At 39.2% G+C, this 278,056-nt stretch overlaps 15 protein-coding genes across 39 annotated transcripts; 8 read left to right on the forward strand and 7 right to left on the reverse strand.

The window, feature by feature from the left end:
- Nucleotides 1-1,268: 1,268 nt before the first annotated feature.
- LOC105229207 (protein-glucosylgalactosylhydroxylysine glucosidase) lies at nt 1,269-4,401 on the forward strand. Its single transcript, XM_011209326.3, has 12 exons — nt 1,269-1,460; nt 1,534-1,889; nt 1,981-2,274; nt 2,327-2,427; nt 2,485-2,768; nt 2,822-3,054; nt 3,124-3,211; nt 3,271-3,462; nt 3,533-3,701; nt 3,756-3,939; nt 4,001-4,141; nt 4,200-4,401. The coding sequence occupies exons 1-12, from the start codon at nt 1,282-1,284 to the stop codon at nt 4,238-4,240; spliced, it is 2,262 nt and encodes a 753-aa protein (XP_011207628.2). The 5' UTR covers nt 1,269-1,281; the 3' UTR covers nt 4,241-4,401.
- On the reverse strand, nt 4,251-8,138 carry LOC105229208 (U4/U6.U5 tri-snRNP-associated protein 1). The gene is made up of 7 exons (XM_011209327.4): nt 7,860-8,138; nt 6,577-7,478; nt 6,070-6,516; nt 5,922-6,016; nt 5,094-5,861; nt 4,800-5,025; nt 4,251-4,727 (listed from the first exon to the last, which is right to left on the reverse strand). Exons 1-7 carry the CDS (start codon nt 8,098-8,100, stop codon nt 4,575-4,577), a joined length of 2,832 nt encoding a protein of 943 aa, XP_011207629.2. The 5' UTR covers nt 8,101-8,138; the 3' UTR covers nt 4,251-4,574.
- Nucleotides 8,139-8,284: 146 nt separating this feature from the next.
- On the reverse strand, nt 8,285-8,910 carry LOC105229210 (uncharacterized). Its single transcript, XM_011209330.4, has 2 exons — nt 8,779-8,910; nt 8,285-8,713 (listed from the first exon to the last, which is right to left on the reverse strand). The coding sequence occupies exons 1-2, from the start codon at nt 8,791-8,793 to the stop codon at nt 8,438-8,440; spliced, it is 291 nt and encodes a 96-aa protein (XP_011207632.1). The 5' UTR covers nt 8,794-8,910; the 3' UTR covers nt 8,285-8,437.
- On the forward strand, nt 8,797-9,884 carry LOC105229209 (augmin complex subunit dgt2). Its single transcript, XM_011209329.4, has 3 exons — nt 8,797-8,931; nt 8,988-9,239; nt 9,296-9,884. Exons 1-3 carry the CDS (start codon nt 8,832-8,834, stop codon nt 9,802-9,804), a joined length of 861 nt encoding a protein of 286 aa, XP_011207631.2. The 5' UTR covers nt 8,797-8,831; the 3' UTR covers nt 9,805-9,884.
- Nucleotides 9,885-10,027: 143 nt separating this feature from the next.
- Nucleotides 10,028-11,742, forward strand: LOC105229211 (polycomb protein esc). The gene is made up of 3 exons (XM_011209331.4): nt 10,028-10,376; nt 10,439-10,631; nt 10,688-11,742. Exons 1-3 carry the CDS (start codon nt 10,075-10,077, stop codon nt 11,579-11,581), a joined length of 1,389 nt encoding a protein of 462 aa, XP_011207633.2. The 5' UTR covers nt 10,028-10,074; the 3' UTR covers nt 11,582-11,742.
- Nucleotides 11,743-11,881: 139 nt separating this feature from the next.
- On the reverse strand, nt 11,882-12,743 carry LOC105229212 (probable RNA methyltransferase CG11342). Its single transcript, XM_011209332.4, has 2 exons — nt 12,092-12,743; nt 11,882-12,021 (listed from the first exon to the last, which is right to left on the reverse strand). Exons 1-2 carry the CDS (start codon nt 12,497-12,499, stop codon nt 11,941-11,943), a joined length of 489 nt encoding a protein of 162 aa, XP_011207634.2. The 5' UTR covers nt 12,500-12,743; the 3' UTR covers nt 11,882-11,940.
- Nucleotides 12,744-12,924: 181 nt separating this feature from the next.
- LOC105229214 (protein mothers against dpp) lies at nt 12,925-32,482 on the forward strand. 2 transcript variants are annotated; one of them, XM_011209334.4, is made up of 4 exons: nt 12,925-13,343; nt 30,501-30,823; nt 30,912-31,608; nt 31,668-32,482. In XM_011209334.4, exons 2-4 carry the CDS (start codon nt 30,536-30,538, stop codon nt 32,072-32,074), a joined length of 1,392 nt encoding a protein of 463 aa, XP_011207636.1. In that variant the 5' UTR covers nt 12,925-13,343; nt 30,501-30,535; the 3' UTR covers nt 32,075-32,482. The 2 variants fall into 2 exon arrangements, with proteins under 2 accessions (XP_011207636.1, XP_011207635.2); XM_011209333.4 differs by lacking the exon at nt 12,925-13,343 and adding an exon at nt 25,914-26,480.
- Nucleotides 32,483-33,336: 854 nt separating this feature from the next.
- LOC105229215 (NADH dehydrogenase [ubiquinone] 1 subunit C2) lies at nt 33,337-34,075 on the forward strand. The gene is made up of 3 exons (XM_011209335.4): nt 33,337-33,584; nt 33,663-33,806; nt 33,867-34,075. The coding sequence occupies exons 1-3, from the start codon at nt 33,428-33,430 to the stop codon at nt 33,914-33,916; spliced, it is 351 nt and encodes a 116-aa protein (XP_011207637.1). The 5' UTR covers nt 33,337-33,427; the 3' UTR covers nt 33,917-34,075.
- A 463-nt stretch (nt 34,076-34,538) lies between these two features.
- On the forward strand, nt 34,539-159,698 carry LOC105229373 (mucin-3A). The gene is made up of 10 exons (XM_049461082.1): nt 34,539-35,330; nt 48,896-53,037; nt 85,387-85,490; nt 107,208-107,336; nt 118,597-118,728; nt 151,726-151,973; nt 152,043-152,327; nt 155,295-155,490; nt 155,549-156,251; nt 156,342-159,698. Exons 1-10 carry the CDS (start codon nt 35,322-35,324, stop codon nt 157,621-157,623), a joined length of 7,230 nt encoding a protein of 2,409 aa, XP_049317039.1. The 5' UTR covers nt 34,539-35,321; the 3' UTR covers nt 157,624-159,698.
- On the reverse strand, nt 77,988-79,654 carry LOC115066398 (uncharacterized). The gene is made up of 4 exons (XM_029551564.2): nt 78,834-79,654; nt 78,617-78,772; nt 78,381-78,554; nt 77,988-78,323 (listed from the first exon to the last, which is right to left on the reverse strand). Exons 1-4 carry the CDS (start codon nt 78,891-78,893, stop codon nt 78,135-78,137), a joined length of 579 nt encoding a protein of 192 aa, XP_029407424.2. The 5' UTR covers nt 78,894-79,654; the 3' UTR covers nt 77,988-78,134.
- LOC105229216 (beta-hexosaminidase subunit beta) lies at nt 107,461-109,974 on the reverse strand. The gene is made up of 8 exons (XM_011209337.4): nt 109,777-109,974; nt 109,643-109,722; nt 109,388-109,571; nt 109,021-109,124; nt 108,595-108,913; nt 108,298-108,427; nt 108,027-108,228; nt 107,461-107,957 (listed from the first exon to the last, which is right to left on the reverse strand). Exons 1-8 carry the CDS (start codon nt 109,877-109,879, stop codon nt 107,520-107,522), a joined length of 1,560 nt encoding a protein of 519 aa, XP_011207639.2. The 5' UTR covers nt 109,880-109,974; the 3' UTR covers nt 107,461-107,519.
- Nucleotides 159,699-162,835: 3,137 nt separating the features above from the next.
- On the reverse strand, nt 162,836-167,660 carry LOC105229218 (medium-chain acyl-CoA ligase ACSF2, mitochondrial). The gene is made up of 4 exons (XM_011209340.3): nt 167,219-167,660; nt 163,454-164,788; nt 163,247-163,388; nt 162,836-163,176 (listed from the first exon to the last, which is right to left on the reverse strand). The coding sequence occupies exons 1-4, from the start codon at nt 167,308-167,310 to the stop codon at nt 162,940-162,942; spliced, it is 1,806 nt and encodes a 601-aa protein (XP_011207642.2). The 5' UTR covers nt 167,311-167,660; the 3' UTR covers nt 162,836-162,939.
- Nucleotides 167,661-168,124: 464 nt separating this feature from the next.
- LOC105229219 (medium-chain acyl-CoA ligase ACSF2, mitochondrial) lies at nt 168,125-171,363 on the reverse strand. Its single transcript, XM_011209341.4, has 4 exons — nt 170,495-171,363; nt 168,895-170,229; nt 168,601-168,742; nt 168,125-168,509 (listed from the first exon to the last, which is right to left on the reverse strand). Exons 1-4 carry the CDS (start codon nt 170,587-170,589, stop codon nt 168,279-168,281), a joined length of 1,803 nt encoding a protein of 600 aa, XP_011207643.2. The 5' UTR covers nt 170,590-171,363; the 3' UTR covers nt 168,125-168,278.
- Nucleotides 171,364-172,156: 793 nt separating this feature from the next.
- LOC105229374 (medium-chain acyl-CoA ligase ACSF2, mitochondrial-like) lies at nt 172,157-174,492 on the forward strand. Its single transcript, XM_019991468.3, has 4 exons — nt 172,157-172,508; nt 172,565-173,872; nt 173,939-174,080; nt 174,154-174,492. The coding sequence occupies exons 1-4, from the start codon at nt 172,399-172,401 to the stop codon at nt 174,385-174,387; spliced, it is 1,794 nt and encodes a 597-aa protein (XP_019847027.2). The 5' UTR covers nt 172,157-172,398; the 3' UTR covers nt 174,388-174,492.
- A 1,581-nt stretch (nt 174,493-176,073) lies between these two features.
- LOC105229375 (serine/threonine-protein phosphatase 6 regulatory ankyrin repeat subunit A) lies at nt 176,074-204,764 on the forward strand. Of its 24 annotated transcripts, XM_049447606.1 has the most exons (18): nt 176,074-177,460; nt 179,362-179,463; nt 185,239-185,340; nt 187,973-188,089; nt 191,314-191,406; nt 192,467-192,680; nt 192,790-193,085; nt 193,150-193,452; nt 193,518-194,945; nt 195,001-195,537; nt 195,609-195,815; nt 195,871-196,564; nt 196,919-197,017; nt 198,778-198,989; nt 201,134-201,262; nt 201,768-201,885; nt 202,367-202,602; nt 202,798-204,764. In XM_049447606.1, the coding sequence occupies exons 1-18, from the start codon at nt 177,071-177,073 to the stop codon at nt 202,801-202,803; spliced, it is 5,283 nt and encodes a 1,760-aa protein (XP_049303563.1). In that variant the 5' UTR covers nt 176,074-177,070; the 3' UTR covers nt 202,804-204,764. The 24 variants fall into 24 exon arrangements, 20 of the variants coding, with proteins under 20 accessions (XP_049303563.1, XP_049303533.1, XP_049303547.1 ...); XR_007421573.1 differs by lacking the exon at nt 202,798-204,764 and having other exon boundaries at nt 201,494-201,876; nt 202,370-202,405; XR_007421570.1 differs by lacking the exon at nt 202,798-204,764 and having other exon boundaries at nt 201,494-201,885; nt 202,370-202,385.
- Nucleotides 204,765-278,056: the final 73,292 nt, after the last annotated feature.

A 278,056-nucleotide genomic window follows, 5' to 3' on the forward strand; every position in this document is an offset into this window, starting at 1 on the left:
CAGTCATGGAGTATAATGAACTTTTCTCCAAGCAGTCCCTACTTGGGTGCTTTCGCTGAAATCATCCTTGCAGTCACCTGCTTAGAGCGGAACCGGCTCTTTGGAATTTTAAGAGGTCATTCCTAAACTACGCCGACCAGATTTCGGTCGCACCTCTCTTCAGGCAAGCACTGACCGCCATTCACAGTGGAGCCATCAACATCATCACCGACTTCCTTTCAGTGAACGGCATGTTCGGAGTCAAACCACCATCCATTGCAAACGAAGAGCTTGAGTTGCCGCGAGGAACGAGACAGATCCTTGCGCAGCTTCGTTCTGGATACTCCTACCTATCTCTTACCTAGAATCGACTCTGACATATCCAGAAGCTCAGGCACCTGTTTCCAGTGTCGACTTCTGTGGGCCCTTTCCTTTCTCCGAAACTCCTCTCGTAAACTGTGGGGCCCACAGCGAAGAACGGTTCTGGTTCTATTGGACTGGTTACCGCAGCTTCTTTCGTCGGGAGATCGTCTAACTCATTTTCACTGATTACTCTATACCCAGGAATCCTCCGCAGTAGAATATTGTTGTCTTTTATACACTCCAGTATCCATGTTGATTTGAATTCAATGCATGAGATTGCCTGAAGGGCCTCTTGAAAACCTAGCCATGGGCACTGACAGTTTGGTATGTCGTCCCACTATACCAGACCCAATTCTCTCTGCTTCTACGAAAGAACACCTCAAGGATGGAGCCATCCCATTTACGAGACCTTGAATCTCTTTTGAAAGTATTTATATTGGTAACGTCATCTCTTGGAAGGAGTGGCAATTGTAGACTTTTTGCAAATGCGCTCTGCTTTTGAGCGTTTATTACCCTATTCTTACCATGGCTTGGGGACAGATAGACCTTTTCGTTGTCATCTCCACAACGGTAGAATCACCTCTAAAGCAACAGTTGGACACGTGGACAGAGCAACAGTGGTACATACGCATGCTAGCCTCAGCACAGATTATCATTTCCAATGTGTAACTCAAGCCTTAAAAAGATATTAATTAATAATTAATACACAATTCTCTTTACATTAGGGCGAATTCAAATAGTAAGTAGCAGTTCGGCCCTGTCCGAACTGAACTTTTCCTTATCTTCTTTATTTACACTCTCCTGACAGAAAGAGGCAAGCTTTATCAGTTCCACTAATCATACAAGTCCGTACGTATTGAAATATGCAAATAATGTACAAGTATGAATAATACAATGTTACAAAAGCAAATCAGTGAGTATTTATTGATTAAGTAGTCGATGATTGATGCGCGAAAAACACTCAGTCTATCAGTGCAGTTCAACGAAATAAGAACAAACAACGAAAGTGAAATGACTGAGATGCCAGCCATGCACGCTGAAATCATTTTGGCGATATTTACAAGCTTTTGTCTGTTGTCCTCGGCAGAAATCAGCGAATATGTAATAAAATCAGAGCGGTAAGTACTTGAATTTATTTAATTACTCGAAAAAGTAAATTTTCCATGAGATTCTCGTTGCAAATATCGCCAGACTACCGCCTGACCTCAACTTTATGCCCACGCTGGGCAATGGACACATGGGCTATACCGTGTTTGGTGATGCCATCTTCATGAACGGTGTCTACAACGGCGAGGGCGGTAATAGTCGCCGTGCGCGTATCCCCAATTGGCTTAACTTAAGCGTGGCCAAGATACAATACGAAGAATGGGAGCTCGCCATCATACCGGACATGTTTGAACTGCAATTGCAAGATGGTTACTTCCGCTGGCTATTTGCCTATGAGGCGAATGGCTTGCAGGTGAAATTAGAACAACGCACATACCCGCACCGCTACTACAATCGTGCATTGATCTATGAACTTTTCGTGCAGTGCACCGGCGCTATAGGTAAAAAGCGATGACGTCTACTAATCACCTGACATGCAATGCACTTCCGCTTCTGACACAAATTTTGCTTTAATGCATGCTCTTCATTTAGATCCACTGCTAATCAAGTTGAACCGCAAACCTGGTGGTAAAAGCGAAGCTTTTGACTTCTCACCATTAGACAGCGCCAACGGTACAGTGAGCTTTAAGATGCTGCAAGGTGTAACCCGCCGATTAGAACACCGAAATTTTCAAACCGAACCACGTAAGATTTTCGTAGCATTCAGCGATGATTGGAAGAATGAGCATACCATCGAACTAAGCGCTGGCCAAGAAGAGCTTTATTACCGCTATGTGATTACGGCAGACGAAAGAGAGGAGATTGCACGACAGGAAATGGCTGAAGGTATATACATAAGTCTATCATCATAATAAAAAGTAACGGCAACCATTTACAGTAATAAAACTTACTCCGGAGATACTTTTTCAAAGGCATGCTTTAGAGTGGAGAGCATTTTGGAGTGATTTTAATATACAGATTGACGGCAATTTGGAATTGGTGAGATATGAGAAATAATTGTTAAATCATTGAAGCTTACATATATACATTTTTCAGTCGCATATAGTTAACGCTGGCATATTCTATTTGGCCAATTCACTGCCATCCTTAAACACAAGCCACTTGAATGGCGCCTACTTTGGACTCAGCCCAACCGGCTTAGGGCGGGGTCAGCTCGACGCCGACTATGAAGGACACAATTTTTGGGATACAGAAATCTGGATGCTTCCAGCCATCACACAGTTCAGTACGCGCTGGGCAGAGCAGCTGCTGCAGTACCGATTTGAGCATCTGCGCGGCGCACGATATAACGCGAAGCAAACGGGCTACCAAGGGGCACGGTAAATTAAATATTGTGGACAATATTATCTAATTCTAATGCATTAATGCGAAGGTATCCCTGGGAGAGTGCCTACACTGGTACAGAAGTGATAAACCCTTGTTGTCTCGAGATTGCCGCCGAGGAAATCCACATCTCACCCGATATCGTCTTGGCACTACAGCACCACTATGCAGTAACACATTCCAAGGAGTGGTTATGTCGCGTTGCCTGGCCAATTGCGAAGGAAGTGGCCGAGTTCCTGGTTAGTCGTGTGAGAGATGACGGCCGAAAGTTTCATTTAGAAGGTAACACTTTCAAATAACGGTAGAGCTGATACGCTAATACACGCAAGTTGCATATATTATGGTCTGTAGGTGTCATGGGTCCAGATGAAGACCATTCGAATGTCACCGATAATGTCTACACGAATGTGGTTGTTAAGCAGTCGCTAGAGTTCGCAAGGTACAGTTTCGAGTTGCACGTCAGACTATGAATGAACTTTAATGTTGCGTTTTGAACAGCTTTGCGCGTTCCATGTGTGTTTTAACCGACGGTCGGCCCGATGTTTGGTTAGACATCGCACGGCGCATGCAAATCTTGTACGACGAGAAACTGGATTACCACCCGCAGCACTTGGGCTACAAGCGCGGTGAGATTGTGAAGCAGGCAGATGTCGTTCTACTGGGCTATCCCATACAGTTTGCCATGTCCAAGTAAGCATCACGCACCATTTTAAATTATAGACTATAAAGAGTGAAGAAATTAATATGTTACCGTATCTAGCGTTACACGACGCAACGACCTGCTCAACTATGAGGCGGTGATCCGTGAGTCTGGACCGGCCATGTCATGGTCGATGTTTGCCATTAATTTTTTGGATGTCAAAGACATAGAGAAAGCTAACTTATATTTCCAAAGGGGCTACAAGGATTATATACGGCCGGAGTTTAAGGTATGGTCGTCCACGGGGGCACTCTCATTTGAAGTTATGACTTTGTGTTTGTAGGTCTGGAGCGAGAACAAGATTGGCTTTCAGGGTTCAGCAAACTTTCTTACGGGCATTGGTGGTTTTCTGCAAACAATTGTCAATGGCTACGGTAGTGTACGTGTGCAGTTGGATGGAAATCAGTCGGTAATGGTAATTCAAAAAACTTACTGTCTGCCCACGAGCAAAGGCTTCACGATCAATGGTAAACTTGGAATTTATGAACGGCAATCCGCAGTTTGTGGACATTAATTCCTTTTATTTAGGCATTAAGTTCGCGCAGTCAAGATTTTCGTTGAAAATTCGTGCAAATGGAACAACAACATTAAGCTGTGTGGAAAAAGGTGACTTGAATATAGAGCTATTGGTCGACACCCAAAAGTATGCAGTGCAAGAGCATTTTTCAAGTAAGTGATAGACTTTATTTCCAGAACAAAACAAAAAATATTTTTTTTTTCATTTCAGTCGACCTTACAGGAAGTACAGCTTCCCTCCGCACGATTTAAACAGCAAATGTTTTTCCGTATTGTGTCTGGTTTCATGCATCTCAGATTTATTGTAGACATTTAGAAAAAATAAGTTATTCTACAATACTAGTTTATCTTGAAGGACTATTTAATAAATGTTGTGAGCTGTGGGTCCTCAACGCTTAATGACCACTTCATAATTGTCCGTTTGGGCTATTGCAATTTTCGTTTTGGTATTGTATGGGAATGCAGACTGGTTACGACTGGGTAATTATATGGTGAAAGTTTAGGTTATCATAGGGCTACAATACTTAACGATACGAAGAGTGCAACCGCAAATTTCTTAAATAAAGAATTTTACATAGAAAATCTCCTATTTATATTTGGATATTGTGGCGCCGGTAACAGCAGCGGTCTGCTTGCCGCCGCTAAGTACCACGAACGGTGTCTTCGTTTCCTTTTGCTTCTGCTGCAACATAGTGAGTGTGCCCAAAGGAGTGTCTGTGGAGCTCATCGTCTTCATCAACTTTAAATATAAAAAAAGGTTTGTAATAAAATATACAATATTCACTTTGGCGGATTTGTGAGTGTTACTTACGCCTTCTTGCTCCATTTTCTTCAAACGTTTCTCGATTTTGTTCTTTCCCGGTCCCTTTCCATGGAATTTATGGGACAAATATCGGAAAGCTTCCTTCGAGTTGAGAATGCGGCCATTGTCATCAATGTATTCCAACTTCACATTTGGTTTGAAAGTGTCTTTGTCTTTGAATTCCATAATAGGACCGGCGTGGAAACGATCACGTCGTCCAAACTTATCATCTTCCCTGAAATTTACACAAGGTATTTACATTTATTGAAGTAAATTAAATCGTACGAAGTTTGGTTTACTTACACTGCTGATTTGTCTTCAATAGAATAATTCTTTGCTTGCAGATGTGCCATCTTTGAGTTGCTTGGTCTATTGTGCTCCTCTTTCTCTAAATAGCCCTTCGATAGGGCTAAACGTAATGCGTTCGCCACACCAGCGCTGACGTCTGGCTCCTCATCCAAAATGGCAACCTCCTCCAAATTATCGCCCATATCTTCAAATTCGGCTGGCTGTATGACTTCATCTGGATTAACTGAATTCCACGTTCCATGATTAAGTTCCGGTTCATTGTGCCGATCGTTATATCGATCTTCGTTGCCGTCATTCGTTTCGAAGTCCATCATATCATTGGAATCTTCGTCTCGATTGCCAGCCATGCCATAGGTGGGTATATCACCAAGGGTACGACAGAACTCAGCAGTAGCGTTGAGTACTATGTTGCCGTCTGCACCACGGATGCCGCCCTCGCCGTCTGCACCATCAACGGGTTCTGTTTTGATCTCATCCTTGATGCTATTTATATCGATGGGAAGTGATTTCTTAATTATATTCTCCTTTTGTTTTAACTTTCGGGCTTTGGAAAGTATGCGTTCAAGGTCATCGTCAGCTTCTTCTACCTTTACTTGTGAAACCACGTCTTTTGTGTCATCTATATCCATACTTTCCGCTTCCCGATTCCGATCTCGTCGGCTCCCTAAATGCTGCTCCAATGGCTCATCAGTTAATGGAAGCAGATCTTCGACCTTCAACTTTTTCCTTAGTTTCTTTACTTTTTTCTTCGGTTTCTTGAATCTGTAACGAGAAAAATTACATTAACTGGGCGCAAGTTAAAATAAATTTGTTTGTTTTTACTTCGTCAATTCAGCTTCGGAATATGTATCAGAAGCAAGTTCGATTCTGGCATCCTCCAAGGTTTCCAAACGCTTTCCTGCGAGTTTTGTTTTTATCTGGAAAGAAAATTATACATAAGAATTTGAGCATGATTAATTCATGGGATTACCTCTAGTAATTTTCTACGATGCTCGCGTTGTTCCTCTACGTTATCGCCAATGACAAATTCTTTCTTTTTCTTATTTCCGTCAATATCCTCATCGTATTTCTCCAATATTCCACGTTCTATTGGATTACCCAGCTCATCATACTGTTCTTCGTATACGTTGTATCCGTAGCTTAGATGATTTTGTTTCTTATTTTCAACATTTTTACGATACCGTTCTTCGTCAATCAAATTCACGTTTATCAGAGCATCTTCTTCTTCGTCCAAAACGTCTTTATCTTTCAGAGTCAGTATGACTGATTTGCCTTCAGTGAACTCGTCCATATCGTGTTCTACTCGTAAACCTTTGAGATGCTTATCATTGTAAGCCTTTCGGCGTGCTGCCTCTTTTTCTTTTTCTACTAAATCGTTTACGCCAAATTCAGCATCCATTTCTTCAATCATTCTCGCCTAACAATGAAATCATATTTTAAAAATACTGAAATAGTTACTTTTCATATCAATACAAACCCTCTTTTCAGCTTCTCTTTTTTCATCGATAACCCGGCGGTTTCGAGACACCCATTTAGAGACATCATCCGTTTCTTCGTCAGATTCACCTAATGTACGTATGCGTGCTAATTGTTCCTCCAAAAACCTTTTCTCCTTTCGTTGCTTCAGTTTCTCTCTCATTTTTTCTGCTTCGGCCTTTTCTTTTAAATTCGACGCAGGTTTATGCAAAAATTCCCCCCATTCGTCTTTATAAGAGGACAGTTCTTTTTCGCCTGGCTGCACCTTTTTGGCTTCCACAGCAGCTGCGGTTGAAGTAGCTGGCTTTGAAGGTCCACTATCTACTTCGAGAGGTTTCAGCCCTAACTTAGCACGTAGTTTATTTGTTTCTTCAATGGAAAGACAATCTCCTGCGCCATTTTCAGGAATAGGTGAAGGAGATCTGGTTTCTCGAACCTGTCGATCTTTTGATTTATCAATTATTTTCTCACGTTCTCGATCCCGTTCGCGATCTCGGTTACTTCTGTCAAGTTCAAAACGCTGTTCCCGTTCTCGAACTCGCTCACGATCTCGTTCTATCCTGTCACGCTCTTTTTCTCGTAGTTCCCGGTCTCTATCTCGAGCACGATCCCTTTCTCGGTCTCGATCTCGTTCTCTTTCAATTCGATCTCGTTCCATATCTTTTTCTTTACGGCGCTCCAATTCCCGTTCCCTTTCATAGCGGTCTCTTTCCTTTTCTCGCTCACGTTCACGAATCCAATCTTTATCCTTTTCCCTATCCTTTTGGCGTTCATGATCTTTTTCACGTTCCACAACATGCTTTGACAACTGTGGCGGCGGTGGTGCTTCACATTCAACATCACTATCTTGTCCATAAGTTCTTAATGGGTTATCATCAAGAGGTACCTCAACGCAATCAGAACCTAAAAATGAAAAAACACGCTATTAAATCATAAAAAATTTAATTTTGATAGTCGCTTTGTACGATGATGTCAATTTCAAAAACGCTTTCATATAGTGGCGAAAATTTTCATACATTTTCAATATCTGCCGCAAATCTGAAAAATAGTAAAAAGAAGAGAAAAACGCGATGATTTATCATAAACACGTAAATGATTGTGTAACTCTTGGAATAGTATAAAAATATGATTTACATTTCTTTACAACTTGAATTAAATCGCTCTTTGAATTAATGTTTTTATGCTATTCCAATAAAAGCGGCCAGTTCCAAATTGACGCCGCTTACACTGAGTTACACACTAAAATACTGTGTACAATATATCAGCGCACTACAGTGCACTTACTGTCATCTGAATCCGACTCTTCTAAGGCAATAACTTCTGTATGATGGCGACGTTCCTTTTCACGATCATGGTCACGATCACGATGTTTTTTATGGCGATGCCGATCCTTGTGTTCCTTATGGCGTTTGTGCTTGTGGTGACGATGCGAAGATGAACTTTCACCTTCATCAATTCCTTCAACGCTACGATGTTTGTATTTTTTGTCTTTTTTATGTTTTTTTCCACTTGAAGAAGAACCCATTTTTTATTAATTTGCCAAAAATGCACAAAATTTACAATTTATTCACGGAAGACACCCAAAAATATTTTCCACAAATCAGTAAACGTTTATGAACATTAGTTTGACGTTTAAGAGTAACAACAAAATGTCAAAGAAGTGTATTCGCCGATAATATTATTGTGAATATAAAAAATTGAACACCTGATTTTTATTTTTTATGTTTTGTATGGTTTTATTTAATCTATACATTATGGAATAGAACTAATTTAAAATAATCACTTTATAAAATTCTGATAACGTCAACATAAGACTTACAACAAAAATAGGTTTTAGTTTAAGAATCACATTAAATGTTAATTTAGTGTTTTTCTAAGCCAGCGGCTTGTTGCGCAAATGCTACCTTTAGTGCATTTAGACGAACTAACTCTTCCCGTAATTCTGTGTATTCCAAATATGATAAAGTTCCTTGAAGCAGCATAGCGCATTTAAGTTGTAGCACACGTGCTACTTCGGTTTGTTTACGTTTTAAAGTGCTCACTTTTTTGGACACATCTTCCGATTCCTTGGCCGAATCTTGTGATGACTTTGAATGCTTTTTAGATTTCTTATGCGATTTGTGAGTTTCTTCTTGTTTCTGTAAAAATACATTTGGATATTTTATTATTTTTATTTCAACTTAAGAAGAATCATTCTGCTTACCTTTGATTTGCCCATTTTCAGGATTCACAATAAACAATGTGCCGTCAACATTCATGAACTGTCAAAAGCTGAATAAAAAACTGCTTTACCTACAGAGCGGTAACAACGGGGAATTCAAACAAGTCAGATACGATCATATAGAAATTTATTCACGTCAGTGTTATTTCTTACTAATTTCATAATTAAATAATTTAAATGATATATTTCAGTGATTATGGCAGATGCAAATGAAACATTAAGCATCCTCAATGCTGAGGCACGTAGGCAGATGGAAACTAAACGAGATAATGAATTGTGCAAGATCAGGAAATTACGTTTGATACTGGATAATTTACAAAAAACAAGAATAAATAAATTGGATTTACCCGATAGTGGTGAACAAGTCGATTATACTTTAAAAGTACTTGACGTCAACGACTACTTGCATATGAATGTTGGCGGAGGAGACGACTTTCTTCTAGGTAAAACAATTTAAAAAATAGCGTAATTTTTTCTAATTAATATTATTCCTAAATAGGCTTGAAAGCTCTTCGAGAGTCCATAAATTTGACATATACTGAGCGGAAAGCTATACGCGAAGAAATTGTATCCTTGTTACGTCTAAATTTACAACCAATCATTGATTTTGGTAAAAAGTTGAAGGCAGAAGTGCCGGATGTATTTGTCGAACTTGGTACGCCACCGCCAATCGGAAAATGTGCCTCCAAAAAGCTCTCTGGATTTAATCAAATAATTTCCTTGGAGTCCCAACATCGTTCTAACTTGCAAAAACTTTCAGAAGTTCGTAATCGCAAATGTGCTTATCTTAAAGCTGCTGCAGAGTTAAAAATGGGTCCATACTTGGCACATGAATTAGAGCTCTTACATGCCCAAGGAAGACTAACGCAAGAGAAATCCAATATTCTAAGAAACTACTTTACTAATGAATTGCTAGCACGAACAGAGCATTGCGCCAAAGCACTCAAAGAAGTTGAAAATTACATAGATATGGAGACAGAAAAAATTGTGGGAGCGGAATCAAATTAGTGCACCTTCAACCTCTTTTTAACCATATAATAAGTGAAAAATATGTAACAAATTAAAAATAAATAATGTATATTTCTAGATGTATTTAACATCCTTGAGTGGCAACACTTTATCCCACCCACATCACCGTACGCCTCTTACCCGTAAAACCGGCTTTCAGCTGTCATTGTACCACGAAGTGTGTCTTTTTTGTTTGTATTTTTCGACGCCAATTTTGTTCTCACGTAAATAATTAATGCTCTAAAGCTGAAATAATATCTGCATTTCAAAATGGCCTCTGATGACATAAAGGAGAATTCTGAAGTTAAAGAATCTAGTAATACTAATAGTGTAGAACCACTTCCGCCACAGGCCACGGAGTCGCCTCCTATAATCGATTTGGAACTCCCTTCAAATATTACCGCAAATTCTTTAGGAGAAAGCGAAGAATCTGATGAAGATAAAGATGAAACAGGAAGTGTAATAAGCACGGCGACGACTACTACATCGCGTAGTAAATCGCCCAATAACAGGAAGAATTCAAAACCACGAAAAAAGTCGAAAAAAACAGTAAAACCACTTTACAAATATATGTACGTATGTATAGAAAAACTATTACCTAGTTTAAAGATGCTAACTCTTGTTTTTGTTAAAGTTGTCATCTGCGCGAGGATCACGGACAACCCTTATTCGGTGCACAGTTCAATCAGCATCTTATCAAGGAGCAGGCAATTTTCGCATCAGTGGGAAAGGATCGTATATCAATTTATGAGTGCCCACGAGAAAACGAGCAAGGTGACAACAATGTAACTGGAATAAAGTTGCTCCAGTGCTATGCGGATCCTGATGTAGATTAATATATTTATTATTAAGAAAGCTTATTAAACCATTTATGTTTCTGCAGCCCGACGAGAATTTTTATACATGCGCCTGGTCGTACGATCCTGAGAACGACGATCCAATACTTGCAGCCGCTGGATATCGAGGAGTTATACGCATTTTCAATCCATCGAAACATATTTGCACTAAGCACTATATTGGTCATGGGCATGCGATAAATGAGTTAAAATTTCATCCCAAACTGCCTCAGTTTCTATTATCGGGCAGTAAGGATCACTCGCTTCGGTTATGGAACATTCAAACAGATGTATGTGTGGCTATATTTGGAGGTGTTGAAGGGCATCGCGATGAAGTGCTTTCCGTTGATTTTGATTTACGCGGCGATCGGATTATGTCTAGTGGGATGGATCACTCATTGAAATTATGGCGCCTTGATAAGCCTTCGATTAGGGATGCTATTGAAAATAGTTGCACATTTAATATTAGTAAAAACGCATCACCGTTTCCAACAATTAAAGAGCATTTCCCTGATTTCTCTACACGAGATATTCATCGTAATTATGTAGACTGTGTGCAATGGTTTGGAGACTTTGTTCTTTCCAAGTCATGCGAGAATTCAATTGTATGTTGGAAGCCTGGCAAACTCGAACATGCTGATGTTAAAGCTCAGGATTCTACAACAACAATTTTACATCATTTTGACTATAAGGAATGTGAAATATGGTTTGTTCGTTTTGCTTTCAATTTTTGGCAGAAGGTTTTGGCTCTGGGTAACCAGCAGGGCAAAACTTATGTTTGGGAGTTAGATAATTCAGACCCAAATTTAACTAAATGTAGCACATTGGTACATCCTAAGTGTACGAATGCAATTAGGCAGACGTCGTTCTCCAAAGATGGAGCCATTTTGATATGTGTTTGTGATGATGGCACCATTTGGCGATGGGATCGTTCAAATTAACTTTCTATTCCAATCTCATAACAAAACATTTTTCACTAAGTACATACATACATATGTTAGATATAATCATACAAAATCTGTGAAGAGTATATTTTTACCCTTATGAATGTCAATGTAATTCTTATTTATTTTTATAAAAAAGTAAATCTATATAAATTATACATTTCAAAGATGCTTGGAAATCATTTTGGAACAACCGAGTCACCGATAAAAGCAAATACGCCTCTGCCATCGAGTGGGTAAACATTCAAACACTTTTTTTCTTCCCAAACTACTTTCTAAGAAAACTTGTATGCATTCTTCTACATTTGTACGCCACTGCAGAGCTTTATAAAGCGGAAATTCATCGCCAGCTTTTTTCATTCGTCGTAACGCAGTTTGATAACATTTCCATGGTTGTGGTTCAACAACAAGTAATTTAGCCAGGTCACAAAGTCTTTCTAGAAATAGTTTTAAACCGTCATCGCCATGGTTCAAATGGATCCACATAGTTACAGAAAAAGTACAAACCACGTCAAAGGTTTTACGATTCCATTTGTGCAAATATTCGGCAATTTTACGAGACTCATTTGAATCCATAATATCCAAATGTTCATAACTCACATTTGACGGAAACTCATTTCCAGTTTTAGCTCGTTTCACTAAATCTGAATCGATGTCAACACCTAGTATTTGTATATTGCGATCATGTGTTGTACCAACGCATTCATTTAAAAATGTATACAACAGCTGAGTCAGGTTTCCAGCATTGCAACCAATATCCAGGACCAAGTAGGGTTCGCCAGTTTGGGGATTCTCAGTCCCAATCCACACATCGCGTGGTAGTAATTTTAATCGTTGTCCCGCGTTGTTGAAATTATAGTAGTTTATAAAGTTTCCATATTGTACAGCTCCAGGATCATTATTTCGGAATTCCATTTTTACTTGGGTCTTTTGTTTATACAGCTGTTCACAATAACATTTATATATGTATGCATACTAACTATACGTACATTTATACTATGTTTACATTTTGGAAACAGTGAAGTAAGGATAATTGAAATAGTTTAAAATAAAATAAATGGGTTTGAAAATAAATGACGCAACGACCACATATATTGTAAATTAGAAACGATAACAAAATAAGTGAGCAAAATGAAAATCTACCATTTTTAGAATATTTTATTAAATTCAAGTTCAACTGCTTTACCGACTGCATTTTATGGTCATTTGTAGCTCTCTGTAATTTCGCTGTTTTGCTGAATAGCCGACGCGTCGTTGTAGCCGTCATTTTGACTGTCAGATTTTAAGTAACCACTATCTCTTTCTCACACATTACTTAAAACATAAATTATGCAAAGTGTAATCTTCAACAGCAATGTAAAAATAAATTTGTACCGTCGGTGACCGTTGTACAGTGAATTTATTGCCATTTCGATATCAGTTTTTCATTGTTAAAAGTGAAAACGGTGAAAAGCTCTTTGTTTTTGTAGCAAAAAATTAGATTTTTACGAAAATGAGTGGCTGGAATTAGTAAAAGTGACTGACGTGTAGTGAAGTACATACATACTTTACCTACATATATGATATCTGTTTAGTGGTGTTCTTTGGGGTCGTGTTCGTTGACCGTCGTTCGTCATTTTCGTTTGTCGTGTCGCATTCGTGTCGTTTGTCGTTGCATTTCCTGATAAACAATAGAAATTTGTGAAATTATTGAAATTGCAGTGCGATTTCTTATTAAAAGGCTATTGAATAACAAAAGCAACAAAAATCTATTGAACAAGTGAGTACGATTTTACTATAAAATTTTTAGTGCACACATTCGTCTAAACATTAAAAAATATTGTGAATAAAAGTAGGGATTAATTGTTGCCTTTGAGATACTTCCTTATACTCAGTAATTTATGCGTATCGGGAGCTTCCCCAAGAAATTATGATTCTTATGCCTATGTCGTGTATATGTTTTGTGCTGCTTGTATAATAGCGAAACAAATTTGTGTTGCTTAGTTTGCGAAGATGTTGCCCCACAGAAGGTTGAACAGATTTCCAGATACTTGTTTACATATACATGTGCACTTGTACCTATTTGACACGTGTGTGTGGTTAATTGTGTATACGCGAGATTTGTTGTCTAAACTAGAGAATTGAGGCATACATATGTACAAACATGAATGCAAGATTTCCTTTACAACAGAAAGCACAAAGTGGATAAGAGAACGGCACCTGGAACTGCCAGATTTCTGAAAGTAGCGATAAGTTCAATATAATTGTTTAAAATTCAAGTCGAATATGTAAATGACTATGAAATAATAATATTTACTTTAATTTTTTTTATTAAACAATTTAAATGGAGTTTGTAATTAATAAATTATAGAATTAATGTTGAATTCATAAATAGTAAACATTATTTTAGTCTTTTGAAGTGTACGTTATACATACCTAGTTGAGACCGCTGTAAATTTAAAAACACTTGAAAGCATGGAGCGTACTATTTTTAGACCGTCAAAAACCGGCATCCAAATGTTTATCAATTAAATTCATTGTTTGTTAATGAATAATGCTGATTTCAGTAGAAATTCACATTAATTGACTCTCATACACACCTATCAGTTTCAACGGGTGAGTGAGTCATGTAATCAAAACACCCTACGTTCTATATACATGCATATGTACACTATCTGGAGCTGCGATTCCTTCAAACTCTCATTGAATTAAATATGAAATGATTAATAAAATACACAATTATACGTAGTTGAATAATAAATAATTAGTTGCTTTAGGTTTGTTGAACGTTAGTACCTACATATGGACATACAATACGTATACAATTACATACAGTGTCGGACAAAACATTTGCAACTAGGGCGAAGTAGTAGATTTTTTTGTCTTACAATACCATTTTTCCTTATAATTCCTTATACCATGTTCAGACCGAAATTTAAAATGATTAGATTACATTTAAGCATTTCATAACCCAACAGTGTTCTCACTGCCGTTAGAAAGATCAAAAAACAGCTGTTCTTGTCAATCCAGAATTCTCAGCGCTTAATATGTATGAAGAGAAAAGATTGTCGTATAGTATTTTGAAATAAAAGCCGTCTTTTTTTAATATTTTCCATATAATAACGGTATGCATTTTTTCATTTGTTAAGTCGATTTTCTGTTGAAATTAGATTCATTGCTTTTAAAAGAAATTTGTTTGTTTACATATTTTTCCCTTTGTAGTGTCTAAATCAGCTGTGATAATGTACCAGATTTCCAGTGCTGACAATTAGATTGCGCAAAATCAGAGTCGCACAGAGCGTTTTAGCGTTGATCAGTTTCAAATCATTTCAATGAAGTGATTTGGAACTGTCATTTTTGTATGGCGAAATCTTGATAAATGTTTAAGATTAGTGGGATAATCCATTCAATAATTTCGAACTTTATTAGGAACAAAACTGTCGCTGCGGATGCCGACCAAGAAAAACTGATGAAAAAACTGACAGATCAGTTGATAAAAAAATATCCATTGAAAAACGCTCCGCAATTGGTAAAGAAGCTTGGGTTACTAATCTGCTCAAGAACGGTCGCTCTTATCCTGCAGCAAATGTAACCAACTAAAACGATTGCAGTTCGCTAAAAATCAAATGGAATGGAAACAGTCAAACATAGTTGTGAAGTTATGGACTGGGAATGCTTTTTTGCTAATGGTTTGGGCCGCTTCATCGTATTAATGGTAGCATGGATCAGTACGTTTACAGAGACATTATGGAATCCGTAATGTTGCCACATGCTGGATGGGAAATGCCACTTAAGTGAGTCTTTCAATAGGACAACGACCCGAAACATACGGCAAATGTCCTAAAATCATATTTCCAATGAAATAAATCCTCGTTTATATATATTTGACCCTATATCTAACTCGATTATTTATTGGTGATACAAACAACCGTTAGCTGAATATCTAGTCAAAACTTCTAAAACTATGGTAAATATGTTTGGCCAATGTATGTACATTTATGTTTTCTACGTACTTGCAAATGTAGTTTTGTTTGATCCTTTTTCAACTTATTTTGATGCTAAATGCTGTGGGTAGTTTCTCATCACACTTACACACAGCTGTATTGATTTCTAGCATGAATATACCAATTGACCTTTACGTAAATGACATATTATTAAAGTTGCATGGAGGCCAACGACATGTGGATGCTGTGCCGAGACAACGGCGAAGAGTGTACTTGCCCTAGATTGTCTTTTAATGTACCCACACAACCACAGATACGTGATGCTGGTTTATAGGTCAACCTTTTCAAAATCTTTTGTGGAGTTTACTGAAGTTAATTAGCAAAATTTTACGAACAAATTACCCTTTTTATCCACATGATTTATTTTTCATATTATCTACGCCTACTGAGTATTTAGACAGATGGATAAGTATAAAGAAGTCTGACTTAATCACAAAATAGTTTTGTATTTTTGAATTTTTACATATTTGGTGGTTGCATTGGTTATTCAAATGAATGTGTAGAGCAATCACCTAACTCAAAAAAAGAACAATTTGAGACATTGTATCCCCCACTTATATAGGAAGGAGTTTGTTATCCAGCAGTATTTATGGGTTTCTTAATTCTGATCACCAATAAAAAACAAGACTTAAACTTGCATCATAGTATCTATACAGTGGACAGCAGCTCAATTCCCAAACAAAGTGTCTTCGACTTAATGGTTACAATGGCCATAAATATGATGGGAATGCACCGCGCGGACGCGTCACAATGCAGTCGTTCATCGCACATCTTGCTGTCTTGCCGCAATGCTCTGAATACGGTAAATGGCTAGGCGCCTTCCGTTTGCACTACAGCAGTGTGTGGCGGCATCAGGAGCGCTGCATAAAATGGCAAATTTTCCGAGAATTTTTACCTAAACACAACTCTTTCAGGTTAGATGGTTGTTGGAAAGCGACATTGGCAGACATAATTGAAAACAACACTTCGTACAAGTTAACAATAAAGCGTACAATCGACCGTGTCAGAGCCGTGATATGTGAGGGCTACATCGGCTTCCATTTAATCCGATGAACATGGCTAATTACAAAATAATCGTCGCGAAAATAGCTCTTACAGTCCATACACGTACATATGTTGTAGTGTACATTTTTATATGCCCTGTAGGAAAATGCATTAGTTTGAAAATTATACCGCTCAATATCGTCGGCGTATGACTTCATGTTCTGTTATAGTTTCTTCTACTTCTTTATTGGCGCAGACAGCGCTTACGCGGTTATAACCGAGTTTACAACAGCCAGTCATTCTTCGATTTCACTGTTTGGCATCAATTGGAGATTCCAAGTATTACCAGGTCCCTCTGCACCTGCTCTTTCCAACAGAGTGGAGGTCTTCGCCTACCTCTGCTTCCCCGGCGGGTACTGCGTCAAATATCTCGTACAGTTCATCGTTCATCGACTGCGGTATTCGCCTTTGTCTCGGGATCATACTCAAAGATCCTTGACTCATCACCTGTGATTACGTTATTTAAAAATTAGGGGTCACTTTCAAACATGTTGAAATTTTCTTGGCACACTTCCACTCGCGCATGTTCAAGTGTTCCTTCTTGCTAAAGCAACATCTGGGTAAGTCTGCTTTATTATATCGTTTAATCGCGCACCTCTTCTCTAACGAAGGTCCTGACTCTCCAGGTGCTCGCAAACAACTGACCAGCCGCTAATTCGTTAGCTAGGAACGCCCTCTATTGCGCGTACGATCCGAAGTACAGTCGCTGCAGAAGAAAATCAGTCCTATTACTTTCCGGACAATCCCTGTATAATCGATTTGGGAAACCTCCAATATTCGCCCATACCCGTTTTACTCTCCAAATCCTGAGACGGTATTCTAAATCCTCTTTAAGCTATGATAGGGCCATTCCAATTTCGGAAAGATGTTAGAAACTTCTCTGACCAACTCTGATTTTCCTGCAGGGAGCGCTGGTTAGCGTATTTGTGAGAGTGGCAGGCACAGAAGATGATTTATACCAATTTGAGGACTGTGACTGTGCGCAATTTATACAGTTTGTTTATCGCACATTAGTACGTATGTGTGTATGTTTGAAACTCACAATGATAACATTGCATGGTGACATTAAGGCAAGCGGTGGCTAAGGCAAGACAGCGCGAGATTCTTCAAATGCGGAGCAACACACAGAGAACAAGCTGTTGAGTGGTTGTTGTGAGTAGCCAGTGACAAATGCTAACACTGTAGACCGCGTCAAAAGCACAACTAGATATGGAACTACGTGCACATCTACTTACATATATACATACATACATAGTTGTAATAAAACTGGACACGATCCTACTTATCCACCTATGTACATAGCGGTGTTGGTGCCTTCCAAACGTTTGCTTCAATGTAAGACAGTAGTCATAGAAATCTTGATCGTCCAGCTAACTGGAAAATTTTCAATGCTCACGCGCAAGCGCAAAAACCAGACAGACAGATAGGTAGATGGAAAACCAGCAGGTTTTGTCTGGTTCTTCCTTCGTTGGCCACTGGCAGGAGTCACACTTTGTGTGCGTGAAGATTTATTAGATTTTAAATGCAATAATTATAACTTTATTGCGCGAAGGTACTCGCTTCGAATACCAGATAAGTTGCAATGCAAGCCAAATACTCGGATCACCGCCTTGGGTGGCAGTGGTCTAGCCATTTGGAGGTGTTGAATACGGAATATGAAAACAAGTTATATGTCAAGAGAAGTTTGCACTTCATATTTATGTATGCGATACGTACATACATAAGTACAGCTCAGTACACTTAAAAATTTGTATGAAATAGTATTTACTGGTAATAAAGAATTATTATGTTACGTTGACTTCTAACAAGGGTTAGTGTTAAGAGAAGATTTTACTGCATTACTGTTTTGAGTGGTATTGCAGCATTAATGACATAAATGATCAGCGTGATGGGCTAAATTGATTTAGCAAAATCCCTTTCTCTGTGTGTCTATATATGTATACGCGTCTAGTCCCTCAGTTTTTGAGATATCGTTTTGAAATTTTGTGCACGTTCTTTTCACTCTAAGCAGTTGATTATTTCTCGGAATCGCCGATATCGGACGACTATAGCATATAGCTGTCATACAAACCGACCGATTAAACTCAACTCCTTGTATGAGAAAAATTTTTATTTGACAAATTATATTTACGAAATTTTGCACGAATTATTGTACAAGGCAATGCCACAATTTCTAAATAATAAAGGGTGATTTTTTAAGAGCTTGATAACTTTTTTAAAAAAAAAAACGCATAAAATTTGCAAAATCTCATCGGTTCTTTATTTGAAACGTTAGATTGGTTCATGACATTTACTTTTTGAAGATAATTTCATTTAAATGTTGACCGCGGCTGCGTCTTAGGTGGTCCATTCGGAAAGTCCAATTTTGGGCAACTTTTTCGAGCATTTCGGCCGGAATAGCCCGAATTTCTTCGGAAATGTTGTCTTCCAAAGCTGGAATAGTTGCTGGCTTATTTCTGTAGACTTTAGACTTGACGTAGCCCCACAAAAAATAGTCTAAAGGCGTTAAATCGCATGATCTTGGTGGCCAACTTACGGGCCCATTTCTTGAGATGAATTGTTGTCCGAAGTTTTCTCTCAAAATGGCCATAGAATCGCGAGCTGTGTGGCATGTAGCGCCATCTTGTTGAAACCACATGTCAACCAAGTTCAGTTCTTCCATTTTTGGCAACAAAAAGTTTGTTAGCATCGAACGATAGCGATCGCCATTCACCGTAACGTTGCGTCCAACAGTATCTTTGAAAAAATACGGTCCAATGATTCCACCAGCGTACAAACCACACCAAACAGTGCATTTTTCGGGATGCATGGGCAGTTCTTGAACGGCTTCTGGTTGCTCTTCACCCCAAATGCGGCAATTTTGCTTATTTACGTAGCCATTCAACCAGAAATGAGCCTCATCGCTGAGAGACCATAAATCGGACGTAAAGCGCGAAACACATTTCGAACCGAACACTGATTTTGGTAATAAAATTCAATGATTTGCAAGCGTTGCTCGTTAGTAAGTCTATTCATGATGAAATGTCAAAGCATACTGAGCATCTTTCTCTTTGACACCATGTCTGAAATCCCACGTGATCTGTCAAATACTAATGCATGAAAATCCTAACCTCAAAAAAATCACCCGTTAGCATATAATTGTCCTTCAAACTAATCGAAAAAAAACAAGATAAAAATACATATTTTATAACCCTTAATTCTATTAAAAATGAAGGTGTAAAGGGAATCATAGCTTCGGTGCAGTCGAAGTTACCGTTTTTTATTGTTATATACACACTTGCTTCAGTTTTCAATTATTTGACCCATCTAGCTTACATACGAATAGTTTCGGTTGGTACACCTGCATATACTTAGTTTAACTTCATTAAATTACAGCAATTTTCGCCTCACACCCCATCAGCCTCAGATACTACACACGAGCACGCAAATAGCAATTGCAATCGCATTCGTGCCACAATTTGAAAACCAACCAACTTAACTTACAACTTGCAACACATTGCATTTTTGCTAATACATGATTTATACGCGCCATACTTTGTAACTTTGCTTCTTGTCCCTTTGCAACAGACCTCTCGGCTGTTCCGTCCTGCCTCTTGCAACCATATGCACACATATGTATGTATGTATGTGCGTGTGTGTGCGCACAATGTGCTTTTAGATGCTTGTTTGGCCCCATGCATGCATCGTATAAAAATATGCTAAACAACATTAATTATTATTATGTGCGCGTTGCCATCGGTGGTGCAAAGTGAAGCGAATAGGGGCGCTAAGATCATTCGAATCGATTACAATCTAAATTTACTATATTCGTATGTTGCTGATATGGGCAAAGGCATTTATGGCAGCAAAAAATTATAGAAATTAAAGGAAAAGCATTATTAAAAAATCGGAATGTGTTTGTTGTTTCGTGGGTTTTGTTTTGCTGCAATACAAATGTTTGCGTGTCTGTACGTACTTCTCTAATTTTTTAACCAATGTCTTTTGGGGTTTCGGTGCGATCGCAACACATTTAGTGGTTGTATACATGCGAAGAACACTTGTCCTCATATTAGTTATATCGAATTCGCATAGAGTCAGATGATTGTACGTGCTACATGTGCTATTGGTTCAGTTAATGTTGGGCACACGCCAGTCTGTACAGTGGGCCCATAGTGGAACAATCTCAATCTGGAATACAAGCTTTAAAGAAACGGCTTATAGAATTACATATATTTTTATGTACGGGCTTTGTTCGGAAAGTAATGGGACCGAGGATTTATTGAACCAATCTTTGAAATGCTTTAAAAACTTTCAAAATAGGGTCCTTCTGCGTCGATGCAGCGCTACCAGCGCGATTTCCAAGCATTGAGGGCGTCACGGAAGGCATTCTCCGGAATAGGCTTGAGAGCCGAGGTACATGCTGCTTGGATGCCCTTTCATCGTCCTTTTCAGGCAAGGAAACAAAAAAGTCCGGGGGAGCCACATCTGGGCTGTGGGGCGACTGCGATGTCTTGTCGGACCTGCTTGACCCTTCGTTGGAGTCTCTTGAGGACTTCCCCGTCAAATTTGGCGTTGACGGTTTGTCCAGGAGAAACAAATTCATGGTGGACGATGCCTTTGATTTCCAAAAAAGACAATGAGTATCGTTTTCACTTTAGATTTGCTAATTTTTGCGGTCTTTATCAGCGACCTCTTCCCGGCCTTCCAAAGGCAACATCCAGGTACTCGGAGACAACCAACAGCCGCTCGTTCGTTAGCTAGGAACACCGTCTACCGAATCCAATCGGTGCACGCACGTTCCGAAGTACAGTCGCGGCGGAAGAAAATCAGTCCTATTGCTTTCCGGACAAACCCTGTATATTTAATTTATATATGTATATTTTTCACAGTTAAAATGCGCTTGGGAACGAAATTTTCCATTCAGCTTAATTTTTACGAAATTTTAATAATTTAAATAAAAATAATTAATTATTTGTAACTATAAATCTTTGGGCCATTCGTTGCCATTTGCCCCACTGCAATAGCCCATTCGAATACCAGTATAACATTTACATATGTACATGCTGTTGTTGTTGTTGTATTTCAACAGGCGGCGCCTAACTCCAACTTCCAATTACAAATGCAATTTTACCATGTCTGTTGTTGGCTATTTCTGTTAACATATTCATTTGTGTTGTTGTTTTTTTGTATTTTTTATGTGTGTCCATTTTGTTGTTGTTGGTGATGCCGTATTGGCGTTAAGCTGTTGGCGCTGATGACTCGTACGTGCCACATTGACGATTGTAGCTGTTGTTGTTGACATGCAAATTAAAATAGTATGCAAAATAGCAGTGCTTACGAACTGAAGAAAAATTAAAAATTGAAAAAATTCGAACCACAAAACCGCCAGAACTGTTAGACCCTTGCGCACAACAAATAACACCAGCTTACCGAAGAGCGACTGGTGACTTGCGACGCTACAATATCTTCCTCAAAAAACCTCGGAAGGGAACCTCTTTTTGATGACGACCATGGCGCCTACAATATTACTTTTTTAAATCAAACCAATCATTTAATACTTCCTCTTCCCTCAACAAAGTAGGAGACCGCCATTTTTTCAAAACGATTCACACTCAGATGCCTGCTCTAGAATACCGTTCTTCGCGTTTATGACGATGCTACAGCCCTGATTTATGGCGTGATTTGACCACGAGTAAAGATAGTTTTGACATTTTTTCTCTGCTTGTTTTCTGGTCATAACAAAGAGGGGTCATAAGTATCTGAGTTAGTGATTAGTCTCTTTTATTTCTTTATTCCTTCACTTACGGCAATAAGATGTGTCGGCCAAAAGCACTAACGCCTACTCCTGTCAATACACCACAGAACATTAATCTCTCAATTTCTATCCAATGGCTGTAGTCATTCGAGCGCTGGTTAAGTCTTCGAGCAATTTTGCAGTATATTTGCATCTGAAAGCTTTGCCCACAACACCCACTATTGAGCAACGCGCCAGTTAGCGTGTCACCCACATACTTACATACAAACATGCATCTGCTCTAATTTCGCGAAATCTGCATCTATGCCATGCCTCATGATAATTTTTAAGTGCAACATTAGCGTCAACTTGTGCGCTTTGTAATGCGACTGTACTTGCATGTGTCATGACATACATACATACATACATGCATGCAAGAGCATTGAGTCCTAAATCTTCGACGAGCTTGAGGTTGCAGCGCTCGCTGCATTTATCGCCTCCTTGGCAATTCGATACTGTTGACATTTATTTTCGGTTTGCGTAAATTTATCTGCAGCGTTCTACTTCACAAAGGTGCAAAGTCCAATCCTCGCTTGCCTGCGAAATTTGCGAGCAATTATTCATGCAACATCTACTCCATACGGATCATATAGTACTCCAAAATCAGTGATAATGAATATAGTAAAGTATGTGGTCTTAATATTATTGTAATGTATAGGTCAGGGCTAAATACTGCATCCAGTATGTGCCTTAAGTGTTTTTCTCTAGAACTTTCAATAGAATAGGATTTAATTGAGGTTTGCTCCGCGACCTAAGGCCTACGTCTACAGGTAATCAGAACCGGTAGTCTGCATAAGAAGCCATGTCCATGTTGGACATGTGCTTCTGCTCAGTATAGAGTGCGACTAGTAGACCGAACTTGTCTCTGGGGAGGTTAATAACTTCTTTAAGCTTTGCTAACTTATAAGCTCTCACTATCAGCTTTGCATGGTGCATACCTGGCCATCATTTAAGAAGCCGCAGTGAGGTTGTCGGCCAGCTCCTTGACTGCTAAGTCTAGATATGCGCTTCTCTATTAATAGCGATTTAATTCCAGTTGCTGAGGTAGCTTTTACTGTCGCTTGACTATGTTCCCGTTAGGGTGTTAAGCTTCAGATAAGTTGTCATCGAGGTCTCCCAATGGTACACCCAGGAATCGTGCTGTTTTGAGGAGTCGGACTTTAGGGAGGGTGGTGTCAGATGTGTATAGAAGAGGACATAAGCCTGCGTAACCCCCTGTTAAAATCTTCACACTTTGCAGTTTTTACCTCAAAACAGTATAGATGATTGTTGATCAGCTAGTTCATAGCACACTTCTTCAACCCTAGAGGGAGCGTGGATTGTTCGATGTCCTCAGGTAGCATTGTGTGTTTGACTGTGTCAAAGCTTTGACAAGTACAGCTCCACGAGTATCGTCTTCTCACAATGTGGCTTTTGGTTGAGGCCATGTACTATCTGCTGTGGCTGCTGGTATAGCTGTGGTTGTGCTGTGCACTTTGCGGAGTCCATCATGGTGGTTTGTTAGACTTAGGTGGTAGGTGATTGCCGTGTTTGCCAGGTTTCAGTAGTAGGACCACTCTTCCGGTTTTTGAAGTGTCCAGCAGCAAGCTGGGGACCTTGGTGAGGTAGCTTATGCCCGTTGAGCTAAGGTGCTTTAGTATCAACATGTTTATTCCATCTGGGCCAATGGATTTAGAAGATTTCGCTTTGTAGATGAGACTGCGCAACTCTTCATCGACGAAAATAAGTGGTGCGCAGTCTTTTGGCATTTTGCGCAGCCGTCGGGTTGCATATCGTTTGGTTTTTTCCACCGAATGTTGTATTGTGAATTGTGGCTAAAATAGCTCGCGCACTTCTTCGGGTCCGAAGAGGAATTATCATTGAATTGGATTTCAACTCGGTCATCATGTCTCTTCGGGTTCGACAAAGCCTTGGCAGTTGTAGTTAAAGCCTTGGCTACTGTCTAGGTCGCTTGACTATCGCTGATTATGGCAATTCGCTGTTTGCGATAGTTGCGTTGGAGATTAATTTCTGCACAAGGACTTATAGCAAAGGCCTCTGTTTGAAATATACTCGGAAAATATCTCATGGGTATGGAAAGCCTTCCGATGTTTTCGAGCCGTCAGACACTGAATTGTGCTGCCCCTCAGTTCGGTGATAGGTCAAGCGTCAAGTCATTCCAGTCAGCAATACTGCCTAGGCTAACTTTAAACTTCTTTGTGAAGTTTACCCTTCTTCCGCTACTCCACTCCTATAATTTTATTTTATTAAAAATTTGTTTAAAATTCCACTATAAAATATTATCTAACACTGTTGTGTACTTAATTAGTTTATGTAAATTACATTACTTAAACGTATTTCAAAGGTACTGAGAACAATTCACTTTATTCATGGGTGGTGAATTGCTATTCCACGAATTAACAGATTTGTATTTATATAAGTATAAAACAACAGTTGTATTAAGACATGAACGTATACACATATACAGGGTGCTCCATCTTTTATATCGGCATTTCAACATTGCATAATTTCAGAAAAAATGGAAAAAATCCTTCCGATATCGAAGGATGATGGCTCGGATCCTCGGACCATAGACAATCGCCCAAGGTGATGAGTTCAGATTCCTGTGAAGAGAGCAAATTCAATAAAATTTCAAATACCGACATAAAATATGGCACATCCATGACAGTCGAGTTTTTCGGCTATCTAACCTCGTTTGGAAAAAAAAGCAGTCGAGTATACATAACCGGACCGGATCCGCGTTATTATCTGGCTAGGGTCTGCACAAATGGCAGCATTCCTCAGAAATATTTGAGCAATGTTCGCTGGCGTTCGAACAACTACAATTTGGCGCACCCTGTGCATATTTATTGTCAATTCGCTTTCATTTATTCAAGCGTTTTGGTTGTTTGTTTTTCGCAAGCGCTACTCCTTTTTCATGTTTTCCACAACTCTTTGGCTCTCTTAATTGGTCGCATTTCCGCGAGGCACTCGGCACTCTTTACCGTTGCGACTTACCTGCCTTGCACTCTGCGTCGCCAATCGATTGAGAGATCTCACACTGTTTAGGCTTTCCTATCAGTGCAGCTATTTGTTTACTTATGATGGGGTCTTTTAATACAAACATGCACACACACCTATTTTCATGGCTGTTGTTGGTTGTTGATATTGTTGCCTTTATTATTCGTGTTATTGCGGTTGTTGTGCTTGTTTGTTTTTCTGTGTGGATGTTTTTTTTGTTTTATTCTGCTGTTACCACCGCTCTTTAGCGCTGGCATTGTTACTTATGGTGTTGCGCTACACTCTTGCTAAGTTTTGTAGTTGCATTTGCTGTAATTGCTGTTATTTTTCTTGGGGCTAATATCTACTCGTGCTTGCACATACATACTTATGTATTATATTAGTAGTTGTTGGTGTTATTGTTTGTTCTGTCGTTTGGTGCATTTGGTGGTGCTCCCGTTTAAAGAACTGAGTAGACGCACGGTAAAATTATCTATTGAAAGAAAGAAAAACGGTGCCATAAAATAGCGAATATACAGCTGAGCGGTATAATAGAATAGCGCCGTGCCGTGCGAGCAATCAGCGCCGTCGTCGAGTGGAGGCAGTGCGCGCCTAATCGACGCTGTTGCAGCGTATTGTGCAGCATTTGTTGATTTGTAATTCAAGTGACAAGACGTCACTCAGCTTGGCAGCAGGCAGACAAGCTAACAGGAAAGCAAACCAAAAGTCGCTAAGTCAAGTCAATCTGTCAGTCGGCGTTAGTCGAGGAAATAGTGGTGCGTTCGTACGCTTCGTCGCGATCATTCGTCGGAGGAGTCGACTGTATACAGCCACGTTTAACGACACTATTGTTGACATTTTCTTTACGCTTTCGTTGCTCAGCTGAATTTATCTGCCTTACAAGCAGCGACGATTTCTTAAAAGTGTACCGCGCGTTATTCCTGTGATCGTTCGTGAAGTGCAAAAATAAAACAAAAACAATACAAATAAAATAAAAGTTTTAAAAGCTAATACGCTGATCCTACTATTAGAGATCGTCACCGTGTAATTTAACAATTTCTGTCTAATTTTACGCATTTTCACCCGACCATCAACACCATCGAGTTTACAATCATGTGTACGTTATTTACCATATTTATCACGTTTATTGCTAATTTCGATTTCCTTCGGGTTTCCGTTTGCGCGCTCGTGCCAGTATGCTATAATTTACATACATAAGTATAAACCTGAGAGAGGAGTGTCAATAGTAAAACTGTACTTAGTTAGTTTGTCTCTAATACTATTGATCGACTATAGATTTAGAATCACTAGAGGCCTTAGAAATATATAATTACTCTGTGGTGTTGGATCTAAGCAATGAGACCTTTGATTTAGTAGAGCACTTATAATAATCGTGAACACATTTGGAAAAATCAGTATCCGCACTAGTTCTAATAGGATGTGTATATAGCGTTGACTTGTGACACTTCAAGCTTACTTTAGGGTTTGTCGTATAGACAATTCTTAGTGTAATATTAGTAATGTTTGGAGTCCACGGTCTGATCTTCCTCAAGCCATCGGTTGTCTACAGTTTGTTTTGCCTGTGTTATTTTTACTGTCCGTTGAGCGGAAGTACGATAAGTTTCATACACTTTGATTTACATTTATTGCCGCATTTATGATTGATTAATAATGCGCATGCGTGCGTGAATTATAAATAGCGCACGTGCATTGCAATCCCTGCATCATGTACAAAAGTACATATGTATGTGTGTTTACATATTTGTTAAAAATCAATACAAGGTGTGTTTGCGTGAGATTGGAAGTACCCGTATATCAGTCGTGATTTACTGATATCTACGAATGCATACGAGAATATTTATTTATATTGGTTTGTGACATTATGACAAGCTTGTGGTTTCCTTGGTTTTCACGCATATCCATCTGCACTTTCCATAGGCTCATAAAGCTATAGACAAATAATGAACACATGACGTAAATGTCGTCAATGATTTAAATTTAATTCAGATTTTATATATTACAATTTTTAAAGGCCCTCGTTAGAAGAAAGAACTATGAAAACGCAGAAAAATAGGGTAGTCGAAAAAGTTTTTTCGTATTTCTAATCAAACTTCCACATATTTTTCTATATTTATAATGAACTTTAATTAACCAAAAATGTACCATTTTGGTCTACCCCTTTTTTCCATTTTACCGACAGAGACATTATTCCATCAGTGTAAAACTTTTCTGGTTTCTCGGCGAAAAACTGCGACAAGTAGTTTTCATAGGTTTCTCTTGAAGCCTACTTTACTCCATTAAAGTAGTTCTGCATTGACCGAAGCAAATGGTAGTTCGATGGTGCAGATCAGAGCTATATGGTGGATGTACCAAAACTTTTCAGCCAAGCTCGCCCAGTTTTTGCCGAGTCATCAAAGATGTGTGTGGTTTAGCGTTGTCGTGATGGTAGACGAAGTCCTTTCTGTTGATCACTTCTAGCCGTTTTTTTTCGATTGCTTGCTCATCATTTATTGACAGTAAAATGTGAAATCAATCATTCGACCAGGCTGGAGCAGCTCATAGTGGATGATTTCTTTCCAATCCTACCAAACACTCAGCATAACTTTTCGAGGCGTCAGTCCTGACTTTACGACCATTTGTTGAGCTTCACCACGCTTGAACATTATTGTCGTATTTAATCCACTTTTCGCATTTAATTCTTGGTCTCCTGCTTGAAGGAAGGCCATAGATAGTTAATTTAACCGCATGCAGTCCCCCTAAGCTTTCCCATACTTTCTGAAGGAACATCAGTTGTTCATATGTATTGTCCACACTTACACCGGATTTTGAGTGTTCCGAACCGTGTTAGCTCGTGGCTGTGTGAAAGAATTGGCGTATTCCAGTAGTCGATGGCAAACAGCAGGCGGCCACCTTGTGTTCGCTGTGGTATTAATTGCATAGCCGTAATAAATATAAATTATAACTACTTAGAAATTTACCATTAATTCATTGTGAAATGAGTAATTCTAACCAGATTGTAAATTAAAGTCCAGTAGCCGTAGCGCGTGATAATCAAAATTGCGCCTGCTGTGTTTCGCCCAGCTACTGTATGAATACTTGCTACTGATCGGGTAATGCGTAAGCGTATAAAATGCAAAATGCATTCATACATCAACGCGCAGAGTCACACAAACAAATTAGCATGAATATACTGCATTGGATCCACGATATCTTGCCACAAGTTAATCCTGTACTGCATTGCACTTGCCATCAGCCAATTCAACGCCACCCAATTTGCTGGAAAATTCACCAACCACATCCCCACTTTGGCTCAGTGGCGATTAAATTAATTTCTTGATTTATACGCAGCGCTTAATTGGGTTTGAAAATGGATTTCTGCCTAGAGGCAGCAACGTAAACAAGTGTGGTGACTAAGTTGTAGCACGCCATACAGTTATATCAATGAATGTGACAGATTTTAAACAAATCGAAATAAACTAAAATATACATTTTAGAATGTACCACCATTGCAGCTCTACAATTTGTACGCTTTGTCAACACATTGTAGCACCTTCCTCGTTTGAACAACACTTGCCACGCTTTGTGAGCTCCATATTTGGAAATGCAATTTAGTGTATGTAAATGTGGTTATACATTTGTAGGTACATACATCCGATCGTGTTATTGACAAGCTTGACAATTGTCCACAAGTTTCTTGTGTGCTTGTCAATTATTTATTATTAAATCCACCCATTTGGCGCACAAAAAAGCAAAACGAATATTAGTTAAACCCCATACTAATGCACACGAGTGGCATATATTTATCCAAATAGTAGTTACATATAAAATTATGTTTGCTGCAAAAGTATTGTTGTTTTTATAGGGTTACTGCAGTCAATTTAATTTTTCATCTGCATCACTGCAGGCGGCAATTTCACCGCTGCAACCAGTTGACATTGAAATGTCATAATTAAAATGAATTGTTACGTTGATAAGTGAGTTGTTGCTATATTTACTGTCATCTATTAACAACAATACAACAAGCCAGATCTGATTTCATTGCACTTTGCATACGGAATTCTAATAAAATAGTGCGTGTGTTGGCGATATTTTACTGGTGCGCGGTCCAAGAAAAAGACTGAAAACAAGAGTGTATGTTCAACATTCGCTATTCCGCTATACCTCAGGCAGTTAATTTCTTGATGATGAAACCTAATTTGGAATCCAGACCAGCTGCATTGCCTACAATACCTATTTTTATATATTTCATGTATTATGTTTATAGTCTCAGAAATTTTTATTTTAATAAATTGTTTCTAAGTAGTCTCTAGCAGCTTATCAAATAAACATCGAAATTTTGAAACTGAAAATTTCAAAGTTTTTTTCTCGATGCTGTTACCTCAACACATATCTACTCAATTGCATTAAGTAACCACTTGCATATGTATGCGTATTACTATATACATAGTAAATATTTGATTTATATTCAAAGGGTCACTATCGCCTTAGGTTAATTGCCGTTAAAGAATTATTAACTAATTTGCCCTAAACAAATAATTTGCTGCATAAATAAACTCTCTAAATAAGCAGGTGCCAAGTACAGCAAGTTTTATTTAAATCTGTAAGCCTTATAAAGCTTGTATCGCTTCAAACTCCATTTTTAATTTAAGTTATTACGCGTTGCCTGCTTTGGAACGCGTGTGCAACGGCATAAAGTTGTGTGCGCTAGAGCCGCCCACCGATCGTATACAACACACAAACAAATAAAAGAGCGACGAACGTGTGTTCAGCAAGCGCTTGGCCGTACGCCAAGATAGCCATCGATTATAGCGCTTTAAGTAGCGGGTGTATATACTCGTACCAATCAGGGAACCTACTTTTGTTACGGCATTTGCTTAATTGTTCGTTATATGCATTTGGCTATCGGTTACTGTGCTTTTGCGCAGCCGCTTATATGTTTTTAATTGGCTTAGCCGAACACTCAAAACTGTTAGCTCCACCTACATATTACTCGATACTGCAAATTTTCTAATCCTGTTTCAAGACATTTGATAACATTCCTGTCAGTTGGCAATGATATAGTGCTTAGGAAGTTTTTTTCCTATTATTTGCTTTGTTTACACATTTCTATTTTTGCAAAATTTATGTTCTATTCCAGATTTCCATCCCGTAAACAGTTATCCCGGCTATCCGATGAATCCGACAAACGGCATGGATACAGAAGATGTTGAGTCCACTTCCAGCAGCGCCATGTCCCGACTTGGCACACTCTTTTCATTCACATCGCCGGCAGTGAAGAAACTGTTAGGCTGGAAACAAGGCGACGAAGAAGAGAAATGGGCCGAAAAAGCGGTGGACAGTTTGGTGAAAAAGTTGAAAAAACGTAAGGGTGCTATTGAGGAGCTCGAACGCGCTTTATCCTGCCCTGGCCAGCCTTCGAAATGTGTTACAATCCCACGTTCTTTAGATGGTCGCTTACAGGTAAGTTTGAGCCTAAATTCCTCTTTTGTAGTACGATTTTACCTCTTTAACACGAATATATGTAAAATAAACAAAATTTCTTCTACAGGTCTCTCATCGAAAAGGACTTCCACATGTTATTTACTGTCGCGTTTGGCGATGGCCAGATTTGCAATCACACCACGAACTAAAACCACTTGAGATTTGCCAGTACCCATTCAGCGCCAAGCAAAAAGAAGTTTGCATCAATCCTTATCACTATAAACGAGTTGAAAGTCCTGTACTGCCGCCGGTGTTGGTGCCACGCCATTCAGAGTTTGCGCCCGGTTTCTCAATGCTACATTTAAATCAGTCAATGTCTGAACCGCCAATTCCACCCAATATGAATTACTCTAATAATGGCTTCAACAATATGAGCCCCAACAGTCCGCCTTTAACATCAGCCGGTAGCCCTAGTACGGTCAACTCCAATCCGAACTCACCATATGGTAGTTTGGCAGGCACACCACCGCCGGCATACAGCCCCTCGGAGGACGGCAATTCGAACAATCCTAACGATGGCACACAACTGATCGATACACAGATGGGCGATGTGGCCCAGGTGAGCTACTCAGAGCCAGCATTTTGGGCTTCAATTGCTTATTACGAGCTCAATTGCCGTGTGGGTGAAGTATTCCACTGCAACAATAATTCAGTCATCGTCGACGGTTTCACAAATCCATCGAATAATTCAGACCGCTGCTGTCTAGGACAGTTAAGTAATGTAAATCGTAACAGTACCATAGAAAATACACGTCGTCACATAGGTATATATCATAAAAAACTGCACAAATGATTTTAACTAATCTCTTTTATTGCCTAACAGGAAAAGGCGTTCACCTCTATTACGTTGCTGGAGAAGTATATGCCGAATGTTTATCTGACTCGGCAATATTTGTGCAATCTCGAAACTGCAATTATCACCATGGCTTCCATCCGAGTACTGTGTGCAAGATACCACCTGGCTGTTCCTTGAAAATTTTCAACAATCAGGAGTTTGCTCAACTTTTATCGCAATCCGTTAACAACGGTTTTGAAGCAGTTTATGAATTGACAAAGATGTGCACAATCCGAATGAGTTTCGTAAAAGGATGGGGAGCAGAATATCACCGACAGGATGTAACATCCACTCCTTGTTGGATAGAGATACATCTGCATGGACCATTGCAATGGCTTGACAAAGTATTGACACAAATGGGCTCGCCACACAACGCCATCAGTTCCGTATCATAAGAGCAAAATGATATGTTCACGTTTCTTAGTTTTCTATTATCATTACTTAGTTTTTTTTTTTAATTTGCTTTTGATTGATCTGCGCTGATTTTATCATTTCGTTTCTACTACTTGTTTACACATTTTATTTAAACGGCTTATATTGCCGTTTCACTATTACGGTATAAAGGAGAACTTAAGATAAATATAACGATATAATTGGCATCAACATAGTTTAGATATTAATGTTTTATTACTTTGATTTTTAAGCATCGTATACATATACCCAAAAGTACATTTATACTATTTTTATAATATTACAAGAACAACTATTTTAGACAATTTTCCAAAAATATTTTGTTTGCAAATTGCAACAAGCAGGATATATCATTTTTGTGTAATAATAAAGTTTTATTATTTTAATTTTCATTCGTATTTGTCGTTTTATTTTAAATTTACATTTATGATTTCAGAAGCAATCTATAGTTTTCATGAAATGTAAGTAAATTTATATAAGATGTAATAGTAAATTAACTGTGGAACCAGTAGAAAATATGAGTACATATGTAGGATTTAATTTAGTAATAGTGAATTAGTTAAACTTCAAATTATCTCAACGCTTATGTGCATGCTTAAGCGTATACATATATTCACATGCAACACAACAACTACAAAATGTGCTACATACAAACTTAAGTGCTTTTGAAACATGCCTTATCCAAATGCAAATTATTGAACAGCTTATATAATACATATGTAAATAAGAGATCTTGGCCAATAAATGTAAACAGTTTAAATTGTATTACTATATAGTTTTAAAAATAAGCGCTGAACCGATCAAGTGGCAAAAAAAGTTGCGAAATGCATTAAAGTTCATTACAATTTGCTACAAAGAAATAAATGCCTTCACATATACAATGTATTTACAAATATATTTTAAATTTGCTATGTATTTTAGGCTATTTGAGCTCACTTGCTTTGCGTTTTGCTACCTATATGTTGTTATATGATAAATAAATATAATGTATTGTAATTTCCATTGTGGTAATCAAATATGTGCAAAATGATTATAATAATATTTCAAATAAAGTTTGGTGAATTTCCTGACTAAAATAACAAATACATACATATTTGTGACATTTTTTGTTTAATTATGATTAAAATTGGGGGATTTAATAAAATAAAGTTTGGAGTTAAATTTTTCAAATATTACTTATACATCCCTAAATTCCTCCATGTGCAACGGAGCGTTTTAATTTCATAGTGGCAACGTTAACAGCTGTTTGTCACTTTGACGTTTCTCTGACATCTGCTGCAGCTTGTGTATTTTGCCGTGCTTTGACTGGAGAATTCGCTAATTGTGAACATCAAAATATGTCGAACGTGATTGATCCTATAAAACTCCTGACGGATAAAGGCGAACGCCAACCACCGTTCATGAACAGTATCTTCAATCCAGTAGTGTGTTCGGTACTTGGATTTGGTTGTGCAATATTTTTGAACTTCGGTTTGAGAAAACCACCATTCTCGGGTATGTTTTATGTGACGTAACTTTGTGGTACATCAAAATGCTTTAGTAGATTTGCTAAATTCAGTGTTTATTTCTTAGGAATTCAGAATCATGTAGCCTTCGCGGCTATAGGTGGCGGTTTGGGTCTGTACTTTGACAATAAGAGGAACGAGCATCTTGCCAAACGCGATGCTGTACTGAGGCATTACATTGAATTGCACCCAGACGATTTCCCAGTAAAGGGTAATGAAACAGAAATGAAATAATTTTAAATGAAAGCTCACGACGTATTTTAACTTTTAGAGCGCAAGAAGTACGCTGACGTTTTGGAAGCATGGGTACCTATCAGATAAATATACCGAATAATGCGGGTGATCCCATTATAAATGAATTAAATCGAAATTGCTTTATTCTGCTTAGAATATGATTGGCAAAATCCACGTTAGTTACTAATTCAACTATAGCAAATGCACTTTGAATAAAAGCTGGGTTTAATACCAATAAACAGTCAATATTTATTTTATAGACTGAATATTATAAAAAAAGTTCTGAATTAAAATCAATTGATAATTTTGCCTTAGTTTGTAAAGCAAGTAAGTATAATTACTCAAAGCATATACATACATATACATACATATATATTTATATATATATTTTTTTTGATTAGTTGCATTAAATCAAATTAATACACTTTGGATATATAATAATGTGAGCTTAATTAAAGCTTCTTACAAGCAAAGATAGCAAGATGCAAAAACATTAGATCAGATTGGGAAACCCTGCATATCGAAGCATTTTAATAAACATTCACTATTATGTAGGCCGAATAATTGTCAGTGACTACCTTTTTTCCGGAGTTCCATGCGCATGTCCAGAAATAAACCGTTATAAGAGTTCACCAACTAATGATTTGTTGTTGTGGGGATGTTTTAACATTCAAACGGCGACCATAAAGCAGACAGAGACAATCGGTGTTACTGTAGAAATTGCGAGTAGTCAGTTGAGTTTTAGATGTTGAACGGTGAAAATCAAAAGAACGGAAATTGTTTCTTAGTTACAAAAAAGAAAAAAAAAACAAAAAACATCAATAAAACAGAAATAATTACCAACAAAAAATAATAAGTGATGAAATGAAATAACAAAAATGTGCTTGGAATGATTCAGTGGGTTTAATTTTGTGCTGTAACACTAGAACAAACAAAGATTCTTGCAATAACATACTTACAAAAATTCTTTAATTAATATGCTGCTTTAATTTGAATTTAAAATAAAAATTTTCAAAATTTAGCGCGTTAGAAGAAAATACAGTTATGAAAAAATAGTAATTCTAAAATAAACGCCATAGGTTAAGAGTTCATGGCACCATAACGAAAAAGGTGATACATTTTGGTGACTGCATGCCGATTCACTACCCGTTTCTACGTGCTGTTCAACTTCCACAGATTTTGCCTGCGTGTACCGGATATTCACGCAAAAGCAAGTCGATAAATAAACATACATATACTACCCGAAACAGTGATCGAAGGGACTCTCAAGATTTTACATTGCTTGGTCAGTCATCCTAAAAACCTTGTGTGCTGTTATTTTGAACGAGTGATAGCACGGCGCCAATGTAGAGCAAACGTGCGAAATATATCGTTCGTGGCGTCTTATTTTGGTTAACTGCGCGTCAATGTTCCAGCTGCAAAGTTGGGAGCAGTGAGCTGGGAAATCTTTTGACTATTGGCAAAACTCAATTATTCGCTTTTTGCTGTGATTATGGCCAAGGTAGGTTACACAAATTAAAAAAAAATTGTTTTTGTATAAGATTTATAGAAAATATGAATATTTAAGCTGTAGTTTGAAAAAAAAAAAAAACATATTGTTGTTATTGCATATAGATATGTAACTGTGTATATGTTTTCAACAAATTGTATGTCTGTACATATTTACGATTGAGGTGAATATTAGTTATATTTTTACTTATGTATGCTTACATACTGGTATGTACATATTTATGCATTTTATATACATACACACACACAATTTTAGAGTGGTTTATTGATTGCCGACTAAATTTTAATAGAATATAGAATGAGTTTCTACCTTCGCATACTACTTTTAAATTATATACATACATATATAATAGATATACTGACAAGTATATACATACCTATATTTTTTTATTATTGTATATGAACACAGATATTTGAACACAAATGCATTTTGAATTGAAACTGCCAGCAACCTGGCAAACAATGTAATATTGGCCCAGAGTACGGGGTTAAAATTGAAATTATATTCCTTTCTACAAATCAACAAGGTCTTTTGAAATATGCCCACAAAGAAAAAGGTTGATATACCTACACACTTGATCGAAGTTACAAAATGTGCGATGGTGACTTGATGTTTCTCTTATAAAAATTTAAAAATCATAATAAACAGTTATTCATTAAAAAAAAGGTTACTGAAATGTTATCAACAAAGCTTTTTCATCATTCGGCTTGGATTATGAACCGTTTTTCTTTGGAGTGCTGCGATTAATTCTTTTTTCCGTCTTTTGTTTTTATAATAATACAAATAATTAAATGAAATACATATTATTTAACCAATAAAGAGCAAAATTTCGAATGGCTTCAACTAGTTTAACATTTTCTCATTGATAGACAGTTTTATGTACATACATACAAGTATATAAAGCGAAAAAATCCAAAGTCGCAAATGTAACCGGCACAGTGTCCTGCACTTTGCTGACTACTTTGGTGACTTTATGTCTGCAATGCACGAATCCAAAGCAGAGTGCAAACAAGAAAACCCTAAAGTAAATAAATTGAAATGCAAACACAAACTGCTGAGTGTAAATATATGTTATATATGTATGTATATACATATGTATGCACATATGTATGCACATAAATCGATATAAACAAACTTTTCGCTCTTGGCAAAAGTGACCTGAGCCAAGACATATTAGAGTGTAGCATCTCGTCTTCAAATATATACTTTACATATGTACATGTACTTGCTCTATTTTAATGTGTTGCTAGAGTTTCTTTTACGGCATTTATTCATTTTTCTTTTAAAAATTAGAAAATATTCATGAAGTTTATTTTTACCATATTATTTTGTTGACTACTGCTTTCGTATTATTAAATTACAACGGAACTGTGTTTTTTTTTCAATTGACCAAATTTTTAAGAACTCAGTAAATTTGTAATAAACCTGTTTTACATGTGCGTAATTAACTGTTTTTGGTGCGACTTAAAGCTTTCACCAAACCTTCTAGCTGTCAATGTTCTTCATAAGAAAAGCTTGGCTCTTGGGTCACTCATACGCATGGTTTCCCGCAGCGCAATTGCCTGCCTACTCGCAGTGTATATACATATGTATACACACATGTGTGTATGTTTGAATGTTGCATGTTAAGTAAGCAAATACTCATACATTGTTGTTCCTCATTGTAGAGGTGGCCTTCCGTTTCCGTTGTCTTTGTGTGACGAAGAAGCGTAAGCAATTCTCGCCTCAATTCTTTGATGTACTCTTAATGCGTTGTCCTACATTCAATCTTCTGTTGTATTGTTGGCAAATATATGTTTGTTAAATAAACTTGTGGAGACGCAGTGTTGCATTTTAATGCGCATTTTGATGAACACCCGCAACATTACGTCTCGTAAGGACATTTTTTGAGCTACAAAAGTGGTGAAATCATAATTTTGTATATTTGCGACCTTAATTATTGCTTGGGTTACTAAATGAAGTAGAAACATTTCAGAATCGACCATTTATATTATCAGTAAAAAACTCGTCATAAAATCATTTGACTTTTGCGCTGCTTTTCGATGTGAAAAAGCCAACAAGAAAACGCTGCACATTCACAACATTCGTGAGCCATAAAAATCGATGTCGAAAATCAACTTTAGCGGGTTCGAAAAAAAGTCGAAAAATACTGCTTCTATTATATCTAAGCAAAAATTGAATTATATGTGAATATTTGGTTGCTGTGTAGACTCGACTGCCTGCACGAAAAACCGTTTACAGTGGCATCGGTCGTAAGCGCTGGTGGGGCGGACTCGCCAACCAAGAATCCTTATATAACAATAGCCACTGAATGCTTGGTCAAATTGAATTACATTGCTCGGTTAAGAGCTGCAAGTACCTACCTACAAGTTGTTAGCATACAAAGTGTACCTATTGTATCCAATAAAGGTGGAGCGAACGATTTGGGCAGCTGGCATAGGCGAAGTGCGCACAAGTACACAGACAACCCACAGTGGCATTGAGCATCAGGAGACAAGTTTACGTTACGAGTTTTTTGTTTGAATTTTTATCTGCGGCGATACGCCGGAAACTGTCATTGAAGCCATTGTGTTGCCATTGTGTTCGAATTTCAGCGGTCAGTACGAGTGGGTAACTGGGATCGTACATATTATCAAACGTTCTGTTGCTGCTCGGTGTATAAGCGAGTTAAAAAAATCAATAGCCAGCACTTTCGAAATTCCGTTTACATTTAGCGATATTTCGAGTCATTCTGTAATTAAAAGGAAATTAGAATGTCAGCGACTGCCAGCATTTTGAGTCAGAGTCGAGGGCATTGCACGCTTCAACAGCTTTTAACACTCACCACTACACACATACTCGTATGTCGTTGTGTTGACTAAAATCAGGAGTCACATTACGGCAGGCGGCGAACTCTGCAATGCAACCCTTAGTAAAGTGAAATGGAAGTGAAATTAACTTGCTGGGAAAAGTAGTCGAATGTACAGCACAGCAAATGTGAGTCTAACAAAAGTACTTACTAACCCAATTTCTGTGTTGCACGCGATTTGAAAGCAAACAATGGTATCGTATGCATATATCGTGGGGTTATTATTGTTCCGATATATGTGTGGATGTATTATATGTGTAAGTGCATGTGCTCATAATTTGCCTTTGCGGGTACACTGAAAAAAAATAATACCTCTAAGGTTAAAAATATCCTACACTCAGCAGAAAGGAAAGCAAGCAACTTCTAAATTTACAATTTGCTATTTGGACATTTTAAAGTGGAGTCGCCCCGTTTTCTTATTCAAACTGGAGAAAGCCGAACTAACGGCGTGGATGCCATCGGCGTACGCCAGAAGTTGTATGCTCTTATAGAAAATTGTGTCTACTCGATTAAGTTCTGCAGCTCGAATTATTTTCCCCAGCAGTAAATTGAAGAAGTCGTGAGAAAGAGATTCGCCTTGTCTGAAACCTCATTTGGTATCGAGCGGCTCGGAGAGGTCCGATAAAGGCAGCTCCTTTTCGTGCTGTCAAAATCAGCGGTGGTCTTTTATCTTTCACACAATACGCTCGATAGAAAGATGGAGCCATGTGTAGAAGTTCACGCAGGTGAGGAAAGTTCTCTGAACGCAATTCACTGGAGAGTGGCCACAAACGATTCTTTTTCATATAGCTCAAGCAGCTCACGGCTTCCGGTCTTAGACCAAGTATGTTCTGGGTAGCCAAGAACATTAATTTGAAGGCGAGCTAAGTGAGAAGGCGAAATATTCCATCGCCAGTGTTGGCCGCTCGGTTTGGGACCCGCCACGTCAAAAACCCTACAAATGAAAAGGGGAACCACTATTACTTGTTGTTGACTTAAAAATGTGAAAGAAATATTATGAATTCTTCAAGTGTAGACACAAGCGCATTTTGTAACAAAAGCTACCTTAACTATCCGTGTGCTGACCATAAAACGTGAAGCTTTGAGCTGCAAAATTTGTACTAGACACAAACATTCGCTCCAACGGTGGTGGCACATCCAACCACGTGCGCTGTCACTGTGCCCAACGAGCGCTGGAAGCGAACGTGGCTGGTCGGTAGAACCAGATGAGCTCGTCCAAGTATTTAAACTAATAACAACGGTACAAAGAAAAGTAAAAATAAAGCGGATGGTGTACGCGGACATTGCATTCCAAGCCAGTTATGACTAACGAACAATTGCTGGTTGCAGAAAGTCATGTGTATATTATATACATATATAAGTATTATATGTATTTAAGTACAGTTAGGAATAATTTTTCTATCTGCGCGTGTTGCAACCCTTGTAATCTGTATGACTGCCATGTGGTGGCATGACTTGGTAAGAGCCGACGTTTAGTTTTGTTTTATGGTCGCCACAATTATTGGCTTTTCCTAAGCACGAAAGCGGATTTTCCAACAAAACATGCAGCATTATTTATAATAATAACGGTACATGCCAGCACTTGTTTTTGCTTAGAAGGGAGGTGTGTAGGAGAGCTCTTCTATTTACTAATGTATATACTAATATTATATATGTATGCCACAAATAACGGTATTTCCTATATTGATTGTTATTTAACTTTGACAGTTCCCTACTCCGTCTACATATTTTACACGTTTTCTTTATTGATTTGTTTAGTTTCGTTTTGTGTCCGCGAACTTCTCAGTTTAACTTGTTAGTGTCGGCTTCCTCGGGAAATCATTATAACTTTTTTCGAAAGTAGTATTACGAAACACTGTTGTTGTAAGTGAGAGAGTCTGTTAAGGAGTCAGCCAGAAAGCTAAAATAGGCGCTTTGTGTTATGCCTGAATGCAAAGGGTTCTTGTTCCCCGCCTGTTTTTAATGAGGTTGCTTTGGAGTTCAGTGAAGCTGAAGCGGATTCGTTTTACACACTCTTCTGAATATATAGTTATACCCTTCACGTAAATGAATTAAAATTTCATTTTGATTCACAGAAGAAATATTAATAAACGCATATTTCTCAGCAAGTATTACACCGAATTTCTAAACTTTTGAAACCGAGTTGACTACCTATCCGCCTGTCTCAATTTTATGGTTATCTGAGTGAAAAATAATATCTCAGCATATCCCAAATATATACCATATATGTAAACAGATATATATTCTATTACCATTATTCGACTTAAGCGTTCTTACTTCCCAAATTTCCAAAAAATATATCCATTAAATCAGCTACCATCCATGAAAGGTATACATTCCACGATATAGCCGGTGCCAGCAATTTTTTCATGTAAAATTTTTAGTTTTTTTTTCCTATATGCAAACTATTCAAGCCTTTGAACTACCTTTTCATGTCTCGAATCACACGTACCTGTACATTCGTTCTTACATACATATGCACAATTCACTGCCAAAGGGCAACTGTGTGTAAAAAGAATCAAAAGGTGTTTGAGCGTATCAAACGGTGGCAACTTCGCTCCGCTTTAGCTGGGGAGGCTAGCGGAAAGTAGCACATGAGGGTACATTCAACTCAATGGGCGCCTTGTTAGGCAAAATATTGTAGGCAAATGAGCGAAAAAGTACAAAATGTTTGAAGTTGAGTGAAAAGTGGCAAGCCAGACGTAGAGAAGTTAAGTTTCTATTTTTTTTTAACTTTGAAATATCAGATATTTAAAAATAATATATCTCTAAACTTGCCTTACACTTTTCAACGAAGCATGCTTCTCGACCGTCTTTGAAGGCTTTGTATCATTCGTAGGCCTGTGTTTTTGGAAAACTGAATCACCGTAAGCATTTTCGAACATTCGGAACGATTCCAGACAGCAAGTTTTGTTAGAAATACCAAATTTGAGACAAATGCTTTGTTCGATATTTTTATCCATTATAAAAGTCCCAATTCACCACTGAGGTGTACCGACTTAAGCAGCTGCTTTAAACAAACTGGTTGACAGATCGCGCTCATATTTGGCATAATAATTAAGGACAATCCCACCAACTTAGTATTTTTTATTGAAATATCATTCACCCGAGGAATTTAACTACAAATTCCGGGTGCTTTTTTGTCACAATCTACATTTGTATAATGCCAGCCTTAAATTATAAATCAAGCAGTTCAGTTGAGCTTTCTGTCATATGTTAGCTTTATCGCTTGACTGATTTAGGGATATAAAATTTCCGTTAGACTTGCCAAGGACATGCACCATATGCATAGCGTTGCCGTGTTTACTTTTCGTATTTAGCAGTGAAATTGAAACAAGCAGAAGGCCTTTGTAGTAGTGCGACTGCAAAGCGAACATATATGTTAAAAGTTACACTAAGTTATTGTTGTTGTTTTGGCCTCAACGTTGTTGCTGAAAATTCACTTTCATAGCCAAACATGTATTTGAATAAGCCAACTTTGAGACAGAGGTCGCATGCTCAGCTAAATCTGAGCGCGGCTCCAATGAAATGCATCACAGCACAATGCGGCTTTGGCATCACAATTGCGATTCTGCATATAAGGGGGTGAGAACTTATGCTAAATGGAGATTCTAGTATGCTTCCCGGTAGGAATTAATTATATGGTTTCGAAAGTAACCTAATAACTCTGAAGTAGCTAATTAATAGTGTTTCTCTTCGAAATTTACACATTTGCTTGAAGATAAAATGCTTAAATTATCTTTAAAGTTGCACCAGCTGTCCGCATGTTCATGAAGTATGTCCCCTTCCAAAAGGTAGAGGGACACACACTTTGTCTTTCTTTGACTATGTTAAGTTCATATGATTCAATTGCGAATCTTGCTTGGAAATCAGTATCTTCAGTGTCGAGTTTATCGAGATGTTTCATCATTCGTTCTTTGTACCATCATTCTTCTACGACATTTCAAAATTACTTTAAATTAAGACTTTTTCTAAATTGTTTCAACAACTAGATTATAGGGTTACTATACTCCTATAATAATATAAAATTTTCTTACCAGGTTCCTACATTGTCAATGCAAGAGATCAAAATTACAAAAGCGAACTCGCTCACTTTTCGTATTTATGCATACACAAGACTATGTGTGGTTGTTGTGCGTTTGATGCTGAAAGGAAAACTACGAAAAGTAGGCTGCCGTAAGTGTCATAGGGTGCAGAAGTGAGTCACTCATTTGCGATTAAGAAAGACGAAGAAGAAGAAAAAGTCAATGTGCGGTGAGGCATTGCATTTTGCTGATTCATTTCGCGCTCTAAATGAACAGGCAAACAAAACTACAGTGTGGAAAGCAGTTGCTAATTCGGCTCTTGAAAGTATTCGTTTGCAAAATTTTAAAAAATTTTCATAAAAATCTGGAAATTTATTTTCTGCTTGAAAAAATATGAAAACTCGCTTTCTGCTTGAACACTGAACTTTCATACGAGCTTTCACTCTGCCGCTTTTATTGTGTAAATGTGTGAGTGAAGAAGTACACAAAGTGCATTTACGTCATTACCGCCCAAAGTGGCATGCAAAATGGGTAAATAAGTGCAAACTTTCTATGTTACTAAGCGTTGCAGTGGCAACTGTTGGCTGCACATTTAATCCGCAACGCGTTTGGAAAAAAATCACGGAAATACCTTTAGAACGGAAACCTTTATGACAGAAAACTGTAACCGAGAGAAAGGTTTATGAAAACAAATTGTCACGGTACATAGTAAATTTTCTATTCCACTCTTTTTCTAATGCATTGCTAGTATAAGCTGTTGTTGTAAGTTAACTAACGTCAATACATGACAATATTAGATTCAGTGAAACAACTCAATTGAAATGCTTTTACATGTGTTTCCTTACTCTCTAAATGGCATAGCTATATTTTGAATCCCATTTCTAAATCTCATTGTAATTCCCAGCAACTTGCAAGTGGTGGAATTTGAAAAATTTAAGCGGAATTTGTGACTTCCTCTTTTGGTGACTTCGCACAAATGTATAAGCGCACATGTGCCACAACATACACGGCTTTAAATAAAATTATGCATTTGCAATTTATGCTTCTGCAGCAGCTCGCAGCCATTTGTAGCTGTTGAAAGTGGCTTTAGTTGTTTGTTTTTGTTGATGCTCGCGCAGTGGAAATTTTCAAAGGATGTTCGCACCTTCCATGCGGAGAAAATATTTTATTTTTACTTTGCGAAGGGGTTTCTCCACCTGCCCACCCTGTATATATAGGTGGTGTATGACTAAAAATATGTGCGCGCTTAAGTTGGTGCGCGTGTGTGTGCAGCGCGTGCAGGAAATGTTGCGCCATCAGCGGAAGGGGAGCGAGAAATGTGTGACAATGTTCAGTGCACTTTTAAGCGCTTGTAAACTCGTGTTTTAAATTGGCTTAAAGAGTGCATGAAAGCTTATGAATTTCCTCTGCGCTTACGCTTGGCTGTGAGTGGGTTATTTTGTTTGGCTGTGGCAACAGTTTTTCTCATGCTTTGAGCATCATACTGTCAACAATTTGCATGAAAATGGTATTTCAAAAAGTGGTGAAACAGGGAACGTTAATTTATATTCCTCTGATTTTCTATACATTTATATTTCTTAAAGTGTATGAAACTCATTTTGATGAAAATGGCAACAATATACTGTAAACCAATAATAATTAGAAAGTAAATATGAAATCCAATCAAACCAAAATTTGAAACAGATATATTTGTCAATTTAATTTCAATAAATACTATTCATAATACTTTACAGCGAAATTAGGCGATTAATCATTTCGTTGGTAGTCTCGCCCTCAATGTTTAAGCTTTAACAAATATTAAACTTTAGTTAGTAAAAAAATTCCCAAAGCAATTTGCAAATATTGCGCAATATTTCAGGTGACACATGCGTATACCACGCTTTACTCAGGTTTGGTTAAACATTTTTAAACGAATTTCGTATTTATTTTCAAAATTCTGACACTTTTGTCAACTGTTGTCATTTCCGCCATTATTTTCTCGCCACAAAAGTAACACATCTCGTTGTGGCACGTGTTGTAAACGTGCTCACACTAGATGCACACATCTCGCACTCGACTATTAGCCACATAGTTTGTGCGCCAGTCGGTCCGCATGTGATTATTCATTGCCTTGTTTGCTGTCAAATGTCAGCGTGCATGTGCGAAAACGGCGCACACCGACCCAGTCACGATATTCATTACATGCAACCGCACACTTTGCTTATACAAAAACATATACCTACAAAATTTGCATTGCAAAACTACTTGCGTTTTGAAAATCCGTTGAAAACTGTTTATTTTCACTGACGTGCACCTTGGCGTATGAGCAACCATTTCGCTCTTCCATCCTGTGTGTCAAAATAACTCATACGCCCTGCTGGCTCTTCATTGTCGCTTGGTTATGCTGTGTGCTGTTGCGCATATACATATGTACATAGCAGATTCATCAATTATTTCCTGCTATAAATCAAAAGATGCAGTTTGAAACTTTGCGCTCGCCAGTGATGAACTATTTAACATCGATCCAACTCGCTACTCGGCAAAGCCTTTTGCGGCAACATATGAAGTGCCAGTAACTCTCCGTATATCAGCCGTAAGGCCACGCACACAGATACATATATGAAGGAGATTAAACTCATACGCTCGTGTATTTTCAGACAGCGCGCTGCTTAAAGTGCCCGCATGAATGATCACATGCTCAACAACCCCGGAGTGCACTTTTGACAGCTTTTGCAGTTTTGGCCTGTCACAGCGCCATAGCAGAGTATGCATTTTGAATTAGAGCGCGGTTGCTTGATGAAAAGTGTGCCTGCTCCTGCTGAATTTCCAACCGAATTTATGTTACCGACTTATCTATCGCTACCTTGTGGTCATTGTTCAATGATTTTTTAGCGAAATACGTTTTTTGGTGAATATCACTCATGTGAAACCACTATTTAAAGAGTCTGATTTATTTTATGAAATGTTCAATTCGCATTAGTTAACGGCATAATTTCTATTTAGGAGCTAAAAGCGAAAGCTTCGAAATTAAATTATTTCATGGCGGCGTATGTTTAGCTCCACCAAAGTACATATATTAGGTCTTAAATAATTTATATACTGCTATCTAGTTTCATGATGACCCGGTGAAAAATAGTAATCATCTGCGGTAAGAGGATAGCAAGCGCAATTTAGATCCCTGCTGAAAATAAATGTATGTACGTTTCGCACACACAGCGGTTGGCTGATTTGCTGCTGCAACTGCAACGTTTCAATTTCGCTTCCGATTCCACTTCACTTACTTTAGAAATAATTTGCCGTGCATTTTCGGTACATTTAGCAGAGCCGACGGGAAGTTTTTCATCAAATCGTTGTACTTACAAGAACAACATTACAACAAGGGCAAGGAAAAATGTGTTAGTTGGAAACGTTCATAGCTCAAGCCGCGCATTGCCAGCACATAGCAAGTCCTTAGAGTTGTGCGGCGATTTGTGCCAATATAAATTGAAATTGCCGGCAAATGAGAAGAAGAGCGAAACACCGAACAAATATTTAGAAGCCTGGAAGAAACGTGCACTTACACCGATTGGTTACTGAATTTTCGATAAATTTATGTGTGGAAGCTTGCTGGTTTGCTGCGTTGGTGACCTCGTACAAATCGGCAAAGTACACAGAGGTTTGCTTGCGGCATGCTACTTGCCACAGTTCGATCAACTTCGTTGAAAGTATTTCACTGTGTTTGCTATGCGCACAAATTAATTTCTTCCCTCATGTACAACTTTCCCTGAACTAGTTGCAGTTGTGTGTAAGTCTTTTTATGTGCGAATATCTGAAAAGGAAGTATGGCGAATCGCCGCAGGATACATTAGCGTATGAACTGCTGCCCGTGTTTGCTCATTACAACCTATTTATGTGGCATGTTGCACAAATGTTTTGACAGCGGAACACTACTTTAGAAGCTGTGGGTGGCGAATACGCTTACAAAAAAGGAGGAAACTAAAAACAAAGTTTTCTCAAGTTTCCTATTTTTATTTTCTTTACTCAAAATTTTATAAAGACGGTTTTGTATAGAAATATGAGTATGAAGAAAAGGATAAAAAAAACTAAAAAGTTGTAAAGATTTGATGAAAGACAAGTAGCGCTTAAATCCGCTGCTGCTGTGCTTTTCAAACGATATTCATACTCGTATACAAGTACATCAGTCCTTCTGATAAATTCATTCTTCTGTACTTTGTTTTTTGCTTTTGCCTTGACTTTTATCCTCAGTGGAATAGCTCAGTCTGGCGCTACTTAGTTTTTGATTCTCATAGAATTTCAATTATGTTATATAAGTGTGTTTAGTAGTTTTTATGCTCTATAGTTTTGGTTTATTTTACTTTTAATAAAGGAATCCAGGGAAGAGCAGGGTTACGATAAAGTACAGGACTTGTCCGGAAAGTGATAGAACTGATTTTCTTCCGCCGGAACTGTACTTCACAACGTGCGCGCATCGACTGAATTCGGTACAGGACGTTCCTAGTTCACAAACGAGTGGCTGGTCAGTTGTCTCCGATCATCTGGAGGGTCAGGACAAACATTTTCGCGTGACTTGTTTTCTGTGAGTGGTGCAAGCCGATAATGCAGTGTTCATTAGAGCAGAGGTACGCGATTAAATCTGCGATAGAGACAGAGGTCTGGACAGAGACGTTTGATCAATCTTTAGCAAGAAGTGGTGTGTTTCTGTGGCACCAGGCCTTTCGGAGGGCCGAGATGAGGTCGCTGATGAATAAGCAAATCCAAAGTGAAAACGAGGCTCAATTTTTTAAGAGTTGTAACGCTTGATTCAATTAATTCTTTTAAATCGACAGTCTTATTACTTTCCGCACAAACCCTGTATAAGTCTCTACCCCAACTCTCAGATAAAACCAACGTATTTACATTTTTAAACAGCCGTAAACTTTCCCTCTTACAAATGAATCAATTAGTATCAGACATATGCAATTTTCTCATTTGCTAATAGTCGCAAGCCAAGCAACAACACACACGCCCGTGTGCTGGTTTATTAATGATGGCGAGTCCTTTATTTATAGTTATTATACCATGAGCCACCACCAACGATTTGTTTACTATTTACTATTTCATATGCGTCTCTTTCAATCGATAATCAATAAATCAGCTTATAAGATAACAAAAACAACAAAAGCAATCGAGGCATCGCAATACGTGTCTAGGCTGGCATCGTGCTCCACACAGTGCCTGCCTTGATTGCTCGACTTTGCCTCACGTAAGACAGCGCACATACATACATACAAGTAAACTTATGCAAAAGTGTGTAAAAAATTCAGTTTACTACAACAAGAAAAACATACAAATGCAAATCAATACTTCTGTACAGTTTCGAAGCGTTTATCGCTGAGTGGCAATCCGCCGGCAACGGCAGTAAGACGTGCAGTGGCATATAAAAGTATAATTTTCCCAATAAATAACGCTCATATGTACTCGTACATACATATGTATGTTATATACATATGTATATGTATTTATATATGTATATATGTATATATTTTTATATATGTGTATGTATTTACGTAGCAGAGGCGTGTGATATTTATAATTCTTCTGAGTTTGCCACACACTGCGAATCTGTCCTCCAAAGGCGGCTTTCACGGCTTTTACAAGTGCTGCTAAGAGTAGCTCAATACATCACTCTTATACAGAGGTTGTTGTTGTTTTTATACTTATTTATATTTTGTGTAAAATGGTTACGCTTCCATGGCCCCCCGCATTTACGTATATATTTGTGTTTGCTCATTTCAGCGCGTGCCATTGCATGTAAATTATTAATAATATCCTGAGAGTAGAAATTCTGTTTGTGTGTGTATGATTTCGGCGCTCAACTTTATTACTGCCGACGAATATTTGCCTTTTGTTCTATTTTTCCGGAATGATGCTATTGACTTTACAGCGCGTTAACGACTCGAGTGTTGGATTGTTGTTGTGCCAACATTCAGAGATAAGTGCAAAATCAACAGTAATTTGAATACTAAAAACGAAATAAATAAATATATAAGAGAAGGGCATAAAGCACTTCATTTACTTATTCAAAGCATCATTTGAAGAATTTTAACAACAAAATAAATGTCAAAGAAATTATTGAAAGATAGTCGAATTTTCTGGTGGGATTCCAAGTGGGCGAAGAGCATTACATACAAAATATTTAACTATTGTTTGTGTATTTACAGAGAAGGTTTGCATAGCCTCTCTAAAATGGAAAATTATAATTATTTAAATTAATTTATGCTCAACCGTTTTAAGACATCCCATCAAACAATGAAATAATAAGCATAAATTCACTCCAATCATTGAAGGATACAGAGGATATTGTTTCTTGAGAGCCAGACATAGAATTCGGTATCACAGCCAAGAAGAGTCGGTCAATGGCGCTAAATATGGCTCTTTGCCATTGGCGAGTTTTTGACTCTCGTCTGCTTGGCGCCGAGTACCAGCTTTTTATCTGAAATTCATTTTGCACTTAACTTGCTTTAAACACCGAGCAAATTGAGTATGAAGTTAGAACGTTGCAAATATGGCATAGGAACACGTTCTTGGAATTTGCCAGCCAAACTAAATATTTTATAAAATATGTATATATACCATACAAATGCATATATCCACTTTAATATTTAATGGGAACAACCATATTTCAGCAGTGTCTCAACAATCTTACTCTCTTTCTCAATTTACAGGATTCAACCTCGACGCGCATACCTCGCCTAGATGGCGGCTCACGCATCCCTCTACCGGGCAGCTTGCGACCGCCCAGCTCAACAGCACACAATGTCACTGGCTTGGCAGCACGTACATCGCAAATTCTTCAGCGTGCGTCCACAGTTGGATTTCCACAGAAACGTCCTTCGACGCTGGCTGGTCTTCGGCCGTCCATTGTGAGTGCGAATGCTTTGAAGCGTAGCGCTTCTGGTGATCACATCACCAATGCAGTGAACTTGGTTACCAAGAAAACCACCACAGCGCTCAAGAAATGGATTGGCAAGTCGGAGAAAATGGCGCCGCCTCCACCAGTTCATAAGGCACACGTTGTGGCACAGTCTAAAAATACAAGAAAGCCAACGCCGCAAATGAAAACGTCAGTTCCAGTTGTGCCTGCCGAGACGGATTACTTTGCCACACCACGTCCGCTTACGCGTTCCGATACGTTTGTACGCACCGATAGTCCCAACGACATAACACAATTCTCACCAAGCTTACTAACACAATCCACGCCTGCACCCCCAACAAATGGCTCGCTTACAACTACACGCATTATCCGTCCTCCGGATATTAACGAGACAACGAAATTGCTTAGCAACAATACCCGCCATGCTCTATATAACACCCAGAGTTTGGATAGTAGTCATGCCAATTCAGGAACGCGATTTGGAGAGACGTTCGAGGCAGACATAAAGCGCCCAATTCTATTTGATGAGACAACAAACGATGTGACCATTAGCCTTAATAACCAATACTCGCCGAATGCAACGCAAGCAATATTAAAGCCCAACCTTACGGCTACTTTCAATGCACCTGCTTTGCTTGGTCAAACTATGAATATGGTCTCGTCGTCGGAGACTTTTACGCATAAGCCTCAATTGTTCTCATGCGATACTGTTTTCTTCGACACCACTGCGTCTTTGGGTACAACGAAAATCATAGATTCAGCTGATGCCATCTCTCCAGTGACTAATGCCACTTACTCCAATCCGGACTCGCTGGATAATCTTCAACTACTGGAAGATGTGTCTGCGCCGTCGGGTTTCTTAGAAATGGATCTCACTTTACAATCAGATGCTGCAAGTGAACACGAGAAGACACGTGATAATCTATTGGACTGTACAGTTTCTTCCGAGACCGATGAGTTGAATAGTACTTTGAAAGCGCTGGCGCCAGAAAAAGCTCATATGAAACTGCCACTTAATTCCACAGTGAATTCAGAACGATTGCTTGATCTCACTAATGCACTGTCGCCGTCGAAACATATGATGAACTTGACTAAAGATTATCTGAATCCCTCATATTTGGGTTCACGAAATACGAGTCAACTGTTGTATATGACGCAAAATCAACACACCGGCTCTGAACATAACACTCCAGAATACAATTCGGTAATGAAGTTCCAGGATCGTACGCATCTGCTTGCTTCACCTCAAATATCACTCAAAGGCGCTCAAAGTGATTCGGTGTTGCCCACGTGTACCCCCGAAGATGAGCCTTTGAGCGTGCCGCTGAAAGTAGATGCGAATGCTTTGGTTGCTATGGGCGCGCGTATGGATGATTTTTATTCGGCGCGAGACGGTAATCAACCCCCGATAATTGCCAGCGCATCTTCTCTGCAAGATGTAAACAATCCGGAGGCTAAACAGAAATCTCGTTACTCATTTGGTTTGGACCTTACGGAGTCCACTCTTGATTGCTCAATTGACTTGGTAGATGTGTCACTTTCATCCAACGCTGCTGGCCATCCCACTGCCAACAGTTCCTTGGCCGTGCACTCACAGTCGCCTTCATTGCAGACTCAACAACAGCAGCAACAACTGCAGCCTTTGCGGCGACAAACATCCTTCGAATTGGATGAAAGTTTGGGTATTTTGACCCCCGATCAAATGAAAGAATTTCTTGATTCCACCAACACCAACAATACTAACAACTTGGAATTGCCCCTGTCACATAATGGAAATAAAATGGCAATGCATCACATGCGAATTGATCAAACACCGTCACCGGAGGAACTACCACTGGATCCTGTTGAGGTAAAGACTGATGTGACAGATCTTTTGCTGTCACAACAACATAATCAGTCGAATATCTGTGAATCGGCCTTAAGTTTGCAGCATCAACAACAGCTGCAACAGCGCCAACAACACTTACAACAACAACAATTGCAGTCCAGTTCCATCAGCACAGCTGAAGCGATCTCCACACATACAGATATCGATACATCGTCAAAAGCATCGGATGCAATGACGAAATCGAATGTCTCGAAGATTTCGACCAGCTTCATCACAAGTGTTACTAGTGTCACCAGCTTGGATACGGGCTATCAAGGCGACGGCGAAATGTCACGTCCGGCTTCGCGCGGCGCTTGCGACCATTCGCCGTCCAATGGTCCCGCGGCACGTAAAGGCGGTCACGTTTCACGGCAACCCAGTTTTAACCAACAACTTCAACAGCAACAAATGCCATTGGTGCGCCGACAAGATCCAATGACTGACTCCGACTTTTTTACAGAATCCGATGCAGATGACATATTTCATCGTGGTGATCGTCGTGCCCAAGTTATCGATGGACAGCTGTATGGACCAATGCTCCAACCAGCGGCCTCCGTATTTATATCTGAAGATCCTGAAGATTCTTGTATGGAATCGTCGGGCATATTCACAGATGTTGAGAATCGTTGCGATGATGATTTGGCGCAAATGCGGCGTCAAGATACGCAAGACGCAATAATGGACATGTCACCCGAGGGTGATGGCGATTCCACAGAAACAGTGAAGAGTAATCGGGAAGCTTGTAAAAATGCCATCAACAGCGAGCGCAATGCTAACAAAAGTGAAACTATGGCTGGCGGCGATGTAACTGTAACAACAACTATGAGAAATGTTGCTGCCACAACACTCGGTCAAGGTCAGTTGAGTAGCAGCCAAACATCGTCAACGATACATAGCAGCATGAGTACCGATCGCCTCTCAGCAGCGACGCTCTCCAATCGCACTTCATACTGCAGTGTTGACGGCAACACCATGAACGCAGACTGCAAAAGCTTTTCCTCGCTGGAAGAAGCTTTTGATGAGAGCACTACAGCGCTGAACATCACCGATACCCTCAACAACACTGTATTGAGTCCAGCAAGTGCCGAGCACGCCAGACGATCACGTCTCTCCACAGCTGGAAACGACAGCGCTGGCGTCAACAGTCGTTCTGGCGATGAATGCTCGGCCAGCGTCGAAAGCCAACAGCACGAGTCAGTGCTGAATGTTACTCCACCGCGTAAACACGCGTCGCTAACTTCGCTCTCAACAGTCGCGGCTAACAACGCCACATTCTATGGTGCTAAAGTAGAGAACGTTGGAAATAAGTTCACGTACGGATTATCGGCCGCTCGTGGTTCCGCACTCATTGAAAGGGAAACGCATTCGGAAACGGGCACAGCTGGCACAAAAGCGGCTTGCGCCTCAACGTCATCTTCAACAACCTCGCTGTCTGTAGACAATCAAAGCAACAATAACAAAAATATACATCGGTCGGCATTAGAGGCCGCTGTTGCAGCTGCCGCAAAAGCCACAAACGCCGCGAGTGGCACAAACAAACGCACGCCGCGCACGTCGAAATTCGCATCCGCGCGCAATTCGCCTAAACAACGCACATCAACCGGGTCGGTCGCGAGTGTATGTGATATCGGCGCGCCATCATCGTTAAATGTGCGCAAAAAGCAGACTCCCAATAAATGGGAAGCAGTGATGAATAAAATTGAAAGCAACAAAGCGTTACCAAAAAAGAATTTGAAAGAAGTGAAATCAAAAGTGTCAACAATACTACGCCCCAGCAATGGGGTAGGTGCTACAGGTGATGCTGGCAGCAATGCCACAACAAATGCGGCGTCGACGGGACGGTTCAGTGGCAGTGGAGTGCCGGGGCGCGCGAACGTCACCTCCACGCCACTAATACGCCGTTCACCAAGCTCAACCGCTGCGAGCGGCAGCTTGAGTCCGCGTACGAATGGCATGTCGTTGCCGCTGCGGCCAACGGATAACGGCACTCAACGCAGCAACACCGGCAGTCCAATAACGACGCAACAAGTGTCAAAGCGTCTATTCCAAGGAATCGCAGCCAAGCGGTAAGCCTAATGATATTAGTTTTGGCTACAAACACGCGCATACATACACACTGAGTGTGCATATAAAATATGAAAATAAGTATTTAAGTGGTTTTCGCATTCCACAGCGCCTTATCTGGGTTACTTGATTGTCGGTTGACTAGCGTTTGCTAAAAGTCCGTCTATCAGACAACTATTTATTAAGCAACTATACACATTTGATATTTGCTTATCGCTTCTATCATCACGTCTTCCTTTTAAACAAGTGGCGTTTCCGTTATCTTGCCAAGTAGAAAAGCGCCCATATATCGATGTGGTTGTTCGCGAGTAATTGCAGTGCGAATACAAAGCGCCTGCCTTATTTCACGAAACTATGCCACTTTTATGGCTTAATTTTTATTTTTATTATTTTTTTTTTCAAATATTCCACGTTTCTGCTATCAAAATTTTTTATCTTTAACACCTTGAAACAAATATTTATTCTTGTCACAATAATTTTGCCACTTGTTTAAATAGAATAAAATTTTATATTAGCAGAAAAAGGTTCATGTGAAATGAAGGCAATCAGCCTTAAGCATTTTTTTTTTTTTCAAATATATGTGAAGGCAAAAATAAAATAAAATAAGTAAGAAAAGTCTAATTCGGTGTATAACAGGGTTCGGATATACGGGAATATCATATATATTTTGACTACTATCGTACTTATACGAAGTATTGCATCCATTATTTACAATCACAGGAAAGAAGATAGAATATTATTAGAAATAGTTTGTTTCCGGAATTTCATTAAGATTTCTTACATATTGACCGACAGGTGCGTATGAACTCAACTGGAAAGTTTAAATCTTATGACTTCGTTAATGTTTGTTATTTGTATTCTAAAGTGAAATAATGAGATGGAATTTATAAGTTTAATATATGGGAAGAATGAGCGATTCTCAAGCAATAGTAATAATTGCATAATCACATACATTGAAATTGGTCAAGTAGTTCCCGAGATATAGGATTTCATTTAAAAGTGAGTGGAACCACCACCATTATCCAATTTAAATCCCTTCCCTGTCATCCTGCTTGTGCAATTAAATGCTTGCGCTTCATTAATTGAGTTTTCGCACTTTTAGAAATTTTCGACATAACCATTATATGTGGAGTGGGTGTGGTTTTTATCTGATTTTAGCCATTTTGGCAGTGTATACATTTGTCGGCACCTTAAATGCCAATTAACGTAACATCACTTTTCATACGTTCGCAGGCGAAGGAAAAACGATATAATGAAAATCACTCATATAAACAAAATTTGAGTTTTAGTTATAAAATGGTTATGTATTGGTTATAAAATGGTTATATATTGGTTATATCTGACAACGGAAGCTGAAAATGATGATACGTTGTTTTGCATTTTAGGTAATGATTTATAACTCCATATCTATGTCGATTAGTATACAATGACACATGTTTACAACAAAACACCGAACTAACCATATATACATGCATATTTTTATAAGCAATAACTGCGCACTGTCAAGAAATGAAAGTATTTAAACTGTAGGCAACCTGCAGCGCCCGCCGACCGTTGACTGATCGCTGTAGTACTCTGTAGAATGCCATAGGGAGTCAGACTGTGGCTCAAGTACAATTAAATAATTATTCGTGGCTTCCTACAATTACATATGTATATGTACTTCAATAATCAAAATACTTTCATTGTGATTGAAATGGATTCCACTGAGTTTAAGTGCACATTGATGATGTGCATGGGAAAACGCATGACTCTGACTTAAAAGTGCATATTTTTTTAAGTACAATATTAAAAGTTGTAAGGCTAAGAAGAAACTAGCCAACACCTGCCATTGATACATCATTCATCAGCCCATATATGTAACTACTTGTATAACTAAAATACCTCAAATACTCATAAAACAGTTGGTCAGTCATTGCATTTGTGTTTATTGCTCATAGAAGTGAAAAACTGAATCGCCTTTGCCGTTAGCCGACTCTTCCATTTACAATAAAATCGCTTGTAAATGCAATAACCCGCGCACCGCACGAGTTCAGTGTTCCACGTCGAGATTTTTATGTGCCAAGCAGACGTTTCGGTTTCCACTTTTGCTGCAGTTCTTCGTATTCAGCAAAGTACCTACATACATACATTAATATATATAAATATAGGCATGTAATAAATACGAGCTTACCTTTTAATTGTTTACGGCAACGAAAATGCCAAACCACAAAGACTGTTGCATTCAAGCGCCAACAACTCGCATTGATAGCGAATCAAACAAAAAGCAGAACTAAGCAGCAATAAAAACTCGCTCACTTCGCTATGAATGAATTCATATGCGGTAGATAGGAATAACTATGACAACAACAAACTGCATAAATATTGCATTAACACCGCAAGCAGCGACCAGCAACCAGCAACCAATATGCCAACACAGATGAGCGGTGAGCAATTAGAACATTGCATGCGTGGCGTTTTGAGTCGCATAACTGCCTTTGCGTTGCATTCGGTTGCGTGTCGCCGAGACTTGACAGTTCTGTGACACTTGTCATAATAGTGTGTCGACACCACAAGCAACAAAGACATACACCAACACATGCAGCTGCATTGCTGCATTTAAGTTGACATTTTGAGTGACATATTGACTCCGTTTATGCCTCATAAAATACAGACCTATATACATATATTTTCATATATATAAATGTATCTACATAATCTTCAATTAATTTGATCAATTACCGGATATATTTGTAGTTTAATATACATATATTAATGCGATATACATATATGTATTGCATTTGATATTGAGTTACAATAAATCAATATTAAAGTATTAAATATAATATATAGAAAGCCATTAGCAAAAGCGTTGAAATTAGTAGGCAGTTAGAAATCTAAACTCTTTCCGAAAATCATACAAGCCAGAAACTGAAAATGAGTTTTAATTATGAAAATTGTTAAATAATATACATTCCTCTATAAAAATATTATTAATATTATCATTATTATTTTTGGTATTTTCTTGACCATTCGCCACTTCTTCCAATAACGAAATTATTTAAACATCGAATTCAGTGCAATCAGTGTATTGGTATACCCCAACTAAAGAACATAACGTTACCTTAAACCAGTTCTTAATTCGATTCACTCCTCTCCACTGATTGGCGATTTTCAATTTTAATCGTGGTAATTGTTTTTATTGACCTTTAAAAGTATTGTTAGGCGCTTATATTAATTTCGGTGCGCTTTTCCTCATATTTATGGCGTGACCTTGGTGCTTGCCGACTAATGGAGAGCCCAGAGCGGCCTTAAAATGGTTAATAGATTCAATGAAAAGCTTCCCCATGGCGAAAATTTATCAGAGATTGACTGCCGAGGCACGAATGTTCAAGAAAAAGGCTTTTTATGTTCTTTGGAATACGATTTTTCGCTAGCAGTTTCGAACAATATCCGAACCAGAAAATGTCAACGAGAGATGACGACTTGACCACAGAACGTTGTAAACTTTCTAAAATAACATTAAACCGCAACATCCGTGTTTCATTTCTAAAACGAAGTTAACATACAAGTGTGTACATAGAAACCCCACAACTATTGCTTAAGAAGTTTCGTTTCCACGAAATTGGTTGTTTACGAAACACTGTGTAATCGCTAAATTTAGTAATATTTGTTCGCGAAAAAGACGATAATTTGTTTCGTGAGCATGCCGAGCATAAATTAACATATTTACATCATTTAGTTCATCAATAACCATTCACGAGGGGTAAACATAAGCGGCAATCGCTTAGAGGTAGTCTGTTCTAAACACATACATATGTACATATGTACAATATATACTCGTACCTACATATATTAATGTACATATTTACCATATACACATATACATGTGAAATGCTTCCACATATTATTTACCTGATATTTCACAAGCCGTGTGCATAAATATACTATACATATGTATTTATGTGCACAATAGCTTCGTAATATGCAAATGTATGCTTGTATAAGAGTAGCCGGTTCATTTCACTTAAGTGAAACTTCTTTAAACTTCTCGTTGACCTTGCCGAAGTGCCAGCGGCAGATATTTACGAGTCTACGTAATGTATTGAGCATATTGTGCTGCAGGCATATATGTACTTGTATGTACATACATATGTATGTATGTTCTTTTGATATCCGAACGAACTTACCATTTGTTGTTTATTTTCTGCTTAAAATATATTTAATGCTCAGGATTTAGGTTCTTTGTTGCCGACAAGTTCAATAAATATTTACAACTGCGGCTTAAGTGCTTGAATATGCTCGAGTTCGTAAAATATAATTTTTTATTTTATTTTTTTTTTTTAGAAATTATCACATTGCAAACATTCAGAACTAGTTTTCGTTATTCCAATACGTTCTATCTCCCCCTAAACATTTATAAAAATATATAAATTTGTAGATATGTATATTGCACGTGAATATATACATATGCTTTTGACGTCATAAAGTGATGAAAATATTTTAAAATGTTTCTTATCTGCTATCAGCAAAACTACACAAATATAAAAAATTCTAAAACTTTCGACAGACCTCGACCGTATTTTTTTCAAAATTTATATGCCGTGCACCTGGAGAATATATTCAATCAATAAGTCACATTCATCGACCATATAGTTACATGTATGTACATAAGTATGTTAGCGAGACATTCCATTAGTGTAGAATTTTTTATTTACACACGGGTTTGTAAGTCGACATACATACATATGTACATGGCTACACACACATTTGAGTGATTGAAGGGCGTTCGCTTAGTTTAACGAGTAAATTAAATTTGTTTTCATTGAATTTGTTTGGGAAAACTGCTGCGGTGTCGACAAGTGGCGAGTATATATACAAATATACACATATGCATATATATTTACTCAAAGTAACAACAACAAAACCCACAATCAAACAAGCAGCTAACCGAACAACGTGTTTGGGCGTTTTTCTCACACTCCCGCAAGAGTCAGCGGTGGCGCGGTGTGCCGAGGGGCGTGCTACAGTGGTGTGTGCAATTATGCATATATAAATATGAAAACGCACAAGCACACCTGTCATTACTCGCTGCTGACGTGCCACCGCCGCCGCTTACACGCACCCACACAACGCTCCGCTGGTGCGCAAGCAATCGAAAAATATTAAAAAGCAAAACGATTTGTATAGTAATAAAAATAAAAGCGCGCTTTTGTTGTTTGCGGTAATTTTTGCAAGCATTGACATTTCGTTTGATTTTTAATGTGTGTGTGTGGGTGTGTGCGAGTGCATTGCCAGCGCACACCGCTAGTTTCTGGTGTTGCAACAAGGCAGCGTTTTTCATTTCACTTTCCGATTTACCGTTGTCTCTTTTTAATTCATTACTTAATGCTGCTTGCTTGTTGTTGTTATTGTTCAATGCACGCGCTTGTCAATTGCGGCGACTAATTTCTCAAAACTTTTCATGTAAAAAAATTAATCATGTGAACCCTGTGGGGCGGTATTTCCACTTCCCGCTCACCGCTTTGCAATACCATTACCAATACCATTCAATTACTTACATGCACTTTAGCAAAGCTCTCCGCCCTCTTCTGGCATTATAATATCATGTTTTGCATTTATGATTTCTTACGTGTTATTGTTATTATTATTCGTGGAAGCTGAGTTTTATTGCGGCAATTTACGACTGCATTTGACTTTGCCTTATTGCCTCGCTGATTTGTGCTCTTTGACATTTGGCGCGTTTGTTTTGTGCCGATTTGTTGTGATTTGCCATGTTTTGTTGTTGCACTCGTAAAGGAGATAGTGATCTCTGAGTTATTTATTTATAAGTGTCTTTATGTATTGATTAACATTTTTAGTTATTAAAAAATCGTTGCTTTTAATTATTGTCCTCAAAGGTTGTGGGGAGGATGTGAATGTGATTTAATCTAGAAAATGATATAGGATAGGCACTCGAAATAAAGCTGTAAATCATTTCGTAACTCTCACTTTTGGTCCTTAAGCACTTTAATTTTTCTTCTTCTTGACTGGCGTAGACACCGCTTACGCTATTATATCCTGATTAGCAACAGCGCCAGTCGTTTCTTCCTTTCGCGATGCGGCGCCAATTGAAAATTCCAAGCGATGCCAGGTCCTTCTCCACCTGGTCTTTCTAACGGAGTGGAGGTGTTCCTCTTCCTGTGCTTCCTCCGGTGGGTACCTCGTCGAATACTTTCAGAGCTGGAGTGTTTTCGTCTATTCGGTCGACCTGACCTAGCCAGTTCAGCCGATGTCTTTTAATTCGTCAATGTCGTCGTATATCTCATACAGCTGATCATTCTATCATATCCGATATTCGCCGTTGCCAACGCGCAAAGAACCATACATCTTCGGCAGAACCCTTCTCTCGAAAACTCGTAACGTCGACTCATCAGATGTAGTCATCATCCATGCCTCTGCATCATATAGCAGGCCTGTAGAATTCGGTCTTTGTTCGTCGAGAGAAGACCTTGCTTCTCATTTACCAACTCAGTCCGAAGTAGGACCTGTTGGCAAGAGTTATTCTGCGTTGGATTTCAAAACTTACTATGGTTGATGCTGTTACTACTGGTTCGGAGATAGATGAAATTATATACGACTTTGAAGTTATGACTGTCATCAGTGACGTGGAAGCCTAGCCGAGAGTTCGACGACTGTTTGTTTGATGACTGGAGAAATTTCGTCTTGCCCTCGTTCACTACCAGACCCATTTGCTTTGCTTTGTAAAAATTTCATGTAAATTCGACTAGTAGAAAAGAAATTTTCGAGAAAAAACTGTTTTAAAGTTTCAGTTCCGGCCGAGCCAGTTTGGAAGTCGGGTCAGAAAAATTCCTATATTTCCGAAATATAATGGAATTTTGAAAAATCCTCTAGTAAGCGTATTCTTGAATAGTTAAACTTCGAAAACATAAAAAATATCGACTTTTTTCTAGAATAGAATATGCCCTTAAACTCGATAGGTATGCATCGATGTTACTAATGATAGAACAAAACAATATGAAAACCATAAATAGTACTAAGTTCTTCAATTTCTTTAATATTTGGACTGTGTGACTTAAGTAAAAGAAGGTGACGGAATCCAAATATGACAAATACGATTCCAAGAGTAGTGGGCTCCGATATAGCGCATTATGAAACTGTATATTATAACCCCTTTAACGAAAATGTTATAAAACCAGATAGTGTTGCAATATGACAAACAATTATGCCGCGCCCTGCGAGTATTTATGTTAAATTATTTATAAACCATGCGGCGCTAATTTATGGCATAATACGGACTCCAATGAAAACTAATGGACTTGTGCATGTGCGCCTATATTTCTGCTTGTAAACAAGCGCTGTTACTTTTTGCTTGGAAATCACAGTGGCGATAATACATACTATGTACGGCTGGCCATTAGTGGCTGGTGGCTGGCAATATGAGAATTGCCACACATTGGCCAACACCTTCCCGCAGCCTCGTTGGCGCGTCGGTGTGAATACGCGCCGAGCATGCTAACGAAATCGCGGGTGCTAGGCCTACAGCCACCATTCATCCATAAGCAATTTATGCCGTTTTGCATGCGTCCACACACACATAACCTCAAAATACACATATAAACTTAAAATACAAAATAAATTTGGCCCACTACTGCAGTGTGTTCACTCGCTTGCCATCTTCGCATGCGAAGTGAATATTGTGAGAGCTGAACGTCGGAAATTAAGGTTAATTTAAGGCGTTTATCAGTCAAGAGGCGTGTGTAACATATTCTTGCGGCCGTTCGCACCTCTGCAACAAAACATTGCCGCCTTACAGCGCCATGGCCACACAATAATCACCACCTGCTCTACCCAAAGTAGTACCTACACATAATATTGGGTCGAAAATATTTAACGCGGATATGGAAAATTTGCTTTGTTACTTGCGCGTTTATTTACTCACTGTGGACTTTGCAAGTCAATGGCGGTGCTGCGTAAAAAGTTGGCATAATTTCTAATGTTTACGGTAAATAGATAGCCCTCCATTACCAGTGTGCGTGTGTATGTGCTTTATGAAATGCTTGGTATTAGCCTTTTGTGTTGAAACTGTATATCAAAGCGTTTGTTTCCTGCGCGCCGCCACTCGATGATTATCGTTTCTGTCGGTTTGCTATTTTCGCTTTGATTTTGTGTTGTTGTGTGCGCTTTTTTGCAAAATGTGTGCGCGTCTGCCTAGCGGTTTGCGTAGACATTTGCGGCCAGACTGGGCGAGTCCATTCAGCGCGATTGACTTTGCATTTAAATTCCGTAAACATTTCCTTTTGCGCCTCGAAAACGCTAAACAGGTGGTTAATTGCTTGTTATTTCCATTTACTTACTCCAATTTCCCAGTTAGAGCTTGAATTATTGTTATAGCATAGATTTTTCATGCGGTTGTTTACAAACGTTTTGGGAAGCAAATAGCTCAGGAATTTATTTTTTATACCAATTGTGTATGGTGTTCGCTTTAAGCCGAAAATAATTATTTATTGTGTTATAACTACAACGTGGAAAAAAGAGAAGCAATTAAATATCATTATTTTCAATTATTGCGATTTGTGTATATTTAACAATATAGCAATTTTTTTTATTATAATTGACAGAAATTACATCGTCTAATTTTAACTAAATTCGAAATTTAAACAAATAAGATTACTTTTCAAAATACCTAAAAGCTGGTTGTGTCAATATGTCGTCACCTAAAATGCAAAATAACGTAACATCACTTTTTATAAGTTTACAAGCGAAGGAAAAACGATATAATAGAAACCACAAATATTGAAACAAAGTTTGAGTTTTGGTTATAAAATGGTTATATATTAGTTATCATATACTGGTATTGAACCAAAATAAGAGTTATAAAATAGTTATATGTATATTGGTTATTATATCTGGAAACGATTTCCAATTTTTTTGATAATAGTTATTGAATTACTGTTTTCAATTATGAGATTTTATTTATAATTTTTATCACGAAGCGGGTCGAGGCCTGAATTTCCAGCTAACTTTTGAAGTGTCATAAAAAGGACAGTTCACATTTTTTGTCCATATTTTTATAAGTTATTTATTAATATTACAAGAGTCCAGAAGAAATTAAAAAAATAAAAATTTCAAAAATTACTAGCTGATGAAGTGGGAGGTCGCAAAAAATGGGCACGTGACCATACCCACGATTTCAACCCTGGTGGGTATTGGAAACCAAAAACAAAATATTTATATAGAATAATGTTGCAATATCTTGGACAAGGAAAATGTGGGACAACAATTTTTTACGATATTGCGACTGCCTGAACAAAAAAAAAACAAAAAAACAATTTTTATACAGCACTTTTTGGCTGTTTCCAATGTTTTAAAAATAGTAAAAATTTAAATTTGTAGATGTGGTTACTTATAGACATAGAGAAGTCTATAAAAAATATTCTCGAAAAATTTCGGACAAATCGGTCCAGTCAAACCAGAGAATTGGTGTGTATCGTTTTGAAGCTTTCAGTTTCGGCCCAACCAGTTTTGATGCCGAGCATTCGGCAAAAATATCTCCACAAATGCCCTTGTACACATGGCTAATCAAACTTTAAAAATATAAAAAATAAGTTTTTTTTTATTACTAAACTAAAATATCCCCTTAATATACGCATTAATATATCTTACTAAACATTTTAAACGAACGAGGTATATATCGCCATTTTTACCTCCGTTTTGTTAATAATTCACATGTTAGGAAAAAAGCTCGGTATACATAATTAATCACACATTTAGTCACGCCAATGAAATAAATTGCCATGCAAAACAGTTTCAGTATTCTAAGTAATTGCGTTTTTTATTTGCATATTTGCACTTTCGCCACCAAGCGAGACTGCGAGCTCAATGCTTTCCAATCCAAAGTGCTAGAGTTCACAAAAGCCGCATATAATTTGCCAAAAGTATCAATTACGCATGATAAATACTTCACAATAGACACTTAACATACATACATGTATACGTACATAAATAATTACGCAACAAAGAAGGCACAACAGTAATAAACAAGTAGCTGGAGGCTGGTATAATGATTTTTTTGAGGCATTTCTGGTTGAATGGCTACGTAAATAAGCAAAATTGCCGCATTTGGGGTGAAGAGCAACCAGAAGCCGTTCAAGAACTGCCCATGCATCCCGAAAAATGCACTGGTGGTTTGTACGCTGGTGGAATCATGGACCGTATTTTTCAAAGATGCTGTTGGACGCAACGTTACGGTGAATGGCGATCGCTATCGTTCGATGCTAACAAACTTTTTGTTGCCAAAAATGGAAGAACTGAACTTGGTTGACATGTGGTTTCAACAAGATGGCGCTACATGCCACACAGCTCGCGATTCTATGGCCATTTTGAGGGAAAACTTCGGACAACAATTCATCTCAAGAAATGGACCCGTAAGTTGGCCACCAAGATCATGCGATTTAACGCCTTTAGACTATTTTGTGGGGCTACGTCAAGTCTAAAGTCTACAGAAATAAGCCAGCAACTATTCCAGCTTTGGAAGACAACATTTCCGAAGAAATTCGGGCTATTCCGCAAAATTCGAATGGACCTAAGACGCAGCCGCGGGTCATGAACCAATCTAACGTTTCAAATAAAGAACCGATGAGATTTTGCAAATTTTATGCGTTTTTTTTTTTAAAAGTTATCAAGCTCTTAAAAAATCACCCTTTATAATGAATGGTTGGAAGCTAATAGCCACTTCAAAGTAATTTGTTCAGCAGAAATAAAAATTCCCAAAATATTCAAAAAATAAAAAAAAATATTCAAATTAGAATTGTGTGGGTTGTAAGCTTAAACGATTATAATCATAAATTCAAGGGGTTTAATAGCAGCGCGCCGAAAAAAGAGCCTTTTAGTGAATACTAAAGGCTTTAATGCCGCGCTTTTCTATGAAAAGACAAACTATTTTTCAAGAATTAAGCGTGTAACCAATTAATATCCGAGTACGACATGCAATTAGACCCCCAAAGAGTATGTTTTGGGCTCAAATCCCCACTCACATAAACACACTAACAAATTAAGGAGTTCGGTCGCATTGACAATGAAAGTTGTAGTGCTCAAGTTCATGGCCACAAGGAGAGGTGTCGATGCGTAAATTGGCGCTTGTATATAGGTACTTAAGTACTAATACAGCCACACATTTACCTACATATGTATGTTGAAATTATTTAATTATCTACCACAAAAATAAGAGGAAAGCATTAACAACTGGAGACGAATTTTTTGCTCACTAATTGAAATCCCTTCAAATGTCTCGAAATGGAAGAACTTGTTTTGTCTAGGTTATGGGCATAAGCGTTACATCTAAGCTTTGACTTCGCGCTAATTTGCTTTTCACAGACACGAGTTCGCCGCAAAGATTTAGCGTGAATTCCGGCCGGTGTTGAAATATCTGTAAGCGCTTGGCCCAACCTCGTTTAGCGCTGGCTCCATCTATTGCGCGCTTGTCACCGGAGAGGGGGCGGGTGTAAATTTGCCGGCATATTTTTGCTACAAAAAGAAATTTGTTTATCCGCTAAACTATTGCGTAGATTTGCTTATACGACGATCTCTTTACGAGCACACACCAGCGCTTGCGTCAAAAGTCGTGCTAAGAAATAAATGAAGCATCGCACTGTATGAACATACATACATATGTATGTAAGTGTGTTTTCTCGCTAGTAACTAGTGACTAGGCGGCAGTTCGGCATGAAGTCGTTTGTCGAGTGTCTGTTTATTTGCATGAAATAATCGTTTTGCGATAATTTTTAAGTGATTAGGAACAAATGTATGTTTGTGTTTATGTATTTTCATATATGCAAATTTGCGCTATTTTTGTTGTAGATAGGGGTGGATCAATACACATTAGCGGAGCAACAAGCGTAACAAAGCGTGCTTATGACTGAGTAATGGATATTTACTTGAAATACTAAATATAATGTGCTCAGTTTATGACAATATTGGCGTAGTCACCTTTATATTTATGTATATATGTCTCTGGGCCAGTTACGAGAAACTCATCGAATGCTTCTAGATGGGTGGTCATCTTGCATGAGACAGGATTTCTCCAATACTCGGGAATTTTTGGAAGTAGATAGGTGTAAAGCAAAGTTCCAGGTACCAATTTTCCACTGATCCAATTTGTCAGCAGATTCTTCAAAGTAATAGTTTCATGAGAGCTGTTCGACTACATTAATCACTAAGTGGGCGGCTGACACTTTTCATACACCACAATATATACTAATTTGTGTGGCATATGGTTTTTGGAAGCACTTCCATAATTGCTGTTGACGTACAATTTTGACGCCCCTTTTTGTTGCTGTTGTCCACACAAACAAATTACTATTTACTCGCACTTTTTGATGACTCTGACTAATGTGCTTCGGCTTGCTGATGACATCGCTTAAATATTGAATTCACTTTGTCATATCTCTCAATACTTACGTATATGCATGTGTACGGGCGCACAAGGCATAGCTACACTCATGTGGCGGCGGCTTTTTTTCAATTTAAAAAAAAAAATACTTGTTGCTACATACTTTGTATTTCTAAGCATTTTTATTTCGCGAAAAGTTTCTGATGTGCGCTGAGAGCTACGGTTATGCTCTGTTAACTTGTAGTTGTGTATTCTGCCTAAAATGAAAGCGATTCGCGCACAGATCGTACAGTTGCCTCACGCATATTTGACGCCAAATTACCTGAGGATGCACACACACACACGTCGGCGAACACACAGCCATACATGTGCGTATATATCATCTGTTAAGTGGGAAGTCAGACAGTTACATGCGCCCAGAAGCAGAGTGATGTATGCACCGCGGCACGCACACATACAAACATATGTACATACACATACGCCTATTCATATATCATTTTGAAGTCGTGCTCGTTTCGCGCTGAATTTTGATTTTCAGCAAAATTTTCCATTTTTTGCGGTTGGCGCACACATAACAAAAACTGCAGTCGAAGGCGAAAACTGTGCGCCTTACTTGCACTGCGAACATATTGTTTGCTTACTGCATATACTTACATCACCCAGCAGGGGCGTACGCAAAGAGGGGATTTAGAGGTTGAAACCCTTCTTAAGTTGTAAAGAATAAATGTTAAGTTGTTTGGGGCGTGTGTAAAAGGGGGATTTTAGGGTTCAGACCCTTATGAAGTTGCAAAGAACAAAAGCTAAGTTTTTTAAGTGTTCAAGTAAAGGTTCTAACAGTATAGAATAGTTCATTACTTCAATAAAATATTCTATTTTAATTTCGATAGCAGGTATTCTATTTTTGCCATGAATCGTTACCTACGACGACGCATAGTTCATTCGATAGTGTATCGAGTATCTTTTGAGACATTAGGAAAGGGAACGGTCGTTCCGAGGCTTCGTCATACTTCGTGTGCATGCTCGGAGTCCATCGAGGTCGCTAAGGAGTGTCAATACCCGTGTCTTGCATTGCATTTCTTGCCTCGTGTCGAACGAATTGTATTCTGGCGCTGATTAATAAATGTCCCAAAGTCATACAATCACGAAATAAAGTAATTAACCCTTTTTTGACTCGAACCGTACTTTTGTTGTACTACAGCGATATCCTTCATTTTACTCAGAGTAGAGTCATTTTGATGTTAAGATGACGATACCCGAAAATCGTGGCAACTCTACCGGCTTTTTGCTGGCTGAAAACTTTTTTGCGGAATGCGGCTAGCGAAGTCAGATTGAACGTTCTTGTTCTCCTCAATATCCATAGAGATATTTATGCTTCGAGCGCAGAAATTTTAACAGAAAACCCCTCTGAACATTTTTTCAGCATACGCCGCTGACATTCAGAAAGATATACGTACATCAAGTGTTTGTTTTAACGGATAAGCTGCAATTTTCACCTCAAAATCACACAAATTTCACGGCTGTTTTCGCTGGATTTGTGAAATATTCCCGCTAATTTAATTATTTTCATCGCATTAGCCTATTTTATTGTCATTTATAACAATTGCTTCGAAAAAACGCTATTACACTAAGCACTTACTGACATAACAAGTATTATATAAGCCGACAAAGTCGGCAATTGGAAATGTCACAATTGCTATTCCATCAGTTCCATCAACTAATTGACAAACGCTCCCTAATTACTAAGCGTAATTACAAAGGAATGCCGAGCAATTGATGACATATGGAAATACATATGTATGTGTTTGAGCTATTAATTTGAATTCTACAAATGTGTACCAGCAACAACAATGCACATTTTATTAGACAATCAATAAATGAATTGGAAATTTGTATGTGATGGCACTAATGATGAATCTAATCGGAAGACTCTTTGTAATGCATTGGGTCCGAGGGATATTGTTGAATTCATGAAGCTTTAATAAAATTTGTTGCGGTGGCACTCATTACACACTTAATGACGGTCGTTCACACACTTGAGTGACTTGGCTTTGGACCTTTATTAATTACAAGTAACAGAAAAGTTGAAAGTATTAATGTCTGATGATTTGAAGCGGTACTGTAATATTAAAAATGTAGATAAGTAACTCCAAAACGAAAATCAAACGCCAAACTCTCAGTTGTAATTCAAAAGTGTTAAAACTTTTTGCTTACCGCGGACTTTGCACCGTGAATTGCGCATAATTGTGTCGGTACTGTTGCGGAGTCACTCATAATGAATTGCTTTTGCCACAGCAAAGTTTTCGCGCAATTTACATTTTCTTACCGACAATCTACCACCGGATGAATCGCTTGCGCAAAACTTTAATTACAAGCGCTTAAGCTTTCCGGTCAACTCATTGCGGATGGCACTTGCAAGAAGTTGACTTGTTGTTTTTGGTCTTTAGTATCTGAGCTTTGCCTAAGAGTTTCTTTACTTTTGCTTTTTGTGAATTTGTGACGCAAACACGGAAGGTACCGTTAAATCGTTTTATTAAAGCCTCATCTTTTCAATTAATAATATTTGCACGAATGAATTGCGAGTTACGACTTTTAGTTTTGCAATGCCATTTTTGCTCTTAAAATATAAAATAAGATAAGTCGACCATAAATATTCAATATGAGCGCTGTTAATCGTTATAAAAGGCAATTAATCAGACCCGGTTTGCTTCTACATGTGCAAATCAAACGTTCCGAGTCGATTATATTCCAATCTTCCCACTTTCGGTGCTCTTTTTCCCCTTTGGGGTCAAAGCGACTGGAGCGAACTGCTGACCCGTTTAAAATCCATTATTAGCTCAATATGCCTCTGTACAAGCAATATGTTGCTCATGTACTTGTGTTATACTAGTAACCATGTGGCCTTTTTAAGGCTCCTCCATTATTACGTAGTGTGTGCATACTTGCTGAGGACAAAGGACGGCGCTGCACTACTAAGCAGTCCTGTCGAGTCAAGTTTAATGGTGTGTGTGCGATATGTCTTTCGAAGGGCAAAATGTAGGTACTTAATTAAAAATTGTCTTTGCCTTTGTCATCCGAACATGTGTATCAATTTCACTGGCAAATATTTTTTAAACATTGCGCTTTCTCATTGCCTTTGTTAGATAAGTTTCGGTTGTTACTGTTAGGTTGACTTCCTTTTAATTTTGTGGCCATATAACACATACGGTTCGATTTTCCCAGACTCCCATTGTGAAGTCGTCATTTCCACACTTAATGCCATGTTGCAACAACTCGTTTCTGCGTGTCGACTGTGTCGCAGCTTTACAAAATTGTCACATTGTCTTGAAGATTGTGAAAAATCAATTAATTTTCTCACAGTTTTCTAGCACCTACTTAACTATGCTATTAAATTTATATACACTTGTCACATATGTATGTATATATGTTCGTTGAAAATGCGTTGTATGTGTACCCTGTAGGAAGACTGCCGAAATAACTAAAACTAAAGGGCTAGGCAACGTCTTTAAATTCATACAATTTGGTTAAAATATAGAAAGCTCTAGTAGAGATTCAAAAAATATTGCCAAAAAACCATAATGTGGTCCATAACCCCATAACCTCAATCCTGATATGAATCTTAGTTGGGACCGGAACCTACAGAAAACATAAGAAGACGTTATCTTCGGTTCTACCAAAGTTATAATACCCTTCACAAATAAAAAAGATTCTATGCAACAAGTTTATTTTGATCGGTATGACAGCTATGTACTATAGTGACCCGATCTGATCAATTTCTTCAAAGATTGCACTATTGCCTTAGACAACAACCAATGCCAAATTTCGAGAAGATATATCGTCAAATGAAAAAACTTTCCATACAAGCACTTTATTCCGAGCATTCAGTTTGTGTGGCAGCTATAGGCTATAGTGCTCTGATATAGATGGTTCCGACAAATGAACAAAAAAATTGATATCTCAGAAAAAATATTTCATACTGCTGATTTTTCTTGCGGGGTATGCGAGACCATAAAGCATGAAAATGTATATGTGGAAAGTATTTATGTGCTTGCATTGCAGTCGGTTTCATCGGTCCAATAATGACAATAAATTATACTTTTTGTCAACGCATCCATCATTGCGGCCGCCGAGAGCAACGTTGTGGCTGCGTTTAGTAGGCACGCTGTGCTACTATGCTATGCGTCACGTGCAGTTTATGCAATTCATGCGCTCTTATTCCACACACAAAATTTTGTACTCGCCGGATTGTCAGCTGCTCCGTGCACCGCCCACCTCGACGCTTTTCCGCACTTTTCACAACCGAAACTTATCCAACCGAATTTATTTGCATTTCTTCCCTTTTCATTCTTAATTTGCTGGGATTTTCTCAACTTTATGGCTGTGTGTGTGCAATTTCGTAATCGTGCGCCCAGCTCGGCGACGGACTCGCACTCTCAGCAATTGTTTGTTGGCTAGGCGCAGCACAGGCGGATGACTGTTGCCTTTGCCACAGGCGATGCCGCAATGTGTCGCCGCTGTGTTTTGTGTGTGGAGCTGCTGCAGCGTGTTTCGTGAACTGCGCGTGTTGCGACAGAGTATTGTTCGCCTGTGAAAATCGTGCTTAAATTTGTTTTTCCTTTTGTGTGGTTGCGCTAGGTTATTATTGTTAGAAACTTTTAATTGCTGCAACAAGCAAAAGAGCAACAAATCATTGATTATCTCATTTTCCAGCTTAATTTCTGTTCGGTGTTGTGTTGTCTCGGCGATTCTATTTTATTTATTGGATATCTTTATATGTGTGTGTGGTAAATTAAAAGTTTTCATTGGATTTGTTGCTGTTGTTGCTGTCATTTAAGTTGCGCTATTTTGTGTACTTAGCGCACAACCAGGTGAAGTTCAGAGTTCGTGCCACACAAACAAGCAATTTGTTGTTGTGTACATGTATGCGTGTGCGTGAGCAACAAAGTTCGTCTCTATGGCGGCGGTGTCACACATGTGAGTGAAATTTTCTTTGTCGCATTTGTCAAAAGTCGGCTTTAACTGTTAAAGTTGATAAGCGCAATGCATTTGTTGTTGCATGTATCAAAACAGTGTTGAACAGCGGTGTTTGCGAGAAAAGCAATTAGCGCTTTGAGTCAACTTAAAAAGTGGTGAACCAAAAAAAAAAAAACAGACATTATATATTTATACCAAAAATTTAGTGAAAGCAGGAAATTTTAATTAAATTAAATTTAATATTTATCGGCTTTCCAGATAACGGCAACTACAAATATTTGTGTTAGATAAGATAGCTAAGGCTTCGAGAGAGAATTTGTGATTATAATATTTTTTATTACTATTCGTAAAAGACGTATCATTTAGAATAATCACATAGATATATACAGGGGTTGTCCGGAAAGTAAGTGAGCCACTTTAGAAAAAATTTATAGAACCAATCGTTACAATTCTTTAAAAACATGATTTCCAAGCATTGAGGGCGTCACGGAAGGCATTCTCCGGATTAGCCTTGAGTGCCGAGGTATACGCTGCTTGGATCCCTTATGTCGTGTCAAAATGCCTTAATCGGCCTTTTCAGGCAAAGAAACAAAAAAAAGTTGGGGGGTCCATATCTGTGCTGTAGGGCGGCTGCGGAAGCGTTGGGTTGCCGACCTTGCTTAGGTGAGCCGGGGCGTTGTTGTAGGCAACTGCGATGTCTTGTCGGACCCAGTGACCCTTTGTATGAGTTTCTTGAGGACATTCACGTAAAACTTGGCCTTGACGGTTTGTCCACGAGGACTAAATTCACGGTGGGCGATGCCTTTGAGGTCAAAAAACACAATGAGCATCGTTTTCACTTTGGATTTGCTCATTCGTCATCGACTGACTCTCCAGGTATTTGGAGACAACTGACCAGCCGCTCGTTCGTTAGCTAGGAACGCCTTCTACCGAATCCAGTCGGTGCGTGCACGCTCTGAAGTACAGTCGCAGCGGAAGAAAACCAGTTCTTTTACTTTCCGGACAAACCCTGTAGTTCTAACCATATTCAACTAAACTGAAGCTCCGTTGACAAACAGTTGTAATGAAATGTCGAATAATAATATTATTTGCGACCAATCCCAGTCTTATTAGTGACTCAAATCTAGGGCGGGGTAAATCGAATCTAGGAAACGCCTACTGACGGTTATCCAGAATACTTCGGCAGGCATTCTAATAAAATCGAAAGGTACATCTGACACGAAAAACTTACTCAAGAACCCTCAGCAGTGCGGGAGTTGTTTGTAACTTGAGGCACCAAGTGGTAAAGTCAACACTTACCCATCACTAGTAAATAATATTAAATAATGCTTAATTTATTATAAAAAATTTCTGCATCTGGTCACCTTGCGGCGTCTGAAGTGCACTGCCGCCTCTAGTAGTCCAAATCGAAAAGATTGAAGCGATTCAAGAGCTAAAAATACCCCACGTCATTGTGTCCCGTATGATGCTCACAACTACACAAACACATAACGGCACACATGTACCTTTACGTTAGCGAGTAAATTTGTTTGCATGTGTGTATGTTTGTGGTTTATTTATTTGTTGTTTTTGCCTTCGCAACTGTGAAATCGGCGTGTGAAACAGCACAGCAACTTCCTTTCGTGAAAAATTAGTTCAAATTCTAAAATTAGTCGATGCTGCAGCCGCCAGCAGCCAGCAACCAGCAGTTGCAAATGGATGTGTGTGGTGGCGTGGCGGGGACAACCGAGCGCAAATGTATGACGCAGCTTTTGCGCTTTCAGCAATGCTCAGCCGGCAGCCGCAGACGAAGCAGCAAATGCTGGCAGCAAACCAGAGTTAAGTGCTGGGAAAACGAAAAGCAAAACTGCAAACACTTGTTGGCGATTTTAGCCGCAACATAGATAAATAAATCTATATATAGTCCGTGCACAACGTAGAACGAGAATTAGAAGAGCTTTTCAGTGATATCTTCACGTATGACGCTGATGTGTGTGTTTGAGCAAATGCTGCGCTCTTTTCCTCTAACAGTACATGTTACATTGGGTCAGTGTTGTAAAAGAGCCAAATTAAATTTCGATATTCTCACATAATGCTCTAGTAAATACTCCACCGACATCATCGCCTTGGTATTCTCAAAGCGCCCAAAGCTACTTGCGGCTTGTTGCAGCAATAGCAAATGCCGTGTTGCTGCTCACTGCGAAATGAAGAAGAACTGCGCGAAACGGAAGCAAATCAAAATGTATTTCAGCGCGCACCAGAAAACTCATGGCCATGGCGTGAACAACTACAATCCATTTCAAGTAAAGCCATGGCATGAAAATGCATGCTTTTGCAAAAACAACAACTGCTTCACAACCGTAATGAGGGAGGTAGTGAAAATTGCTCGAGCACTCATCATAGACACGCTCGCGTATAGAACATGAATTCGCAATCAGAATCGGAATCATTAATGGCATGGCATTTAGGTTGTTGTTGGTGCGTCTGACGCTCCACATGCCGCCGCCGCCGCCGCTACACTCGTTTCTGGCTGAGTACACCCATTGTTGATACGGGCACCAAGCAGCGGACTGGAACGGCGCAGCTTCGGCGCGAAGAGGAGTGGTAAAGTGATGTGCAAAAATTTAGCAAAAGTTGCTTTATTGATTTTGAGTGACTAAAATGTAGGCAAAAGTCGGTAATGAGAGTGTGCAGGCAATTATACATAATTATGAGATTGTCTCCGTTTGCATTTCTAAAATTTTTCTACCATTTTGGTAATGGCACTCTAGTAATTTGCGCCTAAAGTGGGAGAGTAATTGAATTGAAAATAACTAATGGACCAAAAAAGTAAATAATGTCTAATGGCGCTCACGCTGAAGAACAAAATTTCTCTAAAGAAGATTTTAAGCAAATTAATTTTTGCATTAGCAAATTTTCAACGAAAGTTAGGCGTTTGGTGTCCATTACGCATGTCTGACCCAACGGTGTCTTCTGTTCAACATAGAAACGGGTTTTAGGCTTTCTCCAAGCCGATGATGGCTGAGAGGGCAGACATATGTTTTTAGTCCTTGGTATCTAGGTATTTATAATGGGTGCTTCCGCCGTGTTTGAATAGCTCAGCCGGCAATCCATCGGCCCCGCCGCTTTGTTGTACTTCAGGCGGGCAGTTGCTATTCGAACTTCTTCATGGTCGAGCAGTGGAACATCTGCTCCATCGTCATCGATTGGGGAATCGGTTCCGATATCTCCTGGTGTTATGCTTTCACTGCCGTTCGGCAGGCTGGAGAAGTATTCCCTCCATAATTTTAGTATACTCTGGGCATCGGTCATTAGATCACCTCTAGGGGTTCTATAAAAGTATGCTCCGGGCTAGAAATCTTCTATTAGCCGCTGGATTTTTTCGTAGTATTTTCGAGCATTACCCTTGTCGGCCAGTTTTTCAAGCTCTTTATACTCACGCATTTCGGCCTCTCTCTTTTTCTGTCTGCAAATGCGCCTCACTTCCCTCTTCAACTCTCCGTGTCTATCCCATCCCGGAGGTGTTTTGGTCGATTGTAACGTTGCGAGGTAGGCAGTCTTCGTCGTACCAGCTATTTTGCACTTTCCGAGGACTAATGGTTTCGGTTGCAGCTGTACGCACAGTTCCCTTATACCGAGTTGTTGACGAGGGCTTTCAGAGAACAGGAGTGCAAGTCGTTCGGCTGTCTGTTGTGATTGCAGTTTCTTGACGTCGTGCGAATCTTGGCTGCAATAAGATAGTGGTCCGAGTCGATGTTAGGACGTCGGAACGTACGCACGTCTAAGACACTGGATACGTGTCTTTCGTCTATTAAACGTGACCGGTCTGGTAGATAGCTTTTCGATCCGGAGATAGCCAGGTAGCTTGGTGAATTTTTCTATGATGGAATCTAGTACTACAGACCACCATATTTCGGGTCCCGGTGAAATAGGACAGCCTCAACCTATTTGGGGATGATGAGAGATAGAAGAATAGAGTTCTTAATATTCGAGACGACGTTGTCAGTACGTAAGCTTCATAAAAATTTCTATTGTTCCACGGTCAGATCATTCAGTAGTTCATCACTTTATGCCTCGAAGAACTAAAGAAACGCGCTACTGATGGGCCTAATTGTGGTCGCCAAAAACAGAACGTAAAACTACAACGGTAAATGACACTAGTGCATGTACGTATCGAAGACTTACGAGTTTACGACTCAATATAGTATGGACGTTGCAATTTCTGTAACGCTATATTTGTTGTTGTAACACCATATAAGTGAGGGAAAAATGTGTGCGGAAAAGCTGCAACCCGCTAGTCGAAGCCACATTAGCAGACAGAGTCGTTTCCCAAAGGGGACTTCATGAGCCCGCAGTGAGTCTCGGTGCCAGTGGTGGCGGCGTTGGGCTTACATATCGACAAGCCATCAGCGGTTGCCACCGAGCAATGACAGCAAGTGTCTCACTTAGAAGACTAGATGTGTTTTGTATTCAGTGTTTTTGGCTTTATGTGTCGGGCGGTGTATTGGTGTCGTCGTTGGTGCGTTTATAACGGGCTTTGCAAAAACAGAATAAAAGCACAGAATCTGCGCAACGCGAAGGGGCCGAGGCAGTGCTACAAGTGCGGTGGTTACCGCTCGTTACTTTCAATAGTTGTTGTTGGAGTTGTGCCGTGCGTCGCTGTGCTGTGCTGTTGCGGCTCATTAATAACTCATGCGTGAAATGCAGTGAAAAACATTGGCAGCAACATGTTGTACGAGCCGTGTATGTGGCAGCAACAAATGACTATTTATAATGTTGCAATTGCGTCGGCAGTAAAACGTTTGTGCGTCGCAATTGCAGGTGGAGAGGCACACATACACATGGTGACAACAACAAGCACAGCAATGACAACAGCAAAAAATACCATAATTACCGTAAAAGTGGGAGCTTTGAATGAGCGCCACTGGAGGGGCTAATGTGTCCAGGTGGGCACAAAACCAGCAGACTGTTACAGTTGCCGCACTAGTAGCAACAACAAAAAGCGTTATTTACTTACTTACTTGCACCATCAGTCTACAGTGCCAATCCAAGTGTCACTAACTCATTTAAATGGGCAAAATCTGTGGCCGCTCCAATCGCCGGTGGCTGGTGGCTCATTTGTGCGAGCATATTAAGTTGCTTGGCGAAATTCATAAAATGGGCGAAAAGGCAGTAACTGACACAACGCAACAGTTGATGATAAAATCGACTGTCGAACACGATGTTTGTGGAGAGAACACATTTTCCATACTAGTGCATGTACTTGCATGTCATTAGGGTTATCCTTAAAAAATATCACTAGTGTACCGTCCATTTGCGACTGTGATTTAGAGCCACCATTTATTAAAATGACAAAATAGCTATACGTGATGGTACATTTCTGTACTCAAACTCGTAATCAGGACCTCTCAAACCTTTTAATCACATCAGTTCCAATATTTTCTTTAAAACTTGTTGAGTAGTATAATTTTTCTGATCACAGATGTAGCGTGGCATCCACAAAGCTGGTCGACAGACTAGAAAGTGAGGAACCAGGAGCCCAGTACCTAAGAATGTGGGTTATTGGACTAAGCTCAGGCAATCTTAACATATTCTATTTCAAAGACTGGGCAAGGCAAAAGTCTAAAGTATACAGAAAACAGTAATATTTCTCTCGACAAGTTTTGAGTTTGTATTTTCACAAGAAGGACAAGAATTTCGAAATTCATTCATAAATTCGTTCCTCTTATAGGAGGCGAAGTATAAAGAGGATCACTTAATTAAAGGAACGGGTTTTGAATTGATATTAGCCTATAGAATTTAGCTTGCCCAACTACTATAGGAACGGAATATATTCTGTTAAGAATATTTTACATATACTTGTATATTTTTTTAATACTGGTATTTGACTTATGGGCAAGCATTAATTTTGTATCAGCTAAATTCATTAAAATGGGTCTCCATATAACTGTGTATGTGCCGAGCTATTTTGTTGACATAATCCAATTAGAACAAGCTTTTTTGAAACTTAATTATTTCTGAGAATGAATTAACTAAATACTTTTGCAGATAGAGCTTCACACACGCAGAGGACTACAGCGTTCAAAATATGACTTGCATAAAATTATGGAAATTTCGGGTTTTATCTCATTTAATACATCTGTTTTTCATTTCACTTAAGCATGCTAAGGAGACTGGCAAACAAAAACAACTCAGAAACGCATATATGCTCATTAGAGGGAGTCGACTTAAAAAGAGTAAAAAACGAGAACGAGAAATTGCGGATACGGTATGGTTTACGGATCGTTCTGATGACTTTTGGATAAGAAACTATGAATCTACAATCGGTTTCGAGCCAGCACTTTTAAAGCGAAGTTTTTTAGGGATTACAAAAACTTGTTCTTGAATGAAATTTAGTACGTAAATGCATTTTGATATTTTATTGACAATTTGTCGGAATATACCAGCTCGAACTACTATAACACATATCTACAATACAGTCGATAGTTCAAATTTTTTAAACTATGCCTTAAAAACCGCTTGCTTGAAATCGCTTTTAGACCCACAGTCTCTTAGGCAAAGTTGTTCAACATGATCCGTAGCAGATTTCGCGCATACGCTATTGTATAGTAAAAAAATCGACCCGCTCTAATGTATTCGAGTGTGTGTGCGTGTTTACTTTGCAAATTCTATGTTATTAAAAGTGCGCATATTTTAATAAGCGCCGACAGACATTCTCAGCAGCACCAGCACATACTGTTTGTTTTTCACTGGGTTAATAGAACGTGCAACCGAAGTGGTTTACTCAGCGTCGGCAGGTGGAAGTGAAAATAACTGAAATGAAGGCGGTATTATAAAGGTGATTTCAAAGAAAGTTAATTTAATTACAAACTCTCAAGATTCGAAGAAGAAGAAGCGTGCAAATAATGAATCAGATGAACTAAGTACATGGATAATTTTAAGTGCATTCTAAACAAAAAATCAAGCTAAAACATAACATTAGTCGTTTTCGATTCGCCGTAACGCTAGTTGTTTTATAGGAGCTCTACTCCCTGCTGACAAAAATTTACATGTGAAAGCAACAATAAAGTTACTCAGTCAGATGCAATGCAAGGGAATGTGGTGCTACTTCGTTAAAGTAGCTCAACCACTGTTATTCCAACCCCATTTGCTTTATGCAAGTTGCTTGTTCGATTGCCACTCTCCTCATGTAGACAAAATGTAGGCAGTTATTAATTGTATATAGAAAGAGCAGACTTCATGCAGAAATTGTGGGCAGAATTCGTAGCTGTTGTCGCTCCGAGTTGACGGTTGTGGCATTTCCGATTGCAATTAAACCGAATGGGAAGTTAGTATTGACGAAGACTAGCCTTCCTCCCCAAAGTTGCATAGTGTCTATCTGTATATGCAAAGCATATGTAAATGCTGTGCTGAGAGGGCATTGCAATTAATTTCTTGAATATGGAAAATTAAACAGCTTTACCTCGAACATCCAATGTGAGCTAATTAAAGGGAAGTCATGAGTGTGTTGGCAGAAATCGTCTGGCACCGTAAAGATTGCAAATTTTCTGCAGAAAATGTTTCGAATTCGGTTTTTACATCCAATTTGATTCGTTGAAGGAAGACTTTTGAATATTTTAACTATTTTGAATAGTGGGCAACAAATTTAGAATATAACACAACACAATAACAAAAGAAAAATTCTTTATTAAGCACACAAATTGCGAAAACACGAAACATCAACTGGAATAATCAATTGCCTACATTCGTCTATTCATATTTATAAGCCAAGCCAATTTATCAAGAACTAGTCACTGGTCTAGTTTTCTTATGCTGCACTTCTCGAAGTTCTCCTTGGAAGATAATCTTACCAACCCAGTCGCCTGTGACGCCGTTATGGAAAATTGCGACCGCTTTATATATTCCCAAAGGCGGGTTGACTGGAAAAAGTTTGGTATCAAAATACAAGCCGCTCGCCATCAAGTGACCCTAGGGAAAGACAGCACTTTAATATCGAATATCTGGTAATAACCAAATTATACGCACCGTATAGGGACAAGGGTGAAGTACATTTGTGGTATTTTTTAAAATTTTCTTAATGATTGAGATATAAGTCGAGCTTATTTTGTTGTCCATAACATCGCAGACACTAGCTCGGATGTTTAACATAAATGGCTGGAAATTATTGGCGTCGTTCTTTTTCAATAATTGCAAGTGGATCTGAAAGTACAGTTGAGATCATGAAGAGCTTTATAAAGAGATGTAGGTATTCTTGAGTTTACACTTAGATTAAGCGTGTTAACTACGTCAGCGTCCATATAAAGCAGCGATTTATCGCGATTCACCGGCTTCAATTTACAGCTAATGTTTCGAATATAGGAACTTGCGCCAAAGCACTCGACATTTAGTGTTTTAACAACTAGCAAACCGCTGGAGTACTAAAAGATAGATATTTGTAATGGTGTGTGATTTCAAAATACGCAAGTTTCGTTCGGTCACCGATATGAGTAGCGAAACAGTTAGGAGTTTTAGAAAACAAGCCGTGACAATTTCCGTCATTACGCCAGCAACTTTTGAGTAAAACTAAACATTTAAAAATAAATTTCATAAAAAATCAATTCACAAAACTTGTTTACCTATACTAAGCTATATAATTGTTCAACAATTGCTGTGTCTAATTAGTGTGACGAAAATTATCATTTGGAGTCAGATAATCGATTAACGGATTTTTAACTGCAGAAAGCAAAATCTAGTTATGAATTATTGAAAATATTATGCCATAACTATGCAAACACAGACAAGTATTGGGTAGTAAAATAATATGGGCTCAGGTTTCTAAGAATCCTCGAATCAACTGGTTGTCATGTTTCATTTTTATCAATAAAAAATATACGAGTGAATCGCGTGATGATTTGCTCCAAGTCCTGAATCGAACCGTGATTGTCCACATATGCTTTAGACTTAACATATCCCCACAGGAAAAAGTCTAACGGTGTGATATCACACGATCTTTGTGGCCAATCGGCCTGCCCACAATGTTATCTCAATAAATCCATTGACTGATACGATGTGTGGGAAGTGGCGCCAATGTGTGGGCCTTAACGGTCGCCATTGATTGTTACGTTCTCATCGGCTTAATTTTTGAAGAATGATTCCAGCGGCCCACAAAACACACCAAACTCTTGTTTTTTCTGGATAAAATGGCAGCTTTTGAATCTCTTCACGTTGCTCTTCGTTTACATACCCATTAAGCCAGAAATGGGCCTCATCGCTGAACAAAGTTTGGTTCAAAAAAGTCATCTTGAAACTTCTTGAAACATAGAACTAAGTGATGTCGCTTGGGAAAGTCGAGCGGCTTCGGTTCTTGCACAAGTTGTATTTTGTACGCTTTCAATTGAAGATCTTTACGTAAAATACTTCAAGTCGTTCAATACGTCCGTCCGTTGACGTGAAAGGCGCCGAATCGACTCTACATACACTGTCTTCGTGTACACTCTCAGCTACGGCTGATATATTTTCTTCACAGCATGTTGGACGTGGTCTATTCGATCGAATATTATCCAATAATGAATGCTGGGTCTCGAGATGGTTGACGAAGTTGCGAGTAGTCGCTTAGTAGGCCGATTATGTTGACTACTAGTTATGCCAAGCGAGCGAAACACATTCTTTACAGAACGTGAATTGAACGTAAATTACTGAAAAAGTACCTCTTCTATATATAATCAAACATTTTCCTACCGAAATGGGATCCAGATTTTCTTGTAAAGGATAATTTTTTACCTGTTTTTGTTATTTTTGATTATTTCATTCCCTTTCTAATCCTAGAGTCGATTTCGGGCCTCAAAACTATTCGGTCATGAAGGGCATAAATATTTTGCAGAGAAAAATTCCACACAATTTTAATTACTTTAATAGAAATAGTGAGATTGATTTAGCTGTAAACATTGGAATATTAATATTCAATTTATATTATTGCTTTTACGATAAATAGTTGAAGCACAAACGGCGTATGATTTCATTAGAATTATTATTATATTTTTAATTGGCTTTTCATTTAAATATATCTGATATTGAGTTTGAGTGCCTTATGCTCCATTGGCATTAAATAAATCTATTTTTAAAATCTGAATTTTTCAATTTTGTTTTCATTTCCGGGTCAATATAATTGCAGTTGTTGCTTTCGAGACTTAGTTTAGATTTACGGGTTTCCGCCCACCTCCCTTTCAATGTCGTCATAATTTGTATCCAATTTTGGCCAACAGAAAGCATAAATATTGTAGAAATAATCGTTTGTGCAAAAACTGTTAGTCCAATTGCCAGAGATGCCAGCAATTAAAAATTGTTATGACATTGGAAAGCATTCGACAACCATTGCCAGCAAAGATCAACGAACAGAGTGAACAAAAACAACAAATGTGATGAAAAACTAACACCAACAGCAACATAAATAAAATAAATCCTACACACACAGCCGCAACTGCATTGAAGTATGTATGTATGTGTAGAATAAGCAAACATACGCGTGCCACAAAAGGATGCAATGGAAAAAACGCAAATAAAACTGCAATTGCTCTGCCAATTATTTTGCCTTTGGCAGCAATAAAACGGACAATTGTTATGTCGCAAATGTCTCACATTGACAACAGGCTCCAGAGGCTCCAGGGGCTATCGAGCGCAAGCATAAAATTGTCGTGTAATCAGAAGTCATTGTCATTGCCAAAAGCTTAAGCCGCCAGTCATTTGTTTGCTATTTCAAACATTTCTTTTTTTTAATATTAACTTATGCGACATTTACTGGTAATAATTTTTGGAAAGAAGAGGCTCACTTTGAAATGAAATCCTTGAGTGTTTTCTAATATTTTTTGGCTTTTAAAATCAGGCATATACTACTATCTACTACTTAAATACTGGCGATTACTTTTGATCACACCTAAAAATTGAAAATTTGCTGCAAACATAAATTCAATTACACACACTCACACATTTGCTCAAGTGTGAGTGCTCACATTGGCCACCTTACGCGCTTAGAGCTTTAGAGCTAATGGAAAAGTGACGCATTAAGTCAGCAACATTTCAAAATTCATAGTCACAATCTCGGCAGCAGGTCTGGCAGCATTTCAATGTCGCATGTCGGTTTCACTTTTCACTTGAAGTTGTCACTTTCGATTACATATATGTACATACGAACATTTCGTCATGCGCATATCGTCACCTGAAATGCAAATTAACGTAACAACATTTTCAGAAATTTACAGTGGCATGAATGAAACACGGAATAAAATGGAACATGAGTGAAACAAAATATTAATATTGGTTAAAACTGGTTTATATATGACCGCAGAACCAGAAAATGTTGAAAATATTTAATATTATGTATATAATTTGAAGTAGTGAAGCGTAATCAATAAGACACTCAATTTCGAATTTTTTGATGATACGTTATTTTGCATTTCAGGTGACGATATACATATGTAATTATGTATGTACCTATGTACACTTACATATGTATTAGTTGTTTAGTTGAATTTAGGTTCACATGCGGGAGCTACTCTGTGATTTTAGTTCGAAATCCTTGTGACCCCCCACTGCTGTAGCAAACTCGATCAAAAACCTCTTCTCGCTTGACCAAAGCCTTGATTGGCACATCATTGATTGTGATGTTGATTTCCTTCATTTTCCTTTAATTAATGCTATGACGTTTCGAACTTTGTCACGCACTTGACATTTTTGTACAAATCTAGAGTTTTATGAGAAATATTGGGTTGTTCACAAAGTAATTTCGTTGTTTTTGGTGCAATTTAAACCCGATTTTTTATTCTGTAAAACATTTTATGAAATTATATATTATCCATTTTGATCCAATACCTTTTGCCATCTTCCACGCAAGAGTTTGATTCCACGCCCAATTTGTCCAGCTGACTATAATATTTTCCAGTTAACAACCCATTTATTAGTGACAGTGACAATGAGCTTCAAAAATGGATCACTTTTTTGATGTTTGATAAGCAACTCGCAGTTGTTAAGGCGAGGAAGTAAATTTCCTTATGTAAGAATATGAGTAACCGGCATATGGGTTACCCTTAGAAATTAATTTATGGTTGATGTTTCATGTGAACGGTCGCGTTAGTTCAATATTTTAGCAATCTCTCGACATGTTATTCGATAATTTGAATTGACCAACGACTTTTCCACATCGGCTTCGGAGGTCCTTCCAGGACGTGGTGCATGCTCAAGATCGGAAATTGCCGGAAGGAAATTTTGCAAACCAGTTTTGCCATTGCAATTTTCTACGTACACAGCACATAATTTTTGCATTGCTTGAACTGCCTTTTTACCCTCTTAATAGTAAAACATGAAAATATGCCGAAAATGCTATTTTTGATCTTTAATCAACAAAAACTATTCCAAAAAAGTTATGAAATTTTTTTACAAACAAGCCTGTTCAAATACATAACTGTAAAGCCGTTTAGCGCGAAGTTGGCTGCGAAAAATTGCCATCAAACAAAATTACCTAGTGAACGACTCAATGTTTTTTCAGACATACAAAAAGTCAGTGTATTTTTTTAAGATTACTTCGATTACGTGTGATCAAAAGATATATTTTTGTCTTATTATGAGTACACATTTCAGATTATAGTTAGATTACCAAGTTTCGTACCTCCATAGTCGATTTTTCGACTTCCTCTCCGATTTTAAGCTTTTTTCTACCACTCTCTCATTATTATGCTCAGTATATATTAATATTACAGGATACGCTAATGATCAGAGTACATCTCTCTCTACTGCTCTTCCTCTAACTTCAACTCCTTTCTGCATTAATTAATAGACTGTAGTTAAGTTGACACTCGAATTCCTGCAAGAAAAGGAGAAATTCAAACCCAGCAGCGCTGCAGTCTGCAGAAGAGACTGCAGAGCTTCTACTCACACCCAAAACTCATCGAGGCAAATTTGCATTTCATTACTTATGCAAATTAAACTTGTTTACACCGGTGTTGCATGCCTAGAAACGTGCATATGTGTGTGAGGAGTCTCTTGCAATGCATGCTCCGCAAATAGTTATGTAACAAAATATGTGTGAGTACTTATCTAAATGTTTGTATGACGGCGTGCCTCAGTTTACACTCTAATTTGCAGGTGTTTACGAGTTCACAGACAACACACCTTCAAACCGAAGTAAACGTTTACGAGATGTTAGTATGCGAAGTGCGAAGACGCCTGCATAAATATTAGATTCGCAATTACCGACCCAAATCAAGCGAGAATAAAACCCTGACATTTTCACACCAAAAGCGAAAATGTGTGGCCCTTATAAGAAAACGATTGTCAAGCAGAAGAACAGAAGCAGGAAGGAGGATGTGATTGCTATCTTCCGTGACTCAATTTTAAAGCGGCGGAAACTTTTCAGTTTACACATGTTTGCGTACATTTTATCGCGCTCAATTTGTTCCAACTTTAACTGTGTAATTGGGTTGTTGTAATTGCTCGAATTAATTAACTGACCACTCATGCCGTTAGCAACACCTGTGGCTGCATTTACGCGTAATTTTGCGTTCTTGCAACAAATTGTGCATGCCATGGCCATTGCCGGAGCAGTGCAGGACAACAACATGGCGCCGCGCAGTATTACCGTTAAAAGTCAGGAAAATCGGAATTAACGGCGTGCAGCGAAGGTGGTGTGGGAAAGCCGAATAGCTTTCCGTTAACCAGCACGAATTCGAGTTTTACAAAATGTTGACTGCTTCCTTAATTGCTGTGGCTTTAATGCCGACTTCTGCCACATTAATTGCATACTTGCAGCAAAGCTGAAGCGAGGCAAAAATGCGCAAGCAAACATTTAACAAAAGCCGTCACGTTTTAATTATGTGCGCGGCCTTGCTACCTTTTTACTTTAGTCCCATTATGCAGCTCATAAATATAATTGTGCTACAAGTTGTGGCGGGCTTTTGTTGCGCACTGAGCTCAGAGCAAGATTTTGTCCTAACTAGGAGCTTTATGGTGCTATTGATTAAGACGTGTAGTGAGCGGACGAAGTGACTCTTTTGTAGAATATACTTTCGTGGTACTTGCCACATTTCATTAATGAGAAACGTTAAGAAAAATCAACGCTTTTCCTTGCATAAATTCGATGTGCTTCCACCTGAATGCAATTTTGCTATTTAATCACATTGGAAGACATTTCACTTCAACTCTTTACAATCTTTTATTCATTCCGACTGATAAACGAGGAATGCACCGCGTCCTGAGGTCTTAGGTCTCATATATCCTATTATTACCCCCTAACCCAATTACGTTTTTTCCTCTCTTTATTTCCTTACCTTGTCCACCTTCATTATGAGCAAATCGAGAATCTCAATCAAAGTTGCTATTTTTATGAAAAATACACGAACAATTTTACGGAAATTTTTATGAAAAAATGTTCTCGCAACATATTTGCTTATAAATGGCACATAAATTTTCCCTCATTACTTTATTTAGTTAGTATTAAGTTGACTTAATGAATTGCAATTAATTAGCGAATCCATTAAAACGGTGGAAATTGAATTAGCTTATGCACACATATTGTAGTTAAATTTCATTAATTAAACTATTTACACAATTATGGTATACTACAGTTATGTACATCCGCATGCATTCAGAAAAAAGCCAGAACGTGCCATTTTCAACTGTTTTTTTTTTTTGTAAATATAGCTGAAATCGCGGCTTTAATGCTTTGCAGTTGCGATTGAATGTGAAGTATAAAATAACTGGTCACGAACGGCTACATTGGCTGCACTCAGGTTTCATACACGTACATATGTACAAACACACATACATGCACACTCATATAATATCATTAGCTAAACATAGTGTTGATGTAACAACGTGATCTAATGCTTAATCTCATGATTGAATCGCTGAGGTGGCTGTGCGCATCCGCAGCTAATTTACATATTTACATTGTCTTTTTAATTAAATTATTGGTACTTAATGTTAAATACATGGATATTAAATGAAAAGTGTGTTTTTTGTTGTTGACTCAAAGTTTATTTATACTATTTTTCTCTTGTTGCAGTGGTCGATCGTACAGCAAAGACAGTCAGAAGAGCTCCCAAAGCGATCTGAGCATGGCAAGCGCTGGTGGCGGCTCACCAAAGCTTTTGGCTAAAACTCCGTTGCGTGAGTATAACTTTATGTGCTACTATAACTGTGCTTATATTTATACATATATGCTTGAAGTGTCGAGTCGACAGGTTCCATATAAAAAGAGGCTAGTTCCGACCCTTAAGCAAACTTCCTAGGCTTTGTACAAGCGATAAAAGATAAAATTTTCGGCCCTGGTGAGATATTGTAATTTTTGTTTCATTGCTTGCCGAATTGAGACATATTTAGAATATAAAAAGGTTGGCTTTAAAGGAAAAACCTACTGTGACAGCCTAAAAACATCGATTTTTGGAAATTAAAAAAGTCGATCTTTGAAAATTAAAACAAAAAACTTCTGTATCGATTATTTTGAAATTTTCAGGGTATATTTCGTCACTTGAAATGCATAACTACGTATCATCAAAAAAACGAAATTGAGTTTTTTATTACTTCCGATTTACTATATATAAACAATTTTATGGGTCAGATATAACCCAATATATAACCCAAAAATTCAAATTTTTTTCAATGTGAGTGGTTTCTATTGTATCGCCTTTCCTTCGCCTGCAAACTTATGAAAACTGATGTTACGTTGTTTTTCATTTTAGATGACGATTTACTTATGTTTCAAAAATACTCAGTGAGAGTTTCGAAAAAAAAATACTGGGCGGCTGCCTGAGAAACTATTTGAGATATCGACTTGAAAGTTTAGTCTGCTGACTATTTTTAAAGATTATTTCAGTGTTCTATTGTGAAAGTTTTTATTAACTTTTGCTTTCAATATGTAATACTAAATTATGAACTGGACCCTGTTACCGCGACAGCAGCGAATTTGTATTCTGTTAACGGCAACAACACTACCCAACAACAAAATTTGCGCTGCAACACAACAAAGCGGTACATGTACATACATATGCACCGTTATCAATTGCGTGTAAAAAAGATAGTAGTATGCTTTTCGGCGTTCATTTTAATCGAACATTTCATTTGGCTGCGTTTCAATGGCGTTTGTTGCCTACTTCTAGGCTCGCTCAAATGAAACGCGTGCACGTGATCAATATCAGCGAGATTAAGCAAACGATTTATTATATAATTGTGGTTTAAAAACTAACAAAATTTATGAAATTATCTTTATTTGTCAAGTGGAGGTATTATATTTCATAAAATTTGTATAGAACAAAGCAGAAGGTTGGGAGTTAATGCCTAAAATCAGCCGCATATACATATGTACATGTGTGCTATGACAACTGCTTATGAATATTCTTACTCTTTGTTTATTAAGCTAAATCTCTTTGGCCGTTGAAAATTCTCTTTGCTGCTGCTGATTCTTCTTGTATGCTCGTGAGCGGGTCATAAGCAGGTGTGCGTACAAACACACGTACACACAAACAATTTCAAAGTCTCCAGCAAACGGCATTTTTTTGGTTGTACACAATAACAAAACACGTTAAAAAGAATAAAAATCATTCAACAAGAAGGGGGAGGAGAAGAAGCGTGATGTAAGCATTTGTCAAGACCAGCAGAACAACCGAACGATCGACTGACCGAGCGACCGAACGAACCACCGGTCAGGTAGCTAAACAACCGGCTTCAGCGCGCCGCAGAGCCACTACACGATGTTGCAGGCGCAACTGAATAAGAAGCAACAACTACATGATAATACCAAAGTGCATGTGTGAGTGTGTGTGTGTATGAATGTGCGTGCATTGGGTTCCATTTGGCTTTGTTTGTCAGCGACTTCTTTAGCTCCGTTTTATTGTGTTTTGTTTATTATCTTGTTTTACTTATAAACATGCAAGCAAGTATGTTTTTGTTGTTGTTTGCTGTTAGGTGGTTGTTTGTATTTGATATCTGAAAGATACACTCTGGCGCTGACATGCTGTTAAGTGATTCCTCTGCCGCTCTTTTCCACATCATCCGCTTTGGCTGTGTTATTCGTCGGTGTTTCGCCGAGTTTGCGACTTGCTGTTGTCGCTGCGCACGATTTCTTGCCAGTCTGTCGCGAGTATTCAACGAAACGAAGTGTTGTTGCTGGTTGCTGCTACGCTTGTTGCCGCTGCTTCAACGCAAATGCAAATGGATCGGTCGGTCATCGGTCAAAATCATGTCGAATGAATCGATCGAGTTGCTAAGAAATATTTTATGTTTTGGTTCAAAGTGAAATTGCAAAAATGTAACACGAAGCCGAAAGTGATCGTGTTTCTCATTTCGCAAGTTTTCAACGAAATTCGAAACTAATTTTCGATATAGTTTTTAAATCGACGACTTTATGTAGTGGAAATGTGTATTTAAATAGATTATGGTAAAAATGTGCTTTGCTGTTCTTGAAAGTTTTCGAGTTACAAGTGCTCTATCGAGAGATACCGCCTTGAATGGGTCTAAAATGCTTTTGGAAATCAAAATTTGACATTTTACTACTTTTGTGAGTTTGTGAAAAGTTCTTTATCGTGGCAGGATAATGTGTAAGCAAAAACAAATATTTCACTGTTACTGTGTAATCACTCCGGAAACATGTGAAATGCAGTATTTGATTTCAGAACACCTTCTGGAGGTATCAACTGGTTGGCCAAGTCTGCAAGGCGAAATTTTAAATCTTGCTATCTTCTACGAAACGTTGTGCTCAAAAATATGGCAATATTACTAAGATATCGCTTACAAAATTACGTACAACCTGATCTCACTCACACTTCCATTTCATACATTTTGCATCTAATGAAGCACTTCATTATTTGCTTGTGAATTTCTGAGATATTTTGTTCTGTTTTTTATTTTTTTTCACTTCTCTCCCTGTGCTTTTGCGCATTTGCTTAGCATTTTTTCGAGGTTTTTTTATTGTTTTTCGCTACAAAGTCAAAACCTCACCGCAAAATGGCAGGTCGCCATTTGAGGCTCATTAAATTTCATCCACCGACTAGAAACCGAAACAACTCACTGCCGTAAGTCGACGCATTAAAGTACTTACTATCACATTGTATGCGAATCGAACTGACGCCGCGCCGCAACACTGCTGGCATTTTAAGTCGGCTCACACACAAATTCCGTTACATATAATACGTATATGGCTCACACACATACCATACATATGTACATATTTATTTGTGAGCTTAGTGTTTTTGGGTTTGGCGTTAAGCGCGATTTTCTGAGACATTTGTTGGCGCTTTTCACACTGAGTTGGCGAATTCTTGGGATTCCATTTACGCATTTGCAAAATTGTTGACAGCGCTGTCGCCAACCACTCGTCAAATAATTCTTATTGTTGTTGGCATTGTAGTGCTTTATATTTCGATTTTTTCTGAGCACGTTACTGGCATATTCAATTGGCAGTTTTTGATTTTGCGCGCGCATTGGATGACGTCATTCGAAATTGATTTCGCGTAATCACTAACTGCTGTAGAACAATTTTATACTGACCGTCGAGTCATGAATTGAATATGCTACTTAATCTTGGTTTAGTATGATACAGAAGAGATGTGTCCATAGATGTAACAGGCCGAAAAGTCCCTCTTCATTCGACGAAAATTTCTTCCCAGCAAGCATTCTTTTGAAATCTGAGAAGGGGAAGTAGTCAGTGGGATCCAGATCCAAAATTATTTTCTGGACTTTTTTTGATGTTTTTGTCGTTAACACTGCTCATTTCACCTCGTCGATTCCAAAATGCCTCCAGAATGTTGAAGACCTCAAATCGCATTTCTAGGTTTAGAGATACATATATATGCTTTTGTTGCTATTCTTTAAAGAACCATCTTTTCGTCACATAGCTTAAAATATTACAGTTATGTTTTACCTACTATTTCTAATTGTGAAACCTCAACAGCGAAAACGGTCTCTGAGGGATGCCATCAGCTGCGCAACAGCTGTTTATCAAAACAATATTCACATATCTAATCATTCAGAAAAATTCCAGCAGCTGCTAAAAATGTGTTCAAATACCGAAGCATTTGGCTGATACACATACCTGCGTCCGTTCATTTTACCTGTTTTTCATGCTTGCCTTTTTCAAACGTTGCACTGCGCATGCTCAGCAGCTGCAATTGGAAATGAGCGGTTGATAATATGTATGTGTGAGTGTGCATGTGTTGCAGTAATTTGTTGTTTTATAGGCTTTCTTAATTTATGCTTCTTGAGCAACTACTTATTTGCTTAAATTAGCATTAAAATGTCGCTGAGTGCCTCTGTTTGCTGGATTGGCGCCGCACATGCAGGCCTCTTATACAATTAGGGCTTCTGCCATGAAGTGCAGCGTGGCCTCAGCGGTAGCGAAGATTTAAGTGTTCACTTGTAAATAAAACTCAAGTGGCTATAAATTTAAATGAAAATTTCACTTTTTTATGGCGTCACGAGCTACACTGTCCGCCCCTACCTGCCGCCAGCTGTTCTCTTGGCGTTACATTTCCATGCTTTCGACTTTTCTATTTGCCTGTCTGCAGCAACTTTCCGTTTTCACAAATTTTACGAGCGATCTTAAGTACCACAACTATTTACCTAAAGTCAGCCAAATCATAAAATCAGCGTTTGAGCACCTCTGCGGTCTTTACGAGTTCAAGCTGTGTCCGGTGCCACTTGCGGAGTTCTTGAACATTGAAGTGACAGTTTATAGTTTTGTGTTTTTTGGCAAAAAAAAGTAACTTTTAAACCGTTATTCAGCAAAAATATGCAGAAAACATGATTTTATGAAACAGTCAAAGTTACAACAACGTCTGTGCTAGAATTTTGTAATAATTTACGCTTTGTTATTATACCTTTCTGCTGTATGCATATGTAAATTCACGGTAATCTCGTAATAGTGTCCTAATTATGTTGTAATGTACTTATTTTTGTTTTGTTTTATTTTTGTTTTGTTTTAACGGGTGATTTTTTGAGGTTAGGATTTTCATGCATTAGTATTTGACAGATCACGTGGGATTTCAGACATGGTGTCAAAGAGAAAGATGCTCAGTATGCTTTGACATTTCATCATGAATAGACTTACTAACGAGCAACGCTTGCAAATCATTGAATTTTATTACCAAAATCAGTGTTCGGTTCGAAAATTTTTTATCGACAAATTTTGTTCAGCGATGAGGCTCATTTCTGGTTGAATGGCTACGTAAATAAGCAAAATTGCCGCATTTGGGGTGAAGAGCAACCAGAAGCCGTTCAAGAACTGCCCATGCATCCCGAAAAATGCACTGTTTGGTGTGGTTTGTACGCTGGTGGAATCATTGGACCGTATTTTTTCAAAGATGCTGTTGGACGCAACGTTACGGTGAATGGCGATCGCTATCGTTCGATGCTAACAAACTTTTTGTTGCCAAAAATGGAAGAACTGAACTTGGTTGACATGTGGTTTCAACAAGATGGCGCTACATGCCACACAGCTCGCGATTCTATGGCCATTTTGAGGGAAAACTTCGGACAACAATTCATCTCAAGAAATGGACCCGTAAGTTGGCCACCAAGATCATGCGATTTAACGCCTTTAGACTATTTTTTGTGGGGCTACGTCAAGTCTAAAGTCTACAGAAATAAGCCAGCAACTATTCCAGCTTTGGAAGACAACATTTCCGAAGAAATTCGGGCTATTCCGGCCGAAATGCTCGAAAAAGTTGCCCAAAATTGGACTTTCCGAATGGACCACCTAAGACGCAGCCGCGGTCAACATTTAAATGAAATTATCTTCAAAAAGTAAATGTCATGAACCAATCTAACGTTTCAAATAAAGAACCGATGAGATTTTGCAAATTTTATGCGTTTTTTTTTTAAAAAGTTATCAAGCTCTTAAAAAATCACCCTATATTTCTTTTTTTTTAAATTATTTTCGAAACTCGGGAATTTTTTGTTTTAATTTCCATTTAAGTTAAGTTATTTATGGTCACGGTCGTGGTTGTGTTCAACATCGCTTCCACTTCCTGTGCCACTGTCACCGACCTTGTCTCGTGTTGTTGCTTCACAAGCGTAATGCATATGCCTGTGTGTATGCATCATCCATAAGCGCGCGCGTGTGTGTGTGTATGTGTTTGTTAAAAATTCGCTCTTTGCGAAATGCAATTATCACATTTAGCTTTATAATAGCATGGCCATGTTGAGCATGCGGTGGTCGCACATCACGCTTACACACATGCGCACATTGCGTCCCCCCCCCCGCCCAGCGTCGCCCCAACGCAAGCGCAATGCCATACGCAACACGTAGGCAAGCGCAATCACTGCTCAGCGGTCGATTTCAGCTGGTGGCAATGTTGTCAACACCGGCATTGTCACGATTGTTGTCTCTTTGCTTAGGTTTACATGCGTTAAATCGTTGCTGTTACTTTTGTTGTTGTATTCATTCACCTGTGGATACAATGTAGTTTAATAAAAATAATTACTTAATGCTTATATGGACATGTTTTTGCGGCACGTGCAACATAAATAGAGAAAAATCTCGCCTTTATTAACTGCTGTACCGTTATTGTTGTCTGTGTGACATAAAATTAATAGTTGACGCAAATGCGACGCAATTAAATGTCTAATTTAGCTTCATTCGCTGCATTTCAATGAATTAAATGGTCAATTATATCAACTAGTATGTGTGTGTGTGCGTGTGTGTGAGTTATGCAGGTGTAATGACGCAATACTAGGTGTGAATGCAGTGAGAGCGGCAATGCGGAAAAACCCAACTGGACTATGTACATCATAGTTTTATGTATGTGTGTATGCAAGTATGTATGTATGTATGTATAATCTTGGTTTTTGTTCGCTTTCCACTTTCATAAAAGTTTGAAGGGCTATTTAGTTTTGTATATTTCTTTATACAACCCCTTCCTACTTGTATGTATACGGATGGAGAGATTGTAGTGAATTCTTGGAGAAAAAAATCTCAAAAAATGGTGGCAGAGCACCGGTCCTTCCTGAGAACTTCGAGTCCTATAGGAAACGTTCCTCATCTCCCTCTTTCCTGAATTCTTGGAGAAAAATTTTCCAAAAAATGATTGTAGAGCCTCTCCCTGCGAACTGCGAGTCCGTTAAAAATTGTTCCCCATCTTCTCACACTTTCCTTCACCGCATACATAGGTGCCAACTTTACTCTAGCCAAGCTTGTCTTCCATTTCATACTCTTTTCCGAATCGCACCTTTATATTATTTGATAACTGAGTGTTTGTACAAGCCTCTTTCGAAAGATATAACCTACTTGAAGAGGGTATTTTTTATATCGAAAATATTTTCAAAAGCTTCAGAGCGCCCGTTGAGGGAGGATTATGCCTTAAAATAAATTTTTTATAATTTCTGCGCTAAATAAAAAAAAATACTAAAAAAATATTCGGAATTTCAACTATAGTAATAAGGTCACGAAAATACACCAATTATACAAGTAACACTTAAATATTGATAGAAACTCAGATTTGTGAAGTTCCTAACAATGGCATGTGCACACATCTAGCCTCTTTCACTGAAAATTCAATATCCCACAATGCTTTATTAATTTTGTATCCATTGTATATTGAAAGAACCACTGTATGTGCAGCTTTGCCGTCTGGCAGTCTCTGAATAGACCTCGAATCACGGTCAAGCTACAGCTATCAATTTGAATAATAATTGTGTTAACGCAAATCATCGCCAGCATTGTTTCACTCCATAGTAATTTCCTACTTTCATTTCGTAAACCGCAAATCTTTCATGACCAACCATCATGTGGTCTCAATTTTCGAGACACCATAGGCAAGAATATGCATACGCACACATCCAATCTTACGAATACTATATCCGCAAGTGATACAACAAAGACCTGAGTATTGTATATACATTTATGCTGCCTCTCGCCTCTTTCACACATTTTGCCACATTTGACCGCAACATATGCCATTTGCTAAATTTCGACCAAATGACGAGGCAAAATTAGTAACACCGAACAAAGTACACGAAGCTGAGCTTGAACTTTGCGCACTCACAGCTGTATTGTGATTTAAGCTCGCTGTTAGTCATACAAACGCTAAAATGGGTCATTTCGGTTAGTAAAAAGCAGTAAGCTCCGAACAAATTGATACCAAGGAGATTCACTCGAAGAAGTGTTTAATAAAAGGCTAAATTTTTAGGCGCAAACTCTATCGCATTATTGGATCTACATCTACATATATATGGCACATACATGAATTAGCCGAGGTGTGCTTGTCGAAGCACCGAACCAGATCTGGTATCACTGCTTAGGTGACCAGAAAACTGAAAAGAAAGCACCACTTGCTAATCAATTATCTACACCTATGACCGTTAATTGTGTAAGTAAACAAGTGGGCGCTCTCATGCAGGCTAATGCGTAGTATCGTTGACTTCACTGCCGTGGTGAATTAGAAGAAATTTAGAACATCAAAGGGTAATTGACCTACGAAAATTGAAGGACACATCAGCGCGGCTATCGGTTTAATGACCGTAATTGTTGTGCTGGTGTAGTCGTGATGCTCGAAAATGATGAATTTTCGCAAAATTATTATAATATCTATTTCTACTGTTCCGTTGAATTAATTGAAATGAGTTGTAGTTTTTCAGTGCTATGAAGTGCTATGAAATGAGTTGTCTGTTTCGCATGAAGAAATGCGAAAAGGCCAACTTAGCGCGCTGTTATTAAGGTGTATTTATTAGGCTTCCCATGGCTAACTACTGCGCAGTTCTCGCAATTCGTCACACCACCTTTCTTTAGCAACGGGCAAATCTTTTTGTACCTTGTAGCTTTTGTGAGCTCTTCCTGCTTAATGCCACCGCGCTGCTCTGCTGCTCTAACATGACATTACTGCGAAATCACCACTAAAGGCAAAAGCCGAGAATGTAGACACACAAATCTGCAGAATGTGTGGTGAGCGGAAGGTGGGTGCGAGAGATTGTGGGTACACTTAGAATTTTCTAAAGGCGATTATGGAAGGAAGCGGGTTTATTTTTTAGTTGAAAAATGCGTGATATACGCAAGTACTCGAATATAACTCTTTTTTTTATTTTCGTTACTTCTTTCACTTTTTTGTCTATCTTATTGTATTTAATGGCACTTGATATAAGGTTTCATGTGATCACTGAGTGTTTTCAATCAATGATTACTGGTTTGATTTTACAAGTATATATGATTCAGGGAAGTGTGGGTTCGACAAGTAATTTTGACAAGCTTCCCTTGAAGCCAACTTTACTCCGTTAATGAAGTTCTGCATTGAGCAAAACAAATGGTTGTTCGACGGTGCAAGGCCAGGGATATATGGTGGATGCATCAAAACTTTCCAGCCAAGGTCTCCCAGGTTTTGCCGAGTCATCAAAGATGTGTGTGATCTAGCGTTGTCTTGATGGAAGACGAAGCCCTTTCTGTTGATCAGTTTTGGTTTTTTCAACTGCTTGCTTCAATCTCATCAGTTGTTGACAGTAAAATGCAGAATCAATCGTTCGGCCAGGCTGGATCAGCTCATAATGGATAATTTCTTTCCAATCCCACCAAACACTCCGCATAACCTTTCGCGGCGTCAATCCTGGCTTTGCGACCATTTGTTGAGCTTCACCACGCTTGGACCATGATCTTTTTCGTACATTATTGACGTATTTGATCCACTTTTCGTCTCCTGTTACCATTTGCTTCAGAAATGGTTCGATTTCATTTCATTTCAGCAAATAAACGCAGATGTTAATTCGGTCCATTTAATTTTTCACACACAATTCATATGGTACGAGCTTCTTTTTGTAGCCAGCCTTTCTTAAATGATTCAAAACCATTTGATGATGAATGTTAAGTTCCTTACCGATGTCATGGCTGCTTAACTGACGATCATGGTCAATCATTTCCATAATTTCATCGACTTTTTCAACGATGGGTCGACTAGAGCGGGGTGCATCTTTCACATCGAAATTTCCAGAACGGAAGCATTGTCTCCGTAAACTTCGCAAATTTCATTGGTGATTTGGGTGGCATTCTTCTTTTTTTATAGAAAAATATCAAAATAAAGCGAGTTTCTTCATTACTTTCACAAAATCTGTGGGCAGACTTTTCTAGCTCATAGTCTAGTCTACCACAAACTACTCACCACAAATAAGTTTTCAAGTGTACGCGCTGAACAGAGAAGCTAGCCTACTTGTATTTGGTCGCTTACAAGCCAAGTCGGCCTTATCCGCGGCGCAGTGGCAGTACAAAAGTGGCCGCGCGCAGTCGCTTGTTAATACATTACGCCATGCGGCAATTGAAAACAATAGAAGCACACACACACGCGCGCACAACGGAGCACGTCGTCACATATAATTTTGTGAAAATAAAACCGAGGAAATAAATAACTCAATGGAAAAATTTGCGAGAAAAATTAACGGCAGTGCAAAAAGTGAATTTCAACTGTAGATTTTCACATGCATCCCAGCGAAGGTTTGCCGTGTGTTTGTGTGTGTCTGTGACTTACACACACATGTGAGCGCTAAGAAAATTCGCGCAATTTTATTGTTTCTAGATAATGGAAAATGGTGGCGGGAACAGAGTTGCCTCATTTATGCCAGCATTTGCAAGCTTTTGTGGGCGCGCGGCCGGCGGAGGCAGGTGCTGTTGCCGCGCACGACGCTGCTGCGGTGTGCAACTGCTTATGGTAAATCAACACCACTAATTGTGAGAATGAATGCAATGTGAAAATCGCAAAGGCACAAGATGACATGTGGAAAATAGCAAAAACAAAAGAAACACTAGAAAAAGCTATGATAAAGCAAAGCAACACAATGCATGTGAACAAGCGCGTATATACGCCTGTTTCAAACGTCTTTTTGTGTCAAGCCACCATTTCTTGACGCGCTGCCTCGGTGCACCGGAAGTGCTTGGTAGCGCCGCAGCAGCCGCTGAAAGGCATTTCCGTGCGCGTTAATTTAATTTCCAATGTTAAATGGCGTTCGTGTAAATAAAGCTGCTGTTGTTGGGAAATGTGAATTTAAACGCAAATAACTTAACTTTTCGCCCTTTGCATATATTTTCATATATTTTGCGCGCTACTGCCTGTCGTAGATAAACCGTTACAACTAGTTAACACTTTTGTGTGAATAAATGGCAGCAGGCACTTTGCGCTATTTTAAACGTTTGCACGCAATGACAGCGTACGTCACTCGCGAACACACTCGTGATTTCCCGTTATTAAGCAGCAATACGCCGCGTTGAACCCGCGCAAAAGTCCGGTTGGATGTGTGTGCGTGTGTGTGGGTGTTGAAAAATCGATTGAAGCAACTGTGGTGACAAAATCGCAAACCAAAAGCAGGCGAAAAAAATACTCGCTTCAAGCAACAGCAACAACAATTGCATTTATTTAGCACACAGAACAGCGGGAAAACTCAATAAAGTGTGAAATTTCCATTGGCAAATGTCATAATGAATTTAATACAACAATAATGCGCGCCTCATTACAATGCCGTGCCATTACATAATTACGCGCATAAAGCACTCTTATCGCATGCAACAGCAGCAGCGACTGACGAATGCACAGAATATTTCCATTTAATTATAAAATATATCTGTTGCTATTTTCCTCGCTGCTTGCGCGCTCTCATGCGCATGTATGCGTGTGTGTGTGCGTGTAAGATTAAAGTGCACTCAGCTCAGCTGGGATTATAGACTCGCACATAATTGAATTATTAATCAGCAATTCATTAAGGATTACATGACCACACCGCAGTGGAGGGGCGTGTGGCTGTGTTTTGGCCATTGTGCGGAAGGTAGGATTTCATGACGTAACTCTATGGAATGGACTTCAGGCTATTATGGCAACAGTGCTGCAGGACAAACAGAGAATGTTGCAAATATAATATTGTCTATCTGTTTAAGCCGCCTCGGTAGTGCTTACTAATGATAGTGCGACTAAAAAGACGAGAGACAAGGGAATATGTCAGCTGTACTTATTACTCCAGTCCGTGTCTAAGGAATTTTCGAAATGAGAGAGTTAAGAGCTTAGGAGCGCCATTTGCATATTCTATAACAGTTAAATTAGTTTTGGTGCTAAATTCTGTAATGTTTTTTCTTTTTGTTAGTTGCTGTGTAGGCGTTGCTTTTTGCTTTGGTCCTCTATTAGACCAAAATTAAATGGAGAATAGCTTTTGTTCTACAATTATACAATGTTATTGCTATATGGTACATATCTCTTTTCAAACGCTTAGCTCACGAGTAATTTCTTCCAATCAATGGAAATCGATTTTCGCTGATTTGTGGCAGCAATTACATACATTTTTTACTACTTTTACCTCTGCTTCTATGACATTAAACCTATCGAAAAAGTGAACTTCGTAGCTAATTTTAACACTTTTCTCTTAATAATTACCTAAAATAAAGTCTTCTTCATGTCGAACTCAGCCAAATTGAAAATAAAGCTTTTATCAATAATAAAAGCGTCGTAAATCTTTCTATTAAGCTTGGTACAACGTTGGTTGATGTAATATAATTGCCAAAATTTTAATTAGTTTAAGCCACAAAAACTATTTATGCGCCTTTTCATTCGATACAAATGCTAGTTGAAAGCTCGTCAAAACTTCATGTTCAATCATTTTATGTTTTGGAGAGCTTTTATGGCCAGATAATTAACGTCAATTACCAATTGGTTCAGATTGACGAGCAGACCACATGTATTAGGTCGTTCATTAAGTTATTTCACTGAAATTTATCTCAGCTAACTTCACACTTAACCGCTAACCGTTGTATCGTGTAGTCGAAAAGTCTTTTCGTATTTCTAATCAAATTTCAACTTATATTTTTTTTTATTCATACTAATAAACAAATATGTAATATATCATTTTGGTCAACCACTTTTTGCCAATTTTCCGCTAGAGACATTACTCTATCAGTGTAAAGCTCTCATCATCGTTAATCGAAATTTTCAGAACAGAAGCGAGCGTACCATTGTTGTGCTAAACGAACTAATAAAGCTTCGACTTCGTAAACTTCACAAATTTCTTTGGTGGCTTGCGTGGCATTCTTCCCTTTTTTTACACAAAAAGTTAAAAATATAACGCATTTCTTCATTGTTTTCACTCCTATTTGAACAGCTGTAAGTCTTTTTCAACTCCCCCGAATTAAATTTTTTTTGGTCAAATGAAGCTTGAAATCTCACCTTTATAACACTATATGGTATGTAACAATGTGATTGGTAACACTGGAGATATGCGACTGCAACCACATCTATTGACCAAATACGAAAAGACTTTTTCGACAACCCATTATATATCTTAAATTCTTCGAAAGCCGATAGCCACCTGAAAAGGTTATGTCGTCTGTTTGGTGGTATTTTATTTTGAGCTTTTGTCCGACAATAACACGACCAATTCGAATTGCACTAAAAATACGAAATTACCTAATGAACGACCCAATAATTATATACAAACAGAATGGTCAACACAGCAGATGCTGTCAACCTCGATTTCCGCACGAAATATGCGAAAATAAATTAGATTCCAACTCAATGGATTCATTATCTGTCAGCAACGAGCGAGCGAGTTGTTGCACACTCTGTACAATTCGCCAGTGTGACTCGCTCGGACATGGCCACTTAATAATGCACCAAAAAAAATGTTTAGAAAATTATTGTTTTGACTGCCGAAGTGGCTCTTACAATGAATTGAAAATCATTAAAGCGGCCGTAAGCGTCACTACAAGAACAACATGGTTTGGCCGAAAAACTATAAAAAATAGAAAACCGTAAAAATTTAAAATAGTTTGCGCCGATTTCGTCGTTATTATTATTTTTCTAGCTTTTGGCTAAATCAAAAAATGCAAAATAGCAGATGTGGCAAGTTGCTGAAAGCCGACACACATTTGTGGCAGACGTCTGCTGCAGCCAGAGACAATAAAAAACGCATTTGTGCAACGGTTGGCAAAATTTAGAACCGTTTGGTTTGCTATTCTTTCCTCAGTGCAGTTTTACGCACTATTTGCTTATTAATATTTATGCATTGCACATTTGTCTATGTGTGTGTGCGTGTATTTATTGTGTTTACGTAAATTTACTCATTAAATTCGAACACATTTGGCTGGCGGTTTGCATGTTCCCATTTAAACATCGCCGTGGCTGCTCCGCTTTTGACGTCAATACATCAAAAGCTAAATAAAACAAAAACAAAGATCCATTAAACTTAAGGCAGCCGCTGAATGTGGCAGGCTCTGTGTTTGTATGCGCTAATTTTCCGCTGCCAAAAATAAATTTGCATTGCTAAAGCTATTGCTATTGCTCGCGCAAGCCGACATTTTTGCATAATCATGCATTCATGAAGATAACATACGTTTGTGTGTATGCAAATGGTCGAATTGCGTGGTTTTGCCTAACGCACGCTGTGAAAAATGTGCGTGCCTCGCAAGTCGTTCATTATTGCGTGCGCTCATTTCAGTTTTATCGATAATTTCGATAAACATAATTTTGTATGTCAAAGGAATATTTCACTTGCTATTTATTCTTTGTACATTAGCAAGATAAATAGCGATTATGTAATACACCCACGAAGCCTTGTTTAATTGTGGCATTCATTCAACGGAAGCGTGTGATATTCAAATCTGATCCAAGGCCTGTTAATTTAACATTTTAATATACAGTTGTATAGCATCCTAAATAATGTCGTGAAATGTTTCTCACTTAACAGCCCCTGAGTTTATATAAAAAATAGTAAATCCCCCTCTATTGTCTCCTCTTTGAACCATTTTGTGCTTCTGATAAGATTCATGTAAGGGTTAGCCAAATTGTCGACGACGTCATCTAACGAAAGAAGAAGAAGAACGAAGCTGCGCAAGGGTCACTCTCGTTCTCGCGGCAACTTGAGCTCTTCATCTGCGATGGGTGGTGGTTTGACTCCGAGTACGCCATTCACTGGAAGGTAGTCGGTGAAGGTGTTGATGGCTCCACTGTGAATGGCGGTCAGTGCTTGTCGGAAGTTTGTTATGTCCAAAGTCTGGTCGGCGTATTGTCTAATGTCGTCGACGTAATTGAGGAACGACGTCTTGATGTTCCTAGGCGGTTCCGCTCCAAGCAAGTGACTGAAGGGGTGATTTCTGCGAAAAAACCCAGCAGGAATATTCAATTACTCGTAGAAGATGGTTTTTAATCTCCTCTTCTTCTACCTCCTGACAGCTTCTACAATAGTCATTATATGGCATTCCCAGACTGCTGACATGTCTGTCAATTAGACAGTTACCTGTTGGCACTCCTACTAGAGTCTTCGCTATATTTAAAACAGGTTTTTTACAGAGTGGTGCTTATGCTCGCTGGGTCATCTGCTTCACAGTTACAGGAAATATCACCATGTCCTAGAACCCACTGCAGGTTTATACTGAAGTAAGATGCCAGATCCACTAAGAAATCAAGATCATTCTCTCACTGATGTTTGTTTTGTGCATGCGCACTTTTCACAGATATATATCAAGCTAGCTACACTCGTATAAAAACCCAGCTTGCCTATATTTTCAATTTGAAGGAGTCTTTGCCTTACATGCCGTTAGCAATTTTATTTATAGCAATATTCTCACACTCATCGCTTTCGAGTGCAATTTTCGAAGTTTCAATGTTGTCCCTCATTGCATTTAACGGCATAAAGACACACATACATACACGTACATGCATAACTGTGCTCCATTACGCTTCATTTGGAATTGAATGTTTTGTTGTTGGCATTAATGCATTTTAGACGTTGTCTTTATTGTGAATTTCCGGTCATTTTCGCTGTTACTCGTTGACTCTTATTGTTTTTTATTGTCTTTGCTCTGGTCGCGTTCGAAAGTCGCAGTGTCTCTGCTCTCTGGTAAGCAGCCGCGACTGTGTGCTGTGCTGCGGGACTATGGAAAATTCAATTTATTCGCATTCAAAGTGTTGCTGTTTTCCTTTGTAGCTAAATTTCGTTTATTCTCTAAAACGAATGGTTAGTTAAATGAAGGATTATCGGTTTGATCTACGAATTGTGTGATGTGAAGAAGCTTCATGCCGAATCTCTAGGTTGGTTACATTCAATTTGACCCAGTGTGACCTATCGTGTCATCACATATTCTAGCTTAAGGAAAATCATAAATATATTACCTATCATATATATGTACATATATATGTAAGTACATATCTTTAATTATAAACAAACAAGAGACCACCTCTCACCACCTCCCACCTATTTTGAAAGAGCACCTAAGTAAATGTGCATATTTCATTAGCTTCACCCAAGGAGCTCCACTGCGGCATATTTTGAAACCCGCACAGCTAATGGAATATTCAGTAACTGTACTTTGCAATTCAATTATGTGAATTTTTAATGCACGAGCAGCTCGGCGACACTGGAGGTTGCTCGTTTCTCAAAACTCAGAAAATTCACAAATTAAATAACCAAGTTAATGCGTATATATATACATTACATATGTACATTTTGTGTGAATTTTGGTGCGTCTATGTTTACAGTTATTTAATTTTATGTGCGATAAAGTTACCTAACTTCCTGGCTGGCCAATGATACCCAAAATAGTTTCCGCTTCTCTTGTCTCAAATGATTTATGAATTCAATTCATACATAAATCTTTTAATTTCTGGCATTCCCTGGCTTTTGCCCACTTTTTACGCCGACAGAGATGCAGCCTGCAGTTGGCGTATCGGTATATCAAATGTGCGCGCCTTTTTAAGTGGCTATAAATGTCAGCAAATCCCTTGACACTTAAACCAGCGCATTTCCAAGATGTTTTCTTCCCATGCACCGTTAATTGTACTTCGAAATTTACCAGAAAATTCTAGCGTGCGCCTACATTGCCTACAAATCGACATATATCGTTACATATGTACATGCCTCATGCCAGCAATCAGCTAATTTCGTCGCAAACACCTCGTTGGGCGTGTTGCATGTTGTCGCTACACATCAGAATGTCATTAGCGCCTGTCGATGCAACAACATTCGTTGCCAAATAGAGTGCCGCAGCTTCATTATCTTCAGTCGGTATTTTTAGATTTGGACGCAGCGCGTCACGCAAGGCGGATGTCACCTTGAGCATCTAAAGCAGGAAGCCACGAGGCTATTTTTAAAGAACTCTAAATAACTTGGCGATTGAAAAAAGTTATTTGAGGTTAGGTGTAAGCTTTTTTGGGTGCTCAGTGGAGATAAATATGATTGAGTTCAATATAAAAATTAAAAAAAAACAACAACAAAAGTGATGAAAATAAATTGTAATTTTTATATATCACCTAGAATACAAACTGTCTTAATATAATTTTTCATAAGTTTAAAGGCTAAGGAAAAACGATATTGAAACAAAATTTTAGTTTTGGTTATAAAATGCTTATATAGGGGTTATATATTACCTTTATATTGGTTATATATGGGTTATATATAGGTTATATCTGACAACGGATGCTGACAATTTTATGCTACATATATGAACTAAGGTGTAGTGAATCACATTTTCGATTTTTGATGATACTGTTTCTATTTTAGGTTATATTTATAATCAATTTTATTTTAATTTATTTTCCGATATATGCAGCAAATATCTATATGTCAAACAATATGATGACACCCAGAAATACCCCACCGAGTGTGCCAATTTTATTACCTATAATGACAAAATCATAACTTCTAGTGCCTTTCTGGCCGCACGAGTTCCCAAAGTGCTCACGCGTGAAACACTTTGCAACGCCCAAGTTGTCACTTTTAATTTCGTGTTGGTTTTTTTTGCAGCTTTATGCAACACCTGCCACGCGAATTCAAACGCACGCACTATTACACACACACCCACACACACACACAAATCAACGCGTATTTATGCGTACGTTGGCGCTGTGGTGCTTGGCCCTCCATAATTTGCGTTCAGCACTTTTCACAGGCGAAATTGGGTCAGTCAAGCGGTCGGGTTGCCTGCCAATGATGCCGTGGTGCTGCGGCGGCTGCGGCTGTTGCTGCTCTAAAAATGTTGCATTGACAAGTTGCTGCTCCACTTTGTGGGCTAGAAATCTTGCCAATGCCATTCGTCACTTTTACTTTAAAGGTTGTTCCCGTATTGTTGTTGTTGTTGCGCTGGTTGTTGCCATTTGTCAGCGCTGTCGTAGCCCTGTAGATTTTGTTGCGTGAACGCTGAAGTGCTTTATTATTTATGTTTTTATTTTAATGGCTTTGCTGTGTTTGCTTTGTGCCAAAAGGAAAATATTTTTTATTTCTCTAAAATAAACTGTCTTTGAGCCCTTTGAGTATTGTTTGGTTTTTCGGCTGCCTGGTCTGCTGTTGTCTGTGGTAATGTGAAGAGTCGTGAAGACGGCAAGGCGCGGGTGTGCAATGCAGTGATTTGTATTTTCTTTAGAAGCGCACTTAATCTCACAGAAAATATTATTTAAAAAACAAATGTGTGGGAAAATGAAAACAACGGACATAAATTTATTTTTTAATACTTTTGGAAAGCAATATTTCATTGTTGTTGTTTTCTGCTTTTTTCGGCTATCATATAAACTTGGACTAATGGTTGAAGGCGGCATTCATCATTTCTAGTTTTTGGTTATTTATTTTGAAAGTTTTCGAAAAATTTTTGAATTCAAAATGTGTTCACTGACGTTTGTTTTCAATACAGGAGAAAATCATTAACTTATTGACTGTCAAAATATTCATTTGCCTTTGAAGGTTAGGGCTAACTAAAATCATATGGTTTCAAGTATTTTCAATTGATCTTGTTTTTTTTTTAATTAAGTTAAATGAAGCCTAAAATCTCATCTTTCCGACACTTAATGGTATGACACAATGCAATTGGTAGCACTGGAGATATACATACGATTGCAACGACATTTATTGACAAAATACGAAAACACTTTTTCGACTAACCAATACATTGGTAATGTCAGTCACGTGGCCGCAATTATCAGCATCCTGCGACGATTCATTGAACTTCTCACATACATTCGGAGTAATTATTATCCGTTGCTACTTTTTGTTGCTGTTGGCGCTTTTTTCTTAAATTTTATTGTTTCCTTTAGTGACAGTAGTAAATGTGGCGGAAAATAAAAATTAAAAAGAAACTCATGTGAAACTAGAAATCGCAAATGAATTGGAAGCAGCAAAACATAAACCAAAAGTGAAGCCAAAATCTATAATTTATTGCAAAAATAAAAAGAAAACAGAGAAAAAATAATTGTAAATAAAATAAAATAAGTTGGCGTTAGTTAGTGGCACATTGAACCTGTCAATGTCAGAATCATAAAAAAATAGCAAAAACAAAAAAGTGTATTAATAGTGAACAACACAAACGGGGTGCTTTGAGAAAATGTAAACAAATCCAACTACGCAAAGTGCAGTCAATGTCGATGTCGAGGCAACTACCTACCGAGGCGGTGCCTGTGTTGGTGGTGTTATGAATATGGCGCATGCGTGGCCGCGCGCTGTAAACGTTCGTTTGTAAGACTGGCATCTGTTTATGCATTTACCGACAAATAATCGGCGATTTTCCAAAATGGATTCGAAATTGCACGCTTGATTGCCGGCTGCCACCGCGAGTGCGCTGCGTTGATCCACGCGCTGAGCTGAGTTGACTTGAGTCGCATTGCATTGTGCCAGTGAGTGTGTTGGCGGGCGCAAATCATCAAAGCCAACAGTCAACCGGCAATCGACAATCGACAAGCGGTTGCCGCAACAGTCGACAGCTGGCAACATCCGTCCGTTTAGTAGCAGCGCTCAGTGTAAACAAACATTTCTAGTGAAGCCAGCGAATGTCGTCGGCGGTGAATTTTCGCATTTGCACGACGGCAAGTAGTTAATGAAAAGCGTTTCGCTTCGCTTGTACCGCTAATTGAAAGAAAGTGAATCGCAAATATACACGTAATCGCTCGTGGGTTTCGGCATTGCGCTTTGCACCATCATTATTTTTGCATTATTTTCGACAAGTGATCGTGTCCCAGCTGTGCCGTTGTAATGGGGGCGCATAGCTCAAAGGAAAAATTGTCGCGCTCATATTCGGAGCGCTACATTCACACACAAGTAATCGAGCGTGAACGCTTCGGCAGTTTCGGAAAGCGTGCGAAAGGTGAGTAATGAAGTGGCGTGTCGCAGTATATGGTACGGTGTAACGGTGCTTAAAGTACACGTAAGGACTCAAATGACTCGTGCTATCAAAACGTCAATCTTTCTAAAAGTTGCTTTCTTTAATTGAAATGCTTCCAAAGCAGTCTAAGTTTGTTTAGTTTCTGCCACAAATAAATTTTTGATGTGAAAATAATTAAACATGATTCTATATTATTGGCTATATATATTTATTGCCGGCTATACAGACACAGCTGCAAGGTACCATATGTCTTATGCAAACTATGCCAAGGAAAAAGAAAGAAAAAACCTTCTCTTCGGTTCCACCGAAGCTACAATACCCTTCACATGTATAAAAGATTAGTTTCATGCCACAATTGGAAAATATATCTCGTCAAATCAGAAAATTTTCTATGCAAGCACTTGATTTCGATTGTTCACTTTATAAGGCAGCTATATGCTATAGATGTCTGATCTGAATAATTTCTTCAGATATTGAATAATTGACTTAGATAATAATCCATGCCAAATTTCATAGAGATATCTCGCGCAATAAAAAAGTTTTTCATACAAGTATTTGATTACGATCGTTCGGTTTGTATGGCAGCTATATGCTATAGTTATCCAATTTAACTAATTTCCTCGAAAATACAATTATTGCTTAAGTCAAGAATCCGTGTCAAATTTTATGAAGATATCTTTTCAAATAAAAAAGTTTTCAATACAAGCACTTGACTCCAATCGGTCAGTTTGTATGACAACCATATGATATAGTGATCCGATATCCGTGATTTTGACAAATAAGCAGCTTCTTAATGTGAAAAGAACACGTGCAAAGTTTCAGAACGATATCTCGAAAACTGAAGGACTAGATAGCGTATATACAGACAGACGGACATGGCTAAATCGTCTCGGCTTGTCTCTCTAATCATTTAGATATAAGTATATTTCATAGGTTGTCCGACGTTTCCTTCTGGGTGTTACAATTAACGTGGCAGGGTATAATAACAAAATGCTGGAATATTTCACACAACTTCGCCTCACAAAAGTTGTTCTCATACAAAGTCTTGAATTCATAAAATCTCCTTAGCAACTCGGCGTACTTTTCAATAAGTTCATTGAGTTTTATCTGCAATTATACAAAATATTTTTTGAAAAGCAGCAAATAAACGTGAAGGGCACGCTTTTCCATTGGCTTCGCTTTTGATATTTGAAACGAGAATTGCGCAGTGGAGAAACATTTTCAACATCGTGCAACGAATTGTAATTGGAATGTAAAAAATCTTCAGCATCTGCATGATTTAATAGCCGCCAAGCGATATGGTCACGTTACACCCGATAAACAACCGAAACATAAGTAAGGGCACGTTTTCCGCGGTCATGCTCGTGAAAAGTATGCTCCATCGCTCACAAAGCTCTCATCTCAGCTGCTTCACCGTGTGTATGTAGATGTGGTATAGTTTGTACAAAAGTGTTATGTATGTACATAAATATTTATGCATAATTTTAGTATACAAGCCGAGACAACTTCAATTAAATCATTTCCAAATTTTCTATATTTCCTAAGTATTTCTTCTGTTCACTCCAAATGCTTCTAATAATCTGTGGGAAATATTTGAAACTTAATGGAAACGATTAAAAACATCTATTCTGAGCAGTGCATTTTCAATGAAGCAGGTTAGGAAGTTCTGGTTGGAAGAAGTCACCATTTTCCCAAGTTTTCTGGATTTATGATCTTCTGCTTAAATGATCTTCATTCACATATTTCTTAATTTTTATGAAAAACTATTTCTAATTAAATTATTTTCATGTTTTTCTTTGCAGGAGCAGCCAAAAAGCGTGATGTACGCAACTTGAGTATATCACCGACGGATTTGGGGCCGCCACCCAAAGCACAGCAGACTGCCAAAAGTACATCGACGCGGCTCAAACCAACAACCATTTCCTTGACACGTAAGTTTTCCTTGTATGTAGTATACTTAACAAAAATGTAAAAAAATGTTGTAAGCATCACTCTAAACTACGATGAAAAACTCTATTCGAAGCTCAAACTATACACACCAAAATCAACTTGCACTATATTTAACTCTTTTTATTTGAAATTTTCTCCCTAATAACTCATCACTGCACTCGCCTCTAACACATGCCGAAACCATTAGCTGGTCGCGCCTCAATACCCCGCCCGATCATGCGGCAGTTGTGCTCCTCCAAACGCAAGCGCGCCTTTTCAGCACCCAGTTGCTCGAGGGGAGACCACAAGCGCTCGGCCACCGCACTCACACGCGGAAACGTAGTTGGCAGCACATTATGCTCATTGATCCACTCACTCCACAAGCAAGCTTCGCCGCCAATTACGTGGGATTTTTGCGATTTATTGCCATTAAAGTTAGTCGGTTCGACATTATAGAACTTCTCCCAGTCGGCGCCTGTGTCTAACACATACAGATACCAGCCATCACTCCTAATGACATTCTGACCCTTTTTCGTTAGTGTTGCCGCAGCGTTCTTGTAATCAAACCAAATTTGTGCGATTGTGCCAACGGGCCAGTCCATAAAGGAGTTTTCGAGCATGGCCTGTAAAAAAGTGAAAAAAATTCATTTATGATACGTATTTGACTGAAACTGTAGCTTCTTTAAGATAACCTCCTGCCACACCATCTGCTTCCAGCCCATTGCTGAAATATTCGCAGAGAATCGCTCCAAATATAAATAGGGCAAATCGCCATTGTCCAGTCCATGTGCCTTCAGATAGGCCTGAATGTCAGCGTTTGATTCCCAACAAGAAGAATCCACTTCATCGACGCCCAAGTGTAGGAACTTGTCGGGAAAGAGGCTCTTGATTTCGCTGTAATTTATTGCAAGTTTCTGACGAACAGATTAGTACTTATAGAGATTTTAATTGTTTAACACAGACCTGAAAAATGTATGAAGAAAGTTAAAAGTGGATTCTTTAGTCGGATTCAACGGTCCCAATTGCCCTTGGAATTGGCCCTCACATTTCGTTAACAGTTCGGGATGTGAAGCTGCCCATGAAGCGGTGTGCGCTATAAAGAGATGATTGTTAAGCTTCTTTTTGCTGGTCCGAACCTCAAAAGTACCACTTTAATCTATTAAATTTTTCTATTTAGTTCAAGTCCTTGTGCGTTCTTAAGTTTTTTATTATATTTCTCGTTGGCGCATGTTATACTGTCCACTTTCCTTTTTCCCGTACCTGGCGTATCGAATTCCGGCACCACCCGTATGCCTCGTGCGCGTGCGAACTCCACCACTTCCTTCACATCGGCCTTGGAATAGGTCAGTTCCGGCCGATAAGCGCCCTTTGCTGACAGCTCTGGAAAAACGCTTGAACTGTACGGGAACGCTGAGTCATCCGTCATGTGCCAGTGGAAGACGTTCAGCTTGTTGTAGGCCATCCCCTCGATGAGTTGCAATATTTTTGCCTTGCTCACAAAGTGTCTTGCCGAATCCAACATTAGGCCACGGTACTTGAAACGAGGCTGATCGTAAATTTCTGTGCAGCGCGTAAGTAGCTGTCAGTAGTGGCGCGCCGGGTTGCAAGAGGCAACGGAGTTGCATGTAATTTATTTCATAAAATTGTGTGGCATTAATGGTTTAAATTTGTCACTTGTTTACTCACCAGCCCGTTTGGCATTGGCACCAACAGTTGGGCGAATGTCTCCAGACCACGTAGTATACCCCAAATGGAGTTGGCCCTCACTATGCCATCGCCGCGTACGTAATCTGAAGCGTGTGAAAATTCGAAAAAGTTATGCGAAAAGTAAAAAAAGGCAGCTTTTATAGAGTGGCAGTGAGATAAATTAAAAAGATAGGGCAGAACGAGTGCAAAAGATGGACGAGTTGCGATTAAGGCAACGCTCGTTCGCTTAATTGTACTGTTTTGTGGCGCTTGTGGTTGAAGGACGTGCTTGCTGCCTGCTGCCAGCTGCCACCGTCGCTCCGCTGCCAACTCTATCCCTAACTATTTCAATTATTTATGCACTCACATGACTCATCCATGTCGAGATGTGGCAAGTCTTCGCAGGACTGTGTCAGATTGACGTGGATTTGCTGGATGATGCCAAGTGTGGCGGTGGCAGGGGCGCGATTGTAGCCTTTCTCGGCAGCGGCAATAATGTTGGCATATCGTGTGAAGGCGCTTTGCAAGAGCGCACAGTTTTCGTTCACCGCCTTAAGTAAAAGCAAAAAGGAAATTACAATTTTTTCGACTACAGAAATAAAGAAATTTTATAGATACTCACGATAAATTGAAAATTCGAGCCATTCACCGCATAGTACTTGCTACTCTCCACTTGTTGGTAGGGTTTGGGCCAAGTCTCACCTTCGATTTGCATAATTAGTGATTTGTTATCATTGAGTACTCACTTTTTTTTACCTATAGTAGCCTTGAACTCTGGACCAAAGCTGCGGTATCCTCCATCGGCTTTCAATTTGCCGCAAAATACTAAAAACACAATTAAATTAAGAAAACTGCGCATTTCGAGCGTATTTGAGAAAGTGTTCTGTATATTGTCAGCTCGAAAACTATACTGTCTTAATACTCGCTCAGTTGTGGTAATGTTAGAAACAACAATTAGACAACAATTAGACTGATAAGAGCATCGGTACTTTATATACTTTATTAGAGAACCACACCTTAGCAAATTGACACAGCTGCGATTGTTTTTTATTTCACTGTAATCAGATAATTATACTTAAAAAATACTTGGTAGTTGTGTACCCTGCAGGAAAAATTTAGAGGATACTTTTATTTCTCTGATTCAAACTCTTGCGATTGGAGCATCTAGCTATGCTCCCACTGGTCAATGAAGCCATATTATATTATAATATATTTAAAGTATCTTTTTCCAATTAGAAAAACATTTAAAAGAATTACCAAACAAAGGTCAGCTGACACAGTTTCTGTGACCAGAACATATTTTTCACAACTTTTTACTTCTCACCTAAGAGATTGAGTCACTGCTTCATCGCCTTTGGAGAGAACCTTTAGAAACGAACTCACGACAATCGGGTCTAAGTTATCGGAACGGACCCGGATTTTAAATTCAAAGACTGTCAACTTCGCACAATTTCTTGAAGTTAGTTCAGGAATATTTTCTGTCGCTAAAGCAAGAACAGAACCTGTCTGAAAGGTAGCTTTATGTAGAGAGAAACTATTTTCCTTTAAAAATATGTATCTCAGTTTAAAGCTACGTATGATTTTATCTTGCTCTAAGTTCCTCTTTCATTCCGTCTTCATTTTGAACTCCATCTTTCTTCAGTTTATTTGAGATCACTAAAATATGGCGAAAGATTAGCAGACCATTGTCGTCGCTTAGTGAGTGGAAATACAATAAATTTCGCGATTCCTCTAACTCCAGCATCAACTCCTAACCCTTCCCACAGCCACCAGCAATAACATACCTTTTTTCTAGCTCTACATTGAGTCAATTGGACCCACTCTAAGCAACTTCGAAGGGCAAAGTGCATTCTTTCTTTGTTATCATTAGTCCACTGCCCCATAGTCGTTACTCTTAACTTTTGCACCGAAGTTGGATCGTTTTATTAAGCCAAAGCTTGCTCGGAGCAAATTTTAGTTTTACATAATTCGTTTGGCTTCGGGTATCCGTTATGAATGCAATTGTTTGGCTTTTCACTGCCAAATTTTTTACTTTACTTTGTGCCTCTTCCTTGTCTCCAGCGGCTGATTTGCATTCGCAGGTCAGTACGATTTTGCCCGAAAGAATAATAGAAATTTACAAAGAAAGTTGATTGTGTTCATTCAAATCATTGAAATGCAGCGTAATACAATTGTCCCGACTGGAATCTCCACTCAGTTGAAATGCTTGCAAATGTGCGATATGTGCCATATATGTACAATGGCATACTGACAGCATTTTACAGTTTTGTATGCATGTACTGACATATGTACAACAAATATATTCTCTTTTTCACTTGATTCTTCTCTATTTTTCTTTTTCGCTATATTGAATAATTTTATACCCAAAGGCTCAAGTGAAGTAAACTTTCGCTAGCAGTACTTATTTCAAGGAAAATTTTACGAATTAAAAAATTTTTTTGACTTGCATTCATAAAAGCTTATGGTCTTCTATAATAAGTTGAAGTTTGATTAAAAATACGAAAATACTTTTTCGACTACACAATATATGTAGAGATAGTCTTCAGTATCTTCTGCTTACTTTAGATATAATAAATATATATCCAAAAAATATTCGGTTCCATTTGAATTCAGCGCTTTCTTACTTGCTGTCGTATACGCCCATACATATACATTTATGTAAATTGAATGGGTATGTGGTTAGTTTTATTCTTCTTCTTTTTGTGCTATTTTTATAACAGTATTTTTTTGTTTTATTTTTGTAAGCTTAATTGAATGTGCAATTTCGCGATGCGCCGCTTATGGGCGTACAAACATGTGCATACATACATACTTATTTCCTACCAGTGAGGCAATTTCGTGTGCGGAGTTATTTCAATTACGACTACAACTAACTGGTGCCATAAAGGCTGGTTGAGAATTAATTCTAACGATTCAGAAAATGATTTCATTACATTTTGCATTTCTAACTAAGAGTGTTTACGATTGGAATATACATATATTGGGTAGTCGAAAAAGTCTTTTCGTATTTGTAAATATGAACCATTTTGGTCTACCCCTTTTTGCCATTTCTCCGTTAAAGAAATTATTCCATCATAGGACTGCAACAACATCTATTGACAAAATACGAAAAGACTTTTTCGACTACCCAATATATATGTTTTCCAAAGAAGCAGTCTACAGTTCTGCATAGATATAGGCAATTAAAAATAGAAAATTTTCTATTTTAACTTGAAATAAATCTCAAATAATAATGATATTTTCTAACCCCTTATTTAGTTGGTGGAATGTGGACTCATCAGTAGTGCTCTGAATCCAAGGCCTTGAAGTCACGCCGTTGGACGATGGCATGCAACTAGTTACTGCGCAAAAACCACCAAACTAGCTTACCCCTGGCACAGTCACAGATTTTTTTTTATTTCTTTATTTTTCCTGTTTTCGGTGCTTTTTCCACGCTTCGTTAACATATCTCAGCCAACGTTTCGGCCAAATTGATTTTTCATAAAAATCTGTGCAGCAGCGCACAAACAACAGGCGAAATGCAAAAACGCAAACGCCATCAGCGGCGCTTAAAAGCCTTCCACCATAACGCGCGCGAACATTTTGCAACCCACACGCTGAGCCGGTTAAGCGTTCAGATATCTTGATTTGAAGATCTTAGCGCCATCACTTGAACATCGGTATCGGTTACAGCGCGGTTATCGCAATACCTTAATTGCTCTCAACGCTTTGATTTGTTTTGAGTTTATTGAAAGTCACACCACGCAATTGTCGCCCCGCTCAAATTGCCACGCTGCGTCCACGCGGCGGACGGACACTTCATTAGCAAGGCGGCCTACACAAACATTTTGTTTACCGCACTTGAAATCGCAGTAGCTGTTGTTGTTGTTATTATTGGGTTTGCGGATATAAGTATTTCTATTGATATACTCGTAGAGATGTCCATATATGTTGACGTGTAAGCGCTGAGTTGATGCTGCGTTTTGTTGTCGTTTTTGCACAATTCCTTTGCCTGCACAACAAAAGCAACAAACAACTTATTTGCAGCGAAGATTTGTTAACAAAATAAACAGAGAAATCCGCTGACGCTTAAACCGATTGTGGCCCACACGCAAAAATCGCTACGAAATGCACTGGAAAAATAAATATTGGGTAGTCGAAAAAGTCTTTTCGTATATTGTCAATAGATGTCGTGACAGTCGTATAGTTCCAGTGCTACCAATCACATTGTGTCATACTAAAAAAAATTAAATTCAAGGAAGTTAAAAAAAAGAGAACAGCTGTTCAAAAATTTTTAAAAATACGAAAAGACTTTTTCGACTACTCAATATATCGTAAGTAATTCAGTAATCTTTAATAATTAATGCGTTTTTGCAATAATTTCGTTGAAAATAACGAAGATAATTGTTATTTTTCAAATAAAAAACAAGAAAAACCGTTAACTTGGGTGTCATCGAAGCTACAATACCCATCACAGGTGCTTTTTTAATAAAAAAAAGTTGTTTATACGGAATTTTTATAGCAGGTATATGCTATAGTGGTCCGATATCGGCCGTTCCGACAAATAAGTAGCTTCTTGGTGAGAAAAGGATGTTTGTATAATTTCTGGTCTGTTCAGGGTATTCGTTTCATATTCAATCATTGCTTTCTAAAACTTTGCCTATTTCAATCATCCACTCATACGATAATACTTGTATAAGGAACTTTTCAGAACTTTTTAGAAGAGTAAATTAGGTTTTTTAATCTCAGCGGTGGTCCAGCTGCGCCTCCGAGTGCTCATATTACACTAAAGTCGTGTAAGATTGGTCGTGTTTTTCTTCCGTGTATCACTGAACAAGTTTTGGCCACGATCCTAATCCGGCTCATTGGCTCTCAGTCGGCTTAAGCTTTTGTAATGGAAATCAAATTATGGTGTTATGGGTGTGGGCTTAACACTTGCATGACCACATTAAAAGAAAAGATCCAAATTTTATAGTTTGCTGAGTGGTACTTCTCATAATTCCAGGCATAGTTACATAAAAAGCATATTATGAATATATATGAACGTATGTAGTCGTGAACGGGTTCATATAACATACTCATGAACGCTCCCATTTGTTTCCATCAGGTAGATTACTGTGCGATTACAATACATACAGACCAAAGAATATCTCATATAATTAGGTAAGAACTTAAGTGCTCGAACGCTTGTTTAACATTAATGAGCGCTTTATGAGCCAATTAATCAATCATAATGAATTAAGCACGCCTTTTTTGGGGCCAAGAAATTGTAGTTGCCTGAAAGAAAACGAGAGCAGGCACACATGCGCATTTTTACATACACATTTGAGACTGCATATACATTTGTACATATGTGTTTAAATTTTCAAACCACCAAGTACGGTAATTTACCTCAGGGTAGTTATTTCATTGCGCACCCATATAATCTGGTTAAGTAGCACATCTAGATTTGTTGGCTGCCACAGTTGTCATAGCCACAAAACAAAATTTCACTAGCTCAGCGGTTTCACTTGTTTTCTCCATAATTTCATAGTTTTTATTAACGCGCATATGTTATTGGTGTACATACGAGTGTACATAACGTGCACTAACTACAATAAACTCACAACTCAAAAATTTTTCAAAATTATTTTTTTTTGAATATTTCAATTCATAAAGCACTTTTCAGGCTACTCCAGAAATTTCATTGGCATCAGTATCATACTAAACTTGAAAATCGCCGTTAAATTTATTTTTGTGTTGATTGCCAGCTTGCCTCTTGAAAATTTATGGTTTTTCGACTTATGACTTTTTTGTATAGAGTGTGCGATTTATAAAATGTTATTAGCTTTATACTAAAGCGCTTGAGGTGTGCCATTATTTGGTTAAATAAACGTGCTTAACTAATTCTTAGAAACTTGCGAAAGTGTTGCACAAACAAGGGAAGTCATAAATTATAGCAAGTCAACTTGGTGGCAAATCGCAAGCTCTAACGACTCAGTATCGCCTTTTAAGCACACACAAACGAGTGAGTTAAGCTAATTACGCAGCTAAATATTGTGCTGATGATTCGCCTAAAAAGGAGGTTTGAAAGCTGAATTTCGAACTTCATGACCTTTCTGAAAACCGAGCGAATTTGACAAACGAAAAGGGCTTTGCTTTTGGCGAACAAAAAGATGGTTGCTCTCAGAGATTTATCACTTTTTAGTCATGACAGTCTTGAAAAATGAATTTAAATGCAATTTTTTCATGATTAATGTACTAAAAAACTTTCGTTATGCCAAAAACTAATATTTTGATTATAGAAAGTTCAACAAACGGAATAAGAAATTTATTTAATATTTTTACGATCTTCTCAGTATATTCTTACAGACATATGATATGAAGATATTTTTTAACTTTGTTTTAGCCTTAAAGATTGTTTTTATTAATATTAATATTTGCATATTTATACATATGTACATATTTTTATATATGTTCATATGTAAGTGCATTTTTTCTTAGAACAAAGGCGAAAACACAATTTCTTCTTTAATTTGCATTCATTAGCCAGCTTTTTGCGATTTTTTTGTTGCTCCGATGAGGTCATTTGATACCTTCATTTTGCGCGTTTGCGTTAATATCTTTGTTTTTACTTGTCCACCTATCACGACAGTGACAATGCCAAACAAATTCCTGACTTAATATATGGTCATGAAATTTACAAAAGTCTTATAAATAAACACATGACTTAAACAAGAAATTAGCAATTTTCATATGCACATAAATACATACATATACTTGTAGATAGCAATGCAAATTCATGCAATTATTTTAAAATAATATGCTCCATTACTAAATATTCGAATCTTTTTTAAATATATTTTTGCTGGGCAAAAATTAGTAAGACTTTTTAGTTCAATTTTCGCGTGAAGACCCATTCGTGCAGAATTTCTGGTAACGAAATGTTCAGAATATTAGAAAAGGCCTTTGAGGGTAATTATTTGTCGCGAGCAAGTGTTTCTGATTTGTACAAATTATTCAAAAAGGGGAGAGAACGCTTTGACATCAAACCATGTCCGGTACGACGATCAACATCAACTGATGATCAATACGTCAATGAAATAAATGAGACTTGCAGAAAAAGACGATCAGTTGGCCAAATATCGTGGCAAAGGTGAGCCGAAGCCGAAAAAAAAATTCGTCAAAACAGGTCAAAAATCAAAGTTAGTTGACAGTTTGTTTTTTAGTCAATTGAAGACATTAAACGTGAATCGCTACGCGCAGTGAAGGCTATTCCGGAAATTCACTTTAACAAATTTAACAAAATGTTGGAAAAAATGTTGGCAGAAGTGTATTGTGAAGGAGGATTACTTTGAGGTGGATGATATAGATTTCGAACAATAAATTAAGAATTTAAAAATTATGAACAAAGTCTTATTAATATTTGCTCAAAGTAATATTAAAAATTTCTCACATTTAACTTCATCGCCGATCTGTCGGTTAGAAATTGATTTCTCTGCTTAGGTATTCTGCTTACAAAAAGGTAAATGTCGAAAGAATCCCATCACCCGTATTCTATGGAATATTCAAAGATGCTAATTAGCTGCATTGCTGTGTATTGTAGCTGAACAAAAACCTGATCCAACAATCAGCAACGATCTGAGCGCACATAGCGCGCTGGAGAAAATAAACACATTACGAAAAATGCTCTTAAACGGCCACACATGCTCTCTTTGTTACTCTTAACCTTGAAGTGGAGGCAAAATTATCGTGAGTTTTGTCTTTACACTTCTTCGCTTGCATTTTCTTGCGTCCGCTCTTGCATGCGCTCTCCCTTCAGTTGTTTTGCCTCTGCTCTCTGCTTTCAACTTCATATTTACCGTAGGTTCATTCATAATTATCGGTGTCTCTGCTTAGTTCCCTTTGTTCTTAATGTTTCAAGCAAACGTTGCTTGTGTTTTTGTTTTGGTCTGCAATCAGGTGTTAATCGTTTGCTGCCGCTAAGTGTTGCTTGTTGCACCGATTCGGCAGGTTGCTTTTAACTCGTTGCATTTGAATCGCACATAACTTAAATATTTTAGTATTTATAAGTATATGTTTATTTTCAAATATTCTAGAGATTCCACATTCGAAATCCATATCGAGCATTAGAACAATAACGGGTTTGGCAATAAAATAACCGATTGCGTCGATTTGTTTGCATTTATGGCCTTACGCTCCATTTGCGGCAACATTGTGCTGTAGGCCAGTAGCAAACACACATACATTCAAACATATGAGTATGTTAGCGCTTGAACACGATTCGACTTCCACACGCTTCATCATTTCTTTATTGCACTGTAAAACTGCGGAAATAAGAAGAAAGGTAGTAAAAACTCGATTGCTTTCTCAGGTTGGACTTACTCGTACACTCACTGCTTGGGCTTTATGCCGACTTCATGGCAGTTAATTGCCCAATTGACCCAACATTTTTACTTCGCGGTGATTAGCCGGTCAAGCCGCTGTGCCAGAACGCACCAATAAAAAATTTAAATGCGTTAGAAAGTAAAGGCGAGCGAGAAATTTAGAATTAACTACTCGCATGCATATAAATATATGTATGTATATACATACATACATACATATGTATGAGTATATAATATATTCGTTGTACGCCAGCAACTTTCCTTTTCTATCACTGTTATGGCAGAAATGCAACACTGTAGAGCAAAAATTTTGAAATGTGTTCAAAAACAGGTGTTTCGGCAACTGAAGTTTCGGTGTCAACTTGAAAAAAAATCATCTTCGTTTAAATAAAACAAAAAAAAAACGACAAAAAATAATCAACTTCACCTGTAACTCTTGCCAAAATACCTCTAAAAATTCTTTGTTTACTAGCAAGTATTTGGACCTCGAAGCAAATCGTAAATTTATAGTGCGGAATTCTCGGGTTTCTTCTGTTTTGATTTTCGTTTTAACCTTTTGCTAACTAAAGTTTTATTAGAAGTATTAAAAAGCATAACAACTACAAGCATATGTCCATATGTGATGACGAAGCTAGCATTGGAGGCGTCGTCCAGCGGTCCGCAACTCAATGAGAATTCGGTGAAAATAATCATTGCAGCGGGCGACAGCAGCAAAAAGAGCTCTTCCAATCTGCTGCATTGGCTGAGGCGAAGTGTGCGACGGGGACTGTTTGTGCGAAGACTCAAAAGTAAATAATTATTTGTATCCGTAAATGTGTATCAGGACGAACACGTGGTTTCGTGTGTAAGGTGACAAACAACACTGCACTAGGAATAGCAACAACATGCAACAAAAGTGTGATTTGTGTCTATGTTGTCTAAACATGTGTCTGCATTGAGCGTTACTCGATTTTATCAACATGTTGACGCAACATGCATACTGCCTAAATGTATGCAACGTTTGCGAGCAATTAGTTCACTATTTTGTGTTTCATGAGATTCGAAGATTTTCTAGTGTGTTTTAAAAATTATGAATTTTAGTAAATAAAAAATAAAAATAGTATTAAAATTTTCGGAATATGAAACAAAAATACAAGTAATATTAAAAATTTCGTATTATAACACTATTAGGCAACGAACAAATCATTTTGTGTAAAGCAATATATAATTGAACTCTTTTTTCTCATTTCAGAAAAACGTTATCCTTCACAAAGTGTTTCTGCCACACCTTCGACCACATCTACGGCAGTCAGCACGCCCACGGGAAGTGGCGGTGGAAATTTAAAAGTGAAAACTCCGCAAACAGTGAAAAAAATTGTTAAAGGTGAGCGCACTTTGGTTACTTAATATCGATTTGGTGAAATTTAGCTACTTATTTGAGAGTTATTTTTAAGAGTTTAATAAAATAAGGAACTTAAAAATTAAAAAAAAAATTATTTAAAATTAAAAAAAAAATTTAAATAAAAAAAATAATTTTAAATTAAAAAAATTTATTTAAAATTAAAAAAAAAAATTAATTTATTAAAAAAAAAAAATAAATTTAAATAAAAAAAAATATTTTAAAATTAATATTTTTAAATTAAATAAAAATTATTTAAAATTAAAAAAAAAATTTAAATAAAAAAAATAATTTTAAATTAAAAAAATTTATTTAAAATTAAAAAAAAAAATTATTTAAAATTAAAAAATAATTAATTTAATTTTTTTTTAATTACTTGAAAATTTTTCAAATATATGTATAAATTTATGCAAATAGTATTTTAAATATTATTGAATGGTAATTTTCGTAATTTCCACTTTCATCAATGAATCTAATTTTAACAACCATATAAATTTCTTAGCAAAGTGTGAATAAAACCGACAAAAAATCTCAAAAATGTTAATTGCTTCAAGCAAGCTGCTTGTGCAATCGAAATCAAATCGAATTGCCATTTTCCATGCAAACTTATTAAGGGAAAATTCATTCCTTTCGGCTAGCATTGTGCCTATCTGATTTATAAATCCACGCGTAATCGGCTTGCTAGGGACGGACAGCGTTAATTTGACAAATGTTTTGACACATGTCAATTAATTGAGCAAAAGCGTGTATAAGTCGTATAAAACGAAAGGAGAATGCGAAACAAACGAGGCAATTAAAATGAGAATGAAGACAACAAAAGTCAATTTGTACCCACCTGATTTGAACGCCTACTTCACTGCGGAACACCAACGAACGCAACGAATAAATCGATTAAGAAAGACACGAAAGGTTTTTATCAACCATTCATTTTTATGTATTAAAAAGCCGGGAACGGTTTTTATTAGCCCTCCAACGTTTTGTGGTCTCCACTGGCTTTCATATATTTTATACACAAATCTAACTGCTTTAGTAGAAAAAGCGTGGAAATCATTCAAAGACATTTTCAACACAAACCACGCCGGACGTACATACATACATATGTATGTAAGTAAGAGTAGATATGCGTGTGCGTTATGGCGACTTATAACCCTTTTAGAGATAAGTGCAGTTAAAGTCGAAGACAAAATATATTAGAGTGAAGATTTATGGCTAGAAATCTAAGCGACAAGCAGGCGTAATGTGAAGATGTTATCATCTGTTGGACACCGATAAATGTGGGTCTAACGCAGTTACAACTTAATTGATGGGACACCTAAGACGAACGCTCTGCAATCTCTCTTTTATGAGAGGGTTGTGAATGAAAGCCGATTTTGAGTATTTTAATAAATTAGTACATACTTAGAGCTATATTCCAAATATGGAAGACTAGCTTTTAAAGTTCATGTCAGCTGTTCATACATCAGAAAACAGGTTTCTCCAGCATAGCTGTTGCATTGATTTGTGCTGGCATGCGTTGCACACACTTCATTACTTCATCAATTTACTTAAAGTTGGAAAAAAAGTTAATGTAAACACCTGGAAAAGTTATGAGGTACACAAAGGCACGCACACACTCACACACAATAACCACAATTTGACAATGCTGACAAAAAATGTGCGGTCGCTCCAAATAACAGCAAACAAAGCGCAACGCCCGTGCCTTTTGGGGCCAGCATGCCTTCTGGGCAAGCGTGACGTTGCTGCGGCGTTATTTACTTTTAATTTGACGCAGTTTATGGAACGCGTTTGAGGTAGCTTGTTTACTTGCCGAAAAACAGTTTATTGCTCTTGATTACCGCCGTTTGCTGCGAAATGTAAAAAGCACAGTCACTAATACAGACACCAGAAAATTTCATTGCATTTTCGGTAGGCAATATATAAGCGATTTCAAGTTGTTTTTGTAAAATAAAACAAAAATAGCAAATTTTATATATATAATGTGTATATGTATGCACGCGTGTGTCCGGTAAACTAAAAGTGGAGCAGTTATGGCATACATATAGTATGCATGTATGTGTGTATCAGCGTATCTTACATTTTGCTAAAATAGCTTGAACTTTGAATTAAGTGTTTAGACAATTTTATTGCTATTTTTATGCTTAAAGCTATTTTAAGCTACTGTGAAGCTTTGCAGTACCGTTTGTACTATTTAATATGCTTATTTAAAATACTAATGAACTCATTTCGACATTTGGTGCCAAAAAAATAATTATTAATTACATGATCATATCATGGTATGCTATGCTATGTCAATGTCTGCGACTCAAACCAAACATTTTGGGCAGCTCTTATTATTTTTTATAAAATTTAAAAATATACTTTGTATGTATGGACATATAAATAGCTTCTTAATTAGTTTTAATTTGTGTTAAAAAATATATTGATGACCTTATGGGCATGTAATTATGTTTACGTACACATATGCAGACATAATTTTCGGATGCGCATAATTATTAATTAGTGTAACGGCAAATTTAAGCTTATGGCAAACAGCTTCGGAGTTGTCGATGCGTCTTCGGCGGCGTTTACACCATACAAACAGTGAATGAATTATTGCGGCTGAGTATTATACGAACGTTATGGCACCTTAGCGCCGTCTCACACTCAAAAAAATGTAGGCATTGTTTCGTATATTGATTCGTGATCGCATATTGATTCGTGATGCTTTCACCGATTTTTGTTTTGACAAGAAAATTTCATTGCTTATGCAACGCAATGATACAATTTTCACTGGAATTCAGAATTGCAGACTAAAAAAAATTTACAAGCGCTCTTGACGCAGATATGTTAGACGAGTGTGAATACGAACAGAGAGGGAGCTGCTATTGATCATTTCAATCCAAGCCGCCTAAGCGGTGAGAGTTGATCGGAGTTAAGGTCGATTGAAAAGTCCACGGGCTGCCATAAAAAAAATTCGTTATTTTATTCAACACAGCCCTTCAGGGCTGATACAATGATTATAGCGACCTTCCAACTTCTAATTACCGATATCTGTCCTCAGAACTATTTTGGAAATAATAGTCACGTAATCCCTACACAAAACTCGGTGCGGTGTGACATAATGCCATGTGACACATGCTGACAGACACAAAGTGCTCAATACAAAACCGTTCGCTTTCAAAGCGAGAGTAATGCTTTTGGCACCTCCTCAACTCAACGACATCGCTTTTGCTAATTCATGTACATGCAATCATTCGCATTTGCAAGCTATTGCAATGGCATGGCGAAATTATGTTGTGGATAAAAATCTGGTAATGCATGGCAACAGCCCGAAATGAAATTGTAACGGTTATCGCTTGGAAAAACACAAACGCCGTTATCGCTGCAAGTTGTAAAAATGGAAAACAAGAAAATTTGTTCAACAAAATAGGCAGTTGTAGCGCCGTTATGTTATGTTATGGCAAGTTGCAAATTGTATTTTTATGGGCCTGTAGAGTTAATGACTTCGCCAGCCGGCCGCAGCAGCGGCAGACGCCTTGAGTGCCACCAACTTGCGCTCGTTACGGCTTTACGCACCTTAAACACTTTTACTTTTGCTGAAAAACAAAAATTTACAATTTTCGTTCGTTTTTTTTTACCAAACCGTTGCAAGTACTTGTAAGGTTTTGTTTCGCTTTGCAAATTTCACTAGTTTTTTCACGCGTTGATTACAATGCGTAACTGCGGGAAGAGTGCTGCCCGCGGGCGCTCCAATATTTATGCACGTCAGCGCCGTCGTTTGCCGCGAAGATTTCCTTTGGCGATTTCGAACACTTTGTTGCATTTCAAATCTGCGTAAAATGTTTTGTTAAATAAGCGATTTATTCGAATTTTATTTCGAAATTGAATTTTACATTTTTACAAATGTTGTTTGCAGCTATGCTAGTATTGAAAACATTTAAAAATTATGTTTACTGCTGCAATAAAACACCTCTTTTCTGCTGTGTTTCGGTTGTAACAAGCTTGCTATCGTCGAAATCGCTCGAGGAGATTGTAAAGTCACTGGTCTAAAACATAAAACAGCATATCTGAAATTGCAAGAGGGCGTCCAATAACAATTTAAACTCTAACCATCAATTCTTCTTCATGTGGAATCGCCGCGGTGTTGGCCATCCACCTCTTGGCACCGATTCGTCTCTGCTAATTCGCGCTTTTGTGTTAATGTCGGAGCGTAGTAATCGCAATAAAGATTACACAATTGGGCAGATACCAAGCGATAAAAATGCGAATTTCGTTATCACTTTTTAAATTTGATTTTGATTCGTCTTTCAAATCGAAATTTTCGACATTTTTACACTTTTCAAACGTATATTAATATTTCTCTGGTAAACCTCAGACAAGCATTGCCACAATTTCGTTATTGTCTTCTAGATGATGACAAAGCCGAATATCCCGAGAAGTATTAATGATAGCGATTTTGAGCTCAGATCTTTTTTATAGCAAATAAAATTTCCTACAAGTTTGTCATGAACATTCTTTCTGCAGCTCTTGTCATTTACGATATAAATACAAAAAAATGCAATTTTCATGGAAAAATCAGGTTTAGAGCCCCGTACTATCTCGCCGGTGTGAGTTACGACTTTGTTGCACTGGTCACTTTTGTAGAGTGAACAATTCTGAGAAATATGCGTCTAAAGTCAAAGCGATATCATAAAATACCTCTGATCTGTAGAAATTTAAAGATAAAAACTCACGATTGTAGTGTATTTTCTATGGGAAAAATTTACAGGACTTGGACCAGTTCTTAATGTTAATATTAAGGTCTAAAATTTTCAGGGAATTTTTTAGGATATTTCCATGGAAATTTCGTGACGGGATTGAAAAAAATTAAGAGTTCAAAAAAAAAAAAAACACCCTAATATATACATATGCATATAAAAATATAGAAGTACAAGTAGATGTGAAGTGAACGCATATTTAAGGGCTTAAATTTGTAATTAATGCAATTATTGTTGCAATATTACACATATTACTTACTTGCTGGGAGCATTTTAATTAAAAGTTAATTTAAATCAAAATATTGTGTTGAGCACAGATTAATATTTGCTAACACATACACAGATACCATATATGTGTACGTATATTCTATGTTTACAGAAATTTTAATTGCCTCTTGATATGAAATATTTATACTTTCGTACTCACATACGTGTGCAAGTATGTATGCAGCAGAAGTCAAATTGCCTTCAAGCCAATATAATTAAAATGTATTTCCTATATTGTGGGCGCATACTCACACGCCATATTTACCGAAGAAAATACCGAGTATAATTGCAGTTATTGTGAAGAAGCATTTGAGCGTAAATTTGCAGCTCCCAACAATGTTGGCGGGTGGTGAATTGCTGATTGCAAACACAATTTCATGCCAGTATATACAAACACATATAACTACATATAAACATATATAAGTACAACAAACATAAGTATTTGCATTTGCTAAGACCTTCTTTCTAATAAATCAAAAACAATTTCGAAAACGGTTGAAGAAAAAATTTGGCTGCGATTGCCAACCTGCTGCTCGATAACACATTTCTCTAGGCGGCATTGTTTTATGGTCACAACTGATCATTATCTGCATGCTTACGGTGTTTGTGTGCGGACCTTTGTATTATTTGTCTGCATGCCTATAAAGGTATCACTTCGCTTCAAACTCGGCCATTGTGCTACGTGTGGAAAATTTTAGTTGCTCTCGAATTGTTTTCGAAGTTTCTAACACAAATTTATTAGTTGTTGTTGTTCAGCAGTGGTATAACAATAAGATCTAATGGAGGCATGGACTTCTTTCACGAAACGAACGTTCTACATAACTATTCATGAATATAGCTACAGATAAGGGTATTGTGGTGCTTCTTTAAACAGACAAGTTTTATCATCATCTATAAATCCACATATAAGAAGAATTTGAACTGTTTTCTGATAAAAGCTGAAAATATTGATAGAATTGAAGAATAAGGCTGAGTTTGAGTACACCCGAGTTTGAGTAACTGCACTGCATCTTTCGGAAAATTTTGAATAAGAAGATAAAACTAATTTAGAAAAAAAAAAAAAAATCTTTTAGCGCTCAGTAAACCCACACTGAACTCATCTCGTGATAAAAATATTTTCTTTCTTCATTGTACCTGCATAGAAATTGGTTATCATCAGACAATGACACTTGTTAATAAGTGTGGGGTCTGCGGTAAAAGCGCCGCCAATGACAGGTAAAAAGCTCGAATTGTGCTGCGGTCATTAAATGTATGTATTGAGTTTTTATTAATTGGCCGCTTTGAGAAAGCGATTGTAAAAGTGTCACCAAGAAGTCATACAAAAGAGAAAGAAAGAAAATGAAGTGAGTGAAAACAGTTTATAAAGCAAAAAGCTAAAATATCATAGAGTCATGCACAGAAAGTATGAACCGCCAGCGTTTGGCTTGTGAGGGATTTCGAAGAACTATTCAAAGTTACCTAGTGTGTTTATAAGTGTCACTACATGACTTAGAACGCCTACAAAAGATGAGATGAGCCATAACTTATAAATAATAGAAAACGTTTTGGAGGGCTTAAGAGCACTGAAATGTAGTTTTTTTCAAAGTAGTTGTGGTTGTTTTAGTCTAAATGTTTTCGTATGTTCATTTAACAATCGCTTTTGGTAAACAGAGGCGTAGATAAAAGGATTTCCATGTATGTATGTATTCTATAGATTTCCATGAATATTTCTTTTAAATGTTGGCCGCGGCTATGTCTCAAGTGACCCATTCGTTGAGTCTAATTTTTGATGATGATTTGAGGACTTCGACTGGTAATTGGCGAATGACACTAGTGATGTTTTGCTCAAAGGTCTGAATCGAACCGGGATTGTCCGCATAGACTTTAGATTTTACATATCCCCACGGGAAAAAGTCTGAAAGTGTGATATCACGCGATCTTCGTGGCCAATCGATCTGCCCAAAACGTGAAATTATCTGCTCACCGAAGTGAACTCTTAAGAAATCCATTGATTGGTACGTTCTAATCGGCATCGTTTTTGAAGAAATATGCACCGAAGATTCCACCAGCCCACAAATCACACCAAACCGTTGTTTTTTCTAGATGAAATGGCAGCTCTTGTATCTTTTGAGATTGCTGAGCCAGAAATGAGCCTCATTGCTGAGAAACATTTGGAAAATCTTCTTGAAAATTTTCAAGAGTTCCTTGAGCGAAGCGAAGTCGCTTGGGAAGGTCGAGGGGATTATTTTTAAATACTAAAACATATCAAGATTGGCAACACTGCGTTGTAAGAGGGTAATCAGCTGACTCGTTCCTATAGAAAAATTAAAATTTCGCAGATATCTCACGTTACGGATGGTAGAAGCGGGCGGCAAAAGCGGTGGTGAGTATTCATTTTCGTATACCGCGTCTTTATATGATTTTTGATTTTTTCAGTAGTTCACTTAATACTCGTAAAATAATCGATTACTTTTTCTAAGATTCTAAGCACCTTTTCTTGTATTATTTCGTACATACATACACGAAGCATTTACGCACTTATGTGCTACATACGCATGTTTATGTACATATGTACATATATTATATATGTACTTGGCCATAAAGTACATACTTATTTGTAGCAACTTTATATTTTCTACTGCCATTTTCGTTTCGCTGGCGTTCGTAACATGTAAGCGCAGAGTCGTATGTGTGAGCGTGTGGCGGTGCATTGAGCTATTCCATTTGCAGTTAGTTTGCCTTGTCAGCTGAAGTCGTGATCTAGCTGGTTAGTCGACTGTTCGACTGTTCGACGAACCGACTGACTTCCTGCCTGATTGAGCTGCGGTTGGCTTTTTAACTCACTCTCGACCATTCAGAGCAACACTGTTTACCGCTACGAGTCATTACGGCGAGCACCACTGCTAATTCCGAGGCAGCAGTGTGAATCGCTTTGTGCGCGTTGCGATTTTACAATGTAACAATAATGCCAACTGCTAGTTAAAACACTTTTGAACGCATTACTCCGTAGCGTGGAGCGGCTTACCTCGCTTTGCTTACAACACCAGCTTGTGGCGTAGAGCGAGTGTGAACGCAAACGCGAACCCCATTCATAAGCTGCGAAGAGCTGAACGAAGCAGAGCTGGAAACCCTCATTGGCAATGGTAACACAGCGACGAACTCGGTCGTCAATCAGTCAGTCGGTAATTTGCGGCGCTATTGTGTAGTTCAATGTTGACAAGTTGCGGACGGTTTTCAAAAAATTAATAAAATAAATTTTGAAATTCGCTAAAGAGTCTTTAAGTCAAGTTACTATATTTTTTTAACTAGCGGTAAATACTACAGTCTGTGACGTTTAGTAAAAGTGCTTTATGTGAACCAACCAACCGTGCAGTGCTTTCAAATCGGTTGTATAACAGTTGACAGTTTGTGTGCCAGTGTAAATATTCAAAAAGGATACACATGGCCCGTCGTAGTGTGTAACCATTCGTGCACAACAATGGCCTGCCTCAACTTTTCGCTCGCGAAAGACTCGTCCACCTGCTCTCTCATTGTGTCGCGTTCTCTCGCTGTGCACTGACAACCATCCCCAGTCAAGCAGCGCCCGCTCGTGTACTCGCAAGGATACAATGGCTGTGTATGCCGTCTGCTAGTCTATTAGCCATCCCCAAAGCAGGACTTTATGTACATAGGTGCGTATATACGCACATATAACGACACACACACACTCTCACGTACTTACTACATTTTCCAACAGTTCGCCAAAATGGGCTTGAATGATTTCGTCGCATTATTCTACGGGTCGGCACAGAACCTGCAGACGGTTACGGCAACAACGGCTGCTCCGGTGACATTAGCTGGTGGTGACCATCAGACGAACGGTGTTTCGGGTTTCGGTCTCGGTCTTGGTATCTTGCCGCATTCGGTGCAAATGTTGAAAAATCGTAAAAACGCAAAAACGCCGAAAATTAATTTAAGCGATTGTCCAAGTGATGTGAAGTACGCGAAAAATCTCAAATCAGCGCCACAGCTGTTGGCTGCGCTGACCGCGCCAGGTAAAAGCGCTGGCGCTGACGCTGGCGTTGGTAGTGAAAGCGTTGCCAGCTCGGGTGCTGGCAAGTCGACGCTGTGCGCTGCCTCGGCTGCGTCCATGCAGTCAGCGGCGCCGTTGGTGACAGCGACGATGGGCTCCGCGACGGCCTACACCAGCGAATTGGATTTGTATCGGGCATCGGGCTTGCGTAAAAAGTCATCATTCATATGGAATTCATTTCGTATGCCCCGCAGCAAGAAAGGTGAGTCACGTGACGAACTGGTCAACTGATGCAGCGTGGCAGCGAGCCAGCAACTCAGCGCGCTGTTGCATGTATCCATGCAGATGTGCGAAAAATCAATGAACACTGAAGCTGTGCCATGTCGGATGCTCTTGCCGCTGACTGTCACTGCTCCAGTGCGTCATAGAAAACGTGCATGTGTGCGCGCACTTATGCTGCCACTTGTGGGGAATTGTTTCGTCAAAACTAAAATTAAAATTCACACGCTCGCTTGGTTTATGACGTTGGCTTCAATTTTGGCAGCTTCTCTAGTTTTATGTTCGCGGTCTTTGTTGAAGCCATCAGCTAATCTGCGCGCTATTCATTTTCGCTTCATGGAATTAGCAGCACTGAGCTATAAATGACCAAAATATGGGTTTTTGTCTTCAGCATTGTTGCTATTATTGCGCAAAGCTTCTTTCTCCGCAGTCTTTTTTTGGTTTTCGGCATATCAGTGGCAGCAGTGACCCATTTTCGGCATGTTGCCTGCCCCAGCTCAAAAAAAGAATTCAACGCTGAGCTACTTTGCTAAAATATACTTTTAAGTTGAATTGAAAACCCTTGTCGATTTATTATTACTTCACTGGGGAAAGTGTTCTCAGTCACAGCTTGTAGCTGTGATGTAAATTTGTATATGTGAAGCGCCTAATTACTTCTATGGCTCATATTGGCACCAGATGTTTTTAAAAAACCTTTTGAGGTATTATTTTGATAAGAAAATGTAATTTTATAGAAGGCAGGGGAGGCATTTTGAGAAAAATTTTATTTAAGCTTTCTTTCTTATACGATTTCAAAAGCAAATTGCATTTTTATTTTTGGGTGGAATTTTTAAACTCCTCGCTTCGAGTGAAATACCCTGTTTTTGTCAAATATAAAGTTTTCTTACTAGTAAGTCTTTAAGCGTATCCGCTTTAGGTATTCTCTGCGCAAAAAGCGCACCAAAATTATTGTTCAAGTGTCACAGTCACACAAATCTGGCCACCTTAGTTCGCAGTACTCCATTTAGCCAAAACGCAACGCTCGGTTCACACAACATGACCCAGAAACATTGCGAACCTTTTACACTGTAATAACATAGTGTTGTTGTATTTGACATCCAACTCAATTTAAGCTGGGAAAAAGTCCAAAGTTCATTGTCGTGCGTTGTTCGGTAATACTTAAAACGAAGTGTAGCGAATGTTGCGAGAAATTAAATTTGGATACTTATTGTTTGTTTGCTTAGATATTTGAAAAGGGGCTTGCTAAATCTTTGCAAAAGAAGGGTGAACGGGCTCATTGCTCAACTTCTTATTAAATATGCACGTAAATAAACAACAACAATCACAATATTGCCACATTTTGACAATCGTTGAAATCGATTTGCCATCAAATGCTAGCTGCTCATACTAAAGTGTTCAAATATTTTGTGTTGGTAAATCTTTAGTATTCGCTTTTCGTGCTTGCCCTCCATTTATTCACACCAAATATCAAACAATGCGGCGGTTGGGTCTTATTTGCATATCGCAAAACCCTTAGCGTACATTTTCCAAAAGCAACAATAATATATATTATATGTTAATAATATGTATTTGTGCGTTGAAAACAATGTAATTATAAGATAAAAAATTACGTAGAGACTTAGGTCGCCTTTTATACTTCGAGATTAGAGAACAAAAAAAAATAATAATCATGGAGCCCTCTATAGACCCTTATATTACCTATATATTGTTTACAATGTGAAAGACTCGAGCAACTACACACTAACTCCGTCCATAAGCAGGTGGACCGATTTCTGAAAGTGTCACACTGATGTAGCCCCTTAAGGTCTATACACTTTTGCATACGTTTGAACCAATTCTGGAAGCACATTAGCCAAACTGGTTGAGATGTTGCCAAAACACGCTTTACCGAATTCATCAACCGCCTCTTCAGGTGCCGAAAACGTTGATCTCTTATTTCATTTTTTCCGTACGGAAATAAAAAGAAGTCATTCGGGGTCAAATCAGAACTTGACGGTGGATTATTCGTCAAATCAATGTTTTAAGTGCTCAAAAGAGCTCACATTGTAGTGGTCAAGAGTGATCCCTCTTCGGCGGTTGGTTTTCCTGATTTCTTGAAAGACAACAACAACCTTTTTTTCAGCGATTGACAAATTGAGCATGGAATCCAACGTACAAAATATTTTTCTACAATCAAATGTTCGTACAATATTGAAAGTATGCTGGTCTCACTAATGCCTGTAGTTGTCTCAATCTCACAGTAGGCCACATGATGATATTGCGATACATGCATCAGTATAAAAGTTTCAAGTTTCCAAAAAAAACTAGTCATTTGAACGATCTTCATGAAATTCTTCTTGGCGATGATCCATGACCTCGATTGAATTCACCAAATCAACCATCACTCCATCGATAAAAACTGATACTTGATGGAGCCAAAAATGTAATTAAGTTCATAGATGCACTGAAATGCTGAAATAATCCACGTCGAAATTTGTAAAAAGAAAATAATCGAGCGAGATGAATATTTTTAGTTACTGAAATTTAGGTACTGAAATAACTAACTCGCATGTCAAACGTTCTGAGTATGTATAATATCAAAACTGTCAAGCTCTACGATAAAGTTGTGAGTTGCCTGATTGCAAACCTAGTGTTGCCAAATCTCGAAATATAAAAGGTAACCTACGTATGTGAAAATATGAATATGAAGCACTGGTAGCATTTGGTTTATTTTCCACTTCTTCTTCGTAATATAAAGTTTCTTTTGCTTTATTTTATACTCGTGTGAGTATCATTGCACCAAAAGCAGCAATAATTGCTATCATAAATTCGCTTTTATAATTTTCTTTTGGCACTTCCTCGCTTGGACGTCCGCTTTTAGTTGCGGATACAATTGTTTAATAACTTGTAGACTACCAAAGTAAATGTGATTTTCCACACATACAAACACACATGTGTTCATGTATGTATTTTTAGTAACTTGGCTTCAATTAAAGTAGCGTAAAATTTAAATGTTTTAAAAAATGTATGAAGTGTTGCTAGTTTTTACTTTACAAAATAAGTTTTCTCGGTACTAATGGGTCGCTTGAAGCAATATTGATTCTTTAAGGTATAAAATAATCTATGTAGTTTTTCTTCGAATCAATTTCCATAGCGGAAATCAAGCGTATTCTACTTAAGGCTCTATAAAAATTCTATTTTTCTCAATTTCTGTAAGTGAAAAAAATACATAAAAATCCTAAAAAAAAATGTTTCACACTCTCTCAACAATTTCAACGCTGGTTAAGCTGTTGTAAATGTAAATATGTATGTACTGTTGCAAACATATTATCATTTTGTTTTATTTGCTGGTTATGTTGAACAACATACAACTAAATTATGTCAAGTTAACAGCGATTTCGTAATAAATACAGTCACTCAAGCCTGACTACTTGCTTACATACATATGTATTACAAATATATAAGTCTTCTTTACAAAGTATCGCATATACCTATATATATACGTAAGTTTAAATGTATGTATGTATACGTATATTCATAGCAAAATATAATACAACAGTTAGCAGCAAAAACCTCATAGTTTCGCCACAGCAAAAAGCGAAGTACCACGGAGAAATTGCCGTTAATAACTTTCTTCTTCACTTTCGGCAGTTTTTTGCAACTTTTGGCGTATCTATGTGGTTCATCAGCGTTACAGGTTCACCGCTACTGGAGTAAGCCCTAAACCACACGCAAAATTGGCACAAGCGGCTTTTTTGTTACTGCAAGACCCATTCCTCCAGCTTTATGGAGACAAATTACAATTTTAGTTGTATAATATATGCTAAACATGTGCATACGTCGCCACTTAAAATGCAAAACAACGTGTCATAAAAAAATTGAAACAAAGTTTTTTATTGCTTACGATTCACCATAGCATAAAATAGCTGCCGCTGTCAGATATAACCTATATATAACCAATATATTTGCAATATATAACCCATATATAACCAATGTATAACCAATATATAACCATTTTATAACCAAAAATCAAATTTTTTTCAGTATGAGTATAATAGAAACCACTCATACAGAAAAAAATTTGAGTTTTGGTTATACATTGGTTATATATTGGTTACATATAAAATCATTTTGTCATATATCGTTCTTTGCCTGTAAACTTATGAAAAATTATGTTACGTTGTTTTGCATTTTAGGTGACGTTAAGTACATATGTATGTATGTATATATGTACGTAATGAATACAAATCCTGTATACTAGTTGCATGTTGTTAGTCTTATTGACGTTTGTATACAGTACATAAATATAAATATGTATCTATATAAATATAAATCTATATAAATATATAAATTTATGTATTTTTTCAATGAATTGCCCTATTGTTCGATGCCTTTATTGTGACTTTTTTGCTGCCAACTTTAGCGCGCATGCGCTTCATTTATATACAGGCAAATACTTTTGAAATTCTAACAACAAAAATAGATTTAAACTCGTATCTTCACGCTTCGGCATAAAAAGTCGTCCTCGCGTCCTTTGTTGGAGTGATTTAACAATATGCTTAGTTATAGAGATATATATACATACATACATGCATATGTATGCCATGAGCACGCAGTCTTATTTCCTTGTTTCTAAGTAGTTGAGCCGGTCAGTCGGTAAACAATATACATATAAGTACCAACAACATACTTAACGATTACGCAAAGATAAATATTGATAGAATAGCTTTTTCTCAATTAGCAGCGATATTGATTTATTTCGCTCGCTGGTGGATAATGGTATTCCAGTCTCCCGTAATATTCGTGTACATACATTAATGGCTACTATCATTGTTGTGCTGAACAAAAGCTTAGCGAGGACTTTACTGGTAGTGAATTCCTGGAACTGCAAACCACAGTCCATATTTTTAGAATTTTCTGCATTCTCTCCAAGTAGTGGATACCACGAAGACTTGCTCAGCTGCGCAGCAAATTCGTTGCAGTATTGTAATTAAAACAGAAATATTTTATGATGAACATTGTTGGGCGTGCTTTATTCGATATTTTCGGAAATCCTTGAAACTTTCCGTTTCATTTTGCGGCACGTCTGCTGCATTGTCTTATCCCCACACCGCTTACTTGTGTAAGTATGTGTGTGCGGTTGCCATATCAGCATATCTGTGGGGGTTTCCGCACTTCTGCCAAGTATGACTCATCACCAACCACCACAACCGCCCGTCCGGCAATGCCTTTCGTACAGCACCACCCCTAATAATTATGCTGTATTGCACACATACACGTAAGCACGTACTCGTATTGCGTATACGCTACGTACGCGCGATATGTGCATCTTACAGCAACAACAATAAAGAAAAGGAGGAACACAAAAACTTTCGTAATTTTCATATGCGGCGAGAGCAGTGCCTTATGCGAGACATTGGTGACACACTGACACTCATCGAGAGCACAACAGCAATGTATGTGATTAACTGTTCTAACTACAGTGCTTACAAAACTATTGGCTTTCAATTATTTTGAATAAAACTGTTGCAAGTGAATACATAACCTACAAATTACTTCGGGTTAGTGTATACTTATTTTGTTGACATATTTTTGTGTGGATTTCTCAAGCTGTCTTCTTCAATGTCAATTTACTTTGGCAAACACAGTTTTGACGATGTTTTGCACTAGAGTTGAGGCCGGAGTAGCCTGTGTTTTTGCCTCTTTGCCTATTTTACTTTACTGGCAATAACAGCAAGAAACAGGCAGCTCAAATGGATTTCCGATATTCATAATTCAAATCTCTTTCTTTCTGTTTACTGTTACTCACGTATCAATTATGTCATATTGTGAATTGAAGACAAAAAGACAAATGATGGGCTTTTACAAGTTATATAAAAGCTAATAAGTTATGAAAGAGTCTGATTTTCTACTGTTAGCGTAGCAAAGCGTACCCAAGTGAGCGTTGCTCGTTCGCTGTGCTCCATCATTAGTTCAGCTTTAATTAAAGGTTTTTAATTTTTACGCGGCTCATTTTGCATCAGTTTTTCTTTCTCCTTCCACCATATGTATGTATATGTGTGTCTGAATGGAGAACTTCCGTTTATTTCACTGCCTTTCCGCTTATTTACGAATTTTCGCTGCTCCGAAAAAAAAAGCTTTGCTTCCATCAAACACTTTCATTTCATGAAAAGAAGTAAGATTTTGCGATTTCTTGCAACAAAAGCAAAAAAACTAAAGTTTTGCTTTAGGCTTTGAGTTTTCACTTTTGCTTTGTTTGTGAATTTTTTTATTCATTACAGTTGGCATACTCTGCAACGATACGCAAGCAGCAATAAAGCTCGCGTACCTATGTATGTACATATGCATAAGGTTCAGTAAACTCACTTCACATTAGAGATGGGCAACTGCTATTATTTCATATTTTAGGTTGGACTTTTGCTGGCGAAATTTATTAGCGATTGTTTGTAGCGCTGTAGAACAATATACATGTGTTATTGTTGTGCGTATGTGTGTGTGAGGAAATGCTCACTAAGAAATTATAGTTTATTATGCTGTTAGTTGAAGCGTAAAGTACAACTTTTTGGTTGTTTCCTACTTCCAGGAAGTGTTGTAAGCTCTACTTGCAATACTTTGTTGTATTTGCTTGGCCGAAAACTTGGAAGTACAATTAATACAAGAAAAATTGTTAACTTCGATTGCACTGAAGCTATAATACCCTTCACATATGCTTTTTTTGTAACATGTAAAAATATCTTTATTCTGATTTTGATAGGCCAGTTTGTATGAATGCTATGTGCTTTAGTTGTCTGATATGAAAAATTTGTTCTGCGATTGATTGGAAAATAGTAGTTGGTGCTAATCAAATAAAAAAGTTTTCCATGCCTGGACTTGAGTTTGATCAGTCAGTTTGTGTGGCAGCTATATGCTGTAGTGGTCTCATATCAATGATTTCGATTGATATCTCAAAATCTGAGAGACTAATTCGCATATACATATGTATTCTGAAGGACAGACAGACAGACGGCTTCGTCATGCTAATCATTTATCTTTATATATGAAAATTACGTGTTACGTTGTTTGTCCGCGATGGACCCCTCAGCTACTGAACCGATTTTAGCAAAATCTGCGTCCAGTTCGAACCAACTTAGAATATAGGCTAGTAAAAACAATCCACAAATAAAAAATACAGTGATAGTTCTATTAGATGGAAATGAATGGATTCACCCGGTACACCCACTCTAATAGCCCTGACAGACGAGCAAAATTAATGCGCCTTAAGCAACGCTAATGCGAATTGAAATTTTATGGTGACAGACGGCAGGGTTGTGCATTTAGACAGCTGATAGTGAAATTTGTTTCTTTATTAAAAAAAAAAAAAGTGAAACAAAAATGAATAAGATAAATTATTAAAAGAAATTTTGGTAATTTTGGAAAATCAATATAAATTTAACGAAAAAATTCGTTTATTATTATCTACGTTAAAAGATAATTAATATTAATATTGTTAAGAATATTGGAAAATGGATAGCAACAGTGCGACATCTGTCAATAAATAGCAAAAATCGGCCATTTTTGAGCAGTGTTGCCTACCAAAATTTAGTAAATTCAACCAAATGCACGGAATTCTTGTGCATTACAAACTTGCATTGACATGGGTCAAATGCGCAAATAAATGTAAATTAAGCCCGCTAATGCATATTAGCGCTGTCGTCTGTCAGGGCTCTAAAACCAAATTCGATGTGAAATGCCTCAGTTTTGAATGTTCAGGTTTTCTTCAAGCGATTTGAAGACCACCAAGGTATTTTTAAGCACAATTTTCCTACACTGCAATAATGAGACGGCATGTTGATTAAAAAAAAAACATATCCACACACACATACAACTCTATTTTATTAGTTCAAGCTATGGAGTTACCTATGCGTATTAAAAACTTAATAAATGTATAACACGCACTGGCTTTTTTCTCTTATTCGCCATCATTGCAACCCAAACATATTCGCTGAAATTAATTAACACTAATTAATAACGTGCAAAGTGTAAACGCAACATTAATCAACGGTATTTTGGTGAGCAACAGAGTGTGACTGCAGCTTTATCTCACGCGCCTATGAAACTGTGGCAGATAAGCGGCAGTAAATCTAGCAACAACAACTGTGAACGAAATCATAATTTGAGAGAAAACAATAAACAAAACAAATAATGCCAATGAAACAGATGAACAACAAAAACAATAACTAAATATACAGACAATAGCGCACAGTATGATATATGCATCAGTATGTCTATATGTATGTATAACCATTGTCTGAACAACATGCGGCATGCAGAAACTGAGCCAAAAGCTACCGTTTCCATTGCTTGCTGTTGCTGCAACTGCAGCGGTCTATATGTAAGTGTGCGCTAGATCGGCACCCGATCGGCTACATTAATCACTCGGCGCTTTAACAAGCAACAAGTGATGTTGCCTCAGCTGCTACCGTTGTGAACAACAGTTGTGCGCAGACTTCGCGCCGCGGCTCAACGAACCACTTAATGACAGCCAGCAACGGTTAAAGTAAGCGTACGCGGCTGTTGGACCGATTACTAGCCTAGTTGCAGCCAACTCCAACACCAACGCCACAATTGTTGGCACCGCCGCGCTGCCTGCAACAAGCAGCGAACAGATCGACAACATGCCTTGGACCGCGGGCAAAATGTGAAGCACAAGTGTGCATTTGTTTGTATAATTCCAAGTGGTTGCATTTGTTGTTGTAATATTTAAGTTTTGCCTCTGCGGCAGCAACAGCATTTAAACATCGATTATCGACATGATCAACGTGCTATAAAGCAAATACCGTTTAATTTATCGATACACTTATGGTGGGAACGCAACATAACTGCACATTGGATGTGTTGCATTTCGCACTTGCAAATATTTGCAATGCTGTGTTTGTTGTAGTCATTGATCGTTGTCTGGTTTGCTGCTGGAAGCGTGTGAGGGGGCGTATGAGTAACACATGTGTTAGCGCTGAGGCAGCTTTTTATGTATGTACATATGTATGTATGATCGCCTGTATTAAATGTGTTACTAAAGATCGTTAGCAGCTATTCCAGCTGCCCCTGAGCATAATTGAGCATCGCTGCTGCTTCGCAGCCGACTGCCTTGGGCTCAAATTTCATATTGCTTTTGTTTATGTGCTTGGTTTATAGCATCCGTTAGTTGTTCATTGTTCCGTGCGGTTCTAATATAAAAGATATAGTGGCACTAAATAACCTGTTCCACATGGCGCGTATGTATTTACCAATAACTATATGCATGTATGTACATATGTTTGTATCTTGAAGTAGCCTAATTGTCGCTCTGCTTCAAGCGTTATTGCGCATGCCCAACTTTTAATTTAATTAAACAGCTTGCTGCACTAATCACTCCCTTTCACTGCTGCCACTCGTTGCTGTGCCCGCCACGCCACTCCACACCACTTCGCTCCCGAGTGAGAGGGACTGCCTCTCTCTGCATCTTACTTCCTCGCACTCAAGCTGTAAAGCGATCGCTAGTAGCAGCTGCATGCTTGTTCTTGACTACTCGGTGTTCTTTTCGTTTAGTAAACTAAGTATGTCAGCTTTAATTACTTAAGTAGCCATGCTTGGAACGCCTTACGCGGTAAAAAGTCCATAAACAAGTTTCTCGCTCAATTTCAATGCTTTGCTTCGGCTTGTTGACACTTTGCTTGGTCAAGATCGTGATTAATGCAGCGGTTGCACTGGCTGCCTGCTCGGGCCTTTATTGATGGGCGCTCGCTTCATTTGCGCCTCTAACTTGCTTTTAATTAATGACACTACATGCGTTTGTGATGGCTCGGTGGGTTTGATTTATAGCGCTGTGTAATATTACCAATGTCTTAATGGTAATTAATACTGCGTTTAAGAAATAGAAGAGAAATAAAAATTGGAAAGCCATTGGGGCATATTTATTTTGGTGCATTTTAGCTTTCTATATGATTTCGAAAATTAGTTGACACAAATCTTATTTTAAATATATAGTACAATGAATCAGAACATATGTTTTAAATTACACAATGTTTTTTTTTTATTCTTGTGTGCTGCAATATTTCACTAAATGAAGAAACTTTTCAAAAATCTTTTTAGATAAATTATATGAGGACGCAGATTCGTGTAATTTATAAAGTTCCTACAATTTCTTAATATGTAAACCCAGATTTCTTAATATAGCTCATAAAGTTTACCTTTCATATCGCTTCAGATTAGAATGTAGTTGTAGAACAAGGTTTATTAATATGTTCTGCGGCTTTTAAGCCAGTAAACTTTATGCTTTGTTTACTGGCTCAAATCATTTATTTTATCATTTATTACACACTCCACTTAAAATAGCTGAAGATTTCGTTTTTACGTCGCGATATTTGCTTTGTTTACTCTGAAGTTGCACTGCTTCTGCTTGTTTGTACAAAAATACTTACGAAAATTGTAACACAACATAAACGCTTATCAGAAGGCACATAACTGTATTTACACTAGCTTTGTTCACTGATAATCAGCCTGTCGTGTACTGATAGAGTCAGATATGTTTTTAGAAAGCAAGATACTCCGAAAAAGGTTTCGTATAAACGGGAGATGCTCTTGCGGGTGACAGTAGACGAAGAAGTGGCGCTTGCCTGGTGTCGAAGCTGTGTAAAAATTAAATTGAAATAATAGCATACATGAATATAAATTTATAATATAATATTACTGCAATAAAAAACAGTTTTTATATAAATATTCAGACAACGACTTACTAAGTGCAAATCTTGAATTGAAGTAAAGTGCAGAATATGGCTGCTACGTATATTACTCTGCTGCTGCTTAGTTGTGTGTGCACACATTAATATATACATATATACATATGTACATACAGATATAAATATATAAACGAAATGTATTTTATACACAAAAATATTCATATCTGAAAGTTGACATAAGTTTCTCTAACAAATCAATTAAGTTGTCTCGAAAAAGTTGATGAATCATTAAATTAAATAAACATGAAATTGCTTCAGTTCCAGAAAATATTTGCAAATATTTATTAAAAACAGCAAAAAATGTTAACTCTGGTTGCACTGTTGCCATAATACCCTTCCGAAATAAAAATTATATCTTTTAAGAACTTGATTTTGATTGACCAATTTGTATGACAGCTATGTACTATAGTGATTCGATCTGAATAATTTACTTGGAGATTATAGCAATGCCTCGCAAAACAATCTGTGCCAAATTTTGCGACAATACCTTGACAAACAAAAAAGTTTTCCATACGAGGGCTTGAAATGGATCGGCCAGTTTGTATGGCAGCTATATGCTATAGTACTCCCATCTGAACAATTTCTTCGAATATTGTATTATTATTTTTAACAATAATACTTGCCAAATTTTATGAAGATATCTCTTCAAATAAAAGAGTTTTCCATACAAGGACTTAAATGGATGGGTCAGTTTATATGGCAGCTATACGCTATAATGGTTCTTCATAGGCCGTTCTGACAAGCAAGTAGCTTCTTTGGCAGAAAAAGAGGTAACCAAAATTTCAAATCGATATCTCAATATTTATACAGACAGATAGAGAGATGGACCTTGCTAAATCGACTCAGCTCTTCTCGCTGATCATTTACATATACATACATACATACATATTAGAGTAAAGGGTTTAATACGCTTCCTTTTAAGTGTTATAAACATCATAGCAAACTTAATATATCCAGTGCAGGGTATAATAATTTGTTTCCTGGTTTTACTAGCTGCTTACATACATACATACATTTATACAGAAGCGTAATTGTGTGTGCATAATTTGGTGTCAAAATCAAATTAATTGAGTTCGCGGTTCCCAGAAGAACTCTAACCCATTGTCTACGATTTTTATGACCTAAGCAGCTCCGCTTTCAAGCGTGAAAACATTTGCTCACACGCACACACACCCCCACAAACAAATGCGTACATATGACAGTCCGCGCTTCAAGTGCGCATCACTTGTTCGTCGGCACTCGCCCGCGCTGGCATCTGCGCTTGTGGACAACACCCACCACACAATCGCCTTGATCATCACCACTTTTGTGTGTGTTTTTGTATCACGACAACAATAACAAGCGTCCATTCATTTGTTCAGCGGAGAAATGCAATCGTCGTTGACCCATGGGCTTTGTCGATGTGTTGCCACCGCTGTTGATGTGTTAATTTTATGGCCGCTTTTCGGGGTGTTGGGCAAAACGCTAAAGCCTCCATAAATGGCACACATACGCACACACTCAAGCGTCTGACGTCACCACAATGCGCGCAGCGGGCGTGGTGAATACATAATACAGTAGCAAACGTAAACAATCGAGGCAAAATAAATAATAATAAATATTCAAGCGACATTATACTCGCGCACCGAACGCACCGACTTTGTAGAATTCGCCAGTCTTCGCAGTCTGCGCTGTGTTTGCCTCGTGGTTGTTTTCGATGACGCTAATTACGCTTTGCCACTGGCAGCGCTTATTCACCACTCATATTACTGTGCTACTATTAGAGGTCAGTTTCTTTCTGACTTCACACTTACGCACACACAAACATACTTTATTTATGCGCGTGTGTGTGTATATTTGTGTGTGCGGCTGTAATGCTGGCAGCATTAATATGGAATTAAAAGCATACGCTATGAATGTTTATATTCTTTCGTTGTTATTTATAATTCGTGTGTGTTTTTTGTTGGAAAAGCTTATGCTCTCTTCCTCTTGTGGTGGGGTGGAATTCGATTTGAATATTTTTTGGCAACATTTCAGCAGCGATACAACAACAACAATTAGAATAGCAATCAGAATGATCGTCACTTGCCGCAAGCGCTTCCGTTGGGCGGGGGGCCGCGGTGCTTATTGCCGCTGTGGTGACCACATGAAGAAGCGCCGTTAAATTTTTGGGGAGAATGCTTCAGTTGCGGTGGTGATCGAAGCGAGAAAGGGCGCATTAATGTAACGGCGGTGTGAATGGGGTTGAAAATGTACAAACCGTGAAACAGACGAAATGGCTTGAGATTTGAGCAAGCAAACGGCCAAAATGCTTGGAGGATTATAAATTACTAACAATTTTATGCAGTTTTTAAGTGAAATTAGTTACGTAATGTGTGAAAAATGTGGGTTTTCTAAAATAAAATTTGATGAAAATTATAAAAAAGTTGGTTTTCTAAAAACAAAAAAATTCCATAAAAATTATGAAAATTATAAAAATTGCGGAAAAGTAACGCTTGTGGAACAGCGGTGTTAAGTAAGGAAAGAATTACTGCAATTTGTAGTGAAAATTTTGATAAAATAATAAAAAATATGTTTTCATTAAACATTTAAAACACAATTAAAGATGTCTCGGTAATAGTTAATGACCAAATTAAGGTGTGTTTAGTTCTATGTAAAACAAGCAGCTAATTAAAAAATGCGAAAATGTCCGACGATGCGGAATTTAGAGGTGACTTCATTGCATGCTTTTGTTAAAATTTATTTTCAACGCTGCGTTGCCACACAAGCTGAAGCTAAATGTAAAAAAATCCTGCTTTTGCTACTTTGGTTTCGTTCATAGAAAAAACGTTTTGTTTTGTTTCGTTGCTGGGTTTGCTTCATTACTAATCAAACAACTTTCAATTGTTTATTGAAGGGATTCACTTTAAAAGTCAAGAAAAAAATTTCAAAATTTAATTTGCGAGTTTTCAGTATTCTCATCGAAACCATTAAGAAAAACTCCAGTGGAAGAGCGAAAAAGTGCGAAAACAACCAAAATATAATACGTACACAAATAAAACGTGGCGCTTGTGTACAACAAAAACAACAAAAAGAAAAAATTACGAATTTCCAAATTGAAATCAAAAACGCGAACAGAAATAAAACGGTGAACTAATGTGATAACTCAGGAAGAGCGCCGCATGAAAGCATCAATGGAACGAAGTGACTGAAAAAAAGATGCAGAAAGGCCAAAATTCGAGTAAACAACAGCAGCCACCAAAGCAACAACAACACAGGCGACTACAACGCACATCCGGCCCAAACGCTTTCAGTCAAAGCCGTCATAGCGCGGGCCTCAGCAACAAATTAGCAGCCAATAAAGTAGTTGGCGGTGCGACTGATGCTGCGGTGGGGCAGGGGGACGCTGCCGGCGCGATACCCAGCGTACGATTTCGCACCCAAATTTGCAACAACATTAGCCACATTAAAAACAACACTAATGGCTTTCCGCGCGCAACTTCAAAGGCACAGGATGCATTTAGCGCTAATAGTGGCTGCCACAGAGGCAGCGCGGCCGAGTCAACGCAGTCACAACCGTCCGCAGCGCAACCGTGCCAGCTGCCATCCGAACGCTTGTCATACTACGAACTGAATTGCCGCATCAACTACGGTGACTTCCGTCAGGTGCAAGTCCAGTTTCATAGCTCGGATCAGCGCTGCTGTGCGTTTTCGTGGAAACGTAAATTCCGGCTTAGCGGCATCGCCACTAGGCGCCCGCGGCCACAACAACCCTCGCGGTGGCAATGTAAACACCACCGGCGACGCAAGAAGCAACAGCGTTGCGGTGTTTGGCTGTCGACTTGTCAACATCGCGCACGACACAACTCGATGCTCTCAAGTAACGAAACGCTTTCGAATGGCGACGGCGCAGAAGCGGTGGTAGCTGAGGAAAATTATGCAAATGACTGTGGTGATGTGTCTGAAGACACTGCTGGAAGTGGCGAAGACGACAGTGCTAATAAGACGCTTGTTGCTGGCGACGATCAAATCAACGACAACGCTAACAACTCCATTAGCGTTGCTACTGACCCACCATTACTTGTCGATTTCAGTGAAAGGGCCGCTGAGGTAAGCGCTAAGAAATGCCGTAATACCGCGGATTACAGCCACGCAAGCACGAATTATGTGAATCAAAATCATAAAGCAGTCGCTGTTGTTGATGCTGGCGTTGATTTAATAGACTTCCACAGCGAGGCTGAGCAGCCCACCATAAAGATATGCGGAGCCGATACCGCGTTTGAGGACAGTGAAAATACCGTAACCTCAGCGGATATTGTTCAGATCGGCGATGGACGGTGCGAGGTACCTGTGATTAGTGGGGATACTTATGCTGCTGCTGGCGATAGCAATCAAATCGGTGGCGACGGTCGCTCGACTTTGTTGATTGCGGCGGAAGTGAGTGGCGATTTGTTGGTGGGCGATTGCAAAGGTGTCGATCCGCCGCAGAAGAAAGTGAATCAAATCGTCTGCACTCTCAATGAAAATCAGAGTTGTGCGCGTGTTCAATTGACCGCAGAATGTGGTAGCGGTAAGTGTGGTTGTGTATTTGTCTGTGTGTGTTCAACCCAATCGGTCATCGCACATATCTACAAGTGATATGTGCATTTGAATATACTTATGTATATAGCTGTGTGTATTAGCATATCTTGGTGGCTGTGATTTGATTAGATTGGAAAGTGTATGCCAGTAATTTAATTCGATTGTTGTTGTAGCTGTGTGCATCTAATTTAATGTTGCCACGGCCGCGGCCAATCGCGCTTGATCTCTTGTTACTACTCAAGAAATCACTTTTGCGGCGTGCAAATGGCCCATAGCTTCAAATTACGGCATCAAATTACGTGAAAGTTCCGCTGTCTCATTGTTGTTGCCATATAATTTTTTCAAACCTTTTTGAGGCGAATATGCAACAAGCCAGGAAAAAGGTTTCTGATACGGCTAATATTTATCTATGCATATATGTATGTACATACGTATCATATGTGTGTGCTGGTACTAATAATAGTGCTAGTGCTGTGTTTATTTATCAATGCTTATCATTGCATGTTTCTGTTCTTGTTGAATATTTTTGTTTGGAATTTTGTTTCGTGTTTGCCTAATTTGGTCTGCTTAGTGCTGTTGTTAACCCAACCTGCCTTTGTTTAACGTTTGTCTTTATCAGCGCTTGTTGTGACTAATATTGATTGCAGCGCCTTAAGCATACTGAGTTTGCGGAATTTATTTTATCGTTTGTAAATTTTTATCTATTCTAATGTTTTAAGTTATTGTTTACTGCTGTTTGTACTTTTGTGTCAAAACAAAGAACGTTCAGAACGCATTTTCTTAATATTTATTGATGGTGATATCAGTGGATAGTATTTCTAGTACTTACTGCGTTGCAAAAAAAAAATCTTTAAGAGATATTGTGTTGTGCCTACCTGCTACAAACATAAGATAAATATAAAAAAATATATATGTGGGTAGTCGAAAAAGTATTTTCGTATTTCTAAACTAAGGTTAAATTATTTTTTTTATATTTGTACTGAACTAAATATATACCATTTTGGTTGACTACTTCTTGCCATTTTTCTGCTAGAGACATTATTCAATCAGTATAATGTTTCGAGGCGTCAATCCTGGCTTTGCGACCATTTTTTGAGCTTCACCACGCTTGAACCATGATTTTTTTCGCACATTATTGTCGTATTTGATGCACTTTTCCTCTCCTGTTAACCTTCGCTTCAGAAATACTTTGATTTCATTTCGTTTCAGCGAAGAATCCCAGATGTTAATTAAAATTTTCATATACAATTCATGTGGTACCCAGTACCCAAACATCGAGCTTCTTTTTTAAATGGTTCAAAACCATTTGATGAAGCATATTAAGTTCCTTAGTGATGTGATGGCTGCTTATGTGGCGGTTCTGGTCAATCTTTTTTACAATTTCATTGACTTTTTACCAAGAGGTCGATTAGGACTATATCGTCACCTGAAATGCAAAATAACGTAACAACATTTTCGGAAATTTGCGGGGGCATGAATGAAACACGAAATAAAATGGAACATAAGTGAAACAAAGTTTTAATATTGGTTAAAATTGGTTTATATCTGACCGCAGAACCTGAAAATGTTGAACATATGTAATATTATGTATGTAATTTGAAGTAATGAAGCGTAATCAATAAGACACTCAATTTCGAATTTTTGGTGATACGTTATTTTGCACTGATCTAAGCAAATGGTAGTCCGATGGTGCAAAGACAGGGCTATATGGTGGATGTATCAAAACTTCACAAAGCTCTTGCTGGCTTGCGTGGCATTCTTCCTCAAAGATTTCAGAATATAGCGTTGTCCTGATGGAAGACGAAACCCTTTTTGTTGATCAATTCTGGCCGGTTTTTTATTATTTGCTTCAATATCATCAGTTGTTGACAGTAAAATGTAGAATCTATCGTTCGATCAGACTGAAGCAGCTCATAGTGGATGATTCCTTTCCAATCCCACAAAACACTCATCATAACCTTTCGAGACGCAATCCTGGCTTTGGAGATTCGCCACGCTTGGACCATGATTTTCAGCATGATGAGCTGAGTTGATTTAGCCATGTCCGTCATACAAACTGAACAATCGGAATCAAGAGCTTGTGTTCAAGGGCCAATTGTTCACCAAATTTGCCCTGGCTTATTGACAAAACCAACGGTATTATGTCCGATGAAATTGTTCAGATCGAGTCACTAAAGCGAATAGCTCCCATACAACATGAATGATCAATGATTTTTCAATGATAAAATTTTTTATTGTTTTTTGTTGTTTTTGTAAAAGAAAGTGGAAAAACTATCATCTACTTATGATAGAAAATTTGTAAAACTTAAGTAAAATTATCTTTATTTAATTTTTTATATAAATAAATCCACATTGATCTCATTTAATCAATCATAATTTCTTCAACTCAAAGTCGATTTCATCTTTCAATGTCTCCTGCCATCAACGCGCGTTTCATATACAAATAAACATTTACTCATTTCAAGAAAAAAATTCAATAAAAAAAGATAAAATAAAATTTAATATTCGTCCATTTAGAAGCATGAGCCATCTGCCAGATGCTCTTCTTCTTCTTGAAACACACATGTATGTACCTACATTTGTTTATACGCATACATATATACATACATGTATTATTTGGTTTTGCCTTCGCAGAACTTTAGAATGAATTTCTTTCGCATTTGCAAAAATACGAAAATACAAACTTTTGAATGGCAGCCAACGGACGTTTGCCAAGAAATAGCCGATAAGACTTTTTGTTATTTTTATTCAAGAAATGTCAAGTGTACAATTTAAGCTTTCTTTGTTTACCCACCGCGCATATATACATATACATACATCTATGTAGTTGTGTGCTCGACGCTTTTCGACAAGTATCTCTAGCAGCTGGCTGTTGCAACCATCTAAACGTATTGGCCTTGAAATTTGGTGTGCGAGCGCTTTTTGCTGGGCACGGACTCACCGCATAAATAAATGCGTGTCAAGTGCTTCACACTTTCAACGATACATATAAATTTATGTAATATAAAATATGCACAAGCTATGCATAAATCAATTTCTCACTCATTGCAACATAACCTTCAATTTTCAATTTCACACTTTCGCTTCGATGCAAATCATATCAAATCATAGCTCGCTTCGAAGTGATGGCATAAGTTTTGAATATTTTTATGCCTGAATAGTTTACAAGTGGTTGATAACATCTAAAATGGCCGTTGATTGAAGCGTGCCGCTGGGCTTGGATATGTGAAATTAAGTCGTAACCGCTAACCCAAGACATCAATCGATCGCCATTAATCACCGCTGATCGCTGTGGTTATTGTTTCGGCTTGCTGAAAGCAGCGTACGTTTTTATAAGGCCTTTTTGGCTCTTAGAGGTTCGTACGCATCGTTGAGTACGTGCTAGACGCGAGACCCGATGGCCACCCGTTTTGCCAAATCGAGGCGCTAGTCCGCATCCGGTCGATGATGGACGTGTTCGTGCGCACATTTCCAAACACCCGAAGTGGGGTTTGTGTGAAATGTGAAATTTATCGAAAATGTTTACATACAAATTGCTCGTTTCTTTTACGGCCTGTAAATTTTTATTTCGCCAGTAAAAATAAGATATTTACATTAAAAAGTGTGGTTATTTATGTTGTTGGTGTATTCTGTGTTTTTTACATATGAAAATGGCTTGAATTTATTGATTTGTTAATTGTGGGTATGACATCAGCGTGAAGATAAAGTTAAAGTGCGAGTATTCAACTCGTTTTTAGAAATTTTAATGAACCACATACAAGTTTCTGGTACAATTTTTACTCCAAGGAGGTGTCGAGGTACTTTCATACAAATTCACGCTTAAATCTGCCGTTGGAATAGTTGACAAAAGTGGAATTTTTGGCACTTGTCTGTAAATACATTTCCATATTTCTTCGAACGTTAGAATGCAATTCCGAAAATGTCAGTACCCGGTCAAAAACTCAGAGTCCTAAATACTTATAAATGTTTAGTGAAATGCATTTATTTCTCTGTTTTAAACAACAAACTTTCGTTCACCACCTTTAGCTGCCAATTGCGTTAGTGGAGCAACTTGTTGCAATACTCACACCATCGAGGTTAAATTTTGGTAAACGAAGCACGTAGTAATTACACCGGCGATTAGTGAATTTAATTTCATTGCATTAGACAAATTCAAAGTCGATTCGAACATCATGGCAGAAACGTGAGAAAGAAATCAAGTTCAAGTATAAGATTTCAATGGTTTCGGTTCCAGATGCAATAACATTTTGTTATTATTATTAATATTTCCATAAAATATTTTCCTAAATTAGCATTAGTTCATGGAGCATGACGCAATCGCCTTGTAAAAACAATTCTGTCGTAGTTATGTACGCACATTGCTTAAATTGAAAATGTTGCACTAATTATGACACTTGTTTCAGATGCGCACCAGCCTATGCAAGCGCATTGTGGGCGTGTGACAGCGTGCATTGTAAGTGCGCCGCCTGTGTATGTAGACATTAGCTCTTCCCTCACATTTTCTGTTGCACAATTGTGCTTACAATTTATTTTCAATTTTAATTGCTGGTTCATTTTTCATAATGAACAGCGTTGTTGCCCCTCATCAAGCGCCGGCAACCTCGGTCAAACCGGCAAACAAATTAGTGGCACTGTGCTGGCCGTCGACCACCTCCAGCCGGTCAGCAATTCAGCTGACTGAAGGCAAGCAGCAACAATTGAAATAGACGCCAGCTGCCAGTCACTGCCTGAACATCGCGAAATTTTCCACTTAACTTGCGAGGCTTTAGCGATTTGCGCCACAGTACACTTGCAGCCGCCTCAGAACACTTTGCAATTAAAGCACAAATATATACATGTATATAAATATATATAAAAAATATGGCACATTAATGTATATGTGTGCGACTATGTGTGAGGCAGAAATCCCGGCGCATTCTAATTTCATTTGAATTCCTAATTTGTTGCGATTTCTAAATCCACTTGAGTTCATCTAAATGCCACACATTTTTTTTATTAAAAAATCTGAAATATTTATTAAACATGCTCGCAGGATTGGCACATTTCTAGTGCCGTCAAAGCCGCTTGCTTTCACTCAAAAATAAATTAGACACAATTTCGGAGAATAATTGAATTTATTGCACAGTTTTGTAATAACTTTTAGCATTATGTAATCTCGCAGCAATTATAGATTTCTTTCATCTTGCGAGACTCCAGTGATTTTCAAATATTCCAAGGGAAAATTTTATTTAACTATTCAATAAATGTATGATAAAAACTTAATGGTTTTGAAATAAAATTTTAAGCTCTGTATCGTTAAAAAGTACTTATGGTTTAGCCTTTATGAAAAGCTTTCATGGAGATCAAAAAATTGGGGAGAGTGTAAAGAAGGCATCGAAGCTGTAGCGAAGCTAAAAGGAAAAAATAGGAGACTCTCACAAAAGATAGTGTTTGACGAACCGTCAAGCCTATAATGTTCTCTGGTAAATTCGTCTGGTGAAATAGAAGCTGGGTATATGAAGAAGCCGAACAAGAACACGTCGAAAATCTCTTCTCCTTCAACTGCATTCCTGAAAACTTGGATCAGTGCGATGCAGAATTGACTCATTGCGGCTATTTCGACGAGGGAGATGTGGATGAGAGAAGTTGAAGTGAAGTGAATGAGAGAAGAAGACACGTAGTGAGTTTTTTTCACAGATGGGTCGATGCTAGGAGAGAAAGTTGGAGGTGGAGTTTTCTTTGAGAAGTTGGGTCGCTGAAGTGTTTTTTAGGCAGAAGAAACGACCTGAAATTTCCATTGGCGTTTCGCGTTCAAGCACAGGACCAGTGGACCTCGCATACGTTTAGCAGGCGCTGGTTCTCATTGTCCATCTTTTGCGAATCTGAAGCTAAAACATCGGCTATCTTACCTTCGGCGAACCAAAATATATGGCCGTAATTGATATTACTCGTCTCAACGAATTTGTGATAAGCTCAAAGAGTTTTGTCGATCTGTAAGGATCTTATGTTCTAGTATAAAAAAGTTTTTAGGTAGGCACTCAACGGAGCGGCGTTCTAAACTGTCTAGGTGAGATCCCTCTTAGAATCTACTTCTTAACCTAGAAACCGTTTACGATCGATGAAAAATCGTCAAGTAGGTACTAAACTTAGTCCTGATAATTGGCTAAAATTCACAATTTCAGAAGTAATCTTCTGTTTTCTGGGCTCCTGTAGTTGCATGGACACCAGTCTAATAAATTGGTTGCGATAACTGCACAGTAGTGGAGAGGTGCACACTTTGAATGCATGATTTTCATTAAACTGTAGTTTTGGTGGAATTTTTTATTGACTTGCACAAGTTTTTTTTCCATTTTGACTTTCGAAACGAGTGATCTCGATATGTTCGCTTTAAAGTGGTGCTGCGTTAGCGTTTTTATCTCACTTCAATGACCTGTGGCCAGCATTTAATTAGCAGTAAAATTATTTTAACCAAATGCTCCTTAATGGTGCAAGTCAATGAATGGTGCAATGTGTGGTTGTGCGCATACACGCATATATAGGTATATTACAACCTTGCAACATGCCATTTGCGAGTGCAATTACACCTGAATTCGCGTGCGTCAAATGCCAAAACGAGCTGCGGAATTTCATTGCAAAGTCAATGCGACTCAAAAACTACGCACACATACACACAATTGTATGCATTTACATATATGTAGATACGAGTTTATGGGTAATGTACAAATCTGGCAACACGTTTTGCAGCAAAGATACGTTGAAAGCATTTTTTTACGAGATACGCAATGCAACGGCATTTGCGCACGTAGCTGCACATACATACAAACACATGCATATGCATACATAATGAGGCATGTATGTGTGTGGCACGTTGCGCAGCTCGTACGTTAGCACCACAATGCATATCGTGCGCTGATATCACGTGCCACACGCCGCGCCTGCGTCTACGCACAAAGTCTCTCGCTGCACAACTCCGGTTGGTCGGCGATCGCCAGCTTAATTCATCGCTGCCACAATCGTGCATATTAATCTATTAACTTTATCGCAGTTATTAATCGGCGGATAAGTTGTTGACATTACTACGGTATGTGTGTTTGTCCGGGAGCTCAAGATAGTTTTTTGTTTTAATTTTTGTTTATGATGAGGTTATGTTGACCTTGATGCAGATTCAATTTAACGAAATCACAAAGAAGCTGTAAATTAAGCTACCGTTTTGTTGCAGTTGCAGGGGTTATCATTAAACCGTTACGGCGATTAATAATTTATGGTTTGGGTGGGTCAGTGTATTGTTTTCTGCTGAATCATTTTCGGGGAAACGCTTTGAAGGTTGGGTCTACCTAACACAGCCGTCAAATGCGCTTACCTGTGTCGCTGGCCCTACGTGCCGCTGAGCACCGATAATTTGGTGGTAGTGGAAATGTCCAGCACTTTTTCCTCGCCATGCATGTGATTCCGGAATATTTATGTCTGTGATGTAAGGCAACATTTTGGATTTTCCCATCTTAAGGAAGCCAACATGGATTACGGGTTATTATGTCATTAGGTGTTTGGAGATATTGTTGTGTTCTTGGTGATGAAGCATAAGAGTAGAGATCTCGTATTGCATTAGTGCAGTTTCGATGTGGCATTTCGAAGCTAGGAATTGGCTTACGGCCAGTGAGGTTGGATTATAAAAATAAGCCGAAAATAATTTAGACAGAAAACTAATATTGGGTCGTCTTTTCGTATTTTGTCAATAGATGTCGTTGCAGTCATATACCTTCAGTATTACAAAACTGTAACTAAAAAAATGAGTTGAAAGACTTTTTCGATTTCACAAGGTTTATTAAATTTTTTTTTTTTATAATTATTGTTATAAGACTCCATGGCAGTTAACGTCGAACTCTAGTACCTTCTTTCTCTTTTTAATAATTTAATGGGTTGTTAGAAGAAGCTTTATGCTTTGGTCAACAACTTGTTGCTTGTAAAGGCGGTGTATTTCGCAGTCGAACATTTTCCGCAATTCATTGCCCTTTCGTTTGTATTGTCTTACGTCGCATTTTATCTATGCTTTTATGTTGTAATGTTGTAGTACCATATCTGGGGCCATCCATAACTGTATGGAAATTATAAAAATGTGTTTTCGTTTGGATTTGTTGGGACCAAAGCGTCTAACGAGCACCAAATAGAGACTCCGGCCCAAAGCAAATATTCAAAAGGCACAAGCAAACGCTGCAGACGCTTGACATTGCTTCAAAGGCCTTTAACTTAGACAAAAATAATTTAATTAAATTTGAATTTTTTGAAAACATTTCCCCCCTAATAACTTCCGGCAGCGACATTAATTTAATTAAATATATTTTAGTTACAGATATACATAGCAAATAAAGATTTTTATTCACTTTTACATATTCAAAGTTTAACTTAGTGCCATACGGACGGTCAATAAAACTCTTGGTTCCTTTCCCTCCCTTTCTTGCAGATCAAAGTCGTGTTATTGGCACTGCGGCTTCTAAAAATGTCAAGCACACGGATGCGCCGACGGAATTGCATGAGATCAACCACAATAACAACAATAGCATCACAACAACTATATCAAATGGTACAACAACAACACGCACAAATTCACAAACCACATCACCTATACTGGGGCATCATGGCAAGAAGACGGCGACAACGCCGGCCTCCGCCGCCACTGGTGTCACAGTCAGCGCCACGTTGCTGGAAAAAGTAAGTACCGACAACCTCCTGAGTAATGACTTCCGACAAATTACATCTTAAATATATTTTCTTACGCAGAAAACACAGTCGAAATTCCTGCCGACGCGCGGCAAAGCGTTGCTACAAAAGTCACACCAACAACAACGCTCCGCCGAGGATACACCCGTGTCGGGTGGCAGCGCTGCTGAGCGTTTGGATGCGTCGGAGTTGCAGCGTCTGAAATACTTGAATCGGCATTCGTGCAACGGTCGGCTGGACTATGAAGCGATCGAGCGGCACCTGGAGCAGACGGAATTGCAGGAAGAGCAGCGCAACAAAAGCATCGAAGTGCTGGGCGTGTTGCTGAAGTACGCGGTGCATGATGTGAGTACATACCCTAACGCAAACACACACACATACACACCCTCAGATTGAGGTATATTCGTTCATGTCTACGTCATCTGTCTACACTCCATTGAATGCCTGAAAGTTCTTTGTGTCTAAAAGGCACAAATTACTCAAAATAACTGTTAATAGTGGGTGTGGTGGAGTATTTAAAAAGTTATCCTTAATTTACGACTTTCAATGAATGAAGCGAGTTTAGTTGCCTTTTATAAATTGTCCTTGGGATTAGACAAAGAGAGAATGTAAAAAAAATAGCGAAAGTTTATTATATTTCGTTAGTAGGCGTAAGGAAGTACAAAATTATATGGTTTTTTAAGAAGAGAGTCGGTGTTAATCACAGGTATAAGTGTATGGGTAAGCAAAAGGAAAATGGAATTATTAAATGAGGCTCACGGCCGCGCATCATGTTGCTGGCGCCACACGAAACTGATGTAAATTAAAGCGCTCGCCGTCTATACAAAAGTACATTTAAGCATCATTGTATACTTCTAATGTCTAAAGTATTTAGTAAATATAAATTTAAGACTCGTAGGCTTTCAACGCGGCTAATCCTCCTACATGAATAAATAAGTATAGGCGTGCTAATATATATATAAAATTAACTTATAAAGAGATTTTTCACTATAGAGTAGATGACTACTGATGATATCGTTTGATTCCATGCGCTTAACCTAAAGATTCTGAACACATTCCTTTCGTATTGTGGATGCATCACAATTTTCCAACCAAGCTCTCCCAGGTTTTGCCGAGACATCAAAGATGTGTGTGGTCTAGCGTTGTCCTGTTGGAAGACAAAGCCGTTTTTGTTGATCAGTTCTGGCCGTTTTTTTTTCGATTGGTTGCTTCAAACTCATCAGCTTTTGACAGTAAAATCTATCGCTCGATCAGACTGAAGCAGCTCATAGTGGATGATTCCTTTCTAATCCCACCAAACACTCAGCTTAAACTTTTAGTCGTCAATCCTGTCTTTGCGACCATTTGTGAGTTTCACCACGCTTGGACCATGACCTTCTTCGCACATTATTGTCGTATTTGATCCATTTTTCGTCTCCTATTACCATTCGCTTCAGAAATGTTTCGACTTCATTTCGTTTCAGCAAACAATCGCAGATGTTGATTCGGTCCATTAAATTTTTCACAGTTAGTTCATGTGGTACGCAAACATCGAGTTTCTTTTTGTAGCCATCCTTTTTTAAATGGTTCAAAATCATTTGATGATGAATGCTAAGTTCCCTAGCGATGTCATAGCTGCTTATGTGAGGGTCCTAGTGGATCTTTTCCATAATTTTATCGACTTTTTCAACGATAAGTCGACCAGAGCGAGGTGCACCTTTCACATCGAAATTTCCAGAACGGAAGCGAGCGAACCTTTGTTGTGCTACACGAACTGATACAGCATCGTCTCCGTAAACTTCACAAATTTCATTGGCGGCTTGCGTGGCCACCTTTTATTATGCAAAAATTTCAAAATATAGCGAATTTCTTCATTTTCACTCATTTTTGAACAGCTGCAGCTTTATTTCAATTTAATATTTGCTTTACAAGAACAAATATTTGAAAGCACATAAGTATGAGTTGAATGGCCGTGTTTTCTCTAAACATAGCATGGGTAATTTCCAAATCGCAAGGAAAACCCAAAATGTATGGTCTTAAGCAAATAGTTATTATGGATATTTAATCAGCTAAGAACAAATATAAATACATGCAACACAATGTAATCGAAAAAATGTGTTATGCAACAGAGAATAATCAGATAATACTATTATATGTATTTAGGGGTATTTGCTATACTGATTTTTCGACAAAGCATTGCTAACAAAAACTAACAACAAGATATGTTCCTTCAGGTCTTTCTTATGCAACATTAGCTTAAGCCTGTATTCTTACTTCTTCAATTACCTATTCCAAACTCAGGCATAGCTACATACATACATATATAGTATGTACATGTAGCAGTAATTTTTCTTCAGTAAAGAGTGAGACAAGATTGCGACACTCAACGACAAACGCATAGAACTGTAGAGTATTCATAGTAATTAGCCACAAGAACCTACATTCAATTTCTAAGCGAAGTCTGAATTTTTTCGATAATAAAAAATATAGAAAACGAATGAGCCCCTCGTTTCAATTAAGAGCTCATACTTGGAAAAAAATATTAAATTTTTTTTTCGCACACCCTAATACATATATACCATAAATATGCTCGCGATACCCAAGTATATATGTATGTATAGTTGACAGGAAAATTTGAATACCTTTTGGCGGACCTGTCCTTTGTTTCGCGTCTCAACGTAATTAAGATACTTAAACAGCCATCTTTTGTTCTGAAATTCGGTTTACAGCTGAAAACCATAACTTAACCATCCTGGAAATACTTTTTCGTTTGAAATACATACATATGTACGTGTGTATTTACCCAGAAATTTTGCCTACACCGTGTTTTGTCTACTAACCTGCTTGCCGAATATCAATGCTTCATGGATAGCAACGGCAGAGTAAGTAGCTGAGGACGGTTTAATCCCCTCGCGTTCGCGATTACCTGCTGTGTCTGTAAGATTTGAGAGCGTCTGCATATAAAACTAATCGCTGTAGCAATTTCAGTCAGTATATGATGAAAAGTCGAAAGCGGCGGCAGGAACTTTTAGTAATTTATAAATTTCCCTAAATATTTTGTGTGTTCTTAAACGATAAAAGATCGAAAAATCAAGATGTTTGGAAGAATGCTGGGTATTAAAAAGAAGAAAAAAACTATTGATCAATTTGAAATGACTGGTAATAGGAAAAGGAGCAGACTTTGCTCCGAAGCTTTTTCGGACTATGATGACGAAATCACGAGTACAAAAATGGTGAGCCTCAGCTTTGTGTTTTGTGTGTGTTGTGACCAGGAAATAGCAGAAAGTGAATCGATGTTCATTAATAATCAACTATTTTCTTCACATATTTCAGTTGGATGCATTCGCCTGTCCTCGTGTAAAGGCTGAGAAGGAGAAGATACAAAATTATTTAAGCACAACGCTGAAGTTGCTGGATGAAGCAAAATCAAACTGTTCTCGCCTACAGGATCAGCTATGCGACAAGGAGGGTTATTATACTCAGCGCGAGGAAGACCTGCAGACTCTGCACCGCTGCGAAATGGAGAAGGGTAAGCACTGTCGAACTTCATTTTAGAAACAATCATCATAACGGTAGTTTTTTTGTAGCACAAACAAGCCTTTCCGATTACCAAGCGTTTGCGCAAGAAAAATTTGCTGCACTCGAGTCACAACTGGAAGCACAAGCCGTGGAACATAAGCGTACACTCGACTCGTATCGCTTAGAAATTGATAATAAACTCTCACAAAAGCAACAACAACTCGATGAAGCCGAGCAACGCGAATTCAAATTAAAAGAGCGTTTCAATTTATTGGCGATTTCCGAGCAAGAGTTGCGTGAAAAATTGACTAGCACTGAAAATGCCTATGCCGCACGTTTCCAGGCGGCCACAGAACGCGAGCATAACTTGAACGAACGTGTGAAAGCGCTGACAAAGGAACTCAATGGGCTTAGAGCTTCTAATGAGAACCGCGAACGCGAGTTGCGTGACAAGTTAAATCTGTCGCAGGATGAGATTTCGGTTTTACGATCCTCACAGCGCAGCTTTAACGAGAGCCTGGATCGCAGCAGCGGCATTAGTTCGCCACGCAACTCCAGTATGTCGGAACTGGCGCGTCTGCAAAGCGAAGCGGATAGTTTGCATTGTGTGTTGGAGCTAAAACAGAAAGAAATTTCCAAGCTGACTAAACATAATGAGGAGCTAATGCGTGATGCTGAGGAACGCGGCGTTTTGCAGGGCAAAATATCTTTGCTGGAATCAAACAATGAGATGTTGAAATCAGAGCTTGATATCAAGTCGGAGAAGGAGAAGTAAGTACTTGAGCACAATTAGGTGTGACATTTAAGTCGCACGAGTTTTCGCCATTTACTAAAATATGTATTTTTCTTTGGTTTTCGTAGGGACTTTCTTCGTAAAATCAATGACATGCAGAAGGCTTATAATCACGAGATGGTCAAACGTAAACGTCTTAGCTATGATAATGAGCAATTGCAATGGCAGCTCAAACAACGCTCGGAACAGCTACATATTGTAGAAACAAAATTACACGAGCTCTCAGCTGTGGACTCGATAAATACAAGTAATCAGTCCAGTATCGGTTTATTGAATCGGTCTCAGCTAATGAACGGATCCTCGCTGATCAATATACCGATGGAAGATATCTCGCCACCAACATCGCCCGTGGTTAAAGGTGTGATTGAGAAGCCGGATTCTGTTTCGTGGGTGCTTGAAATGGATGATGAAACACCCGAAGCCGCCGCGTCGAAGATGGTCAAGCGTGCCGGTTCATTCCGTTCGGTCGAGCGTAGTCCTTCGACGCGCCGTCAATTGTCCGCTTGCTCTAGCGCCATAAACACATCACTGAATAGTGTCGGTAGCGGTCCAACATATGGCAACGACAATATTAGTGTGGGTCCCAACCCATTATCGCAGTCGATGTCTGCCACTTCAGTGATAAGACAACATTCCAGCGATGGGCGACACGAGTTCAGCAATCGTTCGCACTCGCGCATACGCTCCAAATCAGTAAGCGTAAAGAGCACCGAACCGGCGCAGGCTGGCACTGGCGCTCTCAATACCGGATCCGTAGGCACAAAAAGTGGCAAAAGGCTTATGCGACAAAGTTCAAGTTCTACTGCACGGAAGCAGCATCAGCTGGAGTTGATTAACTGGAAAGAACCGATCAGTTCGAGTTCACCACATGCGAATGCGATACGACCCCGAACATCAACAATGTGCTCAGAAGTCTCAGAGGAGAACGTACCACACGAGACTTCGCTCTTTCAACGCACTTCAATAAGCAGCGCACCCACGCGAAAGCTCATTACGTGCGACACATCAAAATTGAACTCGGGCGAGCGTTTAGACATGCAATCGTTACCAACTCACGCATCTGTACATGATCTTAAAAAGAAATTCCATGAGATACAAGAATCTGCAGGCGAAGCTATGGTATCGGGCACCAACTCCGAAGACGAAGGTTGCTCAGCATCCTCCGATGAAATTGTTTGCTCAGTATCGACCTCATCAGCGACCACAGGCTCCACTTCATCGCTAAAGAACTCACATATGTCACTGGAAGAAGTGCTACTCTTGGATAAAATTCACAGTCTAAACGGCACACCGATGGAAGTTAGTTGGTCCGATGATCCAGAGGTTTTCACAAACGGCTCAACAGTATGACAAGACGAAGTAGAGGAATTAGAAGAACAAGATGAAGAAGACGATAGCTTCTGAGCCGGCATGTGAATTTTTTAAGTTGGGGTTTAGCCGTTTACAGCCGAATTTTACTGGCAAATCGACAACTAAAAGAGATAGAGAGAGAAGTAAAATTAATTTATAAAGAGAAGTAAAGCAAAAACGAAATAAAAGCCGATAAGAGGTTAAACAAGCTGCGTCTATTTTACTGCTAATGTGCTCACAATTCACCAGCCGAAGGCAAGCGCCATTTGAAAGCTGAGCGAAACTTGAACACATTGGTGGTAGAGGAGCGCACGAAGTTTGGTTGAAAAGACTGGCCAATAGAATGTGTATTTGTATGTGTAGTGAAGTGGACTTTGGTCAGAGAGTAACGCGCTGAGCGCAGAATATATATGTATCTATAGTTAACCTTATTTTATTTTGTTTAAATGAAAAAGAGGAAATAATGTACCGTTACTGATTTATTTGTCATTTTCAATTCGTGTACAACAAAGAGAATAATAATAATGATGAAAATTCATAATATCGCATTCTTAAGGATTATACAGGACTGTAGTATCCAGTCGGTATTAGACAAAGAAATTCATTTTGGAATAAAAGTAAGAAGCTTTATGTAAGGAAAGAGAGCTTCCACTTTGTTGTTCGGCAAATGAAAGCTCAAAAGTTATTATAATTAAATTATCGGCAGAGAGCTTTGTATTAAAAAAAGATACTTTTTGCTTATATTTCAAATCTTAATGGAAAATATTATGAGCGCAAAATGTGTAAAGGAACAGCATTTGTATTTGTTAAAAAAAAAATATTTGAACTCTGCTTGGAACTATATTTTGAAGTTACTTAGACAAAAGTGGGGAGCTGTGAATATGTTTTCAGTAGCACTCCTCGGCTAGGTACCGTTTTTAATGAGTAAACCAATTATTGTGTGAACTGACTTGAAGAGTACAGTTATTAGAATTGAGCATGGAATCAGAGGCCGTCTATTGCAGTCTTAATTAGCAACATTAGCGCCCGTAAATGAAGTCCACTAATGTTACGAAACCTGAAGAATGAAATCTCTAACTATGTATGTGTGTTTGTAGCGAGAATAAGCTACTGGCTATTTGTTGTGCTTTCACGTGCGAGCACTTTCGTTGGCATTTTGTTGAAATTGTCCTTCGAAGGCAAGTTTCGCAGGTGGAAGAGTAAGAGAAATGTTTTAGCTTTAAAGAAATTGTTTAGTTTTTAATTTATTTCATGTTAATTGTATTTATTTAATTTTAATTAAAATGTGTACCTTAATATTAAGCTTACATTACTGTACGTTACTTACCTAACTGTAATTTTTAAGTTCGTTAGTTTGTTAGTCGGTGAGTCAGTCAGTCAGTCAGTCAACTAGGTCGGTCAGTCAGTCAGTTTTGTCGCGTTCGGCTGAGCTGCATTAAATTATGAATTATATCCAAGAATGTGCATTATAATTAAAAACAAAAACAAAAAAAGAAAACTAAGAAAATAACTTATATTGATTGTTTATTTGTTTTATATAAATATGTGTGTAGGCTTACTTGAATGCATGGATGAATAATTTAAGCAAATCTGTATGTGTTGGTATTTATTATACATATATGCTACTAAAATGATAATTGAAATCCCCCAAATCCCAGAATCCCAAAATAAAGTAACTCACACTACACGGTTTAGCAGTTCCCGTTAGACCTCCCTACAATATAGTAAATACAGTTACATTGTACTCTATGTATGGAGCAAGCAAACTAAATGAAATTGTCACCGTTAAAAGAGAGTTGGGAGAAATTACCCAAAATGCAGTTAATAAAAAAAATGCAGAATTATGAGAAATACAAATTAAATATTCACGTTGATTATAGCATGTGTCGCGGTGGCATGAATTTCCTAGGATTGCATATATAAGCCCAGGATACGCCAACGCAGTGTATTTTCTAAAGAGCGGAATGTCTGATAAGCTTGAATAAAAATTGTAGTATGGATTCGTTGAGCGGAAGGAAAATGCTGAAAACCCAATAAATATATCGAAATATATGAAATGGATTGTTTCAAATTAATATTTGTGTATTTATTTGTGAATAGTTGATCATGAGTTAATTGTATAAGTTATAATTTGAGGTCATTTCAAACACTACCATGAGGGCTACGTAAGCCAAACTGGTCTGGATTCTTGCGAGTCATCAAGTGTCTCTTCTTCTCTTCTGGCACTTCATCTCCCGTGGGCTGGCCGACAACCAGAAATTCTACGACTGCGAGATGCTTCGGAAATATTATGGAACACCCGTAGTCGAGTTCAAATACAGAAAAATCTAAAATCTAAAAATATGTAGTCTGATTTGGTAGAAAGTAGAGTGGAAAGCGATTTTCTAGATGGCTTCAGAATCTCAATAATATGGGAGAAAGTAATTATTTGTTCATTGGATACGAACTGCGCGGTGTATTCAAAAGATAAAGAGAACTTTCGTTTTTAGAAAACTTTATTCGCATTATTGTTGTCGCCTACAAAGTAGTGCCCAATCGATATTATGCACGTATGTAAGCGCTTCTTCCAATCATCGAGCCATATCTCAAACTAGATTTTGGGAGAACATTTAGTTCTTTCAGGGATTTTCGTATATATTATAAAATAATAAAATGGCGACCCTTTAAGATTCTTTTTTTTTTTTTTGGGAAAATGAAAAGGTCATGGAGCCGTGACTGGTGGCATACATATCTCTAGTATTGCTTTTGGCTACGAATACACGATCAAGCAACGAGCTGTGATCTTTTAACAAACGATAATCGCCGAGCTCATAAAAACACGTCTAACCTTCGATTGCCGTTCAATTTCGAGGCATCGGCAAACAATTACGATTTGTGTAGATAAATTTGATCTTTGCTTACGTAATTATTTTAAAAAGTTCGACTTTAGCATCTTTTCAGTAATTTTTAAATTTTGTTGAATTCAACGTGAAAATTCACCCTCTCTTACCCATACGGTGATCTTGTAAAACCATATTGCTTATCATGTCGTGTGCTCGCTCATCCCATTTGCGTCAGCTACGAAATCTTCGGAAACAACAATAGTTTTTAAACCTATGAAAGAGTTGGAAAAACGTGTGGCTTGTAGTGGCCAAAGACCCGATTTTATTATTACTTGTAACCGTTTGGAGAAAAACTGAGCTCATTATGCACATTCACGTCAAGTAATTACGAGCTTGGCGTCGAAATTAGAAGTGCGTTAATCTATATAAATATGTCTAAATGTGCTTAAAATTGACAATTGCTGATAGGTATATACTACTTTCAGTTAATAGAAAAAAATTATGATTTCCATATCGATCAATAACGGATGCCCAGATGGGTTAGCGCTCTCCTTTAAGTTCGTAATGCATAAGAATTACAATTGAACGAGGCCAAGTTTAAGCTTTGAACACGCTTTCTGGGTGTTAATAAAGCAAACAATAGGCCTACATAGATAAGTAATAATAAAATAATACTTGACAGCCACAAGTATCTGGAGCAACAACTCGAGATGTGAGCAAAGCTACCATATATAAGCACTACTAGCTCTTTTGGAGTTCAGTTAGTAAAGACAACACATAGACTGCACAACTTAGACATGGCTTCGCAGTTCACTTCGCGTCCTTTCGGTAAGTTATTTAAAGTGTATTATACCCATAATGACAGCAGCTTTTTAAATGACGACTATTTTTCTTCCTCAGCGACATTTTTGCTGGTTTGTCTTTTGGGAGATTTGACATCATCATTTATTCTGCCAAATCTATTAGGCAGTATTATCAGTGTAAATTTTTCACTCATGAGACCACCATTCGCTTCAGTTGCTGGTAGTCGGCCAACGCCATCTTCGCCCATAGTTTATGTCATTTTATCACCTGTTGATGGGGAGTCTGCGACTACGACTACGACTCAAGCTACTTCAACCGTTCCTGTAGAAACGACCACAATCAGCACTCCTGAATTATCACCTACGGTCGCTACTACGCCTGTGTTGGAGCCTCAACCTACCGTGGCGAATGCACCTGAACCTCCGGGTGGTGTAAATGGGGAGGCTGCCGAAAGCCCGCCTGCAAACTCAGCATAAGAAACAAATCCACTGCCTGAAGCATTGTATCCTACAGACTATGATACTTAGCAGCCAACATGTGATATACTCGGATATCGCGGACCTACTTAAGATTCACAAATTAGCCTTTGGTACAACAAATCCACATCATTAAGTTAATAAACAATAAATTTCTAAAAAAAATTATTCAATATTTTTTTAATTATTCATGAAAATGTGTATCTAAATACCATAGTCGAGTGCATTGAGTGCGTTCTGGTTCGAGGGAACAGACTCACAATGTATTATATTTTATTCGAAACCCTTATTCATTTTGAAGACTTGATTTAACTCCGGAGTCTACACTCTGTGCTTGGTTGCTCATAAGCAGAGCATCCCGAGTGCTCATCTCATGAGCGTGTCTAAGCATAATTTGTCGGCTCTAATTTATATGACATTTAAAGAATACATAACCGGATAACCCTGACAGATAAGATTCTGTCATTAAATTATGTTCAACTCATTAGTATGCTAATTAGTAGAGGGTCGTCTAACGAGCATATAAATAACATGAGCCTTGTTTTGAGACTAACATTTTAATCATATTGTTTTCACCATTTCGAAAAATGAACTTGAGACTGTTGCTTGCGGTAGTAGGTGAGTCTCCGTGTTGGAGGATAAGTTCTGAGGATTTAATGTTTTTTAATTTTAAACATTTAGTTTTTCCCGTCTTGTTCTATGAATCATCTGCATTTGGTTTGGCTCTACTTAGAGGCTTAAAAGGCATTTTTTTTGGCGCAATGGCGACGACAACAACGACAACAACTCCACCATCCATCTTGAATTTGACTCAAAACGCCACAGGCGCCTTAGGATTTATTGTGCGTGCTTTGTCCGATCCAAGCAGCGGAACTCCAGTGATATATGCACCCATTTTCAACTGGGCGCAAGTGCCGGCAAATGAGACGAGTCCTTGATATGACTATATTTAAGTGTGTATAAATATTTATGCATTTTAAAAAGTGTTTGTTTAAAAATAAAATACTGATAATAATGATCTGAAGGAAAAACTTGCGAATGATGCGCTGATAGGTCTGTGGGGTGTTATGATTAAGAATTTGAGTACAAAAATGTTCCAACAAGTACATATCTTGCGTCATTATAGTTATAATTTATTAAATAGTGTATAAAAGCTATCCAATAATAAATGCATTATTTTGTAGAAATCTTTAACCTCTACATCCCCGCCAATTTTATTGCGTCATATGCTCTTTCTTATATATTTCGGCGAGTTTGAACTTCTGTATTTTGCCGGAAGTAGTCTTTGGAAAATCACTAACGGTTACCAAATAACGCGGTACTTTAAAGTGTGCCAGTTTCCCCTGGCAAAAATCCTTAATATCTTGACGCGACATCTTCGGCAGGCCATCGTGCAAACGCACGAAGGCGCATACTTCCTCACCCATTCTCTCACAAGGCACGCCAATCACCTGAAATTAATGCAAAAATAAATTGAACTATGCGGGGTATGCTGTGTAAAGTGAAAACACTTTCACATACATGAGTTTCGCAGATGTCCGGGTGAGTGTTGAGAAAGTCTTCAATTTCCTTCGGAAATATGTTCTCTCCTCCGCGTATGATCATCTCCTTCAGGCGTCCTACAATGCGGCCGTAACCATCTGCTTGTAAAATGAACTGATCGCTGCGTTCGATACAAATTTAACATTTATTATGAATGCACTTGTGAGTAAAACACAGGTTACTCACCCAGTTCTGAGCCACTTATCTCTGCCGATGGTCTCTTTGGTTTTCTCTTCGTCGTCATAGTAACCCAGCATCGTCGCATATCCGCGAATGCACAGTTCACCACGCTCGCCGAATGCCACGGTTTTGCCCTGATCGTCAATCACCTTCGCTTCGACGTGGTCCTGCAGATGTCCGACAGTATTTAAGATTTGGTCCGTGCTATCATCAGGGCGGGACTGAAAAATAACGGCCGTTGTCTCGGTCATACCGAACACCGTACGTACATGCTCTAAGCCTAAAACATTTTTAATGTCCAAAAATAGTTGCGGCGAACACGGTGCCCCACCAGTGATGGCCATTTTGGCTGTCTTCAGTGGCAGATTTAGCTCCCGTTGTTTCTTAATGAGATCAACATACATCGTGGGTGTACCATGGATAACGGTGCACTTTTCGTCAACAATGGCATGTAACGAGGAAGCAGGATTAAAGCCTGCTGCTGGTAATATCAAGGCACTTCCATGTGACATTGCGGCCATAATGGTGATGACGACACCGTAAGCATGGAAGAGCGGAACCTGCACACAAATGCGCGAATAACTGTCGTATTGATTACGATTGCCGATGTGTATGCCGTTGTTAACGAAGTTGTAATGTGAAATTACAGCCGCCTTCGGTTGGCCCGTGGTACCGGAAGTGAACTGTATATTGCATGCACTATCTGGTACAATATACCGCTGGAGTTTAGTGACATCAACCCTTTCTGCTGGGTTGCTTAAACCGAGCAAGTCGTCGAAAGTAAGCGCGCCTTTCAATTTATTGGGGGTGTCAACAACAACATGCTTTAGATGAGGCAAGTTGGCACTCTTTATGCGGCCATCAACACTATGCGGTAATTCCGGACAAATACCTTTTATAATTTCATAGTAGTTTTGTGTCTTAAAGCTCTCCGGCATTATTATTGCTTTTACTTTTACCTTCTTCAGACAGTATTCAACTTCGGGACCTTGGAAGGCGGGATTTATGCCTACCGACACCATACCAGCGCGTGCTGCTCCCAACATTGCTACATACCAGTGTATATTGTTGGGGGCCCAAATCCCCACATTATCGCCTTGCTGCAGACCGAGTTTCAATAGGCCGGCGGCAACACGATCGACATCCTCAATGAGACTGCGGAATGTGTAGCGCTTTTGTTCGTGACACGAAACAATGGACTCCGTACTGCCATATTCGGCAACAGCACGTTCCAGTTCCTGGCCAACACTGCGATATACCAAAGGATGCTTGCCTATATAATGCAAGTGCGCGGGGTGAAACTGATGCTCTTTGACAGCCGCTTGAATCTGAGTAGATAAGCTGTGGGGAATACAAAGAACACGTGTGTCACTTATTATCTCAACTACCTGACATAAATATGAACTTGTAATAGAAATTTTGTAGAAATTTTATGTTGTTTATTTTCAACCGAAATGCTTATTTTATAGATTATATCGGCAAAAAGATAATAACGTATGAATAAAAAAAAATATTGCCTTGATTGCAACCGCAATACCAACACACATACATTTGATAAGAGATAAGTTCGCCGATGTCTGTTTAGTATATATATGTACAAATCACAGACACAGGTTAATGATCTCTAAAGAATAAATTTTAAAACAATATGAAATCATTTCACCGTTTAAGCCTAAAATAACGAATATTTTGATAGTAGTCATCTCAGAATTCATGCTCTTTAGATTTACACAATTTACAAGGGAGCCAATATTTATTTACATCCTAACTTATATCTTATTATTTCGACTAATTGGACTAAATCGTTCATTTGTGGAACCACGCCGTGAAATGTTCGTTTGTAAGGTAATAGTGGGCCAACCATGTCTAGAGACCCGATCATTGCTCGCGCTTCTACGTTCTTCACCACCGCTCGTTGTCTAAGCGACTGCGGGTTAGAAGAGCGAAACAATTTGTCGCTCATTATGTATGAATGTCAATGTGTAAATGAACACAGATGTGAAAAATATTAATTAAATGCAAATCATGCAGTAACGTGTGTATATAATTATACGTGGGTAGACTGTAAATATTTTGTTTTTGCCTTATTGTCAGAAATACTTGTGCTTAAGCAAAAATGTGGTTTTGAAAGTGATTTCCCGCAGGTGCTCTAGGGACTAGTTGTTTTGAGAGTAGTTATGAAAGTGAGCGTCATATTTAAATGAAATTTGGCTAAGTCTGGAAATCCTCAACGTGAAGTACTATTTTATGAAGGTGTCCCTTTTTTGTAACGTTATTCTCATATAAATCAGTTGAATATTAAGGCAATAAATAATTTCGCTGTCTGTCTATTAAGAGATAACGAAATCTCCCGCCGGTTTTCTTATCACTGAAATCATAAGCATTTGTTTAATTTTACATATGAGCAATAAAAAGAGCTGTCTCATCTTTATGAATTTATTTTTAAAACATTATGTGCGTATGTGTGGATGTATGTGCCCAGCGCCATGCGCCAAATATAAAAGTTAACACGAGTGGATTACAATATTCCATAGTAAAATAACGGGTTTTATTTTGGCCAAGATACGACAGTTCAGATAAGTGGTTGTTTTGTTATCGCTGTACGAAGAGAAGTATGTCGCATGTAGGCACAGCGTGGGAATGAAGCAATCAAAGAGAGTACTCCCAAATTAGTCCATAAAAAGTGTCAGATCGCAAATCTTTATTCGATATTATTTTATGTATAAATATATTAAAAAAAAATACTTGCAACAAAAATATCTTAGAAAACCATTATCTTCAAACCATTCTTGTTCTGGAAACTATTGATGCTTCGCACAAACTAATATTGCCAGATCGTCATGTGGCCTATCATGAGATAAGTATAGCAACTATAGACAATATACTGTAAACTTTTTTTTCACGTTGAGTCCCACACAATGTTAAAAATAAATTGACAACTAGACAATTATACCACTAGAACAATGTAGAACAGTAAATTCTGAACTATTTCTTGTCAGCTGTTTTTCTAGAAATCAGGAAAATCAACCGCAGAAGAAGGATCGCCCTTCAACAAAACAAGGAGCGAGCTCTCGAACATCAACTGAAACAACTGCATTTTAAAGCACGCAAAACATCAATTTGATGAGTCGTCTACGCATAGCTCTGACTTGGCACCGAATGACTTCTTTTTACGAAAACCCTTTCCCACTTTTCGTATGTGCAATATACCCTGTGGTCTGAACTCAAGCCAGACGTGTTTTCCATTTCTATTTTCAATACTATTTGTTGAATTAATAGCCTTATTAATAAATCTAAAGCCTTCACCCATCAAGCCCCTTTACATTTATATTACTTATGTGCAATGCTGCTCGGCAATAATGACGAAAACGCACCTAGACCTACGCAGCAATAGAATGAGTGGGCTCAAGAACTCAAATTCGGCTGAACCGGTTTTTCAAAAGTGTGGAAAATCATTTAAGATACTCGTATGAATAGTAAATATTTTTAGCGATAAATCGATTCCACTATAGCACTCTACTGTTCAATCTAATTAAAACTACAATTTAGTATCACACTTGCAAAGGTAAATATGTTTCCCATTAAGTAAAAACATTTATAACCGCAATCAATTGAAAAAATAAACTCATAAGTCACAAAGTAGACGTTGAATTAATAATGCCCGCCGAGCTCAATGTTGCGTAATCGAGTTCGATTTCAAAAATTATTAATTCTTATAAAGGCTAAAGTGCAATGTCTTTGGGGCGAACCTTAAATCCCGCTAATACTCACCAACGCATTTGAAAGCGAGAAAGGTGGCCATTAGTGGCAAGGATGCGCTTGCTTGCGAGCCTTGAAATCGCCTGCAGCTTCTTTTTGTACATCTCGCTAGTTTTTTATGAATGTATTAATAATGATTTTTTATGAATATACAAAGCTACAACAATTTGCAGTGCAACTGTTTTATAGAATTATCCAATTATTCAGCTTATTTGCAGCAATCATATGTATGCGTGCGTGTGTGAGAAAGTAATTTGCTACTTATGATTAGCGTTAGATCGTTGCGATCTGCCACGCGTACGCACACGGTTTAGATAATTTCAAAGTCACAATTTGTTTACAATTTCACCGTGTATAAGCTGGAGAGACGAGTTGAATGTGGTAATGCCAGCACGACGGCGCGAGTACGACTGAACGATCCGGAGCCTATCAATGCTGAATCGGACTGCCTGGTTCTCGTACGCACGGCTTTTATTAATGCTCATTCATTGGTAAAAAAGTGTCCTATATAGGGTTCCCACTAAACTAAAATTTTCGCTGCCAAATTGATAATTTGAACAAGAAAAGTATTTTTCGGTAATAATTGTTAGAGCGGTGTCAGATATTTTTGCCTTTAGGCTGATTTCACATGATTTCATAAAATGTATATATGGGCTATGCATATATGGAAAACCATAAGACCCTCTGATACGCCTTAAAACTTGTTCCACATAAAATAATACAAATCTTACTACTTTTGTTGGAACTAAATGGCAACCATGGCTTGGCTTAGTTTATCAACACAGATTGATAACTCAAACAGAGAGCGTTTTTGAATTGCTCTGTTGAACTACGTATATCTCTGTTTTGGTTGATAATAAACACTAAGGCACTATAAATAGCTGAATAGTGATAGGCCCAGTAGAAAAAAGAAAGATATTGTTTTAAGATCAGCTTTATTATTAAATAATTAAGTAGTTTTTATTAAATTATGCATGATAATACATTTTTGTTAAATACTTTTCTTCGTTTTTAGATGCATATAGGTATTAGTACGAGTTTCTTTTAAATTTTTAAGTGGGAACCTATGATTTTATTTCTGCATTTCTTTGTAAGCCTCGGCGAGCTTGAACTTTTGTATTTTGCCCGAAGCAGTTCGAGGAAATTGATCTATCGGTATTATGTAACGTGGCACTTTAAAGTGTGCCAACTTTCCCTTGGCGAACTCCTTCACTTCATCGGTTGTTATCGTCTCTACGCCATCTTGCAAACGCACGAAGGCGCAACATTCCTCTCCTAACCGTTCATCTGGCACACCGATGACCTGGATAAACGAGAGAGAGAGATAGAGAGAGAGAAAAGAAAGATATTTTGGGTCATTTTAACCTTCATTGCATATGATAATAACTATTTACATGCGCTTCAATGATTTTCGGATGTGAGTTGAGAAAGTCCTCAATTTCTTTGGGGAAAAGATTTTCTCCACCGCGTATGATCATCTCTTTTAAGCGCCCAACAATACGTCCATAGCCGTCTGCTTGCAAAATGAATTGGTCACTGAAATATAGCGAAAAATAATGAATTTTTCATGTTGTACATAAATTGCTTAGATCAACTTAATATATTTTTCTAATGTTTTCCTACATTTGATTGGAATACGAATATCTTACACCTTATCTTATCTTACAGCCTAAAAAATTTCCACTTACCCGGTTTTTAGCCACTTGTCATTGCCAATGGTTTCTTTTGTTTTCTCCGCATCGTCATAGTATTCCAACATTGTGGCATAGCCGCGCACATAGAGCTCGCCTGGTTCGCCGAACTGAACTATATGGCCTTCGGCATCGACAACTTTGACTTCAATGTGCTCCAACAAATGCCCTACGGTGTTCAATATGTGTTCACTTTTATCGCCCGGTCTGGACTGAAATATTACCGCTGTGGTTTCGGTCAAGCCATAAACGGTGCGCACATGATCCAGGCCCAAAACATTTTTAATATCTAAGAAAAGTTGTGGCGAACACGGCGCTCCCCCGGTGACAGCCATTTTCGCAGTCTCTAACGGAAGTTTTAGTTCGCGCTGTTTCTTGATTAGGTCAACGTACATGGTGGGTGTGCCATGTATAACGGTACATTTCTCGTTGACAATGGCATGTAACGAGTCGGCTGGACTAAACCCGGCTGCCGGTAGCACCAAGGTGCTCCCATGTGTCATCGCAGACATTATAGTTATGACCACGCCATAGACGTGAAAAAGCGGAACTTGCACGCAGATGCGAGAATTACTGTCGAATTGATTACGATTGCCGATATGTATTCCGTTATTAACGAAATTGTAATGCGATAGAACGGCGGCCTTCGGTTTTCCCGTGGTGCCAGAGGTGAACTGTATATTGCAGCCACTGTCTGGCATAATATGATGTTGCAGTTGCTTGATAGCCTCACGTTCAGTTGGATTACTTAAATCGAGTAAATCGTCGAAAGTAAGTGCGCCTTTCAGTTTATTGGGGGTGTCAACAACAACATACTTTAGATGGGGCAAGTTGGCACTCTTTATATGGCTATCAACACTGCCCGGTAATTCCGGACAAATACCTTTCATGATTTCATAGTAGTTTTGTGTCTTAAAGCTCTCCGGCATTATTATTGCTTTCACTTTTACCTTCTTCAGACAGTATTCAACTTCGGGACCTTGAAAGGCGGGATTTATGCCTACCGACACCAAGCCGGCGCGTGCTGCTCCCAACATTGTCAGGTACCAGTGCATATTGTTGGGGGCCCAAATCCCCACATGATCGCCTTGCTGCAGACCGAGTTTCAATAGGCCGGCGGCAACACGATCGACGTCCTCAATGAGACTGCGGAATGTGTAGCGCTTTTGTTCGTGACAAGAAACTATAGACTCCGTACTACCATATTCGGCGACAGCACGTTCCAGTTCCTGACCAACACTGCGATATACCAAAGGATGCTTGCCAATATAATGCAAGTGGGCGGGGTGAGAGTTGTGCCTCTTCACCGCCGCTGGAGGTTCCACAGATAAACTAAGTGAAAATAGAACATAGAAATATCAATAATAGATAAATACTTTATAAGTTGGCTAGAGTAAATAGCACTAACGATAATTTATTTGTATGATATTGATTGTTATTAAACGCAATAATTGTTTTTATTTATACACTAATAAGTATTGTGCAAACATATTAAATCTAATATTGTGCTTTGTTGTTAGCCGTCTGTTTTTAATGATCTTGAATAAGACCATTCGTGTGGGTATACAATGTATTCGCTTGGCACACCTTTACTCACCGACGGAGCCAAATGAGAGAACGCTGCCGGCGCGATCTGCTGAGCACACTCTTATAGAAATGCTGAGTAAAGGCAAACCCTTTGCTGCTCATCATAGCTCACACTTGTTATTGATTCAAGGTGAAGGTTGCTTTGGTGTTCTAAATCGACGCAGACCTCAAAGGCAGTGTGAGCAAATATGTATGTCTTATTATTTATGCGACGAACCGACAAACAAACAAGATACGACACCCGGAAAGACGATAAAACTTTATGACACGCGTTCTTCTATTTATTGAACTCAATATGTTGTAGTTGTATTAATAAGTTAAGTGTAATATTTACAGTCTTTGCTGATAGCACTCAAATAAGATAGTCTGGGGCTCTGGTGAACACATTAGTGTGCCACCAACAGTCAGTGCACGACTAAATTTGTTTAATGCGACGAGCAAAACAAGCGCAGCGAGCGCACAAATAGAGAGCGCCAGAGGTGCGTACTTGAATCATATGGACATAATTAGATTGCGTTAATGATTATTAAATATTAAGTGTGTGTGTGGAGAGAGTCCGGTGCATAGTTGTGTTTGAAAAATTAAATGTGTCGAGTAATTACGATTTCTTCACGAATGTGCGAATTCTTTGATATTCGCTCTCGCAGCGACTGTTAGATGTCACTATGGCTGTGATATTTTTTGGTTGCCTGTTACCGGTTATGCGACACTCCGAATAACTTTCGGTAAAGCAAGTGGTTAAGATGACTATGAGATTCGTCTATGTTCTTCAGACCTATGAGAATTCGATTCAAGTCCTTTAGAGCTAAACTCAAACATTATATTTCCTCGAGGATTAGTTAACCAGACCAACGTATAAGTAAAACTAATTCCGTGTATCCCAAACTACTGGTTGATGATTCTATTGATTGTTTTTATTTCGTATATATTAACATGGGTCGAGAGAAAAGTTTTTTCAAGCAGTTGATAGCGATTTTTGAATTTTTCTATCTAATAACTCGAAAAAATATAAAACTATGAGGCGGGGGATCTTCCTCTTACAATAAGTGCTCATATGTGGAGAGACGCTCTTAGAGGTGTCTAAGAATCTATTTTTCATAGTACCAAGCAAAAATAGTTATGCGTGTTTCCCACCCTAATATATAGATTATGTTTGGGTATGAATAAAAATTTTATTCTAATGAATTCTTCGCGGTAAGCCAAAAAAAATACAAATATCTGCTCAGTTCGCCACAGACGAGCCGGCGAAAGATGTCAAACACATTTCCGAGCAACTAAGCATTATTTCTAAAACCATCTTTTCGAAATTATTCAAAACTTCAAATTACTAGGACTGCTTTCAAGGAAAGTATTTAGTGTTTTACATACCAACAACCTACGTTATTACTATAAATATAAATTTTTTCATTAGTATAACAAATAATTTCTATATTTATGGCTATATGTATATATATGTATATATGTCACTTTCATAACGCTTTTTATGATTATCTTAACTTTTATTTACATTTTTGCCTTTTTCGAAGGCATAACGACAATCAGCGATTCAAGTGGAAGCTTCTTCTTTGTACGCTAGTTGAGTTGAGTGAGTGAGCGCTGCCTGTAAAGCGATCATGCTTATTGAGCGAGCGATAAGGTTAACATGAATGTTTGAGTGAAATCGCGACAGTACAGGTTGACCTCCCTGCCATGGAGTCCATCAAATAAAGTACTCGACATGTGTATTGCTTCTCGTGCTGCTATGATCAGTTTCTCCAGTTTCATAACAAACACCACAAGCTTTGGCTCGGGATAGCCAGTCGCTCGCTCGGGCCAGTTGTGTTCCAATCAGTATACAAGCGCGCGCAGAACGGACAACAACGGTCGTGATAAGCTCTTTGTTTTCGTGCTGCTCTAAATACGAAGTGCATATAAATGCAATTATATTCGAGTATTTTCAGTGTCATAGCGCACTGGCGCAGAGCAAATGTGAACTGTAATTTCACGAAATTCGCGGTTTATCAGACACAAGTAGATAAGCGAAGGTGATTTCTGACCACTTTTTAACATTATAATCTGCTAAAAATTTATTCTCATTCAGTTACTCGGATTTAGCTTATTTTCATCAAACGGGCAAGGAGCCTTTGCAGTACAGCACCTTTGGAGCGCTGATACAGGAAGCCGCTGCGAAGTATGGAGATCGAACGGCGCTCATTTCGTGCTATGAAAATAAGCGGTACACCTTTGCAGAGATTAAATATGAAGCCGAAAAGCTTGCGGTGAAACTCCGAGAACTCGGCATGCAACGAGAGGATGTTGTGGGTCTCTGGATCACAAACAGCACACAATGGTACATTAGTTACTTGGCTGCACAGCTGGGCGGTTATGTAACCGCTTGCATAAATCCGGCGCTGCAGGCGCAGGAACTCGACTATGCGCTGAAGAAGGCCAAAGTTCATACGCTAATAACAACGGACAAGTGTGGCAAGCAGAATTTTTACAAGATTTTGAAAAGTTTACTTCCTACAGCAGGTGCAGCTGGATCTCGCGCGATTGAAACTACTCAATTTCCGTATTTACGGCACGTCGTCATAGATGGCGAGTCCTCTGCGGGAGAGTTCACGAATTGGGCCGAATTGCTTAGTGAACCGTCTTCAACGGAAGTTAAACTTATAGATGAGTTAAATGAAAATGTGCGAAATATTAAGCCGGAAAGCGCGAGTAGCATACAATTTACTTCAGGGACCACTGGTCAATCGAAGTTAGCGGTACTCAGTAACTTCAGTTTTCTCAATCAAGGATATTATTTCGGTAGGACCTTGAAGATGCATAACGGTCATAAGTCTATATGTATGACATTACCTATGTTCCATGTTTTCGGTTTGAGTGTGGTGAACGCTGCCGTAAAGCATGGCGCTACATTAGTACTGCCCAGCCCAACGTTCGATAGTAAGGCGGCACTGGAAAGTATCGCCAAGGAAGGTTGCAACGTCATGTTGGGCACGCCAACGATGTATGTGGGTATGCTAGAAGAGCAGAAGGCTTCGAAGCACTCGACGCACACATTAGAGTTGGGCATTGTGGGTGGTGCGGCTTGTTCACCCGAGATCTACGCGCAAACAAAGAAGATATTTAATTTGAAAGAGTTCCTGGTTGGATATGGAATGTCGGAAGCATGTGCAGCATTCTTCGCACAAGAGGGCACTGAGAGCGTGGAGGAAGCATGCCAAACGGTTGGACGTTTGTACGAACACGTTGAGGCCAAAGTGATCAACGATAAAGGTGAGGTGGTGAAGTTCGGCGAGTTGGGGGAATTGTGCGTTCGTGGTTATGTGGTAATGACCGAATATCAAGACGATGCGGACAAAACGAAGGAAACACTAGATAAACATGGCTGGCTCAAGACAGGGTGAGTGTTGTGTATAACTAGCACACTCTGTTATATTTGATTTTCATATCTCGATTTGGTTTTAAGTGACAAATTTATACTACAATCCGACGGCGTAGCGCGTATTGCTGGTCGTAATAAAGATATGATAATTCGTGGTGGAGAAAACATATTTCCAAAGGAGATTGAAGGATTCCTGGACACACATGAGGATATCGTAGAATCACACGTAAATTGAGACGAAGATATTGATATTTCTACTAGGAACTCTCATCGCACTGTAATGATCTCGTGTTTTGCAGGTAATCGGTGTACCCGACAAACGTATGGGCGAGGAGGTTTGCGCTTATGTACGCTTGCGCGCTGGTGCAAACACACTCACACAGGAAGATGTGAAGAAATTTTGCCAGGGCAAAATAGCCCACTTCAAAGTGCCGCGCTATGTTCGATGTGTCGAAGAATTTCCAAAAACAAGCTCTGGAAAAATCAAAAAGTTCGAATTACAGGAGTGGTTCCAAAAGGAATCGGAGAGTTAAAGCAAAGGTTTCTCACTAATTAAACTTACATACATTCCAAAGTTATGAATTCATGAAAAGTCTATATAAAAATAAAATTTTACAAAATTGTGCTCAAACAAATTACTTTATTTGTTTTCAATTTGATAAAGATTTTAACTAACGGTACAAGTTTTTTATACAGAAAAATACCAATATACATAAGTATATGTACATGTATATAAGTATATAAAATCATTCAAGAGTTTCGGTGGAAGCAAGCAACTCGAAAACAATCTGTAACTCTGAAATGCAAATCGTCACGTTTTCCTTCGTTCCTCAGTCACCGTGTGAACTTTAGAATTTTATAATTTTGGCGTTTGCATATTCTAAATTGTTTACACTCGCGCACAAGCGCTCTCCTCATAAACCGAAACTAAATGAAATAAATCAATTGCAAATAAGATAATGACACATAAACACAAACAAAGTGACAAGAGCGAAGCACATAAATAATGAAATATATGTACATTGTGCCAAAATAGTACCCGGAAGGTGTAAATAACACGCAAAATATTTAATCTTTATTTTGTCGCCTTCAAAGTAGAAACCACCAGATATTATGCCAACGATTCTTCCAGTACTCGAATTACTTCTCATTTTTGGGACGGCCTTCACCTCCTTTAGCGAATTTTGTTTTATCTTTTCTTTGCATGCCAAACTCAAAAATCCATGTCTGATTGCCTGTTATAATGACCTCCATGAATATGGGATTGACATTCGCACGACCAAGCATGGCCAAAGAGACCTGTTTACAGTACTTGTTTTGAAAAAAATTCAGCTTTATCAGGACGGGTCGAGCAAGAACGCGTTTCATACCCAAAATATCCACCAAATTCATACGAACGTACTCGTGAGAGATGTGGAGCTCTCTTGCCATCTCTCTAACACTTGCCTGATGATTTTCAAGTACCATATCTTTCACTTTTTTAATATTTTCATTAGTATGAGACAAGTCTTCTAAGATCTCTCGATCTTCACTTTCTTAATATTTTCATCAGTTGTTCAAAGGTGGTCCAGTACGAGGCATGTCTTTAACGATCTCTCGGCCGTCTTTGAAGGCTTTGTACTACTCGTAGACTTGGGTTTTGATAAAACCGAATCACCATAAGACTTTTGCAATTTTCGCCTCCATTTTGCACACGAAGTTTGGTTAAGAATAACAAATTTGGGACAAATTCTTTGTTCAATATTATCCATTGTAATGTACCACTGAGGTGTACCGACTTAAGCAGCTGCTGTAATTAAACTTGTTGACAGATCACGCTCATATTTGGCATAGTAATTAAGGACAGACCTACCAACTTAACTACATTTTTTTGAAATATCATTTATCCAATTATCATTTATTTAAACTACAATTTCCGGGTACTCGGCCACAATGTATGTTGTTTATATTTGATTGCAAGTTGAGAATATATGTATGCAAGCTGTTATCTGTCTCCGCTTGCGCTTGTCTATATGTGAGTATACTATATACATATTTGTATATGTATGCATTTGAGGCGACATTTAGGCGCATTCATTCGAATCTTTAGATCTTGATCTTTGTGTGAAACACATCAGCACTAATCTGATAGAATCTGATAAGCCAATATTAATCTGCGCGTCTCAAAGGTCGCTTTTTATGGGCATTAGTTATACGATTTTGATTACTTACAAAAACTTAGTGAGAGTGTTGACTTAATTTAATTTGTATGTAATGTGCTTTGTTTGTACAAGCAAGGCAATTCACACTTGTGCACATGAGGGCTACTCACGAGAACTGGCAAATTGAGTGTGGCGCTATGCCAGAGCGAAGTGGGCACGGCACGCTCCAAGTTTTTCTCATTTCGCGGCTTCGCCTCAACATATCAACGCATAATAAACAATCAACAAATGTAAACAAACAAATCTTGACGGCGAAGCGGCTGGCGAAATCAAACAAGTTGAAGCGGCTACAAACAAATGCAAGAAGCCAGCACTTCCATGGCGTCTTCCGTTACTGCGCAAGTATTCGTCATGTTGCTAAGGTAGCTTCCGGTCACATGGCTTAGGCGCTGGAAAGCCCGTTTGCCGAGGTTTACCTGAGGCAGGATTGAACGTGAAAAATCAGAAAGTCGGAGTCGCTCGTCGCAAACGGTTGGTTTTCAAAAATTGTTCGCATGTAACTGGGCAAAGGATTAATATCAAATATACTTGTATGTGTGTATGTACACATTGATACATATACATATATATATGTACATATATACAAGCAGAAGTGTAATGAAAAGGCTTTAAGTGCAGTTATGTGACTCAAGTTATGAATTCAAATTATTTCAAACAATTTTTTACATCTTAAAACAAAAAAATAAGATAAATACAATAATCATTGCTGAAAAATAATAAAAAAGTGCTCAATGTTAGTTGCGAGTACAATGAAAAGTTAAAGCCTGATTTCATATAACAAAAGAATCGAAGTGGCTATTTGCTAGTTGTGATAAAAGTGAGAATTTCGGTTGTGTAATCGCTCCAAAGTCAGTTCAAGTGTGCGCCCCAAAGCAGAAATTGCAAGAAACCTATACACAACAACAGCGAAACCGTTTGCGTCTGTATGTGTTGGCAATGTGCAGCAAAATGTAGTGTTCACCAAAATGCAAATTGCCTGTGCTATTGATAAAACCGTTTAAATTTGCTATACACAATGTCACAACCGGGCAAACGTGGTGGGCGTGGCGGTGCTGGTGGCGGCATTGGCCGACGTACGCCTTCGAATGTGGCTGGCGCGGTCGGCGCCAACACGCCAGAAGAATCGACCACTGCCAGTGAACGCGCCACACCGGCCAGCAAAGCCGACTCCGATCAGAAGGACGACAGTTCTAGCAATGGCGATAAGAAGGAGGCTGAGGGCTTCCCAACACCGAAGCCACCGAGCGCGGGCGCTTCAATACGCGACACCTCGAATAAGATACTCGCTTTGGCGATGAAGAGCGAATGGACACCCATCGAACAGGAACTGAAGAAACTTGAGAAATATGTGGCGAATGCTGGCGAAGACGGCAATCACATACCGCTGGCGGGCATACACGATCCGGTGAGTTTTTTAGCATACATTTCCGTTGCTTGAGGTTGACGGAACAAAGTACCCTAAAGGCACTTCAATAGCGTGGGGTATAGCGTACGCTGCCACGGCAATATTACCGTTACTTAGCGCTGTAGTGAAGCTAGTAACAAGACATTAACTGTGCGATGGGTTTACCATTTTTATGACATAAAAAATGAATATTTAAGTTTCTCCTCTTCTGCAGTGTCAGCGCCGCCAACGATTTTCGTATAAAATATCAATGCATTCACTAAAAAGGGTTGTCTGGCAATAAATTTATTGACTATTGGTTGTTGTCGCTGACTAGTCGCTGTTGTTAGCGGTCGTGTATAATAGAAAAGGGGAACTCAAATGGTCGATTATCACGTTAGCTCCGTAACCTGTTAAATGCTTTTCCAAAATTTTATATTTGCAATGCTTTTAATACTAGTTTTTCCACCATGAGTTTTCGTTGTGAGTTTTTGTACTATATACTTTTTCTGTGTAAGTTTCTTTAGGTTGTTCGCTTATCTTTATTCTCTTTAAGATAAGATAATTTTTTTAACACACTTTTCAAGTTTTTAGTGGGCATATTTTATTCGATAAAAATGAAAAACTGTGTAGTCGAAGTAATTACCGAATCTGGCGGAGACCTAATTGAAAAATCATTATTCATATAAGTATATGTATGTAGCATACCCCCGCTAGACTAGAAATAAAAATCAATCTTTTTCATTTTAAATTTCGAATTATTTTCGAAAAAGTCTTTTCGTATTGTGATTGGTAGCACTGGAGATAAACGACTGAAGACGAAAAGACTTTTTCGACTACCAAGGTCCTTACTTGCGACGTCAGTAAGTTTTTTAATTTCATCAATTGTTGACCTGTGTCTGCGAAATCTATATTGGTTATCAGGCAGTCTCGGTAGCTCTTTTTCGAGATGTTGCTCCATGCGTACGTTTATTATTCGCTCTAGTATTTTTCCCACCGTATCAAACATGCACAGTGGTCGGTGCGAGTTTGTTTCTCTAGGCGGTTTCTTTGGTTTTTGTATTAGAACCAAACGTTGCATTTTTCAAATTTTTGGAAATGTGCCCTCTCGTAAGCACATTGCGAATAGTCTTGTGAACGGCTCAGTGTTGTGTTAAATCGCGATCTTTATTATCTTGTTAGTAATACCGTCCAGCCCTGATGACTTGTTGTTGGCGAACCGTTCTGCTGCCTCTACAAGCTCTTTGTCAGTGACTGGTGCAGGTATTGTTCCAGTTTCTTCTAAGTGATATACTTGAAACGGTTGCGCGGGAAAGAGGATTTCTACTACAGTCGTTAGCAGCGTGTGCCAAGTTAGAGCTTGGCCATTAAGTCCTCGGACTTTTGTCATCACTATCCTGTAAGCGTCACCACGTGGATTTTCGTCAAGTTTATTACACAGCTCTTTGAAGCAGCTGGCCTTTCTCCTTTTTATAGTTTTTTGATGCCATTTCGCTTCTCTTGAAGCATTCCTGTATCACTGCGTAATTCGTCGATTGTCGCCTTCTTTGGCGCAGACGCCACGCTTTGTGACATTCGCTTCGTAGGACCAAAAAGTGGAACAACATTTTTTTCGGCATTTGTCATTTCTTGATTTCTTTTTCTTTCAAAATTTTTTTTTTTGGTTTTTTTTTTTTGATTTTTGGTTGTCAATTCTGGAGGCCCGACACTTTGTCAGCTACTAATTTTTCTGTTTTTGGTTTAATATCTTTCTGTATTCTTGTAATGTTAACTAATAGAAAAATAGATAGTCAAAATTTTTATTGCCTTTTTTAACGACACTTCAAACATTATTTGAAATTCATAGCTATAGATTAGAATACCTTAAACTTAATTCAAAATATTAGTACTAGTACCATATTAATATTCCAATTCTATTGCAGAACACTGGCATGACGCCACTGATGTTTGCCACAAAGGACAATAAGACTTCGATTATGGATCGGATGATTGAGCTGGGCGCCGATGTCGGAGCAAGAAACAATGTAAGTAAATTTTCTTTATATCTTAAAGCACAAATTCGACTTCAAACGCTGTAAAAATAGTTGCCACAAAAACAAACTTCAAATTGAGGCCTACAAATGTTTCCTTGTAACCCCAAAAAAGTAAATAAAAAGAAAAGTGAAAAAAGCAACAAAGAAAGGTGAAATTGTGTCAAATCGATAGCGGCCGCATATATAAATCTTAAAGTGCGTACCGAAGCGCATAAATTAATTTGGCGAAATAAACGCGGTCGTCGGTCGCAACGCTTCCGCCAAGTCGCCCTCGACGTCTATGCCCCTCAATGTACCAGCAAAGCGGCGGTGGTTTCTATGTACTTTTTGCTTTGTAGTCTACATAGTCTGGCTAATAAGATGGAAATAAGTAGTTCAACAAACTGCAAACACACAAATAACTGCCTAATATACACACACATGCAGATATATACTATATGGGTTGTGAATGTGTGAGTGTAAGCCGCACGCAATATTTGTTGCAAACGTCACAGCGCCTTACGCACCGACGCCGTAGTAACTTGAAGGATTTTCCCTGATTTCTGCGTTCTTTCAGTGAGCTTTTGGATGTCCCCGCGACCCGCAAAACGCTTAACGGCACATTTAGCATATACACATAATGAGGAAACTTGCGGTTTGGCTATATTTACTCGGAGATTTGCAGTTTAATGCCCGCCGGCGCACCCACACATACACACTTTTCGCAAGCATGTTCTCTGCATCTAGTTTATTAATATTATTAATTGTGCGGATGCGTGCGTCGGCTGCTCAGCGCTTTTTTTTATCAAGATGACCCAGAACCACGTGCACTTTGTTAGAGCTTTACATACAAACAATAACAATAACAAAAGTATTAATAAAAACAATTAATAAAAATTGCTTCCAAGTATGGATTTCACACATCATAAGTAAGTCACTAAACCTATTCTCAGGCTCTACTGGACCCTACCTTCTTTATTGACTTGTCTTTGTCTGGAACCAGCCATATCCCAATTATATTTTAAGTCAATACCTCAGCGCTACTTGATTAAGACTTTATTATTTGTCGCTTCTATAAACTTTCCAATTGGAAATTGGATCTTCAATTGAAAGTCCAAGTGAGAAGGCATTCCCCTCTCAGCCAAACCAAAAAACAAAGCAAATGAAAAGAGAATAAAAAAATCCTTGACCTAGATTCAACTCACAGTGACCAGAAGAATAAGAAATCACCGAAAATAAGTAAAAGAAAATAAAAAGCCGTTAAGCATGTGTACTATAACGGTAGCAAGCGGCAATTTAAGCGGCTTCAAGCAAGCACGAAAGCTACCAGAGTTAACTAACGGAACCGGGATGCCGCTATCAAAGCTTTTACGTGCTCACACTTACAAACGAGCGTACATTTGCAAAACAGCTAGGGGAAGTAATAATAATTATTTTTAACACATTCTATCAAATGCTGCTTAACTTCGAGCAAACAGTCTAATAAATGGCTGTGTGAGAGGTTACATTTCAAAGCCGATAATCGTGACTGAACCACTTAAGCTTATTTAAGCTTGGTCAAAAATGTAATGCTTGCTTACTAGGCAGAAGAAGGTTTGGTTATCACTGCAGAGAATTACTAAAATATGACAAGAAAAACTTTGGCTTAGTTGTTGTTGTTTTATCAACATTAAATATTTTCGAAGTAGGCATTGATTTGGCTGCAGTTCTTCTACGGGTATGAATCTTCTTTTCGCTTTCGGAGTCGGCATCGTCTTCGTAATGGACTTAACCGCTTTTTATGGAATCTTTCAATTCAATTTTCGATAATCTCATATCAAACTTACATACATACTGCACATACAAATTTATGTATCTCCGAACTGTTTTGGATTTCATGCTCTTCAAAAAAATTTTTCACAAATGTACTTTTGACCGATTGCGTGCACGTTCTGGTCAGCTGATGTTACAAAGTTGCCTGAATGTGATTACGTTTAATTGCATGTGTGTGTGTTCGTGTACTGAAATAATATACAATACACTGGCGTATTAGTTTTCGCAATTTGATTGCCCACTCAAAAGGCGATTATTATTAATTATTATTACAGTAAGTGAGGTCTCTATTAGGCAAATATATTTAGTGTCCGACTAACATACATAATAGTGGTGGTTCGAAACAATTTCTTCGGAAATTGCATTTTTGCCTTAAAAACTAGTGCTTGCCAAATTTCATGAGTATATCTCTTCCGATAAAAAAGTTTTCTATACAAGGACTTGAATCTGATCGTTCATTTTTTATGGCAGCTATATGCTAAAGAAGTCCGATCTGAACAATTTCTTCGGATAATAAATTAATGATTTAGATAATAATCCATGCCAGATTACATGAACATATCTCGTCAAATGAAAAAAGTTTCCAATACAAGGACATGCAAATAGTGGTCCGATCTGAACAATTTCTTGGAAGACTACATTATTGGCTTAAAAAATAACCTACACCAAATTTCGTAATGATATCTCGACAAATGTAAAAATTTTCCATACAAGGACTTGCTTCCAATCGCTCAATTTTTATGGCAGCTATATGCAACAGTGCTCCGATATCAACGGCAGTCCGGCAGCTCCTTATGGGGACAAAAGGCGGATGCGAACTTTCAGATCGATAACTCAAAAACTAAGGGAATACTTCGCATTTATACAAACAGACAAAGAGACGGACTTGACCAAATCGACACCACTCATCATGCTGATTTTTTATATATGGTGACTATGTGGCAACTGCAGGATATATAATAATTTATCGTACAAGCAATTTTTGCAGTAAAATAGTAATGAATTCAGCCCAATTTCTGTCAGGCAGTAAACAGCACTCTGCTATTATTCTTTAGATTGCTCCCAAACGCACGAATAATGACCGTGTAATCGGCTATTTTAAGCTAAATTACAAATAATCGCAATGGAGTATACACAAATTAAGATATTTCTTGCATTTGTTGGATTAAAAACTTTTTTGGCATTACTATGTAAAACTCCGCCATTTAATTAATTGACTCTTTGTAAATATGTAAAACGGGCTTGCCACTGGCACATATAAATGGTTGAATCATTGTTAAAGTGAGGTGGGTCCTGTGCATTAATCAAAAAGCTTTGGAGCCAAGGGCGCCTCTGTGGTCTGTGATTGAAATTTTTGCTTACTACTCTTCCTCCTCCCTTGCTGCACTAACCTTAGCGTATAACACTCACTTTACGATTAAAATCTAACACCTAAAGTATCTTGAAGTCACGGTCCTCCCTACATGAGAGAAGCGCAATTTTCTGCTGACCTTAGTGGGTGTGCTGCTATGTGCTGCCACATATGAGTTTCCGCAACATTGACTTTGACGTGCAATATTAACACCAATTTTAATTACATATAACAAACACATACACACACATGTATGTATATATTCACACACCACCACTAGTGTGCAAGTGAATTTCCGCACTTCATCAAAATATAAGCGAACCTCAACAATTCACAGTGTTATTTCTATTTTCGCCTGCTTTGTGTATTCATGTATGTATGTGTATGTGCGTTTTGCTTCGCAGGAACCGGAAGTCATAGAGTTTCATATCATTAGAACAACATTTGTCCTGCAACGCGTTGGCGACCACTGCCCACACCGCCAATGAAGATGGAGGCGGGCAACATACATGTCAGACCTCATTTCGGGGAGTGTTGTCACGTTTGGACTCTCTATGGTTTGTGGTAGGAGTGAGGGCAATCGTCGTAATATTATTTGGGCAGTGCATTGCGCCAATTGTGCGAGTCATTCACGGCTAAACTTAGGTGCTGACTTCAATTGCTGTAAAACACTATTTGTCAAAGTAATTTACGGCTCTTCTACGGCTCTTCGCTCTGCGGAAAGGCTGGGAAGGTTCGTCATTACTGTTTGTTTGCTGTGCTGAAATTGTTGACAGCTGCAGGGCAGCGTATGTGATGTGGCAATTTCTGAGATATCATCACGCGCTCCTTATGTTTTGAGTCATTAATGTAATTTTCTCTGAGTCACACCTTGCAATTTGCAAAGAGCATAGAGTGCTTTTAATTAGAATATTGCATAAATTACTCGTCACTACGTTAATCAAACATAAAGAAGGAGTGTGCATCTGATTATGTAATGCTGGGAAGCGTTTTGGCAAGGTCTTTAATTAATGACGCTGACTTAACACTTTTTCTTCTTTTTAGGTCACCAAATTTCAAACGAAAGAGAGATGACGTTTAAAAACTTTTGTTGTTGAACTTTCTTAAAATTCTGTCTTATGTTGTTCTGTCTTTTCAACCATTTAAGGTTATGAGTGAAGATCTGTTTGTGTCTATATGAAAGCCAAAAATTTCTATCAAAATTAATTTTATTACCAACAAAAATTATTAATAATATTCTTGCTTGAAAACCTCGAAGAAGTTCAGTTCAAAAGGAGTAAGGTATGGCATAAAGAATGATCACTTATGAAAGGCTTCACATATGCGCTGCCCAACATTGCGATAATAATTTCTATACACTTTGCCACACCGCAAGAATAACCAATGCGCGCTGCTATTATATTTCGTTGAAACCGTTATAAGACAAAACAAAAGACAAAAGTCTACTTTTCCTGCTATATGTAACTATGTATAGTGATGTGTTCATCTAACCGAAAAGCCAAAACAAACCGAAACAAATAAACGGAAGCGCGAAATTTTCCAACATATTTCACAGCGCGCAGAAATGTTGCTTTGCTTTAACCTACTTTCAAGCGAAGTGGGGTGAAGTATTGGGGTTTCAGTAGTAACTACTGATTGGAACAGGCATTGAGGCTTTCAGCAATGGCTCTGTGAAGACATTACATATGTACTCGTATAAATAAGAAAGTAAAGCATGAGCCACAATTACTGCGGTGAGAAAAGGTACAGTTCATTGGCCTATAAGGAGCATGGCATCGAGTTAAATTTTTGCCAAAATTTACTTTTACTATTGAGAAAGTAATTGAAGCTAATATTGTAGAACCCATGTAATCGATACAATTGTGAAAATATCAAACAAGAAGTTGGGTTACCTTCACTTCTCTAAGTCTAAAGAATATGTGCGTACTCTGAAGATGTGTCTGTCAGAGGACGATAAATTCCCAAATACCCTCGCAAACTCTCGAATCTTACTAGTCATGTTTTAGAACTAATATATATAGGACTCATACATACGTCAGCGCTGCCAAGAAGTAAAAGAAATACTTACGACCACACACGAAAGCATTTCAAATTCTGCGAACTAAAATTGTTTAAACGAAAAACGGACGGACATTAAGCACATGAGCTAAAGCAAAAACAAAAAAACACAGTTTAGAAGTCCATTAGTTTTTGTTATTACAGCAGCACCACTAAATATCCGGTAGTAAATTTGCGAACAAAAGTAGTGAAAGAAAGTCAGGGTCAAATTTTATGCATTCGTTGCATGCCGCATGCCCCAAGCACACTCTAAGCACATGCATGTGTGTGTGGGAGCGACGCAAAGCGGTAAGAAATCACAAAGGTGTGTGCTTTTAGCCGAGCCATCAAGACGACCAATATAAACAAAGCTCAAATTATGGTTTATAGAGTGTTAATATTTTGTATGTGTGTGTGCTTTTGAGGGTGTGGAAACTCATATGAGTTAAAATGCTGTTTTCATTGATCTAAAGTATACTTTCAATTAGCTAATCAAACGCCACATTTGTTCATATGTATTTAATGTTTTTAGGTCACAGTGATTGCTTTCACACCGCCTTCATTCATGCTTTCAATTCTCTTTGCAGGACAACTACAATGCCTTGCACATAGCGTCAATGTACTCGCGCGAGGATGTCGTCAAGTTGTTGCTAAATAAACGCGGCGTGGACCCATACTCCACGGGTGGTGTAAGTATTCCGAGTTATTAAGTAAGTGACATATATATATATATATACTTTAATGGCTCTAAGCATATAGTATACAACTGTAAGGTATTGCGCCAGATTTGCTTTCCTTCACATGCCCGTAAAGTCATGTTTAGAGATGGAAATGTGTGAGTGTATAAGTAGAATTTGGGTGAACGTGTGGGCAAGCATGACCATATTGGAAATTCCTGCATGCTCAAGTACATAAAGGTCAAGTAGCATTGTTGCACATGCAGGTGGCACAAAGAAGTTAACATCTTGCTGCTCACCCCCCAAACACACACCCACAAATATGCGACAATTATGTAGCCACGCGAACTGCTCCTCACGCTCTCGTAAACCTTCTAATTCACATGTGGCGTGCAACTTTCACTTACTTGACCGTCGCTTGCCTTTGCCTAATTGCAGCAGCAATGACGAAGGTCGCCTAATTGTGATTGCCTAAGTATTGGCACGGCCTTTGCGCCGGCAGCAAGAAAATTTGTGCAATTGATTAGTTTCTTAAGCGCAAAGTCGGCAAGTTGTGGGTGCCCAAGTTATACATACATATATGTATATATACATTTATATATCTGCATTATGTGAAGTGCATTTAAGCTATTGGAGGCCTTCAACTCTTCGACATCAATATATATAACTATAAAGTTTCTCAAAACCTTAATTATCGCGGCTTTGACGCCTGCTTTGACTTCTATCAATAAAATCTGCTTGAATTTGCTCGATCTGGCCCAAATCGATAAGCATTCACTCGCACTCAGCTAACAGCGCTTGTCACCAACGCTCTGATATACACAAAAGCGTATACAGATTTATTTATTTTTCGATGGATTTACCTAAATTACCTTCTACGCCCACTATTACTTTGTTCCTCGCATATTTGTTGTAAGTAAAAATTGCTGAAAATAAACAAAATTTCAGTAACTAAGCAAAAATTTGTGGGCAACCACCACCGATTGTTAGAAAGCATTTATTTTAATGACTTTCGCATATACCGTTGTACACATACACATACATACGAATTGAAGTATGGCAACAATGCAGTGTCTGTTGCTTCAGAGCTTTGGTTTTTGCTTTTGTTGTACTATTTTTGAAGTTATGTCGGCGGAATGCAACAGAATATCGGTTATATGTCAGCCAAAAATAGTAATGCGCTGTTTAGCCCCTTCAAGTGCCACTGCAGTTCTGAATTTGGAAAATGGTAGGCCTGTAAGCATTTTATTGCAACATTTTTGTATTTCTGCACCAGTAAAATTTTTTTGGTTTAAGTTTGTTATGAATTTAAGATGATTACTGGTAAAGGATGGTCATTTTTTATACTCGTATCTTTTTGGAACATAGAAGTTTTGAAGATTGTAAACCTTTTAAGAAGAAACTACTAATCACTTCAATGAAATTTACCAGAAGTCAAAGCTTTATTAAATCACAGTTTTACATTAAATTTAGTTTCAATTCCAACAGGGAAACAAAACTGTCAAATTATAAATAAGAGCTACAGTAAAAGCTGATTATATCGGGTAGGCGAAAAAGTCTTTTCGCATTTCTAATCAAACTTGAACTTATTTTTTCTTAATATTTATAATAATAAATAAATAAATAAATATGTACCATTTTGGTCGACTACTTTTTGCCATTTTCCGCTAGAGTCATTATTCCATCAGTGTAAATCGAAATTTCGAAATTTCCACAACGGAAGCGGGCGAACCATTGTTGTGCTACACGAACTAATACAGCATCGACTCAGTAAACTTTACAAATTTCATTGGAGGCTTGCATGGTATTCGTCTCTTTTTTATATAAAAATTTCAAAATATAGCGAATTTCTTCATTTTTTTACACTTTTTTGAACAGCTGTAACTTTTTTCGAACTTCCTCGAATTTAATTTTTTTTTGGTTAAAAGCAGCTTAGAATCTAACCTTTCCAACGTTATGGTATATGGTATGACGCAAGGTGATTGGTAGCACTGGAGATATATGGCATCTTTGGCATCCTTACTGTTTTGATGTTGAAAATAATTCTTGAAAAAATTTCTGTGAATTAAAAAAGGGGTACTTTGAGCCAATACTAGCTCCGCTGCTTGCGTTCAGGTGTTATTGATCTTCTCTTTCGACCAATTAACTTATTTTTAATAATAATGAAGTATTGAATCAGTATTGAAATCAGTATTTTCTCATTCTCATGCAAGTTTAATAGAGGTTTCACTGTACTTGAATTTAGTTGCAGTAAATGCTTTTGAATGGCATGCCTAACTTTAGAACAACGTTTTGCTGCGATTTCCTTTTGTTCCCCTTCCTGCGTCACTTTTTTGTTCTTCTTGTTTAATTTTCACACCCATAATCGAAGATTTTCAAATAAATTTGTAGGCACTTGAATTTATTGCCGACAGTCGAGCAGTTACATTCGCGACTGTCGAGTAGAGTGGTTGCAAAGATTGCTTAATTTTAGTTTCAGTTAGTAAAGTATCAGCATTTTTATATTTACTTCAAAAATGTGTTTTTACTAGAAAAAATATTTAAATTAAATTAAAATATTGTGTGCATTATTTCATTTAGACTAAATCAATATTGTTCAATGCTAATAAACGAATTTTATTTATTGATATTTTTTTACTCATAGTCCCGCACCCAAACTGCCGTGCACTTGGTCTCTAGTCGCCAAACGGGCACTGCAACGAATATATTGCGCGCTTTACTTGCAGCAGCTGGGAAGGAAATTCGCTTGAAAGTAGACGGGGTAAGTAAAAAACAAAAAAAGAAAAAAATCTAAAAATTATATTGTTTATAGTATGTATGTAGTATATGAAAATGCCCTAAATTTAATAGCAGAAATATAAACCAAACTGTGGAAATATATTAATAAATGTACAAAAGTCTTAAATTTAAAATGTTAAAATGTTAAATATTGTCACAAAACCCGCTCAAAACGCATGCATCCCGCAAGTGCATGCAAGCACAATTGGGGTGACAGTGCGTATGAGCGATACAAATAACTCAATTCAAAAGGGAAGCGCATTTTAGTTATGTCAATTGTTCACAGTGAAATAATAAACGTTTTGTGCACCCACACCATTCTAGACAACATATACTAAGTAAGTGCTAACATGATCCCAACCCCCCCATTCCGAGCCAGTGTAGTCGTAGTCAACCTCCAGCCGTGCCACTTGGTGCCAACGTAAACAAAAGTGTAGTAAACGTGGCAGCAACGGAAATAACCAAGCTGGCAAGCAAACAAACAACTAATAACAACAATAACAAAATCATAACAAATGCGCTAAAAGCAGGAATTTCGGCAAACTGATGTATTCTAAACGAAAGAGAGAAAATGAAACACAAAACCGAATTGTAAAAGGGAAATGGGGAGAACTTTTGAAAGGCAAGCAACATAAAAATGCAAATCCATAAATGATTTTATTGCATATACGAAGCTAATGAATGTAGCACAGCGCGCAACTCATGCAACTCAATCGATGTGTGGAGAATTCGACGACGTAGCCGCAACCCGCGCACAACTCTTTCAGAAGCACCGAAAAAAGTCGAAACACAAGTGAGACAGTGACAAGATTCCAGGCATGGCAACTTGTAAGCGATTGCAATGCAATAAATTAAAATTCAAATGTGATTCATTGTATACAGATTAGTGCAACACGGAAGTACATTTGAGTGCAACAAAGTTGCAGTGCCATTACTGAGAGTGTTTAGCTGCTATTCATTTCGCAATATATATTGAATTCATATGACTGAAAGGGGTAATGGAATGAAACGATGAAAAAAAGTTTTGACATTCAAATATAAAAAACTTTATATATTCTAAACACATACACACATATAAACCTGAAAATAATAAATAAGACATTCATGAGCATTTCCAATATCTTCCATTGAAGCATTGGGCCTCATATGAAACAGTGCTAGAAATTCGGTAAATGTCTACATTTTGTGCGCAACTGTAAATTGCCAACCATTACACTCACAACTGTGAACTACTTTTTGCTTTGCCGCCCAACCACTTAACAGTAAACTTGGCTCTGTTGTATATCATATGCATACGTGTGTTATACTCGTGAGGATGTAGGTCTGTGTGGAGACTCTGTCCATTCTTCAAATATCTCCTTGGCACGCAAAAAGTTGTTGTTGTGTAAGTGAATACGAAAGTGTCTGCGGCAATAAGTTGGCGTCGGCGAAGTTTCGGAGTTGAACTCTTTATGAATGCAGCAAACTGCCAGGCCTTGCGACAAATGAGTTCAACTCAGCACAGACCCACTTAACATACCTTACGTACATACGTAACTACATTACGTGTAGATATATATGCTGCACAGTTATACACAGCAGACAGACGCTGACAATAGTAAACATGTTTGAAAAACTATTACAGTTTCCAAGTAACAATGACATAAACACGCACCTTGCAACATTTCCGTAGACACCATTGTAATGCGTGGAAAATGCAGCATACTTTGAGGCGCAATTCAATTACGACAACAACGAACGAGTCGAAGAATGCATTACTACGGAAATGCTAAACAAACGGCGGCTGAAAATCGATAAATGGCTCTTTCGCAGGGAGGATATGTGGTTGAATGTTTGTTGTTGGTATAAAAAATAAGAGCTTTTGCATAAAAGTGGTTATTTGTTGTTGGCAAGGCATTTTCGAGCAAAAAATCATATACTACAGGGATTTCTCAATATGATGAGATAAGCTTTTACTTCCTTTAGCCACGGTAATTAAAAATAATATAACAGAACAATTGAAAAGTCCGAGGTCTACCATGGTAAAACAATTCTTCCTTAATAAAATTTGTTTTTTTTTATTCAACATAGTTCCCTTCAAGGCTGATACGCTGATTATAGCGACCCTCCAACTTTTCTATATCACTTTTGTAGTACGATTTGTTCTTTGTTTCAAAATAGACCTCAGTTTCGGCGATCACCTCTTTACTCGACGAAAAGTTCACCCAGCGAGCATTCTTTTTGAATCCAAGAACAGCAATAGTCGCCAGATCTGGAGAATGCAATGGATGTGGAAGCAATTCGAAGCGCATTTTATGAACTTTTGCCATCTTTTTCCCTGACTTGTGCCAAGGTTTACATTATCTTGGTGAAATGGCACTTTTTTCTTCAAATGCATAACCTTGTCAGCCGACTGTTGCATTTTTCAAGACTTTGAAGCGGATTCATCGAGTGTAGACCCCTCGGCTGACCGTCGATTGGACTTCATAGTGAAATGATGGAGTGATGCTTCATCCATCGTTACATATCGACGCAAAAACTCGGATTTATTACGCTCGAACATCTCCAAACACTGTTCTGAATCACCAGGTCGCCAATGTTTTTGGTCAAAAGTGAGCTCGCGCGGAATTCACTTTGTACAGAGCTTTCTCATATCCAAATATTCATATATACCTTATATGATATGATGTGCATGTTCAATTGATGTCTTTGTAGTGCCTGTTATCTCAAGCAACTTCACTTTACGGTCATGCAAAATTATTTTGTGGACTTTTTTGATGTTTTCATCGGTCACAACTTTTTTCAGGCGTCCACTGTGTTTACCGTCTTTGGTGCTCATTTCACCAAGTCTAAACTTAGCTTACCCATTGTTGATGGTACATTTTCCTGGGGCAGTATCTAGAAACTCGTCATCAAGGCAAGCTTTTGCTTCTTCTATATTTTTTCCGTTCAAAAATAATATTTTAACAACATGCGAAATTCGTTTTTATCAATTTTTTTACAATAACAAAAGTTGCCTCACTTAAAATTATATATTTAATTCACAAACTAATGATCTGACAGCTGTCAAAATTATACAGGCGCCTTTGAAAGGTTAGGGCTAACTAAGCATTATACGAGTATGTATTAAATTCTAGCATACACTTTTATTTTTACTTACGTTTCAGATATATGTATATCTACATACATACATATCAATCTAATATTTATTTCCTTTGTTTCTTGCAGAGAGGCAAAGTTCCGTTGCTGCTTGCGGTAGAGTCTGGTAATCAATCTATGGTTAGAGAGCTGCTCTCAGCTCAAACGTCGGACCAACTGAAGGTAAAGCATAACACTTTCTTGCCAGAAAGCCATAAGAATGTATGTATGTGTGTATAATAATTCTTAGATATAACCTTGACTTGTCAAATTCTCCAAAAATTTATGGTTATGCTAATAGAGAAACTAGTTTTTGTAAATAAAAACGTAAAACGTAACCGAATCGGCACACTTCCTACGAAAAAACTCGCACTCGCCGCTCTGCTATGCACCGTTATTTATTGCAACCGTGTTTGCACGCTTCACTCGGCGGATCGTCCAAGCCCACACGTGTGCCAAGAAAGGCTATGCACGCAGCGCCAGTGACATTGACGGCCGTTGCCTGCCACAAACAAGAAGTGGCACGCGGTCGAGCCGTTTGATATGCAGTTGCAAACTCTGGCTGGCACTTTATTAAGTTGTTGCACCAGAAAGTATGCACCGTTCAGACGGCAGCACTTCAACTTAATAAAAGCAGTTGGTGTTGCAAATTAAAATTTCCACTCACCTATGCGTTGACTAAATTGGCAGCGGCGTGCAGTGGGTCATGGCAGTTGGGCTGGCGGTCACAGCATTGCATTTGCGAGCGGAGAAATTATTACTCATGCGAGGAATTCCCATGAACTAATTTTAAGCGAAACTTTTTTCACCGCCGATTCACTTTTCTCATGCGGTTACGAGTCACGCAAGCCGTCTTTGAAGACTCATGCGCCTCATTGGTTTCTTTCGAATTAACCTAGGTGCTCACTGTTGGCCATGTGAAACGGTGTCAAAATTTAATTTAATTAAACGAATTTAATAGAGCTCTTGGCTGATATGTTCTTCGCTCTTTATCCACAACACATGGTACGAATTTCCGTTATTCACTCAAATGGCGAAAGCCTTAGAGCCCAGACTTCACCTTCACATTCAACTTGGCTGCACCGCAATTTGCATATAATTTACTAAAACTATGTCGGCAACATAAGCCACCACGAATATCAGTGATTTCATTTAAGCAATTTTTTTCGCCTTTTTAATTTTTGATTTTTTACCTTTGGCTTATCACTGCCTGTAAACGGAAACTTGACTTTCACTTCCGCAGGCAACAACGGCTAATGGAGACACGGCCTTACATTTGGCCGCCAGACGACGGGACGTCGATATGGTGCGTATACTCGTCGATTATGGCACCAATGTCGACACACAAAATGGCGAGGGTCAGACGCCGTTGCATATAGCGGCCGCTGAAGGCGACGAAGCCTTACTCAAGTACTTCTACGGCGTGCGCGCTTCTGCGTCCATTGCGGATAATCAAGGTGAGTATCTTCCCATCCTTTCCCAGCATTACTCTGCTTTACATACCTAACCTTAAATTCCATCTTACTTTTGTGTTGTTGTATGTTTGTGTTGTCTGCTGGCGCGCAGATCGTACACCGATGCATTTAGCTGCTGAGAATGGCCATGCGCACATCATTGAAATTTTGGCGGACAAATTCAAGGCGAGCATCTTCGAACGCACAAAGGATGGCAGCACGCTGATGCATATCGCCTCGCTGAATGGCCATGCCGAGTGCGCGACGATGCTCTTCAAGAAGGGCGTCTATCTACATATGCCAAATAAGAATGGCGCGCGCAGCATTCACACCGCGGCCGCGTACGGCCACACCGGCATCATCAATACGCTCCTGCAGAAGGGCGAGAAAGTTGATGTCACGACGAATGTGGGTATCAGTTGTTTATAAGAGCTTGTAGTTATTATAAATATTACACGCTTTGTACTTTTAGGAGAACTACACTGCACTCCACATCGCCGTTGAGTCCGCGAAACCGGCTGTCGTCGAGACATTGCTGGGCTTCGGCGCCGATGTCCATGTCCGTGGAGGTACAATGCACGAAACGCCGCTGCATATAGCTGCACGAGTTAAGGATGGCGATCGTTGTGCCTTAATGCTCCTTAAGTCCGGAGCTAGTCCCAATTTAACTACCGATGATGGCCTGACGCCGGTGCATGTAGCCGCGCGTAACGGTAATCTGGCAACGCTGATACAACTCCTCGAAGATGGTGGCGATCCACTATACAAATCCAATGTAAGTCCCATTTAAATGACACCACAAGCGCATGTAATCAAAAAATTTAATTTAACCACCCGCAGACCGGCGAAACATCGCTACATATGGCCTGCCGTTCCTGTCATCCGGAAATCGTACGTCATCTCATCGAGATGGTTAAGGAGAAACATGGCCCTGACAAAGCGACCACCTATATTAATTCAGTAAACGACGACGGCGCAACCGCACTACACTATACATGCCAAATCACCAAAGAGGAGGTAAAAATACCCGAGTCCGATAAGGAAATTGTTCGCATGTTACTCGAAAATGGTGCAGACGTAACTCTGCAAACGAAAAATGTTCTGGAGACTGCTTTTCATTATTGTGCCGTCGCTGGAAATAACGACGTTCTGATGGAGATGATTGCACACATGAATCCCACTGACATACAGAAGGCCATGAATCGACAGACGTCGGTTGGCTGGACGCCGTTGCTAATCGCCTGTCACCGCGGGCACATGGAGCTGGTCAACAACCTTTTAGCGAATCATGCCAGAGTGGATGTGTTCGATATTGAGGGCCGTTCCGCCCTGCATTTGGCTGCTGAACGAGGGTATCTGCACGTGTGCGACGCTCTGCTCACCAACAAAGCGTTTATCAATTCGAAATCACGTGTCGGTCGCACGGCGCTACATCTGGCAGCGATGAATGGCTTCACGCATCTCGTGAAGTTCCTCATCAAGGATCATAATGCCGTCATCGATATATTGACACTACGCAAGCAAACGCCTCTTCATCTAGCCGCAGCTAGTGGACAGATGGAGGTATGTCAGCTTCTACTCGAGCTCGGCGCTAATATAGATGCGACCGATGATCTGGGTCAAAAACCCATACATGTCGCTGCGCAGAACAACTACTCTGAAGTGGCCAAATTATTTCTACAACAACATCCATCGCTGGTGAATGCCACCAGTAAGGATGGAAACACCTGCGCACATATCGCTGCAATGCAGGGTTCGGTGAAGGTGATCGAGGAGCTAATGAAGTTCGATCGTTCTGGCGTGATATCGGCTAGAAACAAATTGACTGATGCCACACCGCTACAACTGGCGGCCGAGGGTGGACATGCGGACGTGGTGAAGGCGTTGGTGCGTGCGGGCGCCTCTTGCACGGATGAGAACAAAGCTGGCTTCACTGCGGTACATTTAGCGGCACAGAACGGTCATGGCCAGGTATTGGATGCGTTGAAAAGTACCAATTCTTTGAGGATAACCAGCAAGAAATTGGGACTGACGCCGTTGCATGTGGCAGCCTACTACGGACAAGCGGACACCGTGCGCGAGCTATTGACGAGCGTGCCGGCGACAGTGAAATCTGAACCACCGACTGGACAAAGCCTCTTCGGTGAGTTGGGGGCGGAATCTGGCATGACACCCTTACATTTGGCAGCATTCTCGGGAAATGAAAATGTGGTGCGACTGCTACTGAACTCGGCTGGAGTGCAAGTAGAGGCGGCAACGACAGAGAATGTGAGTTATTGAGATTTCTTCATAAGTCAAGCTTGAAATACATTTGATTCTGCAGGGTTATAATCCACTCCATTTGGCTTGCTTCGGTGGTCACATGTCAGTGGTTGGCTTACTTCTGAGTCGCTCAGCAGAACTCCTCCAATCGACGGATCGTCATGGCCGGACCGGTCTACACATCGCCTCCATGCACGGCCATATACAGATGGTGGAGATTCTGTTGGGTCAAGGCGCAGAGATAAATGCCACCGACAAAAATGGTTGGACGTCACTGCATTGTGCTGCCAAAGCCGGCCACTTGGAAGTTGTGAAATTACTATGTGAGGCAGGCGCCTCACCCAAGTCGGAGACGAACTACGGTTGTGCGGCAATATGGTTTGCCGCTTCCGAAGGCCACAACGATGTGCTGCGGTATCTGATGAACAAAGAACACGATACATACAGCCTAATGGAAGACAAACGGTTTGTGTACAACTTAATGGTTGTCTCCAAAAATCACAACAACAAACCGATACAAGAGTTTGTACTGGTCTCGCCCGCACCTGTCGATACCGCAGCGAAGTTATCGAATATCTATATAAACTTATCAACAAAGGTTGGTGCAACGGAAATAGAAATATATTCACAAAGGTTTGAACATATAATTTCATGCAATCTTCCAAATAGGAAAAAGAACGCGCCAAAGACCTAGTAGCCGCCGGCAAACAATGCGAAGCAATGGCAACCGAGCTGCTGGCACTTGCTGCCGGTTCTGACTCGGCAGGCAAAATACTTCAAGCCACCGACCGGAGAAATGTGGAGTTCTTGGACGTGCTCATCGAAAACGAGCAAAAAGAAGTTATTGCACACACTGTAGTTCAGCGCTATCTGCAGGTAAGTGTGAAGTTAGTTCAAAGGCTTAAACTGCTCATTTCTTAAATTCATGTAGGAACTCTGGAGAGGGTCACTAACATGGGCATCATGGAAAATATTGCTACTCTTAGTCGCATTTATTGTATGCCCGCCTGTTTGGATTGGCTTCACCTTCCCGATGGGTCACAAATTCAACAAAGTGCCTATTATAAAGTTCATGTCCTATCTCACTTCACACATATACCTAATGATTCATCTAAGTATTGTGGGCATAACGCCCATATATCCGGTGCTACGGCTAAGTTTGGTCCCCTACTGGTACGAAATTGGGCTACTTATTTGGTTGAGTGGCCTACTTTTGTTCGAGCTGACAAATCCATCAGACAAATCTGGATTGGGATCAATTAAACTGTTGGTCCTGCTACTGGGCATGGCCGGCGTGGGCGTGCATGTGGCCGCGTTCGTCTTCGTCTCCAAACTATACTGGCCAACACTAATCTACTGCCGCAATCAGTGCTTCGCATTGGCCTTTCTATTGGCTTGTGTGCAGATATTGGATTTCCTTTCGTTCCATCATCTCTTCGGGCCGTGGGCCATCATCATTGGAGATCTGCTTAAGGATCTGGCACGCTTTCTCGCTGTGTTGGCGATTTTCGTCTTTGGCTTTTCCATGCATATTGTGGCACTAAATCAGTCATTCACGAATCTAAAGCCGGAAGATTTGAGAGGCTTCGAAAAGCGCAATCGCAATCGAGGGTACTTCAGTGACGGTAAGTTCTTTGTACGTTGGTGTTTCGTGTTTGTAATTTCATGTCTTTCATAAAATATATTTTTGGTTTCTTATACGAAGAAAAGTGTTTTGATGGGCCTCCATTGGAGCCACTTTTCTCATTTATCAAATATTTATTTAAATTAAAATACTGTATGGATAAGTATCTATCTTGAAGGTAACACAAATCGTTGCTTTCAAGTTAAGAGTCTCAGTTATAGCTTGCATGCCGAACAATTACAGACCACTCGTATTAGATGCTCTTGCAGCACTACTGCAGCTGCTGCTTAAAAAATTCTAAATGTGAACTCAAAATGAATATTTGTATTTCTCTTACAATTCGAAAACTGCACAGACGATATGCCGACACCGCGTCCTCCCCTCAGTCCCGCTGAGCGTTATGTCGATAGTCGAAGTTTATCGAGCGAATTTCGTCGCAAGCATAAAGATGATCGTAAGTTGATTTAGCTAATCGTCAAGTTTATGCGCGGCGCTTCGGTGCCGCTGTTACTTAGTGGGTGTATTTTGTTTGTTTTTCCGCCTTCGATGTTGTGTCTACACTTTTTCAGTACCCACTTGGGTATGCTCTCTTGCGGCATCCACATAGCGCTGAGAATTCAAGCGTTTCAATTTAAAGGGCATGTTAGCTTTGAGTGGTCATCACATCCCCATCTGTGCATCCTTGATGTTGTGTCTAAATGTTTGCTACGGTTTTACACATGAACCATGTTTTTGATGGAATGCTTTTTCGATTTATTTGTTCTCATTCTGTTTCTTCTTCGTTCATTCCTAACTTCGAATTATTTAGCATGCTTACTAACAACTGCTTCACCAAATTGTTTTACTATACTTTAAAATTTACTTAACCACTTTTACTCTATTTTTAGTTTTCTCTCATTTTAAAGCTGTTTGCACTGTTCTCGCCTATAAACCTTATCAAATTCACTACACTAGACACTTTTACCCTCTTTAGTTTCTCTCAAAAAACTTTCAGCAGAAATATAAATATATATATAGTGTTTCTTTAAACTTCGCTTGGAGCGTAGGACCAAAAGATATACATATATCTTGGCTTTACTATTTTGGAAAATTGGAAACAGTTCATCACATCCTTAATATTAAGTTCCATACTTAGAGTTTAGGAATAAAACTTCATGACTTTCTCTTTACTGCCGCACTCGCCCTTATTAACGGTTAAATATTGTATTAATTGAAAAATTGTGATTTTTGAACTGTAATGTTTCTTCTGGAGAGATGGAGTCATATGTAGAAGTTCACGCAACTGAGGAAAGTTCTCTGAACGCCAATCACTTGGAAGTGGCCAGAAACTACTCTTAATCCGGTTAAGGACTGTCAATTCAGCACCATCCCTCGAAATTAATTCAGAAATGTTTTCTGCCGCTACAAAAACAACAAGTACAATGTATTCTTAGAGTTTTTCAAATACGATTCCGAGAACCTGTTATATTTTCTTACCTACGATATAATTCCTATTCCGATTTGAACGCCTAACTTGACGAAGATGACTTTCTAGAACTATAGCATGCAGGTATTCATAATCCAATCACCTAATCAACCCTAAACTCTAATATTTGGACAGATCAGAGTAAGGATTTTTCTGTAAAAATGCGCTAGTATTTGAAGACGGCTAAAATATATCGACGAGATTTCGCAATTTGATTTCCAAATTTCGTACAACTTTTACTTTTGATTTCACGTCTGTACTTTTTAAAGTATCTGTATTAATTTGAGTTATTTTTCAGTGTTCGCATTCTTTTGCTTAATATGCTGTCTTATGTTACTTTGATTTTTTTATTAGAAACAATACTAACCATATTCAAAAGACGCATGTTGATGTTTGTTTATCCTAACCTGTAAAGGGGTTCCAACAGCTTCTGCACAAAGCAATGTCGATTTTAGTTACTCGTACCTCAAAACTGTGTAGCTTTAAACGTGAGTGATGCACCAGCTCAAACCAAGTTAAGCGAAACGCTGCCACGCCTCACAGTCACTCGATGTCCAAATGCGTAAAATGCCGCTAATGTGTTGCCAATTATTTGTAAAATCCTAATGAAGCTCTACTAATAAAGCTGCCTCCTGGCATTTATTTCGATTCATTTTACTATCCAATGCATAACAACAACACAAATCTCCCAAAATACAAAAAAAAAAACTGAAAAAAAATATGAAAAACTGCAAATCTAATAAAAAAAGGACCAATGACGCCATTTTTGGCTTTCGAGCGCCTCTTCTTCGCCGTATTTGGACAGACAACGACCGTGGACATCAATCCTATGCGCCATCTGCGCCCCGAATGGACCGAGGTCCTGTTCAAGTTCGTATTCGGCATCTATTTGCTTGTGTCTGTGGTTGTTCTTATTAATTTGCTCATTGCTATGATGTCGGATACTTATCAACGCATACAGGTTGGTATCGCATGCAACTTTTATTAACAAGAAGTTTTTTTGTGTTTTTTCTCTTCCTCCCCCACTCTTTACCATTACTTAAATAATACAAAATTATAATAATAACAATAAACACGTTGCGACTGTTGTGTGAAACGGAAAATGGCGTTCGACGAATATATATGGATACCGCCAATGCTGCGACCGACTGCTTGTCGGTGGTGATTTTGTTTTATTTATTTATATTTATTCTTTTTTATACCCCACCGTGGGTTATTGTATTTGTTTGTGTATGGCGCTGGTATGTAGTGCGCATGCATCCGATTACCTCCTTTGAGTTGCTCTTCTTCGCCGTGTTCGGCCAGACGACAACCGAACAAACGCAGGTCGACAAGATACTGAACGTGGCCGAGCCCACTCAGCCGTACTGGGTGGAGTATCTGTTCAAAATCGTTTTCGGCATTTATATGTTGGTGTCGGTGGTTGTGCTAATCAACCTGTTGATTGCCATGATGTCTGACACTTATCAACGGATTCAGGTAGTATTCTTTTGCTTTGCCGACTAACGGTGCATACCATACTTAACGCCATGCTATCTATATACTACATCAATACTTATGTGATTATGAGTTTTTGTTTACGAATGCCTTGGTCTCGAGCCACTGAAAGAGTATGTAATTTTTAGGGTTCAAAGGAGAGAAGCAAACAACTAGAGTAATCACTTTTGCGCTGCAAAATGTGAAATATTTTAATTACCTAACTGTTTACAGATATTGCGCAATATTTCGTAAGCTGCTTTCAATTTTTCTCCAGATCATTAATGTAAATATATAACTATAGCTTTATAACAAAGAAGTACTAAAAAGTCGCAAGCATATTTATAAAAACAAAATGATTTTGATTAGAGCGATTTCAGCGTGTGAAAGCTTAGTGAAAGCTTAGCGCCAAATATTGAAAATATGATACTTTAAGCTTCTACGGCCTAACAGCTTTCATAAGTACTTAATGTAAATAAGCTTAGCGCCCCGCAGTGCTTGATTCTGTTTAGGGCTTAAGTAAAGCTTTCACACAACTTAGAGTAAGTCCATCATTTGCCCAGACTTGCAACTTCCGTTCACGAAAACCGACGTTATGAGTATTCGCAAGGCGATCTTAAAGATACAATATACACAACAACAGTTGTTTCTTTACGATAACAAACTGCTACTGTGAAATGCTTAGCTTTTCGAACTTTTGCTAAATGTGTACAAGCCAAACTAATTGCTAGCATACTAGAATACTAGAAGTTTAGAGTTGACTTCAAAATTGTGTTACATAATGCTTCTGTGTGTGCGCTTCGTCATACTAGAATAGACTAGCGATATGCTTACAAACAAGTGCCGAGCTTTTCGGCTTCTAATAGTTACAAAAACAAAGAGTGCGCGCTTTCAGTGTGAGCATACGAATAGACTTAGTGAGTTCTTTTGTCAATGTGTTTGTGCTTTGTGTCTAAATATTTGCATGTTCCCTTGCATGGCAATTAACTGATAATTTCGTTTATTTTTTAATTATTGTGAATTTCCAATATTGTTTAGCTTTCGATGAAAAGTGAAAGCTTTCGCTGCTTTGCATGAAATACTGCAAGTGCTTGAAGGGCGTGCTTCGAAAGCTTTCACGTACCAAATTGAGGTCTTATTGCGTTTCGCAGAACTTAGCAAATGACAATATGGGTCTAAGTACGAAGGTAGCTGTTGGTAAGATCTCGATTTCCTCTCTAAAAGCAAGTGAATGTGAGAAAGTTGAGAGCAAAACAATATTAGAAATCGTTTTATATTACTTTAAAAGCTTTAAAGCTCACTTATACATACAAATACACATATCAATATGTATGTGTCTAACCTAACAAATACTACAAACGTTCTTTTTCAGCATTAAAAATAAAAGAAATATTTGTTTATTGTAATTAAAAGTGTTTCTGCTTTGAAAATTAAACATTGCATATACTATGTTTATTTCTCCCATACACACATCCCATTGTACATACATATGCTGGAATGCAACCCTACATTCCAACCAACCTCATCACATCATAAATGCCTGCTCCTTGGATTGCGCTGTTTTTAAAACCAAAAACAAAAAACAAAAACACAAAAAATGTTCGATAAAATTCACTTTGAGAAATTCAGGCTCAATCCGATATTGAATGGAAATTTGGCCTGTCCAAGCTTATACGCAACATGCATCGCACAACAACTGCGCCATCGCCACTTAATTTAGTTACCACATGGTTTATGTGGATCGTCGAGAAGGTCAAGGTAATCTAGAAGCGTGTCTAACAGCTGCTCTGCGGGTCTATCCGCCACAACAGCCAAATCTGTAGTCTAAACACCAATTTTACCTAACTAACTTAACTAGTTGACCTTTTCCCCAACCCATTTAAAGCAAAATGGCAACAAACCACTCCTTAGTTATTTCTCTTTCGGTTTCTACTTCTTTTCGGTTTTTTATGGTAAAGCACAACTTACTCGTACACTGTACTCGTACAGGCACCCTGTATTATGTCCTCTGCACACTATTATACCGTAAGCTTGGCACCATCTTTGGCTCACCTATTGCTCGTTGTTCGTGTACTTTGTCACTGCTCATACTCATATGTGTTTGTTATTGTTGTTGTTGTCTTTTGTCCTTAACTTAAACCACCAACAAACTCGCCTGGCAACTGCCACCAACGCCACCGCGATCATCAAACACCACAATTGCATAAAATAATACGTACATACACGTTCTACATATACAATACACGCCAACGTCATCGCACAGGCGCGCATGAAGAAAAAGAAGCGTCCAAGTCTGGTACAGATGATGGGAATACGCCAGGCCAGCCCGCGCACGAAGGCTGGCGCCAAGTGGCTCTCGAAGATCAAGAAAGGTAGGAAATGTATGTGTCGCTGCAATGCTGCTTTCCAATTTTAGCCCACCACAAACGAGCGCCACGCCCACTTCACCAAACCAATGAGCAATAAACACAACAAACAACAACAAGCGATTGCGTTTGTGAAGTGTGCGTGCGCTCGGAGCGAGTTTAGCAGCTGCGCGTAGCGAAGTGAACCAATCGCGTCCAACAGCGCTGCTTAAAAGCACAAGTGGAGCTTATGGAAAGCTCACAAGGCATACAACTTGCGTATTGCTTAAACTTATATTTATCTAATAGTAATCGTAGTATAGTACTATACTTAGGAGAGAGGAAAGCTTGATGCCTCTCCTATGAATTCACTGAGAATTGGCTCCCTAGCTTGCGCTAGCTCAAAATTTCGCAACTTCGCTACCAAAAAATAAGCACAAAAACTCATTTTATTTTTCTAATCTCGCTTTTATGATACAACAACAATTGCGCAATTCAATAAATTTTGAATGGCCAGTAGACTCGGTGGCGCTATCCGTGGTACATCTCTCACCGCTCGGCTCGCAGACGAGCTTCACCGCCGCCAACCAGAACCGTATTGAGAATGTTGCCGACTGGGAGGCGATCGCCAAGAAGTACCGCGCACTTGTCGGCGACGAGGAGGGCGGCTCCATCAAGGATTCCGAGGCGGAGAGCGGCTCCGTCGAGGGCAGCGGTGGTGGCGGTACGGGCGCGCCACCGCCGCCGGCACAGGTGGGCAATAATGTTGCAGCAGCACCGCCACAAGACCAATTGCCGCACGTGTAGAGCGCGCTTTTCTCATACAAAAACTGCATTCATTGCGCATTTGAAGCACAAAACATGGCTACATACTCATACAGTAGAAAGTTGAAGCATCCAAGCTTACTATTACCGTTACTAGCAAACTAATATTCAATTATATTACAGGTTTAAGTCAACAAGTAAAGTATGTTGTTATTGAAATACTTAAGTATGGGTGATTTTGATAAATTACGAAAAATTGTAAGGTTAAGGGTTAGCTAGACGATTTAGTTAAAAAAAGTTATCACTAAACTAGAATTCCAGTCACGTGCTTCATATACTTGTATAGGAATGTGTAATGTCTACCCTAGATAGTATAAATAAAGTAAATAAATGCCATGGCGCCTTAAATACTTAATATAGATTTATTATGAAATTTTAAAAAATAACCTGCCAAATGGCTAGATTAGCGTAGAGTTAATATTTGGAATAAACAACAAAGCAAAAAATGTTTTCCAGTCGTGAATAAGGATAATTAGAGGCAGAGGTCTTTGAAATTTGTTGTTTTAAAGGATTTTAGTCATATACTTCACATTAAAAATTAGTTTTAGTATTAAGTTTATATGGATATCATTACTAATCTTACGACCAGCACATTAAATACAAGACCCTAAAGTAAATTTACGAAATATGTAAATATGTAATGATGTTAATGTACATTTTGACGATATAGTTATATTAAGTATCGAGTTCCTCATTTCCTTACACATTTATTCAGAGTCCATTTAGGTACAAATAATTATCTTGCACTTACTCATCGATCACTCCATGAACACTGTCGTTGATTACATATTTTTATATCTTGAACAGGGTATATTAAGTATATTTTGTCGCCTTCGAAGTAGACACCACCAAATATAATACATTTATGCCAACGATTTTTCAAGTCCTGGAAAAAGCTTTCAGAAGCACTTTTTGTGATGGCTCCTTCAGCAGATTTTGTTTTATCCCTTCGATCGACTGAAAACGGGTTCCATTTCGATGATTGTTGACTTGTTTGCCAGTCAAACCCATAAACCCATGTCTCATCGGCAGTTATAATGCTATCCAAGAATGTGGGATCGGAATTCGCACGATCAAGCATGTCCAAAGAGACCTGTTTGAAATAAGTTTACCCTTAGTCGAGCAAGCACGCGTTTAATACCCAAAATATCCAACAAAACTATTCCAAAGGACTCACGAGAGATGTCGATCTCTCTTGCCATCTCTTTAACACTTGTCTGACGATTTTCATGAAAATTTTTCTCCATTTTCTGAATATTTTTATCTGTTGAAAAAGTCGAAGGCCTTCCAGAAAGAGGCATGTCTTGAACGATCTCTCGATCGATTTTGAAATATCATTTACCCGGCTAATTTAACTACAATTTGTGGATGTTTTTGTCACACTCTAAATGGTCAAAGAGATGAGTCGATTAAATCATCCTCGTTTATCGTTTCGTCTTTCTGTCTGTATATATACGAACTAGTCCCTCAGTTTTTGAGATATCGATATGAAATTTTTCAAACGTCCTTTTGTCACCATGAAGCTGCTCATTTAACGGTACTACCGGTATCGGATTACTATAGCATATAGGTGCCATACAAACTGAACCATCCGAATAAAGTGCTTATACGGAAAACTTTTTTATTTGACGAGATATCTTCACGAAATTCGGTACAGAATATTATCTTGAAAAAACCCTCAATGTTCAAGAAATTTTTTCAGATCGTACTAGTACTTGAAAAAATTTCTCTTTCAGATTTAAATTTTTATAATTTATTTTCTACTTTATTAATAAATTGACATTTTAATAGGAAGTATACATATATAAATTTAAAAAAGAACTCGACTATTCATATAATTTCTAAGGTCCTTGCATTTTTTGTACTCATACATAAACGTATCACACACATACTCTATGGCAACTTATATATAAAAGTTATTTAGACAATTTAAAATAAGAAAAGTAATATATTTCGTAAAATACATACAAATATTTGTAAGAGCATCAATGTGTAATTTTTAGTCACTACACAAGTCTACCAAAGTTCAGTTTTTGTATCAAATTAATTGTGTAACTGTTAATTAAAATAAAAAAAATTTACTCAAACAAGTGAAGAGTGTTTCAGTATAAAAAATATATAATAGTTTTCAACAAACACAAGACACTGTGCCGCTGCGAGCGACACCAAGCGGCACTTTGCAGGGACATCTACTGGCTGAATAATGCTTTACCATATGCTACGGTTCAGTTCTGCGCTCTAGCAACTACATTGGTTGCCGCTAGAGGACGCCGGTGGCGAGTCTTAGGGTTGGAAAGAAATCAGTCCAAACAATATTTACGTATAACAGTTTGGTTTTATTACTGTTGCGATGATATGTGAACGAAATCAATATGAAAAAGTGGAGAGTTGATTCAAAGCCTTGAGAGGGATCTTGGTTTGATTTCATTATTACTGCAAACTGAATGATTATGAACAGAAACAGAGGCTGTGCGCTGCGTTCCTTTATATTTTTAAGCTGGCCTAAAAGTTTCTATACTTGAATAACCGTTGTTTCTAGCATAATGTTTCGTAAGCGATAGCAGAGCTCGGCTTATTATACTATTAACTATGCTGAGACTATTTGGATTGCACGGAAATTCCCACAGTAAAGAGTTCGATTAATCACCAATGCGGATGTTTATACGTATATATGTACGTGTGTGTCTGCTGATGCAGCGCAGTTTATCCAGAATTGGGTAGCATCACGCATGGCTGTTTCCCAGACATTCGCAGAATACTTAGATTCATCAGCGGAATGAGCAACGTTTTACGGTAAACTTGGAGATCAGTTGCAGCGCACAACAGCAAATCAGCAGTTGTCCATCATTCATCAAATTTGTTGCACATACTTAACTCGTACAAGCACAGCACAGCAACAACAACAAGCGAAGCAATAAAATATGCCGACTGTGTGTGTTCGCGCAGCAGGTGACATCTCCAGATGATGCTTAACTTTGACGCTGATCCTCTACTGTTCGCGTGCTTGCTGTTGTACTGGCTGTTGCATGCATGCAGTGTCAGTGCAACAGCGCGAAGTGGCAGCCACATACACACAACCCGTGATGTGCATATCGGTGGTGCGCTCTTGCTTTATTGTGTATTTTCGAATAATTTTGATTTGTTTTGATTAATGGGGAGCGACACAAACACTTAATTTGACAGAGGCGCAGGCGCCTGCACGCCACCAACTGTCCAACCACCATCCAGCAGCGGTGCTGACTGACTGCAACATGCCCAGTGTGCGGCACAACACGCTGCTCACTGCGCACAGCCATCAGCTAAGAACCATCAGCAGCCATCACAATGTCCGGCTGACAAGCTGGTAGGCACTTCGAGCTCAACACTTCGCTGCCTCCAATCGCCCCTCATAGCCGTGAGACACATTTTGTGCGATCGTTTTGCTGGCGATTTGCTTGCTATTTGTTGTGACTGCGCAGTCGTCACCGCGCATACCGGCCGTGAGACAGATTCACACATGTATGGACACACATGGGAGCTCGGCTTGACGGACCAGCGCACCACGTCTGTCTGTCCGACTGTCTGCATGTTTTCGGAAAACGATTTTTCCACTCATTTCGAAAGATTAATTGCCGTAATCATATCAACACACACGGTTGTTGTTTGCTCTGCTTGGCTGAACTGTATTTGCGTTCGCATTCGTTGAAGACCTGCTGCTGCCGGTAGGTGCTGTGTATGGTGATCAATGATCATCCGATCATGTGATCATGTGAAAGTGTACGTTCCGAGTATGGCGAATGCTCAATGTTGAGATGTAAGCAGCAAATGCAATCAAGATGCTAATTTGAGGAAGATTAATAATTTACTTGTAAGAGAAATCATCTACAAATGTAACTACACATGTCACTGCTTGAGAGTACAAGATTTCCCCTCCCGATTAGGACGGCAAATACCAGGAAAAGTCATGCAAGAAGGAAGACAAATATTACATTTACAATAATAAATTGACTAATTTGTATATTGAATTCGCTCAACTAAAATTTAAGTAACAAAGACGTTGAAGAAATTCAGAGATCTCATGGGGAGTATACGAGTATAAGAAGCTTTTGCATGGGTGTAGTATTCAAGGAGGTTCTTCATTTCTGGAAGCGACGTTGTTAGAACCAATCAGAAACAAGAACCAAATTGAGAAAACTGACCCATAAATGGTTACGTCGATACGTCGTTACATCGCTGTCAGCTCGATTTCCAAGCATTGAAGGCGTCAAGAAGGCATTCTCCCGAACAGCCTTGAGAGCCGAGGTGCATGTTGCTTGGATTTCCTTTCATCGTGTTTTTCAGGCAAGGACACAAAAAAAAAGTCCAGAGGCTGCGATGTCTTGTCGGACCCGATTGATCCTTCGTTTGAGTCTCTAGGGGACTTCCACGTAATATGTTTCTATCTCTGCTCAAACGAACGCTGCACCACTCACAAAAACACGTCGCGCCGAAATGTTTGTTCTGACTCTTCTGGTGCTCGGAAACAACTGACCAGCTGTTCGTTCGTTATCTAGGAACACCCTCTATCGAATCCAGTTCCCACAACAGCCGGTTATACGCACCGGAATTGACTTGGATTTTATACGCCTAAGGGCTGTTTTTTCGGCGATCTAATCCCGTTTGGATCGGTGAGTATTAATCGAATCCAGTCGTTGTGTGCCTCATGAAAATAGGAACGCGTGGCTCAACTACGAAAGTCACTTAGCTGAAGCCAGCAGGCAATCTGGAAGACATTCCATCAAAGCGTCCATAAACCGCCACTCTCTTCCATATCGCAACAAATTAATTTCGACGCCGGCTGTGCAAGTTAACTCTCTACTCGCGTGAAAAAAAATCTGCGGCTAATTATTTCAACAAACTCGCTCGCCCAATGCCTCAGTTGAAGTTAAATTATGTTGGCACATATTTTGGCATAATTGAATTTTAAACTCCGGCCCAAACCATAAATTCACGTAAATCAAAAGCTCAAGCTAACCACACATATCCGTCAAATATGGCTCTTACCTCGAAGACAAGTTACGAGCACTTATGACCGAATGGGCTGGGTTGGAATGGGACGGAATGGCATGGCAATGGCAGCGGCGCGCAAGATTAATTGAAATTTTATGAGCATCACTTTTCTGTGCGCGTAGACATAAACCATCAGCGAAACCACCTTTTGCCAACCCTTGAGGTCATTCAAGGTGAAACACGGTTGCCATCACCGACACCATTGACACCAACAACGCAGCCACAGCCATACGCGCAAAGCTGCAACCGCGGACATAGCAAATTTACGCTGCCTCTTGTCATTGTTGGTGCAGCCGCGACCGCGAGCCAATGGAAAAACACGTGAAAAATGGCAAACACATTAGACAAATGAACTGCCAGACGTACACGAGAGGCGCTTTGGCTGACGGACGCACTATTCGACTAAATAGCATATGCGCACCCAGTAAGCTTTGGAACTGAGCCGAGAAGAACGTACGAACCCCGACCACTGACAAATGACTGATCTCGCGGACGCGATCCTGCTGACGCGTCAAACACTAAGTAATAGACTGTGAAATTACTCGACTTTGTTGGTGTGCACGTGTGGCTCTTGCCATTCGCCTTGACACATTTAAGTTCCATTGAAGCCGACGAAATGGCTCGCGGCTTAGCGCTTTCGCAAGCGTTCACGCTTTGAGCCGAACGTTGCCGTTGCCAGCCACCTTGGCGATGTGACGAAATGAGAAACTCTCCGCACGTGTGTGCCTGTGTGTGGTCCGCACTTACCGGTGCCAATTACGGCGTAAATGTGCCTACGATTTTTCACACAAATTTGACATTTGCAAATCTGCAGACGTCAGTGGGCCGGCAAGTAGGCGGTGCTGCGGGCAACTCAAGCCTCGCTTCGGCTTCGGTGGCCATAACGACACATAAGCGGCACACAAAGTGAATCTCAAATTGATTTTTAATGTTGAAATTAACCCGAATTGCGAGCGTGTGCACTTTCTGCAGTCGCCAACTGCGGCCTTCGGGTCTGGGAACCTGCAGTTGTCGTTGCTGAAATTCATATTTTTCAAATTTTCGTTTTAAGTTCGTTTCGCAAGTTGCAGCTGCCTCGGGCGTAAATATTAACGAGCCGCTCAACTCTTGGACAAGTGCCAGCGCGGCAGATATGAAACCGCAATTTGAAATTTAACACTTAAACTTGTTGATATTTGTCAGTGTCAAGTGTCAGCAGTAATTACAAAGTCGAGAGGGTGGCAGCACTAGCTTGCTGCAGGATTAAGTCGGGGTTTCGCGTTGTCTTATTATGCAAAAATTCTGCTTGTAATTTGGTTCCATTCCAACTATCAGCGAAGGCGATTGCTTGTTCGAAAACATATCTGCCTCAATTCATATCCTTCACATGTCCGGAGCTTATCCCTTTGCACTCACCCCTACTGCAGATCAGCCGAGAGGATAAGCCGCCAGCAACTGTAATTGTATTAATGCTTAAGGTCTCTAAAAATTGTGTCGGAATTTTTACTTATGCCTATATGACTGACTGTAAACTCTTAGTGGTCCTTCCTTCACGCCTTTGGTATTCCCGTCAGTGTTATAGTCCTCTGTGACTTCGTGGTTTGCTTTGCGAATTGTGCGATCTCATTTAAATTGGCTTAATGAGTTGACAATGCGTATCCTTTACACACGTCCCTCATATAAATATCTATGCGTCCGACTGTCCGTTGTTCAACTGGTTGCCACGTCCACTGAATTCTGCATTTCCTGCCGCAGCTGCGTATAATTTTTTAACGCCAACAGCGTCACGAATGCATATTTATTTAAAATACACACATTCTTACAGAAATTCGCATAAATATTTGTACATTCGCGGCTTGCACACTTGAACTTGTCATAATCGCCTTCGCGCGCCGCGTCCTCGACGTTGCATATTCGCGCAATGTTCACGAGTGTCCTTTCAGCTTTGCATGCCACAGCGAGCAACGAGCGGCGAGCAGCGAGCACGCATCCTTCACGATAATTGCGTGCTCAGTTCAAAGCGATAACATTTCGCAGTCGACACAATTTCAGTTGTTGACGCTTAATTTAAATTGAAATTCCGCTGATAACTTCGGCCGCACTCCCTTCGAGGGTGAATATAGTTATCTGTTTTTTTATATATGTAGGTATTCGCATGAATTGTTTGTATTGCGGCGGTAAATGATTAATGTCGAAAGGTTTTACTCAATTAAGGTTATAATTGTGTTCGTCATGGTGATATGTTGCCAAATGAGGCACGGGGTATTGGCTTACAGTCGTCATAAGAACATAGGCTGGTATCGCCGGGCATGTTGTCAGACTGAAATTTTACTAATTGAACAAAAGTAGAGTTTGGAGGCGACAACTAATACCCGACTCAGCGTTTCTGGTGTCGAAAAGCGCCTCAGAATGTCTCTCAGCTGCCCGCAAGTGATTCAAGGTTAGTAGATTCTTCTATTTGTGGAGTAAAATCAAAGAGCGCAGTCGATAGTAGATAACTCGGTTAATATTAACTGGGTACCGGGTTATAAAAAAATAGATGAAAATAAAAAGGCAGAAAAGCTGGCCCCGCTCGGTGGAAGACGGCCATTAGTGTATAGCTGCCCCAAACCATTCAACTCTTACAAGGGATGTTTGAAGCAATTAACCCTAGAGGAACATCTCAGGTATTGGAACACAGTCAACACAGTGCAAAGACCAAAATGTTCCTACTGCTAGAAATATGAGAGCTTAGTAACATTGTAGGGGTCAGAACACTTACTCTTAAGATACCACCTCTAGAAAATGGGAAAAGTGGATGCGGCGGAATACAAAAGATCCGGAGAGAACGATGAGACGTGGAACGTTATCTATGCGAATGTCCAGCCTTCCACATCTCCCGATGCTCCAACCTAAAAGACATTGGGCAGCGGGGCTAGGGATTTTTGCCAAATCCACTGAGTTACTGGATAGAGCTTGAATTGGTTACCACCCAGGAACACAATGGTCTTAATGATGGCCTTTTCAACCAACCACCAACCAACTATATTTTATTCAACAGATTTTCATCGCTTCGCGAATTCCATGCATTCCTTAGTGAGTCATCAAGTCTCGAGTAACAGTTATTCGCCACCATTGGCAGAAGCGCAGGCGATACCCGAAGATGGTGCAAGGCGTGCGTGTTTCACTGTAATTTGTAAATGCAACGCAGAAATAAATGCAGCAAAGTGTACAAAAATGACAGGAATTATTGACATTGCCGCATTGCGTGGCTTCATTAACTGTGGCCACAAGTGGCCTGCAGAGTTCATAAATGGCTGTGTGTCCACAAATCCCTTCAGGTATAGACATCACCTGACTTAGATCATAAGGCTCACCGTTTCTGGTCACACGAGAAATTCAATTAAAATTTGTATACTTTCGGAAAATCAAGCGTAAATTCACACGCTGTCCACCAACTCTTGCCAACAACAACTTCTCTTACTCAAATATTGTTTTAACTGCGAAAGCTCATTTTCTGCGGCTTGCGGTGCATTTACAAGGCTTACTCTTTGCCATGCGGCTACTTTCCACACAAAGTGGCACCCACAAAAGCGCTCAGCAAAACAAATTGACGAAATTGTTCGCACCTGGCCGGTCATAATGTCCCCTACTACGTACTTAGCATTGCTGCTGATCGGCTGCTGTTGACGGTGGCGGTGGCAGTGGCAACCGGTTGCTACTTTCACAGCTTCTACAGTGAGTGGTGTTGGTGTGGGCCGCAGTCGGCAACATGAATTTCCCAGTAATTTTCGCATACGTCACGGTCACATTTGTGCTACCATCACCCATCACCTGCTTGCCAGCGATCGTTAGGCGCTCATTTGCTTGTGCTTGTCTTGCGTATCGAATGACCATTTGCCACCGCTTCGGCGGCTGCCGCTGCAGTTGTTGCCACCGTGGCCCACTCGCCGGCTACCTGTTGCACTGCAGGCTGGGAATCTGCGGACGTGATTATATTGCTCAACGAAATTAGGCATTTTCTTCGACTTCGGCGCGAAATTCGAAAAAGCACAGATGCTGGCAGAGCTTCCAACTACCGTTAGAAATACATTCGGCTTGTATTGGATTGAGCGGTGTTGTCTATATTTCAGCTACAGGTGTGACTAATTAGATTGCGGGTGGCAATCATAGTTGGAATTTCTCACATCATAAATTGAAGAAGAATATGGAAGAAGGGGACTTTGAATAAAAAGTCGTACAAAATATGTCATCCTAGAGATCCGTTATGTAAAAATAGAAATCCAAAAATCAGCATATTTTTTTAGCGATATTTAAAACAAGCGAATTTCGAGCTCTCATACTAATTTTTAACAGTACACTCTTTTAATCGTACGTCAACGGACTCGTTAGTTTTTGAGTTGCCATAAACCAATTATTCAGACAGATCTTTCGGTTGCTTTCTTATTTGTTGGTATGCCACTCACAACTCTCTCATTTTGTTGATGGTTTTTATGACGAGTTGAAGATACTTTGAAATTAATCTAATTTAAGTTATAAACGTCGTTTTTCAAAGGAGTAAGAGGTTTCCGAGTCATGTGCGCGTGCGTATGTTCGCTTGTGCCGCGGGCGTTGGCAATCGTCGGCTAAGTGCTGTATTATTTGCAACAAACATTGTGGCAACAGCTTGTCTGTGGTTTCGCTTCACAGATTCTCACTATCTGTATTTGAGCTTGCTACACAGTGCTCTGTATGGATTCCACGGCGGCACTCAAATTAATTATACAGTCGGCAACTTGGCATTTCGCCGCCTAATGATCAGCAATGATAGCCACCGATAGCCGGAGACATCACGGTCTTGATGCTCATTGTCTTTTTTGATATCAAAGGCATCGTTCACAATTAATTTGTTCCTCCTGGACTAACCGTCAGCGCCAAGTTTTACGTGGAAGTCCTCAAAAGACTCAAACGAAGTGTCAAGTGGTTCCGACAAGACATCACAGCCCATTGGAAGTTGCACCACGACAACTCCCTTTCTAGTGAAAAGCTACCTAACCAAGGCCGGCATCCTAGCGCTTCCGTTGCCGCCCTACAGATCAGATGTGGCCCCCGGGATTTTGTTGTTTCGTTGCCTGAAAAGGCCGATGAAAGGAGATTCAAGCAGCCAGCAGGTCGGATCTCAAGGCTATTTCGGAGAATGTCTTCCGTGACGCCTTCAATGTTTGGAAATCGCACGGGCAGCGCTTCATCCACGCAGAAGAAGCCTATTTTGAAAGATTTTAAAGAATTGTAACGATTGATTCAGTAAAATTTTGAAATCAACTCAATCCTATTACTTTCCGGACAAACTCTGTACATCTTACATACTAATTAGCAAGTTCACATCAAATGCGTTTCGATTACAAGCAAAAGGTAATGATGTTGCCAGATTATTTCATTACGTCCAAATAATTTATGGCATTTGTTTTTTATATGTGATAAGATATTCGTTTGCGGCCTTTGATCTTTGCTTTGGCCCGAAACTGGCTGCACTTGAGACCCAGGAACAACGTCACACTTTAGCTCCTAGTCCAACAGATTAATAGCAAAACTGTAGAAACAACAAATGCTAAAAGTAAATTGCTAATGAAACCACTTACAACAATTTCTTGGACCGTCCCTCACACCACGATTTGGCTGCTCTCTAGAGTCTGTGTCAAAATACTCCCTCACACACACACACACACACATAGATAGAGCAAAACACAGTTGAGCAAATACGTGTGCGATTAAATAATACGAAAGCTAAAAAAGCTGCAAACCATCAGCATATTCGCATGATCGTGCTGGCGTCTGCCAACCATAATTCCTTTGATCTTGCAGCGCATTCGATCAAATCGATCAAAGCAATTTTTGTGGCCTCTTCTGCCGCGAGAGCCGAGCGCCGTTCAAGTGCTCAGTGCGGCTAAGAAGTGAATACATACACACACACACAGCTATGCGGGTACGGTTATGTTGGCAAATACGAGTACATTTACACCAATTGCACTGATCAATCGAGTGATCGAAAGCGCAACAACAAAGCCAACAATAGTAAGCGAAGTTGCAAACAAACATTCCGCACGAAACGCGAGGCGTTGCAAAGTGGTTTTGCCGTTTTTGTTTCTGTTGTTGTTGTTGTTGGCTGTTTAATTTTCTTATTGCCGGCTGCATGGCAAATTCTTAATAGTCACAGAATAATTTCTTCACACTCATCCGCACTCATTTGGCACTTTGCAATTTACCTGCTAGGACGCCGGCGCGTTAGGCCACAGCGCCGACCGAACACGTGACGTTCGTGGCCTATCGCTCAACGCGTTTACACTTCTCGCTCTACTCGTTTATCCACATACGAGTTTGCAGTGCACCGAACAGGAGTGGTGCGGAGTGAAGTGGAGTGTAAGGTGCTTGCGTTTATTCCCTTTTTCATTAATCCTCCGTGCTCCGGCTGCCGCAAACGTCCCTGCCGCAGAGGCGGTACGCATAGGCTGTGGCAGCATTGGCTGCTGCTGTGTCGGCGGTTTTGCTATAATTAAGGACCTGGGTGTAATTTGTACACCTATTTAGGATCGCGTTGATTACAGGCCGGCACATTATTGCGCTTGACACCTAAAGGGTCCAGAACGCAGCGGCAAATCCACCACCACCACAAACGCCAGCAACATCAACATCAACATTTAAGTGAGATTGTGTACCAGCCTCCTTGCTGCTGTTGCAATGAGGCGTTTGCGGCCGGCAGTCGGCAATTGGTCTGTCATGGATCCGCCATGGATCTGTTGCCGGCACTGTTGTTGCTTGCTGGTGCTGCCACGTTTCTAGTTTGTTGGTCGCAAAGGGTTGTGTGCAGCACGATTCGGTGTGCGAATGGGGCAGATCAGAAGTTCAGATTGGGCAGCATCCGTGATATTATGATGCAGGCAGTGCGGCAGATAGCTCGCCAGCCGAAGGCACTGGCACCCAACCAACGAAGGTTGCTTGCGTCCTGCCTGTTGGCTGCTAGGCAGCTAGGCTGAGCGCTTAGTAGCGGATGAATGAGTTTGGGGTTGAGTGTATGGCGCGCGATCAACCGCTTAGCCATACAGTTGAAGTGGATTTATTAGCTGACGTGAGTATTTAGTGTTGACGGCGAAGTACAAAAGGATTTCCCTTCAACTCGCTGTGATTGAGGCGGATGATGCGGATAATACTGTCGCTGTGGTTAGTAAAGGCTGCTTGGTCTCACATGGTCTGGCTGGAGTGGCAGAGCAAGAGCAACAGGAAGAAGGGAAGTTATTAGAAACTGAAAGTTTAGAATCTTTTCTGCTGAGTAGTTATGGAAACGCAAGGTGACTGCCGCTGTATGTGTGTGCGTATCGTGTTTGGATGATCCTCCGTTTGATTGAATTAATGCCTCAATGTCTGCCTGCCATAACACTTCTTCATATTAATTTTTAAGATACAGATGTCAGATGGCGGCGCAAATACTGAAGGCGGGTTAAAACACCTGCTGCACACAAACTTATTGATGCGTATGTACATTTGTGGGTATGTATTGGGTAGTCGAAAAAGTTTTTTCGCATTTTGTTAAAAAATGTCGTTGAAGTCGTATATCTCCAGTGCTACCAACCACTTTGTGTCATACAATATAGTGTTGGAAAGATGAGACCGTAAGCTTCATTTAACCAAAAAAAAAAATTATTCTTGAAATTTCGATGTGAGAGATGCACCTCGCTCTGGTCGAACTATCGTTGAAAAAGTGGATGAAATTATGGAAAACGGATTGATCAGGACCATCATGTAAGCAGCCAGGAGGTCGCTAAGGAACGTTATATTCGTCATCGAACGGTTTTGAACCATTTAAAAAAGGCTGGCTACAAAAAGAAGCTCGCTGTTTGGGTACCACATGAATTGTCTGTGAAAAATTTAATGGACCGAATTAACATCTGCGATTCTTTGCTGAAACGAAATGAAAGCGAATGGTAATAGGAGACGAAAAATGGATCAAATACGACAATAATGTGCGAAGAAGATCATGGTCCAAGCGTGGTGAAGCTCAAAAAATGGTCGCAAAGCCAGGATTGACGCCTCAAAAGGTTATGCCGGGCGTTTGGTTGGATTGGAAAGGAATCATCTACTATCAGCTGCTCCGGCCTGGTCAAACGATTGATTCTACATTTTACTGTCAACAATTGATTAGATTGAAGCAAGCAGTCGAAAAAATCGGCCAGAACTGATGAACAAAAAGAGCCTCGTCTGCTATCAGGACAACGCTAGACCACACACATCCTTGATGACTCGGCAAAAACTAGGCGAGCTTGGCTGAAAAGTTTTGGTACATCCACCATATAGCCCTGATCTTGCACCATCGGACTACCATTTGTTTCGGTCAATGCAGAACTCCCTTAATGGAGTAAAGTTGGCTTCAAAAGAAACCTATGAAAATTACTTGTCGCAGTTTTAAGCCGAGAAACCTGAAAAGTTTTATACTAATGGAATAATGTCTCTAGCGGAATAATGGCTAAAACTGGTCTCCAAAAAGGTACATATTTAGTTCATCAAAGTTTATTATAAATATAAATACGAAAATACTTTTTCGACTACCAAATATATTTGTATGAGATGTTTTTATGGTTAATACATATGAGCGGGTCATTCATATACTTATGCTCGGTAAAATTCTGGTTCATTCAAAAGTGTTCGAGGCCTGATTTCACCAAGCTGCCCACATATGTTTTAGATATGTGCCAGAAATGCTTCAGAGAGATATTCAGGGAGAGAGTCTGGCTTCATTTTAATTATAAATTTCAGTTTTTGCCTGAAAATAATACAAAACGCAGTCTCGTTATTTATTTTGTTTTTGTAAAGCAAAAAATCAATTTTCAGCACTCCGGCCTTAAACATGCTTTAATTGTTTTAGCAATTTTTTGAATTAATAATTGGAATTTTATCGCGATGCCTGGCCATAATTTATGTGCTCGCTGACCAAAAGAGCAAAGCGCAAAGCGCCGAGTCGCATTTGCGCAATTTGTCAACAATTGTTGCACTTAACGAAATTGTCGAAAATCTACAAATTGGGCGTTTAATTGTTTTCGACTTCGCATAAATTGACAACAATTGACCAGCGTGGCATTTAGTGGTAATTGCCTAAAGTCGCGATTTTTATCACCGCCAGTTAAATTGCCGACTGAGTTCATTGTTATTGTTGCTTGTGGCTGGGAGTATGGCTGTTGTGTTCGAACATTAAAATCAACATTAAAATAATTTAATTAATTCAAATTGAAAAGTTTAGAACAGATTAAAAAATGTCCCCTCCAGCGACACACTACAAGCACAATTCAGCAACTATATTTCAAGCTATGCAAATGTATTTATAATATATGTATATGTGTGTAATGTGCCCTATAACTTCGTGTAGGCGTAGGAGAGGTATGCTTGTATGTGTTGTATATTGTAAGTATGTAAATGTGGGCATTTGTACATGCCAGCGCCACCCGCCGCTTTCCGAATGTCACGCAAATTGTCTCATCCTCGCACAAAGCATAACAAATTAATAGCATTGACACTTTTTTACGCGGAACCTGCCACACCAACAAGGCAGCCGCGGGCGCTGGCCCAAGCCCAGGCACAAGCACGACAATTCGGTTAACCAGCAACTTGCCGTGAATTGAGGACGCTGCAGGCGGTCCCGTTAAGTGTGAAGCCTAACAACTTCAATTTATTAAAAATTTCTGTTTAGCCACAAGAAAGCTGTGCCATTAAATGTTCGACCAGGAGCTTTGTCAATATGCGGAATTCACAGTTGGCAGAAATGTGCCTCAATACAGTTGGCAGAACGCTTGTATTTGTCATATTCTGTTAATTTATATATAGAGTAGTGTGTGTGAATGTCAGAGATGCCTAAAGATGAGCGACGGTGCCTCGCGGATATACAAGCCATTTAGGTAAGACATGAAGGCAAGATATGAGTGATGCCGGATATGTCACGTGATAAGTACACATACCGCATTGGCAACGCATAAAGGGTGCAGTGGCAGGGCTATGGCTATCATTGTTTCAAGTCTACTGCCATTGATGTTTTAGTGGTCCCTTCTTTTCTGGCAACGTTGCTTTCTGAGTGAAAGTTCAGGAGTCTAACTTCCAAGAAAGTATTGTCAACCAGAAAACAGACCTCAAGATTTCGCTGTGTGTGTGCGCGAAGTTGACCAACTGCAGCTTCATGCTTGACACAACAGTTTCACACCTCGGGGAGTCCTTGCCTGTCCCTATTGCAATTGTAAAACGTGGCTAAACCTCATAAATAATTTAAAAAGTTCTTGTATGATATTTCTGCATACAACTTTAGATAGTGGGGAGAGGAATTGGGTGCGTAGTTGTGCTTCGGAACTATTGCCACCCATAGGTGGTGGCGAAAAAATACTATCGGAAAGTTTTGTTGACCAATATTCCCAATTTTGTCGCAGGAAGATAGTCACACTCCTGCAGGATGGCGATTCAAGCACGCCCTTACAACTCTAATGGATAGCTTGGTCTAAACATTCGAAAATTTTCTCAAGCTTTGACTTTATGCCGGATAATTTGCATCATAGAGTTTCCAAACCAAATTCTGTCGGATATTCCTCTGCCCACATACCTCCGAGGGAGCTGTGGGTGGGTAGAACCCATTAGCAGGGAGAGTATGCTGGCATCAGCGAAATTTCAGGCAACTGTAAAGTTGATGAGCTGGCAAGGAAGGATACCCTAGGCCGATATCAGTAGAATGGGATCGAGACGGTGCTCCTCTCTTCTTGTGAGTACTATTACTTCCCGGCCTTCGCGGGAACTTGTCCAACGTTGAGCTGCCATCGTTTCATATGCTGTCGAAGGAACCAAGATCGATCTTAAGTGATCCAGTGAGCTCTTTGCTCTCAGTAACGCCGGCCTATCCCTAATTGTGAGAGTTCTAAGAGGCCATTAACCTATCAGTGTTCATGCTGTAAGGTTGAGAATCTTACCCCACGCCAGCCGCAGAAGCTGTGTAGAAAACGAGGGGGGACTCATGTCAACCCTTACTTCTAAATTGTTCCGTGTTACCCAGATCAAGGCTTAAACACATGGGATCTCGCACTTTCAGCTGTCCCAGCGAAGTAGAGCAAATGTCAGCACTTAATACTTTAAGAAATTTGTGGTGTTTATATGGTAAATATATGTTCCTATGTTGCAACAATCACTTTCTAAGTATTTATTGAATTAGACTCCCGTGCAAAAATATGCTTGTGTTAAACGAAAGGGAGTATATACATACAAACGCTTATGTATGAAGTAAAAAGTAAATTCGAGATTAGCATAGCGTGCTGCGGCAACATCATTAGTAAAGCAAGATTTGCGCATGCGCAACCCCATTAGATAGCATTTGTGCACACCAATACCTCTCCGCTTATTTATATGGTTAGCAGTCGTGGAAGTGTGCGGGATTATGCATTGCTTCCCGATCTTTTCTTCGAATTCACGCCAAGTTTGCATTTAATTTCGCATTTTAATTGCGTAAAACAATTTTCTTTTTCACAACTCCAAAAGACTAATCGGTTTTGTTAACATTTTGACAACACCGCTGCACCCAACCACATCTAACTGCATAGAGACGTAGACTAATTGTGGCAGAGTTGCCGCGCAGCGCGTCACAGTGCATTGACTTCACAGCTCAAGCGCTCAGCGGGCGCATTTTCTCACTTGCCTCACACACGCCCAGCGTTGAACGCACGGCATGCGCCACTCGCCACTCGCCGCCCCCACACAGGTACGTAGCGCCAGCACCCACAGCCAGCAGTCACATTCTAGCCGCTGCGGTCACTACGGCGCGGCGTGGTGCGTCGGCTTTGCTGGCCTGCGAGCAGAAGATGGAAAATGATTTGAGGAAAATGCGAAAATTGCATGTTGAAATTGCATTTTTACACAGATTTGACTGATAAATCGCAGCACTTACACAATGTAAACAACAACAACAACAACAGCAACAATGACAGCTGCATAAAAGCTTTGGCCACAATGCCGGCGCTCGCTCTGTTGCATTCATTGTTGCGCGCTGGCAACAATTAGCGGAAAGCAACAACAGCGCCAGAGCGCACACATCAGCTAAAGCGAGTGTTAATTAGTCAAATGCAGCTTTTAAATTTATAATTAAAAAATAGCACGAATATGCGCTTTTGCGTGGGGAAGTGTGTCTATCTGTGTGTGTTTGAGTGTGTGTTGAGTGAATAAGCGTCGGAGATAAGGCGCTAAGGAGAAAATTTCTGGTGTGTCATTGCAATTTCGCTCTTATCGCATCTTTATTTGACTGCCTGTTATCTCGATAATTATTTATAAATAATTAATTACTAATAGTTTTCAGTTTGCTTAATTAAGTTGTGTTTTGTGTTGTGCAATCGTTTATATTGTTGGCAAGAGTGCATTAATCACCTTTATTGTTTATCCACGGCAACGGAAAGCCAAAGAATAAGTATTAAATATAAAGAAAGTAATCAACATAACGGTATTAAATGATAAAATGTATAAAACAAAAACAATTAGTTATAATTTAAGAATCAATTTTTCACATTGCCCAGGTGTACCTTACTTGATGGCTTATGTTCAAGTAATCATACTCTCTCAATTTCGTTAAAATAACTAGCATGTAGCTGTTATACATATGTGTTATAAAGCCAGCAGGAAGTCGAATCGGTAGATAAGGTCCAGAGATGTAGGCTTTCACCTAAATGTGGACGGTGCAACGCCCATCATCTTATTTTGAACCCGGCTCCTGTAAAGCCCTCTCGTATCATGTTGGGCGCTTCCCCCGGCCGGTACTGCGTCGAATACTTTCAACACTGGAGTGTTTTCATCCATTCGAACGACATGACGTAGTCAGCGCAACCGCTGTCTCTGAATGTCGTATATCTCATACAGCTCATCGTTCCGTCGAATGCGATATTCGCCGCGGCCAACGCACAAAGAACGAAAAATCTTCCATAGAACCTTTATTTCGCAAACTAGTAACGTCGACTCATCAGATGTTGTCACCGTCTATGCCTCTGCACCATATAGCAGGACGAGGATGATGAGTGATTTATAGAGTTTTGGTTGTTCGTCGAGAGAGGACCTTACTTCTCAGTTCCCTACTTAGTTTAAAGTAGCACCTGTTGGAAAGAGCTATTCTGCGTTGGATTTCGAGGCCGACAATGTTGCTGGTATTAATACAGGTTCCAACATAGATGAAACTATCTACGACTTCGAAGTTATGACTATCAACAGTGACGTGGGAGCCAAATCGCAAGTGCGAAGACTGTTTGTTTGATGACAAGAGATATTTCGTATTGCCCTCGTTCACTACCAGACCCATTTGCGTTGCTTCCTTGTTCAGTCTGGAGAAAGCAGAACTAACGGCGCGGGTGTTGAGGCCGATGATATCAATATCATCGGTGTACGCCAGCAGTTGTACACTTTTATTGAAGATGGAAGCTTCTCTATTTATTTCCGCAGCTCGAATTATTTTCTGCAAGAATAGATTAAAGAAGTCGCACTTACTTTATCTGAAACCTGTTTAGTATACGGCTCGGAGAGTTCCTTCCCGGTCCTGTCGGAGTTTTTGTTATCGGTCAACCTCAGCTTACACATCGTCAGACGTAGCGGCATAAAAGCAGATCTCTTTAGTGCTGTCAAAAGCAGCTTTGTAATCGACGAAGAGGATCCTCTTTTCACGGGTCTTTTCCAAGATTAGACTGATAGAGAATATCTGGTTGGTTGGTGGTTGGTTGTTGATTTTCCAAATCTAAAGCCACACTGATAAGGTCCAATCAGCTTGTTGACGGTGGGCTTTAATCTTTCACACAATACGCTCGATAGAACCTTATACGGGATGTTGAGGAGGCTTATACCACGGTAGTTGGCGCAGATTGTGGGGTCTCCATTTTTGTGGGGTAGACAAACAACACTTAACTATTATACTCCATAGCAACATGTTGCGAGAGTATAAAAAACTCCGAAAAGATCAGTGGAAACCGAACTTTCCTTCTACTATAATCGTATATACAGTGCTAAGGATTCATTTGCCGCCACTGTCATCCTCTACGCATATATATGTAGTATACAAGCAAAAGCAGGCATACATACTCCTGCTTAATTTCTTATATAATACATGTTCTCCAAAAGCCTCTCTGCCACAAGCAATCAAGTCGCAGCGGCATAAGATGGCGCTTTGTCGCTTCGTCGGCACTTTTGAAAGTGTTGCACGTCTGTTCGCTGCTCTGTTATCCCGTGGCCACTCTGCCACTCTGCCAAATTACAGCGCATTTAATTTGAGTCTAAAGTTGCATGCGTTAAACACTTCGCAGACAATGTGTTGAATTTATGCGCCAAAGCGTTATTGCTAAATTGCCGGCAATGGCTTCATACGGCAATATTTTGTTTTATGTTTATAAAGCTTTTATTTTTCATGAGTTTTTACTAATACATATAATAATGACGTCGAAATTGTTTTATTCCTGCACTATTTTGGTTATTCAAGCCCGAATGTCGGCGGCTAATGAAAATTATATACTTTCATGTATGTACATAAGTGTGTGTGTATGAGTGGGCACGTTGTTGTTGAAGGGGAGGTGCGCCAGTTGCGGCAGAGTATTGATGGATAGTGCTGAATAGCCGCCAACAGGCAGAAAGCAGTGTGAGAGCCAAGTGCCGTGCGGGTCTGCGGTTCGGCGGTTCTCTGGATGTGGCCAGTAATTGCATGCAACTGCTGGTGTTGCTGCTGCGACTGCGGCTGCAACTTAAACTGATTTACATGCAAATTTACGAAACAATTTGCGCATAATTAGCATTTTTGCGCTCGACTGACGCAGCATGCCGACGGACGACGACTGAGGCGGCTGAGGCGTTACCTGTTTTTGTTGCCTTTGTTGTGCACAGAAGGCGAACTTGTGCTTTTCAGCGGATGTATTGAGGCGTTAAAGTTTTATGGAGTTTTACTGCGGTGCCGCACATCTAATTATTGACAGACCTTTATGTATTGCAAGTACATATTTCTTTTAGTATGAATGTATGTATTTATTTATATATGTATGTATGTATGTATGTATGTAGTTCGCAATGTAAGCTTAATTCATTACGTGCGTCAGTGAAAATTTTTAATTGAGCTTTTTATGCCCGAAAACAGCATTTACGCCTCTCAATAAATAATCAAAAAATGTATTGTACAACAATAAATTTGTCACGCCAGGGGGTGCCATTGACAGTTTCACGAACGCACGCATATGGCAAGAGCCAACACCTTAATCGCTCAAGCGTTCGAGCGTCAAACAATTCAGGCGTATAAATTTCCACGATTATTTATGAATACGAAATTACTATAAATGCCTCAGTGATCCAATGGATGCGTTCACTAGGTGGCCGGCAATTAAGTGACAATTTGTCTATTGTTCCGTTAGAAGTGTCATATAAGGCCAGCACCATATTTCGGCGCTGCCAATACAAATCCATGATCGCACACCGCCGCCCAAAACAAGTATCACAAACAGGTCATTCGTCACATGCGGGTGATCCAACAACAAATATTGACTTTGAAAGAATTGTGTTTCGTCACATTTTGATATTGAACGTTAATTTAGAAAATCTGATTTAAATCGAATTTCTCATTACCGTCCATATGCAGAGAAATTAACTGGAGGGACGAGTTCGAAATGTTTTATCTCCAGAATTTTGGTGGTATGGCATATACTCGTACAAGGGCTGTTGAAAAACGTTGACCTCTTAATGTAATTTTCACCTACTGGAACAAAAAGAAGTCATTCGGTGCCAAGTCAGAACTAAATGGTGGATGACTCATGAAATCGATGTTTTGGATATTTAGAATGCAGTTGTTTCAGTCGATGTGTGAGAGCTCGCCTTGTCGTGTTGAAGCGTGACCCTTCTTCACCGTTTGATTTTCTTGACTTCTTGGCGAGCTCAGAAATTTCTGCGTTGTTATAATGTAATTGGTGCAACATGTCCAGTGTTTCCAGAAAAACAAGCAACCATTTGCTGGAAGGGCTCGGTGCGCAAACAATTTTTGTTGGATTCGGCTCATCTGGAAGCATCCATACAGTCGACTGGTGTTAACTTTCGTGCTTAACCGCGTAAATCTACGCTTCATCATCTGTTAGGAAACCAAAAAAACGTGTTTCGAAGCACCGTTATCGTATGTTTCTACATTTCTCTCGACCAATCGACACGGGCTTTTTTTGAGTTACAAGAAATAATCGCTTTTTGACCGAGAAGAATATTTTAAGTTACTGTAAACAACACAAAATACATATGTACGTTAAGTTACTGTTCGTAACTCAAAACATTCTGAGCATATATAATATAATATCAAAAAAGCCATGCCATGTATGTACATATGTATGTCCAAGTTGGTGCTCATTATCTAGCCACACTGAACCGAACTGCCATTATTTTGACATTTGGGAACTTTGTTGAAAACTCGTAAATTATCTGCTACTATTAGACACAGCTCGTAGGCTTCAGTTGTCGACATCGTCAGCACAACACCAACGGCACTACAACCACAACCGCAACAGTGTCAGCACATCAATATTGCAATTACGAACGACGGTGGCGAAGTCGGTGCGATCGCCAACAGCATTGCCAGCCCATCAACGACGAGGATGCACAAACACCCGAACACCATACAGCGGAGTAATGATCGTTTAAGTTTATTACAAATTTGTCGATTTTCGTCAATTTCCTATTTTTGGTGCTTTACCGTCGCACTAATGATTTTCACCTTTGTACTAAATTTGGTGGTGTGCTTTAGCGAGTGCGTCCAATATTCATACAATGGCTGGTTATTGCCCAACCGGCCGTGATTGTTCCTCGGCGGCTGCGTGGGTGCAACTTATTGGCGTTTTGATTGGCGCGCAAAGCATGCATTTGGCGTTTATTGAGACCCCTCAGCACGCCTTTCACACGCGCCTCTCGCTTTTAGGCGCGTTGGCCGCCTGCCAGTTGGCGCATTTGCGCGCCTCCAAATTTACTGCACCATGTAATAATGACAATAATGAACGTTGACAACACGCAACAATGACTTTCCACCCGATGTTGGCGGGTGTTGGGGTGTGAAGTATGAACGTCGAGAGTTTTCTGCCATAAATGTGCGTTTCGCCAACTGGCTGGGGTTGCGGCATAAATAGGTGATTTATCCACTCGTAATATTATGCAAGTAATTGGGCTTTTCCTCAAACTCCTTCTTCGGTTAATGATTGTGTTGGCGAAATGCCGTTATGTCGGCGCCGTTTCATCGAATTAGTGGCAATGTGAAGAAGGAAATTGGAGAAGTTGGTGTGAGCACAACGGAATGTTCATAATAAGTATCAAACTTGATTGATTGGGCAGAATGACTGCTAGGAGCTAGGGTTAAGGGTACAATTAATTGGAATACTCACCTTTTTTCATATCGAATATAGATGTAATCTAACATATTTTTGAGGTTGGAAGGATCTTTCTTGTCATTATAAACAAAATATTTTTAGTGGCGGTTCTATCTTCAAAATACTGTATAAAGGATCTGTTCTGCCTTGACAAGGTCCCAACACTAGCATCCTTACCGCCGAAATAATCTTCCTTCACAGTTTTTGGTTCATTCCAACCCATCTTTGAATATTTTAAAATTGCCGACGGAGTTCGTCTGCTGTGGATGCTAAGCTTATAACCGAACACATACTCAGGCAATTGGCGTCAATGTTCTCAGTTGTTGAATTTCACTCAAATTTGCGCTAAAACCAGTTAAGCTGCCTACTATATATGACTATATAAATCTATATACATAAATACTTATATACCTTCACACATACATATGTATGTAAACCGAATTTCACTCAAACGAAAATGCCTACGACAGCCGAATTGAAAAAGCAAACGCGTTTGCCTTGGCGTCGGTGTGAATGTGCGCACGATCGCGTCTCGAAGGCGTGTGGAATGGTAAGGTGCTGAAGACGAAGCTAACTGGTTGGGCAAGACGATCGCCAAACAAGTTTTCTCTGGTATTAAAAGTTAACAACTTTGCGCATCTTCGCTGCCACTTTGGTTGTAGTCGTTAAGGTGTTGCTAGTTTGTGTGAAAAGGTGTGTGAAGACGAATCAGTTCAACTTGCGCTCTGAGCTTCGTTCTTGTTGGCGGAGCAAAGCGATTTATTTATATGGGTAACGCCCACTTAAGTACTTCAAGCTTTATGCTGTCTCCTCGGCATGATTGTCGCTTCCCTAGCGTGTGGAGTGCCTTGATAAGTTGTTGAAAAAATGGCCGCTGCCATTAAGTGGGCGAACCGTATGTAATGCAAGTTTGGTTTGAGAATACGCGGATGAACCGAATTTGCAGGTTAACAGGTTTTATAAAAGAAAGAAAGAGGCTCTTCTTCTTGTGCGGACCGTGCTCTAAGCATCGCTAATCCGTTTTACATTGTTGGAGCGTGAATATTTCACACATATGTACAACAACATGCAACACAGAGCAAGCAACAAGTAAATATGTGTATTGATCCTCACTTTTTTGCCTTCTGAGCATGAAAAGAGCCTTTATAATCATCGATATCCTTTGAACGATCCTCTTTTGTTCATTTTCACACACACACAACCACTCGTGCGTACATCTGTTAGTCGCCTGTTTACACCGAAGTGTTTTTAAAGTGCGTAAAATTTCGAAAAAAATGTCTGTTTGTATACCTTGGTAACATCTTCGATATTCAAATTATGTATTTTGCTTGCAAACGGATTTATGTCCAAAATCCTATGATGCGGTGATGATTTTTTATCTCGCAAACGACGCAGATTATCAGGCTCAGGAGTGTGAAAAACTTCACGCCTTTTAGGTTGTAATTAATTTTACTACAATTTCCTGCGTGCGGAGAAATTTGTTTGGTTTCCTTCTCGCTCAGATTACATTTTAGTGTTTCATCTTCCGACGCGGCGCTGCAAGTGCATAGCTGAACATAAACTCATATGTCAGCGCTTCTCCCTAAATATATGTTCCTTCTCTTCGACCTTTGCCAGGCGTGCAATGTAATCCGCGCCTTGGTTTGTGGCGACTTTTGACAGAACTTGTCATTTGTACAATTTTCAATGCTTTTCAAAAACTACCAATTTCCTTTTAAAAATCTCCTTCAGTCGGCCTGTTTCACATTTGGCATGGCTTTCGCTTAATTTCTGTTAGTTGTGTTTTCATATATGTTTTATTCTAAGATTAGGATTATTGTGTGGTCTTTTGTGTATAATTATTAATGAGCTATTATTTTAAGTATACATTTAAGAAAAAATTCAGTTGAGTATAAATAGTATTATCGTTAGCAGCAAAAGAAAAACACAGTTTAAAAAAAAACGAGTTTAAAGACTAAGTGCGCCGCCTAGCTAGCCTCGAGCGCACAAGTTCTCAAGGCTGTAACTCCAAAACTCTTATTCGGATCAACTTCAAAATCAGGACAATATTCTAGAGGTGTTGTAGAATTTAATAAGACAAAAAAAAATACCGATTTTTTTAAACCCGTAAACACGTGTAACCCATTAAATTTTACTTCCGAGCTGATATCAAAAATGCTTTATGGGCGCCTCTGTGAAAATTGGACGATGGGAGTAATACAGCCCACTTTTTAGTGAAACCACACAACTGGGGATCAGACCGACCGATTTTGCCTAAATTTGATGTATTGTATTCTTCTCATATTATCATATAACAGTGCAAAAATGGGTGAAATAGGAGCACTTCTTATTTAGCGCAATTTTTTTTTTCAATATTTCTTCATCTATTGGTACTGTATGTATGTGCATATACATATGTATATATTAATTTTGTGTGTATTCCTAAACAAATTTTCACTTAATAAGTTTATTAATAACTACATTTTTATCGCTCTTCCCAAAACGACAATAAATGATTTCAATGCTGATTAGTATAACCTTGATAATTATTGTTGATTTGCTGTCATATTTTAGTACCAACATTGAAATAGCCACAGTTTAATCCCTCACACACTGCAGCAATGACATCTTAAAGCACGCCTTATTGGCAACACAAACTTTAAATCATAATACAAAACATGTTTCATCCAACCACGAATATTTAACCTCAACTATTTCAAAACAACAAACAACTTGTACTACATTTTTCACTTTTTTGTTAGCTGTCATTAACTTAATCCGCTCGTAATACACACCTATTAAGCGTAGCAAATGTCAGAAATGCCAGAAATGCTCAACGCATATTCGTCTTGCTGAGGATAAAGCGGGTACACGAGTACCCGAATGAAAAATCTGATAAAAATGTGTGGTCTGCAAATTAATCAAGTGCTCAGGGCTAAGGCAACGGAGGGGCGAGTTATAAACGAGTGTGTGTATATTAGTGATGGGACCTGCTCATTGTCATAGTGCTTTAATTCGGTAGTGCTTTGGTGGGGTACATGCCATACATATGTACATATTTTCAAATCAACGCGTGTGAAATATTGCCAAGAGGCAGCATCCAACTGCGCAACACGCATCAATTTGACATACATATACACTCGGACGTAGACAGAGAACTTACGCTTATATCATTAATTAATCATCATCAATTTTCTTATAAGCGAAATGTGCTTGCTGATTATAAGCAGCAGAAAATATGGAATTTGGGACCATTTTAACAAATAACTGCAGCCATGGTGCGGTGGCTGGTCTACCTCTATACAGACCATGGGTTGTATTCCTGTAGTCGGTACACGGTAGACCCTGGCCAATTTAAGCTTTTCAGCGGTCAAATGTAGATGAAAATTATTTTTAACTCCTTGATTCTTAAAACTTTCAATACAAGCGTCTAAAGTGACTTTTTTAAACGCGAAAGAAAGAATTTCTCCACGAAGAAGTAATCATAAAAATATTACGCATCCTTCAGAAGACATGTAAGCGCAGGGTTGCACCATGAATGCTGCCCGTTTGTTCGATTCACTGTGGAGTTACGCTTATCAAATTGCCAACAGCTAATGTCTCTATGAAAATAAGCGAACTTTTCGAAACTTTTACCTTTATGTCATATGAAATAGGAAATTCGTTGGCATAAGTGTATTGCAGCGTTAGGGGATTACAGTTTCAAGGATATGAAATGACTATTGGCCAAAATTCACCTTTCAATTTGATCACAGTAGTATGTCATATGAAATCAGTAAGATGACTCATCAGTAAGATACAAATTCATATGTTATATGGTATGCCGTATCCAACTAACTGTGACTCACACCGTTTTTAAGTTTCCAAAATGTACGAGTTTCCCAAGTTCTTTACTCCGTTTACCGTTGTGCCGTTTTAGCTTCGCGATAAAATCAGAAGCGTTGACATGCCAACTGCACTTCACGCTTTCCGTTATCATTTCATGTACCACAGATCACTTTCATAGCTACGCAAAGTACTTACAAAATCACATGTCGTACAACATAACCTCAAGCATGTGTATGAAAGGGTCACGCGTGCCTTGGTAGGCGTCTACAGCTTTCTACGAAGAACGCACTTTTTTCAAGAAACTCAAACAGGCCTAATCACGTTTTCTTCGTCAGTGTAAACGCACAATTGGCTTTTGAAATCAGTAAAATGGAAGATAATGACAGCAGCGTTTGACAGCTTCGCTTGGAGCAAGCTCTGTGGCAAATACCACCAAGCAGCGCGCGCTGGCAGTCGAAAAGCGTAGAAATTCCGATTTCGAAAACAACAAAACTGCTGTTTTCACGCCATTAGCCTTTTTAACAAATTTTCTTTGCTTGACAACAAACAATGACGTAACGCAAAGAACAACAGCGTGCTCGTTGCAACACCATTTTCATAATATTTGTTCAAATTGGTTTTGTAAAAGGGTCCAAACGTCAACTTTGACCCCAAAGTGGCTGATGCGTGCAACAGTAACGCTCGTTGCCACATGCCTAAGAGCGTGTAAGCCGCAAGATCGAAAGCGTTAAAAGCGCCTTTGTAAGCGTTTGCGTGGTTAATGTTGTTGTTGTTGTTTCGCTGGAAGCTGATGAAGATCGTCATCGACGACGTTGCCGTGTCATTGATTGATGGGCCTTTCAAGCGCGTCACACCGAAGCACGAAGGAGCTGTTAGCTTTGTTTTTGTTGTTGTTGCGTGCCGCTTTGTACATGAAGTACACGAATTTACTTTAAACGAAATGTTTTTGTACTCACTTTTTATTGCTTTCAACTTGCTTGTTGTGGTTGTTGTGGTAGTAGGTGGCAAAACAGTCGAATTCAGAGTTTATCGATAAGTTGTTATCTCCAAAATGTTGTTGATGTTGCTTTTGTTTTTGTTGTATACACATCTGTGCCAACACTTACGAAATCGTGTTAACTGATTTTTTTTTAGAAACAGAGGTTTATAAAAAGTATTTCTTGCATGTGTTGTTGTTGTTTTTGTTGTATTTTAAGAAAGTCAAATTTATTTGCTTTTAAGCAGTGAAAGAGTACTGTTAAATGATGATGACAAGCCGTTAGATTAACGCGATTAATTGCTGATAAAACTGTCCGACAGTTTGTGGGCCCGACGCTGTCTTCGTTGCTCTTTGGTCTTTGATGAATTCTAGCTAAAACCTTGTAGAGCTTGTGGACTTTATTTGGTGGCTGCCGTTGTTTCAACATTTCAGCGAAACTACTGCGATACACGCCCAAATCGCTGTCGATAGCGTTTTTCAAATAACTCTTGCTGTTGTTGTTGTTACGACGGCTGTTACATGACTGTGCGTTTTAATTGAAATTTCGGTATCACCTCTTACTTTTGCAGCACAACACCCTGTTTTATGAAGCACTCGCTGCTGTCACAAATATCACACTTTCTTTGCTTTGCAAAATCCATGCACGTGTTTGTGTGCGCGCGCGGATTTTGTATAAATTCTTGTTATTTTGAGAAATCATATAAATTCATCAGTCTGTCACTCAAACGCCCTCACTTCCTCCCACGTACCCTTCGACGTCGCACCCAATAAAGTCTCGCTCCCTTTCGACCGGATTCACTGACACAGCATCAACTTCCGCTTGGCAATATTTTCATATGTATGTATGTATGTCTGCGTGCATATTTTCCCGTTTACAAATAAGTTTGCGAATATTTACTTTCCAGCGCGTCAAAGCTGCAGATTTTCCTTCACCTTTCTCGTTGCTGCATCGCATCACTCATGTATCCTTGCTTGGCAATATTTAACCTATGCAACAAATTGTTGCTCCATTCTTGTTTTTTCTGTTGCAGTGTAAGTGGGTGCGCTGCTGCTGTTTTTTCGAAGTACTGGTAGCAGCTGTTATATGTCCCGACATTGTCAGTTGCCCTTATATATAGGGTTTTGGTGCCTTCAGTTTGGAGAAACTTCTCTACCTTCCAGTTGGTGACGCAAAATACCCCATATCACACCCATTAAATAGAAATGGTGGAATAAATTTGCATTATGTTTAAAACGTGCTAGATACTATATTTATTATAATAATGAAACTGCTTTTAGTTCCGGATTTCACTGGTCGCTATGACAAAAAAAGACCGTTTTCATGAGATTTCAAGTGATGCTATCTCAGCTTTTCTTGTTTTAATGGAGAAAGTGAGTTTCGTACATTTATAAAAATTAGTTTCAAATAGAAAAAAACACCCTCAAGAACTTGTTTAACGAATCGTGGGGTGATCCTACCATCACAAGGGATGCACAGCGTTGAGGAAGGCTAGTATCCCACCCACTGTATTCGTCAGGTTCGGTCCTTATGACTCTTTTATTTTACCAAATTTGAAAATTGGCTCGCAGAAAAATATGTTTCATGGAAATTAGGAGGTCAAGATGAGCACGAGTGCCTTAAAGATTAAATGAGACTATGACGGAGAATAAAACCGTATTTTTATTTCAGACCATCCAAATTAACTCTTCATTATAATAGATAGATAGGGGGGATGTGCACCACAACCATAGGCCTATTGTCTAATTATTTTCATATTATTTTGTTCGATCCTAAAGCCCTTCGGAAATCTAACAAGCTTGAGGAATTTATGGATTTAATAATATGGTTTTGCTTCAGCTGTATGATTCCTAAATGCCTTCTTCTAGTCACCGAACCAATGTGTGCGCCGACGTCTCGGCTTTAGCTCTCAGAAGCGAAACAAAATGTTTAAACTTCCTCCGCGCTCCCACAACACCAAGTTCAACCTATACAAGCGGTCTCACCAGAGCTCATCCGGTGCGTATGTTTGTGCGGTCTGCAGTGTCCTTTAAGAAATTTTGTTGGTATTTTTAATTAATTTTTGCTAAAAAAGATAATATGTTGAAACCTTCTGGTGCTGGAGCTGGCTATTAGTTGCTTTGAATGTCTAGTTCCGTCACTGCTACACCCGTATCTAACTTTTATTTTTTTTTTCTCCTGTCTTAGTTCCTCTTTTTTTATACATAGCCCTATTGGGAAGAATGGCTCTGGTCCCGTCAAGGAGTTGAGGCCGGTTCTCTTGCAAGTCTTCCTGATATTTGGTTTCCTCAAAATGTACAGATGTTCCGGAAGACAAGTAAGTCGAACTTTATTCCGTTGGCTTACTTCATTTAGTTTCTAGACACATTCCCTTACCATCCGTTCTTGGATTGTGCATAAAAAAATTAAATTACAGTTGAGTAGTTTGCGAAAATGAATGAAACGACGGCAAGACGAAATATCTCCTGTCATCAAACTGACAGTTGTCGCACTCGCCACTTGGCCCTCACGTCACTGTTGACAGTCAGAACTTCAAAGGTGTAAATAATTTCGTGTATCTTGGAATATCAGCATTGGAATCCAACGCAGAATAACTCTTGCCAACATATGCTGGTTCGGATTGAGTAGGCAATGGAGAAGTAAAGTCCTCTCTAGACGAACAAAAACTAAACACTATAAGCCACTCATCATCCCCGTCCTGCTAAATGGTGCAAAAGCATGGACAATGACAAGGTCTGATGAGTCGACGTTAGGAGTAGTAGAGAGAAAGTTTCTGCGAAAGATTGACAACGGCGAATACCGCATTTGATGGAACGACATTGACATAGTTCAGCGAAATAAGAGGCAGCATCTACGCTGGCTAGGTCATGTCGTCCGATGGATGAAAATACTCCAGCTCTGAGAGTATTCGTCGCAACCCCTCCTCGCCGGAGGAAACAGAGGAAGAGAAAGACCTCCACTCCGTTGGTAAGACCAGATGGAGAAGGAACCCGGCTTCGCTTAGAATCTTAAATTGGCACCAAAAAGCGAAAAGGAAGAACGACTGTAGCGCTTTTGTAAGCTCGGCTATAACCGCGTAACATGTGTCTACACCAATAAGGAAGAAGAAGAAAAAGTTTGCGGAAAGAGAAATGCAAAGTTAATGCATGCATACATACATACATATCTATGTATATGTTTTAATATTTTAATATGTTGCAATAAGAAAGTGCTAAAAGTAATTACTTTTGCACAATCTCCACTAAAATCTTTGGAAAACTCAATTTCACTGGCAATTTTGAAAAATGGCTTCATTACGAAAATTTTGACACGCATAGAGTGGAAAATTTCAGAAATTCGGCGAACTTATGCATTTAGTGTTTGGCGGCGTTGATTGCGTCTAACCGCCGCATGTAAATGGTATTAAGTGAGAGAGATTAAGATCAGCGAAATACAAATACGAAACACACAAAATGTTGCAGATAACTGCACAAAAAGGGGGAAACTATCATTAAAGTAATTTGGCTGTTTTCAATGTACTAAACAATTGTTGGTAACATGGTAACAGGATACTCACCGGCCGGTGTACAAAGTTGCCAAAAGATCGAATTTGTATGCGAGTAATAATTATATATATATTTGTATGTACATAAGTGTGTAATTACATATGAATGAGTGTAAGTATGTGTGCGTCTTCGGAGGGCTGCCATTGGTGGATGGCGAAGCCACCAGCAGCTTAACCTGTGTAAAAACAATTAATTTTTTTGTTGTATGTTGTGGCGTTGTGCGTCATTTTTGGTGTCACTGCTGTTAATCTTGATGAAATTTTTCAGCCGAAACCTGTCAAAATTTATCTGATTCCACCGCTGCCATTGTCTTTCCGCTACTTGTTACATGTTACTATATATGTATATAAATATATGTACATATAATTTACCAAAGTTTACACAAACATACCTACGCACATACATAATGGTTTTTACATAATTTCGTTTTGTATGCAAAGGCAGCGCTCCAACGCTCCGACGCTGGTGACCCGCCACAGCAAAATGACATTTGTCATTATGACAAGTCAACGTTGTAATGTCAACGTTTCACCACAGACGCCATTCGCCATTTTGTGTCGCTGACACCTGAGCTGACACTGGGCTTTGCTCGGCAAACTGTCGCTTTAGTTGACAATTTCACCGCAATTAAGCTTATACGGCATTTAACTCCGTTAATTATGTTAATTTACACAACAACAATTGCAACACAACAATTTTGATATCACAAAGCGCGTGGAATGGGCTCCAGCAGCGCTGGCAAAACGCTTTAATTATGCTGATGTTCACTCGGTTCACTCGGTGGCTAACAAAATAACTCAAAACGCATTAAACTTTCCTAATGAACGTAATAAGCTGACGTATTGCGTAACAATGTGCGAGCAATAAACCAGTAAATCGGTCGAAACTCAACAGCGTTTCAATCGGCGGAAAACAACTCTCCCGACCGCCCAATTTACATTGAATATCCAAAACTCATGATTTTTCACATTTATTTGCAGGCTTTGTTTTGAGTTTGCTGCAAAATTTGGTCAATAAATTTTATATGTGCAGCTGCAAATAGTATTTCGTATAAAAAGTATATAAATTTTTAACGAGAAATCAAAATACACAGTTAATTTGTACCAAATTTGGTTCCACTAATCCCAATACTGATCACCCAACTGAAAATTCGTAGCCAGTAATTTCACTGTGAGTTTATTATTCATGAGAATTAAACAATTTCGAAAAATTGGCGGCACTTTTTATGTCGCTCACATGTCCCGGGAGCGTTCAGCTGGCGAATTACCCATAAGTGACTGACAAGCCGACGCGACACGCCAGTGTGCGAGCTTGTCAATATCAACGCAAATTTGTATCAACTTCGGGCAAATTATCGCTAATAAAAATATTCACCATTGTTGGACGATAGAACATGATGGATATGCAGTTGGTTGCTTTTATTATTGTTTTGCTTTTTTTGTATGTGTGGCCTTGGCCCCCAGCAATGTCTGTAATTTCATTAAAACTCACTGCCAAATGTGATTTTATTGTTAACACATTAATTGATCGTTTTGACATTTGTGACTTGACGCAACGCTTCAAAGAGAAAGAAAGCTAATCGCTGATTATTCGAAAGCGAACACGAATGCGCGCTGATTGTGGTTTATGGGTGTGGGTGGTCCATTTTGAAGGCAGTACTGTTGACAATTACCGATATTTGGGATTTTGCTTTGGGCAATTCGAAAAGTATTATAGCAACGACACTCCGAAATCATTTCAAAGTTCTGTTTATACTACATCTCTTCAAGTGCCGCTTAAAAAGATTTGTTTGTTTTGATATTTTCAAAAATGGAACCGGGTTTCTAGACTATACAAATCATAGTTTAAAATGTAGGTTAGGTTAGATAAATAGGGTAATATTCGGGAGATATAGAATAAACCCACTTGGACTGCTAAAAACGCTTTTCCGTTGTGATGCTCAGAATTCCTAAATATGAATCAAAACGATCGTCGTGTATCTGCGAAGCACCTAGAACCAGCCACGAGTTCATAAAAATTATTAGCTGGACAGGGGTGAATGTGTCTGGTTTATTTCACCTCATTTTCTTCCCTGCAACTTTGTCAAGTTCCGTTCTCTAAAATCTTTAACCTCACGGCGTGAGTGCTAATAAAAGAGTGATGTGTGAGTGATGTGAACCTTGCTAGGAGCTACATAGTGGTTCCATAAAGATTTAACGTTCTACTCTGGACAGAATGCTTTCGCAACCCCACAAGTGTTGGTTACTAACCAACGCTTACTGAGCTTCGTGAGGCCCTTAGATCCAGCCGAATGCACGAAGAGAGAACACCTGCTTGTTCCCATCCTAATAGGATATGGGTCCGTGCTCTAACAAGCCTTTAGAGTTTCCGACGATACCGCCGTGGCCAGGCATCCAAATAAGTTTAATACAGAGTAAAATTCATTAACTAGATTTGAGTTCATTGTACAGCAGCTCTGATATCATAGTGTAAGCATACCTACCTAAAGGAAGCTGGACTCTGTTGAATTTGTTCTACTACTACCTTAGTAGCTGACATTTCTGTTTAAAAGACACGCCAGTGGTCTGACAGTCTAAAACAGTAATTGATTGAGAGTTCCCGACAGAAGACTGTCCCTCCAAACTTTCTCTTGAGCTTTGATCTATCAGTGGAAAAGATTACTGCGCCTCTTCTCCAACGAATTCGCCCCAACCTCACATCCCTCAGAGGTATGTGTGTGGAGAAGAGGCCGCTAAAAGCAGGATCCGCGACACAGTGGTTCAAGTTATCTGGGTTGCAATTGCAGTGTGAGAGAATTTCGGAATGTCCCAATCTGGAACCGTTAATGTGTCTGATGACAACCTTGTCCACGGGAGCTGATGCCAATGAGAACCGCATATCAGGTAACCAATGGCTTCTTTCACAGCTTTCTGTAAAAGGATGAGGATGAGGATTTCACCGTCCAGGCTTTTAAACTCGTAAATACTCGTAAAACCAGTTCAGATTTATTTGGAGCTAAGTCGCTTTCTTCTGCCCAGATAGCTCCCATATAACGAGATACTATATTCACCAAATTTGGCATGGGATGTTGTTCAAGTCAACGTTAGAATCTCCGATGAAATTCGATGGAATTGAACCAGTTTCAAGATGTCAGTGGAACTTTTTCATATATGTATAAATACATTTTCTAATCTCCCTTTTAGACTTATACGACCACAATGAAAAAAGAACCGAGAAATCATGAATTTTTACTGAAATCAAGGTGTTACAACTGTACATAGTTTCAACAGAAATAAAGCCATTTTCTCAGCAATTTTTTCTTATTGTAATTACCGCTTTATTCCCATTACTTTGGGCTACCGTTTGCACTGCTTTCATCCGCTCAGTATGACGACCGAGTCCAGGAACCTGCAGTACCCACAGAAATATGCCCCAGAGAGTATTTCAGGCGCAGCAGTCGATTACCATAAAATGCTTCCGTCTTACCATAATTTCTTTAACCAAAGTACTTAGCCATAAGCGAAACCGTTAATTCCGATAATTTAGCGGCAGCATCAAAACCGCAACAAACAATGCTATTTGCAATAAGAAAGGATAACAGCACTATCTTGTGCATGCCTCCAACGCTCTCCAGAGATTCGTGCACAGCCGAGATTTACAATGCGGTGCGCAGCAAAAGAGAAATCCGTGCGCCGCACGAACAAAATAAACTCTTAGCCGAAGTGGCGATTGTGGCAGAAGAAAAGAAATCTATGTGGGCTGCAGTAAAAATCATTAATAATTGCAATTGCCAAGGCGATGTGCCACAAATGCCACAGCTAAGAAACACACACACACACACTTACAAATGTGCAACCACAGGGCGAAGTCAATGAGAATGAAGTCGACGAGTCCCTTAAGTGCGAAAATACAGTTGCAGCGGCAGCAATTCGGCCCTTAACTATTATCCACACACACACATCCCTGCTCATACACACGCACAAGACAATAAATTGAAAATGTTTATGGTTAACGGAAACACACAAAAATATTTGTAAATACGCACAATATTTCCAATAATAATATTGTGTCGCAGAGACAAACCGGCGACGGCGCAGCAGCACCAAGCACCCATAACAACAACAACAACAATGCTGACCATTCAATAAACATACGCACGGCAATGACAATGCGACATTTCATAGAGTCCATCTCGAACGGTGCACAGTTATTGCAGTTATGTTGCGCGCCAGGGGGCCACATGTGTTGCAGGACCTCATGTTGACAATTATCGGCCGTTTACAGGCCATGGCCAGCCAACTAGCCGCCTGGGTGTGCTGCTGTACCAAAATACTTGTTCGACGCTTTAAAAAGTGACTTTTATTAATAATTTCTGAATATTTCTTAATACTTTTGTGTGGGTGTGTGTGTGAGTGTAGCTGGAGCCGATGCGTAGGCGTGTGCGCCGATGACATTGCATGTGTGTGCGTGGCATGCAACAGGTGTGAAATATGCAAAAATTACTTCCAAGCCGTTTAAGGTTATTTTATGAAAGTGCAGTCAGGAAGAAGTTGCCAAAAGAGAATTTTTAAAGATTTCAACGAATCATATTGTGCTGCATCACTGCGGAGCTATTAATTAAATATTGTATTCGGATATATAAAGAAATATTTTAAAAGAAACAAAACAACATTTCATGGACCTAGAAAGGGGTTCAGTTGATATTGGATACTAGCTATATTCCATTCGCCAAGCGTGATCGCTTCGGTTTTGGAAATTTCGATGTGAAAGATGGACCTCGCTCTGGTCGACCTATACCATTTAAAAAAGGCTGGTTAGAAAAAAAAAAGCTGGATGTTTGGGTAGACTTTTTCGACTTTCATTATTCTTTGGAGCCATCCTGGAAAATTGACATGCATATTCGAAGTTGTCTAGCTTTCTTTTGATTTTGGTAGTCATGAGTAATATTTCGGTACTTAATAGAGATATAATAACCAATATCCATAAGTACTGTTATGCAAATGCAAGTGTATGAGACAAGGGATTAACTCTTTTCTATCACGCGCCGTATTGAAAGCGTGTTGCACGCCGTCAAACACTTGGAGTGGGGTGAAACTTCCGGCGTACGAGAAGGCTGCATTCGTCGGAATGTTGCGCGGCAACCAAAAATCAATTTAACGGGTGATTTTTTTGAGGTTAGGATTTTCATGCATTAGTATTTGACAGATCACGTGGGATTTCAGACATGGTGTCAAAGAGAAAGATGCTCAGTATGCTTTGACATTTCATCATGAATAGACTTACTAACGAGCAACGCTTGCAAATCATTGAATTTTATTACCAAAATCAGTGTTCGGTTCGAAATGTGTTTATCGACAAATTTTGTTCAGCGATGAGGCTCATTTCTGGTTGAATGGCTACGTAAATAAGCAAAATTGCCGCATTTGGGGTGAAGAGCAACCAGAAGCCGTTCAAGAACTGCCCATGCATCCCGAAAAATGCACTGTTTGGTGTGGTTTGTACGCTGGTGGAATCATTGGACCGTATTTTTTTCAAAGATGCTGTTGGACGCAACGTTACGGTGAATGGCGATCGCTATCGTTCGATGCTAACAAACTTTTTGTTGCCAAAAATGGAAGAACTGAACTTGGTTGACATGTGGTTTCAACAAGATGGCGCTACATGCCACACAGCTCGCGATTCTATGGCCATTTTGAGGGAAAACTTCGGACAACAATTCATCTCAAGAAATGGACCCGTAAGTTGGCCACCAAGATCATGCGATTTAACGCCTTTAGACTATTTTTTGTGGGGCTACGTCAAGTCTAAAGTCTACAGAAATAAGCCAGCAACTATTCCAGCTTTGGAAGACAACATTTCCGAAGAAATTCGGGCTATTCCGGCCGAAATGCTCGAAAAAGTTGCCCAAAATTGGACTTTCCGAATGGACCACCTAAGACGCAGCCGCGGTCAACATTTAAATGAAATTATCTTCAAAAAGTAAATGTCATGAACCAATCTAACGTTTCAAATAAAGAACCGATGAGATTTTGCAAATTTTATGCGTTTTTTTTTTAAAAAAGTTATCAAGCTCTTAAAAAAATCACCCTATAGATTTAAACTCACTTCCGCTATGGCCCCTTCGCCGTGCATTGATCCCGTCGAAAATGACCGTTTGCGGCCATCGGCGGGGGGTTGAGATAGTTTTGCTTTAAAAATATAGAACGGTGGCATAACGTTGACTTGCGACCAGCAGACGCCACTCAACGCGCTCAAGCGCTTTTACGATGCTGCCATATGACGTTGATATACTTATGTACATGCGCGTGTGTGTGTTTGTGGCCACTTGACTTATTTGCCACAAATATGCACATACACTTACATAAGAACCGCATGCCTTCGTTTGTGTGCTTGTACAATTGCGGCACAATGTGATCATGCGAAGCCTTCAAGTGGCGGCAGCAACCTCAAGTGCGCACTGAGTTGAAAATAAATTGAAAACTCGTTAAAAATCCATAATCCGCAAGCACATCAAACCATGTGGCATTTGTGGCGCTGCTGCCAATCGATATTTCCAGCTACACGAACCAGCAGATAAGCGCCGCCATCCTCCGCCAAGCGTCCCGTCCACGCGAGCGGCGAACCAGTAAATGCGTATCTTAATGACTCACTAAGTGCGCAGGAAGCGGCTGGCGGTGCTGCTGGCGGATCGGAATGCGGTAGCCGGCGCACTCAAATCACCAGCCCACCGAGAGCGCCATTGAAGACAGTACTTAGGAGGGTGTTCTGGTTTTCAACTATATCGACAATCAACGCCATGCCACATACCTGATTCATAGAGCCATCAGAGCTGTTGCAACCGGCAGCAATGCGGCAATCTTAATAATTCGGTGTGCTTTTTAATTTACCATTTAATGGCATTTTAATCGTGAAAATTTGAACGAAAGTAAAACGTTTGTACAAAAATGCAAAGCACAATTAGCCTCCCTCCCGTTTCACCCAACCAGTGAGAAGCTTTTCAGCCCTAACGCTCCTTAAGTGCTCATTCGACGACACAGACACACATACCAGCGCAATCAGCGGCCGCGGTGATCGGCATTGAGAGGCGCGTATCTCACCGATTAATCTGGGAACTCATTTCGCTCGCCTTGATGTGCGCGAGTGACTCAAATTTTAATTAATTTTATCCGCACTTTCCATGCCAAAGCAGGGGCGGCAAGTGCGGTCTGGTTGCATGCTGAAGTGTGCATGTGTATGTGCGCTAACTGATATATGAAAATCTCACAAATTGAAAAAGCGCATTTTTGCTTTGATCTTGTTGCGATATTGCCGGCCCCGATCAAGTCTTTAGCGGCGAATGGCCACGCCGGGCCTTTCAAGCAAATCGACGCCCCATAAGCAGCTCGGCGCGGAAAATCAGCGCGCATTTTCCAACAAACGCAAAAACAACAATAAGTGCACATAAGATAATTAATAAATCTATAATTGCTCGCTGTTTTTCTTTTTAATTTGATGAGAATAAACGATATTTACGAAAAAATCCCGAGGGTCTGTGTTCATGCTTCGAAATCGAGGTCTGCAACTGGCTGTGGGGTGATGAGCCCAAAATCGTATGATTTTTGAATGGCGATCGTAAAATTTATTAACCAATTACGAAGAAAACCATTAGAAATGTAGAAAGCATGTTGATTAGCTCAGCAGTAAAAGTGTTCTTGCGAAATCACAGAATTTCCTAAAAGAGCTCAGGCAATGATTCCGATTCAGCACGAAAAGTTCTCTTCAAAATATTTCCACAAACAAAACATCACCACCAAAACGTAGACGCTGCTTGCGCCTCCGCCAAGTCAACACATACACATATAGTTTGTATGTATGTAAATGCGCGGCCTCACCATTTGGCCACAGAAACAATAGTCAATAAAACATTGTGGCAAATCATGTTTATCGCCTTGATTTATGTATTTTTAATGTGTTGCTTATCTCTGAAGCGCCTAAATCAACGCAAAAGCCATGCGGCACAAAGCTCGTTTGCAGCTTGCAACAACGCGGCCATGCTGCAACTGCAGCCGCCACAGCAACAGTCCAGGCGCAGAGAATTTTTAAATCTCACCGCCTGATTAGTTTCGAGTGCTGTAACGTGGCCAAAGCGCTGTCGGAGCGCTTGCGATTGCAGCAACACAATTACAGGAACGCGGCGCGCGAAGCAAGCAATTATGGCGGCGTTGCCAACTCTGCGGCTGTGCGGCGGTGCGGCGTTTCGTCGGGCTGCTTCAAAGTGGCGCATCCTTTTGTCTTATTAATAATTCACATTAACGCTTTCAAAACCTCAGGGCCTCCAGAGTGCACCATGCAGCAACCAGCCAACAATAGGCTGTTGCAATAGAAGCTACGGCAGCCATGTTGCTGCTGATCGCCACAGTGCCTGGTGGAAGCTTAGCAGCTGAAAAGCGGAGCTCGCTTCTTCGCAGCCTTTATCAGCAGGAAAAAATCTCGTTGCAGCAATGTTGCACGACCACGGCAAAAGAGCAACAGTGCAACAAATTCTCACTGTGTTTACTTGGTTTTAGTTGACGCTGGATCAATACAGCAATACAATTCGGTGCTCGCTTTTATCGATCGTTTTCAATCGAATGCCGAAGGCGCGAAAAGTGCTCAATAAATAAGGTGTGAAGTAGTCGCATTGCTTTGTGGGATTTGAACGGCAAACAGAATTGACGAGTGGGCTGCAGAGGATCTGGACAGCGAGCGAAGCGCGTATTGCAGCGATGGGCGTGGCAATGGTAGTGTGATGATTTAAATGGCAGACGAGCTGATTAGAAGTTGGAATATGTTGCAAATCGAGTTTACTATAAAATTTCTAGAAATGTAATGTGAAGGAGACTATGCAGAATCAAGTTGTTGTACAATTCCTGCAATTCATGAATATAAAATCTATCAAAAGATACCTCAAAAACATATAATTTCTGTTTAGTATCATAATTTCCAATTTCAGTTTAATTTTTTTTTAATTTCGTCTATTTCCATCATAAACTTCTTCCAAAAAATGCTTTAAAAAATGTGCCTTGGCATTCTTCATAAAAAGTTCAATGCTTGTCTACCAGCTGTTACCTTAGACACCCGACAGTTGGCTGCGGTTGGCAGTGCAAACTATCGAGATTACTTCAAAATTTTCAAAATACTTCTGAAACAGCAAATTTTTTTTCAAAATGAATGACAAACTTATGTCCATGTGTATCAGGCAGTTTACTGCATATAATTTTGATTTTCATTCAACTGTGTTGCGACCAAGCCAACGAAAGGACTATGAAACAATGTCAAGGATAAACAAATGGATTAACAGCCAAACAACGAAAGTCGTGAGCGACAAACGGGAAATGACTTTCACAGCTCATTTACATAAACAAACAGATACACAGCCCAACATACATACGCACACAGCCGCACGGAGTTTGTTGCAAAGTCAAAAGGTGCGCGAAACAAAGCTCGCTTCACTATTTACTCGCATATGTCGAAGAGCAAACAACCTTAAAATTTGCATAACTAAATTAATTTCATTCTTCCATTCTTCGAAACACACCCTCCTACCCTGTGCAGAGACGCTACGCATAGGGCGGCGCAGGCATTTATAATGAAATCAATTTGACAACGATTACACAATAGTGTCGTTAAAGCGCAATGCTTTCGGTGCTTGCTTCGTGTGAAAACGCCCCTTTCATCAACACCGAGCACCGGCTAATAATGTATGAGTAAATATGAAAATAAATTAGAAGCGCTTAGCCCATTCAGTTCCATTTAACGCACTCGCATTTCATGTCATAATCCCGCAATTATCCTTGAGGCTCAAATCACGCACCACACAATGCCACTCTCTGCTCTCACGTGCCACACAACCACACACACAGTTTCGTAGGAATATTTTCATGTTTATGCCGAGTTAGTTTTGTTTTCACGGATTAGTTTAGTTTGGTGAAGATTTATAAAGCTTTTCCGTGTTAACGTTTGTCTGTTTGGATAACACTTTTGTGACGATTCAGTTGTATAACACCTTCACCGATTAGTAGGGCTATGCTTTATTTGTAGAACCGGAAATATTAGTCCGATCGTTCGGTATAACGGATTATCACACATTAACCCTGGAGTTGGGGTGAGGAAGGATTTGCAAAAAATATAGTCCTGCCACCTTGGAAATGCCAATTTTATGTAGTCTAGGGGGAACCTATCCAAAAACCCTCTTAGAGAATGAGCACGATCTTGGAGCAATATTAAGCACTGCGGAATTTTAAATGTAAAGGGTGATCCTTCTTGAGGTTCACTAATTTTTTAAAGAAACAACATAGAAGTTTCAAATTTAATGCGGAATCATTCGAAAGGACATTCTTTGGCACTTAATTTTTGAAGACTATTTCTTTCAAATGTTGGCCGGGGTTAGGTCTCAGTTGATCCATCCGTTGAGTCCAATTTTTGATGACACATTCGAGCATTTCGACTGGCTACTGGTGAATGGAGCTCTACAGCCAGAATGGGATCGGGATAGTCCGCATAGACTTTAGACTTTACAAATTTCCACAGGAAAAAAGTCTGACGGTGTGATATCACATGATCTTAATGTCCAATCGACCGTCCCAAGACGTGAAATTATCTGCTCACCGAAGTGTTATCTCAATAAATCCATTGATTGATGCAATGTGTGGAAAGTGGCGCCGTATTATTGAATAATGGTGGCCGCCGAGATCACGAGCTTAAATTTCAGGCATCAAATAGTCGTTTACCATGGCGCGATAAGGGTCGCCATTGACGGTTACTTTCTCTCCAGCATCAATTTTGAAGAAATATGAACAGGGGTTTCCACCGACCTACAAACCACAACAAACCTTTACTTTTTCTAGATTAAATGGCAGCTCTTGAATCTCTTCATGTTGCTCTTCGTCCCAAATGCAGCAAATTTGCTGCTGAGCCTCATCGCTGCACAGCTCGATAACATCTGATCTTCTTTGAACTTTTAAAGAGCCCACAGAGCGAAGCGATGTCGCTTGGGAAGGTCGGGCGGTTTCAGTACACAAGTTGCTGCAAACGGGGCCTAATGGACTCTCCACGGTATAAACTTAGCGACGGCTGTTATATTTTCTTCAATGTGTGCTGGACGTAAACTAGTTGGTTGAATATTATCCAATAATGAATGCTGAGTAAAACTCCGATTTCAAAATGAATTCATGTGAAATTCTTCACTCTTCTTTACATCAATTTCAGCAGTGTCGATTTTCTGAACATTTATGGTAGCTCATGGTGCACTTTTCGCAAATAAGTAATAAGCCAACACTTTCAGCATTTATGAGTACCACAGTGATCAAATTGGCGTTGCAAAGGCATTTTAATTAATCTCCTCAGTTCTAGATGAGCCTTTCAATTACTTTCCGGTCACTTTTACTGCCGTGACGTTGTCTAATGAATTAACTACTTGATTGCCTTTTTTTCTGCCGAAGCACTCAAATTACTAAATGAATAGCACGAAGGCGGCGAATACGAGCAATTTCGGCTAATGCAGCTGAGCGCGAGATAAAAACTCGAGAAAGACTTAATTGAAAGGATTTGGTCGATGTTTTCATTAAGGTTATGAAGAATTTCTAAGAAATCACAAAGAATTTCACGTGAGCAACACACAACGGGACGTGGAAAATGCGGGGATAATAAAAATAGAAATAGACACATCGAGAACTGATTTAGCAAAAGCGGATGCTGCCACTTGGGTCATAAATCCGTTGGCAATTAAAGTGCTTTGTGCGCCGGCACTTCCAGTTATTATTTATGCTACTGCAATACACCCGCTGCTCTTGTTGTTGTGCATGTTGTTCTTTATTTTGTATTTCAGTCGAACAAATTAATACACTCGCTGCCATTTGTGGTCATGATCCGGCAGTACTTGAACATATCCACAGGATTGCGGCCATGCAGCAAGCACAGCTGACAAGGACAGGCCAGTGCTGGAGGTTATAAGGCGCAAAAACAAATAAATGAGAATGAAACGAAAGCCATAAATGGATCAACTCGCCAACGTGCACACCTGAGACAATCCAAGCAGAGCAAATGAGTCTGACAAGTAAGCGAATGAAGGATGCCCACGCACCCTCACGCCACCACACAGATGCACACACCCTCACGTGTATTGGCGAAGCGCAGGACACGCAACTGCATCCCTGGCTCGGGAACAGGGTGGCGTAATACCCTGGCCTGTAGCAGTTTTTATGAGCCCAACACGCTGCTCGCCTCCTTCTCCGACGCCGACGCTTAGCTACGCTTCGGCTTCATCTGCAACAAATCAGTGCAAGGATTTTTTACGATTAACTCAACGTAATTGGTTTAATGCAACGGCGAAAGGGAATGCCGGGGTGGACTGGCGTGAAGGTATGCGACGTGAGTTGTGGAAAAAATTTAATTAAACTGTAATAAAGCAAAATCCTTAAATGATGCGCGCACACGCACCAAATCACAACTACAACTAAGCGCACACACTGAAGTGGCACAGTGTTGCATTTTGCGAATCCAACGCAGAATATCGCTTGCCAACAGGTGCTACTTCGGACTAAGTATTCAGTTGCGAAGCAAAGTCCTCTCTCGACGAACAAAGACCAAATTCTATAAGTTAGTCATTATTCTTGTCCTATCATATGGTGCAGAAGCATGGACGACAACAACATCTGATGACTCGGCGCTAAGAGTTTTTGAGAGAAAGGTTCTGCGGAAGAATTATGGTCCTTTGTGCATTGGCAATGGCGAATACCGCAATTGATGGAACGATGAGCAGTTTGAGATATACAACAATATTGACATCAGCGAATTAAGAGTCAGCGGCTACGCTGGCTAGGTCCTGCCGTTCGAATGGACGAAAACACTCCAGTTTTGAGAGTATTCGACCCAGTCCAACCAGGGAAAGCAGAGGAAGAGGAAGATCTTAATTCTGTTGTAGGGAACAGGTCGGGAGAAGCATCTGGCTTCGCTTGGAATCTCCATCCGGCTGCAAGCAGCGAAAATAAGAAACGAAGCCCGCTGTTGTTAACACGACTATAACCGCGTAAACCGTTTCTACGCCAGTAAAGAATAAGATTTATAAAGAAATTTTCCAAAATGTTTCCGAATATGGAATAAGAAAGTCTTCAGCAAATTTTATGTTTTTGGTCACTGCTCTCATCAAATTCTCCAGCTGATGAGGAAGTTTAATGAGCTACAGCAGCGCTAAAGCGTTTAAACCACGCACAATGTGAGGTCAGATCGCTCTGACGTGTGAGCAGCAGGCACGAAATTACGAGGTAAAACATGCGGAAAAGCAGCTAAAAAAAAACCGGGGGAAAGCAGATAAATCGAGGAGCTAAATGGACCCACGAAGCGCAAAAAAATTAAGCCAGTAAAAGTGGAGTAAAAGGTAAGATAACAAGAAAATCGCTAAATAACCGCAATAAGCCACAAAATAATTCCACGTCCAACACTCAAACACACACACACACACATAAGCGTAGTTACGGAAAATTAGACGAGCGCAGGACCACCGCCCACCCCACGGCCCAGTGATCAGCGCCAATGAAAATGCGTTTGTGTGAGCAGCAGCAGGCATGTACGGATATGAACAACAACAACAACAACAACGCATTAATAACAAAATAAAAGTGACAGCAGCAGTGAGTAAACAAATTGAAGGAGATTTATCACAAGGATATGCTTGGGAGTGTAATAAAAACTTTTTATGTCTCGGAAAAAATTGCGGATAAGCGCAGCAAAAGGACGACAAAATGCCTTCTGCGAACATTAGCCAAGAGAGGGCGCAGCATATGCGCCGCGGTTGGAGTAATGTACGAGTACATGTGTGTGTGTAGCGGGTGGCGGGGCAACGGTGGACCGCAAAATGGCTGCTAAACTGACAAACGAACTTTATTATTTGTGTGCGACGCAGGAAGCGCTGCAACTGGATTACCGTTGCGAGCAGCACGAAATGCGAACGATTGGCTGCCTTTCAGGTGTGTGTGTGTGTGTGCGTGTGTTGCAGTGTGGCAGCGATTACGTTCGAAGTGGCTGATCACAGGTGTTGCACGGCTTGCGGAGTTGTTAAAAAATACGCGTTCAATTTTTCGGCCTCTCCTCCGCTTTTCACTTTATTTGCACAATCGAGCGGAATGCATAAATAACGCTGGTAATCATATTTTGTTGGCAGAAGGCGTGCGCAGAGAGGGAAAGGTGTGGGAAATACCGAAGTGTGAGTTAATACAGTCGTAAAATAGGCTGTATTTTCGATTGCATTTGCATTTGCATGGGATGTGCTTAAAATCTTTAAGCCATCGTGCGTGCATAACCCAGAAATAGTTGGACGATTTCATTGCTGTGGCAGATTTCCAACATTTTCTGTGTTCAAAAACGTAAATGCATATTATGGCAATAATAATGGAGCTCTGAGGAAAATAATTATACTTACTTTGGACTACAATTAATCATTTTTTTAATTTGAAAAACAGCAAATAACAATCTGTATGGAATAAAAAAGCACATGACGTTGTTTTGACAGCTCGTGGCGACCATGTTTGTATGCGGACTTATGTCAAATTTTGTCGGTGTGTTCAGTAAAGTTTGCGATATCATCATGTTACATATCCTTTTTGTGGAACGATTGGAAATTATTCTTGATTATTACGGAAATTCAAGTACTTCATTGGCTACTGTCAGACCTCGTTGCGCAAAAATCTATATTCTCAGATCTGGCTTAATGATTTCATTAACAGAGAAGCTTGTCGCTTCGCAATAGCATTCCCAAGAGTTCACCGTTTGGTATGGATATGGATTATCGTATGGCGGCAACATCGACCGATCGACTATTGACTGACATTTCAATACTACTACTACCGACCGACCTTTTTCAATAAACTCATTGATTTCTAGAAAAGGTCAAATGAAATGGCATTTTCAACTATCACCTCTTAACATATTTTTTTGTCATTATATAGTTTTATCGCCTAAGTAAATGTCCTGGCATTATTTTCTGATCGAATAACTTTAAAAAATGGTCAAAAATCGGTAGTAACTGGTTTTTCAATAAGAGCACTACAAAAGTTTTTAAATAAAACAAAAACGGGTCGGGATATCAATAAAACTCTTTACTGCCGTGAAAGAACATTCGACACCATTATTTATGAAAATGGATTTGTATAGCCACCACGGGCACGCTCGCAGAAGTCCAGACGCTGAACCCAATTTTCGAAGGTTTTCAAATATAAATCGACCGATACTGTTGCAACTTCACGTTCGATATTCGTACGAAGTTCATCAATCGCCGCTAGCTTGTTAGCATAGACCATAGACTTGACGTAGCCTCACAGAAAATAGTCTAACGGCGTCAAATCGCACACCGAGGCGGTCAATTGACTGGGCCATTTCGTGACATAACACGTTCACCAAACTTGGTTTTCAATAAATCGATTCTGGCATTCGCTTTGTGGCATGTGGCGCCAACCTGTTGGAACCACATATTGTCCAAGTCCATAGCATCCAATTTGGGTCAAATATATTCGGTTATCATTGAGCGGTAGCGATACTCATTCACAGTAATGTGCCGGTCTTGATCATCACGGAAGAAGTACGGCCCAATGACACCGCCGGCCCATAAACGGCACCAAGCTGTATTTTTTCAGGATGCAATGGTGACTTATGAAGTACGTGTGGATTGCTGCCTGACTAATAACGCATATTTTGCTTATTAACGAAACCATTCAGTCAGAAATGAGTCTCATCGTTGAAGCTGATTTTTTGATGAAAATCTCGATCATTTTCAAGTTGTTGCTCAGTCCAATTCATGGACATATGACGATTCTTGTGTTCAAGCAGCTTAACTACTTGCGTCAATTTGATCTCGTAATGATGTCGGCTAAGATATTTTCGGAAAATTCATCACAAAGACGTCACAGAGATGTCCAACGCTTGAGTCCGACGTGTGGGAGACTGATTCCTCAATTGATGTGCTAGCGGCAGCAATATTCTCGACACTACGTGCACTTCTTTATCTCACTGGAAGAAAACCAACGCAGAGTGTTAAAAATATAATGTGAAGAATCTACCAGTACTTAAGTTGTACAGTTTCACTTCTTGTAATTCAATTATTTAAAGCTGCTAAGAGCACAGAAATATACAATATTTATATTGTACATACATACATACATACATACTTGAATTACATACACACGCAGATATTTATACAATTTATATAGTGTCTAATTAGCAATTAAATAGACGATTGTTTTGTACAAAGACGGCCATTGCTGCTTCACTCCCTCCTCTTCATTACATGCAACAAAAACGCTCACCCAGGTGATGGCATATTCTATGTCACATACACACACATCTATATACAGAAGTGTTTATTTATTTACTTCGGCGTCTACTGGGGATGAGCGCTTTGCCGATTGTCCTTCTCAGCGTGTGGACAGTTGCAGCGCATTGCCACGAAATGTCTGTAATTGGTGTCGAGCGCAAAGCAACTTCCAACCTCTGGAAGCATTGTCAGGTGCGCGGCCGGTAACCCTGTTACTACAGCTAGCCAACAAACCAAACCCTTTTCGAGTCCATTGCGAAATTATCGCAAGAAGTGGCACGTTTGCTTTTGCCGCTACGAATGTCTCTGTGTATGGTTTTTCGTTTGGATTTCGCAATCATAACCTATAATCATGTGCCACCACTCACATACACATGCAACGCACTTGCAACCGCCCGACAATATAGTGGCAGGGACGCATTTAAATGCAAACAACTCAAGTGGAAATATGTAATTTCACTTCTTATTGAATTCATTTGTCTTGTGGTTTATTCATGAATGCATATACATATGTATGAATGTATGTATGTGGTTGCACATGCAGCAGGCCATAGGTGGGTGCATTTTTTGTGTTTGTTTCCCTGCTGCAACCACGACCGCCCAGTCATTCGGACAGTTATTAGCGCAATTGGCAATTCATTTGGCTCATAAATTATGGTACGTCTGCAAGTCGGTAGTTGCCGTTATTTCATTGTTGCCATTGCCAGCGCCATGCGGCATGTGGCATGTTACTGGCCACATTCACACAAACACACATCTATGTAGGTATGTATTTAGTACATAAGTAAGTGGTTGTTTATGATATTTCTTGATTTTTATTTTCATCAAATTGATTGGCGATAATAGTAATGGACTTAGGCTGTTGCTGGTTGGAGGGGAGTGGTTAGTAGCGACTATGATAGCATACGACGTGAATTACTTAGCACGAAATTATTAGTTGCGGCCCTAAATGCCCCGATGACGTGACATTTGCAACGAGTAGATATATAATTTTGAAATTGAACGAGTATTGGAGAACTCATTCGCTCAAACTCAATGAAATTGGAGGCAAAGTAACTCTTGCAAAAATTGTTAACCGTCAGCAGCTGCCACTGCGAGGAACGTTATTTACAAATAACATATATATATATATATAATACATGTATGTATATACATGAAAAGAGAAAGACTGAATTGTGGGGAATTTTTGTCGATAAAAAAATTTGCCTTATAATAGTCAAACATTACAATTCTTTAAAAACTTAGGCTCCTACGTCGATGCAGCGCTGCCAACGCGATTTCCAAGCATTGAAGGCGTAATGAAAGGCATTCTCCGATATAGCCTTGAGAGTCGATGTGCATGCTACTTGGATCTCCTCTGTCACCTCAAAATGCTTGCTTTTCATCGGCCCAGTCAAGGAAACAAAAAAAAAAGCTCGGGGCGCCACATCTGGGCTGTAGGGCTCCTGCGAAAACGTTGGGATGCCGGCCTTGGTTAGGTAGCTCTTTACAAGAAAGGCGGTGGCATTGTTGTGGTGCAAGTTCCAATCGGCTGCGATGTCTTGCGCATGTTGAACTGCTCCGTCACAACGCCATGAACCACAGATTTTGATAAATTTAACATCTGGGCAATTAAACGAATACTTAGTTGAGGGTATGAGTTCCAAACTTTGCGCAAACTAGTCACATTGTCGGTGTTTGTCGAAGTCACAGGTCTCTCAGCACGATCTTCATCGTGACCTCTTCCCGGGCCTCCAAAAAAAGACTTAGTGCCATCGAAGCACACCATTTCTTGGGAAAGCAACATCTGGGTAATCCAGATGGATTTATCAAATTTCGCACAGAATTTAATCGCGTGCCTCTGCTGTAACGAACGCTGCATTTTCGGTTTTCACCACTCACAGAAACACATCGCGCGGAAATTGTTGTCCTGATTCTCCCTCTACCAGTGTGTGCACGCTCCGAAGTACAGTCGTGGCGAAAGAAAATCAGTCCTAATACTTTCTTGGAGTCTCCATTGATATTGGAATACTAGAGTGAAAACTATACAGGAAATTTATGGAGAATTATTGGAGAATCGAAATTAATAACTTAAGAGTTTGATATGCTGACGAGAGCTGAGGGATCGGAAATAGAAAGTATTGGTTTATGTGGAATACTATTAATATTATAGCTGGGAAACTTTATCAATGAAGTTCTCCTAATTGCTTAGGTACATAACTTTTCGCAAATATCTTAGTTCGAATAAGACCACAAACGAACTTCGATTTTTCATGCATGTAACAGTCATAGTTAAATCTCAGGTCGAACCGAATTTTCGATATTGACTACTTGCCACCAAAAAAAAACAAATTTCGAACGAATGAGCATTGCAATGCTGTGACAGCTGTAAAAGTTACCGTTTGTTTAACTTAACGACCGCAAAATTTTAACTCGAGCCAAAACACACGCCACTTTCTCTCGAACCCGGGACCATTTGACATTTCAGCAAGCATTTTCGCCCATTTAACACCTTTTGTGCGCCACGCAGGCCAGCTGTGAAATGCCTATAACAAAAATAACAAGAACAATTTCAACAAATCGAAGCGTTTCCACGGAATAATGGCAATAAAGCAGGCCACAAACCAAAACAGACAAAAACAGTAACAAAAGTTACCAAATTCCGGAGCGGAGGCTGCGAATGAAGGGCGTGTCATTAACACTAATGAACGAAATGAATGAATAACGGCAATAAATAGAGGAAATATTGCAATTGACAATTGTCCAAGCAAAGTCAACACACTGAGGCGATCAGGCGGACCGAAACAGCAATAAAAACAAAAAGAGCACAGCCAGTTCGGGGCAGCAAGCTGAAACTAGTTGCATAAAAGTGACGGAACCAAATGCCTAGCAACTTACTGATATTTACCGGCAATACATTTGCGTTGTTTGCTGTTTGTGTGTTGCAGTTTGTGATCGCCCGTGTGATCGCAAGCTGTGAATGTGACAATCTGCGTAATGAAAGGCTGTGCGCCTGACAATGAAGCATTCGGAACAATAAAAAATGACAAGCAACATGCCACAAAGTACACATCATTTAACATAAAAGACAACGGACATAGACACACACACACACATACACCACAGTTTATGAGCTCGGATGGAAATTACTTCGAAGGGATGCGCATGCGCTCGAGTAGGCGAGCGTTCGTATGATCGTTGCATGATCGCACGCTAGCCGAAAGGGGAGTGACAAAGGCGCCTGGCAGCATCAGCTCGCCCAATATGCTAGTTGCTCATAAATTATGACTTCTCGTGTTTAGGCATAGGCTGCACCCTTGAAAACGCCACAAAATTCTGCTTTGATTTAATGTCTCTCATTATTTGTGTTATTTTCGCGCCTTACCAAGCCACTCTGGATTTTTTCCGTTCGCTCTTATTTGACTGTGTTTGCTTTGAAATGAGATGCCGCAATTATGCCGTTATGCCTCGTTACACTTTTCGCTCTTCCCCAAACATAAATGACAATCTACTCCAGTTAATTAGTGCATTTGATGCGGTTATAGGAAAATATTTGAAATCAAACTCGATTATGGAAATAAAAAATAAAATAAATCAACCTCGCAGGATGTCTTGCAGATCGTGTTTGAATCTACAGTCTCCTTGTCTTAGTTTGAACAAAGGAAGGGCTTAAATTTATTTTCGAGCAGTCAGCTTGTATCTTTCTCAGTGGGCAGTCCTTGCCTATTGAGTCCTGTTTTATGCTACAAAATGACAGCAAGCAGCTGCTGCGAGTGGTACAAGAATTGTGGCAAGGTGTGTTTATGCTAAGGTCAAAGTTTTATTCACAAGTGACAAAAATTGATTGTCTGAAATTATCCATACTTGTTTGTGATGAGCTCTTAGTGTTTGTAAGTAATACCACCTTATATTCCAGTCTAGATATATGGAAAAAAAACGAAATTTTATTCAAAAATATCAAAATCGAAATTATAGCCATTTTAGTGTCGAGATGGTTAATATGACCTCATTTTTTTAATTTTTTTATATTCTTTAAATGTCAATAAAATTCGTATAAAAAAGTGGGTTCTAAAAGTTTTTAAATTTCTTATCTTAGTAAATTACTAAAATTTTACTGTCTAGACCAGAATACCCCCTTAAATGTAGTATATAAGGTTACATAATATACAATACATAGAGGGTAATACTTATAATGAGTAAATCAACATCTACGTAGTCAGCCAAGCAGCAATCAAAACAGTACCCTCATATCGCATGTCGGCCAGAAGTGGCGTGGGAGGCAGGTTAGTTGTGGAAAGTGTTGCCAGAAGCAAGCAACTTCACTTCTACTGGGTGCCAGGCCACAATGACAACGAGAGCAATGAAATAGTGGACGACATTACTAAGAATGGTGTACGGTTAATACCCGAAAACGTGATCAACATTGGGAAGCCTATTGTCTATACGATGACCTCGACGGAAGCATGGTGAAGAAAATTAAAACACGATGGAACAAGCTGCCTGGCTGCAAAACATTAGATGGGAAGTACACACAGTTCCTATTGGCACTCGATAGAAGAGACTGTAGGAAAGTGATTACTAACTGGTCACTGTCTGGTGGCGATACACGCCCTAAGAATAAGGCTGACAGATCGAGAAGACTGCAGGGAATGTCTGGAACAAGGCGGCAGGGAAACAATGGTACATCTGTGCACTTCTCCCGCATAAACCTAGTAACTCTCGTATCGATAAGGACCAAAACATAGACCTGGCATAAGAACTACATCTGATATCGAAAAGGACCAAAACTTGTCTATGTGCGTCTTAATGGGCAGCTATAGATTAACCTAACCTAACCTATAAAGAGCAAAGGAGATTCCTCAAAATCTTCAGCGAAGTCTAATAATTTCAATAAATAAGATTAATTTTTTACATTTTCTTCATTTAAATGCGAGTTTCGAGCGTCTTCCGATTACAAAACCGACCAAATTAGAGGTCAGTCCGTTCGCTTTTGCTCAAATATTTAATTAATTAAGCAACAAAATTTAAAAACTACGCTAAGCTTGTTAACCTTTGTTGCTCATGTTAATTTTGACGCGAATTAGAAACGTTTAAGCGGCAAATTAATAGACCGACATTTATTTTTCGAACCCAAAATGTAAACACGCACATACACAGCACCGAGAAGGTCCCACATATATCACCCAAACTGCGCTCGCGCTGACCAACACCCAATGAGGAACGCAGCAACCACAATGGCATTGCAAGAGACCACCAGATTAACACTAACAGCCGTATCAATAACACCATTTGATATGAAAGCGTCTCAGTGCGCCGTCGCCGCTACCCTGAAACTTTAATTAATTGACCAAGGAATGTGTTAGCGCTGTCCGTCCGCGCTGCGGCGGTGCCAGTGCGTTGGGCTACGCATGTTAAAAGCCAATCAGTCAAACTAGCAGAAAACGCTAACTCCATGTGTGTGTGTGATGGCATTTGAACGAGTATTTATTTGAAACATCTAACAGCCACAACAGCCTCTTTTGTTAGCCTTCAAGCGGCGCGTGTGTGTGCGTACCGCGGCTATCACTCAATGCCTTTATGTGGGTCGCGTTTCAACAATTTGTCGCCAACCGGGAGAGCTCGCCCGCACTCGCCGCCGCCGTTGTGTGAAACACACATTTCAGCGATAAGGCTGCCGCGCTTCGTGGCTTCATTGTTGTAAGTGCTTTTTTGTTAGCTTTTTCATTCTACACACACACAAGCACGCGTATGCATTTGTCTTTCTTGTATGTCCGTGTGTTGGCTGTGTGAGCCACTTTGCTTGACCACCTTAGCGTTAATTTATGCGAAAAGCCGCTGCTATCAGCGGTAAGCTTGCTTATGCATTTCTTTTGACCGCCAAGAGCGATGAGGCATAAAATTTTACAACTTAATTTGGTGTGCAATTGAGCGCTGTTTGACGCTTCCTGTTTTAATTGAAGGTTGTGCTTTTAATTTCGCTTGAATTGCTGTTAATTGGTCCGCGGCTTGCATGCGCTCCGATGCGCTCAGTTCTGGTGGCGTTTGTGGAACAAGAAAGCGGCCTTTGGCATTATTTTTGCCAATGGTTGAGCGCCACAGCTTAAGTGGGAAACTGCATGTAAATTTGAAATTAACTTCTGCATATTGGGTAGTCGAAAAAGGCTTTTCGTGTTTTGTCAATAGATGTCGTTGCAATCACATATATCCAGTGCTACCAATCACATTGTGTCACATCATATAGTATCAGAAAGGTGAGATTTTAAGCTTCAATTAACAAAAAAAAGAATTAAAAAAAAATCGTGAAATTTGAAAAAAAGTTATAGTTGCTCACAAATGAGTGAAAATAAGGAAGAAATTTGCTTTATTTTGAAATTTTTTATACAAAACGGAAGAATTCCACGCAAGCGACCAATGAAATTTATGAAGTTTACGGAGACGATGCTGTATCAGTTCGAGTAGCACAACAATGGTTCGCTCGCTCCAGATCTGGAAATTTTGATGTGAAAGATGCATCTCGTTCTGGTCGACCTATCGTTGAATAATTCGATGTAATTATGGAAAAGATTGACCAGGCCCGTCATATAAGCAACCATGACTTCTCCTTAACATTCATCTACCTTAATGGAATAAAGTTGACTTCAAGAGAAGCTTGTGGAAATTACTTGTCGCAGATTGTCGCCGAGAAACCAAAATATATAGAATAATGTCTCTAGCGAAAAATGCAAAAAGTGGTCGATCAAAATGGTACATATTTGGTTCATTTAAGTTCATTATAAATATAAAAAAATAAGATGAAGTTTGATAGGAAATATTTTTTCTCTTGTTTAATTTTAAATTTATGTAAAAAAAATTCAAAAATAAAATTATTAATATCGATTTTACAAAGCATACAAAAGACTAAAGGAACAAACTTGAGCAGCATATTCAGAAAAGTTCTTTTAATCAATGTATCCAAACAGCTTAAGCAGAAATGCGTTCGCGCGTAATTCAATTGAAATCGCCATTGAGCGTTTAGTAATTATAAGTTAGGCTGAAAACAGTGGCACTGCCGCAGCCCTCTAGCCGGAGCGTGCACCCGCGCATGCGCGTCATTCTAACACACCCTCGTCAAGTGGCCGCGTTCATCCTGCTCCTGCTGTTCGCCGTACGCGGGAACAATGCGTTTACACTGCACACACCTCGCGATTCTTATCGCTTTGATGTTGTTTTGACTTACAGACAAATGAGGCCAATTTGTCAATTGACGTTTGTGCGGAATGCGGCAGTGCGAGAATGCAACCTGACCGAAAATTTAAACGGATACAGCTACTCAAGCAATAACAAAAGCAAACACACCGTTTAATAAGTATTTTGGTTGAAGCAAAGGTGTTTCTAAAGCGCTTAGTTGCAGCAGCCAGCATTTTGTAAACATAATTCGCCCTGTTCGCTGGCCTTATTTAAGGCTGCGCATTTTATTTAGAACGTTTGTGCCTTTAATGCCTTTCTTTGGGCCACTGTTCTCAGGATGGATGACCGCTGTCGGCGAGGTGTTCGAAAGAATGTGAAAAGCGTTGGAATTTTTAATGAAATTTCCATTTGACAGGCGTGCCTGCACACACATGCGTGAGCGTCCGTACCGTGTATGTATGTGTGTGTGTGTAAGCATTAATTCTAAAGCCTTTTCGACTGTCATATTAAAAGGATATCGCGTCTGCGAGCTGTGCGCGCGCTTTGGACAGTGATTAAGCGGAAATTAAATGGCATGGGTATGTTGCGCATGCGCGTGTGTATGCGTGCGCTGAGTGCGCTCTGTGAGTTATGCAGTGTGGTGAATGCGGCTGACGAGCGGTGCAACATCGCTGAAGCGTGTTAACTGCTTACTTGCTTGACGCGGCTGATGCTGATGCTGTTGACTAATATGCGATTAAAGTGAAAGATTTCGTCCAACGGCCGACGCACACAAGAAGCCGCAGCACCAACGCCAGCAACCAAATTCCAACTGTTTTGCATTGCAACCGCTGCTTTTTCATAATTTTTTCGATTCGTTTCTTTATTTCCCTCACATGTGTGTATGTGTTGTTGGATATCATGCGCGCATTAGTTGTTTCGCTTGGCATTAAATGCATTGAAATGGCATGAAAGGAGGCGTGCTCCATGCTGAGTTGATGAATGCGTTCTGGCTGATGTTCGGCTGAGCCCAGTATATGGACATGTTTGGTAAATGAGCAAGATTAATATTTTTAATTCAACAATCATCTGCGCTGATGTGTGCCAGAAGTTGTGCTGTCTGTCAGCTGGCTGCCACGCAGTGCGCGCGTTTGCCATTTAAACCCTTTGCTAACTCCTGCCCGTGTGCTACTTAGCGTCTGCAAAAGTTGAATATTAATCTGAACACTCAAAATTGAAATTAACATTTTTCAGAATGAACGCAGAATTAATGGATTTCCTATAATTTTTCTTCCTTCTATTGTGAGTAAAGGAGTTTCGAAAAAGTGAGTAGAGTGAGTTTTAGAGTCATGTAATTCATGCTAATAATGGGTAACCAGAATTATTTCTGTAAATATTGGGTAGTCGACCAATTTTGTCATTTTTCCTCTGACGACATTAAACCGTCAGTTAAATTCCTCATTTTTGAACATGTAACTTTTTTTCAAAATACGAAAATACTTTTTCGACTACCCAATATTTATACCGTAGTTTTAATTCCGGTACTTTTTAAATATATCTGTGTAATCTAATGAAGTAAAGTGATACTCCACATACATAATAGACTAAGATTTTTATCCTCTTCCGCCCTCTTCCCCCCAACCGCAGTCATACTTCTATTTACAATATTTCTCTTTTCACTGAAATCAACTCCCGTTGGCTTGGAATTTCTCAAGCTTGTTAACCATATGTCAACTGTCACCGAGCGACAGTAAATCCGCGTAAAACCCCAACAAAACCGAATACAAAATCAAAAACAACAACAACCAAACATCATGAGATCCGCCTGCCTTCAACAGCTTTTCAAATGTGCTCGAGTCATATCTGTGCCATAGCCACAGGAGCAGCAACACACACACACACACACACAGCCAACAATTAGTAAGGCACAGAATAATTTCAGAATAAAATAAAAGCAAATAAATCAACATAAAAAATGCAAAAACTAAACCATTTCAGAGGTAACTCATTAGGCGGCGTAACGAATGCGCCAAGGGCGATCTGGTTGCAGCGCTGCCGCCGTAGCCACCAGAACGCTATAAAACTCCTCAGTTCCCGCCCAGCCACCGCGCGCGGTCTCCTTTATCCACATGCCAATGACAATGGCGAAGAATGATCGCTCGCGGCCACGGCAGCTGTTGTAAATGCCAAGATGCCGCGCGGAGTCAAGCCATTTAGTTCGTCACTCATTCGCTCACTCAATCAGCTGCGCTGCCCGCGCGGCCTTACTTTGTTGCTCGTTGCGCTGCAACGCTTTGGGTGGCCCGCGCTTTGGGTGGATCGCGGTTGGCCGACAGCTCCGGCGCGCTGCTTTGCTGCCTTGCTGCTATCAGTTTGACTTGGCGTGAATTTGTTAACTTTTACTTAAGCTCTTTTTGACATTTGCAGCAGCCACAAATGGGTGAATAAAAAGGCAATGCTAATAACAATATGCTCATATAAATATGTATATCGAAATATATATTCATGTAGCGCTGAGGTGAAAGACTGGCGCGAAGAGAAAAAAGAAAACTTCGGAGTGACAGCGAGATAAATGACAGCTTCGTGTGCACAAGAATGATCATCGCTACCTTCGAGTGATCAATTTTGTTATTGTTATTATTATGTCGCATAATTCTACGGAAAGCTAATCCTAGCGATTGACAGAAGTGACAACGCCAGCCAAGTCAATGAACGCCAAGCGTCGAGATATATTTTTTCGTTTATTGGCTTTATGATCTTTTTAATTGTGGGCGAGTGACGTGATTTGTAATACAGTTAGGAATATAAAAAAGGGTTTGAACACTCCTCTGTTTACCGGTTGCTTTCTCCATTTCCATGTAATTTATCGATGGCATGCTTGCTAGAAGTCGAACCTGGAATATATGTTGTTGTTGTTGTTGTAACGGGTACCTTATCCCCGTTAGGATAATAAGGATTAGATAAGTTGTCGTCGACGTCATCCAACGGTAGGTCCAAGAAACGTGCTGTTTCGACAGGGTCGGGCCAAAGGGAGAGAGGTGTCAGATGAGGAGGGTTAGTTGGGCATCCAAACATGCGGCTAGTGTCATGTGGAGACTCATTGCACGCAGGACATATACTAGATATTCAGGTTCTGCTTATGCAGAATTCGGGGTAGCAGGTTAAACTCCTAGTTATCTGGAATTCGGAGTCTATTCGGGATAAGTAGGAGTTTAACCTGCTACAGTATCCAGAACGAAGCTGCGAAAGGATCATTCTCGTTTTCGCGGAAACTCGAGCTCTTCGTCTGTAACTGGAGTTCACACAACAGTCTATTCGACGCACCGGAATTGACCTGGATTTTATACGACCTAGGTCTTTCAGGGATATAACCCCTGTTTAGATCGGTAAGTCTTAGTTTAAGCTGCAGTATAGGTCTTATCGCTTCGCAGAATCTTATTTCGACTGTTCTCTAGTAATCTATTGACCATTCGAAGGTGGAAATATGTAGAGTCATATGTCTCAAACATATAAGAATTAAGATAGGCTGATTCAGGATCCACTGCCCGTCTGAAGGTCATTTGTTCCATTTCTCTATGCAAGTGACAACTTCAATCAGATTGAGATATAAAATGAGAGAAGGCTTGAAGAGACATATTTGTGGGGATGGAGTCATGTGTAGAAGCTGACGCCAGTGAGGAAAGTTTTCTGATTGCCATTCACTTGGCAGTGGCCAGAAACGATTCTTCTTCATATAAGAAACACTACCAAAGAATAAGCGTAAACAGCTTCGGATGAGAGACCCCTTTTTTATAACGACCATGGCAAACGCACTAAAGATAACGATTTAAGGGCATGCACCTGGAATATATGGTCCATTAATTGGGAAGATGCCGTTGCCCAGCTGGTTGATGTCCTCGTTAGAGTGAAGACTGACATCACCGCCGTCCAAGAAATGTGATAGACGGTACAGAGACTGAAGTGAGTAGGTCCTTGTGGCATTTACTACAGTGGCCATATAAAGCAGCGCAAATTCGGTGTGGGATTCGTGGAAGGAGAGACTCCGTCACCGATTACTGTTATTCACTTCTTTGAGCTCATCGATACTTAAACATTTCTATTGAAATCATAAACTTTTGAGTCTTATCTGAAGGGTGACTTATTTGCATCACTTTATAAAATATTTAAACCGCTTAGCATTCACATATTTTTCATTAAATCAGAGTCACATACCTTAAAACCCTCTCTAACTTAAAGCGAGCAGCAAATAAGAAAAGCCCGCAGCCATTACTGGAATGAGCTTGCCATTCTATTGCAAATGATGCACGATTTTCAAATCCATAAAACTTTCACAAACATTATAACCGTAAACTTGTGTTCTTATCTTTTACTATGCGGACACAACTTAATGCGATTTCATATTTATTGCAAATGTGGCCTTTCTTTGGTCATTTGACCATTTCGCTATTTTAGCAAATTCTATTTACTATACACAATACCAACAAATACACACATGCATACACATACACACACAGCGACGAAGGTAATGCAACCGTCAGACTCCGGCTGCTGGCGCACGCAAGTGAGTGGACCGCATATGACTCGGAAAAATCGGTACAAAAACGGTCAGCACATTGGCTAAATTGGGCGGAAGGAGGCGAGGAGTGGGGGTCGGTGGCTTGGCATGAGGCAAATTAAGGTTGAAGTGCATATGTAAATCCTTTAAGATAAGCCGCAGAGGAGCACAGTGACAGCAGCGAAACTAAAAAAGTAATGGAGAAATTGACCAAATGCGTTGCATAAACCCGAAATAAATAAGATATAAACCAGAAGCTGAAGCAGAAGAAAGTTTGCGGTCGCAAAAGTAAAAGGTAATTTTCTAAGTTTCACAAATCACGTTCCGCTGAGGCGCTGCCGGACACGAGGGTGCCGGCAAATCTTATTGGTTGTTGTGCAACCAATGCTGCTCCCTGCCTTGCCGCTGCCCTGCGACACAGCAGTTGGCATGTGTACAGGTGTGTGTGTGTGTGTTTACGCTGAGGCTGAATGCCTTATAAACCTTTTGTAAAAATCCTTTTTATGTCCACAACTGTGATTTGCAATATTAGGTAGCTAAGCAGCAACAACAACGATGCGTAAATAAAAAAAGTTGAAACAAAGTTTCGATTTATTTGTTTTTTTTCTATTTGTAACGGACACTTCTTTGCAAATATGAGTTGCAAGTTTTGTGCGAACGTGGTCAAAATTAACCGCAGTGACCACAAAGGGTGCTTCTATAATCTTCAAGGTCTTAATTATAGAACTTATCAGGGGGTTTCTAGTCCAGAAAATTGAAAAAACTTTGTTTTTTGTATAATTCCACAGTTTAGATATTAAGAAATTGATTTTCAAAACTGTTATGGATTTTGAAAAATTTTATTTAAAGAATTTTTAAAAAATTTAAAAAGTCAAAAAAAGGAGTAAAAAATATTTTTTTCGCCACTTTATAATTTTTTCTAATAAAAATCAATCCGTTAGCCACATGTTCACTAACAAATTATTTTTTCAATTTGTGGGTAGTCGAAAAAGTTTTTTCGTATTTCGAATTTCTTCATTATTTTCATTCAGTTTTGAACAGTTGTCACTTTTTTTTAACTTCCCCGAATATATATATTTTTTTGGTTTAATGAAGCTTAAAATCTCACCAACACTATATGATGTGGAGACAATGTGAGTGGTAGCACTGGAGGTATACGACATCTACTGACAAAATACGAAACGACTTTTCCGACTACCCAATATTTATGCAATACATTTTTTTTCGAATCACCCTGTTAAAAACCATTCCTTCGAAAATGTCTGTTTAGAACTTTTTTGCTTGGCTTACAGCAACTGCTGTCGCTTTGCCCAATTTCCGAAATTGCTTCGCATAATTTGCCAGAGCATCCTTAAAATTTCATATGCGCATACGAGAAGTTTTTCATCTTCCACTTTTATTAGTTCTTTTCTTCTTCAGATTTGTTTGCAAATGTCCCTAATGCTCGAAGGGCGGTGGAGTGTCCGTTTAAGGTTTGCATTAGGAAGCAATAACGGAATTAGTTTTTTCCTTGCTCACTAACGTCCATTGCAAAAGCCATGTGCCACAACATTCCACATTTCAAAGTTATAAATTTTTCTTTTGGCAAATAACACATTGTAATGCCACAATGACCGTTTCAAGGAAAAAGTAATAACTTTATGACAAATCTACCTGATTTGATTAAATTTCGAAAGCGAATGTGTGCGCGTACAGCTACAGCTGCCTTTCCTTCGTTGAAAGTTGAATGTGTTGTCCACCTCTTAAACATGTATGTATTATGTGCACATTGCTATTATGACATGAAGATTGCTATGGAGGTAGTTGCATAAATAGTTCGGTACAAAGTTAGAGATTTTGCAAGGAGAACGTTTTCGAAAGGATTTAAGAAGCAGCTCAATTTCTTTTATATAATTTGGGGGGGTAAGGTTTTAAGCCGCCACTTAAAGGCTCGTGAGCTTAATGAGAAAATTTCGCAGATTCATCGATGGATGACCGCTTCTTGGCATAGCTTTCAACCGAGATCTCTACTGTTGACCATCCATCACATACTCATATACTGACATAAACAGTTGTTCATATGTCAATATTAAATAGTTTCTTCTTTGTTCCAGCGCTATGACTGTGCTCGAACGTCAGCTTGCATGCTCCAAGGTAACTGTCAAACAGCGAAAATTACCACCAAACGATCCATGGCCGCAACATCTCCGCCCTCTTGCACTCAAAGTAAATAACCATATACTTAAACATACATAATGTGGCCAAATATAAATATGTAGATACTAGAGTGTGGTGCATTGTGCAACGCCGGCCGCTGTTAAGAATTCATTGAATTGTGTTTTAACGCTGCTGATTGCATCTTTTGTCGCATTTTCATGTTTTGATATGGCCATACAATTTTGCCTCAAGTGCGGCGGCTAGCTATTACGGCTACTACGGGCTTGGACGGCAAAGTGCTTGTCAGACACGCAAGCGGCCGCGTTATTTGTACATATGTATGTATGTGCAAGCGGCGGATATCAGCGCTGTGAGATCGGCCGAGGCGTAGTGCATCAGACATCGCGTGTCATGTGTCAACACGCCACTGCCCGCCTATGTGCACGAGTACATAGCATAATGGGTGTTATGTATGCGGTTTAAAATTCATACCTCCATGTACATATCTTTGACATTACACCGGTATGGCAACGTTGACATGAACTTAGACGCCATTATTCATGAGAAAGAAGTTAAATTCACCAGCAATCGCAGTGCGTTTTCCGCTCACTGCGATACTTACAAAAATGGCGGCCAATGGCGGTAGACTTGCCTCTGCCCTGTTGGACGATTGTCCAGCGTATTTACAAAAGCGAATTTGTGTTTGAAGTTGCAAGCATTTAAGCTCATGGTTTTATACAAAATATATGTTCAAGTTGTTTTTGAAACATTCAACATTGCTTTTGCATATTGCAGTCGGTGTGTTCGGCGCGGCGTCGTCGCTGCTGGCGCCTTCCGCACTGAGCGAACATAATTACTGGGTTCCAAATATCTAAAGTGCTTAGATTGTTATACCATTCTCTTTTATTCAACACATTAACACAGTTTTCGAACTACTGAAAGCAGGCTCGATCAAAATCATACCCATCGCCTTTCGGGAACCAATGATCCGAGCATATTTCTGCAATGGAGTAACTGCTCATAAATTGCTTTAGCCTTTTAAAGTCGGCCTTAAACTTGTTGACCATAAGTTGCAAATGGAAAGAGAAGCTTTGTTAAATATATACAAGCGCAAAGAGAGAAAAATTCTTTTAAAATTAAAACAAAGACGCTTTCGTTCATACCTCCTGTACTGAGATATAATTTTCCACATCTCGAATACCTTAGGTATCTTCCGAAAGCACCAGCCACATTCTTGCTCGTAGGACTGCATACTGCAAACGATTTATAACCATAAAAGCTCAGCGAGAACTATACCTGACAGCAACGCCCACAGTCAATTGGCGCGCGATATAGCGAACTGTCAAACGGTGAGCTGTCACTTTGACAATTCCGTGGCAATCGCGCTAATCTCCACAGCGGCGTCAGCCAAAATCAGACAAGGCGTCGGAGCACCTTTATTTACGTGCAATCCGGCAGCTGGGTGCCCACCTACACATTCGCGGTCATTAGCTGTCACGGAGCGCTGTTGCAGTAGATTAGCGGTAAATGCCAGCGAAACACTTCAAAGTCGACAAGTCGATTGTAAAAATCACTGAGTGCATCCTTATCGAGTGCAACTGTAAATTGCCTTTGGATGTGCTTGGCTGCACGGCAAGTGGCCGCCGCAATGGCAATGGCAGGGGCAGTGATGCCTGGCGCTCAGGAGACGCGCTTCAAACGCATTGGACGTTTAGTGGCAGGCTGCCGTGATTGATGTGACGTAACAGATCGTTTGTATGCAAATACATTTGCACTAAACTACCGAAGTGGTCCACGTGGTGTGTTTGTGTATGTGTGTTGGTGTGCGTTTTTCGAATGCGTGTTTTTATCATGATTATTTCAAGCGTAGTTTGCTTGCTTTGATTAAAAATGTAAATTCGCAATTCATACAAGCGATTCTAGCTAACGCATTTGCTGCAGATGTGGCATATGTTGCAAGTACCTTTCTATGTATTTTTTTTTTGTTTTTGCAAATATCTTCTATTTGCCAAAATGAATTTAATATTCTTCAGTTATTTGTGGTGGCAACTGCCTTTATGACACTCATTTACCGTTAGCAGCTGTAGGCAAGCGTCTAAACTACGCCAACATTCACACCAACATTTGTAGCCAATCGTATTATGTGATCCCTAAGAGACTACGTGGAAATATGTGCTTATGTAAATATGTGCATATGAGAAAAGTAACATTTTTTTTATAAAAAGTGAACTCTGGTTCTGGTTAGACACGATGGTTGCTCTCAATAAAAGTAGGCATATTGCGCAATCTTTCAGTGACATCAAGATTTCTCGTGCGTTGTAATTTTCACAGTCTCTGTTGGAAAGTAATTCGTACTTTTCCTAAAAGACACTTTGCACACTCGATTAATTGCTCTGCTGCCACTATTGATGCGCCTGTGGGCTGCAACGTAGAAAAAGCGCAATTTAGAGCGCCGCTTTCCGTTTTTTTTTTTTGTGCTCCAGTTTGGCCATTGCAGCCAAGTTATGCTTCAGAGACTCTCAGGAAATAAGAACTGGCTTGAAATGCGTAAAAAATTTATCACTGACAAAGCGTAAATTACATTTCAATGGCAGGAACTACTACATACAAGTACGTGGTATGCTTTTAGGCGATTTACATACATATGTGTATGTTTCGACTGCAGTGTCCAAGCATACTATTTACTTAGCTACTAATTTCAAAATTGTATCTTGAGCTCGACGCGAATTTCGTTAGTTCCTGCGGCCTCACTATAGATACATAAGACACTTCTGGCTGATATGCGAATCGAAGTTACTGTCTTGATTGCTGCTTGGCTGTCAACGTAGACATTAACTGGGGCATTATAGCAAAGACCTTTGCGTGAAATATACTGCAGTGGTCTAGTAGCTTGAAATTCTGATTTATGCCTAACAATGGGCATAATATCCCGGTACCAAGTCCGTCCTTCATTTTCGAACCATCCGTTTCCTTTGAACCTGAACCCTTTCCACCGGTTTTCGGTAGTTAGATATCCGTACGCCTATCTGCCGTACTACTGCATTGTAAAGCAGTAATATCTGTGTAGCACCAGTGAAGGAGAGAAGAACAAAGTTTCCAAGCTGTGCCTACATGCCTATAACGCATTGCTGGCCACTCTCACTATATCTTCCACGTTGCACTTCTGCAGCAGTTTACTTTCCATGATTACCTCAAGGCACTTGGTGCGGTCTTTTCGAGAGAGTTGTTATCCATTTATGGAAGGAAGTCTCCATGAAAGTATTTAAATTTCTATTAAATTAATATTCGTATTCCTCATTACTAAGAGAAATAGCCATTATCTACAACCCAAAGTGATACTTTCCCATAAAAAGTTCTCTGTGAGTTCTAGAAGGCCAACTATACCACACGCTAACAACTGTAAACATGGTATTAAGTTAGTTCAGTAGTAGACTCTGGAGAAGCTGCTATTTTCCTAAGGTTAGGTTAGATTACATAGAGCATACAACAGTTTAGGTCCTTCGCGTTACCAGATGGAGCTCAATTTCGAGGTCCGAGAGGAGTAGTTATCCTTTAGAATGCCTGCACTTGACGCAAATTTTAACAGCCTATAGTGCATCATACCATGGAGACTCCAAATACCTACAGCGTAGTCTTGCCAATGCAGGATAAGTCCACAAAATATTCTACATTGTTTTCCTGGTGCCCTGCTCTAGACATGTCTTGCAGTCTTCTTGTTCTGTCAGCTCCATCCTGCGGGCGTGCATCGCCACCAGAGAAAGCAAAAATAAAAATACAAGACTGTCTTTCGAAACTTTTCCATATACTTTGCAGATATTTTCTTTAACTGTATTTCGGCAATCTTTCTTGGTTTTTCAGCTCTCATGTCATGCACTGTATAATTACGTTTACCATTTAGTCTTAAATACTTGACGATCAACAAAAAACCGCTTCCCATTACCTGTCTTTTCACATGCAATTAAGTGAAATAACATAATTCTTTCATAACTGTATATGATATTTTCTCAGCATACTGTCATATTCACCAACGCCTTTGCGCCATCGCCTTGGCATGATCATCAGCGTCATCATCAACGGCATCATAAAAAATAGCGCTTAAATCTGACGTTTACCACCTCGAAACATTTGCATTTGATGTCGGCCGGCCGGCCGCCGCATTTGATGCTGCCACGTCGGTTGGTGGCAGTTTATGTGGCCGTTGCTGTCGTTTGACGATTTGGTTGCATGCAACGGCGTGTGATGATCCCGCCCGCTTTCATGTGGTTTGGCAGCGAGTGTGTTTAGATTTCTTCAGTCTTCATCTTTTATGTCTACTTTATGTTCGTGAATAGGCGACTGTGTGTAGGCGCGCTGCAGCTAGCACCGTGCGCCGATACTTTTTTATTTCCTCTTTAATATTCATGGCTTTTTGATGTGGTCGCTATGGCTAATATCAAAGCGGCAAGGAAAACTTAAATAAATACTAACTATCGCTTTTAATTGTGCTTAATTATGGATTAAGTTATATAAAGACATTTTTCAGTTGAATACTTGTAATGACATCGGAATTTGGCGCTTACAACTTAATTCACTTTGCTTGGACATGACTTAGAGTCTGATGAAGAAATGGTGGATTTCACAAGCCTAAGTCGTGATTGACTACTTTTTCCGATTAATTATTTATTTTTTATGTTAATATAATTTTTTTACCTTTTTTTGGTTTTACGCTTGGACCACACACACCAGAGGCCCAACATTGTCTATTCAACACCCACTAAGCAATCGAACAAAACAACTTCGGATAGAGATCTTTATTAAACACAGTGACAACGCAATGTTTATTACATATTAATAAATTACAAGCAAATAAAAATCAAACAATAACTGAATAAAAAGCAATAAAACTCGAAAAGAACAGCAGCGTTTGGCTGGCTTTACCAAAATTATCACAATCGTCCAATCGAACATATACATTCAAGGCGGTTAACTGCTCGCTTGCACATATATATTCATATGCATTAGCAATTACAATGCAACAACACAGCAAATACCCATAATTTTCGATAAAAGTCAACAAAGCGGTCCATTGTCCGCGCGCCTATCAACAAAACGCGCGGGTGAGCCACCATTGTGCGGACTCAACCGAAATTCGGTGAATACAATGGCACAAATCGAAATAAAGGCGTAAATACAGAGTCATTTTTCTGGGTAAAACCACCTAGAAGATACAGGTTGACAATTGTCACGTTGGACCGCCACTCACACACACACACCTTGACTTCGGCACCATTAGACTGCCAAGATTGAGAATCACACCTTTCTCTTGACGTTGGAAAATGTTGGAACAATAACTGTGCCTTTGTGCAGCGATCAACGCGCAAGGTGCTGAACGCAGACTCATCCGCAGTCCTTCGTAATGTGTCATGTGATTAATGCGTTCTGCGCCGGGATCCTTGTAACTTAACAGCAAAACGATGACGACGAAGCGATTGAAACATAGACGGCCGAAATATTTTTGCTGTGAGACAGTGTGGCTGCGATTTGCCAGCTTATTGACAATCAATGAAGATCACCACACGAAAAAAAGAAAGAAATGATTGAGCCTCTTTGTTTTCGCTCGAATCATGTCACAACTGCTAGGCGCAAACAATAGACAGCGTGGAACCGCTGCGAACGAAGAGGGTGCAAAGCAATGAGACGGTAATACGGATGATCTTATCACCGACACGATCACCAAGAGCACAAATACATAAGTATATATAGATACGCAATCGTATTGGTGTGATTCATTGGAAAATCGAAGACACAATGAATTGGTGCGAGTATGGAAAATCTCTTTGTGGGCAATCGTTCGATTTCGTTTTTATTAATAAAAGCCATAAAATTTTGATTGCACAGCAGGATTGTTGTACCAACAATTTTGGCCGCTCATTCGCCACGGCTAATCACGGCCAACGCGCACACTTTAAATGAAATGTTTAACTTTTCGTTATAAATGTGGGCACTGCCTTCAACCTCAACCGAGACTGTAGAATGCCGGGATGTATTGAAATCGATTTCCCATGGCTGTCGATACGCTCTTGCCTCCGCACGCATATTCTATTCCAAACATCGCATCACTCAATATTGAGAGGACCTTAGAGGATGTGTGTAAATAATTGAAATATCATCTACTTAATTCAGAACAGGCAGGATTTGCAGGTGAAAGCCATGACTCTCAGCTGATCTTATCGTTGATATCTGCGCCTAGATCGCTGATTCTAGAAAATTTTAAAAATTATAGGACAATATGATGAAGGTATTTTTCATAAAAGAAAATTCCAGGTTTCAGGTATTATGCTGCGCTAGACAAAGTATAGCCAAGACTTTAAAATAGCGGTATGTTACTGTGAAATCTCTAAGCGAAAGCAAGTGATCTTGAAGTCTTTAGACCGAGTGTCGCCCAGAGAACGAAGTTGGCGTAAGATGAACCATGCAAGAGCGCTCACACAAAAGTGTCTTACTTAAACGAAACCCCGATTCTGTTATCAATTTGACACAACATATCACTTGCAACACACCTGCGCCTTAAAAAACGATTTTCACATGTAAACACATGAAATCTTGCCGCTCTAGGTACACCGCTTTGTATGTAAATATGCGGGGGAATCAGCAAAAAGAAGCGAGCAAACTGTGGAGGCGTGTCAAGAGAACAACTCGCATCAGCAACTTTAACGTCACCATCGACATCGCGCCATCATCGGCATTATCAGCGTAACTGATCTGCAGATCGAGCATTGACGATCAGCAGCGCACGGCCGCAAATCAAAGCACAACAAAAACAATGCCAAACAAGTCAAAGCGAATGCCGACAAAGTAATTTCAACGCTTTCTAGTTTGCTTTGCCAAGGCGAAATGCCGAGCAGGCGGTTGCCATAATTCGCACACATAGGAACCGATCCGCTGGCGTGTCGAGCTGCAGCGAAGGCGTTTACAAATTTCAAAAATAACAAATGCGCCGCAAATGTTGCAAGAATGAGTGGCGATACACAAGCTAGTAGTTGCATAGGTATGTGCATTGACGCCAAGCTGCGCTGAGAATGTGGCGGCGTGGCCGGTGGAACAATGTTCAGCTGCTGATCGCACTGCGATCTCGATTCGATTAATTTTCGCATTAAGATTTCTACTACGACCAGGCGTGTGTTTGCTCTTGTTGTTGCAACCAGATTTGGGGCTGCTTTTCGCAAATGATCAAAACAACTCCGCCCGCCAACGCCGCAAACACGGCGAAGGCAACAAATGAGCAGCGATCAACGATCGGCAATCGCTAATCTCGCTTGCAATTCGTTGTGCGCGGAAGCGCTGTGTTCTGTAGCGAATATTGCCACTAACCGACATACATATGTATATATAAATACAAATATATATGTACTGTATACATATGTATGTATGTATGTATGGTGTATGTGTGGCTGAGTCGTGTAGAATTGTGGGCGCGGTAATGGAATCAAATTAAGCAAGTGAGTGTTGCAACCTACCAACGACTGTAACGAAGTGCTTGAATAGCTGTGGCACGATCAGCAACTGATCGCAGACAATATAGATAAGACGCATGTATTAGCACGAATTCAAGGATACCAGCGTGGATTATGCAGAAATTTATGTAGATAAGTGTGGTAACTCTGGTTTCGTTTAAGGCTTTTGGTTGAGTTTGAATAATTGATTTGGCCAAGATCGATAGCGATCCGATCGTGGTGACATTGTGAACTTGTAGATTGGCTTTAAACTATAAAAATGCTTGATTGGCGATATGCTTATGATATTCTAAATATGAAATCATATTTTGAACTGGAAAATGTACGCTTAAATATTAAAACGATTTTTCAAAGTTTTGCATGGTTGCTTAACAAAATCACATATCGTTCGAACTTTAGCGGTAGTTAGTGCTCTGAACTATTTTTTTCCAACTATCCATTGCTAGTTATTTTGAAAATTGCTTGTACTCATACGCAAAGCAAACTTTTGTGGCATCTTTGTGGAAAAAACAAAGTAATTTTGCTGCACGAAAACAGGAGCGACATCTGTTACTAATGTCGGCCTCTCTCGACCTCCAGCTTATGCACTACACCGTCAATTGATGGCAATAAAACTGAAATATGCTTGTTTTGCGGTAAAGAAAAGGACATAACGGCGCGCACGCATATAATATTGCCAATTTGAAAAACGTTCTCCTGTGTGTTGTGTGTGTTTTCGCATCTTCTGGCCGCTTCCATGTCGCATTTAGTGCGTAGGCAACAAACAAAGAAATAAAATTTAATAGTAACATGCCACATGCCACATGCCGCATGTTTCATGGCATATGCACACACGGCTGAGCTTATGTAAGCACTTTTCAAAAAAGCAAAAAAAAAAAACAATAACACTGTCATTGCGACTGCAATAATCCTTTCAAAGCATAAACCGATTTCAAAACTACAAATTGCCGAATTCTTGTTAAATTACATTTTGCTTGTGTGAAGAAATGAAACTAGAAACGTATGCAAATAGTGTGGAGGGCGTTGAATCGCCTCATGTGTGAGTCATAAATGGCTGTGTGCATGTGTATGGGCGTAACAAAATTATTATTTTTTCAGCACAATTTTTTTCTTGTTAATTATTTCGTCTAATTATTCTAAGAAGTAAATCTTTTTCCTTGACAAACTCCGTTTTCAGATTAGGTTTATGTTAGACCAACACCGGAAGGGAAATATTCACATTATTTGAAGAAAGATCTTATAAGTTTTTCGAATATTTGAGCGGGTGTTCTGCCAAAATTGTTGCAAATGCAAAAAATTGTGCCAAATGTTGAAAAAACGGACGAAACGAGTTTTTCCGCGCCTACAATTGAGAACAGTTGTGGATTTGAATATTAAGTATGAGTTAAATCATAGTTTTGCTGCGTCCACAAAGGCCAAACCTTTCAGTACAAGCCAAACGAAAGGAGCCAATACTTCAACTTCAAACGCAGACGAATAGCTCGAATTGCCGCGAGAAACGAGAGTGACCCTTGCGCAGTTTCGTGCTGGTTAAACTCCTACTTATCCAATATATGTCCTGCGTGCAATGAGTCTCCGCATGGCACTGGCCACCTCTTTTCATGCCCCACCAACACCACTCATCTAACACCCCTCTACCTTTGGCCCGACTCCGTCAAAACAGCACGTTTCTTGGGCCTTCCGTTAGATGACGTCGACGTCAACTTGGCTAACCCGTACCATCCTAGTGAGACTACGTATGAAAACACTGGCATGTGAAGGACAGAACTTTAAGTTGAAATGTGGTCCAACAAAACGAAATTTGATTTATTTAGTTCTCGCGACGTTAAGAGCATGTACCAAGACCAGAAACTCCTTACTGAATCCCAAATATTTTTTCTGGATGATAAAACTTAGAGCAGTCAAAACTAACGTCTTGTATTTTTAGGCAAAGTTCCATTATATTGGATTAATAAAGAACAAGGATGAACAATTGTACGTTGAAATAATGGAGTCGACTATGCTTCTTACATTCAATGCAAATTGCCCTTGAAAAGCTCTATCAACCAGACAAGGATTCCAACCATACCAGCAGGTTGCAAAACCCTGGTTTACTTGAAACGAAGTTGAGTTTTATGACCAGGCATCCTTAGACACCTGACCTTTATCCGATTGAGAATTTTTGGTCAGAGGTCAAACAAACTGTAGGGAGAAAGAACTCGTCATAGTAGTTATGGAGTGCTGTGATGTAGGCATGGAAGGTCATTCCTCTCGAGAAATGTAGGTGTTTGGTGGACTCTGTGCTAGAAGTTGCGCTGCTTTACTATCCAATTATGATAATTCGATGAAGCATTTATTATATAAGTTTTATTTCATATTGTTAAACTCATTTTTATGTAAAATAATTCTTTCGATTGAAATACTGCTCATATCGCTGCTATTATTACGCACACAGTTGTATGTTTTTTAGAAATAACAAGCAAAAACATTAACTTCAGTTCTACCAAAGCTATAATAAAAAATTTTCGCTACAAGGACTTGGTTTCCATCGATCACTTTGCATGACAGTTATAAGCTATGATGGTGTGATATCGGCAGTTCAGACAAATTAGCAGTTTCTTGTGGAGAAAAGAGCATTTCGAGACCGATAACTCAAAAACTGAGGACTGCTTCGCATATATATAGACAGTTAAACATATGGACGGATAGGCGGACATGTCCAAATTGACTCCGCTCGCCACGCTGATATTTTACATAAATTTTTAAAAGAGTCTCCGACGTTTCATTTTTTCACTTACAAACTTCGGTCGAACTGAGTAAACCCTGTTCAGGGTATAAAAATTGCATCCAAAATACTTTTTATGAAATAATGAGCATACGAAATTCGAAATGAGACCTCACCAAATTGAATCATTTATCGAAACTACCATAACGCAATAAAAGTATGGAAATGAATTTCGAAAACACGCACGCAAAGACAACCTCATTTAATAGGCCTGTCAGCCCTGAATAAACAACATGCCACCAGAAGAAAAAAATTAATAAAAAACAGGGAAACAGCAGTTGCCACCGTCCGCTGCCATTACACCAGGCTTAGCCAATGCAAACAAACAACAGCAGTGTGGCACTCAACGCACAGGAAGGGAAAAAATATGGAGGAATATGTAAATGAGGAAACAAATCATTGAAAAATTGTCACCGTGTGTGCAAAAAGAAATGTAATAATAAAGTATGCAATGAAACAGTAAAAAATAAAACAACTTCAGTGTGTGTTTTTGTGTGCAGAAGCGCGAGACCCAACGTGCAGGATACCTTAGGCTATACGCCGGCAGTGGAGGTTATTACCGTTATTACCGCCACCATAGCCGCCATTATCGGTTTGTAAGAGTGAGTGTATGCAACACAATTACAACAGAAACAACCACCAACAGACGCGACCGCGCAGCAAGAAAGCCATCATTACCAGTGTCACCGCCGCCAACAACATCGACACTGTCACCAACCAAATCAACAGTGCCACCACAATGCGACGCATGCAAATGAAACCGCAATCGAAGACGGACGCACACACACGGCACTGACGGCACGGAACCGGAGGCGCGCAGACACACTAGTCCATGGCCGCGATGATATGTGCGAGCGCAGCTGACAACTTCGAAAAGAACCACCAATATGAAGGCAAGCTAACGCGGATATGCATATGAGGCATATGTACGTATGTATGTATGTGGGGTGTATGCTGTGCAGCAGACAAAAACAACAAACATAGCAAAGTTCTGCCGTGTGGCAATGGCGGCAAGTTGACAACGGCAGCCACTTCCTTTCGCTCCGTAATTTGTGTTTCCTTTCACACGCCATTGAGCTGGCCGCGCGAAGGAAGACGCCGCCAACAGACTGCCAGCAAAAGCAGATGAAAGATCTTACAAAGAAAAATGTGCAAACAAACATCTCGCGCCATCTTGCGAGCTCCTGGAGCGCTTTGCCACATACATAGCCAATCAACGCGTGTGTGTGTGTCTGTGTAGCGCATGAATTGTGGCTTAATATCCGCGCAGGCAAATAAACTTATTTTGAAACAGCCTCTGCATTCACAGAAACACAAGAAAACATCATAAATTCGTAAATTGTTTATGAATTGGTGAAACCGGCGTTGCAGGCGGTGGTGGGGGTGACAAGGGTGCGTGCAAATGTAGGCTTGGAATGCTACTTATAAATTAATAAATTTACATATGCGTCGCTTCTGTTGCCGCCGTTCGACTATGATTACTTTGAGCTGTTTATTGTTGTTGTAAATGGCAATAAATTTGTAATGTCACATTGACAGTTGCTGGTGGCGCTGATATCGGTACTGGTCCCTAAGATTCAAACACGCATATGTGTGTGTGTGTGTACGCACATGTATTCGCTTAAGTCTGCTCGTGTGACAGTTTCGAAAGCGGCCTAACGTTTTTCCCATTTCGGCTTGTTGGGTCGCTTTACAGCTCAAATGCCTCCCTTTATGCTTCCGTTTGTGGGCTTAATTAAGTTTTCAAATTCAAATTTGAGGAAAATTAAGTGGGCGTTAGTTTGAACTTTTTTACAATTGTTTTATTGCCCTTTCATTGGGACATTCATAAATTCATGGAAATGCTGGCGTCAATTGAGAGCTCAATTCGTGATGATTATGTTTGAAATGAATTTATATAAAAAAGTTTTTTATTAACAATTGCTTAAACTTTTTAGAATGTCGGATGTGATATCAAAATCTCATTAGCGCTCACCACTACTTTTGTAAAAAAAAGTTACTAACTTCTAAACGATAAATCTGTAGGAAAGGCTTTGAAATTACTAAATAATACGCAAAAATTTCAATTCTTCAAAGTATTTTTTCAGTCCTCGAAAAACTTTTCATAAGTAATTTTTGGGATGACCTTCAGCTCATTCAGCGAATTTTGTTTTATTTCTTCGATCGACTCCAAACGGATTCTATTCCAATGATTTTGACTTCTTTGCATGTCAAATTCATAAACTTATGTTTCATTGGCAGTTATATGTATGTATGTAATCGCCATGAGTACGGTACTCTTTTTGAAAAAAAATCAGCTATATCGGGACAAATCGAGCAATAACGCATTTTATACTTAAAATATCCACCAAAATCATTCGAACTTACTGGCAAGAGATGTCGAGCTCACTTGTCTGGCGATTTTCAAGCACCATATCGTTCACTTTTTTAATATTTTCATCTACTGAAGAAGTGGTCGAAGGTCGTCCAGAACAAGCCATGTCTTCAACGATCTCCCTGGCTTCTTTGAAGGCTGTGTACCACGCGTAAGCTTGTGTTTTTGTTAAAACTGAATCACCGTAATCCTTATCCAACATTTGGCACTATTCCGCATACGAAATTAGGTTAGAAATACAAAATTCGGGACAAATTCTTTGTTCGATATTTTTATCCATTGTAAAAATCGCAATGCACTACTGAAGCGTTCCAACTTAAGCAGCTGATGTAAGCAAACAGTTGGACAGATGGCGCTCATATTTTTAGTAGAAGTGTCCTACCAACATAGCACTTTTCGGATGCTTTTTTGACACAATATATGTTAATTCGATACCGGCGATTCCGACAAAGGAAGTGCGTCTGAGTAAGGAAAGTACGCTGATCGTCACACCGTTCATTTATACACACACTTTAAAAAGTCTCAGGCGTTTTCTTCCGAGAGTTACGAACATCGTGGGAAACTTAATATACTCTGTTCAGGATATAAAAATAAATACAATTCATGTTACGGAATCTTTAAGATTCTTGTCATGAAAATGCTTTGAAAACAAAAAGCTTGCTTAGAGTTTACAGATTATTGTACAGTAACTATGAAAGCATATCCTTTAACCGAAGCCGACCCAAGACAATTCACCGCCCTAAGAAAATGTTAAAATCTCCACCCCCTGTATATGTAATTTTCCTTAACATCCTTTTCAGGGTATAAATATGTGAAGAAATTTTGCCAAAATATCGCTCTAAAACATCTGGGTCCTGGACAATTGCCTAAATTCCCAATATGGAGAGGCGGCCCTGCTTAAGAAGAAACTCAGAGAGGAAGAAAGCATTACTGACCGACGGACATAGTGGAGTAATAGTTTGACAGGAGACAAGATACCAGCCTGAGCAACTTTTTATTTATTTTCAAAAGATTTCAGCAATTTGTTCCAAAAACCCATAAAATTTCACAGAAATTCTATGAAATACAAAATCTGTTTTTAGACATGCTGGATTAGTCAGGGTTGTGCGCTGGGTAAAAAACGTCCCCAATGAAAAGTAGCAAACAAGAACAACAAGAGAAGTTTCTTTTCCGAGGCTGTTGTTTGTTACTACTCGGCTATAACCGCGTAAGCGGTTACTACGCCAGTAAAGAAGAAGAAGGATTAATCAGGACCTATTCCTGCAATACTGATACTAGCACTACATTAATACAGTAGAGGCTCAATATACTTTATTTTCTAATTGATTTATTTCATCTATCGCAAAAAAAATAATATTTTAATCCTACAAACTTATTCAAATACTATTTAAGAGCATATTTACTATATGTATGTATTTATTTATATTGTATAATATTTATTCACTCAATCGCTACATTTCACTCAAACAATTTTTCGCTCATCGTTTGTTCAAAGAAACGTGGTGGAAAATCTGAAACACAACAAAAGCAAGCTGAAGAATTCTCACCAATGCTCACTCCACAGGCGAGCGCAGCAAAGGAAGTCGAACGAACAAAACAAGTTCTGCTTGTTATTCCACTCAATACCACTCGGCCAATAAATAAAATATTAACAAATGCGAGCAGCTGTCAACAGACGAAGTTCACAGAAAAAACCTTAACAAATAGAAAAAACAACAAAATGACGAATTTATCATGGCTGCATTACGCGCGAGCAAAAGAGATGGCTACAGTGCAACTCTGCCCTCTATTTGAGTACTTGTAGTGTTCATAAGCGGCAGGCGACATTTTGGAATCAACTTTGGGCGGCTATAGACGGTACAACAACAAAGTGGAGAGCACCTATTTTAGTCATATAAGTAAAGCTATCTCTTTCTGACTTACGAAGTGAGAG

The sequence above is a fragment of the Bactrocera dorsalis genome, chromosome 1, assembly GCF_023373825.1.
Source record: "Bactrocera dorsalis isolate Fly_Bdor chromosome 1, ASM2337382v1, whole genome shotgun sequence".
NCBI classification, from domain to species: Eukaryota; Metazoa; Arthropoda; class Insecta; order Diptera; family Tephritidae; genus Bactrocera; species Bactrocera dorsalis.

Excerpts from the sequence above, each read along its gene's own strand:
- LOC105229212 (XM_011209332.4), bottom strand. The coding sequence starts at position 12,499 with ATGGAATTCCGAAATAATGATCCTGGAGCTGTACAATATGGAAACTTT. Across the intron at positions 12,022-12,091 it reads ATCGTAAAACCTTTGACGTG|AAAGACTTTGTGACCTGGCT; the intron begins GTTTGTACTTTT and ends AACTATTTCTAG.
- LOC105229374 (XM_019991468.3), top strand. The coding sequence starts at position 172,399 with ATGCAATTATATTCGAGTATTTTCAGTGTCATAGCGCACTGGCGCAGA. Across the intron at positions 172,509-172,564 it reads ACACAAGTAGATAAGCGAAG|TTACTCGGATTTAGCTTATT; the intron begins GTGATTTCTGAC and ends ATTCTCATTCAG. Across the intron at positions 173,873-173,938 it reads CATGGCTGGCTCAAGACAGG|TGACAAATTTATACTACAAT; the intron begins GTGAGTGTTGTG and ends TTTGGTTTTAAG.
- LOC105229208 (XM_011209327.4), bottom strand. The coding sequence starts at position 8,100 with ATGGGTTCTTCTTCAAGTGGAAAAAAACATAAAAAAGACAAAAAATAC. Across the intron at positions 5,862-5,921 it reads TCCGAAGCTGAATTGACGAA|ATTCAAGAAACCGAAGAAAA; the intron begins GTAAAAACAAAC and ends TTCTCGTTACAG. Across the intron at positions 4,728-4,799 it reads AGAAAATGGAGCAAGAAGGC|TTGATGAAGACGATGAGCTC; the intron begins GTAAGTAACACT and ends TTATATTTAAAG.
- LOC105229219 (XM_011209341.4), bottom strand. The coding sequence starts at position 170,589 with ATGATGAGCAGCAAAGGGTTTGCCTTTACTCAGCATTTCTATAAGAGT. Across the intron at positions 168,743-168,894 it reads GACAAGTGGCTAAAAACCGG|TGACCAATTCATTTTGCAAG; the intron begins GTAAGTGGAAAT and ends GCTATATTTCAG. Across the intron at positions 168,510-168,600 it reads CGAAAATCATTGAAGCGCAT|GTCATCGGTGTGCCAGATGA; the intron begins GTAAATAGTTAT and ends TCGTTTATCCAG.
- LOC105229209 (XM_011209329.4), top strand. The coding sequence starts at position 8,832 with ATGAACTGTCAAAAGCTGAATAAAAAACTGCTTTACCTACAGAGCGGT. Across the intron at positions 8,932-8,987 it reads TCATATAGAAATTTATTCAC|TGATTATGGCAGATGCAAAT; the intron begins GTCAGTGTTATT and ends GATATATTTCAG. Across the intron at positions 9,240-9,295 it reads AGGAGACGACTTTCTTCTAG|GCTTGAAAGCTCTTCGAGAG; the intron begins GTAAAACAATTT and ends ATTCCTAAATAG.
- LOC105229218 (XM_011209340.3), bottom strand. The coding sequence starts at position 167,310 with ATGTACAAAAAGAAGCTGCAGGCGATTTCAAGGCTCGCAAGCAAGCGC. Across the intron at positions 164,789-167,218 it reads TCTCGCTTTCAAATGCGTTG|CTTATCTACTCAGATTCAAG; the intron begins GTGAGTATTAGC and ends TATTCCCCACAG. Across the intron at positions 163,389-163,453 it reads GATAAGTGGCTCAGAACTGG|CGATCAGTTCATTTTACAAG; the intron begins GTGAGTAACCTG and ends TATCGAACGCAG.
- LOC105229216 (XM_011209337.4), bottom strand. The coding sequence starts at position 109,879 with ATGCGCAGTTTTCTTAATTTAATTGTGTTTTTAGTATTTTGCGGCAAA. Across the intron at positions 108,914-109,020 it reads TGCCAATGCCAAACGGGCTG|CTACTTACGCGCTGCACAGA; the intron begins GTGAGTAAACAA and ends CACTACTGACAG. Across the intron at positions 108,229-108,297 it reads TTTCTTCATACATTTTTCAG|CGAAATCAAGAGCCTCTTTC; the intron begins GTCTGTGTTAAA and ends AATAAATTACAG.
- LOC105229215 (XM_011209335.4), top strand. The coding sequence starts at position 33,428 with ATGTCGAACGTGATTGATCCTATAAAACTCCTGACGGATAAAGGCGAA. Across the intron at positions 33,585-33,662 it reads GAGAAAACCACCATTCTCGG|GAATTCAGAATCATGTAGCC; the intron begins GTATGTTTTATG and ends TTTATTTCTTAG. Across the intron at positions 33,807-33,866 it reads AGACGATTTCCCAGTAAAGG|AGCGCAAGAAGTACGCTGAC; the intron begins GTAATGAAACAG and ends TTTAACTTTTAG.
- LOC115066398 (XM_029551564.2), bottom strand. The coding sequence starts at position 78,893 with ATGACGGAAATTGTCACGGCTTGTTTTCTAAAACTCCTAACTGTTTCG. Across the intron at positions 78,555-78,616 it reads TTAACACGCTTAATCTAAGT|ATCCACTTGCAATTATTGAA; the intron begins GTAAACTCAAGA and ends CTGTACTTTCAG. Across the intron at positions 78,324-78,380 it reads TTCACCCTTGTCCCTATACG|GGTCACTTGATGGCGAGCGG; the intron begins GTGCGTATAATT and ends GTCTTTCCCTAG.
- LOC105229214 (XM_011209333.4), top strand. Across the intron at positions 30,824-30,911 it reads CTTTAGATGGTCGCTTACAG|GTCTCTCATCGAAAAGGACT; the intron begins GTAAGTTTGAGC and ends TTTCTTCTACAG. Across the intron at positions 31,609-31,667 it reads AAATACACGTCGTCACATAG|GAAAAGGCGTTCACCTCTAT; the intron begins GTATATATCATA and ends ATTGCCTAACAG.
- LOC105229373 (XM_049461082.1), top strand. Across the intron at positions 53,038-85,386 it reads CAAGGAATCGCAGCCAAGCG|TGGTCGATCGTACAGCAAAG; the intron begins GTAAGCCTAATG and ends CTCTTGTTGCAG. Across the intron at positions 118,729-151,725 it reads AGTGAAAAAAATTGTTAAAG|ATCAAAGTCGTGTTATTGGC; the intron begins GTGAGCGCACTT and ends CCTTTCTTGCAG.
- LOC105229211 (XM_011209331.4), top strand. The coding sequence starts at position 10,075 with ATGGCCTCTGATGACATAAAGGAGAATTCTGAAGTTAAAGAATCTAGT. Across the intron at positions 10,377-10,438 it reads AAACCACTTTACAAATATAT|TTGTCATCTGCGCGAGGATC; the intron begins GTACGTATGTAT and ends TTTTTGTTAAAG. Across the intron at positions 10,632-10,687 it reads AGTGCTATGCGGATCCTGAT|CCCGACGAGAATTTTTATAC; the intron begins GTAGATTAATAT and ends ATGTTTCTGCAG.
- LOC105229375 (XM_049447667.1), top strand. The coding sequence starts at position 177,071 with ATGTCACAACCGGGCAAACGTGGTGGGCGTGGCGGTGCTGGTGGCGGC. Across the intron at positions 188,090-191,313 it reads TTCGCTTGAAAGTAGACGGG|AGAGGCAAAGTTCCGTTGCT; the intron begins GTAAGTAAAAAA and ends TGTTTCTTGCAG. Across the intron at positions 201,877-202,369 it reads GCTCTCGAAGATCAAGAAAG|ACTCGGTGGCGCTATCCGTG; the intron begins GTAGGAAATGTA and ends AATGGCCAGTAG.
- LOC105229207 (XM_011209326.3), top strand. The coding sequence starts at position 1,282 with ATGATTGATGCGCGAAAAACACTCAGTCTATCAGTGCAGTTCAACGAA. Across the intron at positions 3,212-3,270 it reads CAGTCGCTAGAGTTCGCAAG|CTTTGCGCGTTCCATGTGTG; the intron begins GTACAGTTTCGA and ends CGTTTTGAACAG. Across the intron at positions 3,702-3,755 it reads ATATACGGCCGGAGTTTAAG|GTCTGGAGCGAGAACAAGAT; the intron begins GTATGGTCGTCC and ends TTGTGTTTGTAG.